Source organism: Hemibagrus wyckioides, linkage group LG14 (assembly GCF_019097595.1).
Source record: "Hemibagrus wyckioides isolate EC202008001 linkage group LG14, SWU_Hwy_1.0, whole genome shotgun sequence".
Lineage (NCBI taxonomy): Eukaryota > Metazoa > Chordata > Actinopteri > Siluriformes > Bagridae > Hemibagrus > Hemibagrus wyckioides.
The window spans coordinates 3,426,818-3,681,984 of NC_080723.1; the positions used below are offsets into that span (position 1 = coordinate 3,426,818).

The window sequence follows — 255,167 nt, forward strand, 5'->3', positions numbered from 1 at the left end:
CATTTTACGATTGCCAATTCTCTAGGGAGCATCATCACTCCCAACAGTTCCAAAATTGCTGGCCCGTGCATAATTGCTGATTCATCTGCTCTCTGGAAACTTCTCTGTGCCCAAATTGGCCCAAACACATGACACACTCCATAAGCATAGGCCAAATCAGTGTATATTGTGCATACCTTACCTGCTCCCAGTTTGCACGCCACTGTTAGTTCTTTTATCTCAGCCAATTGGGCAGAGCACGGTTGCGGCACCGCCACAGTCATCACTTAGTTAAATACTCCTGATTTGTCGTCATATTGAATTAGCGCATAGCCAGCTTTGTTTCCCTCATTACTACGATAGAATGATCCATCCACGAAGAGGACACATTGAGCAGTGGGCAGTGGTTGTGCTTCTAAGTCTGATCTAGCTTTTAGGTATTTTTCTGTCTCTTCAGCACACTCATGCGGGGCTCCTTCTTCTGGGAGCGCCAACCTATCTGCAGGGTTTATTGTGCGGCATTTCTCAATTGTTAGCTCAGGGGCTGATAGGGGCTGTTTTTTTAAGCATTAGTTATCACGAATATTTTGTCTAGTCAACAGTGCATGCAAGGCATGTGAAGTATACAGGGTCACTGGATGCCCCATTGTGATTGACGATGCCTTCTGATAGGCAAATGCCGCTGTTGCCAATCCTCGATAGCATGGTGGCATGCCCTTCTCCACACTATCGAGCACTGTGCTAAAGTATGCTACAGGTCTTTTCCCCATGCCTTCTTGTTTCTGTGCCAGCACTGCTGAGGCAAACCCTTTTCTTTCAGACACATACAAATAAAATGGCTTGCCATAATCTGGACATGCAAGTGCTGGTGCAGACGACAAGGCAGTCTTTAGCATATCAAATGCTGATTTTGCTTCCTCGGTCTATGTCAACGTGGCACTAGACTTTGTTTGGTCTGCTGCTTTCAATATGTCTCTAAGTGGCTGTGTTTTCATAGCAAAATCACAAATCCATGGTCTGCTAAAACCAGCCAAACCCAAGAATGATAGCATCTGCTGAACAGTTTGAGGTCTGGGAGCTTTTCGGATTGTTTCTACATGTTCTGGTGAGATTTGTCGTGTAGTGCCTTCGAGCACTCTACCTAAGTATTCAACCTCATGCTGGCAAAATTGCAGTTTTTCTTTGCTTACTTTATGCCCATTTACCACCAGAGATTTCAGGACTTGCACTGAGTCTTGTACACATTGTTCTTTGGCTTGACTGCAGATTAACAGATCATCTAGATATTGCAATATTGTACTGGACACATCCAAATTGGCCAGATCTCGAGCAAGAACTTGGTTGAAAACTGATAGGCTTTCACAATAGCCTTGTGGCAGTCTTGTGTATGTATATTGCCATCCACCATAGGTAAAAGCAAACAGAAACTGTGAATCTGGTTGTAATGGGACACTAAAGAATGCTGAGCACAGATCAATTACTGTATACCATTTTGTTCCTTCTGGAATGTTAGACAACGGGGTGTGTGGATCAGGGACTATTGGATTTTCTGCTATTACCACGTGGTTTACTGGTCACAAATCATGGACCAGTCTCCATTTATCAGAATTTGGTTTTCTGACCGGAAAGATGGGAGTGCTGCACTGACTCTTTGTTAGGACCAGAACTCCTGCTTCCACCAGTCCCTCAATCGTTGGCTTTATCCCCACTATTGCCTCTTTTGACAGGGGATACTGTTTTCGATATGGTAACTGTGCTCCTGGCTTAAGTTGTATCTTAACTATACCTGCTGACCTTACCAACCCTACATCTGTCTGATGTTTTGTCCATAACTGGTGTGGTACTTGCATCAACGCTTCCCCTTTCCTCCTCTGTGAGCTCCTGCTCCTCTACTCTTTTTTTATCCTCACATTTTCATCCCTACTTATCAACACAGTCTGTGGCTTTGCCTCATCTATCGCTACCTGCTCTATTCTGAAAAACTTCCTATCTAGCGATACACTGACTCCCTGTCTTACCTGTGTCCACTGTGTTACCTGACTTGCTTCTTTTACCACTGGCCCTAACTCCTTAGATTCAAAATTTTGCCCAATCAGCATGGAGACATTTGGAGCAGCATCAGGAATCTGGTCCCATCGTTCAAGTTGTTTTGGCAGTTGAACTGCTGCAGCTATCCCTTGAGGTCCTACTATGAGGTTTATAGTTTTCAGAGTGTACTGTGTCTTTGCCACTTGTTCGTCCCACATGGTCTCATACTCTTCATTCTGTCCTTCTTCATCATACATCATTGTGCAGTGCTATGGTTCTCTGCTTTCTTGACAATCGGGCCGCATTTGGGTAAGCCAGGGTTTCCACTGTGCATATTAGTCATACCCATACTCCTCTTTCTCCGCAATGTATTTTAGCTCCTAGCTTACAGAGCACATCTCTTCCAAGTAGATTTGCTGGAATTTCTGGGGAGAACAGTAATGGTGCTTGCACTGTCAATCCTTGTATATTCAGCTCTTGAGGCTCAGTAAACCATAAAGTCTGTGTTTTCCCTGAGAAGCCTAATGTTTTTACTGCTTTACTAGAGAGGGGGAGCTTTGAGCCTTCTTTACCTATACTTGTAAATGTTGCACCTGTGTCGATTGAAAATGATGAGTGAATTTGTCTTCCCACTATTACTGAGACAGTGGGTTCTTGAGCAGGGTGCAGAGAGGTGGTACACTGCACCAGCTCCCTCTCTGGCTTCTCTGGGCCCCTTCACATGCTTCCCGGGGGTGGCCCCATGGGACCTACTCCTGAGTTTACTGGTCCTTCGGGGGCATTGGCTAGGCCCCATCCAGTTCTCTGGGCCCTGCCATCCTTGGTTTTGCTGGGGATTACCTCTTGGGGGTGCAATTGGCCCTTCCTGTTGATATGCATATGGACAGTCTCACTTTAGGTGACTCGGGTCTTGGCATACCCAACATCCTCCTCCTCTTCCTCCCTGATTCATTGGAGCTCTTCCTCTCAAAGGTTACTGAATTGCTCCTTCTCCCTGACCGCATCCCCTTCCTTGCCCCCATCCTCGACTCGTGGGTACTGTTGAAATGGGGGGTACATTATCAGTGGTGGAGGTGCATAATAAGCAGGTTGTAAACAGGGTGGAAACACCAGCCTCAAAGGTGGGCCACGCCATTGTAGTCAGTCCCACTACTGTGTCCCGTTGGTCCTGGACCTCCACTGGAAGAGCTTTCTTTACCATCATGCAGAATCCCTTAGAGATTGCCAGATTCGATTACGGTGGGTCCCAAACGGGCTTGGATCGTATTTCTGTCCCTCCGCCTCTCTTCTTAGGTTTGCATTTTGAAAAATTTCAATCATTTCGGCTTTTCCAAATGTACCTCTAGTTCTTCCTCTCCCAGTGCTTGTGTCTGCTTCTTTAGTTCTTCCATGGTTAGCAGACTGTTCTCCATTCTTTTCTCCATTCTCACCATTCGTTCATTCATTTCCTGAAGCTCACTCTCTCTTTTTCCTTTCATGGATGGTATTAGTGTCACTTTTCCTGCCATGTGATACTCTCCCTCTCCTTCCATCTCGGCTTCGTCTTCTTCCTCTTTCTCATTGCACTGGCTCTGTTCCCCCTTCTGGGTTACGAGGTGGAGTCCTTCTCCTCCTGTCCATTTTATTTCCTCATCCTTTTCACATTGGGCAGATACAATTGCTTTTCCTTCTTCGTCATGTTGTTCCTCTGGGTCATTCCTCGTCGAAGGCTCATCTTCTTCACTGTTCGCTCTTGATGGCGGGTCTCTTCCCAACTTGTGTCTGAGTGCAGGTGTGCTTGAGTAGCCTCCTTGTCCCTGCCACTGCATTCTTTCTTCATACCTTTCTTTCCTTAGGTTTGTCTGAAACTTTCTCACCCCCTTCCAGGTTTCCCTCCTTCTGGGTCCCCTCCAGCCTGGGATAGATCCACTCCCACTCTCACTCTGAGCACTGCACTGCTCTCTCTTCTCCATCTTCGTCTTCGCTCGGCCTGTATATCACTTTGCCCTTAAATTGACCTTCTACTATCTCCAAGTTTACTCTCTGTGGTCGTTCCTCTAAGAGAGGAAAGATTCCTGCTGTCCGTGTAGCGGGCACTTCTCTGTATGGGGGTGGTTTCTCCTGCACCACAAGCTCCTCCGCTGGTGGGGCTGTAGCCTTCCTTTCCCTTTCATCCCTAAGTGCTCTTTGCAGTTCTCCTTCCACTTGAAACCATTTTACAATTTCTTTCTTCCTGTCTATCTTTCACCACCTTCTTTCTTTATCTCTCCCCAACATTGTAGTCTTTCCTTCATTTTTTCACACCTTTCATTATTAAATGTGCCCTCTAGTGGCCGCTGCAACTCCCCATGTGTCCGGTCGTTCCATTTTTTCATATACTTTTTAATCTCTTTCTCTGCTTCTTTGTGCTTTAATATAATTACCCCTGCAGGCGTGGTTGGTGTCCCTTCTTTACTCATGACACACCCTTGTCTAGCCCTATGGGCTTCACTTCTATGACCTGAGATTCTATTTAGAGGTGTCCAGGACAACTGCACATAAATTTTTCTTACAGTTACACACGGCTTCACTCGGTTTTTCTGGATTGTTCTGCAAACACGTTTATTCTATCAACCAATAGTGCTGTTCCCAGACCTCTTTCCCACAGCACTACCCTGGGTTCAACTGTAAGAGCAGCCTTTAGCCCTTAACAGTAATTACTCTGTGCTGGTCTAGCTCCAAACAATTCCACTACAGGCTCATCGTCCTCTTTGTATGGATCATCCATAAAATCAAACACTGAAATTACAATCTGTAGGAGTTTTGGAGATTCCACCAATGCACGTAGTATTGGACTCAGCACTCGAGGCTTCCAGAGGCTCTTAAGTTTTTCCACCCAATTTATTTCAGGAAATTGCCAACACAATGTCTCTAACCTATCAAAGGCCATCAATGCCCACAATTTATCACTGATCTGCTGTTCCATCTGTCTCTTTTCAACCTCGTCTCTATCTTTGTATGTTCTTTCGTCCCAAAAATGTGTTCTCAACCCCCTTATTTCTATTGCTAAATCTGCCATACACCACACACACCGCTGCTACTCTTTCTAACCTTTCACTTTCTTCTCACCTCAACTCTCCAGCTATGTGGTGGGGCTTTCCCCTGTACACGTGTCTATATGTGTGTCTATGCGCTACTTCTATGAATGACTGTCTACTTACAGTTTCTGCTTACAGCAGTATCCACATTAATCATCTAATCATCCACATCACTACACCAACTTCTGCTTCTATTTTTCCTAACACAATTCCCAAACACACAACAACCTCTGATGCTAGCAGCAACTCTTCCTCCATTAACCACACATCCTCAACAAAGGCATATCACAACAGTTCACAATATCATATTAGTAACACATTAACACTTTTAACACATTTCCTCGGGTCCAACCATGCATCTGAAAACTTTTCCCGTTTAGCTAATTTGGCCCCTCCTTACTTAATTTACATACTTTACCGTTTCCAATTATTTTATTATTTGTCCTGATACCGCCCCTAAATTGAGATCATCCTCCCCTTGATGACGTCACTTTTTCCCCTCTCAAGTTCCCCTTATTTTTAGGCTAATTTGGAAAATTTTAAGAAAAAATAGCCTACATATAGGTGCCCACTTCCTTATCAACTTCATTTGACCGTGACCTCTCAAGCTGCCCACACGGATCATCTTGACCACGTATGCTGTTTTCCACAATGATGTGTATGTTCTGTGGAAAAATATTTCAGTCCACACGAAAGGTTCACTATCTAACACTACTCTGTTAACACTTTGTAATTATCTGACTCCTAACTCCACATTGACCCGACAGCTCAGCTTGTGCAAGACTCTAACTAAAGAAGACAAATTCATGCAGACTGGATGACTGCAGATACGAGGTTTTATTTGCAATCAGCGCTGATACAAGAATTGAGGTGCTCACGCATGAACATCCCAACAACCTCTAAAATGGCGTCTCAATACACAGTCCTTTTATACATTTTTCTTATCTTCTCACATGTTCTCATGCTAACACCTCTTTGCTGAGAAAGTCCCACCTATTTTTCTTTTGGAACATTAGGTTCTTTTTGGACACCATTATATTTTAATTTGTAACTTTTCCGAATACCATTATAATCAAATTTTCAAGGATTATTATATAATTTTTAATATAAAATACGTTTTTGCCCTTATCAGTAGGACTTTGTCCAGCTCACTTTCATCAAACAGCTCATTTGAACACAGAGGACAGCATGGGTAAGTTCTCAGGGCCATGGCTCCATTGTTGTTGCTTAAATTTAATTATCATTATTCTTCTTATTAAATTTTTGTACTAGCCGTTCCCTTATGTATCTTTCTGCATATTTAATCCTAGATATCTCTCCTGGAACTATCATTGCCATTCAAAGCGCCCTATATGCGCTCAGGGACGAGATCTATCCCTGTCGAGGTGTCAACACACTCATATCTTGGCACGATGACCCTGGGCACATCCCCAACCCTGGCTGCTTTGATTTTGACACTCCTGTCCGAGTTGTCCCCACTGCTGAGAAGGCCTGCCAGACTGACGCCATCAACACTGCCACTCGCTTTTCACAGGCCATGTAGACTACATACAAAGCTAACAAACGCACCCAGGCTTCTCGACCTGCATATCATGTTAAACCTTATGTTGTCAAACCCAAACGATCTAATCAATAAATGATACCTGATAACTCAATCATGGTGTCCCCTGGTTATTTTACACAAGTTCAAAAAAGAATCCATTCATATACACTACACAAGTATAAAATTATTTCACACATTCCCCCCTCTTGTGACTCATAAGTCACAACACATTCAACTTGTTCAGACGCTAAGAGTATGCATTCATTGCATGTAATTAATCAAAATCGTTTCTCCGTAACTGCATGATTACTTTAACTTGTTACTTACTTTTACTTGGACAATCAATGTACTAATAAACAACTACATGTTTGGTTAAACTGTAAAAAACATAAAACAGAATATAAGTAGTATCATAGTAAAAACACAAAACAGAATATAAGTAGTAACATAAAATCTCAATTCCTTCAAACTCTATGCAGGCAACAATCTGTTTTCTCTTTAATGCGAATGTTCTATTTAAGCCCAACATTTTTAAATTTATACTTACCTGAACCCCTGCTTCTTCCAGTATTTTCTTCAGCTGTTGCAGCTCATGATGTTTTCCATTTTTCACACGGTGACCAGTAGCACGACCATGCCTCCCTTAGGTTGTCCGACCTCGTGAGATCTTACCCGTCTTTGGCTAACCGGCCCTCTTCTCTGGTCACCGGCTGCACCTCCTTTTTAGGTAGCTGCTTTTTCCAGCCCAACACCTTTCATTCTGGTGTGGCATTTTGTTTCGAGTGTCAGTTCTTTTTGGATCCTTGGTGGAGCATTAGTGGGGTTTTTGTTATGAGCCAAATTGGACAATCTATGAACTTTATTATGCCAATTGTGTTACCTGCAGAGAGCTTCAAGCACAGTACATATTTCAAACCCAACATATTCTATGATTATCCAGTGATTGCTGTTCAAGTACATATAATCAATCATTCGAGAGCCGCCATATTAACCGTAAAAACCATAAAATCTCCCTTTTTTTTAAGTACTGACCATGATAAGGTATGAGTAATCATCAATCAATCATCAAATCATCATCAATAAAACATAGGTAACCTGTCGAGTAATAAGAATCATTGATTAAACATGAATAAACAATCATACAATCAGTTAATCATCAAACAATATAAGAAATTGATTATAGTATAATATCAGTAGTATGATCTGGTAATTTAATGATAACAGTTATCATGTGATTACAAAAGTGATGTCACAAAAAATGTTTTGAATATAATACATCCAATGTCTTCCCGTGTGAAGCTTCTCCTTTTCTTCTTGCCCATGTGACTTTACGCCATGTAGAGGGTCCGTTGGAGGACTAAGGAGAGGTTACCAGCACATCACTTAGTCCCCGTCCGGCGATTGGACAGGCAAAGATCTCAAAATGCCTAACGTGCGTCTAGAAACGTTAGTCCACAATACATCCTCCCCTAACCTTACTGTGATGACTCCTATTCTCTTTTGTGGAAAATATTTTTTGTCCGAAACTATAATGCTCTATTTAATACTACTCAATTAATACTTCGCTAAAATCTGACTCCAAACTCCACATTGATCCGACAGCTCAGTCAAGCAGGACTCTAACTAAAGAAGACGAATCATGCAGATACAAGGTTTTATTTGTAATCAGCGCTGGTTACAAGAATTGAGCTGCTCACGAATGAACATCCCAACAACCTCTGAAATAATCATCACAAAACATAACCTTTTATTCTTTTCTCTTATCTTTTCATAATATTCAAACCAAACCCTCTTTACTGAGAAAATCCCACCTCACTTTTTCTTGGAATTTCTAGTTCTTCTGGACATCATTATCTCTTAATTTATAACTTTTTCACATTCCATTATAATTGGACTTTTGAGATCAGTCATATAAAAATCATGGGCATCTGTGCTCTTATCAGTGGCACTTTCTAGTTTTTTCCATTTACCAGTTCACTCTGACCTCTGAAGACAGCATGGTTGAGCCTCGGGGCCTCTGCTCCGTCTTTAATTGCTTGGGTTTAATTTATTGCTCTATTTTTCTTTACATTTGCACTAGCCTGCAGTTTTAATTGCGTTCTCTCACGTACTCACAGCCCTATCTCCTCTGTCTGAGGGCCGAACTCTCCCCTCCTTGAGGTACCCATACACCTATGGTTGGTTTCAACGACCCTTAATACAGCTCCAAGTTTCATCCACCACTAAAAAAAAAAGCCCTGCCAAACTGATGTAACCCCCACCATTAATCACTCTACACAGGCCGTGCAATCTCAGTCCAGAGCGACCATACCCAAACCTCTCATCCCACACTTTGTGTTAAACTCTACATTATTAAACCTATAAATTGAGGTGATACCTGACAACCCAATCATGCTGTCCCCAGATTCCAATTGTTTTATACATGCCCAAACAAGAATGCATTCATATACACCTTAAACACTTTAAAACATTCAAACACACTTTAAACACTCTGAACCATCCAAAAATTACTCCCACACTTTCTATGTGGTATGTCTACCAATATGCCATACCTTTTCCTCCGCCTGTAAGTAAGACTTATCAAACGCTTTACACAGTATTGTACACGTTCTACCTCAATTGGTGAATGTGCAGCCTGTCTTGGGGTGTACACATGCGTTTGAATTTCAGTAATAAACATTGTGCCATTGTAAATCTCTTTTATCCATGTACGTCTGTCTGTAAAAGGGTATGGTAATAGACTTGAATTTGGCCTCCATTCTCCTAAATCATTTTTCAACAATCTTCTCCATGTACTTCTCCAGAGTCCCTCCATCATGCTGCCAATTTTACCAAGTCCATTTCATCAATACTGTTGTCTTGTTTGGATTGAGGCTCAATCTCTTGTGTCATCTGAACATATTGACCAAACAGTGTGTGTGTCATATGCTCAATCATAGCACGAAGTAATGGAATTAATCAGCATGATAAAAACATAAGTGTCAGCAAAACTATTACTAAAATTGTCCCTAGTCTAAACATAATAGCCTGCCAATTTGAAGAGAACAACCAGGAAAACCAATCATTCGACGGCTTATACGTGTTTTCTACATGTTCACCTCTGAGGTCTCTCAACTGTCGCAGTATCTTACTCAGGTTGCCTTCTGGACCAGTGTGCATTAGAATGTATGTACAACATTGGTCTTTGAACACGGTGCACACTCCCTCATCAGGAGCTCTCATAGTGTCCAAGACAAACCTGTTCTGTGGTGCCATTGTAGATGTTGCATGTAATTGTTCTTGAATCAAGTCCAACGCTTGTATTGTATAGTTCATAAAACGCTGTTGATTATACCAAATGTAATTAATCCACCTCACATTTTTCCCAATCTGTGCCCATGGCAAAAAGAATATCAATGCCCCTGCTCCTGGTCAACCCATTGCAACATGTTCATCAGGGACTCCCACTGGAATCCCTCTCCAGTCTATGTAGATTCCATTGCTCTTGTCAAATTGCTCTAGTTCACGCTTAGTTCACTGGTCTGTCAAGGTTATCTCTTTTTCTTGAAGAACAGTTAGTTTTCTAGTTAGCAATACTGTTGTGCAGCCCCCTGCCCATCCAGGTGGCAAGGTTTGTCTGGCAATCCTTCGTCCACATTACCAGAAGATATCTGCTATTGGCCTAGTCCCATTAGATAGATCAGGCAGTGCTAAAATGACATTCATTTTCTGTTTCATTTCATTAAATCAACGAGGCCTTTCTTCCACTCTCTCCATACAACAATTTTTAGTTCTTTCGCATCTGCGGTTTCATTACAGTCCTTAGAAATATTGCCAACAAACACTTGTGATCCACTAGAACATAAACAAAATGGATACCTCTGTCCCTTGGGTACATGTATTCTGGAGGGCGGATGTCCTCTGGTCTCAATCTCTTTTAGTCCGCAGAGACTGTTCAATTGCTTCCGTTGAGCTGGGCCATCGGAGAATGACATGGAATTCAGGAGACAAATAAATGTGCATACGTGAAACAGATTGTTTTTGGTACTGTTACAGACCTCTGGCCCCCTTGTGGGTATAATGCTGGGAGCTCGTGGTGTCCATGAAATCAATGATTAAGTGTCTGAATGGTCTGTCTGGTTCTGGAATGTGTCCTATAGGAGCAGTGAAACTTTTCCTATTGATGTATTCAGCACATACTTCACAGTGTGCCAAATGGTGGTCGACCATTTGAGCCAAATAAGGTGACCACCATGCTCTTTGATCCCATTTGATCACCATTGCTGTTAATCCTGCACAAAAATTAGACTGATCTGGCCCCAAGTTAAACAAGTCCACTAATGGTTCATCATCTTCAGTATGTGGATCTTTAATGAAATCAAACAAAGGGATAGTAGCGTTACTGGGCTCGGGGGTCTCAACTAGTGCACGCAAAATTGGACTCGGTAACTTGGGCCTCCAAATTTTTCTAAGGTCTTCGTACCAATCTGTTTCAGGAAAGGTTCTCTGCAAAGTATACAATCCTTCAAACTTTGTCAAGGTCCACAATTTGTCTCTAATCAAATCCTCTGACTGCCACAGTTCTACACCCTCTCTATCTCTGTATATTCGTTCATCCCAATAATGTGTGCATATTCCTCTAGTTTCTATGTGTAATTCTCGACGGAAGGCCATACAACTGAAATAGACAGCTGTATGCATACAGTGAGAGATATCAGTTCAACAGCTCAGTGTGTCAGTAAGGGTAATGTTGCTTCATCTGGATCACACCTCTTACAATTCACTGAATGACCTAATAGAATACAAAACCAAGTTTTAGGCGGGTTCTTTCTGATTATTCTTCTCTTCTGATTATACACAAAAAGGCTCTCAATAGGTCTGCTATGAGTCAATTTAGGCTTCGTGTGAAGCTCGCATGAAATGCTTCTAGATGATGAATTTCTCAAACTGTTCGTACACAATGCTCTCTTTCTCACGATTATTCAGGGCCAAAAATTCCTCTCCTTTTTCAGGGAGTTTTTCACACACACCGTGGTACAATGACCTTGCACACACACTCCTCAGTTCTAATTCTTCGTTAACATTTGCGGGTCAATGGTCAAATCTGCTACAATGAAATGTCTCCACAGCCTGCAATCCCGTCCTAGCTGCCACACACTGATCCAAACCTCTGTGTATTGGGGAATGTAATGTAATGTGAAATGTGAAAGAGTTAAATTAAGAGATAATGATGTCCAGAAGAACCCGAAATTCCAAGAAAAAAGATAGGTGGGATTTTCTCAGTAAAGAGGGTTTGGTTTGAATATTATGAAAAGATAAGAGAAAAGAATAAAAGGCTATGTTTTGTGATGATTATTTCAGAGGTTGTTGGGATGTTCATTCGTGAGCAGCTCAATTCTTGTAACCAGCGCTGATTACAAATAAAACCTGTAAAATTGAATCTTCTAAAAATCTAAAAATCTAAAAATTGTATCTGCATTCATCCAGTCTGTATGATTCGTCTTCTTTAGTTAGAGTCCTGCTTGACTGAGCTGTTGGGTCAATGTGGAGTTTGGAGTCAGATTTTAGCGAAGTATTAATTGAGTAGTATTAAATAGAGCATTATAGTTTTGGACAAAAAATATTTTCCACATTGTTTTGGTGACCCCAATGTGATCAAAAGATACGCGATTGGAACAAAGCACAGCGGAGACCCGGACCTGGGACCTGCGGTTGCGGCTGCCACCCACAGACCATTTGGCCATCTAGGATAAAGGTAAGGCAGAAGCCTGTTTAATCGAAATTCTGCATTAGTTGTGTGTGGTCTGGGAAGGTGGAGGCACCCAGTCCGAGGACGGATCAGCTCTGCTTCATCCTGATAGAGTAATAGTAAGTTAAAGATATATAAAATTATATGATAAAATTGCATGATTAATGCCTGATAAAGACTGGATGGTGTCAGATGTTTGAATGAACTAAAAAATGGCCCTGCAAGGTTCAGTATGATCGGAAGTCCTGGTGGGTTCCAAGTGGTATGAGAGAAAGTCCTGTGAAAAAGACCTTCTTGTGCTTCTTGTTTGGAAGCAAACAGAGCATTCAGTAGCAGAAATTAAATTCTGTGAACAAGAACACTGTCAATAGGAGAAAATCAAGAGTCAAGTAACAGGTGTAAGTAGTAAAAATTCCTGGATCCCGGGTGATACAGAGAAATAAGACGTAAAATTCCCGGGTCCAGGTGATAGTGATGAAAGAGAAAAGAAACGAAGAGAAAAAGCGCTGAGTAGAAATTCCTGGATCCAGGTGATAGTGAAGAGGGAAAAAATAAAGACAAAAAACAGAAGAAAATAAAAAATAAAAAAAGGGGGCCCCGTTTATAAATTGTGTTTGTCTTTGTTGTTGTGGTATATCTGAGGATTACTGTGCGGCTTTAAGTCTAGGTGATGGTATTGCATGGCTAGTTGTGTGCACTGTAAATAGATCTGTGTTTAACTTTGTTATTTTTGGATGTTAAAAATCACTGTATAATTTTGAAGTGTGATCTGAATCTGGGGGAGATATTTTGCTGATTGTGCTGCATTTGAAATGAAGCTGGATTGAAGTGGTGATTGCATTGTTAATTCTTGTATTGCATAAATACACCATGGTGTATGGAGTGTATATAAGTTGAATTTGAGACATATGTTCCAGAGATATGCTGTAAAAATAACGAAGAGAAGCCGAAGGTGAAATAGTTCTTACTTGAAATTAAGATTAATATTGTGTTGAAATGACCATTCACTTATAGAAGGTAAAGACCAGTGCCTGGTGAGTGCGTATACTTTATATTACTGTGCACCAACCCAAATGAAAGTGCGCGTGTCTACTATATGTGTGTGTGTGTGTATGTATGTATGTATATATATATATATATATATATATATATATATATATATATATATATATATATATATATATATATATATATATAGGTACATATATATATGTACCTATATGCTAGTGCTTCTTGCTTAGAAACGTGTGGTCTGACATCCGTGGGGTCCATATATAAAATAATGGAAAAAGTAATGGGGTGTTAAAACAGTGTTTTGTTGGACAATAGAGCACTGTTATAAAAAATTAAAAACCTCTATAGCAATCAAAGGTCGTAACTAAAAGAAAATTCCTGAAACATAGAAAAGACAGCACATTTCCTCACTTATCAGCAGCATAGCTGTGTGTGTGCCAAAGAGATTTTGCTGTGTGGGGGTGTGACTGTGAGTGTGTATGTGCGCAATGTCACTGCACGAGAGTGTGTGTGTGGGTGTGTGTGTGCAAATTCTGTGTGAGAGGGAGAGAGAGAGAGAAAGAGAGAGAGTGTGTGTGTGTGTGTGTGTGGTTGGCTAACAGGGATTTTTGTTTGAAGGGTCAAGAGTGCATGGCATGAATGAGAAGTTCAGGGAAAAAAAAAACTAAAAATATTGTATTTTTACCCCAAACAATACCCAGTACCACTTGTAATAAATTTATCACACAAATTTTGCACACCAGGTGTAACCAAAGGGAGAGGGTAGTTAAGAAGAATCCACCTAGAACTTGGTTCTGTATTTTATTAGGTCATTCAGTAACTTGTAGGAGGTGTGATCCAGATGAAACTACATTGCCTTTGTTGAAACACTGAGATACCTTACTGGTGTCCTCTGCTGGATGTGTATTGTTATCTTTTTCAGATTGTATAAACTTGGACGGCCCGCTGAGAATTAGACACAGAGACTAGAGGTATACGCACACACTTTTGGGATGAGCGAACATACAAAGATAGAGACGGTGTAAAGCGACGGCAGTCAGATGATTTGATTAGAAACAAATTGTGGGCTTTAACAAAGTTTGAAGGCTCGTATACTTTGCAGAGAACTTTCCCTGGCACAGACTGGTACGAAGAACTTCAGCCTCAGCCCCCAGCAAAGCCACTATTCTTTTGTTTGATTACACTGGGGACCCACACAGAGAAGATGATAAACCATTAGTGGAATTGTTTAATCTGAGACCAGATCAATATAATTATTGTTCAGAATAAAGAGCAACTGTAACAGTAGAGCCCAGGATCATGCATTTGGAGAGAGGATTGGCAAAATTAATATTAATTGATCAGATTAATATAATTGGAGAGAAGTTGAGGAAAAATCTAGTAAAACCCTGTGTGACAGTTGATTCACTGTGAAAAAATTATGTTGGTAACGTAGTTGATAGAACTTTTGTGGACAATAAGAAAAAAATAAATGTAAGATATTTATTTAAATGCAAAATGCAATTTTATAATAGTAATTTTCGAAAGTATTTAGAATGTTGAACTAAATAAAATTTAAACTGTTCACTTTAATTGCATTTTCTTAGTATTTTGAAATCCAGGCTCGCTAAACTGAAAAATGGGCACAGCAAATACTGTTAATTTAGAAACATTATGGTAACTTTAAGATAAATGAAACATAGGGTTCACTGAATGGTTATGTGGAAAATATATATAGTTATCAAGAATGAACACAGAATGTGCCCTAGATTGTTGAGTGATTTACAGACGTTTGGAGATTGTGGAATGGTTTGCATGATAAGGAAAAAGAGATAGATAGAGAGAGAACTAGCTGGGGGGAAAAAAGAAAAGAAAAACACCCACACCCCACTCACTATCTAGTGCACTTACTCTACTGGGAGCCATTCTGTAAAGCATCTTTGACATGAAATCTCACAGTGCACTGCAGCTTGAACACATGACCCTGAGAGAAGATGAAAATGTGGTGAAATTCATTCATGAATACCAGAATAGATGGAGAGACAGAACACAGTCTCATGGATTCATTAGAAGGGAATGTTGTTCCTAAAGCTGAAGTCAGTATTATTTCTTTGCTGAATTAGAAATAAAATTGAACCAGCCAGAGTAGACACAAATACCCCACTAATAAAGAAAAAGTTTTGGTGGAAAATAAGATTAGTTAAGAGATAAGTTAGGTGATCAGTATTTGAAGTTTTTACTATGGAGTCACTGTACCTTTTCAGTGTGGTTTAGGACACAGTGTGTCATGCTGTATTAAATATGAAAAAAGTTCACCATGTAGCTCAACACTGCCATCTTATATCCATTAACACTGTTGGCCCAAGTCAGTATAAGGCCCAGAATTGAAGGTTTATTAGAAGCTGGAGTATTCATCCCAACACAAAATCAATGTAACACTCCAATATTTCCTGTCAGAAAACCTAATTCAGACAAGCGGCATCTTTGCGACCAGTAGTTCCAGACCTACATACGTTGCTTTCCAATATTCCAGGTGACCCCAAATGGTACACAGTCATTGACTTATGTTTTTTTAGTATTTCATTACATCCAGATTCACAGCATCTGTTTGCGTTTACTTATAATGGTCAACGGTACACATACACATGATTACCTCAGGGGTATTGTGAAAGTCCATCAGTCTTCAATCAGACAGTGGCTAGGGATCTAGCTTCTTTGGATATTGATAGTCTCCTGTTGACTTATGTTGATGACATCTTAATTTGTAGTCCAACCGAAGAACAATGTCAAGCAGATTCATTAAAGGTCCTAAAATTTTTGGTTGAAAATAGGCATAAAATAATTAAGGAAAAATTGCAATTCTGTACTGCAACGGGTTAAACATCTTCGCATGTTTAAGTTGTTCGGAAAGCTCCCAAACTGTAAACCATTGGCCAAATGTTGTCATTTCTATGAATGGTAAGCTGTAGCAGGCAGTGGACAGTCGATTTTGCGCTAAAGGTGTCTCCGCTCCGTGCATTGATAAAAGCAGCAGATCAAAAGAAGGCATCCTTGACCTGGACAACAGAAGCAGTTGCAGCCTTTGAAATGTTGAAAGAGGATCTTTGTTCTGCACCAGCATTAGCTAGTCCAGATTATGTTAAGCCATTTTATTTGTATGTGTCAGAGAAAAGTGGATTTGCTAACGCTGCTCTAACTCAACAACAGGGTCCAAGTAAGCAGCCAATTGCATACTTTAACACATCATTGGATAACATAGAGAAGGGCATGCCACCTTGTTATCATGGGCTAGTGGCAGCTGCATTCGCCTACCAGAAAGCTTCAACCATTACAATGGGTCATCTGACCACTTTGTACCCAACTCATGCACTGTATGCTTTGTTGACCAGCCCAACTTTTGTAATTACACATGCACGAAAAACTGGTTATGATGTAATCATATGATGTCGTCTCCAGAATTAACCATTCAGCGATGTCAGACAGTCAATCCGGCTGATAGGATGATGACCCCATTGGAAGGTGAACCACACGATCGTCAGTTAACATCACACACTTACATGAAAGCACGCCAAGATTTAGAAAATCAGCCACTACCACATTCCGATTTAACCTTTTTTGTAGACGGCTCATGCTTAAGGGGTCCAGACGGAAATTTGGCAGGTTATGCAATAGTCACCCCCAGTAATGATTTGAGTAGCTTTGTTACCACTCATTCTATGTCTGTTGCTCAACCATGTTCCGCACAGTTGGCTGAACTGAAGGCTCTTACTGCGGCATGTACGCTAGCTGCAGGCAAGTCTTGTACAATTTTTACAGATTCACAGTATGCTTATGGGGTGTGTCATTACTTTGGCCCCACATGGGCACAGAGGGGCCTGTTAAGGGCAGATGGCACGCCCGTCACACATGGTATGGCTATCACAGAATTATTACATGCTATCACACTGCCAGCGAAACTCGCCATTGTCAAATGTACAGCACACAAAACAGATGGCTCGTTTGTAACTAGTGGTAACACTGCGGCAGATGAGACGGCCAAGTTAGCAGCCTTAGGCCACACCAACATTTTGCTAGTCATGGACTCTGAGGATGACACCGCCCCGGAAGCCTCTGAGGATGACCTCGTTAGTGGCGGCGCAAAATTCGGCCTCTATTTACAAGATCTCTAAGTGGTTAAGAAGGGGGGCGGTTAAAAATGCTCACACTGGCATCTGGGGTGGTCCCCAAAGACATTTTGTAGCTCCCCTCTCACTTCTTTGATTAATGATGCACATGGCTTGAACCATTGTGCAAGGGGGGAGATGATCAAAAGAATTCAATAATCATGGTGGTCACCTTATTTGGCTCAGACGGTTGACCACAGGTGAAGCACACTGTGAAGTATGTGCTGAATATAATAACAGGAAGAGCTTCACAGCTCCTATAGGTCACATACTGGAACCAGACGGACCATTCAGACATCTAATTATTGACTCCATTGACATGGCTGAGGTGAAAGAGAAGAAAAGGTATGTCTTGGTGGTAGAAGACAGATTTAACAGATGGGTTGAGGCACACCCAACAGCTACAGTAAGGCAGACGCAGAGTCAGTGGCTAAGTTTCTGTGCAGAGAGGTTATTCCATGGTTTGGGATCCCTGACAAAATTAGCTCAGATAGTGGTACTCATTTTGTGAACAAAGTTATTCGAAAAGTGTTCCAGTATTTAAGGATAAAGCATAGATTGGGTTGTGTCTATCAATCACAGTCACAGGGAATGGTGGAAAGGGCTAATGGAACACTGAAGGCTAAACTGGCTAAGATTTGTGAGGCTGGAAAGATGAATTGGGTACAAGCTTTGCCATTAGCATTGATGAGTATGAGAATGCAAACTAACCAAATGACGCATCTAACCCCGCATGAAATGCTTACTGGACGACCAATGCCTGTAACACACTTACGAGGACCTTATAAAGGTCCTCCACTTGTGCAGTTCGAAAATGAACTTGGTAATCATGTAAAGCATCTAACTGAAATACATCGAGCTATATTCCAACAGGTGAAAGGTGCCACTGAAGGAAGAATGAGTGAAATCGATGAAGAGCTGAGAACCGTGCAACCAGGGGATTGGGTGTATGTCAAGGTCTTCAAGCAAAAGTGGAACAAGCCCAGAAGGGTCGGACCATTAAAGGTCATCCTGGTGACACCTACGGCATACACAGGAAAAATGCCACGATAGAACACCTCAAGCTCCCAGTGTCATGCCAACGAGGGCACCAGAGAACTGTGACACACTGTGCACAATCTACACCACTTGTGCCCATTTGTTTGTCTCCTACACTCAGTTTCGTTTTCCTATGGCCCCACCCGAATGAAGGAATTGAAAAGCTACTGCGAGTTCATTCACTTAAATCCCTATGCATATGGGCCCAGAAGGTAATCTGAGTAAGGTACTAAGACAGTTGAAAGACCTCAGAGATGAGCATTTAGAAAACACTTATAAACCATCAGATGATTGGTTTTCTTAGTTATTAAACTGGAAGGCTGTTTTGTTTAGACTAGGGACCATTGTAGGAATAGTACTACTGATATTCATACACTATATTGCCAAAAGTATTCGCTCACCCATCCAAATAATCAGAATCAGGTGTTCCAATCACTTCCATGGCCACAGGTGTATAAAATCAAGCACCTAGGCATGCAGACTGTTTTTACAAACATTTGTGAAAGAATGGGTCGCTCTCAGGAGCTCAGTGAATTCCAGCGTGGAACTGTGATAGGATGCCACCTGTGCAACAAATCCAGTCGTGAAATTTCCTCGCTCCTAAATATTCCACAGTCAACTGTCAGCTGTATTATAAGAATGTGGAAGTGTTTGGGAACGACAGCAACTCAGCCACGAAGTGGTAGGCCACGTAAACTGACGGAGCGGGGTCAGCGGATGCTGAGGCGCATAGTGCGAAGAGGTCGCCGACTTTCTGCAGAGTCAATCGCTACAGACCTCCAAACTTCATGTGGCCTTCAGATTAGCTCAAGAACTGTGCGCAGAGAGCTTCATGGAATGGGTTTCCATGGCCGAGCAGCTGCATCCAAGCCATACATCACCAAGTGCAATGCAAACCGTCGGATACAGTGGTGTAAAGCACGCCGCCACTGGACTCTAGAGCAGTGGAGACACGTTCTCTGGAGTGACGAATCGCGCTTCTCCATCTGGCAATCTGATGGACGAGTCTGGGTTTGGCGGTTGCCAGGAGAACAGTACTTGTCTGACTGCATTGTGCCAAGTGTAAAGTTTGGTGGAGGGGGGATTATGGTGTGGGGTTGTTTTTCAGGAGCTGGGCTTGGCCCCTTAGTTCCAGTGAAAGGAACTCTGAATGCTTCAGCATACCAAGACATTTTGGACAATTCCATGCTCCCAACTTTGTGGGAAGAGTTTGGAGCTGGCCCCTTCCTCTTCCAACATGACTGTGCACCAGTGCACAAAGCAAGGTCCATAAAGACATGGATGACAGAGTCTGGTGTGGATGAACTTGACTGGCCTGCACAGAGTCCTGACCTCAACCCGATAGAACACCTTTGGGATGAATTAGAGCGGAGACTGAGAGCCAGGCCTTCTCGTCCAACATCAGTGTGTGACCTCACAAATGCGCTTCTGGAAGAATGGTCAAAAATTCCCATAAACACACTCCTAAACCTTGTGGACAGCCTTCCCAGAAGAGTTGAAGCAGTTATAGCTGCAAAGGGTGGACCGACGTCATATTGAACCCTATGGATTAGGAATGGGATGTCACTTAATTTCATATGCGAGTCAAGGCAGGTGAGTGAATACTTTTGGCAACATAGTGTATTTTTGTCATGTTGCTTAATTCCTTTGCTTCGTGCAATGGTTCAACGTATGACACAGTCACTATTCGGACAGTATGTACAAATGACACAAGAGATTGAGCTGAAGTCTGAATTGGATGATACCATTGATGAAATGGACTTAATAAAGTTAGTAGCATAATGGAGGGACTGTCGGAGAAATTACATAGATATCATACATCATATATTAGCCTAGATTTAAAATGGCAATGCTCTGCCTAGAAGTAGTGGTTATCTATCACATATCAAATATCTATTAAAATAATTTAGCTCCTGATTAGTAGTAAGCTTTTGAGTAATGCAGTTATATCAAATATATATCTTTACAATATCAGGTTGTTTTAGCTTTTGATTAATGCACATGTATAACTTTTATAATAATCATGCTAATCATGCAGAAATAGTGCTGAGAAGGGTGAAATAGAGGGGATTTTCTGGTGCTGAGAAGTTCGAAAGTAAGGGGATTTTCAGGGCCCAGAATAGAAGGTGAGAGAAGACAGACATACGCTAGACATAACCTAGACATAACGGCATCTTATCAGCGTCAGCAACTCTTATTAGGTGAAAGAGAAGCACATTTAGATCCAAACATAGAGGGTTTACCACCATGAAATAGATGCATGGTTTTCTAAGAAATGGAAGCACGTCTAATTTAAAACATCGAAAACATCAAGGTACGTGAGGTACGTGCACATCGTTGTAAACATCGAGGTAGGTATGTGCACAATGTTGCATACATCATGTACCCATTGCGGTCATATATCATTTCTAGGAAAATTTCAGGGAACATTGAGAGAAGGAACATTGATATCATCAAAGGTTTTGATTAAGGGGCGGTATGGGGACAAATAAGAAAATATAGTAAGTATGTAAATTAAGGAAGGAGGGATTAAAAGTATACATACACTGAGTATAATCTGGAAATATTTAAATTTGGAAAAGGAGGTATAAGAAGAATTTTTTGGGGTTTTTTGAGACCAGCTGCTCTCCTCAGAAATGCCTGTGACTGACTGCATGGCTGAATAAAGAAACCTGCTTCTTCTCATCTGCTGACTGAGATCTCCTTCATTTCGGCTAAGTATCTGATAGTTTATTGACTTTATTTGGTAAGATTAGTGAAATAATAGAAATAGGTACAATTAAAGATTCCACCCTGTGATATGTCCACTAGAAGGGGACTCTGAGTTCCGACAGGACATTGGAGAGACACATAGAAAGCCTTGTTGGCAAATGACTTGGGAGAATGGAGTTCAAGCCTAGACTACTCGTAGACCCTTTTAGAGGCAATCTTATACACACAGTAAAAATGTACGCTGATAGTATGTATAACACTGTAGTACAAACACAATCACATACTCCAAAACAGCCTGCACACTCGCCTTTTGAGGTAGTCCATGTAAGATATTGTTTAAAGCGTGTACTAAGTGTTAGCTATAGGAGAGAGGACCAGTATGGTAGATGGTACAAAAGGCAGTATGGTACTTCTGCAGACATACCACTTCCCAAATGTGTGGATGTCTTCACAGTGAAGTTGGGGGAGGATGTGTTGTGGACCAATGTTCCTAAACACACTGGGGATTTTAAGATCGTTGCCAATCTGGTCACCGTAGAGTGATGTGCTGGTAACCTCTCCTTAGTCCTCCAACGGTCCCTCTGTGTGACGCAAAATCACATGGGACAGAAGATGCAGAGTGCTTTTTGTTTGTTTTTTTCGAGAAGGGGACATTGATTACATTTCTGCTTGCTTTATATGTTTACAAAAAAACATATTGTTGTGTTGTTTTGTATGCGCTCACTCTTGCATATTACATGATCACTGTTAGCTGATATACAATAGAATGTGTTGCTTGATCATACTACTGAATGGTTTTGTCTTACACTGCAAACCCCGGCAAGTTAAGATAACTCAAAAGTTTTGAGGTAATAAGTTTCCTCAATTTTTTATAAGTAGATAAACTTAATTGTTTTAAATTAAGTACACTTAATACATAAGAACAGATTAACTCAAAATTATTTTTTTGTTCATAATAAATAAATATATAAAAAATATAATAAAAATATAATAAATAAGCTCAATTAATTCAATTTATCAAAAATTAAAGATATTACATGTTTGTTATATATTTTTAAGTATTCAATACTTACAGTTTTTAATTCCCTAAAAATAAAATTTTCATTAATTAAAAATAAAAAAACTTAAGAAATATTACCTCAAAATTTACATTCAATAAGAAAATCTCATTCTTAAACATTAGAAATGAAGAGACTTTTCAACTCCATATGCAGAAGCAAATGTTTTACTTTGCAACAGGAATTCAATATTTCAATCAAAAGGAGCATTCAGTCTTCATGAATTAACATCTTGCCATTAGCTTTTGAAAAAAATAAATAAATAAATAAAGTGACACAATATGTAGAAATTCTGGAAATATACAACAGAATAGTTTTCTGCCCTTAAACAAAAATCAAATATACATGAACACAAAAAAATCTGTTTTCTGAAAACTTTGAAAACCTGAGCTCAGTTACAATATACCGTAACTGTATTAGTCAAAACAAGTGAAATAATAATCGATGAGTAAAAATCTCTTACTCAGTTTTTTTTCCTGTGTCATGGAATACTTCAAAACTTCAAATCTTTTATATAATATAAAATATTTCAAATCTTCAAATATTTAAACAGAACATTGCCATATTAGTCACAACTGGAAAAAAGAAAAAGAAAGAAAGAAAATGAAGTGTACAGGGATCGTACATTCACATCTCTTACTCCTTTATCAGTAGATCATTTTTAAGGCTTAGCAATCGGGGTGCTAGTGGCTTTGCGTCATCTAAGCCCAGTAACACTTTTTGAATGAAGTTGAAGGTGTGAGTCAGCTCTTTTGGATAATCCAGATGTAATGCATATATCATGCCAAATATCAAAAGAAAAGCATCAGACATCCTGGAAATGTCCCTCAGAATAATGTCACCTTCCAGCACAATAGCCATCCCAGTAGGGTCAAACTGAACAGTGGACCTTGAGTCTCCATTCACCATGCTTAGAAGAGCTACAGCTGAATCTGCAATGTCTGGCTCTTCCATCTCTTCAGTCTAAAAAACATGAGGGAACTTCATAAACATAAGCAGATAAATAATTTTATAAGTCATATGAGATATATAAAACCTACATTCCACGTCTTGAAAAAGACAGAGTCATCTTCACGCAAGTAAACAGGGAGAGCTCGAAGTGCAGCTGTACGTCTGTTATTGATATCAAAGTGCTCCTGTAAAATAAGTATTAGAGGTGCAAAAGAACAGAGAAAAAGTAGTGATAAAGGACAGGTGACAATGGGAAATACATTTAAAGTGACAGAATTCAAAGCTTGCAGTGTTTCCTTATGAAGTGAAACTTGTGACCATTAACCAATTAACATACTATGATTGTAATTAACATTTAAATTTACCAGAAGATCATAGGCATTAAATATGCTTCTCAATGCTTCTGCTATCTTGCCAGTGCGGGCAGCCTTCTGCCTGTAGACAGCCATGAGTCGAGGAGTATGTTTGTCCAGCTCTGCATAGAACCTGTTCTTCAAGTTGATATTCGTTATTCTATGAAATTCTGCAGAAATCTGCAAGCAAGCATAGAGACAAAACATTTAAAAATATATGTTAAACAAGAAAAATGAAACAGGCATTTTATTTAAGAAAAAGGAACTGAGAAAACTACCTGAGATTCCAGTCGAAGTGCAGGCCACTTTTCCAAAAAGTCCTTCACTGGTTGTGATGGGTTATCTACAACAATCTGTTTGCGACGCAGAGCAAATGTAGTTTGCATGAGTCTTTCTATTAGCCCATGACTTCTTTCTGCTTTGGACACTTCCTCAACAATTTGCAATCTTAGCTGTTCCAGGCTTTCAGCATTCTCTCGCCTTGGAAAGTTTGGTAGGTAGTTTACCTCAGCTCGACGAGCTCTTTTGATGTTGGAGTGGGGAGGCTCACTCTCTGGGTTACTTTGGCTTCTCTTCCCCGAGTTTACAGCCACCTCTTCACAACCAGATCTGCTGAGTTTTGTGCGATAGTTGCCCATCTTAAACTTTAAACTTGTCTTCCAGCCATACCATCCACACTGACTTCCTGGTTCTGTGAGGCATGGGTGCTTAGAAATAAGAGCCTCTGCTGCTTTTGCAACTTCTTTGTCACTGGGGTAAGCCTTGAAGCTGTGCATTGCCTTGGCCATATTTTCTAGAATGTCATGTTTTTGGCCTTTTGTTAATTTTAAAGACCTTCTGCTGTTTTCATAGACTGCATTTCCAGCTTCTAGTCTGTACTCAACATCATATGAAAATCGAGGAACTGGGAACACGTCAGGCCAACTCTGCATGCGTACCAGGGTATGAGGGAGTATTTCAGTGTCTGAAGTTGCAGCTGAGCTGGCATCACTCTCAGATCTGTGTATTTTTAATACAGCCTTCTCTGGAAGTTCTGAAATGTCTGTTAGAAAGCAGAGTTGCCCCCCAAAATCTGGGTCTTCATATTGGAGGCTGAAATCAAAATCAAGACAAGGTCTGAATTTCTCTCTAATCGCTGTAATCAGCTCTTCTACTGTAGTTGGGCGTGTAGAAAAGGTCATCTTGTGGGCAATGTCAGAAGCAATATAAACTCTCAATAAAAGTTTCTGGCACTCCGCCATCTAGGAGACCAATACAACAAGATAAAAAGTGAGGTTAAACAAATAGTTTTCAACAAGATGGACTGTATGTGGATTTCCAAATAATGTAGAAATCTGTACCTTATTGTAATGGTAGAAATCGCTTTGACGTCAACAGCAACTGGCCTTCTATAGTGTACGCAGAAAGGGGGGATGTGTCACTTAAATCCGCTATTGCTTTAACAGATATATTACCTAAACACAGATTAAAGGCCCTTAGGTGTTCAATATAATGGGATTTGTGCTCCCTGCACAGGAAGGCCACATGATCGTTCACAAGGAGGATTGATTCAGTTTTACAAAACTGAGGTAACCCTGCTTCAAAACCAGCCACAAAAAAATCCCCAGTACAAATATTCGTCCCAATCAATTGTGATTCTAGATGCACAGTATATAGTGTTACTATCAGTCTTCTGTTCAACATACTGTTTTGCCACTTCAGGTAGTGTTGAAACTAAAACAGATGTAACAGTTGATGCCTGCAAATGTGGTTTGAAGAATGCTGGAGCACTTAGATGATAAGCCATCATATGCTGGTGTCTGCTTGCCAGTGTCTTTAACACATTTTTAAAGTTTTGTGTATCATGAACAACCTTTTTAAAGAAGCGGTGTTTGCCTTCAAAACGCATGGTCCATAAATGTACAAGAGGTCCAAAACATCTGATCAGCTCTGGGTAATGTTCAATGTAGTGATGCTTTGGCCGAAGCTTAAAGTCTGGAAATACTTCAAGAAGACTTTGTCTGTGGTCCCTAATTTTACTCTGTAGATACTGAATCATCTCTTCAGTAAATGTTGGGGACAGCACTAACTCCACAATATCTTTCAATTCCATTAATACTGCCCATGCACCATCTCCCTCAGGTACTGCACTGCCAACCATAAATGGAAGCAGTCGAAGTAATGCAGCATTTTCATGCCCATTACCACCTATTGTCATTTTTGTGGTATATGTTTTGGAAATTGGCTTTGGCTTATCAGCCTTGTCTGTATGTTGATATGGGAATGTTTCTATTTTCCTGTTCAAATAATCAAGTGTGAAGTGTTTCAGACGAATCATTTCCTGAATGCACAAAGCCAACTCTAGTGGCACAATACCTTCAAGGAGGTCATGGAGAATATCAGGGGGGAAGCCAGTGATGGGATGAAAATACTGCAGCTTTTGTTTTAAGATACAGTCTCCTTTCACACCACAACTACTTGCCCCATTTGTACTCAAGACTTTCTGGACATGCAGATCATGACTTAGTTTAGTTCTTAGACTGAATTCACCCTCAGCAACATCATACAATTGAAACTGGTCTTGAGTGGCCAGACAGAATCTGCAAACATACTCAGAACGAAATGACTGTACAAAGCCTGCCAATCCGTGAGCTGCAAGATTATCTGCTGCAACAAAAAGAACAGTACCTTTAACAGACTGACCAAGAGATTCAATGAACACACCATCTTGTTCTAATGTACCTATGTCTTGCAACAAAGGGCCAAAAACACTTTCATAGCCACATTTCTGGACAACAGGAACTTTACACAGCACTGCCAGCTGTATCACATGCAAAGCTGATCGGTATTTGCTAGGTAGATCAGCAAGTAGCCAATACACTGAACAGAGTTTGTGTATTTTCCTTGAAGTGCCTAACGGATTTGCAACTTCTATCTCATCAATATAAAACAGCAGTGGCAATTTAAACTCACCTGATGCTAACAACAGCTTATTTTCTTGAAAATACAAACCATCACGATGGCTTTTGTATTGACTGGATTGTGGAGAATGTGCTTCTTGTATTCGGTCAAATATATCAGTATGTTTGAACAACAACTGAATCATGGGAAGTATAGGAACATATATAGCTGTGTGCCCAGGTGCTACAACATACTGAAACGGCATAACCATGGGGTAGTTTCTCTCAATAAAGGTTTTCCGCCGCTTATTTGAAGATAATTCTGCTCCTTTAGCAGTTGCACTGACAAAAACATTACTGTCCATAACAACACAAACAATTTCATCAAGAGCAGCTTCACTTACAGTATTGCAATGTCTCTGTAATACGCCATTTACCGCCTCTCTCAGCAGAGGTCTTGACAAAGAAAACAGCTGAGACAAATGTTCTACTATTTCCTGCGTAGCTATATCTGACACATGAAGTATAGCCTGCATCTTCAAAAACAGAGAGGCTAAATTGTGTTGTAGTTGCACTTTTAATTGGCCCATGTCACACTGAATATCATCAACGACATTCAACATATCTGTGATCTCAGACTGTGTAGGATCCTCATACACAGGCTCTGTGGCTACAGAACTGACATCATCTGCAGCAACTATATCATCAAAAAGATCTACCCAAGTTAAACTAACATCTATTCCATGGGCCCTGCTTTTGTGAGCATTAAATGAGGAGTAGACATTTGTGCTATACCTACAATTCTTATATGGGCATATCACCATTTCATGAGTTTTCAAATGCCCTCTTAAATGGCCGAAGAGAGTTTTCTCTGAAAAAGGTTGCTTGCACCCACATAAAGGACATTTGTACACCAGCTGGACTCCTGGACATGCATGCATCTTATCCTGCTCATTATGAAATCGTGATACATGAATTTTCAGTGCATTGAATGAAACAAATGTGCAAATGCATGAGTCACAGAGACAAGGTAAAGGGCTAAGCTTTGAAAAATGGCTGTGTTGCAAGCCACAATGCCTAAGTAACTGTGCTCGGGTAAGTGACGAGTAATCACATAACTTGCATTTCCAATCCATCATTCAAATCCAAATCATGAAAATGACCAGAGACAAGAACACAATAAGTTATACCAACCTCAGAAATCAACTGGAGTTTTATAATTTGCTTTTGGTCGTTAGCAATATATATTCACCGACAAATTTTAATTTTACTCAGTATGCTCTGGCCTTACAACCCGAACATAAATTAATATAATGTATATAAAGATATACAAAAACGAGGTACATTTGGCATGATTACAACTAATTTAATTCCAAACATCGGTAAAAGTAGGAGAGAACAAAATCATTGACCTTCTTTTCCTGGAACTGAAAAGCTTCAAGACAAGTAACCGCGATAACCAACAGGGCCACAATGTCAGCAAATATAACACGTCTACCCCTAAATCATGGTTAAATTTAGTTCACCCACAATACACAGCTAACAAAAATAACATTACAACATGTAAACTGTTCCTGATAATACAAATAATCTAGGTCTATTAGTAAGAATGTTTTGTAAAGTAATTACCAGATTATAACTGCTAAACCACCCGCAGCAACCACGGAAACGATGGCCAATATTATTTCCAGAGAAACGTGTTGAGGCAATGACTCCTGCAGGACCGACCGTTAAAAAATGGCGGGTTTCCAAATTCAAATACACGTGCGCGTTTTCAAATGTAAATCCACTGTTAATTATAGTACTTTATGTAAAACAATAAATAATCTGACACGGCACGATAGTCTAAATGTTTCTCTCTTTCTATAGTACTATAGAGATTTTTTACCTATATGTTTTAAAATTTAAATAAATTGCATTTGCAATTCAAGACTCTTCTTCTTCGCATTATTTTATTAAATAGAATGCCATAATGCAACCCGTGAATTAAAGACAATTATTCTCTGTTTTTAATAATAATAATAATAATAATAATAACAACATGTCTGGTAATGAGATTACATCATTTCAAAGTTATAATTAAAATTTTTGAGTTGAATGGCTTCAACTATTTTATTTGAGTTACTGGACGTCAAAACACTTAAAAGTTTTGAGATGAATGAACTGTTAAGCAATTTTAAGTACAATTAACTTATTTTTAAAGAGTTCGTTATACCGTTAGGGAATACAGTGTACTTGCTGATTACCCATTTTATATCTTATCAGTGAGTTCTTTCTGTTTCATCATGATCAGTGTAAGAAGCATTTTATGTTATAGAGTAGGATTTGTTTACATAAAGTTTCTTAGAGATCAAGTCATATTTACTTAAACATTTACGCAACATATAAGTAGAATAGGATAAAGTTTTTTATGAACAACTATTAGAGGTTGGTTCCCAAGCTCTCTGCAGGCAGACACGATTGGCATGATGATTAGAGGGTGTTTAAGTTCAAAATTATACTGAAAGCCCCACCATTGCTCCACGAAGGACCAGAGAGACTAACGTTTAAAATGAAGCCACCACACCGGGATGTAAGGTGTTGGCCCGTAAGCTGAATGAAAAACATTCAGCCGGTGACCAGAGAAGAAAGACGGATAGTCTATGACGTGTAAGATCTCACGGGGTGAGACAACCTAAGGCAGGCACGGTCGTGCTGCTGGTCACCGTACACAAAACGGAGAAAACCAACATGTGAAGCACCATCAAAGAATGGTTAATAGAGCAGGGGGTTCAGGTAAGTATAAATTCAAACGAATTAGAGATTGGCTTGAAAAGCTCAAACCTGTGGACAAAGGAAAGCTAAACAAGTATTGGTTGAAGGAAAATTAAAATGCATGGATGCCTGCACAGGGATTGGAGCACAACATGTATCATGTTATACTGCACTCACAGGTATATTTACTCACATATATTTGTCTGCACTTGTTCAGAATTACCTACTCGCATTTATTCAATATATTTACCCACAGTTATGAAGCATGTTTACTCACATTTATTCACCATATTATATTACCACACTTATATTTACTTAAGGTATAGGTACTCACATAGTTGCACTGGTAGGTTACATAAAACAAAAAATGCGTACCTTCGGCGTCTGGACAAGTAGAAATGTGTTGTTTCTTATGAGTCACAAAAGGGGGGAATGTGGGAGTAATTTTTGAACGGTTCAGAGTGTTTAAAGTGTGTTTGAATGTTTTAGAGTGTTTAAGGTGTATATGAATGCATTTTTGTTTGGGCATGTATAAAACAATTGGAATCTGGGGACAGCATGATTGGGTTGTCGGACACCACCTCAATTAATTGACCACCTCTATTTACAGGTTTAATAATGTAGAGTTTAACACAACGTGTGGGATCAGAGGTTTGGGTATGCTTGTTAACTCTGGACTGAGATTGCACGGCCTGTGTAGAGTGATTAATGGTGGTAACATTAATCATCAGTTTGGCAGGTAACATCAGTTTGGCAGGCCTTTTTAGTGGTAGACAAAACTTGGAGCTGTATCAAGGGTTGTTGAAACCAACTATAGGTGTATGGGTACCTCGAGGAGGGGAGAGTTGGGCCCTCAGTCAGAGGAGATAGAGCTGCGAGTACGTGAGAGAACGCAATTAAAACTGCAGGCTAGTGCAAATGTAAAGAAAAATAGAGCAATAAATTAAACCCAAGCAATTAAAGACGGAGCAGAGGCCCCGAAACTCAACTATGCGGTCTTCAGAGGTCAGAGTGAACTGCTAAATGGAAAAAGCTAGAAAGTGCCACTGATAAGAGCACAGATGTCCATTATTTTTATATGACTGATCTCGAAAGTCCAATTATAATGGAATGTGAAAGAGTTATACATTAAGAGATAATGGTGTCCAGAAGAACCCGAAATTCCAAGAAAAAAGATAGGTGGGATTTTCTCAGTAAAGAGGGTTTGGTTTGAATATTATGAAAAGATAAGAGAAAAGAATAAAAGGCTATGTTTTGTGATGATTATTTCAGAGATTCTTGGGATGTTCATTCATGAGCAGCTCAATTCTTGTAACCAGCGCTGATTACAAATAAAACCTATGCACCTCACTCATCCCATTCTATTTTTCCCTCTAGCTCAGTCAGCCCGCCGTGTTATCTTCTGAAGAAGTCCCAGGGGGGCTCTGCGATGCTATCGCCAGTATCAGCTGAGTATGAGCTTACTGGTTTCCTGGAACACCTTTCTGAAACTTCTATTCCCGAGTCTCCCAAAATTGCTCATAACTTCGTGAGGGACATCATCTGTCATGATCAGAGCACCCAATTCTTCCCCAAAACCCATGACCAGTCCACCCAGACTTTCTACTGGCATTGGACACACACCACGTCTCAAGGCGTCCAGACTGAAGACTTTTGAGACTATTGAGATCTCTTCTGATGATTCTTCCTCTGACACTTCTTCACCTTCTAGCTCTCCTGACATTCCCCTGCCTTCTCCTGGCTTTGTGCCTTCACCCAACTCCATACCTTCTCCTCATCCTGAGTATTCACCTCCAATTTCCCCCACTGATTACTCTCCCAATTCTCCTCAGCAGCCTGAGATCCCTTCTTCTACTTCTGACCCCCCGGTCCCACTGATCCCATTGGATAGGCTGACTGAGCTGTAACTCCTAATGTTTCAAGAAATTTCCCTCTCCTTTTTCCAGTCTCAGTGTGGTTATTAATTTGCATTAATCAAAGCCAGCTACTACTCAATAGCTAAATAATTTTGATAGATAAACACTACTTTTAGGCAGTATTGCTAATTTAAAGCAAAGTGGCTAGGTCCATTCAAGATCCTGCTAACAACTTAGACAGCAGTTAAGGTGGTGGAAAGAGCAACCTGGATACATGCCAGCCACTGCAAGCGAGTTCCAGAGCCAGAGATCAACGAAGATAGAATAGTAACAGTCACGCTGTCCCTGTTGGGGCAAAAACCTCGTAAAGGTGGGATGAGTGCTGATCGGGTATACCCGCACTCCGAGCACCTGAGCATCAAGAAAGGTAATAGTTCACCGTACAGGTAGATAGGACAAACAGTTAAAAACACAAAAAGCTAACTCATTGAATAAAATCAAGGTCCTCACTCTGCTGATAGGGATAAGCCTCAATGTCTGTCCAAGTGAATCACACCCACACGACAATGTCTTCTGGCAGTTCGCAAACTGGACAGCGAAGCAGCATATGAATGAGTCATGTTACGTGTGCCATGCCCTGCCCATGGCAGTCAATTCACACACGCTGCGACTGTCATGGGAAAATACAACGCTCACAGCAGTGGCTCAAACATGTATCACTCCAATGTGTTTGAACAATGTGTGCACACATGCCACCTATATCAGGCAATCAGGAATCAGGTGGTGCAAGAACAACACAGACAAGGACATGTGTACACAAGTCCCGAGGACAGCCTTATATGGCTATCAAAGGAACGTTGCAGAAATGAGAGGGTTCAAAGCCATTTTTCCACCGCACTTCAAGTTCCCTGCATGTTTCAAGGGCAACGGGAATCAATTCCTGGGTGTGACACATAATTCATCATGTGCCACTGCCTACGATTCTTACAGCAGTAATAACAGTTGCAGCGAGAAACCATGCTCAGCATTACATCCGGGAGAAAATGGCACGCTTCCTCATAGCGATGATTAGTACTGGGTGTGTGGGCAATGGGCCCCATACCTCTCCCTAGTGGTACCAGTGGTCATACTTCTGTGCCTATTCGGGCCCTGTTTGGTAAAATGCTTACAGAGATGGATGATCAAACAGGTCACCAGATACACCATATTGCTGCAGACTGACGAGTAGGACGGGAAACACACCGTCAGGTCAGTAAGAACAACTAGCTCTCTACATGGGAATGACGTCGAACACCCCTGGCAACCACCTTTCCAAGATGAGGATCTGATTCCGGACTGGCCGCCAGACCCGTTGGACGCAGATTATTCACCAACTCTGAATGTGGACACAGATGAAAAAGATGATGCATAAAACCTGAGTAAAACAATAATGATGATGCTATTTTCTTACTGAACTCTGCGTACTCGTTAGAGAGTCTTTTCTCTACAAAAACAGCGGTATAGTCTTTTCTGCGATGATCTAACTATGTGACAGCATAACTGAAAACCTGGTGGGAAGGGTATGATAGATGTTTGTTAAATAAAATTTTATGATGTTGTCCATTAAGGACAAAAGGAGGGATATGTAGTGGAAAAAACTTTCTGTGGTAATGTATGTGCGAGGCTTGTGTGTACATGCAGATTGTCATGTATATGTGTGCAAAAGACAAAAGACTTGAAATATGCTGACAGTTGTATAATCGTTAAAGACAAGTAGAATAATCGTTGAAGACAATATGTCCTCTCCTAAGGGGAACTAAGATGGCAGGGTAAGGAACTGAGAGGAGACACCTGCCCAGCAACGATAGCTTGAACTTCTGAACTCATGCAACTGTTAAGTGTGTATGCATAAAAGAAAGCAGTGTGAGAGAAAGGGGAAGCACCTCTCTCTCGCAGATGCACTGTGTGTGTGTAGGTGACAGAGACGTCCTGCGCAGCTTTTTTTTTTTTTAATAAACTTTTCTACTCTTACTGTGACTTTAGTTAAGTCTTCATCTTATTTAAATGTGTTTAACTGATTTCCACCACACAGTATACTGTTATACTCTACTTAACTGTCTGAAGGCTGTAGAAAAGATGATATGCACATGCTTACACTCACTGATCTTTAAAAACAATAAGGTTAGGGATCTTTTTTCTCCCTCCTAGTCAAGGGTGGAGGGAGAAGTTTGGTCTTGGTTCTCCACAGGAGTGCAATTTCACAGTCTCATCTCTGGCCTGATTGGGTCATAATGTATAGAAGGGATTGAGCTATAAAGAAGCTCTCTTGAAGTAGGTGGGACTCAGACACAGTATTTTACACATGTTTTTATTTTTGAATAACGGAACAGAAACTGTAACTTGAGAGATTAGGGTGGAGGATAAAGGGGAGTGGATGTTTCTGCAAAAGGAGACGGGACCGCTGAGAGTTCAACATTTAACTCATGGACCAGCTTGACTTTGCTGCATCTCAACAAAGTCTGCATGAAAACCCTGAGACGTGACTCAGATTTGATTCCAGGATATTATCATTCATGGACCCGAAGAACAATGCCCATTTTGGTAAGGGCATGCCTTTAAGAAACATAGATTAAATGATAACGTTATCGACTCTCTACAGTTGTTAAACATTTCTATTATGTGTTTTTTTCATACTTACGTGTTATTTTGTGGTATTTTTCATGCGTATCATCTTACCGTTGGTACTTTATCAAATCAGTTTATTCGAAACAAGTTACAACATATATATCTGACAAGTGATTATGTGAAATGAACTGGAAAGCCTGAGAGGAATGATGATCAAAGGTTTAGGTACTTTCCAGACAGAACACTGGCATGATGCCATCACGTGTTTTCTTTTTAAAATAGAATGAGCCACATCACATTAAATGATAGAGTTGGAAAGTACTAGAAGGAGATGAAGGTGGCAGACAAGGATAAGGCTTGCAGAAAAAAAGAAGCAAAAGGTATAAAAATGATGTGCACTAAATGTGTCTTAGGGGGTACTTTGTGGTAAAAAATCAATCTAAAGTGAAATCTTCTGACTCCAATCACCACATTGACCAGACTAGCTCAGTCAAATGAGCAAAACTAAACTAAAATAATTTTTTTTTTAAATTCTTCAGGATGATTGTAGAGATGAGGTTTATAGTAGTCAGTGCTATGAGCTGTTTACAAAGAACATCCCATCACCCTATCACACATGATGACCTCAGCTGAATTCCCCTAAGCTGAGATGCTCCACCAGATGCTGTTTCTTTTGGAACTTTTGGGACTTTTTTAGACACAATTAAATTCTAGATTTACATTTTTCATTTCCAATCCCATTATAATTCAACTTTAACATAAAACATATATATATATATAAAATGGCCTTCTTTTATCCCTATCATTATGTTTTGGGTGATGTTGAGAAGACATCATGGGCAAGTCACCATCTCTTATCCATGTTGATTATTCTAAACATATAGCTAATTTATGCATTTTAAATAATATGTTTTAGCTTCAACCTGGTTGATTTTCTCCAAACCTATACCTGTGTGCTTCGAAGCAAGTCTGCGTGGAATTCTCTCAGACATCGGCAGAGGTTCCACAGGACTAACACTGCTCTGAGCAGTCTACCTGACCTTCAACTTTAGAAGAGTCACAATGGATCATGCTGTACAGACTCTAATAAGACTTTGCCAGAAATACCAGAAATTTATGGTAAATTCACAAGCTGCACAAAGCCCATTCATGCTTACCACACGCTCTCAAACAATGTGTACTTCATGTCCTCCTTCTTGTGGTGTTGGAAACTACTTATGATGTACTCATGTAGGTAAACTTCCATGAAAATGCCTAGCTTTGAATTATAGTCTTCCCTGGACTTGGAGATTTCTTTTGCTTAATTATTGAATGTGTTACTTCTGCTGACATTATTTACTGTCTGGTGTCACCTTAATGATGACGAGGTTCCCTGCTGAGCTTGGTTCCTCTCAAGGTTTCTTCCTCATATCATCTCAGGGAGTTTTTCCTCACCATCGTCGCCTCAGGCTTGCTCATTAGGGATAAAACAAGGATAAAGTTTTATGTAAACAGTGTAACCTTGACTTACGACTGAATCAACTTAAGAGTTTTCCGAGATACGAGCCGTCGCTCGGTAGATTTTTTTTTTTTTTTGCTTTAAGATACGAGCCGAGATCTGAGTTACGAGCGCGCGAGCTTACGCCACCCGTCACTAGGTAGCCCAGCGAGTGGTCAGTTCACGTGGTTATCTCTCCAGGTCGTGCGTTGGCGCTGTGTAACGACACTTCCTCGCTCATTTTCCAAACATTTTGAAAGGGAGGAAGAAACAAACCTCATTGGACAGGTTTTTATTGAAACGCCCTGCAAGGGAAAGCGAGGAAAGTGTGGCGAAAAAGGCAAAAGTCAGAGAAGATGATGATTAGGTGAAGTGAAAAATATATATATATATATATATTTTTTTTTTAAAAAGTAGCAATTAAGTTTAGCGATAAAGTGTAGCAGAGTGTGTAAGTTAAATTTAGCAATTAGTTGTAGCATTAAGTGTGTAGCGAGTAACTTAAGTTAAGCGATAGAGCACGAAATGAAAAATCTCCTCCCCCTCCGCCAGCATCTTCGTCTGATCTTCAACGTAAATACACTTAATAAAACCAGTTTATTTCTTAACGTTCTTTTTCATTGTTTTTTTTTTTTTTTATACATTATTTGTTATTTATAAAGCACATTTTTCTTATTTAAAAACACGTAACAAAAAAATGGGTGTGTTTTTTGGGGGGCTGGAACGGATTAATAGCATTTCAATTCATTTTAATGGAGAAATTTAATTTGAGCAAATTGAGTTACGAGCTCGGTCACAGAACGAATTAAAGTCAAGGTATTACTGTATATATATTTTTTCTCTATGTTTCTATACTTCTGTAAAGCTGCTTTGAGGCAATGTCCATTGATAGAAGCGCCCTACAAATATATTGAATGGAATTGAATTATCAGTGAACCTGAAGAAGCAGATGTAGGAACTTTACTAGGGGAAGAATGTCCTTCTTGAAGGCTGTTTTTCTTTCTTCATTTTTGCTTTTTAAAGACTTTTTTTTCCACCTTGATTTGACTTCACAGCAATGCAAATGAAGTAATGAAGTGCCACTTTTAAGCTGTAAGAGGCAGCAACACTCCACACTACCGTTCAACCTACTTATAGGAGGGGGAGAAGAAGAAAAGGACGGTATGTCTGTGTGTGTTGTCCAAACTAGCCAAAACTGCGAACAATGACTTTCCGGGAAATTTTCTCTTCCCAGGTATGTGGGCTAATGCATACTATTTACATCTTCATTTTCATACAGAGCTTTCCGTCTCGCACATCTGGTTTTAAAGAAATTTCAGAACAGTATTTAAGCAAACAACGCAGTAGACAGTAACTATTTAGCATTTTATTAAATATTCAGCATTGGTCATTTGGACAAGGAGAAGGCTACAGCGCCTAAACCTGACAATATTATTAATAAGCAACCGTTTACTGTTTTATTGTTTATTATCAAGAAAGGCCTGTTACGTTTATTTAATTAGATTAGATTCAACTTTATTGTAACTGTGCAAAGAATAATGTAAATTTCAAAGCCACTGAAATGTAGTTAGCATCTCAACAGAAGTGCATATTGGTTTATTTACATTAACTTTACATTAACGAATCAAGATATACAGCTATGGATGTGATTATATACAGGGGAGAGGATAACTAGGGATGTGCATTGTGTGTGTACATTCCAGATTTAGAGGACAATTTAGGCACCAGACCAATTGAAAAATGTAACCATTATTTTATCATTTTCTGTTTATGTATTAAAGAAAAACAAGTAATAATCTGTCAAATAATTTGATTCGTCCAGCTCAAACATCAAAGGTACGCTTTTTATGAGATTTTATTCGTTGTGTGCTCTGCTTGGCGCAACCCCGTTACAAATACTCAGGAACCTGAAAAAATTATATTTTAAAATATTGCTTAATAAACCTTTTACCCTTAAGTAAAGAAAGTCACATTCACATTGAGTTCTCATTTGATTTCAGATAAGACTTGTTTTATTTTAATGTAAACAACTTTTGAAATCTGTCTTTCTCAACTTTTTGGTAATCACACATTTATTTTTACTCATTTAATTATTTATTTTCAAATATTTGCTCAAACACAATATGCATGTAATCATTGAAACTTTTAAAATGACAATAGCTTAAACCCTCACAAGCTTAGAAAAGGATTTAAGATTATTTTATGAAAAAAATATATGATAACAGGGTTGAATGGATACATTTCTTTTGATTGTAGATCATGACAATGATCTACAAATGTGACAAATAACGAATGTTATTTAATAATATTCAAGAGAATGAATTCTGTATGAATGAATGATAATCAACAAGACCACAAACTGGATCTGATCAAATATTCGGACATACAGACATACATAAAAAATAGCCATGTTACACTAGGCTTACAACCTGGCATTAAAATGAATCATCAAAAACAGGACTGAACAGTATGAACTGATCCATGTTTTAGAAAGCATATGTTATAATGTTCATGTTTAATTTCCGTGGCTGGCCAGTGTATCCCATATCTCTCTTGCAATGGCCATATGGCGTGAGGTAACATTCTCTGGGGGAGGAATGAGGGTCAGCACATCCTCAAAGGGATACCAAAGAAGATCGTCCCTTAACGGCCAGAAAAAACGGTTTACCCCCACTCTGTGCGTACATTTCACCTGACAGTGGGTCTCATTCACCTCTTGGATGATCCCTGGGTAGATAGTGTGGTCATATACCAGGGCACACCATTTCCCCACAACCTCTGGACTGTGCCACTACACTTCTTCTGTTGTGCTGTACATGGGGCCTTCTGTGTGTGGTCATCTGTCAGATGAAAACTGAACTGTTTTTTTGGCAGTCACACTCCAGATTCCCTGTTGCAGAACACATGCAGCTGACGTCACGGTAGATTATTTTCCCAGGTGAAAGAGTGACCACCTGGTGGAGCCTCACTGTGGATGGTACAGCTGGAAGGTCAGCTGGCATTTCTTTCACTGCATGCTCCACTGCTTGCTCCTGAATGTAAAACAATTTCACCTTCGATTGTCCCACACCAAGAGCTTGGTACAGTGACAGTGCCGTGGGGATAGCAGCTCCTTGGCTGACAAGTCTGTCGGCCCTCCTTTTCAATGTGCCACCCACACCATCTGGGGCACTTTTACCATGGTTGGCTTCAAAGTAGTTCCAGGTTCCTTGTATAAACCCCTTCTTGAAAAGTTCAGTACAAAAGAGAGAAAAATTACCACGCTGCTTGTACTGCGTGCAGGGGCCGTCGCTAAAAAAATGGATAGTTGTCACATTTGGGAATTTCTCTCTGATTTCTCTCAGGATGGGTTCCAGGTGTTTCCATATGGCAGGTGGCCCCTTCAGTCTGGATGCTGATACAATGCAGAAGGAGGTAGGGGCAGATGCCCCCCCCAAATAGTAAACCCCAGTGTGTAACGTGGCCTGTTGGTGTGATGCACCAAAATGAACAGCTTGTACTTCAGCGCTGTACTTGCAGTTGTAGTTCTCAGAGAAGTCAATATGGACTGCACATTCATTTGCAGGGAGATTTAACTTCAGGGCTTGTGAGAAAGCATCTTGATGTGTGATGTTATAGAGATGGCATCTGAACTTCTGGAGCAAAATGTTAAACTTTTCCACCAGCTCTTCTTGGGAGCATTCAGATTCTTTTTCCAAAGTGATCTTTGGGGCTGCTCCAGGATTGTTTTTGTCCTCTTTGTCTACAGTGGCCCACTGAAGGTAGGAGACACGATTGGTGGCTCTGTAGTGGCTTGTGAGTATATAGGTATTATTGATGCATTCCTCACATTCCCCATACATACATTGCTTATCACATGTGATAGCTTGTGTCAGGCTCTCCAAATTGGATGTGTCGATGATGTGCATCTGGTGAAGCTTTTTGGCAGTAAAGCTTAGATTTTCATGTTGTTTGCACATGCATGTTTCACAATCTGCCAATGTTGGATGCACAACCCAGTAGGGGCGAAGTGTGCAGAACAGTGAGTATGATAGAAGGTTGGTATGCTCAGCCATGAACTTCAAATGGAGGTTTTTCATTGAATCCAGCAGTAATCTTTTCTGCATTTTTTTTCTTTTGACACAGTTTGCTTTTTTCCTGTTGTGATCCTGCTGACATAACGTAAAAAGAATAATCTCGCCGCTGATCTCAGTGTGGCAGCAATACCATTGCGTTTCTTCTTCTGGTACCTGCAGACATTTTCATTTCCTAGTTTTGTCCACCTCCTTGAAAATCCAAAAACCTCCTCTGCCAATCGCTGCAGCCTGTACTTCTTCAGGATTTTGCTGGTGACTATTCCTGCAATGACTTGTCTGTCACTCTCTCTCTTTGATTGTGCATACTTGGTACGTACTTCTTCAGCTAATGCCGTATGGAACAACAGGGTTCTCCTTAGGGATGTTCCTGAGATTTGCTGAACCAACTTGTTGACTTTGGATCTTGGAGATGGATTGTCCTTTTTCAACCGTTGGAGACGGTTTCTGTATTTTTCTGCTCGCTGTTTAACTTTCCTCAACTGATGCTGTAGTTTCTGCAACTCTCTGTTTAATTTTGCTTTGGCAGCCCTCCTTTTTCTTCTCCCAAAGAGCACGTTGCCTAAAAGAAACAAACATAATTATATTGTCACTTAACTATTCCATCTGCATCAAAATAGACATTCAATCCATCAACTGTAACCATATAATTACTTTCGTTGTACACAGTTCCTTTACCTTTCTTTACATAAATATGTCCTTATGATCAGTACTCATACTAATTTTCATTCCTCAAGAACCTAAACTTCTGTTCTGACCTTGAAGTCCCTGTTTGAGAGCTGACTGGAGATTATGGTCTGACTGGAGAATCAGGGTTGACTGGAGGGGTGTTTAATCCTTCAAGTACCTTTTTCCTGGCCTTACTCCTCTTATGAGCCTCTCCTCTTTTTTCACTGGGCACGCTGCTCTCTAACACTCCGGTCTTTTTGCCTTTTCTTCTTCCCTGTTTCTACATCTTTCCTCCACTTCTCTCTCTTTCTAAATATTGCTGTTTCCTCTGTTCATCAGCATCACATCTGGCACGGTAGCACATCTGCTTTTCAGCAGCACACAGTGGTGTGCCAGACAACTAGAGAAATCAATTAATTTTTTTAAAAACCTTGAGTTAACAGTTGAGTTAATTTTGAATTAATAATAACATCCACGTAATTGTTGCAACCTTATCATGCAACTGGTGGAGAAGGAACAGAAGGAAAAAAAGACAAATTATATTTATGAAAATACAGTAATAAATTTAAAACATGTAGATCATGCTAAATGAAATTACACATCTCACATTTTACTATAGAAAATACATTTCCCTTTCTGAATGAACTCAGTAAGATGCAACCCTGTTACTGTAGTGCAACCCTGTGAATTTCCCTTTGGGATGAATAAAGTATCTATCTATCTATCTATCTATCTATCTATCTATCTATCTATCTATCTATCTATCTATCTATCTATCTATCTATCTATCTATCTATCTATCAATCATTACAGTAACAGGGTTGCAAATGAATGCTAATTTTAGCTTTTTCTCTGGAATAGATGCTAGCTGTGGAATGTAACATTACTGTCAAGGACAAATCTTTGAATTTTTTTTTTTGCCTTACTCTGATAATGAGTAACAGAGTTGCATTGGTTAGAGTGACACACTCACTTGAAAGGTTGGAAAGGTTCGTAAAATATGAAGAATAGAAGAGAGGACTAACCTTTGGTCTACCCATGGTGTTAGCAAGTGGCTTGATGTTAATTCCTCTGTTTCATGTGACTCTTACTCTGCCAGGCTAAATGGTTTTGGTAACAGGATTGCATGCATGTTGTGGGACACACATTCAGGGCATAATTACATTTATTTAAAATGTGTCGATCATTTAAAAAATGTTATAAAAAATTGCAAGAGACGTATATCAACAAAATCATACAAAAACAGGAGATTTAAAACTTATTTTAACTGTTATTTGAAATGCAAGTTGGTCATCAGGAAGTTGGGACAAGAGAAAAAAGCCATTTTAGGGGGTGCTTGAAGGCTATTTGATATTTTAAATAATATTTTGGAACCTGCAATTGTATTCATATTTTCTCTCAGGGAAAGTACAATTTACACACAAATGCATGATTTAGTATTTTGCTCATGGATTATTTGAAATTTCACAGCTGGGACTGAAAATGTCCCCCATTTCTGGAATGTCTCATCTATATAATGTGTGCACACTACACTATATTGCCAAAAGTATTCGCTCACCCATCCAAATAATCAGAATCAGGTGTTCCAATCACTTCCATGGCCACAGGTGTATAAAATCAAGCACCTAGGCATGCAGACTGTTTTTCCAAACATTTGTGAAAGAATGGGTCGCTCTCAGGAGCTCAGTGAATTCCAGCGTGGAACTGTGATAGGATGCCACCTGTGCAACAAATCCAGTCGTGAAATTTCCTCGCTCCTAAATATTCCACAGTCAACTGTCAGCTGTATTATAAGAACGTGGAAGTGTTTGGGAACGACAGCAACTCAGCCACGAAGTGGTAGGCCACGTAAACTGACGGAGCGGGGTCAACGGACGCTGAGGCGCATAGTGCGAAGAGGTCGCCAACTTTCTGCAGAGTCAATCGCTACAGACCTCCAAACTTCATGTGGCCTTCAGATTAGCTCAAGAACAGTGCGCAGAGAGCTTCATGGAATGGGTTTCCATGGCCGAGCAGCTGCATCCAAGCCATACATCACCAAGTGCAATGCAAAGCGTTGGATGCAGTGGTGTAAAGCACGCCGCCACTGGACTCTAGAGCAGTGGAGACGCGTTCTCTGGAGTGACGAATCGTGCTTCTCCATCTGGCAATCTGATGGACGAGTCTGGGTTTGGCGGTTGCCAGGAAAACGGTACTTGTCTGACTGCATTGTGCCAAGTGTAAAGTTTGGCGGAGGGGGGATTATGGTGTGGGGTTGTTTTTCAGGAGCTGGGCTTGGCCCCTTAGTTCCAGTGAAAGGAACTCTGAATGCTTCAGCATACCAAGACATTTTGGACAATTCCATGCTCCCAACTTTGTGGGAACAGTTTGGAGCTGGCCCCTTCCTCTTCCAACATGACTGTGCACCAGTGACCAAAGCAAGGTCCATAAAGACATGGATGACAGTCTGGTGTGGATGAACTTGACTGGCCTGCACAGAGTCCTGACCTCAACTCGATAGAACACCTTTGGGATGAATTAGAGTGGAGACTGAGAGCCAGGCCTTCTCGTCCAACATCAGTGTGTGACCTCACAAATGTTCTTCTGGAAGAATGGTCAAAAATTCCCATAAACACACTCCTAAACCTTGTGGACAGCCTTCCCAGAAGAGTTGAAGCTGTTATAGCTGCAAAGGGTGGACCGACGTCATATTGAACCCTGTGGACTAGGAATGGGATGTCACTTAAGTTAATATGTGAGTCAAGGCAGGTGAGCGAATACTTTTGGCAATATAGTGTATATTGCCAAAGGTTTTGGGACGTCTGCGTTTACATGCACATGAATGTATAGAGTTATCTCGCCCTTTGCAGCTATAACAGCTTCAACTTTTCTGGGATGGCTTTCCACAAGGTTTAGGAGTGTGTTTATGGGAACTTTTGACCCTTCCTCTAGCAACACTTGTGAGGTCAGTGGAGACTGAGGCCCTGGCTTGCAATCTCTACTCTAATTCATCCCAAAGGTGTTCTATCGGGTTGAGGTCAGGACTCTGTGAAGTTCCTCCACACCAAACTCACTCATCCATGTCTGTATGGACCTTGATTTGTGCACTGGTGCGCAGTCATGTTGGAAAAAGGAAACTGCTCAAATTGCATGAAACTGTCCAAAAATGTCTTGGTATGAAGCTGAAGTTTATCATCGCCGGAGATTTCAATCATGCAAATCTCAGAACAGTGCTCCCTAAATTCCATCAGTATGTGGACTTTGCTACGAGAGGGGAGAACACGCTGGATGTTGTTTATTCAAACATTCCCGGTGCGTATCGTGCGGAGCCCCGCCCCCATCTCGGCTACTCGGACCACATCTCTGTTATGTTGATTCCAGCATACAGAGCACTCGTCACACGCTCTAAACCGGTTCTGAAACAGGTTAAGACCTGGCCAGCAGGACCATCTCTGCTCTTCAAGACTGTTTTGAGTGCACTGACTTGGACATGTTTAGGGAGGCTGCAACCAACGGCGACTCTATTGACTTGGAGTACACGGCATCAGTGACCGGCTACATCGGGAAATACATCGATGACGTGACCGTCTCCAAGTCCATCACAACACGCTCCAACCAGAAGCCGTGGATGACTGCGAAAGTGCGTGCTCTCCTGAAGTCGAGAGACTCTGCCTTCAGATCAGGGGACAGGGCGGCCTTAAAAACGGCAAGGGCCAAACTGTCCCGAGCCATCAGAGAGGCGAAGCGTGCACACGCCCAGAGAATCCACGGCCACTTCCAGAACAGCAGAGACTCCTGGCGCATGTGGCAGGGCATTCAGGCGATCACCAACTACAGGACAACTTCACCTTCCTGTGACAGTGATGCCTCCCTTCCAGATCCGCTGAACGACTTCTACGCTCAGTTTGAGGCACAGAACAACACAACAGCGAGGAAGACCATCCCTCCTCCTAATGACCCAGTGCTCTGTCTCACCACGGCTGACGTGAGGAGAACTCTATGCAGAGTTAACCCACGGAAGTCTGCTGGACCAGACAACATTCCTGGCAGAGTTCTCAGGGAGTGTGCAGAGCAGCTAGCAGATGTCTTCACTGACATCTTCAACATCTCACTGAGTAGCTCCATCATCCCTACGTGCCTCAAGACAACGACCATCGTTCCTGTGCCAAAGAAGTCCACGGTTTCCTGCCTCAATGACTACCGTCCTGTTGCACTCTCACCAATCATGATGAAATGCTTCGAGAGGCTCGTCATGAGGCACATCGTCCTAACCGTTCCACGGACGACGCCATCACCACAACCCTCCATCTGGCCCTCACACACCTGGACTGCAAAGACTCCTACGTTTGAATGCTGTTCATAGATTTCAGTTCAGCATTCAACACAATCATCCCTCAGCAGCTGATTAAGAAGCTGAGTCTCCTGGGCCTGAACACCTCTCTCTGCAACTGGATCCTGGATTTCCTGACTGGGAGACCTCAGTCAGTCCGGATCGGGAGCAGTATCTCCAGCACCACCACACTGAGCACTGGAGCGCCTCAGGGCTGTGTGCTCAGTCCATTGCTGTTCACTCTGCTGACTCACGACTGTGCAGCAATGCACAGCTCCAACCACATCGTCAAGTTCGCCGATGACACGACTGTGGTGGGTCTCATCAGCAAGAACAACGAGTCAGCATACAGAGAGGAGGTGCAACATCTAACAGCCTGGTGCAGAGCCAACAACCTCTCCCTGAAATTCGACAAGACCAAAGAGATGGTTGTTGACTTCAAGAGAGCACAGTGTGACCATTCTCCGCTGTCCATCGACGGCTCCTCTGTGGAGATCGTCAAGAGCATCAAATTCCTTGGTGTCCATCTGGCGGAGAACTTCACCTGGTCACTCAACACCAGCTCCATCACCAAGAAAGCCCAGCGGCGCCTCTACTTCCTGAGGAGGCTGAGGAAAGCCCATCTCCCTTCCCCCATCCTGACTGTGTTCTACAGAGAGAGGGACCATCGAGAGCGTCCTGAGCAGCTGCATCACTGCCTGGTTTGGGAACTGCACCGTCTCGGATCGCAAGACCCTTCAGCGAATAGTGAGGACAGCTGAGATCATCATCGGAGTTTCTCTCCCCTCTATCACAGACATTTACACCGCACGCTGCATCCGCAAAGCCAACAGCATTGTGGCTGACCCCACACACCCCTCACACACACTCTTCATCCTCCTGCCATCTGGAAAGAGGTACCGGAGCATTCGGGCCCTCACAACCAGACTGTGTAACAGTTTCTTTCCTCAACCCATCAGGCTCCTCAACACCCGGGACTGAACTGTTCTACACTCTCTCACACACACTCACTCAGGACTGAACTGTTCTACACTCTCTCACACACACACATACTCACTCAGGACTGAACTGTTCTACACTCTCTCACACACACACACTCTCACTCAGGACTGAACTGTATATTAACTCTGTCTCTCTCACACACAGATACACACACTCTCTCTTGACTGTGTGGACGCATACACACACATAATTTATACTGTTCATTACTTACTGCACTACCTCTACCTGTCATCCGCTGCTATAGTTATATTTATGTTTATTCTCTTTGCACTACCTCAACCGCTGCTGTGTATTTTTGCACAATACTTTTTTTTTTTTTTTTTTTACATCATTTCACTTTATTTTATTTCACTTACATTCCAGTACACATGTTCTTTTATTTCTTTTCGGCACTAAGTGTCCTGTGTTCTTTTGTGTTGTCTTTATTGTATTTATTGTCTTTTGCACTGTCTTATCTATGCTCTGTTTGCACCTAGCTGCACACTGTGCACTTTACGTGGCTAAGACAAACTTCTGTCCTAGCTCTGTGGTGGTGTTTGTTTTGTGTTGAACTTGTTGTTGTATGTTTATGTAGCACCAGGTCCTGGAGAAACGTTGTTTCATTTCACTACCCCAAACCTTTTGAGAACTTTTTAATCCACCATGCTGTCTAAAAGTGAGAGAATGTCATTAAACCCTGCACAACAAATGTAATCTGAATCCGGTTGGCACTACCTGCATATCTTCTGGGATTGCCCAGATGTTTCTAAAGGGCAGTCCCTAAATTACTTACTTTGTTTTTATTGAATGATGACTCACCATTTAGTATTTGCACTAATTTGGCTTCTAAGAAAGTTATGTTTGCAGGTTTAACTGCTGCTGCTGCAAAATAAACAAAACTATAATGCACTCTTGGTTATCACCTGGACCCCCTTCAATAAAAGAATGGTATAATTATTAGATATTGTTCTTATGGAGAGATCATTGGCTAACATTCATAAAGCATGATGCTCAACTTTGGGATAAAGTTATTGCTGCACTTCTGAAATGACCTATTTTTCCTTACTGCTAGCACATAATCTAAATAGTTCTTAACAACGGCAATAATGTCATTGTATTTGTCTTACACCGATCAGGCACAACATTATGACACCTTTCTATCATTAACTTCTTCAGCAATTTGAGCAACAGTAGCTCGTCTGTTGGATCAGATCACATGGGCCAGCCTTTGCTCCCCACATGCTTCAATGAGTCTTGACTGCCCATGACCCTGTCGCCGGTTCACCACTGTTCCTTCCTTGGACCACTTTTGATAGATACTGACCACTGCAGACCGGAAACACCCCACAAGAGCTGCAGTTTTGGAGATGCTCTGATCCAGTGGTCTAGTCATCACAATTTGGTCCTTCATCACTCCAAATCCCTCAAATCCTTACACTTGTCCATTTTTCCTGCTTCTAACGCATCAACTTTGAGGACAAAATGTTCACTTGCTGCCTAATATATCCCACCCACTAACAGGGGCCATGATGAGGAGATACTCAGTCTTATTCACTTCACCTGTCAGTGTTCACAATGTTATGCCTGACTGGTGAATATAGATGTATTTAATAAAGTGTGTTAAAACTGAATAATAAAAAGTTGATCACAAAAAAAAGAATATCTGCCATGAGAAAGAACATGCTCAATCAAATGGCTTAACAAGTGGTCTGTAGCCTAGATAGAGTGAAAAAGCATAATTTTTTATGATTTCCTTGTCAACATTCACATTGTCAGCACATGTGGCATTGTCGTGCTTCATTCAATACGGAAATAAATAAATCAAGGACATTCTGAGAACAGAAGTTACTACACTCTTTTATTTAAAACAACTTTATAAAATTCTGTTCTTGAAAGTAATTTTTCATCACATAATTGGTATGGTTTCTACCATATTTATTTTCTTAACTATGTCAAAAAGGGTGTATTATTTGCATATTACTGCATGGCTTTGACAGTAGTTCCAACTGTAATCTAAATGCTAGGTGCATATTAATGTTTTTTATTCTAGTGCATTATTAATTCTTGGCTTAAACGAAAACAGTGGCTTGTTCCGGTGTGTCAGACCATATGACACCAGCCTGCTGTGGATTATTTTTTGCATAACAGCAAAATCTATTGTGTGTGATTCCTTCTGTAATGCACATATTGCTCCAGATGAGGAGATTGTGTAGAAATTAAGTAGTTTTCCAAAAGTTCAGGATGTCTGTTAAGAGTGTTATAGCACATAAAGACTTTTGCACAAGAAAGTGTAAAGTTATGGTCCTCTCTATACAAGTGGTGCAGACTCAAAAATCAGGAGCCCGGTTTGAGGATTTATTACACGTGCACACAAGAAGTGTTAGAAGCAAAAGAAAGCGATGTGTCATAATGGTCTGATCAACTGTTTATATGCACGGTATCTGGTATGATGTGTCTACCAAAATACACTGCTTAGTCCTCATGTTATGACCTTCTGTCAAGAAAACCGTTTCTAACAGTAAGAGGAGACCTTGAGGGACAACATAAGATAGAACAGTACCTTCTTAGAACTTTTGTTTTCCACACAGAAAGGTTCATATTCTCAAAATAACGTTCATGTGTGGCCATATGCAAGTCGTCATGATCATCTTGATTCAAACAAAACTGAAATGAACAATTACATAAACAAAGAAATATCCATAATTGTATAAACAAATAAAACATTCTGAATGAATTGAACACCTCTAAAAGTGATAGATCCTACTCTTCAAACCCTGTATACCATGCGTAAATGTCTCACATATGCAATCACATTTAAGAGTTAGAATATAACTAGATGTATTTAATAAAGTTAAATTTAACTTTAAATTTAACTTTTTTTTGTCTTCTGTAACCACTGACCAGTCTCTTACATCTGCCTTTGGGGATTTTTGCCCACTTCTCCTTGCAGAACTCAGCCAGTTGAGAGAGGTTGAAGAGACATTCGATTAGATTGCGGTTCGGACATTGACCAGGCCAATCCAGAGTACGAATCTTCTTTCTCTTAAGCCATTCCTTAGTGGTTTTGCTTAGAGGCTTTGGTTCATTGTCCTGTTGCAGCTCCAGCTCCCTGACTGATGGCAGGAGATTCTCATCAAGAATTTGTTGATAGGCCTGAGAGTTCAAGTTTTCCTGGATAATATGGAGCCCGGACTCATCTGTCTAGAGAGAGGACTTCCAAAAGGCCTCTGGTTTGTCCAATTGGTCTCTGCCAAAGAGAAACAGGCAGTTTTGTCCTTTTTTTTTTCTTTTTTTTCTTTTTCCTTCTCCTTTTTCCTTTCATCTGACTGTAGACGCATGTCTGTTTTTTTCTGGTGCTTCTTGACGACAGTTTTGATGGGTGTCCACTTCTAGGCAAATAGGAGTTGTGGTCATGTTGAATGCCCTCTATTTGTAGATGATTTGTCTTACAGTGGCTAGATGGTCTTATAGCCTTCCCCAGACTGATGAGTAGTCACCACTTCCTGATGTCCACGAATATCTCTTTTATTGGTCTTTATTGGCATTATTGGTCTTTATGGGTAAACCTTGGCACTACAGTGGTGTGGTTGGTTTCCTCTCAGTTTGATTAGTCTGCTTATGCACTTGACTTCCTTAAATACATTTCGCACATACACTGATTCCATCTTTCATGTAGTTTTTTTGGCTACTAACACAACTCCCTCTAATCAAACACATGGAATTGATAAACATACATGTGACCTTTTAATAGAAAAAAACTGGTGATGATAAAATCAGAAAATCATGGTAAAACAACAGAAAACTCTGAAGTGCTCAAGGGGTTCACAAACTTTCAAGCAGCACTGTACTAGGCCAGTTTAGCCATATTTGACCAGGAAGGTACCCTATCATCTTTGTAGCAGGTATCCTCTTGTTTATCACAATCTACTGGTCCTTGGCTACCAGGAACATCCAAGAAAATGTACGATAGAGGAGGATAACATGAAGAGCAGAATTAATACGATTGGTTGATTAAGGATTGGTGTGATTATTGAGGTGTCATGATGTGATATTCAGGTGTTATAATGTCTGTAATACTGTGAGATGGATGCATATGTTTGATCACATAGGGACTCTGAGAGAACCACACAGGTCGGTAGTTGGCGCAGAAATATTGTGGCATGTTTCTATATTGAATAAGGAACTGTCTGTTCGTAATAGGATGTGTTTCATTAAATAGCATCTTGTGCCCGAGCATAACTAGGGGTTAGACGCAACAAGGTCGTTTCCTATATAGGAAACACAAAATAAGCAATCTCAGACATACTCCAAATTTCTAAAACTTTCCGTTATATATATTGATTAAATCACAAGTGGTGTACGTGTTATTTGCTTGTGCCCTGCATATGAGTAAAAAATAATCGTAATAATAATAGTTTGTACTGATTTATAGTTTGAATAGTTTATAAATCCAGTCACTAAAGAGTTAACTCTCAGTGGGAGGGTTGCGTCAAGGAAGGGCATCTGGTGTAAAACCTGTGCCAAATAAAAACATGTGGCCGAAAGAACGACAACAACGTGAACCTTGAGTTAATTCCTAAATGGAGGTCTGACCTAGAAAAAAAAAAAGGTTTTGTAAGGTGTGAATGTATTAAAAACCCCAAAGGGAACATGAGAAATCGTCTATTCTGACCAAACCAGTGGGTTTAGTAGGCATGATAAAAACAACTTCTCATATATCTGAATGTACCAGTAGCTACATGCTCTGGTGATGTGTACAGTCTTGTGTTGGTGCGGGATTGTGTGTGGTGTAGTGGTGCTTGTGATTCAACACAGAATTCAGATAGCCAGACACGTGTTTTTTTTTTATTCATACGTATAATTGCATATGCTATTATTCCTCTCAGAGATCAAAACAGCGTGTTCTGAGTTAGACGCAACAAGGTCCAGAACGTGATTATCTTTCTCTTGTTGCCGTACAAAATGTAAAATAATAGATATCGCAGAGAGATTCCAAATTTCTGAGACTTTCCCTTAAGTTAAGTTGTCTTTATTTGTCATATATACATTACTGCACTGCTGAAATTCTTTCTTTGCATATCCCATTCTTGGAGGTTGGGGTCAGAGCTCAGGGTCAGCCATGATGCAGCACTCCTGAAGCAGGATGGGTTGTGGGCCTTGCTCAAGGATCCACAATCTTCCAGTCAACAATCCAGCGCCTTAGCCACTTGACCTACCATCGCCCCTATTATACATAAACTGATCAAATCACAAGTGGTTTATTTTTGTACGTTCTGCCCTGCATACGTGTGTAAAATAATCAATAGTTTTATAAACCTGAATCTTAAGCTGTTAGGTTAATTCCTAAATGGAATTAAATAGTTTTGTGAGGTGTGAATGTATTACAACCCAAAGGGAACATCATCTTTTCTGATCAGACCAGTAGGTTTAGTAGGTGTTATAAAAACATCTCATCAAATCTCTGAATCTATCAGTAGCTACACGCTCTGGTGGTTTAACAGGGTTTGTGATTCAGTCTGTTGCATATAGATATAATAGATAGATAAAGAAACAGATGTGTTTTCATTCATGTGTACAATTACATATACACTTTCCATAGCTAAAATTCTATTATTCCTCATAGTCACACACATTTCCTGTCTGTATGTGGTATAGCCACTTTACAGCCTGAAGCATGCACCTGCATGTTCCATCCTTGACTCTATACTGCAGCATCTGTCACCAAAAGCTTCCATTTTGCTTCCAGGAGAGCAGCTGTGCATGGAGAGCATTACTCTCAAACCAGCTCTTTAACCAACACTCCTAAATTGTTGTTTTCAGCTCAGACTCTGGCTGTACAAATTTCTTGTGAAAATCTTTTTCATGTGAAAATCATTTTTGGTCAACCAGAACAGTATTTGATTTGTGGGATAGGAAATTGTAAGAAAATAACGCACACAACACAGGGATGGGTAATGAAATGTAGTTTAAAAAAACATAATAATGGGCAATTTAGCAGGGCTGGTGGTTAATAGGACAGGGGTAGTGTTAAGTAGCCTATATTTGTCACATATACATTACTGCACAATGAAATTATTTATTCGCATATCCCATCCTTGGAGGTTGGGGTCAGAGCACAGGGTCAGCTAAGATAAGAGCACCCCTAGAGCAAGGGGTTGGGGGCCTTGCTGAAGGGCCCAACGGTGGCGGCTTGGCAGTGCCGGAGCTTGAACAGCACTCAGCATTCGCTCTCAGGATACCAAGCTGAGCAGACGTTCCCTGGGCAATCTGCCTTTTCGGCAGTCTTTATTATGACTGAGTCTCCTTTTTTTTTTAGTGGGGCTGTGGTCAGGGGTGTAGCTGGAATCAGTTGGGGATGCTCGGGCTGACGGGTGGGCTGGAAGGAGTGATAGTCCTGTTCTTTCTGAATGGAAGCATGCGATGAAGTCATAGCTGGCAGGCTGCAATAGAATGGAGGAGGGGGAATTTCAGAGGAATAGGAGTGGTTCAAAGCTGTTCCAGTAAAGGCAATAGGCCAAAGGAACCCAGCTGATGACGAATGTGTGTCCCAAATTAGAGCAGCTGAGTTGACATTTGGAGGAGACAACAAACAAAAAAGACAATATGACTATTCCACAGGGTATAACCAGAGCACTGTACAAGCATAGCAGTGCTAAGCATAAAGACCACAACTTTAGAGAGCAAAAAGATGCTGAACAAAAATGAGAAAAAGGACTTGGTCATAATAAAGACTGATAGCCCAGGGGAAGTCTGCTCAGCTCGGTGTCCTGAGAGAGAATTCTGAGTGGAGGCCTGGGGCATATTTTTTGCATACCAGAATAAGAGTCGAAGAAATGTGTGGAATTTGAGCCAAAGACAAAAAAAGGGGGACCTGAAAAAGCTGAGAGCAGAATATAAGAGGAATTTTTAGACCGGAAGGAAAGAGAAAATAATATAGGCGGGTACCTGTAGGTGCACAGTATTAATAGTGGAGAGTTTAAGAATGCGATTAGATCATTCAGAGACGTCTCAATGAACTGATCTCCGGTTGATTGCTATTCATCCAATAAACTCTATTTTGCTTTTCTCATTCATGGCTCATTATTTTTGGTAAAACGTTTGGCTTGAGCGGTTTGGACGACACCCAGACTCCATATATTCAATTCAATTTATTTTGTATAGCGCCTTTTACAATGAACATTGTCTCAAAGCAGCTTTACAAAAGAAGAAAAACAGAAAGGGGAGGGGGGAAAATAAATAAATAAATAAAAATAAATAAATAACTAGAAATAAGATCATTAAATTTAATAATTAAACTATTTTATCCCTAATGAGCAAGCCTATGGCGATGGTGGCAAGGAAAAACTCCCTGGGATGGAATAAGGAAGAAACCTTGAGAGGAACCAGGCTCAGAAGAGAACCCATCCTCATTTGGGTGAATATACTCATATACCTGGTGTCGCTGCAGACGCCACAGATTACACCACATTCCTTTTTTCCTTTATATTTTAGTGTGAAACAGTCGGGGGGGAGGTCAGTTGTGTGATTGTAAGTGTGCCACCTAGCGGACTGGGTAGTTGTAAGTCTGCAATGTTTGTCATTAGATTAAACATGATGCACTGTGCTGTATATAAGGTCTGCCTTTCATGTGGGTTACTGATCATGATTCACAATGTTCCAGTTACTATATACCAGATTATTTCTGGTATATCTGTCCAGCAGACAACAAAATGGAACAAAACAGAATGGATGTCTCATGTACAGGTGTAATAGGTTTTATAAATGGGTTTAAAAATTATCTATATATGTATGTACAGTCAATGTATAATAAGAATTAACATGCTGAACAAGATATACAGCTATAGGGGTGATAATGTGTATATCTTACCTTGTATGTTGTAATTTATTGTAAATATGCACTTCTTTTAGCGCTATTATTTAAGAAATCATAGTTAATACAGTAAGAACACATTTATTTATGGTTATTTTTCATTTATGCAGGCATTATTTCTTATTAGATTTCAGTTTACACAAAAAAAATTCTAACTTCATGTCCTCTCTTTCAGCTTGCATCAACACCCTTTTGGAGGTCAACACTGACTTAGAAAAGAATGAAAACCAGTTTATTGCTCCTTACAGCATGGAAAAGCTTGATGGTTCTGGACTTGGAACATCCAGTCATCTAAGCCAAACATCTAATTACATAGCAGTACCTCTGGACACCGTTCTAAAGGACCAGAAATTCCTTTCTTATAAAGTACCGACGGCACTCGAAAGCGGCTGGAACCAAAAACCACCAAGTCTGCAAACCAGCAACGTGCAGATTTTGGCACACTGTCAACATAATAACGAATCTTACTTAAGGCAATCTACATTGTCAACTCGTAGACCGACTGGACAGATAGGGAATCATGGGTTTACAGCAGTGATCCCTAGAGACAACTATCCTCAACACAAATCGCAACGTTTTTGTTCGAATGATAGACCTCCAGAAATTCCTGCCACAAGTGAGAGGGTGTTGCTTCGACAGTGTCCGGTTCAGTCGAGTTCTTCTTCATCGATTGAGCACCAAAAAGCATCTTCAGCCTCAACGAGCACAAATAGCTCACAGCAGTCACATATGCCACTTATTGTTCAGAAAACTAGTAATCTGAGTGAAAGCTCGCAGAACAGTCTATACAATCAGCAACAGCGTGTGAAGATTACTAATAATTTACCTAAAGACTCCGTCTGTCAGGGATCGTTTGCTAATGTTGCTGTTATTTTATCACAAGCTCAACCGATCATGCTTCAAACTTCAACGAACGAAAGACAGACAAATGACGAACTTCATCAACAGAATGCTTGTATGCCTAAAGAAATCTATCAGCAGAAGTATGCGACTCAGAAAGCTATCGCTGTCGTTACGCCTTTGACTCAAACAGCAGTGGTAGGTGTTACATTATCGAACTCGGCCAAAGAGAAAGTAGGAGGCCCTGAAACAAGAGCTGTACCAAATAAAAATGACCATCGACCTTACATTCCACATATTTGCCAATCAACAACAACTACATTTCAAGCAAAGGAAGTACCCTCAGTACAAGCCAGTGAGATTTCTCATTGTGTAAAGGATGATAAGCCTGTGAAAAATAATCAACTTGTTCCTGGTGAAAACTTGCCGTCGGTTTCTCATAATAGTGTGAGCGTAGAAAGACGGGAGGTGCTACAGCAATCTCCCGCTAACTGTAGTGCTCAACTTTTCAGTGAACACGATGCTACGTTGATGAGCAGAAACCCTGTTGGCACCAAACCAACAATGGATCCTAGAATGGATAAATTGTCTACCGCACCTGTCCAGGAGTGGTCTCTTCAGAGATTGCGCAACTTTATAACTCAGATGGAGCAGACGCAAAGAAGGCAACAGAAAAACGTTCCTAATGACGACATCTTCAACGAGATTCTGAAGCTGTATTGGAATGGAGATTATCGAAAACTATGTGACGCTGCAAAATCGAGCCTTTATACAGACATCATGAAAGACGTCAGGCTGCACTATCAAACAGAAAGTTCTGTAATACTCCAGGGAGTTTTGAGAGAGAGACTGAATGAAATTGCGTCAAGCTTTTACATTTTAGAACATGGCTATGTACCACCCAAGATGGGGTACAGATCATCCTGGTTGAATCTCAGTGAGAATCTCAATGATATTCCCAGCGAGCATTATGATCTGTCATTGTTAATGACTTTGCACTGCAAACAAACCAAAACCCCTGACCAGGAAGTACCAGTGAAAGAGATGTCGGAAAACATGTCGGAGCCTACAACTGGAAAGAGAAAAGCATTTGATAAAGCACTAAGTGAAAGAAAGAAACAAAAGAAAGCATTACCTCCTAAGCATCAAGAGAACTCTGTAAGAAAAGAGCCAGTGGGTGTGAATGTTGAAAATACATCTTCTGGAAAAGAGACAGAAGGACAAAACAGTACAAATGTGGAAAATGTTACCGTGGAAAATAAAGTACAGTCGGAACAACAAAATCAAACAGAGAGTGAAAATCAGGCACCTTTGCTTGAGTCGTTAAGTACACAAGCATCAGATGTGTCTGACCACTGTACAAAACCAAGGATTTTGATCAAACTCCTCACCACAGACACGACGCCTGTGTCGGACAAAAATGGTTCTGCATACTGTGTTTCTGTCAAGAAGAGCATCCTTCCACCAGAGAAAGCTGAGGAGCCAGATGTAGAGGTGAACAACATGAGCAAGGAAGATGCGCCATCTTTAACAGACAGCAGTCAAGACACTGTGGAATCGCTCGAGCAGGATAAAATATGTGTGGACGTGGAAATTAAATCGGACGAACTGAGGAATGGAATTGAACTGGAGAAGTACTGTTGTCTTCCAAAATGGCTCCAGGTTTTGGGCTATCAAAATGGAGGACTTTGCAAGTGTGAGAAAACATCCGAACTGAGTCATCAAGCTGACGCCTCAAGCAAAGGTGTGAAGGAGGTAAATATAGAGAAGAACAGACATCCTTTCAATAAAGCTTGTGAGCTCACTGGTACTGAGCTCAAAGAGGCAAGAAATAAACCCTCGCCAGTTGTTGCTGACGATGACAGCATGGATGAGCTTGAGATTGTGGATGTCATCACAGACTACGAAGATGTACTTGAATTGGCAAATGCGGTGTCGGAGCAGGTGACATCGCATGAGTCTCCATCGGGCAGAGATCACCACCAAGAGATCACAAGGGCAGAGTTCAAGACAAGAGAAACATTAATAAACCTTACATTATTCGGCACCTCGCATGCGAGACAAAAGAAAAACATTTCTGGATTCATGTCATCGGATAAGGTGCCCCCAGAAACCCTTAACGTAAGAATAGGTTCTGGATGGAACAGACGCTCTGACAGTTCTAAAGGTCCCAAAAGCCACACTCCTAAACAGCAAGTTTGGAATTCCTGGAAGAAGACCCATGTTTCATCAAAGAGGTCAACTAACACAGGGTCCAAGAATCAGAAACCGGCAAAAGCCCCGGAATCAAAAAAACATTTCTGTTTGACATCAGCTAACAAACCGGAAAATACAAACAGAGATCAATCCAAGAAAAAATCCAGGAAAAAAATCAGTTTGACCAGACAGGATCAAATAAGGAAGCTGAAACGAAACAAACTTTTGGCATCATTTAATCTGAAGAAAAGATGGAATTACGCAAACCATGGGCGCAAACTTACGAAGACCTCTTTTGATTCGTCTCAGGTTATTAATCCACGCAAAAATAAATTAGACACTGGTTTAGCCTTAAATTTTGGAGTTCTTCCAGAGTCTTTCAATATATCAGATGGCAGTTCCTCTGAGAAAGCCAAACAGCCTGCAAGTGCAGAGAGCAGTAAGTATATATTTCTTTTATATTTTTTTATAGACTTTATGCCTTCTGAGAGACTTGAAGGATTACTGAGCGGATTTTATAGTTTTTTTTATTATTACTAGGTTCAGAAGTTAAATCTGTGGTGCAGACCAAAAGGACATGGGGCATGTCAGGTTATTATTGTTGTTATTATTATTATTATTCTTATAGTTGTTGTTGTTGTTAAATAGTAGATCATAGTTGACCTGTCCATTTTATATTTTTATGTATAAACTACATATGTTTGTTTTGTATGTTTTACATTTTAGGTACTTGGTGCGAAAGCCCCAGGAAGAAACAATGCCTCAAATCTACCCCTACCCTACCAAACTCATCCAGGTTCAGCACATTTCAAGAGTTCAAAAAGAAATACGAAGAAAAAAAGCAGAAAACCTCTACTCAAATGATCTAAAAATAAGACATCACTGTTTACACTGTAAACACTTACCACAGTTTAAGCTTAAACATTTTGGTTAAGCTTCTGTACATAGTTTGTGTATTTAACTAATCACCACTTAACATAGTAATGCAACCGAGTGAGAAATGTGACCTCATAGAAACACTGTGCTGCAGGGTTTTATTCAACATTGTTCGAAACTGAGACACTATTCTTTTGACCATAATGCTGCTTGAAAATTTCAAATAGTATGTTCTGAATGCTTGTTGAAACCACTGTTTACAGTTATTCCATGTGTTTTTTTATGTCATTATATAAATATAAATATATATATATATATATATGTATATAAAATGTATTAATACAAAAATGCTGTGTGTGTATCACTGGATACAAAAATGGGAAAAATCCCTCACCTGTTATACCACCAGTTGCTGACGATGACAGCATGGATGAGTTTGAGATTCATCACATATGCAGTGTCTGAGCAGGTGACATCACGAGTCTACATCAGGCAGAGATCACCACCAAGAGATCACAAGACAAGAAAAACACTAATAAACCTTGCATTATTCAGTACCTCGCATGTTAGACAAAAGAAATGCATTTCTGGATTCATGTCATCAGATATGACGTATCTTACCCCCAAGAAACATGCACATGAATGTAATATAGAGTTGACCCGCCCTTTGCAGCTATACCAGCTTCAACTCTTCTGGGAAGACTTTCCACAAGGTTTAGGAGTATGTTTATGGGAATTTTTGACCATTCCTCTATTTGTGAGGTCAGGCACTGATGGTGGATGAGAAGGCTTGGCTTGCAGACTCTGCTCTTATTCATTGGTAATCTGTCAGGTTGAGGTCAGGACTCTGTGCAGGTCAGTCAAGTTCCTCCACACCAAAATCTCACATCCATGTCCTTATGGACCTTGCTTTGTGCACTGGTGTGCAGTCATGTTGGAACAGGAAGTGGTCATCCCCAAACTGTTCCCACAAAGTTGGGGACATGAAATGTCCCCCCCAGAAAACCTTTATTTTGAATTGTAGTTTATTTTGAAATATAGCATCTTGTTAAAACCGGAAGTCGTGAGTGGGTCTGGATGTGTGCCCATGTAAACAATGTTCCACTGATGGATGTAAATAAGCTGAGCATTTAAATTTAGTTGAAAATACTAAGCGAACATACTAATACTTAGACATTTCGTTCTTCTAGTTAAGACTTTATTTATTCTCACGCCGTTTAACAGAGCCGTGTGGACTGAAGCTTGCTGATGGATTCTTTATTAGATCTGTGAGTAACTTTAGCAATCTGACACCATTCTCTTCTAATAACACAAAACGTTCATATACCCACACACGTGCTTATAGATTTATTCACATACGTACAAATGTGTGTGTGTGTGTGTTATGTGCTGCAGGTGTGCAGTGTGTGTGGCTCAGCGTGCAGACCGCTATATTGAGTGCATTAGGACTTTACCATTCAACATCAAGGACAAACTGCTACGAATAATAACGGCTAAAGGCACTCTTACAGATTCCAACATAAGTCAGGTAAGAGCAGTGATTAAGAGCATCGACATTCTCTTCCGTACAGGAAACACGATTTGTTCTGCGCATGCGCGAAATTGCAGCCATCATTACTACTATTATCAGTACGTAGTAGTATTATCACAACAGTATTATGAATACATGCCATATATTCCCCTTTGTATCCTTGTTTGGTTGCTATTTTCTGATTACTGTGTTTTCCTTTTCTTTTTTTCGTCATACTTCAGACAAGAAGTGGACGCATTTTCGCACATGCGCAGTACAAATCGTCTTTCCGGTACGGATCGAGTAGTGGCTTTGGCTAACTTTTCCACGTATGTTTACTTTCTGCTTTATTTATTTGTTACTTGTTCAAGTGTGTGAGGCGGAGAAACCCCTTTTTGGGTTGGATGTCCCGTTGTATAGACACGACACTCCGATTATCCCCTGATTGGTGGGAATTGGGGCTCGAGGGGAAAAATGAATAAAATGAAAATAATCAGTCATGTGCATAAGCCTTCACAGTCACCAGATCTCATTCCAGTTGAACATCTGAAGGGAGATTGTGGATCTAGACAGCTCTCTATCCAGAGAAATGGTGTCTCTCCAATTGCCCTCCAATGGCCCCAAAAACATGCTAGGATAAGTGTTTTTCCCCCCATTAAACTGTCAACAACTCTAACATACACCAACCAGGCATAACATTATGACCAGTTAGAGGTGCCGTGTATAACACTGAAGATCTTCTCATCATGGCACCTGTTAGTGGGTGGGATATATTAGGCAGCAAGTCAACATTTTGTCCTCAAAGTTGATGTGTTAGAAGCAGGAAAAATGGACAAGCGTAAGGATTTGAGCGAGTTTGACGAAGGGCCAAATTGTGATGGCTAGACCACTGGATCAGAGCATCTTCAAAAGTGCAGCTGTTGTGGGGTGTTCCCGGTCTGCAGTGGTCAGTATCTATCAAAAGTGGTCCAAGGAAGGAACAGTGATGCACCGGTGACAGGGTCATGGTCGGCCAAGGCTCATTGATGCACGTGGGGAGCGAAGGCTGGCCCATGTGATCCGATCTAACAGACGAGTTACTGTTACTCAAAATGCTGAAGATGTTAATGCTGGTTCTGATAGAAAGGTGTCAGAATACACAGTGCATCACAGTTTGTTGCGTATGGAGCTGCATAGCCACAGACCAGTCAGGGTGCCCATGCTGACGCCTGTGCACCGCCGGAAGCTCCAACAATGGGCATGTGAACATCAGGACTGGACCACGGAGCAATGGAAGATGGTGGCCTGGTCTGATGAATCACGTTTTCTTTTACATCACGTGGATGTAACACATGGCACCAGGATGCACTATGAGAAGAAGACAAGCCAGCGGAGGCAGTGTCATGCTTTGGGCAATGTTCTGCTGGGAAACCTTGTGCCCTGCCATCCATGTGGATGTTACTTTGACACCTACCACCTACCTAAGCACTGTTGCAGACCATGTACACCCTTCCATGGAAACGGTACTCCCTGATTCCCTTGGTGTATAATCATGATAGTGATGCCTGTGGACCTTATACTAAATTTAATAGAAGTAGCTATACGTTTAGGAGAATATTGGATGTGTACAGGTTTGAAAACCTTGCTGCTTCTCAATGCGATATCAGCAGTTCTGCCCCTGTTCTAAGGTTCACCTTTAGAAGTCTCTTAAACAAGGGGTGATGCACTGATGCACTGTTCACTTCCTGTTTTTAGGAATTCAGAATGACGTGGATCAGTGAAACCTAAATGCATCCTTTGATTATTTCTGGCTTAAAAATTGCATATGTTCGCAGCTCCTTCATGCAGGAATTCGTACACTCAGCCTGCAGAACTGCAACGTCTCAGACTCGGCTCTCAGACAGATCCACTGTCAGCATCTAAAGGCTATAATACTAATAGGATGTGTGCACATCACATCACAAGGTATGATTTAGTCCAGAACTGTTTTATTAGATTAATAATAATAATAATAATAATAATAATAATAATAATAGTAATACTACTATATCTGCTAATAATGATAGTGATGATAATGTGCTTAGGTCTGGAAGCCTTGGCCTCACACTGTGCGGGTCTTCAGATAGTTGACCTCACCGGGTGTGTGAGGGTGTGTGACTCAGGTGTACGAGTGCTGGCACAGAGATGTAAGCGGCTAGAGGTCATCTCGCTCAGTGAATGCCCTGCGATCAGTGATGCAGCTCTGATCGAACTAGGGGCTAACTGCAGTTGTCTATACAGCATTGATTTTGGTGGGACAGAGGTAAGTAACCTTAAGTGCAGTCTAGGAAGCAACAGAATTGTTAGGACAGTCCAGTCATATATTTGGATTTTGTCCAAGGATTTTCTTGTGGACACCTAAAAAAATGACTGCATGCATGTCAATGTTGCTGATACTATTTATACGGTCCATTAGTCCATAAATTGGAAAAGAAAATAGGACCACATGATATCAAAGGGCTCATTTGAGCTTTGTTCTGAAATTGATAGCAGTTAAGAAGGTGGTGCTAATAGATCTGGTTATAGGTATGAATATTGATTGATGGCTCTTATTTGCGCTTATGTGTAAGGTATAGAAAAGTAGCAACATTCTGTAAGTCTATAATCTGGACAATTTGGGTAGTTAGTGGTCAGAACCCTTATTTATTTATTTATTTATTTATTTTCATAATACCTTAGAGAAGGATTTTTTTATTAAGATTCATAAGCAAATTCAGAATCATTTAATTCACTAAATGTACAAAGTACACTATATTGGCAAAGGTTTTGGGACATACACTACCAGTCAAAAGTTTGGACACACCTTCTAATTCCATGGTCTTTCCTGATGTTTATTTCTTTCTACATTGTAAAACAATGCTGAAGGTGGCCGAAATACACAATAATGTCCTTTGAACAGTTGATATTGAGATACGTCTGCTACTGATGCTCTGTAAAGCCTTCATAACGGCTCTAATCTGAGGTGCTGTTAATTGGTGATTTCTGAGGCTGGTAACTCTAAATGAACTTCCCCTCTGCAGCAGAGGTAAGTTTTGGTCTTGCTTTACTGGGATGGTCTTCATGTGAGCCAGTTTCATCATGGTGCTTGATGGGTTTTGTAAATGCACTTGACAATACTGTTCTTGCAAGAACTATTCCAGAACTCCTGACCTTCGAGTCTTAAAATAACAACTGACTGTTTTTTGTCATTACATATGGATTACTTAAGTCCATGTGTGTTATTTCATAGTTTTGAAATCTCCAGTATTGTTCTAGAATGTAGAAAATAAATCCCTAAACAAAAAACATTGAACATTGAGGTGTGTCCAGACTTTTGACTGGTAGTGTACACATGAATTTAATATGGAGTTGACCCGCCCTTTTTAGCTATAATATATTTAACTTTTCTGGGAAGGCTTTCCACAAGGTTTAGGAGTGTGTTTATGGGAATTTTTATGGGAATTTGTTCATGAAAATTTGTTTCTGGAACAGGAAGGGGTCATCCCCAAACTGTTCCCACAAAGTTGGGAGCATGAAATTATCCAAAATGTCTTGGTATGAAGCTGAAGCATTAAGAGTTCCTTTCACTGGAACTAAGGGGCCGAGCCCAACCCCTGAAAAACAACACCTGAATTTAATGATTTGGAGGGGTGTCCCAAAACTTTTGGCAATATAGTGTACATGGGAATTTCACTTGGGAGATCAGTTCAAGGACATACAGTGTGCAAACAGGGAAAGTGTGTGAACATACAGATGTTCTTAGTAAATCTGTCAACTGTATGTAATATTATCAACACTACCGTTCACTGTGGCAGTGAGAAATTTTAATTTAATTTGCTTCCCGTCAATATTTTCAAAAAACACCATCATTAGCATCATGTATGCACTGATACAGGACGATTGCTAACCTTTCAGTGGTATTCTAAAAGAAAATGTTTCTTTTAAAAAAAATCTGTGTGCTGCAACTGAATATTATCACTTGTGCTCCTGACAGGTCACTGACGAAGGAGTTATCGGTCTTGCAACTGGAGTGTGCTGCCAGAGCTTAAAGGTAATGAATAGAGTTTTGTTTTTTTTACATTTGGCAGACGTTTGTGGTGGCAAGTCTGCACTCTGACTTGAAATAATTAACAAACTACACACGGACACAGTGGTGCAAGTTAAAGCAAAGAGATAAGAAAGGAATTTTTTATTTTGCCGCAGCAAAAAGCATCTCAAACACAGTGCAACAAGATAACACAGCGGAGAGGCAAAGCCCTCTTTCACGGGTCCCCCTTATATACAGGGTGCGGCAAAATGATCTGACACATTTGTAGGTTTAATAAAAGCGAAATAGAGTAAAGAATGAAAAATGCGTTTTTATTTTCCAAATGTACATATAATGCCATTTTGTTTCATTTCGTTTTAAAAATTACATCAGTCAAATGGGTGCCGTTATTGTTCACACACTGTCGATGGCGTTCACGTTTGAACCCATGCGATTTTTTTCTGTGGGGATACTTGAAATCAAAAGTATACACTCATCACCCTCGATCTGCTGAACAATTAAAAGATGCCATTCGTCAAGAAATTGCTGCCATTCCACATGAAATGACCCATCGAGTTATGGACAACCTTTGTGAACACCTTCAACAGTGTGTGGACAATAACAGCACCCATTTGACTGATGTAATTTTTAAAACGAAATGAAACAAAATGGCATTATATGTACACTATATTGCCAAAAGTATTCGCTCACCCATCCAAATAATCAGAATCTGATGGACGAGTCTGGGTTTGGCGGTTGCCAGGAGAACGGTACTTGTCTGACTGCATTGTGCCAAGTGTAAAGTTTGGTGGAGGGGGGATTATGGTGTGGGGTTGTTTTTCAGGAGCTGGGCTTGGCCCCTTAGTTCCAGTGAAAGGAACTCTGAATGCTTCAGCATACCAAGACATTTTGGACAATTCCATGCTCCCAACTTTGTGGGAACAGTTTGGAGCTGGCCCCTTCCTGTTCCAACATGACTGTGCACCAGTGCACAAAGCAAGGTCCATGAAGACATGGATGACAGAGTCTGGTGTGGATGAACTTGACTGGCCTGCACAGAGTCCTGACCTCAACCCGATAGAACACCTTTGGGATGAATTAGAGCGGAGACTGAGAGCCAGGCCTTCTCGTCCAACATCAGTGTGTGACCTCACAAATGCGCTTCTGGAAGAATGGTCAAAAATTCCCATAAACACACTCCTAAACCTTGTGGACAGCCTTCCCAGAAGAGTTGAAGCTGTTATAGCTGCAAAGGGTGGACGGATGTCATATTGAACCCTATGGATTAGGAATGGGATGTCACTTAAGTTCATATGCGAGTCAAGGCAGGTGAGCGAATACTTTTGGCAATATAGTGTACATTTGGAAAATAAAGACACATTTTTCATTCTTTACTCTTTTTGCTTTTATTAAACCTACAAATGTGTCAGATCATTTACCCGCACCCTGTAGAACTTTTAGGTACATCCTAAACCAAATGTATACGTGACCAACAGCACAAAAGACAAGATATACGATGTCCTTGCATTTCACGAGTAGAGTCACTCCTGATAAGGACTTGCCACCTGGTTAAACATCTTCCTTTCCACACACACACACCCCGTTCATCCGGGTTACCTGTTAAAATTTCCACTACATTTCCCTCCTTTTTGTCCTTAAGGACAAACTAAATATACAAAATTTTAACATATTTACTCTAAGCATTTCACAGTCAGCTTTAGACCAACATCAGACATCATCTTTTCCCTTGGCTTTCCAATGATGTCTTCATCAACTAAAACTTTAAAAAAAAGTTACTCTGCTTTTTCTTGAGAGAGGAGAAAGCCCTCTAATTTTCCTTTTTTGCAAAGTCAGGGAATCAGAATCAGCATAAAAGAAAAGCATAAAACAAAACAAAACATATCAGGATAAAAAAAAAAAAACACACTCATTCTAAGCTACATTAATTTTTATCATTTGTCAAGTCAGGATCATAGTCTGCTTGTGTCAGGTCTGGTGGAAAATCAATGTCTCGAAACTGCTCTCTCCATTCATCAAATCTTTCCTCCGTTTGTTGTAAGAGTTGACACTCTACTTTCCTGTTGAGTGTTGAGGCAACTAATCGTTGTAGAGTGGTAGACACCAACTGACAGATGCAGGGAACACACATCAGAGCTAGAAGTCCGATCACTATTATGGCCAGTATCCCCAGCCTCCCCAAAAGGCCGTGAACCAACTGAACCATGAATTGTCCACTTGTGGTGGGGGTCTAATCGCATTCCTCATGTGGTTAAGCACCTCTGTAACATTAGCAGACACATCTGGTATGTTAAAACAACACGAGATGTCAAGCATTTTGCGCACACCTCTTTTCTCTGAGGAAATTGGTTTACACACGCTAGACCACTTGGGTTGTCCAAACCGTGTGTGTAGAAGTGTTGTCTTTTTGAGTTTCACCTTTTCATGTCCCAGTAGCAGGATTCTTAGATGATTCTTAGTCTCTCAGATGATTCTTATGAACAACACCAAACTTTAAGTGAACCTTCACCTTTCTTGACGTATATTGGTGCTCAGAGTGCAGGCTCTACCTCACCGAGGCTCTGGAACACTATCCATTAGGGTCGTCTTCCGAAGTGCGGGTGTTAGAGATTTTTTCTAGATTTCATCTAGAAACCAGCAATTCTACCATACGGGGTGGTTACGGTGAACCTTTACTCTCCCCTAGTTCGTGATCCGGCACTGGTACCCGCTTACAGTGACTGGCGTGTATCCACGTTGCTGTCTCTGCTGTCTTCACAGCAGTGGGTGTAGTCAGCAGAATCTGGAACGGTCCCAGCCAACGCTTAGCCTTCCAATTCTTCCTCCTGAAGTCTTTCACCACGATCCACTCGCCAGGCTTCAGGTCATGCAAGGTGTCTGTGCGGTTTAGGAAGGGCGTCCTTCACCTGCCTGTGAATATCAGATAACAAAGAAGACAAATTTATGCAATAGTTCAACATTTGATCTTCACATTTGCCGATACTGTGTCTCAGGCTTCCTGGAAAACCCACTCCTGTGGTTAATGGCCTGCCAAAAAGGATTTCAAATGGACTCAAGTTAGCTCTCCCTCTTGCTCATGCTCACATGTACATCAACACTATTGGGAGGGCTTTGACCCATGACAAACCTGTCTCAGCGCAGCATTTTGCCAATTTATTTTTTAATGTGCCATTCTCCCTTTCTACTGTTCTACCACTAGCTGGGTGATAGGCACAGTGCTGTTTCAGGTTGAACCCTAAGTATTCACTGACTTTCTGTAACGCCTGATTCACGAATGGGGTACCATTACCACTACCAATTCTCTCAGGAATTTCCCACCGTGGAATAATTTCAGTGCACTAGCATCCTGCTTAGATGTAGGAAAAGCCTCTCCCCATTTAGAGAACATATCTACTATAACCAGACAATACTTCTTACCCTCGCTAGGTGTTAACTCAATAAAGTCCATTTGTAAGTGTTCAAATGGCCTTTGTGGTGGTGGATGTGTGCTCTGAGTAATCTGAATGCCTCTCCCAATGTTGTTTGTTGCACATATGACACAGCGTTCACAAAATTTTTGGGAGTATTTAGTAAAGCCTATAACATGCCAGTGTTTCCTTATTTCTGTTACCATCCCTCCTTTTGACACGTGGTCTTTACCATGTGTCAGTTTAGCATAAAAAGGAAACAGCTTCTTCGGTAAACACCGGTTTTCCTGTGGGTCCATACCAAACACCTTCTTTTTGGACACATCCCAACTGCCTCCAGTGTTGTTTCTCCTCACAATCACCCATACCCTGTAATTCAGTGAGACTTAGAGTAGGAGCAGACAATATAGTCATGATATTTGTATTTTGTTTCTGTTCAGGTTGTTTTGCTGCTGCTTTTGCTGCTGCATCGGCTTTGGCGTTACCTGTGGAAATAGGGTCATTACAACACGTATGTGCTTCACATTTACATACTGCAATAGCTTTTGGAAGTAGGATTGCGTCCAGGAGGTCAGCTATCAGGCCATGGTACGCGATAAGCTTGCCTGAGGAGGTCAGAAAACCCCTGTGCTTCCATAATGTTCCAAAATCATGCATGACACCAAAGGTGTACCTGCTATCAGTGTAAATATTCACAGTCTTACCCTCTGCCAATTTGCAGGCCTCTATGAGGGCGGTGAGTTCCGCCGCCTGTGCTGAGTAATGAGACGGAAGTTTACCTGAAATTAGAATTTCATTCTGAGTCACTACTGCAAACCCTACGCAGTTTTGACCTGTTTCTGAGCCTCTGGATGCTGATCCATCCACAAATAGTTCCAGATCAGGGTTGATCAGCGGTATCTCCTGTAAATCAGGTCTTGGACTACAAACTTCATTAATCACACTCACACAATCATGAGGCTCTCCATCCTGCTCTGTGGGAAGAAGAGTGGCAGGGTTAAGAGTTGTGCACCGTTTAACTATGACATTCGGCATTTCTAAGAGTACAGTGTTATATCTCAACCATCGAGTGGCTGTCATGTGTGCTGTCTTTTGTTCTAAAAGCAGTTGCAACACTGCATATGGTACCAACAAAGTTAATTCGCTGTAGCCTACGATATCTCGTGAGGCATTAACAGCTTTCTCTGCTGCAGCCACTGCTCTAAGACACATAGGAAGTCCTGTGGCTACCGGATATAGCTTTGCCGAGAAGTAAGCCACTGGTCGCAGCCTACCCCCATGCTCTTGAAGTAAAACAGATGTCATGCACCCCCCTTTTTTGTCCACAGTCTGTGTAAATGGCCTCATCGGGTCAGGAATGCCCAATGTGGGTGTCGTCTGTAATGTCTGTTTCAGTCGTTCAAACGCAGCGTTTGCAGTCTCAGTCCACGTCACTTTGCTGTGTGCTTGAGCAATAGCGCTCAGCGGTGCCTCTAACACAGCATAATCGGGTATGAACATCCTACAGTATGAACACATACCCAAGAATGACATTAAATGTTTTTTAGTAATTTTCTGTATTGCTTCCACTGTACTCCACTCAAGTCTTTTACCTCCTGCAGAAATTAAATGTCCTAGGAACTTCACTTCTTGTTGTACAAATTGCAGTTTTGACAGGCTTGCTTTATGTCTTTCTTTAGCGAGGTGACAGAGCAATTTAATGGTGTCTTTTTCCACACTGCTCTTTAGTCGGTACGGCCAAAAGGATGTCATCTACATACTGAAGCAACACAGATTTCTCAGTTAGCTGCAGTGTATCTAAAATGTTCTTTAATGCTTCATTACAGATTGTAGGTGACTCACAATAGCCCTGACATAAGTGTGTGAAAGTATAGGCTTTTCCATTAAAGGAAAATGCAAACCAAAATTGACAATCTGGATGTACTGGTACACTAAAGAATGCATTAACTATATCGACAACAGAGAACAATGCACTGTCAACTGGAATTTGGGACAAGATAGTGTATGGGTTGGGAACATTAGGTGCTCGTTGGATCACAGCATCATTAACGACTTTCAAATCTTGTACGAATCTCCACTGCTCCGGCTCCCCTGGAACTCTTATTTTTCTTACTGGGAAGAGTGGCGTTCGCACAGGAGACGTCTCACATGGCACTATAACTCCAGATTTTAATAGAGAATTAAACACCGGTGTTATTCCTGCTATAGCTTCTGGTTTTAGAGGACATTGGGCTCTCTTTGGCCTATAATCCGATTTTGGTGTAATGATCACTGGAGGGCAATTTTTAATCAGACCTACATATTTTCCACTCGCCCACAATTCTTTGGGCACTTTTCGTGGTCGTACATCTGAAAGTTCCAATTTGGTAGGGCCAAGTCAGTTTTTTATACCATGGATTGGGATCTGTCCTGTCATCAGGAAGGATAACCACACCTCTCTCAGCTCTAGGCAGCAAATTTAGTGCTGTGCTATATGCATTTAATTTTGGGCTGTAAAGAACAGCTGGCTGCTCAGTTGGTTCCCAATCATGACTTTGAGTAGCCTGTAACATCCATTCTCCCAAAAATTCCCACTCGTCATTGACAGATTTGGCTAGAGAGAGATGTGGAGATCCATGATTCATTTGGAATGGGTGTGCATGACCAGCCCGAACTGAAACCCAAGATAAATCTACCCCTACAGCACATCTGTGTTCATTCCATATCACACGCTTCAATATCAACATGTCTGGCCTATCTAACTTCCTATACCATTCTTTCTCTTAACTCTCATGTGGTTCGTATCTGTGTATGTGCACAGTACAGTGCAGCGCTTTCAGTGTCATGTAGTCTGTATGAGAAAAGGAGGTGAGAGTTTTTGCTTTCTCTGCTAGAGAGTGTATAACATCAGTGAAAGAGGAATTACTCAGTTTCCATTCATACACATAGAACAGGGGTCTGGGATCATATTTTACAAAGCAGGAGCTATCTCCCCATTCTATCCTAAGGCCTAGTGATGTGCTGATCAAATTTAAATTTAGTTTGCACATCAAATCTCGACCCAGCAGATTTATTGGGCAACACTCAGAAATTAAAAAAGAGAATTCAAATTGTTTCTGTGTAGTTACTATCTCACATTTTAAGGGCACAGAGAATGTCTCAATTACTGACATCCCCGATGCTCCTGTAGTACACAGAGAGCGATTGCTCATTCTAGGTGAAGTAGAAAATTCACACAATTGTGTCACAGAATGCCCTGCTCCTGAGTCAACTAGAAACTGTCTCGGTATTTGCTCAAGTTTCATTCATAGGTGAAATAGCGGCTTCTGATACTTTGTTAAACATCGGGCTAGTGACAGGTGGATATGGAATGTTTAGCTTAAGCTTTTCTTCATTGCATTGAACAAAAGATCAGACTTACCCTTCCCTGGCTGCTTACCCGTCCCTGACCCAACCAAACCTCATGTTTCTGTGTTCTCTTCTCCCCCGCGATGTCTCTTCGGACAGTCTCGTATCCAGTGGTCTGTTTTTCACAGGAAACATCCACTCTGGAATCCAGGCTTGCCCCGTCCTTGACCTCTACCACGACCACGGCCCCTCCCTCTGTAAACATCTCCTTAAGCCTCAGATAATTGAACCATAGTAAGACGGTGTTGCATTTCTGTTCTTTTTTCTTTCCCTTTTTGTCTTTCAGCATTCCACAACTTCTCTGCATGCACAGCATGTTGTTCAATCAGAGATAACTTTCCAGTGTCCCAAGTAATGCACGTTTGTTTGACTTTTCTTGCAATGTCCTCTTTTAACCCATTCATGAAACTGTTTCTCAAGTGTGCCTCATAGGGTGTAATATCCGCTGCGGCCAAGTCTTCTGAGCGCTCGAGGCCACTGTGAGCATCATGCACTTCTGTTAATCGTGCAAGATATCTGGAGACTGTTTTGTCGTCTTCTTGTCTGCACATAGAGATTTTAGTCATGTCCATTCTTACTGGAAAAGCTTGGTTAAGAGCATCAGTCAGGCACATTACTAAGTTTCTGTATTCAACATTCTCGGCATTATTCCAGTTTACATGACGAATCTGAATATTTCTCTCTGGCCAGTCAAAATGCAGGTGCAACACATCAACGCTGAGTTTTCTCATCATGAGGCGTCGCAATTCATGGGCTGTGGGTCAGATTTCTCTGCAAAATCGGACCAGTTCATTACCGAACTTCCGACCTCCCACTTCTCTTGGATCTGGGAGTTGTTTCTGCGTGTCTTCTATGTCATTTGATCCCCATGGGCAATACATAAGAAGTGATCCTTCCCTCTGGGCCAGCTACCTCTACCATAGGCATCTGAATGTCATCAGTTAAGTGAGACGATCTGCGTCAGCCATCAGGAATGGCCTCGGCATCATGCTCATTGAGTGTGCTGGAAATTGGATCATCTGGTCTCGTTTCCTTCAGAATCCCCTTTTGCTTTCAGCCACGGGTGCGGGTAGAGGCTCCAGGTCCCGTTTAACAGGGAGGAGGGTCCTGCTCAGCTGCTGTGGATGGTTGAGGTGTGGAGGCGTGCGGTTGGAGTGGTTGTCTGTGTCTCTGAGGCAGTGGTCTGGGAGGGCAGCTGTCCAGGTCTGGGTCTACGAGAGATTTAGTTCACTGCAGAGAGGAAGATTGAAAGTTAGTTTGTACATTTGTTTTGCGCACTCTGGTTTTGGCTTCAGTTGCCCACATATTATACGAAACCCAGTCTACTTCTCTTCTCTTTTTCCCTTTTTCTTTGAAGCCTCACATTCTTGTAACTTTTCTCTCAACTTTTCTAATTGTCTTTCACTAAAACTAACTTTCTCTGGAAATCCACAGTCCATCACCCACATACGATATTGTGATACAGAACCAGGCCCATAATTATAAATTGAACATTAGGATGCTTACATGCCCTCAAGAAATCATCACTCTCATCCTTACTTTCCCAACTACCCATTGTTCGTGTTGGTTCCTGTATTCTCTCAACAGTCGATCAACAGACAAATGCCTTATTTACCTCTTTTAGCCTGATTTTACCTGCGCAGGTCACTCAGCTGTGCTCGTCAGCACCATCGACGGCTTTCTTAAAAGTCTGCTGAAAGTAGTTACATCAATATATATATATATATATATATATAATATACTACCATAGTATATAGTTAGTTCCCAGAACTATTCATGTAATTTTACTGTTTCCAGAACCATTTTCCAGAATCCAAGCTTAAATTCTGCCTACCTGAAGCTGATTGTCTGAAGATGGAAAGAGTGAGAGTTTAAATAAATTAAAACCTTACCACCTAATTCCAGAGCCCTTCACTGGGGCAGTCTCGTGATTTTCCAGATCTCTCCCCACCAGTAGTCAATTGTGTGGTTCGAGGAAGTAACCATCTTCGGGTTGGTCTGGACCAGACCGATCAGGGATCAACCCCGAGACTGGCACTCAGATGAGGGATCTCGGTGGAACCTCCAGAAATGTGGTGGCAAGTCTGCACTCTGACTTGAAATAATTAACAAACTACACACTATGGTGCAAGTTAAAGCAAAGAGATAAGAAAGGAATTTTTTATTTTGCCACGGCAAAAGGCATCTCAAACACAGTGCAACAAGATTACACAGCGGAGAGGCAAAGCCCTCTTTCACGGGTCTCCCTTACATAGAACCTTTAGGTACATCCTAAACCAAATGTATATGTGACCAACAGCACGAAAGACAAGATATACGATGTCCTTGCATTTCACGAGTAGAGTCGCTCCTGATAAAACCTTAAACCTTTCCACACACACACACCCCAAAGTTCAACAAAGGGTCACCCATTCATCCATGTTACCTGTTAAAATTTCCACTACACGTTCTTATCCAGAGTGACTGAAAATTTATACAGTTTCTCATTTTATACAACTGAGCAACTGATGGTTAAGACCCTTGTTTAGGGGCCCAGCAGTGGCAGCTTGGTGGACCTAAGATTCAAACTCACAACCTTCTGATCAGTAGTCCAGTACCTTAACTACTGATCAAACCACATCTCGAGATGTGGTTAGATCTAGCATGTATTTTGTTTATGTCTGTGTGCCAATGACGAGACGATAGCATGAGTACTATCAGACACCACTTCTGTTTACAATGTAGGGTTTAACACAACAAGAGGGATATGATGTTTGGGTGTGTTGTACAAGCTTTGAGCGGCCTAGTAGCAGTAACAGTTTTAGCAGCCTTAGTCTGACAAGCCTTTTCAGAAATGGATGGAGCTTGAACTGCTGCATCGACTTTAGCGCAGCTGGAGGTCAAGGTCATGCAGATCGCTAATAGAACTGGTGGTACTTTGAGAAGCCTGGTACTGAGTTTTGAGAAAAGTTCACACTGTGTTGGAGTACATTACGTAAAGATTGGATACAATCCAACAAGATGCATTAAGTAACTATAAATTTAAATTAATTAACAGCAAGAAAAGCAGTGGCTCTGAGAAACTTACCCATGCTGTCTTTTCAAGTAAAATATAATGATGTCTGGAAAAATTCCTAAACTTCTAAAGAGGTAAACAGGTGGAGAGTTTCAGCTGAAGCATTTTGCTTTAAGTCATCATGTAAAGATAAGAGAAAAGAATAAATGTTTTGAGGCTTAGATTCAGACGTTGTTGGGATGTTTATTAGAGCAACTCGATTCTTGTAACCAGCGTTGATTGCAATAAACCTTGTTACAGGTTAAATGGTTAATTAAATAGTGGTGGTAGCAGCTCAAGTGGCTAAGGCTCTGGGTCATTGACCGGAAGATTAGGGTTTAAGCCCAGCACTGACAAGCTTCCACCATTGGGCCCTTGAGCAAGGCTTGACTGGCCTGCAACACCACACCTTTGAGATGAATTAGAGCTGAGACTGTGAGCCAGGCCTTCTTGTCCAACATCAGTGCTTGACCTCACAAATGCGCTTCTAGAGGAATGGTCCAAAATTCCCATAAACACACTCCTAAACCTTGTGGAAAACCTTCCCAGAAGAGTTGAAACTATTATACTTGCAAATGACGGGCCAACTCCATATTACATTCATGTGCATGTAAAGGCAGACTTCCCACTTTTGGCCTGGCTTAAAAACATGTCTAAAACATTGATGCCTTGGTTGATGTTTTAATTCTGCTTCACCTGTACTTATTCTCTATTCTAAAGGAGTTACAGATGGTACGGTGCCGTAACTTAACAGACAAGGCTGTGGCTGCTGTTCTCTCAAACTGTGTCAACATCAGAATATTCCATTTTCACGGATGTCCCCTCATGACGGGTATACTATAGTATTATTTCTCTACAAACAGAACAGTGGGATCATGTCTGATATGCCTGACATCCTTCTTACTCTTTGTCACTGAAACCATCTTTGTTTTTTTGTTTTTTTAGATAAATCCAGAGAGGCACTTCATAACTTTATCGGCCCTAAAAAGATTCAGCAGGTCTCCTGGACTGTGTACTGATTCTGCGCTAAGTTTGGGTTCATCCACATACCTGTTACTGTTCCTAATATTTATTTCTTAATAAAATTATTGATCAAGATGATACAGTGGGTGAAATGGTCAATTATTTTCAGTCAATGCATGTAATCAGAATATGGTCGTAATCTGACTGTCGACAGATATCATATAAAGTTAAATACATTTCTTAATATCATATTAATAGGACTTCCGGGAACATGCAAACACTGATGGCTGCATGAGAGAACTGCTCTCCTAATAAATACTCCTAAAAGCCCCTAATCTTTCAAATACTGAACAATTTTTTTAATAGAACATTGCAATGGAAGGCGGGGCAGGGATGGAAACAAGGCCAAGACAAAAGAAAATCCCAGGTCGTCAAGATAAGATTGAAGCTAGAGAAGAAACGGACGAAATGGAGCTATCTGCTAGCCGATATGCTAACTCTGAGGTGGAAAGTAGCCTGGTGAAAATACTCGAAGAGCTGAGAGTGTTCAGGAAGGAAAACAATGAAAAACTAGCGAACATCAAGGAAGATTTGAACAGCACGAATAAGAGGGTGGAAGAAGCTAAGGACGGAAGCAGAGGAACAAATACAACAGACGGGAGAGGCACTGATCGAACTGCTAAAACTTCAGACTCAGCTAGGGAGTAAGCTTGACTGATCATAAGGGCAGGTCTAGGCGGGATAACATCCGAATATATGGAGTACCAGAGGATAGTGAAAACGGTTCATCAACAGTTGGACAACTGGACAACAAAAAGAGAATGAGGCAGCCCAGGGGAAACTACCTCAGCACTGGACTATGTGGAGTGATTGAAGGTATACTATAATATTATTTCTCTACAAACACAACAGTGGTATCATGTCTGATATACCTGACATCCTTCTTACTCTTTGTCTCTGAAACCATCTTTGGGTTTTTTTTTTTTTGTTATTTTTAGATAAATCCAGAGAGGCACTTCATAACTTTATCGCCCCTTAAAAGATTCAGCAGGTCTACTGGACTGTGTACTGATTCTGCTCTGACTTTGGGTTCATCCACAGGGTCGAACTGGCCATCGGGAGTACCGGGACATTTCCCGGTGGCCTGACGGTCATTCTGGCCTGCCACCATGCAGTCGATCACCTTGACGCACGATAGGCTGGTATGCAGCTAGGAATGAATTGACGGACCTCTCAATCTACAAATCAGGAAATCGCAGGGTGATTTTACATTTACTCTTAGAACATTTACTCTTAGAACAGTGCTTTTGTGATTTATGAGATCATCAGTAGTAGGACTGTAATCATGGGGACATACAATTGATGGCTTCACAATTAATAAAGTATAGATTATTTAATGTGTTTATTTCATATTGCAGAGCAACTAGATGTGCAGAGAGAGAGAGAGAGATTCAGGGAAAGATGAAAGAGACTGAAAGCCTTGATAATCCATTAGATTATCAGTCTGTCGGAGAAAATGTTATGCTTTGCTTTAAATTAGCAATACTCTGCCTAAAAGTAGTATTTACCTATCAAAATTATTTAGCTATTGATTAGTAGCTGGCTTTGATTAATGCAAATTTATAATAATCATGCATAACCAATAATATTAGTGTACTAGTGTAATAACCACACTGAGACTGGAAAAAGGAGAGAGAAATTTATTGAAACATTAAGAGTTACAGCTCGGTCAGCCTATCCAGTGGGATCAGTGGGACCGGAAGGTCAGTAGTAGAAGAAGGGACCTCAGGCTGCTGAGGAGAAGTGGGAGAGTAATCAGTGGGGGAAATTGGAGGTGAATACTCAAGATTAGATTAGATTAGATTAGATTAGATTAGATTAGATTAGATTAGATTAGATTAGATTAGATTAGATTCAACTTTATTGTCACTGCACATGTGGGTACAAGGCAACGAAATACAGTTAGCATCTAACCAGAAGTGCATTTCGCAGTGCAAATAATTAGCATATATAATAAGTATATAACAATAAATAATTTGCATATATAAACAATATACAAAAATATATAAATAATTTGCATATATAACAGTATATAAACAGTATACAGTGGAGGTAAATGCAATGAGTAGATGCAATGAGTGCAAATGAGCAAATGATTGTAGTGGTGCAATAAAGAAGGTATTGTATACCATGATAATAATTAAATATGTAAACAGTATACAGAGGAGTTATGTACAATGAGTGCAATGATTTAGATGTATGCAATGAGGAAGGTATTGTATACTATGATAAATTATTTGTATATGTAAACTGTACACATATGTAAACTGTACATAGAAAGGGTTATATACAGAAAAAGGTTATGTACACTGATAATAATGTGCTCAGTCAATGTGTGTGTGATCGGGTGGAGGCAGAGTTCAGCAAAGAAACAGCTGTGGGGAAAAAGCTGTTCCTAAACCTGCTAGTCTTGGTCCGGAGGATCCTGTAGCGCCTCCCAGAAGGCAGGAGGGCAAAGAGTCTATTGGCAGGGTGATAAAAGTCCTTTATGTTTTTGCGTGCTCTGGTGAGACAACGCTTCCTGTAAATGTCCTTGATCTTAGGAAGTGGAACTCCTACGATGCATTGGGCAGTTTTCACCACCCTCTGCAGCGCTTTCTGGGCTGACACAGTGCAGTTCCAATACCAGACAGTGATACAGCTGGTCAGGATGCTCTCGATGGTGCAACGGTAGAATTTCACCAGGATGTCTGAAGAGAGATGGTTCTTCCTCAGAGCCCTCAGGAAGAAGAGTATTCTGAGCCTTCTTGACCAGACTGGAGCTGTTGGTAGTCCAGGAGAGATCCTCGGAGATGTGGATACCCAGGAATTTGAAGCTAGTGACAAGGTCCACCACCTCTCCACTGAGATGAATAGGTGTGTGTGTGTCACCTTTCTCCTTCTTGAAGTCCACTATGAGCTCCTTGGTCTTCGTAGTGTTGAGCAGCAGGTTGTTGCCAGCACACCACGCAGCTAGACAGTCCACCTCCTCTCTATAAGCTGACTCATCGTCGTCTTTGATGAGTCCAATCACCGTGGTGTCATCTGCAAACTTGATAATTGTGTTGGAACTATGTACAGGCTTGCAGTCATAGGTGAAGAGAGAGTAGAGGAAGGGACTCGGCACACAGCCTTGTGGTACTCCGGTGCCAAGGATGAGAGTGGAAGAGCATTGGCGATCTATCCGAACATGCTGGGGCCTGTTGGTCAGAAAGTCCAGAAGCCAGTTGCAAAGTGATGCGTTGATGCCCAGGTCTCCAAGTTTGGTGACTAACTTGGAAGGGATGACAGTGTTAAACGCTGAACTAAAGTCCAGGAAAAGCATTCTGGCATAGGTGTCTTTATTGTCCACGTGGGAGAGGACTGAGTGCAGCGCTGTGGAAACTGCGTCCTCCGTGCTTCTGTTCTGATGGTAAGCAAATTGATGAGGGTCAAGGGTGGCAGGAAGACAGGTTTTGAGGTGTGCCAGGACCAGCTGCTCAAAGCACTTAGTGATGATGGGGGTGAGCGCTACTGGGTGGTAGTCATTAAGGCAGGATGCAGTGGAGTTTTTTGGTACAGGCACAATGGAGGTGGTCTTAAGGCAGGTGGGCACAATAGCTTGGGCTAGAGACAGGTTGAATACGTCTGTTAGGACCCCCGCCAGCTCCCCAGCACATGCTCTGAGGACATGCCCGGGGATACCATCAGGCCCTGCTGCTTTCCTTGCATTGATCCTGCTTAGTACTGCGCTGATGTCATTAGTGGAGAATGTGAGTGGCTGGAAGTCTGCTCGGAGCTCGATTTTGATTGCTGGCTCCAGATTATCCCTTTCAAAGCGAGCATAGAAGTTGTTTAGCTCATTGAGAAAGGAGTAGACGGGGGTGAAGGGTTGATGGGCCTGTAGTTGCTAATGGCCTGAATGCCCTGCCACATCTGCTGGGGATTGGAGTTGGAGAAGTGTTCTTCAAAACTCAGCTTGTAGCAGTACTTGGCCATCTTAATGCCCCACTTCAGATTGGCCCTGGCTGTACTGTAGGCCTGTGCATCACCAGATCTAAAGGCAGCGTTGCAGGCCTTCAGTATGAGGCAAACCTCTTTGTCCATCCAAGGCTTCTGATTTGGGTACATGGTGATCTGTTTCTGGGTGGTGACACTGCCTGTCGTGGTGTTAATGTAATCCAGTATAGAGGAAGCGTAGCCTTCAATATCCAAGTGGGAACCACAGGTCGCCTGAGTGGCAAACATGCTCCAGTCGGTGTGTTGAAACCGGTCCTGAAGTTCAGTGTCTGCCCCCACTGGCCACACTTTGTCTTTACTGTTGGCCCCACACATTGGATGAGTGGTAAATATGCAGGGGAGAGGAACAAAGAGAGGTGATCCGATTGTCCCAGGTGGGGGATGATGAGGAGAAGGTATAGAGTTGGGTGAAGGCAGGGATGCAGAGCACCCCTGGGACTTTTTCAGAAGATAGCACGGTGGGCTGACTGGGCTAGAGGGAAGAATAGAATGGGATGAGTGAGGTGCATATCATGTGACTAAACAAGGCTTAGCAGGCAGCGAGAAAAGGCAATGAAAAGACTCAGGGCCCAGGATATGCACCAAGGTTGGTGAAGACAGTGTGGGCAGTAAGCTAGATGGGTTACTGTGACATAGTCAAAACAATAGTAGGCTGTAGGGTATTGTGACCTGGTCTATGGAAATCAACAGCATTGAAACATCAGTAATTAATGGCAAAGAAGCGTGGAGGATGTGAAACAGTATAATGGCAAGGCTTATTTACATTAAAAATAGAAGTGCATCTAACTTAGATTAATCATTTAAGGAAATGTCAAGATGACATAGAGAAAAGGTCAGGGTACTTACACATCGTTGTGGAAAACAGCGTATGCGGTCAAGATGACCCGTGTGGGCAGCTTGAGAGCTCACGGTCAAATGAAGTTGATAAGGAAGTGGGCGCTTATATGTAGACGATATTTTTCTTAAAATTTTCCAAATTAGCCTAAAAATAAGGGGAACTTAAGACAGAAAAAAGTGATGTCATCAAGGGGAGGATGATCTCAACTAAGGGGCGGTATCGGGACAAACAGGAAAATAATAGGAAATGGTAAAAGTATGTAAATTAAGTAAGGAGGGGCCAAATTAGCTCAAACATGAAAATAATAGGAAACTGCTCAACATATTCAAATTTTAAGAAGGAGGTGCCATAGGGTGCCTGAGGTATAAGTAGAGGGGAATTTTGGGGGATTTTCAGACCAGCTGCTCTCTTCAGAAATACATGTGATTGACTGCATGGCTGAATAAAGAAACCTGCTTCTTCTCATCTGCTGACTGAGATCTTCTTTATTTTGGCTAAGTTTTTGATAGTTTATTGAGTTCATTGGGTAAGATTATGGAAAGCTAAGAGAAATAGACACAAACTAAAATTCCACCTGGTGATATGTCCACTCAGAGGGGGGCTCTGAGTTCCGACAAGTCCTCAGTCCAGTGTTTTTGATTTATTTACTAGTGCTAATCACTTACTGTTGACTGTAACTGGTCTGTTCTTATGCCATTGAGTGAACATTGTTATCTGTTACTTACACTGTCGTAGCTTTTGTTAAGTTTGGGTTTGTGTGTTTCTGATACTTTTGATATACTGTACTTGATCATCGGAAATACATATATATATATATATACAGGGGTTGGACATTGAAACTGAAACACTGGCCAATTTAGTGTTGGAGGTTTCATGGCTAAATTTGACACATTCCACCAGTAAGAGCAGAGTGTGAAGGTTTAATTAGCAGAGTAATAGCACAGTTTTGCTTAAAATATTGCAATGCACACAACATTATGGGTGACATATCAGAGTTCAAAATTGTTGGTGCACGTCTCGCTGGCGCATCTGTGACTAAGACAGCAAGTCTTTGTGATGTATCAAGAGCCACGTATCCAAAAAACATAAAACCACAGCTGCCCAACTCACTGCAGAATTAAATGTGCACCTCAACTCTCCTGTTTCCACCAAAACTGTCCATCGGGAGCTCCACAGGGTCAATGTACATGGCCGGGCTGCTATAGCCAAATCTTTGGTCACTCGTGCCAATGCCAAATGTCGGTTTCAATGGTGCCAGCAACGAAAATCTTGGGCTGTGGACAGTGTGAAACATGTATTGTTCTCTGATGAGTCCACCTTCACTGTCTTTCCCACATCAAGGAGAGTTACGGTGTGGAGAAGCCCCAAAGAAGCGTACCACCCAGACTGCTACATGCCCAGAGTGAAGCATGGGGTGGATCAGTGATGGTTTGGGCTGCAATATCATGGCATTCCCTAGGCCCAATACTTGTGTTAGATGGGCGCGTCACTGCCAAGGACTACCGACTACCGACTTCTGGAGGACCATGTCCACCCAATGGTTCAAACATTGTATCCTGAAGGTGGTGCCGTGTATCAGGATGATAATGCACCAATACACACAGCAAGACTGGTGACAGAGTGGTTTGATGAACATGAAAGTGAAGTTGAACATCTCCCATGGCCTGCACAGTCACCAGATCTAAATATTATTGAGCCACTTTGGGGTGTTTTGGAGGAGCGAGTCAGGAAACGTTTTCCTCCACCAGCATCACGTAGTGACCTGGCCACTATTCTGCAAGAGGAATGGCTCAAAATCCCTCTGGCCACTGTGCAGGACTTGTATCTGTCATTCCCAAGACGAATTGATGCTGTATTGGCCACAAAAGGAGGCCCTACACCATACTAATGAATTATTGTGGTCTAAAACCAGGAAACCAGGCGTTTCAGTTTCATTGTCCAACCCCTGTATATGTATATGTATATATATATATATATATATATATATATATATATATATATATATATATATATGAAAATGCAAAGAAAACTATATTTGTTTTATTCAATATGAACGGCTAAGTGAATAGATAAACTAAGCGTGGCTAAGTTTGCTGACTTGTTAAATTAGTTTTCTTCTTGAATTTAGCTGTAACCTATAACCTCTGACAATAAACCACCGGTTTCTTCTGTATTTAGTCAGACTATTTAACCATATCGTATGGTTACAAACTGTGTTATAGGTTTTCCTAGTTACTGCAAGTTAGCAGGATACGTTAGCATACACGCTGCCCGTTCGATCAACAGTACAGACTATTGAAGTCTTATGTAGTAAATAAATTCATACAGTAGTTATCACGGTTTCAATTAAATCATAATATTCTCCTAGAGAGCTTAAGGTTTTCTGTTAACGTACTAACATACAGTATCATTTCCATCATAGCATAGCATATAATCTACTGTGTTCAGTATACTATAGAGCAAGGAAGGGTATGTTCTGCTTTAGAGGTGTTTAAAAGTGTTGTTTATGTATGGCCTAAAACCTGTGCTAAAATCCAAAATATGCAGCCCAGATGATCCGCTGTGGAAACCCCGAACAGCCCGAACACTACAGGAGAAAAAAATGTTTGAGTCTGCTTTGAAAGAACATGATTAATCATTTCAAGGAAGTCCTTTAACCCTTTTATTTGTTTATTTTTTTATTGTCTTTCAATTTTTTAAAAATCTTCAGGGAACCTTTTAGAGAAGGCCCACATATGGGTGTAATGGTCAGGTGTCCACATATGTTTGGCCAATTAATGTAGCGTTACATATCTGAGTGATGATCATTTATTGTTGCAGAGAGTTTCAGAGACCCAGGGAAGTCGTTGCTGACAAACTGGCAGCATGTCTCACAGAACAAACCACCAAGAAAAGAAAACAAGAAGACGAGCTGACCTCCAAGGCAGCTGCAGGAGCTGTAGCCAACCAGGATAAACAAGAGCGTGAGAAGAAGGAGAAGAAGGCTGCCATGTTGAGGAGTATTGCTGAGCACAGAGAAGCTGTGGTAAACTCCTTTACCTTTAATGTTTCAAAGGTTTATACTTATAAATGGTTTCTGTTACTTGCTTATTTTTTGGGGGGTATTTAAATGTATTTTTGTCTCTGATTTTGCAGTGCAAAAAGGAGAAGCAGGACGCCTCCGAGATCCTTAATGCTAACAAAGCAGCAGATCTCCTCTTCCTTCACAATCAGAAAACCAAGGCCCAGAAAAGGAAAGAGGAAGCCAAACTGCTACAAGACTTTCATGTCCATCAGATGGTGAGTCAGCTCAATTTTTAGCTTTAGTTTAATGTAAAGACTTTATTTAACATAACTACATATCTTTAGACTTTATTTAACATAACTACAAATGGCTCATGCATGCATGGCTCAGAGAAACACCTCCATTCTGCACAAGGCCTCAAAGGCGGGCATTGGTGGAGGACGCGGACTGGTGTTTGGAGGCGTTAGACCGAGTTATCAGGTTCAGGATAAATCAGGAGTTCAGCTGCCCAGAGATAATAGCAACTGGTGGACTGAGGCTATGACATCAGGGATTTGCCAAAATGGACCAAAATGTAAGTACTGTACCTTAAGCCTATGAAGACACGAAAGCATTGTTTCCGTGTATATTTGTTTTTATGAGCAGTTATTATTAGCGTATCTCTATTAACAGCAAAAGGGAACATGGCTTATGAAAATTAACAATGGTTTAAAACCAAAAAACATGGTTTTCCTACAGCTGAAACTAACAAAAAAAACATGGTTACTGTAGTAAAACCATTGTTACCACAAAATTACCATGGTTTTTCATTTCTTCATTGGCTTAGGGAACAATACTTACATCTTGGTCCATTCTGGCAAATCCGTGAGTGTGATGTGATAGCCTCGGTCCACCTGTTGCTATTATCTCAACAAACTCTGGTGAAGTGGACAAGCAGCAGGTGTCGATTATGCCTCGATGGCGAATTTGAAGCACTGAATTTGTGGAAGCTAACTAATACGCACCGAAATGTCCTGTCAATTATTAAAGGTTGTATTTTCAAAATCTGAATATTTAATATTGAAATTTTAAACAATGCAATTTTGTGTCTCCACTTGAAAAATCCAGCTTAATTATGCAACCATGTTGAATCGCAGAACCTTAAAATGCAAGCACTGTTAATACGATGAATATTTTTTAGAGTTACTGCTATTCAGCACCTTTTTTTTTTGCTTCAAATACTTTTGTCACTATTTTACTTCCATACAAAATAAACAGAATTTCCCTTTCAGGTGAATTCAGTGTCTGAGCATTTATTTAATGCTTTTGTGTGTGTGTGTGTGTGTGTGTTAAAAAAATTTTTTTTTTATATATATATTTAAAGGAGCAGTTTATACTTTTCTATACTATTCATTCTGTACTATAAGGTGAAACTCATAATAAAAAGTCTGAAGGTTCTGTTGCCACCATCAATTTTTTCTCCTTTTCACCAGGATGGCTATGTGACTGCTCCTTCTTGATGCTGAACAGAACCTCGTCAGAGTAGATAGAATCAGAGAATAAGTTGCTGATGTTAATAATTGCAGAATAAACTGCAAAATGCCTCTGTCCTTATCTGACTCTGCACTGCACATGCAACTAAACAGCCAGCACTAATGTCCACAGAGCGTTAAAAACTGTGTAAAAGTTTGGTATGAACTATTCAACACCCATTTTAAATCAGCTCTGAATGTGATATCCTATAAATATTTTGTATTTCAGTATCCAATCACATAAAGCATGTTCAGATGTTGAACTAGTGTACTTTTCATTATCTAGATAATAAAGTGAAGCTGGATCCCAGCATAGAAGAGGTCAAAACTGTACTGTACCCTTGAGTGTACTGTACTGTGCTTGTGGCAGACCAACCAGTCAATTTTCATTTCCTGTCAAGGAAAGCTGCATCCACATAATGTCAGGAGTATAAAGTTCAGGACAGTCTTTGTGACAAAGAAGTTCACCTGATTTTCTGTAAAGCCCATTCCTCTAAGGACATGACACTGCTTTATTAGCAGCCATAGTAGTGCATTTTACAGCTAATTTTAGGCAAATGCTTGGCAGATAAGTAGTCATTCATGCTGTATTGACTCTTTATCCTTTAAAGTAAAATGTCTACTTTATAAATAAATTATTATGCCAAACACTTGTGTTTTTTTTGGTCAAATCATACCCTCACATACGTGTCAAGTCCACAGTTACCTGAGTCAAAGTCTGGCCTGAATGAGACTCCGGTGTGTGAGTTTAACATGGAAAATGCTTTTACAGAATAATACATATACTGGGGAAAATACTAAAAATGGCATTTTGAAATAAAAGGAGCAATAAAAGCATTTAAGCACAATAACCCTGTGACAGGAAGACTTGTGAAATTCAGAATTGTCAAACTGCATTGTATGGCTTGTTTATATTTTGGTATACGTATATTTATGTTCTTATGATTTTATAGTTCCTGATGGAAGAAATCCTACTACTAAGTGTTGCTCTGATTCCTACTCAGAACTTTCATAGAGTGGAAAATCATTATCATGGAAAGACAGAAATTTTAACAGAAATAATTCTTATAGTGACCAGCTCATGTTGGAGTAGAGGGTAATGAGAGGGTGGATATTATAGCTAAGAAGGCTCTCAAACACTCTAAAAACTAGAGAAGTATACCAGTAATGAACTCTGAAGACAAAGGAGTGATTAAAGTAGCTGTTGGAGCGATTGTATTTTTTGTTCCGGACACTAGAGGGCGTATGAGTATTTTGAGTGTATTTAAGTAAGGTGTCACTGATTAGGCCAGAGGTCTCTAACCTTTTTCACTCTGAGAGCTGCTTAAGGAGCGCTGACTAAAGTGGTCAAGATCTACTCGTGTTATATTATTAGTAAGATTTATTTACATAGCTAATTGCCATGAACCAAACCAACTGAATAAGCTATTTTTGTGTGCATTAAAAAAAAACTCAGTTATTATTTTCAGATTTCGTTCATTCATACATTTGCAAATTTGTACTTATAAGTCCCCTGGTGCATACCCTGATGGCCTGAGCAAGACTGGAAAAGACTTGTTTTCATTAAAAACCTCTGATATTGAAGTCAAAACCTGGAATTGTATTGGCCTTTATATGATTAAATAATAGTATTTTTATGGCATTCATATGCATGTGCAATGGGAAATACAGTATTAAACAGTACTTTACTCCAAAACACCAGCTGCACTAATAATAAATGTCTACAACTCACTCATCCTGCAGCATCGTGGCTTTCCAAGTTGAATGGATCTGCCATGTATTTCCTTCATCCTTTATCCAAACTACTTCAATTTGTGCTTAGAGATTTAAGTTTATATACTGATTCCATGCACGGTCTTGGTGCTAGCTGTGTGTGAAATCAATTGATAATTGATTATCGATGATTTATAAGGCTGTATTAAACTGTGTGAGGAGTATGATTTGTACTGGTTGGTTTGTTCAGTATACTGGAAAGGGGCTGGGGTTTATTGGGTTTATTTGATTTGGTGAATTTTTACATATTGTATGAAACTTTAGGAGAGATACTCAGACGTGTGTTCTGAGCGACATGTCGGAGACCCCTGGTCCACTTTATTACAAAAATCAGTAATGACGAATCTAATAAAACAAGTGGGACTGGATTTTGTGGATTTTATTACTCTAAACAACACTTTTAAAACTGGCTTAAGAATTTCCTAAGTAATCCCTCTTCACTTTGGAATATTATCCCTAATTATATGTTTTAAAAAGTTAATGGTTTGGTGTTTTGTTAAACTGCAGGGGAAATGTAAGTACAGTTTTGTTAAAGTTTACATCAGTGTTGATATACATTGCATAGTACATGGCTGGATCAGACTATACCTTTAAACTAGTTATGTATAATATAAATGGAGTCCACAATCCCCTTAAGAGAACCAAGATTTTGTCAAAACTAAAAAAAAAAAAAGCAAGATAAGGTTCAAGTGGCATTTCTACAAGAGACTCATTTTAATCAGACTGGACACTCCAAATTGGCACACAATGGATGTATTTTCCTCATCACATGTTTCTGGCAGGAGGAGGGGAGTGGCTATTTTAATATTAAACAAGCTTGGGTATGACCATCAGACCGAAATTACCGATAAAGAAGATATTTTAATTAAAGGACAAATTGAAGGTGCTCCAGTTACATTCATAAATGTTTATGTTCCTCCAGGTAGCAAATATCATCTCAGCTGAGACACAAGGAACCTTAATTGGTGGGGGAGATTTTTAATACGATCCTCAATCCAGAAATAGACACCTCTAAAGTGACAGTGAGATATATAACTCCTACAGCAAGAAAACTTAAATCTCTACTAAGAAATCTAGGATTATTAGACCTTTGGAGAGATTTTTTCCCCCAAAGGAGGAGATTATACCCATTACTCCCAGCCACATGCGAAATACTCAAGAATAGAGTATTTCATTATAAATATGGGGTAAAAATCCTACAAACACTGCTCTCTCACAGTAACCTGCCAAGTCTGGTAACTAATGTCTGTCTTATTAATATGAGTATGAAGTTCCAGCTTATATAAATGAAGTAGTTTAGTAATCCGGTCTGTACCACCAGACTGTGCTACTCGTCAGTCCGTAATTTTCCTTTCGGACCGAGTCGGGTAACTCAAAATGAGCCTGTTCATACAACAGCGTCTTGATGTCGTGGCTCTCGAACTGAGCCCGTCCTGGGTCTCCGATGAGGATCTGTGTTCTGTGAAGCTTGATGCATTTGTAAAGCCACTTATGTAAACTGTCTGTAAGAGTCTCATCATAGAACATGTCTCCCAGCAGGATGAGGTCCCAGTTCTCAGGTTCGGAACCGATCAGGTTCTGAGTCACACACGGCAAGGGTTCTAAACCATTCAGCTCGCAGTTCATCTTTGTGGCAACAGCAGCAACTGCAAAACAACGGCAAGTATACAAAATAATTGTCATATTAAACTTAACATTTAGAATTAATGTTTTTTGTTTGGGTAACACAAATGTCTTACTTGGATCAATGTCATTAGCTACCACATGAGCGGCACCACTGAGTTTAGCAGCAATAGCAGATGCTCCACAGCCACACCCAAGATCCAGCACTCTTCTACCTACTGACAGCTCTGGATGGTTTAGAAGATGCCTAAAAAAAACCCCAATAAAAAACACTTTTTTTAATCAAGGTTCTGATAACTTCACAATGCATTCTATCAGAGCACTGCAACCTATACTGTACCTTAACGCTTGTGATGTAAGATGTTTACATATACTAATATTAACACTGCGTTCAAACAGCCTGACACTTTTACCTGGTCAGTGCCTGTCCCCCAGGCCAGTATATCGCCCAAAAGGGATCAGGAAATGGCCAGAACTCTGGTCTCTCCGTCCAGAAGCGACATTTCTCTGTAAACAGTCTTAAAGAGATCTCGGGTGTTAAACTTTGACCTTTGACTATCTCAGTGTTTTCTGCAATAAACCGCTTTATTTCATGTTCTGTGTTGCATTTCATATAATGGCGAATGCTTCTTTGTCGAACAGTCTGAAGGGCTTTTCTCAGCACGTCTTTGCCACGTAAACATCTAAAGAGTCCTCGGTTCATGTCTATAAACAGCCCAGTAAGAATAAAACCCAAAGCCATAAACACCAGCGCTTAAACACCATCCTGAGCAGTAATCAATAAAATAATATAAACTACAGATATGCTCAATAGTCTGCGTCCTCTGTAAAACTTGTGCAAGAACGCGTGTTGTGCACGCATGCGCAAATATAACCAGCTAGTAGCTGTTAGTGATGTGCCGTTCACGAACGAGCCGGCTCTAAGAGCCGATTCTTTGTAGCGAAAAAGAACAGCCGACTCCCGTCGGGGAGAGTCGACTCTTCAGCCTCTCCTGCTTGTCACTACTCGATCCGTACAGGGAACACGATTTGTACTGCGCATGTGCGGGACTGCGTCTGCTTCTTGTCTGAAGCATGACGAAACGATTTACTGCAGTTTCGGTTATAATGTTGTTATAATACTACTAATAATATAATGTTATAATATTTTATAACAAATCGCGTTTCAGCTACAAATCAAGTAGTTACACTGCTCAGCTCTGTTCAGAATCCATTCAAGCAGGGGCGGGACTTTATTTTGATGGGCACACAATGCGGCCAATCACATGCTAGGACAGACTAGGATCATACCATTATGTGAAAGAGGGAAGGGGTACGGTCAACAACATACATGTAACTGTGCATTTTCTTTGTAACGAAAAAATACATAGAAATAAGAAACACTGAATTAAATTAAATTAATTAAATCCTTACCAACATAAAAACCATTCATTATTACTAAATTAGGCTAAAATAGAAGGCTCAGAGTGATACTAAATGAAGAGTGCCGTAAGAGCCGGCTCTTCAAAGGGAGCCGAGCCAAAAGAACCGACTCTTTAAAAAGAGCCGGACATCCTATTGCTAGTAACGATGCTTCGACCACTTCTTTTCTTTTCCATGGCTGTTGTCTCACCAATTTATTGTGCTTTACCACCACCTACTGATCTGGTGGATTTACAAATTGAACTGATGAAACTAGTTGAAATAGATGAGAAGCTACACAATCCACGGCTAATGAACATCGTGTCTCATTTTAAATAGGACATTGATGACCTTTGAACTTTCTATGAGACATACACAACACTAAGGTTTTTTCTTTATACACCAATCAGCCATAACACATTATGACCACCTGCCTAATATTGTGTTGGTCCCCCTTTTGCGGCCAAAACAGCCCTGACCCGTCGAGGCATGAACACCACTAGATCCCTGAAGGTGTGCTGTGGGATGTTAGCAGCAGATCCTTTAAGTCCTCTAAGTTGCGAGGTGAGGCCTCCATGGATCGGACTTGCTTGTCCAGCACATACCACAGATGCTGGATTGGATTGAGATTTGTGGAATTTGGAGGTCAATTCAACACCTCATACTGGTTGTTGTGCTCATTAAACCATTCCTGAATCATTTCTGCTTTGTGGCACGGTGCATTATCCTGCTGAAAGAGACCACAGCCATCTACATAGTAGGTGTCCATGGTCTGTAAAAATGCTGAGATATGTGTAATGTGTCAAAATAACATCCACGTGGATGGCAGAACTCAAGGTTTCCCAGCAGAACATTGCCCAGCATGACACTGCCTACACACCGGCTTGCCTTCTTCCCATAGTGCATCCTGGTGCCATGTGTTCCCCAGGTAAGCAATGCACACTCACTCAGCCATCCACATGATGTAAAAGAAAACGTGATTCATCAGACCAGGCCGCCTTCTTCCATTGCTCCGTGGTCCAGTTCTGATGCTCACCTGCCCATTGTTGGCGCTTGATAAATAGTGCACTTGTGAAAAGAAATATGGATCACACAATCTGTGCTTTACTTAAATTCTCCCATCATCTGTCCATCCTCAAGTATCACAAAGAAGCACTTCGAAACTTTGTCAGAGAGTATGCTAGCTAAATGAGCAGTGTGGAAACCTTCTATATCCTTTTGGTTCAGAGTCTAATCACTATTTAAGAGATCTTTTTATTCTGGTTCTTTCTTTCCTGTACTAAGAGGGGGGAATGTCATAGGAAATTGGTTTTGGAACTTTAGCACTTCAGAATGTAAAGTGTCTTATTAAACTGGCTAAATTTAAAATCCACATGAGAGCGTTTAGGGATCGTTGACACAGAGCTGGCACTTGCATGGCCAATCTGGTGAGCTGATAATTCATAGAGGAGGGAGACTGGACACACACACACGCTGTGATCTGTATGTGACCGTCACCATGGAGACCTGCTATCAAGGCCACAGTTTCAACAGGCTGCTTGAAGAATAAACAGTGCACAGAGACATAAGTGCTGATTGATAGAGAGAGAGGAAAAGAGAAGACCAGGAAGGCAGCTGCATGCAGGATTAAAACGGTAAACATTCACCTTCTGCACAGGATTGAACATATTTAGAAGACGTGATAATGACATTATTTTTATTATTATGTTCTATCTTATAATATTTTATACCCGCTCAGCTTGCAGCATAATTACAAACAAACAAAGTATTGTGGTACAGTACAGCGATGTTACATGTGCATGGCAGGTGTAAAAAATCTCCAGGCTGTGTGAAATATTACTGGCTGAGGGTAGGGCAGAGATGTTCTAGGAAAAAAACAAGGGACATAATTTTCACCAGCAGTGACAACAACTCGCTTCAAACAACTGGCTGTAAACCTCCTCCTACCCAGAACAGTCTTTCTTGCCTTCATACAGGTCATTTATGAAGATGGCCAGCTGGTTCAGTGATGACAGGTTCATGGCAGACAAAAATGACTGGGAATGGGACTGTGGTTTGGGATCTCAGGAACTCAGGAACTCGTTCAGATCTTCAAACCCTATCTTGTCTGAGTTTGACTTGTGGGAAAAGTCTCTCTTTAAATCTCGGGTAAGTGCTGACCTCTAAGTCAACCACAGGGCAGTTTGTTATACCAAAAACTAGTTTGTTATTTGCATAACCGTGTCAAACAAACCCCTTTTGTTCGGAATGATAAGGTTGTCTGACATCTCTGTTTTTAAGAGTCTGCGATATTATACTGTCTCATCATTTTTACGATATTGAGATCCATTTAAGCAATAGTTTGGTGTAAATCCTATCTCATATATTCAGTAGTATTTAAACAAACAAATCTGTAATATATAAATTTTTTTGGCATACAATCTGAGGTTCTGAAGTTCTAAAGTATAAACTAAATTAAAAAATAAATAAATAAGCAAATAAATAAAATAAAATGAAAAATAAAATTAAATTAAAAAATGAAATAAAATGAGAAATAAAATGTAATTTAATTAAATTAAAAATAAAATAAAAATTAAAATAAAATCAAATGAGAAATAAAATAAAATGTAATTTAATTTAATTAAATTAAAAATAAAACATAATAACTAAAATTTCTCTCCATTTTGTTTACACTCACTTACTGTTGTCTTGGTAGTCTCTAACTAGGTGCTATTGTTTTCAGTCCTCAGCTCTGAGTTGTGTGGGTGTGTCTCGATCTGTTCACAGCTCCAAAACCAGCACCAGGTTAGCAAATTTTGCTGTGAAATCAGTCCAAAATCACAATTGGCTATTTATCTTGTTTCATTTTTTTTTTTTACCTTTTGCTGTCAGAACAATTCATTTTCTCATGCTGTGTTACATCTTGTGTGTATTAGCTCCATTGGCGGTCAGTGTGGGATGAAACACAGCGAATCAGCTGCCAGGCAAAGATGGCAGTCTGCCTCACGTCTTGCGCCAGACGGAGCCCCCAGGTCCCACTCTGAGTTTGAGCTGCGAAGTGCGCTGGAGGAGAGCAGCATGAGGAGAACGGAGCTAATCCAGAGGCTTCGGGAGGCTCACGGTCGTCTGGACACACAAACAGACCTGCTGAAAGCCAAGGAGAGCCAGCTTCAGCACAGCCAGAGCACTACCCAACTTCTGGAGCGCAAGCAAAAGGTTGAGCTTTGTTGACGAGGTTGAGGAGTTACTTTTGCATATAACAGGAGTTTGTCTGTTGATATTACAGCTTCTTATTAAGAATTGACTTTTTTTGTTTATCCTATTGCATTTTGGACATTTGTGGGACAAAGTTAGGGAGGCCTGATTAAGATGGTTTGGACAGAGGAGGGAGAGTGAGTATATTGGTAGGAGAAGGTTGGACATGGAGCTGCCAGGCAGGAGGCAAAGAGGAAGGCCAAAGAGGAGGTATATGGATGTAATAAATGAGGATATGAAGCTAGTGGGTGTAAGTGTTGAGGATGCAGAAGATAGGGATAGGTGGAGAGAGATGATTCGCTGTGGCCACCCCTGAAGGGAAAAGCCGAAAGAAGATGAAGATACTATTGCATTTGATTAATTCTATTACACTTCATATAATTGGGTCTACAGTATAATGTTTTAAAGGTAGTACATGTTAAATTGTATTTGAGGTTGTCAAAGCCTAGATACAGGTTGTATTTTTTAATACAATTCGTATAAAGTAAGTATTGATTTCCTAAATGTAGGACGAGTGTGTGCTTCTTTCAAATCTATTGCCACTTATTTGTGTATGGCTTTTCTCCCATAGCAGCTGGCAAAGGCACTGACTGTTGTTGAGGAGCAAAAAGAAGCAGCTGAGCTAAGCCGCTTTGAGGAGAGCTGTCGCAGCGCAGACCTGCAAGACAAGTGAATATGTGGATCATAATACAACCGTGACTCATCATAGACATTATTTACTGTGATTTGAGTTTTATTCATCTGAGTGTGTGTGTGTTTGTGTGTGTGTGTGTGTAGGGTGCTGCAGCTGGAGATGGATGTTATGAAGATGAAATCTAACCTGGAGAGCAGGAGCACTGCACAAATATCAGCTTCACATTCAAAGCCACACCTGGGCAGGACCATGCCTGTAACAAAAGATGAATTTGTCAGAGAGGTAGACACTGCCACTGTATTGAGAAAAAATTTGAATAACAGATCAGCCTACTCTTCAAGTTTGTTCCATTGGTGTTTGATTAATAACTAAGAATTAATAACTGCTGATTGGACATAACATCTGTGCTCTAATTTGAATTGTGAAATGCCGGTGTTGACAGGGACAGAAAAAGGCAGAGAGGGGAATGCAGAAGCTTGAAGAATCCCTCAGGGAAGCAGAGGAGAAAGCCGTGACGACAGCAGCAGAAAAAGACCATGCATTAAAACAACTCCAATCCTGTAAAGAGGTCAGTCACTTTCTTTGATGGTTTAAGTATAAATTTAAAATTCTTCAACTAAACAGAGACCTTGTCTTTGTAGGATCAGCAGAAGGTATTAAGGCAGATGGAGGAGCTGAAGCAGCAGTTTAGCGCATCCTTGGCGGCTCAGAATGAGATGCAGGACCGGCTCAGCGAGACCCGAAGTCGCCTCGGCCAACTGGATCTGGTCAGAGAATTGAACAGTGATTAAATAGGGCTACCAAATCCGCACGAATGATACACCATTTCACACAGCTTTTACTTTGTGCTCCAAAATCTTCTACAGGAGAATGAACTTCTCACCACAAAAACATTGCGTTTGGAAGACAACATAGAGGACCTGAAATCAAAGCTGTCCACCGCTTTATCTGATAAAGATCGCCTGGTTCAGGTGCTTCCAGACTTTACACGCATATTAGTTTAATGCTTGAATATAATGTATGATTCAATGCTTCTTACTAAAATCCAGCTCATTATATATCAATAGACTACAGGCAAAATAAAGTTGTTCCCTTTACTATTATTTTATACAGGAGAAAGCTGAACTATACCAAAGAGTGCAAATCTTAGAACTAGAGCTACAAAGATCCCAGCTGGGTAGAGAGGGTTTTACTCAGCAGGTGTGTGATCTCCACTCCGAGCTAACTCAAGCCAAGAGCCAGGCCAACCAACAACAGCAGAATATCTTACTAATGAAAGAGGAATTGCACTCAGCCAAAGAGGTCAGGATTTCATACACTATACTGTATCATTGATGCTAGCTGATGCTAGAGTGTCAGACGGTGCCACATTGTGAAGCAGATCAATGAAATTTGTGCTAATAAAATGTTTCAGGAAAACCAAATGTAACTATTTTAGACTTCGGGGGAACGTTAACCTTCCAAATTAAAAAAGCACAAATAGTCAGTAGGTAAGAGTCAGATCTTGAGGCAATAAGGAGGCTCTAGGCTTATGATAATAATAATAATAATAATAATAATAATGTTCATCCCCAAATCACTTGATTTACTCTCTGTCTAGTTTGCTATGAGGTAGACACAGTGCAAGGAGATTAACCATCTCAAATTTTACTATATCAAAATATCATTAGATATGTGATAGATATCTGAAATGCTTAGTCTTAGATTTTAATAAAAAAAGATGAAGAGTAAAAACAGCATGTACGAAAGCCCCATACTTTGTTTATCATTTTAGATATTATTTTAGATGTATTATACTTTGTTAGAGTCTTTGTACCTGGATATATTTTCATGCCCTGCGTGTGTCTTTTGTCCAGGTGAATGAGAAACTCTCAGCAGACCTGTCCACAGCCACAGAGAGGGTTCAGGAGACATTGCAGAAGCTACATGAACTGGAAGCAGAGAAGCTGATTCAAAGTAGTCAGATAGCTGCGCTGGAGACTGAGCGCTTGCAGCTGATTGGAGAGAAGGAGGAGCTGATGGATGTGTTTGACCAGGGAGATCAGAAAGAGTTAAGAGATCTGAAGGAGAGATGCTGCCAGCTCAGGTAACTTGTAGTCTGACTTGAAATGTTAAAAAATAGATAAATAAAAAAGTTTACTTGATTGTAGCTTGGGTTTCTCTACCTGTTTAGAGAATTACAGGAAATGTTGGAGTATGAGAAGAAGGAGCTTGAGGCACACTGCCAGGGCCTGGAAAAGAAAGTAGAGAATGTTGAGGCAGAATATGAGCTTAAGCAGCAAGAGCTGAAGCTCATGGAAGAGAAGATGGAGCAAGAGAAGGAGGAGCTGAAGAGAGTGGCAGCTCACTGGAATGAGCGATGGCTGGATGCTGCGATGGCACTGCAGTCTACTCAAGCCCAACTAGAAGAGTCCAAAAACCAACAAGACTGTGATGCTGTATGGACTACACTGCTTTGAATTATTTATTCACTATATTGCCAAAGGTTTTGGGACATCTGCCTTTACATGCACATGAGTTGTCCCCCCCTGTGCAGCTATAACAGCTTCAAAAAAGGTTTTCCACAAGGTTTAGACTGTGTTTATGGGAATTTTTGACCATTCCTCTAGAAGTTCATTTGTGATGTCAGATGTTGGATGAGAAGGTCTGGCTCACAGTCTCCGCTCTAATTCATCCCAAAGGTGTTCTGTTGAGTTGAGGTCAAGACTCTGTGAAGTTCCTTTGCACCAAACTCGCTCATCCATGTCTTTATGGACCTTGCTTTGTGCACTGGTGTGCAGTCATGTTGGAACAGGAAGGGGTCATCCCCAAACTGTTCCCACAAAGTTGGGAGCATGAAATGTCTTGGTGTGAAGCTGAAGCATTAAGAGTTCCTTTCACTGGAACTAAGGGGCTGAGCCCAACCCCTGAATTCAATGATTTGGTGTTCCAAGACTTTTGGCAATATAGTGTATTTTTACTTGATGACAATCTACATTTTCTCATGTTTCAAAGTAAATAAATAAGTAAAAAAAACACAGATAATGGTTCACTATCAAAAGTCACTTCCTGGTTTTTATAGATCGTTCTTTTTCACATTTGTCCTCAGCTGAAGGAAGAAGCAGCAGAAATGAAGATCAGGCTGAAGACGATTGAGACAGAGATGAAGGACAGGCAGTAAGTTTGTGCATGAAGCATTTGGAATTTTTACTTAAATGAAAAGATATTTGACATTTAAAAATGCACAGGCTGTTCACATGATAACAATCTAGGTTGCACACTGGTAAGCTCCCATGAAAATATTTTGTTGGATTTGAAATTATTTTAATGGGAGCTCATCATTGTACACTTTTTATTATATGGTTAGTGTGATTGCAAGAGGGTTTAGGGACACTTACTATGTGATAGCTTAATGGTTCTGGTGCTGGACCGCTGATCGGCGTTTGAATTGCTGGTCCACCAAGCTGCCCCTTCTGTGAGCAGGACCTGAGCAAGACCCTTAACCCTCAATTGCATTTTTTTTTAGACTGTAATTTGCTCTGGATAAGGACATCTGTAAAATGTCTGTAATGTAAATGTATGTTCTCTTATAAGGAATCAGATCCAGAGTTTGCTAGAAGAGAAGACACACCATGAGAAAGAGTTGGCCAGAGTTAAGGTATATGTAACTGCATGTTCTTGCTTTTGCATGTGTCTCAAAGGTGTAATACTGATGTTGAGATTTTTACGCTTACAGAAAGAAGCTGGTGCTTTGGAGCGAGTTGAGCTTGATGCCTGCAGACAACAGCTGGAACTGGAGAAGAACAGAAGCCAGACTCTGCAGCAGAGGCTGATGGGAAACCCTGTATGTCCTTATTTTTCATTTACAGACCAGGCCACCAGTAATATACAAGCATGGTATAAGAGTATCACTGTGATGGTGGCTGTAGGTGTCTCTGGAGGAGATGGATGGAGAGCTGGTGCAGCTGAAGGCTGAGTTGCAGAAGGTGTGGGACATGCTGAAGATTCGTGACACTGAGCTGGAGGAGCAGCAGCATGAGCTGCAGTCTGCCCGTGGCCAGGTGAAAATGATCTGACAGGCTGCTGTAATGCTAAGTGATGACAAATGGGCAGTGGTAGCTTAGTGGTTAACGCATTGGGCTACTGATCGGAAAGTTGTGACTTGAAATCCCAAAACTATCATGCTGCCACTATCAAAGCTGCGAGCAGGACCCCTTAACCATCAAGTCCTCAACTTTGTATTTAATAAAAGTCAAATGAGGGAATGTTGAATAGTGAATAATTTTCAGGTGAGAAAATAAGAACGTTAAATGCTGAAGGTGAACATGAAGGTGAATTTGATGGCTTTACCATCCTCTGTGGGATTCTAGGTGACTCAGCAGAACAACGAGGTACAGAGACTGGAGCAACAACTGGCTAAGCGAGATCAGGAATTGGAACAAAGGTGGATACACATATAACTGTCACCAGAAATCTGTTTTACAGTATGCAAATGAAACATTATTGTTCCTTGTGTCCTGTAATATGTTAAAGTGTTTGTTTATATTCAAACAATGTAGTCAAGAACTTTTCAGTTGAAACCAAGACGAGATCTAATCCTATAGCAACTGTGACTAAGAAAAAACAAGGCCAATATGAAACTAAGATTCTATAGTATAGGTAGAAGATTACAGATCGTGTTTCCACTGAACAATTCTTTATGGTTCATGGACAAATCCATGGACAAAAATACTGACATTACTGATAGTGTGGCTGCTTTCACACAGATCGTAATAAAATATTTCCAGGTCTCTTTGCCTAGATGAGTCCAAGTCCTGATTTGTATGTTGTGTTAGTTTGAAGTTAGTGATGTTACAGATGTTGGTATGTCTCTTTAGAGCTCTTTTCCTGAAGGATTTGATGAGACAAAGAGACACAGAGAAAACTGAGGTCCAAATCAAGATATCTGCTCTTGAAAATGAGGTACACCACCAACGATCAGGGACTATTTTTAATCAATGTGCTGACCATTTGAATAATAAACCATGGCTAATCTTTATCGTATTGTATCCCTTCTCATGCAGCTTGCTGGACTAAAAGATCAGAAGATCATCCAGAAGCCAGAAACTCAACAAGACTCCCAGCCCATAGACTCTCTAATGGAAGGTAACTATTCTGGTTGTGTTCTCATTAGATATTAAACAGACTTTACATGCAAATTGACATCATGGTTTGCATTGTGGTAACAGAGAGCAGTAGGACCACCGAGCAGGATCTGCAGAAATCGTGTAGTGTCAGTCCTCCCCAACCGGTACTGGCATAACACCATCTGTTCTCCTCTATAACTGTCTTTAAACCTTATACGGCTTTCTATGCTAATGAGTACTCTGTTTTATTTAGGGGAAAGCAGAGAAGCGATCACCATTAGCAGAGAAAAAGGAGGCAGGCATAGATCCTGACCAACAGAGGAGGCTAATCACTGAGCAGGTGTGTAGACAGTGTAAACAATGTTCACGGTGTGGGCTTTGCACTTCACAACATGGACGTTTGAAATAGATAATTGTTGACTGCCTTAAATACATGAACCCTAAAGTGATTCCTATTAAGTTCATTTACATAATACACTCAGATTAAATATGATGCTTTTTATAATTTCATCTACTGCACCAGCTGAAAAGTCTGTTTAAAGGGAGGGAACAGATGAGCGATGTGGTGTCACCAATGATCCAGAGAAATGCTGGCTCAAAGTCCCCTAATGTTATCAAGGTATGCACCTAAACATTTCATTTCTATACACAACTACATCGATCAGGTATAACATTATGACCGTCTGCCTATTATTGGTGTTGGTCCCCATTTTGCTGCCAAAACAGCCCTGACCCGTCCTGCACTGTGTATTCTGACAGAATTTCTATCAGAACCAGCATTAACTTCTTCAGCAATTTGAGCAACAGTAGCTCGTCTGTTAGATCGGATCACACGGGCCAGCCTTCGCTCCCCACGTGCATCAGTGACCCTTGGCTGGCCATGACCCTGTCACCAGTTCACCACTGTTCCTTCCTTGGACAACTTTTGATAGATACTGACCACTGCAGACCGGGAACAGCCCACAAGAGCTGCAGTTTTGGAGATGCTCTGATCCAGTGGTCTAGCCATCACAATTTGGCCCTTCGTCAAACTCACTCAAATCCTTACTCTTGTCCATTTTTCCTGCTTCTAACACATCAACTTTGAGGACAAAATGTTCACTTGCTGCCTAATATATCCCACCCACTAACAGGTGCCATGATGAGGAGATCATCAGTCTTATTCACTTCACCTCTCAGTGCTCAGAATGTTATGCCTGATCGGTGTATTTAAAAAGGTGTTTGTGTGCTTGTTTAATGTCCATTCATTAAAAATAATGTTTGTCCTTCTGTACATAGGGTCAGCCATGATACAGCACCCCTGGAGCAGAAAGGGTTAAGGGCCTTGCTCAAGGGCCCAACAGTGGCAGCGCTAGGGCTTGAACCCCAATCCTCCATTTAACAAGCCAGAGCCTTAATTGCTTGATTTTTGTAACTTTCAAGCAACTTATGGAAATCTTGATGCTCTTTCTCTCGTCAAGTTTGTGAACTGCCTCAGAACTGAGCTCAAATGCATACGTTTGTAATTCTTCTTGCACCATACAGGAAGACTGAAATGATCTGAGTTACCTTTAACAGTTTAGCTACAAATAAATAGCATGTTGGAGCTTTGTGCTTATACTGAGATGATTTGTGATTAGTTATTATTTAGTAAAACTGTCAGGACAAGCTCCAAAACCTAAGCCTTGCTGATATACCGTGACATTTGATGTGATCCAGAGCGTTCACAACATTCTTCAGTGCTCTGTAAGTAAAATGAGTCCACAGAAATGACTTATCTATCGACAATTGTAGTGTCGAAAAATGTTAAAGAATCGCTCCCTACTGAACCCCACATCTCATCTGAACCTCTCCTTTATCTTCATAATCCTTCATCACACAAGCATCTTTATTACGAGACCAGCTGTAGATAAGCTTGATTCAGTTTGACATTTGTTCATGCAAGACGTCAATATTAGATATAATAACTATGATAATGATGGGTTGTGGTTTCCACCACAACAGAAAACAGCAGACAGACCCTGTGATTCCCAGACCCTGTAAACAAGTTAACAGAATAAAGGTCACTGTCGTTCTAGTAAATTATTTTTTGTCCCATTTGCTTCAAGTATTTTAATAGGACACTTAAAAAAAAAAAAAATTCATGCACAGATCAAACCTCTGACATTTTGTTCCAGTCTTTAACAAGACTCTTTACTAGCTCCGTGTAAGCTGTCTGCCATGTTCTGTTTAATTCCTGAGATCCCTTTTACGAGAAAGCAATCTATTTTATATAACTGTAAAAAAAAAAAAAAAAAAAAAATCATTTACTCCAAAATCCACATACCACATTTCAAAAGTTTTGGGACGTCTGCCTTTACATGTACATGAATGTAATATGGAGTTGTCCCACCCTTTGCAGCTAGAACAGCTTCAACTCTTCTGGGAAGGCTTTCCACAAGGTTTAGGAGTGTGTTTATGGAAATTTTTTACCGTTCCTCAGGCACTGATGTTGGACAAGAAGGCCTGGCTTGCTCTAATTCATCCCAAAGGTGTTCTATCGGGTTGAGGTCAGGACTCTGTGAGGGCCAGTCAAGTTCCTCCACACCAAACTTGCTCATCCATGTCTTTATGGACCTTGCTTTGTGCACTGGTGTGCAGTCATGTTGGAACAGGAAGGGGTCATCCCCAAACTGTTCCCACAAAGCTGGAAGCATGAAATTGTCCAAAATGTCTCGGTATGCTGAAGCATGGAGTTCCTTTTACTGGAACTAAGGGGCCGAGCCCAACCCCTGAATTGAATGATTTGGAGGGGTGTCCCAAAACGTTTGGCAATACAGTGTATATTCAACCAGAGTAGGACTACAAACGCTGAAGGAAACCACAAGATAGGCTGTGCATGACATGTTGCATTAAATCAGACTTTAATTCCACTTCATCAAGCTCCATGTGTAAATAAAGTAAAGAACACAGTAGAAATACAGTGTGATGATCTTTGGTTTTAAGCTGTGTAGTCATCAGCAAACAGAGCAAATAGAGATCAAGCATCTGCACATAAATAACTCTTCTCACATAGTTTTTTTTTAAAAAAAAAGAAAGAAACAAAGAAAGAAAGAAAGATGTTCCTATTATGCCATTATCTATATGAGGTATTTTTGTACTAGCAACCTGAGAATACTTTGGAATTCACTAAGAGGTCATATATAAAGCTTATAACATCTTTATTTGTCTCGATTTATCAGGAGCTGATTCTGAGGTAAATCCTAACTCATACTATATAAAGGTAACTTTGAGGTAGCTATAGTCACTTTCTTCCGCTGAGGTATATCTAGCCTTGATACGTGAGGCGACTTGGTGCCAAGATTTCAAAAAGAAAAGAAAAATGAAACTTAACGATGAGATCAATCTGAAATTCCTGAGAAACTAGCTTTCCAATATGGAAAGACATTTGTGAGGCCTTTGGGGGGAAAAAAGAAAAAGTGAAAATGAGGGGGAGTGAGTGAGTTGTTACTGTCATGTTTAAGCACAAAAACCAGAAGGTATTGAGAGAACATGATTATGATTTTTGAATAAAATACCCTGGTTCTTCTTTTCAGCATTTGGTTTCATTTGTAAGTATTTCTGAAAACTGCTTCAATTCTCCTCCATGGAGTAAAGGAATAAGGGCCCAGATGTGTGAGCCTAATTGATCGTCTTAACGCTGCCATCGAAACGATTGACACGTGGAACATCGTCTGTCCACACTGTGGTCGTGATTCTGTTTTTTTTTTTCTTTCTTTAAACCAACCTGTAGTTTGTAAATGAAAATAAAAAGTTTGCTTTCAATACTCTTCGCAAAACAATACAATACTTATGGATATCTAGAGACTAAAAAAAAAAGAAAAAGGAAAAACAAATCCACAATCAAATCAAGTAATACACAAAGTAAAAAATGAGAAGGAAAAAAAAAAAGTATGATCCATTTTAAATAAAGCAAAAAAAAAAAAGCACAAATCCAGAAAACTCCTCTATCCACACAACAGACAGAAAACGGAAAGAAGAAAAAGGAAAAATCCAATCCGGATGCTTGGGAATCTATTACTGATGTGCACACGTATGGTAAACTCTTCAAAAGGAAAACAAAAAACAGTACTGATGGCAAAATGTCCAACAATCAAACACCTGCTGTATGATTTTGGCAGAATATTTTGTGCCATGATTGTTTGCAGGTGAATGACTCTCTGGGAGAAAATGCATAGAGGAAGGCATATTGCATTGGTATCAAATGTCTAGAGCACAGAAAGATGCCCGCGACATTGTCATTAAAACATTTGAGTATCACTGTCATGATCGTTCAGGTCCTGAGAGAGTCTGTAGCAGACAAGTGGTAAAGGGCATCTGCGGAAAAAGGGTGGAGCGATTACTGCTCATCTTTCTAAGTGTGTAATCACTCTCGGCAGAATGAACCCGACGTCTCAAAAAAAAAAAAAAAAGGAGGTAGACTTGGCTTTGTAGACCACTGGACTCTCTTTTAGGGGAGAGTGAGTGAGAGAGAGAGAGAGAGAGAGAGAGACCGTGTGGCTGCTGGGAGTTAAGGAGAGCCACTAGCAGCAGGCTCTGTAGAGCCAGAACCTTTAGAAGAGGAGGGGATGCTGGGATCGACAGCGCAGTTCTGGCCTATAGGAGTAGCTGGGGCTCCAGATGACTTCTGAGCATACAGTGATCCTGTAAAGAAATAAGCACATTTTAGGCAAAAATAGTTAAACCAAATACCCAAACATTTTTTAACTGATGTATAATTCTGTCACACACCTGAGTAAATGATCCCATTAACCTCTATTGACACTGTGATACTGGCTGATCCATTTGAAGAGATACTGAGAGACAGATCCTGCTTTTCCTCTAGATAAGAAAACGCATTGTGTTAGCAAAGCTGTTAATGTCAGTTGCAGCAGTCAGATCTCCCACACTACACAAAACACAGTAAACTCACCACGGGGGGTACTGGTAGTGTTGAGGCGCAGATTGGCAGGGTTCACTTGTGATGCCATTGCAAGCAGGTTCTGCTGGAAGGCCTGCTGCAGGAGCCTCTGCTGCTCCTCAGCCAGACGGGCCATCTTTCTCTCAGGCCCCTCTATGGCAGAGGAACCAGTGGCCAGAGCCGGAGTACCCATGCCCGTCTCCAGCCTTTCACGCAGCTGTTCCAAGGTGGCAGCCCGTGCCAGCTGCTGTTGGTGGCCAAGTGCCAGAGCCAGGGGTAATCTACCAGGCAACATGGAAGCTGGACCATCCTCAGGAACTAAACATTCAGATGAAAGACCGATTACTGATAATGACAATAAAAAATATGATCATACAAACTGAACCTTTCTGATATCAAACCAGTGACATGAACATATTCATTAATCTCAGCATCCAAAAACTTAAGCTCTTCCTAGCTTTGACACTCTGCTCTTTTCTAATCAGACCCAGTATGTCCTATCTAGACTATTTTAAAATTTGCAATTAAATAAATACAAAAATGAAATACATTTATTTTTAATCTCTGGAACTTTTCTCCATTTAGGAATATGTCTGAGAATGTATTTATTTTACACAGTAGTTTATTATTGAACACTGGCAACTAGACACAAGGGGGAGCTTGAGCTCATGAAATACACAAATGATTTGATAAATGATGTTTCAAGTATACAGTGAGTGTGAATATTTTAGTGGAGAAAATACTGGGATTGTTACGAGTCTGGGTGAAATACTGGGATTGTTACGAGTCTGGGTGAAATACTGGGATTGTTACGAGTCTGGGTGAAATACTGGGATTGTTACGAGTCTGGGTGAAATACTGGGATTGTTACGAGTCTGGGTGAAATACTGGGATTGTTACGAGTCTGGGTGAAATACTGGGATTGTTACGAGTCTGGGTGAAATACTGGGATTGTTACGAGTCTGGGTGAAATACTGGGATTGTTACAAGAGTGAGGGAAATACTGGGATTGTTTTAAGTCATCTATCAGCTATTCTTTTCCTTGCGTTTAGGCTTCAAACATCTTAAAGCTACAGCTTAATGAAGGCAAGTGAATCCAGCTGTGATTACCTGTCCCTTTCTTGAGGGCTGAACTCGGTGTGCTCTGCAAGCCGTTGTGTCCAGAGTTGGGCAGGTGCATTTTGGGAGGAGAGAGAAGGTGAGGGGCACCACCACTGGGGGAAGGAGAGAAGCGGTACAGGCTGTTACTGTACCCGGGCCGACGGCCTTCTCTGCGGTTGCTATCGATGGCAGCCTGCAGCTCTCCAGGAGAACTGAGTCCTTTCTTCTCACATTCATACGGATAGAGGTACTTCATATACCTGCACAAGAGTAAACATGATCAGCATGTAGTACAACCAAGATTACAATACTTTAAACACAAGACTGACCAAGAACAGACCAGAACATTACAGTGATACACAAGTATATTTTCTTACTGTGTGCGGAGGGTGAAAGCAGCACTGGTGATGGACGTGGGCAGGTTTAAACCTTTGGTGATCTCTCTCCAGATTTTCTTATTGATCACCTCCACCAGACCTCCCTTCTCGGTCACAAGCTTATAGAGCTTATAAAGATCCAGCACCTGCTTGGCCATGATGGGGATACGGTTCACAGGGGTGCCTGGGGACAAAAAATATGGGACATTAAATTATTTTTTTTCTAACAAAATCATAGTACTAAAAATGTCATGAAAGGGGTTTAAAGATTGTGAGGTTTGTGTATCATCCGACTTTTCTGTGTAACCTTGCACACGTTTTCTATGCATTTATCTGTAAATGTAAAGAATGAAATTTCTGCTCTGTACTCTGGTGTAGTCTAGTACACAAGATTTGAAGAAAAAAAAAAAGAGAAAAAAATTAAAGTGCAGTCTATTAGCTTTAACGTGATTGTATGTAGATCCATACAGTGTGAGTCATGCAGGGAATTACAGACAGCACTCAAAAACCATTAAAGCAATAAAAGCCCAGACTAAGAGATTAATTACTGTATTATCCAGACTATAAGATCTACTGGTATATCAGACGCAAGTCCCTACACCAAGTAATTGTTTGCATGCTTTACTGAAGACAAAGTGCTCTACCATTCCTTTCATTTCAGAGTTTAATTGCAGTGAGACATTAGAAAGTGTTGGATAACATCTTATATCATCTTGTTTATGCTAAAACTATGACTATGACTATATATAACTATGAGCGATATATGATTTTATATATATATATATATATATATGTGTGTGTGCACTATGTTTGTTTCTTCAAACATTATCATTCTTTAACAAACAACCTGCTTTAACAGGTACTGCGTTATTTATGAACTCAATTGTGTTCATTTCATTATCATTTCCCATACTGCGTCCTGCCAAGCTTCATCTGTCACAGATCTGCATATGTTTTAAGATAAATATTTCAACTCTGTGCAATTCTATCCTCCACTCTCAAAAAAAAGTCCTGTCCTGTATAAGCATCATTATAATAGACAGCAACGAATCACAAAAAAAAAAAAGCACACATTAGTTAAATGCAGATTTTTAGGCTGTGATTTGAACTTAATGTGTGTGCCTCTTTTCACTGGCTCAAGTCATTTCAATCCATTTAGCGAAAAGTATAATTCACTTTCTAAGGCAGACAATAGTCTGATTAAAGTAGTGTAAAATGGTTCATAATAGCTACCTTTTTTTAAAAAAAGAAATGCGTGAACGTTAAAAAGAATTAATCATCCACACACGAATTCTCTGTCTTTAATGAACCAGAACAGTTCTCAATAAACTCGCTGACTCAAATGATTTGCTGAATGAGAAGCACAAATCATGTGCTGGTCCTGACACAAGAGTCACAAATATTATTTATACAATTCGTTAAAAAAATAAATAATAAAATTAAAAAAAAAAAAACCCCATATATTTTATATATATATATATATATATATATATATATATATATATATATATATATATATATATATATATATATATATATATATAAATAAATAAATAAATAGTAATTATTATTATTATTATTATTATTATTATTATTATTATTATTATAACCTTATATAATAATATATAATCATTTAAACTTGCCTAAAAATAATGCTTAATAATAATGTAGTCATTTGTAGAAATCTAATGCAGAGCCTGAAAAACTCCATACAATAGTGCTTGGACTTTTAAAAAATGTTAATCATTCATGACAAAAACATGTCTGGCTATGATGCTAGCAGCAGAAAGACTGGAAACAGGCCCCCCAAAAAATTATTTGGACAGAGCAAGTCCATTAAACCTTCATGAATATGCCAGCAGTTTGAATATGTGGGGAAACAAGGAGAAGAATAAGAGATAAATGGATGAAAAAAAGAAAGACAGGAGACAAAGCATGAGCTGTGCTGCTCAGGGCAGCGTTCCAATTCAAGAATAAAAATTAGTCTGTGTTAGGAAAAAGATATTAGGATTACAGGCCTTAGGCAGATAAATATTACTGTAATGAATAACAGACACATCATTGTGATCTAAGGCATTGTACACAAAGCATGCAAAGCACATTCATGCAGGTACTATGTGTACATACTCATTAATTGTTACTCATAAGAGCAATCTTACTATAGACTGGTGTTTCCTGAGCTAACGGAAAGGCTGTAATGAGTCTCAACTGGTGATGGTCAATAAACATTTCAGAGAATGAAAACCCTACAGCAGCTGTGCTATTTCTCCGTAAGCACAACTGCTTTAACAAATGTGCCTTCTCGCTTGAGCGTGAAATGTGGCGTATAGTTACCTCTAAAATAAATCTTATTCAGACAGCAAGAGAGATCTCCTGAGATAGAACTATATATATTTAACTCTATTCCTTAGATGAATGTGAGCTCCTCTGGCTCTGAAGTGCTGCTCAGGAATATGCCAATATTCATGATGTGTTCATTTACCCAGAGAGCATGCCGTGATTTAAAGCGCCAGGCTGCCATGACAGGGTCCACAGCACTCCCTGGGGATAGCAAAGGCAAGCTTTGAAAACGTGTTATTTAATGCTGGGGATGACATTACTCGTTCATCAGGCGATCAGTAAACAGGTCCAAGCTCAGGGTTAAACCCAGGTCACAATGCTAGGGCTTGAGAACAGGTCAAAAGTGAGGAACGTAAAGCAGTACGAGTCAAGGGAGAAAATGTGTGACGTGCATCATAACTGTAAAACTGACTGAGCTCCAGTGCAGTGAAAAAGCCATTCAGAGCTTTCAGCACCGAGGCAGCTTTTATAGTAAACCGGCTCGTGACTTTTCTCTGACTTTTCAACTGGTCACGTTGCCTGTAATCAGCCGAATAAGGGAAAGGGCATTAAGATAAATCAGGAAAGGTTAATGACATAAAAGAGTGAGCTGTGGCTTTAGTACTGTGATTAGAGACTGAAGACATGCTGCGTTAATGCAGTCAGGACCTGACCTCATGAGGTCGCAACTAACAAGCCTGAGACAAGAAAGAGACAAAGAAAAAAAAAAGCCATAGACTTCTTCGACAGTAAATCTAACTCCAGATTTTCATGTTTATTTGAGCAAAACTGGATACTTTTTATTGCTGCCATGATTTTCTTCCTTATTTCCTGCTCATCGTGCAGAAAGAATCAAGTGAATATGACCTTTGGCCTATATAGCAAGGAAACGGCTGCCCACATTAAGAGGCCTTCAATCTTTTAATAAAGCAATAGCAGGCACAGTGATGGCAGTTGGGCTGAAGGAAATACCAAACTCGGAGTTAAACAATGCTCGTCTTTCTTACTGTAGAGTCGGTGGTAAGGGGCACAGGAAATGCATGGTTTAACACCAGGTCAGACATCCTGGATGATATGGTGGTTGAAATTGTACAGAGGCCAAACAGCTAAGGGACAAGTTAGGACAAAAAGATTTGCACTCCTCTGTCAGGATTAGAAACAGGACAGCGGATCCGTGTGTGTGTAGGAGAAATGATAATGTGGAGAAAGTTGTAGGAATATCTATCTTCAGCAAAGTGCACTTACAAAACTGTTTACTGCTAGATACTGGCAGGCGGTAGAGGAATAAACCAGGCTGAATTCTAAAGGGGGAATTCTTGCCTTTCCAATATAAATCTCTAGCAGATCACCATAAAAGTTGAGAGTTTGGGCAGGGGAACAGCAGAGCACATAAAAACACAGAGGAAATCTATTCAACAGGATGTCAAAAACACACCCGAGGAGAATAACAAGTCACACGAGAGCCGAAGACAAAACGTCCCCAAAACAGGACATGCCATACTTAACATTAACTCAGCACGATATACATGACCCAGAAATCCATTTTACACTCAGCAACAAGAAAAGGCATGTGCTGAGTTCTCCACAAAGAGGAGCTCAATAAGGAGAGGAGATAATGACTTCTTTCTCCGTTTCTTATGGGCTCCTGCTGTTCTTAAAGCTCTCCATTGTCTTATTTCTTCATCTGTGTCTCATTCCCTTTATATCAAAGGTGAGGCCTTAGATTTTAGGAACTCATTAATCTTCTGCAGGAGGACAGGAGGCCCCTTAATCCACCTCTCCCCCTTCAATCTGATCCCCCACTCCTTAAGGCCCCAAGCAAGTGGACACCCCACCTGCCCCCCACTGCGTCCACACACACACACACACACACACACACACACAGAACCTCACCCATCTTGCCTGCAGCTCCTGCTGCTCTCCTCCTCCACTCTTATCAGGTTTCAGTCACTTTGACAACTAGGACAATGAATAGAGGCCCATGAGTATCAAAGTGTGTGTGTGTACACATTTGTGCTTCACAATTCCACAAAACCGATTCAAATTCCTGAAATGATCAATTGGACTGGAAGCTGAATTTCTACAATCAATCAATTAACCATGCAAACTACATGACACAGCACAGGACCTGTGCATTATTCCTAGAAAATGCACTGAGCTGGACACAATCAGAAATAAAATTTTGTTTTGCTGAAATGATTGTTTTCATTCAGCTGCAGACAATACAGGCGACACGACGTCAACTTTAAATCCCGTAGCGGCCCTCAATCTGCTACACTTTGAGTGTAGGAAAAGGAACCGATAAAACAACATCCCTCAGCTTCCTTTCTCAAGTGGGCCACACTAAAGCGCCTGACGGGAACAACCTGGGGATTGTGAGAAACCCCATTCTTCACTGTCTGGCTCAACTAGCATGTCTTTCACACTAAAGCAGTCAAACAAACATCATTAATCATGAGGAGAGGACCCCACCGACAGACATTTGGCATGATCACACATTTGCCATTCGCCCTCCACTATTACCTCAAACTTCTTGACGCCTCCAGTTACACACAAACACAGAGAGGGCTGGGGGGTTTGTGGTTGGGGGGGGGGGGGGGGTGGCACACAGGCACAAACAGCTCCCCATCTGGATGAGTTTAAATCCTAAGGTAGAGGTTAACAGCCTTGTCAAGCTGTGTCCCTGAAAGCTTAGTCTGTCTGATGACGCTGCCAGGCTCATCTCATTGTCACAACATGACAGAGGCCGAGTACCTGTGAATCCTCTTAGTCTGGCCCAGGAGTTAGTTGTGTGCTCTGCTCAGTCTCTGGATCGGAGTATCAGTACTGTGAGCTCTACAAGTGTGTATAATGGTGGACCCTTAGATACTGAGAGGGGCTATAAAGCCTGAAGTGGACAGGAGGATATTTAGTGTGCTGATTCTGGAGAAATCACTACACAAGTTAACACACACAAAACAGCACTTGTTAAAATTTTAAGAATTAAGAAATGTGTTGCCTCACCTCTTTTCTGCATGAAGGTGAACAGGTCGTCGAGAAACTCCTTCCGGTTAGGGTCACTGTCCAGTTCATAAAGCTGCATAAAAAGAACAAACAACCAACAACATTATATACACAGCATAACATTCTCACATGACAGTCTTTATAGCAGGTATTACTATCATCAGGTGACAAACTGTAATGATCACTGTATTTGTATATTTTCCTTCAATACAATTAATGATTCATTTGTAACATGACTTTTTGTCTCATTTTAAAAGAGCAATCTCATTCACCCCGTTACTACATGCTATCATCTGGGCACGTAGACTCTTTAGATAACATTGTGAAACTGGGTCAATGTGTCACTGATAAGAACATAACAGCCATGACTTTCAGATCTTATGCTTACCTTGGCAAAGTCTCTGGAGGCTTCCCCTCTTCCTTTCCCTCCATCGCTTTCTTCGTTCCAACTCGCATTGCCATTCTGCAGGACAAGAGAGACACTTAAGTCCGAAAAGTGGATGACGCGGGCAGAAAACAAGCCTCTATAAACGTCAATAATCAATAAACTCCCAAAAGAAAGGGAAGCCACCGAGTCGAAAAGGAAGAACAGACTGAGGACAAAGAAAAGGTCTGAAACAAAATGATTGCTGACCTTTAAACTCTAGAGAGCAAAGGCATAATGAACACTTATGGCCATTCCTGACTCTTTCTCGTAAATTTGCTTTTCGATATTAACTTGACTTATCTTATCAGAAGAGACGCATAACGTAACTTGTGAAACAGAAAAAAAACCAAAACACTTAAGCTAATACAGACATTTTTGCTTGAGGTTTTCAGGCACTTAGATTATTATAGGTATCTTTGTCGATTTCTTGCGAGTCCGCTCCATCAGCGGTGCTCATGGCAGGCCTCATAAAGCACTTACAAGCTCTTATAGTTCCTTGGTGCATATACTCTTTGCTTGATTATAGGCTATCCAGGTTGTCCCCCTGAGCAGCTTTAGAAACAACAAGGCAGAGAGGTAATAAAGCAGTTTTACAGGAGCTTCTCTCCATCCCCCTCTTTAATATGCTAAGTGAATCACAGCTGGGGAGAGAATGGGATCTTCAGAGTTTATAGCAAATACACACCAGCTGGGCCCACACGAGAGGAGACGCTCGGCAGGGGAACTGTGGAGGGCAGACTTGCTGTGTGGTATTGTGTGTGTGTGTTTTAGAGAAAGAGGAGGTTGTGTACACATTACATTTAGTATAGTATATTGTGTACTATATGAGTCTTACATCAAGCACTAATCATAAATACTGATAAGCGTTGCTTAAGCACTCGATATGGAGCCTCAAGCAGTACATGCAAACCTCAGAGTCAACATTTTGTCCCAAACTGTTCAACCAAGCCATTTTTCATGGAGATGACATTGCAATTAGATTCATATACACACACTATATAACATTATCTCACAGCCAAAGACATTTATAAACTGTTCAAGCTGTTATCAGGCTTTGGCCTCGCTAATTATATTAGAGAAGACTGATAGTCAGAGGGCAAATTAGCCAAGAGGAGGAACCAGATGACCATCTGGGTCAGAAAGAGGAAATGAAGTTCCCCATCCCCCATATCAATTCAATAGAAACTACATGTGACCATGTCAAATAATTACTCTGGGAGATGGGACAAACACCTTATGTTACTAAGTGTGAATGCATTGTGCTGTGGTTGGATGCATATAGTGTAACATCCTGAAAAGTGAAGAGAATGTTCGTTTAATTTACTTTAGGTATAAAGGCAGGGAAATATATTGTGCGTATGGCGAGAAAGACATCGATTCAGGATGAGACATCTTGTATTTCTGCAGCAGCGAAGGAGAAACCTCAACAATCATACACATCTGTTCTTACGTGCAAAAGTAACAATGCTTTCTAAGTACTTAAGGAAAAAATAATGAAGCAGACAGACAGCTAGTGCTGAAAACTTTAAAAAAAAAGATTTAGAAGTTTTATAGAAATCTCTGTTTACAAAAATATGATTCACTGATTCATAAATGACTTAAAATACTTTTAGAATAATATAACGTCAACTTTTGCCCCAAGAGTATTTCCATATTTCATTCAAGAGTATTTCAATATTCCATATTGCACCATTCATTCCATTAAAATCATCATAATCTTCAAACTCAACTGAATAATCAGTCTTGTGGTCCATTAAAACATTACACCATTTAACCGTGGGCTGCACTTGGGCTCTGAGAGGGTACTTTAATCCCACAGATTCTTTACCGGCCCAGTTACTACATGACAAAGCAAATGCTGATCGATGTAAACCTTAGTGCAGCATATGCAGGGCATTTTTGGAAAGATATACAATGACAATTGAGTGATAAACATGGGAAACAAACTAAGTACAGGACCTAACCGTAAATGATACCATGGAAGTGTAATAACAGTGCTGAATTTCACTTTAGAGCACTAATACTCACACAGAAGAAGAGCCAGAGCAGACAAAGAGCCATAGAGGAGCCTCTAACTGCTAATCTGGAGGCCGGGAGCTCTTTTGAGGATAGACTGGGTGCTACATCAAACAGCTAGCCTTTTAAAGAAATGGCTACAGATGTGAATCTCTCACTGTCCGGTATCATAGTGATTGTGGTTCTCTTAAATGATGACTGAGGCTTAAGATTATACAACAAGTAACGTAGCAGATAAGAGACTAAGCAATTTTGGTGAAAGAATCTAGAAACAGACGGTACTAAAGCCATAGTTGTTCAAAACACACTTGTATAATGGTATGAGGTGCAAGGATCTTCAATCCTTCTGAATCAAAACCACCTCAGTCAGGACAGGACAGGCGTCAATGGTGGGGGTGGAAGGGTGTGGACGACAGACATTCTAGGCATTCTGAGAGGTAAAGGAAATGGACAAGGAAATAAAAAAAATAAGCAGCCCCCTTTTGCTTCCCCATGTACCTTTCTGCTCGATTACCACCCCCCGTCCATTACTACTCCAGTTACGTCCAGTGAACTTGACAAGAAAAGGTCACAAATCACACAACAACGTGACCACTCCCTCTATTCTTTGTTCACGCAAGAAACCCCCGGTGCGAATTCGCACCGTTTCAGGAGAAGAAACTCCTAATGCCACTTGGAATGTTTCCCTTGGGCGGGTCTGGACAATTCAGACACCAATATCACACCCTCGCTATACCTCACCCTAAGCCTTTAAAGATTTTTATCATCAAATACCTCAGATTCCGTTTATTTCATCCTTGAAGTTTACGGCACAATATAGAAAAGTCATGGGCAGTTGGAACATGTCAGCAGTTTGTATTGTCTCTTGTGGAGACATTTGGAACGATTAACCAGTGCAACCATTTGGTTTACAAAGAAAAAAAAACCCTTCCTGGCTCAATTCTCAGTGCAGGCAGCCAAAAAATGCTAATCTTAATGACGGCTGTTGCACAGACTGACCAAATCTATCTCACAGATGGCTGCACTTTGCATTGACAGCAGCGATCATAGGACCCAAGAGAGTTGTTCAGCATTAATGCCCAATAATACAGCTCAATCATACCAGACCTCCTGCTGACATACACAAAGCGCATAATGACGACTAAATACAAAAGCATGTTGGAAATGTCATTATTTGGGGCAAAAAACTACTCGAATCTTCGAAACTGTAAGCAAATGATTCTTATTGTAAATACGACCTGTAAAGACAAATTTCTTTCCATGATATCTGGACTCATGTTCAACACCAATATATTAAAGAGGCTGTACGTGTGCTGTGATGTTAATTATCGTGCTAAATTTTTAATTTTCTCACACTATGCAAAATATACATAGGAGGTAAATATTCTTAAAAACATCTCAATCAATGCAAATGCGAGAGAGCTTCATTTACAGATGCAGCCAAGATCTTCGTATTAACCACTGCAAGGATAAACGTCAATATAATAAAGAACTGATTGCTCTCAGCAGCCTCATTCAGCCAGCACACGCTTGATGTGTTGCCAAAGTGACAATTAAATAATGCATCAGCTTTTCTCCAGCCAACAATGAACGGCCATTTATTCGTTCACAGCGAGCGAATAAAAAAAATTCTAAAAGTGACCCTATGAGACGGACAAGATACCATGGCAACCTCTGTTCTGTACTGAAATTAAAGAAACCCTTTGTCCATCAATACAATAATAATTCTCACCGAGGTCCAGATCACAGCCATATAAGCAGCCAAAGATTTACGCGACATGACATGCTTGTTATTCCTAGTGCAAAAACATGTAACTAGTGTGCATTTATCAACCAGGGAAACTTCAAACACAGGCACAAGGGATAGCGTTAACATGCTTCTTGTGAAGCGGAGTTATAGGCTATAATTCAGCCTTCAGCTCAAATGTGTCTCAGCGCTCACTGAGCCTGATTAAACCGGCATTAATCAGAGTAGATTAGCATGCTTGGGGCCAGAAGGCAGAGTGTTGCATCACTAAAAAAAAATGCCTACAACCAGAATGCATGAGTGCATGCATGCGTGTGTCCAAAACACACACTGTACCTATGATGGTGGTCAAGTGGTCTCTGAAAACATCAGTCAGCTTTATTATTGTGGCAACAGCACAGAATATTTACTCTCAAAAAAGTTTCACGACCATTTTTCCATCACAAAGGTGTCATTCTGCAGCTTTTCCTCCAACCTCATGATTACCAACAGGCGACTCCTCCAGCCATATGCATGTGACTTTAATTAGCAAATTCTTTTCCATGGAGACAACATACAAAGCAGATCTGAACGTGTTGTGTTTCTTTCCTTCCTTCTTTTACATCTAAAATGCTCCCAATTAATTGGGTGATTTCCTAAAGATATAAGCAAACATTACCAGAGTGTGACGCTCTGTAGGTGATTGACTTGTGCTTTAAAGTGTGAAAAGCTTCCAAAAAAAGGAAAAAAAAAAACAAAACAAAAAAGAAAGACAACCCCCCACCCTCATTTGAAAATGTGTGGCATCTGTTCTCTTTTGTGTTGCCGGTGCCATCAAACCAGCCCCCCTACACACACTGCAATCTGATACTGTCACCACTGCAGAGCATCATTAAATACTAAAGAGCAGACATGAAAAGGCAGGATAAAAAGAAAGCAAAACAAAATGACACCCAAAAACAAAAAAAAAACACGCAGACATGCAAATTCTCAATCATCGATAAATTCCTCCCACTGCAGCTGAACCAAACCTCACACCCAGAGATCCATAAAGTACACATTAACACAATAGTCTCTCTCTCTTCCTCCCTCTGTCTAATAACTTCTGTGACCACAAAATGTGGTCTGCTGGGGTCAGGCCTAATACATGAGGCCCATAACCAATCTCGAAAAATCAACAAAATGTGTTTAGACTAAAAAAAAAATAAATAAATAAAAAAGCTGGGAGAAAAAGAAAAAATATACTTGAGTGAACCATTGGTTTATTTTCATTGAACAAAAACTCAGTGGAACAACATTATCCATGTGTATTACATTTTAACCTTATTTAAGCACTGCAACAACAACATAAAAGCTGAGAAGGAAAATATATTTGAACAACGTGTTAAGAAAACCCGTCCCCTACAACGTGTACATATTAAATGATAGTTTAAACAAAACTCCGCCCCCACTAAACCCACCTCCAGTAATAAAGCCCACATCCAGCCGGCAAGACATGGAGGGTGGACAGGAAATGATATCACCCACACCCACCATTATCCTATAAATATATAGTGACATGGGTGTGACCAAAACATCAGAGTGCTGCCCATCTACATGGAGCTGCACTTCCTGCCATAATAGCTTTATTGCTGGGTGCTCCCTATGGCTTCCTCTAAAACACAGCTTACTGTGTGTCTAGCTCAATTTAAATGCAAATCTTTATCATTAAATCTAAAATTGCAAATGAAAGTTTCACTTTGCTATTCGCCAAAAAAAGTTCATTCAGTTGTGATAATCATCTTTGATACATTAAAAGTAAAAAAAAAAAAAAAAAAGTTTTAAAAAACCCCAAGAAAATGTAAGCATTTTATTTCTCTCCATGCTAGGTTAATAGTATTGGGTTAGAAAGCAACAACAAATGTAGAATTTGTTTAGAATAAATATTCTTTAGAACATTTGTGCATTTAGTCCATCAGTGTGTAAATCACTATGACGTCTCCCGAAGCGGAGGCACGTGCCTCCGACAACTTGGCCTTCTGTCTAACAACACTGGCGGCGTGTCTCTCTGGACAGAAGCCAAGACAGAAACACACTGCCAAGTATCTGTTCTGAGAAAGCACCGCTGGCCAGGAAGAACAGAGGAAAGTAAGAATACAGGGGAGAGAAAAAAAAAGAGAGAGAGAGAGAGAGAGAATGAATGAATGAATGAAAGAAAGAGTAAATGAAATGCCTACATTGCTGGGCAGACTGCCTGAAGATCACACTTTGAAGAATCAAGTATAAAGCATGCTTGTGTCAGCAACCTGCTTTAATCAATGTATATATTTTTTTAATAATAAATAAAAAGGTGTGTTGATCAATCGACAGAAAAGTCTAGTCAAACTATTATGTTGAGCAAAACTCTCAAAAAAACAACCCTTTTCTTTCCGAGAAAGTCCTCAGAATGGGAAAACAAAAAAAGCTGATGTGAACAAAAGACAAACCTGTTTGATTGAGTCTTCGAAACTCCAGTCGGAGAGGCCATTTGGCGTATTGAATGAATGCTGCTCAGTAGGGGATGGGCTGTCCTCTGGTTCATCCTTCACTTTTGGTGGAGGTGAGCGGGCTCGCTTTTTCGCAGCTGAAGGAGAGGCGGCATAAACTGGGAAAGGGTACGGAGCGATTCCCACCCCCTGCTGCTGAAGAGCCAGGCTCTGCTTTCGGAGAAACTCCAACCCATCGCCTTCGTCATCCTCACTGCCGTCCTCACCATCCATCATCTCCTCATCTTCATCATCTTCCCCAGCAGAAGCTGGTCCTCTGTTCATCTCCTCATCGTCCTCTCCGTCTTGCACAGATTCTACACTACTTTGGGTAGAAACCCTGGTTGGAGGCCCTTGGCTGTTCTTCAGCGCTTGTTCTCTGGCACTACTGCTGAAGTATTCTGGGTTTATTGGTATTCCCTGGGCACGGGCAGAAGCCATGATGGCGTGTTGAGCAGCCAGCTGCTGGGCATACAAGATGTGGGCTTCGCTCAGGTGTCGCTCTTTTCTTTCCATGTCCAGTTTCGCTTGCTGCTGCCTCTGGAGCTGCTCCATGACGGCCTCTAGTTTAACACCGGCCACCGCACCAAGAGCCGTCTGAGAGAATGCTCCTGCCAGACCACTATCCTGAGATAAGATGGGCTGAAGACACAAACATCATTAGCTTAGTTGACTGTTTTCCTGTATTATTGTCTGGACATCACTTAAACAAGGACTTTTCAACCATGAACATTTTTTTTTAGAACAAACTAAAATATTAAAAATAAAAGCAGTGATCCTGAACACAACAGTAATGTAATTTAACCAGGGGATAATCACAGGGAAATAATAAATAACTATAATAACTCCTTACTCATTAACTCAAGTCTGATTATAAGTTGCCAGGATCAGAGCACTGTGCACGCGCGCTATAGAGGCTAATGGAAAAAATGGCCACTAAGCTATACGTCCACTTCCAATTCGGAGCGCTTAGGGATTCACTTTTAGATCACTCCAAATTAGAAATGTACCATGAGCTTAAATTTGCAAAAAAAACAAAAAAAAACAAACCCAAACAGCATGCAGGCCTTTGCATGCGCACACACACAAAAACGCACACGTTTGTCCTTTGACCCTGATCCGTGCCTACTTGGCACCCGGTGACCGGATTTCCGGCCAAAATACGGTGTCTCTGGATAATACATTTAAATAATTAATACCGTCCAGATCAAATACATTCTCGCGCGATCATAATTGTATCTGTATCGAGCGCGTGCAAAAACACGCAACACGGAGAACTTATCCAATGCTGGCAGCGGCTTAAAACTATGGCGCACTTCCAATCTAACAATCTAATCTAACAAGCACAGTGAGGACAAACAGCCCAGAGCAAACAGCAGCGGAATTCAGGAAAAGCGGCATTTTACAACTAAACTGTTATTTGTAACAAATGTAAAAAAAAAAAAAAAAAAACCACAAAAAAATCTGTTGGAATTGTGCAAAGTGGACAATACAAAAAACTGCACAATCATGACGTGTACAAACTGAATTTCGGCCAAAAAACTACACGGTCATTACAACAAACTATGTAGCAAGTGAGGAAATTAAAGGCGCGCTCACGTGCGTAAAAGGAAATAAAATCACACGTAAACTCAATTAAAGTATATTTCAGGACTGGGTGTGAAATTTTACAGTAAGATATTAATCAAACTGCGTGGATTAAGACTCACCGTTTGCGCCTTGCTGCTACTGGAATTGTCCACCATCCCTTTTTTTCCCCTACACAGAGCTTCTCTCTCTCTCTCTCTCGTGCTCGATTAAAAAGCCTAGAGTGTGTGCATCCACCCGAGTAGTTAATATTCCTTGTGATAAGACTCTGATAGTCCTTTGGTGCTCCAAGAAAAAAAATCGATGTTAGGATTTAAAGGGAAAAAAAACAGGGGGCCAGCCAAAGGGAAACGCTCGCTGACCTCCCCTCCTGAAGTGGCGCGTGCATGGGGACTCCCACACTCCCCTTGGCTTTCCTCCACCCACCGCCACCCCACACACACACACACACACACACACACACACACACACACACACACACACACACAGAACCTGAGCCCGCCTACAGCAACAAGTAGGCCTTCCAGCACAGCACAGTGCTATCCCACACGCCTTTACTTACTTACTTACTTACTTACTTACTTACTTACTTACTTACACACACACACACACACACACACACACACCATTCTGTTGTGTCCACTAACACAGCAATATTTATTAATTTCTGAGACAAACCAGACACATTCTTTGGTAAAAATGCAGCAAGAATATCTCCAGTGAAAAATATCTTTCCAGTGAAAGGAACTCTTAAAGCTTCAGCATACCAAGACATTTTGGACAATTTCATGCTCCCAACTTTGTGGGAACAGTTTGGGGATGACTCCTTCCTGTTCCAACATGACTGCACACCAGTGCACAAGGCAGTTTGGTGTGGAGGAACTTCACAGAGTCCTGACCTCAACCCCATAGAACACCTTTGGGATGAATTAAAGCGGAGACTGCAAGCCAGACCTTCTCATCCAACATCAGTGCCTGACCTCACAAATGCACTTCTAGAGGAATGGTCAAAAATTCCCATAAACACACTCCTAAATCTTGTGGAAAGCCTTCCCTGAAGAGCTGAAGCTGTTATAGCTGTAAAAGCCGGGCCAACTCCATATTACATTCATGTGCATGTAAAAGCAGATGTCCCAGTTTTGACCTGGCTCACAGTCTCCGCTCTAATTCATCCCAAAGGTGTTCTATCAGGTTGAGGTCAGGACTCTGTGCAGGCCGGTCAAGTTCCTCCACACCAAACTCACTCATCCATGTCTTTATGGACCTTTCTTTGTACACTGGTGTGCAGTCATGTTGGAACAGGAAGGGGTCATCCCCAAACTGTTCCCACAAAGCTGGGAGAATAAAATTGTCCACAAATGTCATGCTATGAAGCTGAAGCATTAAGAGTTCATTTCACTGGAACTAAGGGGCCGAGCCCAACCCCTGAAAAACATGACCTGAATTTAATGATTTGGACGGGTGTCCCAAAACTTTTGGCAATATAGTGTATATCGTTCCTATTTTGGGCCTCTACTGCAGCCATGTTAAATTCTCGATTCTGATTGGCCAGAAGGTGTTAAGAATAAGTAAAGATTAAAACATGACAAGGCATGATGTTATAGGAAAACAATCCACAGTGCAGTGTTGAACGTTTATGTTTCTTTTTTTTTTGTGTGTGTGTGTGTGTGTGTGTGTGTGTGTGTGTGAACATTCATTCAACCTATTATAGATTCAGCCAGCTTCAACTATCTATGTGGGAGCTTACTATGTGGGAAGTACTGATCGGAAGCCTGTGAGTTAGAATCCCAGGTCCACCACGTTGCCACTGCTGGGCAAATGAGATAAAAGAAGATAAACTGTAAGTTACCCTCTATAAGGGCATCTGCTCAATGCCAGAAATGTAACTGTATAAAACCTTTGACACAATGCATTTTTATACATCCACCCAACATGCAGGATGGAAGAAAACATGTCTAGTCCTATATTAATTGTATCTTCAGTAACAAACAATATTGTGTTGTTTTGTTACAGCTACATACTCTTATTTTTCAACTAGAATACATTAGTGCGTAATTTAAACGTCATGTTATGTAGAAATTGTTACTTGATTTTTTTTTATAAGAACCCTGATGTGGATTATTTTTCTTATAACATCAAATCCCTGTTTCCATTACAGATATTTTTTAATTCATTCATAAACAACACACTGTGTTTTTAACTGTCTGTTGTTATAACACCGATCAGGTATAACGTTATGACCACTGCTAGGTGAAGTGAATAACACTGATGATCTCCTCATCATGGCACCTGTTAGTGGGTGGGATATATTAAGCAGAAAGTGAACATTTTGTCCTCAAAGTTGATGTGTTAGAAGCAGGAAAAATTGGCAAGCAAAAGGATTTGAGCGAGTTTGACGAAGGGCCAGATTGTGATGACTAGACCACTGGATCAGAGCATCTCCAAAACTGCAGCTCTTGTGGGGTGTTCCCGGTCTGCAGTGGTCAGTATCTATCAAAAGTTGTCCAAGGAAGGACCAGTGGTAAACCAGCGACAGGGTCATGGGTGGCCAAGGCTCATTGATGTTCTGATAGAAAGGTGTCAGAATACACAGTGCATGACAGGTCAGGGTTGTTTTAGCAACCAACACCAGTATTAGGCAGGTGGTCATAAGGTTATGCCTGATCAGTGTAAGTAATGCTGTGAAACCTGGCTAAGGAATAATATTCAAATAGCTGGATATTTAGTACATGTTAAACCAACAGGTTAAAACTATACCATATCAAAATATTTTACTTCATCTGATGATCATGGATAAGAAGTACAAAACACTTTCATCCCCTTGGTAGAATAATTATTTGCAGTAAACAGTGGTAGAATTGAACTTTCCCATATAACCCCCTATTTCAATGCACTGCATAGGGCAGCAGAATCCTAAACAAGCTCGTGCACTGCCCTCTAGTGGTGAAAGTTTACTAACAGGTGTTTATTCCCATGCATTTATGAGTTACTCAAGAGCTCCTGGTTACACAACTCTGACTGCATATGACTGTAGAAAGGACATTATTTATAATCACACTCTCTGTTGTTTATAATCATTTATAATCACACTCTCTGGTGTTTATAATCATTTATAATCACACTCTCTGTTGTTTATAATCATTTATAATCACACTCTGGTGTTTATAATCATTTATAATCACACTCTCTGGTGTTTATAATCATTTATAATCACACTCTGGTGTTTATAATCATTTATAATCACACTCTCCGGTGTTTATAATCATTTATAATCACACTCTCTGGTGTTTATAATCATTTATAATCACACTCTGGTGTTTATAATCATTTATAATCACACTCTGGTGTTTATAATCATTTATAATCACACTCTCTGGTGTTTATAATCATTTATAATCACACTCCCTGGTGTTTATAATAATTTATAATCACACACTCTGGTGTTTATAATCATTTATAATCACACTGGTGTTTATAATCATTTATAATCACACACTCTGGTGTTTATAATCATTTATAATCACACACTCGGGTGTTTATAATCATTTATAATCACTCTCTCTGGTGTTTATAATCATTTATAATCACACTCCCTGGTGTTTATAATAATTTATAATCACACACTCTGGTGTTTATAATCATTTATAATCACACTCCCTGGTGTTTATAATAATTTATAATCACACACTCTGGTGTTTATAATCATTTATAATCACACACTCTGGTGTTTATAATCATTTATAATCACACTCCCTGGTGTTTATAATAATTTATAATCACACACTCTGGTGTTTATAATCATTTATAATCACACACTCTGGTGTTTATAATCATTTATAATCACACTCCCTGGTGTTTATAATAATTTATAATCACACACTGGTGTTTATAATCATTTATAATCACACACTCTGGTGTTTATAATCATTTATAATCACACTCTCTGGTGTTTATAATCATTTATAATCACACTCCCTGGTGTTTATAATAATTTATAATCACACACTCTGGTGTTTATAATCATTTATAATCACACTCTCTGGTGTTTATAATCATTTATAATCACACTCTCTGGTGTTTATAATCATTTATAATCACACTCTCTGGTGTTTATAATCATTTATAATCACACACTGGTGTTTATAATCATTTATAATCACACACTCTGGTGTTTATAATCATTTATAATCACACACTCTGGTGTTTATAATCATTTATAATCACACACTCTGGTGTTTATAATCATTTATAATCACACTCTCTGGTGTTTATAATCATTTATAATCACACACTGGTGTTTATAATCATTTATAATCACACACTCTGGTGTTTATAATCATTTATAATCACACTCTCTGGTGTTTACAATAATTTATAATCACACTCCCTGGTGTTTATAATAATTTATAATCACACTCCCTGGTGTTTATAATAATTTATAATCACACTCTCTGGTGTTTATAATCATTTATAATCACACTCTCTGGTGTTTATAATCATTTATAATCACACACTCTGGTGTTTATAATAATTTATAATCACACACTCTCGTGTTTATAATCATTTATAATCACACTCTCTGGTGTTTATAATCATTTATAATCACACTCTCTGGTGTTTATAATCATTTATAATCACACTCCCTGGTGTTTATAATCATTTATAATCACACTCTCTGGTGTTTATAATCATTTATAATCACACTCTCTGGTGTTTATAATCATTTATAATCACACACTCTGGTGTTTATAATCATTTATAATCACACACTCTGGTGTTTATAATCATTTATAATCACACACTCTGGTGTTTATAATCATTTATAATCACACTCTCTGGTGTTTATAATCATTTATAATCACACTCCCTGGTGTTTATAATCATTTATAATCACACACTCTGGTGTTTATAATCATTTATAATCACACACTCTGGTGTTTATAATCATTTATAATCACACTCCCTGGTGTTTATAATCATTTATAATCACACTCTCTGGTGTTTATAATCATTTATAATCACACACTCTGGTGTTTATAATCATTTATAATCACACACTCTGGTGTTTATAATCATTTATAATCACACTCCCTGGTGTTTATAATCATTTATAATCACACTCTCTGGTGTTTATAATCATTTATAATCACACTCTCTGGTGTTTATAATCATTTATAATCACACTCCCTGGTGTTTATAATCATTTATAATCACACACTCTGGTGTTTATAATCATTTATAATCACACACTCTGGTGTTTATAATCATTTATAATCACACTCTCTGGTGTTTATAATCATTTATAATCACACACTCTGGTGTTTATAATCATTTATAATCACACACTCTGGTGTTTATAATCATTTATAATCACACACTCGGGTGTTTATAATCATTTATAATCACTCTCTCTGGTGTTTATAATAATTTATAATCACACACTCTGGTGTTTATAATCATTTATAATCACACTCCCTGGTGTTTATAATAATTTATAATCACACACTCTGGTGTTTATAATCATTTATAATCACACTCCCTGGTGTTTATAATCATTTATAATCACACACTCTGGTGTTTATAATCATTTATAATCACACACTCTGGTGTTTATAATCATTTATAATCACACTCCCTGGTGTTTATAATCATTTATAATCACACTCTCTGGTGTTTATAATCATTTATAATCACACTCTCTGGTGTTTATAATCATTTATAATCACACACTCGGGTGTTTATAATCATTTATAATCACTCTCTCTGGTGTTTATAATCATTTATAATCACACACTCTGGTGTTTATAATCATTTATAATCACACTCCCTGGTGTTTATAATAATTTATAATCACACACTCTGGTGTTTATAATCATTTATAATCACACTCCCTGGTGTTTATAATCATTTATAATCACACACTCTGGTGTTTATAATCATTTATAATCACACACTCTGGTGTTTATAATCATTTATAATCACACTCCCTGGTGTTTATAATCATTTATAATCACACTCTCTGGTGTTTATAATCATTTATAATCACACTCTCTGGTGTTTATAATCATTTATAATCACACACTCTGGTGTTTATAATCATTTATAATCACACACTCTGGTGTTTATAATCATTTGTAATCACACACTCGGGTGTTTATAATCATTTATAATCACACTCCCTGGTGTTTATAATCATTTATAATCACACACTCTGGTGTTTATAATCATTTATAATCACACTCTCTGGTGTTTATAATCATTTATAATCACTCTCTCTGGTGTTTATAATCATTTATAATCACACTCCCTGGTGTTTATAATAATTTATAATCACACACTCTGGTGTTTATAATCATTTATAATCACACTCCCTGGTGTTTATAATAATTTATAATCACACACTCTGGTGTTTATAATCATTTATAATCACACTCTCTGGTGTTTATAATCATTTATAATCACACACTCTGGTGTTTATAATCATTTATAATCACACTCCCTGGTGTTTATAATCATTTATAATCACACTCTCTGGTGTTTATAATCATTTATAATCACACTCCCTGGTGTTTATAATCATTTATAATCACACACTCTGGTGTTTATAATCATTTATAATCACACACTCTGGTGTTTATAATCATTTGTAATCACACACTCGGGTGTTTATAATCATTTATAATCACACTCCCTGGTGTTTATAATCATTTATAATCACACACTCTGGTGTTTATAATCATTTATAATCACACTCTCTGGTGTTTATAATCATTTATAATCACACTCTGGTGTTTATAATCATTTATAATCACTCTCTCTGGTGTTTATAATCATTTATAATCACACTCCCTGGTGTTTATAATAATTTATAATCACACACTCTGGTGTTTATAATCATTTATAATCACACTCCCTGGTGTTTATAATAATTTATAATCACACACTCTGGTGTTTATAATAATTTATAATCACACACTCTGGTGTTTATAATCATTTATAATCACACTCCCTGGTGTTTATAATCATTTATAATCACACACTCTGGTGTTTATAACCATTTATAATCACACACTCTGGTGTTTATAATCATTTATAATCACACTCCCTGGTGTTTATAATCATTTATAATCACACTCTCTGGTGTTTATAATAATTTATAATCACACACTGGTGTTTATAATCATTTATAATCACACACTCTGGTGTTTATAATCATTTATAATCACACTCCCTGGTGTTTATAATCATTTATAATCACACTCTCTGGTGTTTATAATAATTTATAATCACACTCTCTGGTGTTTATAATCATTTATAATCACACACTGGTGTTTATAATCATTTATAATCACACACTCTGGTGTTTATAATCATTTATAATCACACTCTCTGGTGTTTATAATAATTTATAATCACACACTGGTGTTTATAATCATTTATAATCACACAATCTGGTGTTTATAATCATTTATAATCACACTCCCTGGTCTTTATAATCATTTATAATCACACTCCCTGGTGTTTATAATAATTTATAATCACACTCTCTGGTGTTTATAATCATTTATAATCACATTCTCTGGTGTCACCCAAATGAGGATGAGGTTTTGAGTCTGGTTCCTCTCAAGGGTTCTTACCCCCTTACCATCTAAGGGACTTTTTCCCCACCTCAGTCGCCTCAGGCTTCTCATTAGGGATTAATTTTTTTAAAAAAAACTTTTTGTTCTTAAGTTCTGTAAAGCTGCATTGAGACATTGTCCATTGTTAACAGTGCTACACAAATAAAATTGAACTGAATCTTTCCTGACAGGAGGAAACAAGTGCTGGTGTCGCACAACAGTCATTCAGCTCACACAGTCAGTAGGTAATGTTACAGTGAATTCATACACAGCTGTAATTTAGAAACAACAGTGATCAGATTCAGTAAATATATATATATATATCTCCCTTTATTAGCTCCACCACTATTTTACAAGCAAAAGAACATTATACAGGCCAATTAAATACAACACAAATATCATGACATGTGGCAAAGACTTCAAGTACAGGAGGTCCATTCAATCCTGACCATGGCAACGGTCCCTCTGAAGACTCTGTGAGAAGAAAAAACAGACGTCACAACTAAATATGCTAATTTTGCTTAAGATGTATATATTACCCATGCAAACCCATGAAATTTAAAATCAGATCTGATCATATCAACATTCCCCCCCAGTACTACTGTATTTGAAGAGAAAGGTTAGGATTTAAACAAATAAGAAAATTGGGCAAATAATATTGTTCCATTCAACTTTATATTCAATTTGTAAAATTGGACCATCTCTCATTTTAGAAAATGGCTAAAATAGAAATTATAATAAAGACCTAATCAAGATATTTATTAAGAGAGCACATTTAACCTTAAAGCAACATTTGCATAATTAAGTTCATCATTTTTTTAGGTGAGATAGTCATACATTATCTGTAAACTACATGAGCTCTTATAGCTCTAATGCAAAACTAATGAATCAAATCACGTACAAAAAAAATACACCGATCAGGCATAACATTATGACCACCTGCCTAATATTGTGTTGGTCCACCTTTTGCTGCCAAAACAGCCCTGACCCATCATGCACTGTGTATTCTGACACCTTTCTATCAAAACCAGCATTAACTTCTTCAGTAAGTCTGTTGGATCAGATCACACGCCAGCCTTCGCTCCCCACGTGCATCAGTGACCCTTGGCTGGCCATGACCCTGTTGCCGGTTCACCACTGTTCCTTCCTTGTACCACTTTTGATAGATACTGACCACTGCAGACCGGGAACACCCCACAAGAGCTGCAGTTTTGGAGATGCTCTGATCCAGTGGTCTAGCCATCACAATTTGGCCCTTCATCAAACTCGCTCAAATCCTTACGCTTGTCCATTTTTCCTGCTTCTAACACATCAACTTTGAGGACAAAATGTTCACTTGCTGCCTAATATATCGCACCCACTAACAGGGGCCATGATGAGATCATCAGTCTGATTCACTTCACCTCTCAGTGGTCATAATGTTATGCCTGATCGGTGTTTGATCAGCTATGTATGATGATTATCGTGTGTCATGATTCATAGACTGCCTCTGTAACAGATTCTTGGCTGCTGTATGAAGCTGCATGTATGTGCCACACTCACCATGACTGCAGAAGTCTATGCTTTGTCAATGCCAAGCTCCTCAGGTGTGGGAATTCCCAGCTCATTAAGCGTGGGACGAAGCTCTTGGATAACATATGGATAGATATCTTTGTGTGGACCTGCTTTGTCCTGTGTCAAATAAGAATAAAAGAAAAAAAATCTGTATAAGCAATAGCTGTATAAGACTAAAACTTAAAACTAAATCCATACACCATTACAAGGTCATGGTAATTGAAATGCTAGGAATAGAGACTTTAGTTTTAACTAAAACAAACAGGAAGGGTTAATAAATACACAGAGGAATGGCTAATGTATATCAGAACGTTTGTTTAAAACACTATACTGACCTTAACCGCCTCGAGAATACGGATGGCGCTGCCCAAGTCGTTTAATCGCCGACATGCTCTCAAAGCAGCTTCCAGGATTTTGGGCTCAGGTACCAGATCATAACCAATCAAAGTGTTCATACCTGAAAGAAGAAATAAATAAATAAACAAATCAGAGCAGCACACTGAAGTGTGTGTTAATCTGACTGATGCAGGAGCATTAAATACTTTTACAGACTCAAAAACACGGATGCAAATTTCATTACCAATCCAATCACACACAGGCCATCATCATGACCATGATTCTCTATTTGATCAAAGTTGGACTTCCATTAAGAAAATGTGCTTTGTAGTGATGCAATCATTTGAAACCAAAGTACTTCCTGCTTTCAGTGGTGAATAACCAGCCATGAAGAACCAGTAATATTAAAATTGGATGATTTAGATGTCTTAAGTAACGAAGAAAAACACCATGTGTCATGAAAAACGTGTTACAGTAAGAAATGTTTTTCCCCCTTTATCATATCCTTTACTTCGCTGAAACTCTAAGGTTTCTAAAGTGAGATTAAAAAAGGAAAAACAATTCACTGGAAAAACAAAAGGTGAAGGTCGCTTATCTAAAGGTTTAAGAGAAAGATTAAAAGTTACAACCAAAGCATAACTATCCATTTACCCATATGGATAGTCGCTTTGGTTATAGATACATATATATGAAATTATTTAGAACGTTCATGTCTTACCTTTCCTGAGTTCCCAAGCATCAATATCTGGTTTGTTGAAATAGGTGACCCAGCGGGCATCAAACTCCTCATCTGTCTCTTGCTTGCCATGGGAATAGCAGCGGCTAGCTAAAGGAGCTGGCGAGAAAACAATTTGATTAGGAGGGAAAACCGCAGCCTGTATGTGACTCCAAAATATTAATAAAATAAACTGCATGGCAAAAGTTTGCGTACACCTGACCAATCACAGCAGTATGTGCTTTTTAAACATCCTATTACAGATTTCATCCCTTTTACTGATAAAATAACTGCCGTTCTTCTGTGAAGGCTTTCCACTAGATGTTCAAGCATACCCCTGGGAACATGTGTCCATTGAGATACAAGAGCATTAGTTGGTGATGTTGGGCAAGGAGGTCTGTGGTGCAGTCAGTGTTCTAGTTCATCCCGAAAAATGTTCAGTGGAGCCGAGGCTAGGTTTTTGTGCAAGCAACTCAAATTCTTCCTTTCCATCCTTGGAAAACAGCATCTTTGTGTAATGGATCTCTCTTTGTGCACAGGAACAGGTCTGGGACTCTTCGTACCAGGAAAGATAAACCTTAATGCTACAGCATACAAAGACCATTGTGTGCTTCCAACATTGTGGTAACAGTTTGAGGGGAACAACCACATAAGGGTGTGATGGTCAGGGTAAACACATACTTTTGTACATATAATGTATTAAAAATCCAAATAACTCACAGCCGACCTGGTATAACTTAAAACACATTCTTATAGCAAAAAAGACAAAAAAGCATAGTTAGTAGGTTTACATTTCTATAATCACTGTACCCAATAAAAGCACCGCTCAGTAATGAGGCATTCGAGTCACTCAATGATGGGGAAACTTGACAGGGTCCCTTAAATAGAAGGCAGCATGCACTGTATATTATTATGACGTGTATCATGGCAGTAACATAACATGTCCTCACTGAGCCATTCTGACCTCTGTGGAATATATACACACACAGATACAGATATATATATATATATATAGATATATATATATATATATATATATATATATATATATATATATATATATATATATATATATATATATATATATAGCAGATATGATAAACAAACCGTCTGGACATGCTGAATAGTTTTTTATAAGTACAGAGTTAAGCTCTGGGATCTGACCTCTAAATCAGTAACATGAGGCTTAAGGGAGTGTAAGAGTACACTGACCATGGGCATTGGCTAGAGAATACAGCAAGGTTCCTCTGGGACATGTCACTAGGTTAATTACACCATCAAAAGAAAGTCTTATAGAAAGGTTTAAATCGCATATTCATATGAATGTAGATTGTGTGTACAATTCAGCAATAACTATCATTTTAAGTCATGCCTTGTGTAAACAAAATACAATGATGATTCATTAACAATCAATCAGACTTGATGTCTTGATAACAGTCCTCTCTGAGTCAGTGAAGTCAAACAACTTTGAGAGACCAAATCAATGAAAATGTTACCCAACTTCATTCATCAAAGTGTCATGAACAATAGATTTTGGTCTATAAATGCTGTTGAATCAGTGTCCAAATAATCATATTTTGAGTTCTGAATGATAAGAACAGGTCTTTGCAAATTATTTTTCAATTTTGAGCACAAATGACTTCAACTGATGATTATTGGTCTATTTAAGATAATCAGTGTTTAGTTCTATAATCTAACTCAGATGTAATCAACTAAAATTAAGTAAGGTCCTGATCTTATTACATGCTTTTTTTTGGGTCTAATTATCTTTATAATGTTTTGACGAGGTTTCTTTAAACAAACTATGCCGTCAGTTCACTCAGCGAACCATAAAGGGTAAAAACTTTCCCTTTACTGACCTACTTTCTCTTACCATGGAACCACTCTCTGGTCTGATAATCTCCTTTCAGCTAAATAACTAAGAATAATGCAAGGCAATGGATCTGAACTAGGTCATAATATCTAACAGCTCTGCTACAGTATTGATTTGTGGACTCTGCTGAAATGTTTTGCTGGCTCCACATCCAGACACCGGTCCACCAGTGGATGACCCCTGCTCTGTAGTCCTGCTAGGCAAGTGAAGTTGTCTTTGTCGGTCACACAGACAGCGCAGGGTCAGCCATGATACAGTGCCCCTGGAGCAGGGTGGGTTGGGGGCCTTGCTTGGGTTATGTTATATTTCCATGTGGCTTCATCATACATATGTACAGCTTCACAAGTGACCTTTTCTTTACTAAATCTTTGTCTATGATAGCAGTATACACCTATTTAAGAAAAATACATTACTTGAGCAAGGTGGCAGCTTGGCTGTACTGGGGCTTGAACCCTGATCTTCCGGTCAACGACCCACAGCCTTAACCACTTGTGCTACCACCAACACAATAAAGCCATAAAAGGCTAAACAAATTCAGTTTGGGGTTATACATTAATCAAGGGCAACAAGCAAACCTGTATTTCCGTATGGCTTCACCATACACATGTACAGCTTCAAAATCTTTATCTATGATAGTAGTATACACCTAGTTAACGAAGCAACATTACCAGTCATTAATTATCCAACCAGGCTTGTATCCTAGTAGACATGATCTACGTTGTAGTGCATGCTGTCTATAGCAAGCTAGCACTCCCAGCTAGCCGGAAATAAAATGACAAATTATGTTTTACTTCTTAAAAAAGGGAGAATCAAGGAAGCTAAGGGACAAGGCACGTCTGTTAAATATACAATATCAACTCTATTGTTTGCTAACCCGAGAAATCCTTTCTGAACTTGAAGGACGAGTGAAACAGAGAGCTAGCCTGCCTCATGTACTTTGTCTGTCGGGCCTGAAACATTTAGCCGGTCATCACAAGGACACGGTCAACATATGGCTAGTGGTGAATCAAAAGTTAACGAACGCTAAAGAAAACAACTAACTGGCGTATAGCATTAGATTGGATTGCAAACACTTAATATCTAGCTAGCTAAGATTTCCTGTCTTCCTGTGATTAGCGAGGAAGCTAACTAGCTAGCGGCTACACCCAGAAGGTGCTCTCACCCACCACAAGGTCGTTGATTCAAACTCGAAACCATGCACTATGTTACCTATATTCTGTGGTCGGGCTTGTGTTATGCTCCGAGCAGCGGAGAGGGAGAGGCGGAGAGCGGATCGGAACATGCTGCAGGACACACCGGGCTCGCTGCGGCTCAGTAATACAGGGAGAATCTGTTCACGTGAAGGCCGACACCGGACCGTGTAGGTACGGCTCAGACAAGCAGCGCGCATGCGCACAAAGCTGCTTCCTGTCTGAGCAAAAGGTTCAAAAAATGTTCTTTTATTAGTTTGACATTAAAACTCCAAAAAAAAAAAATCCACTTTTTGCTTATTCCAAAAAAATAAGGCTCAGATATGCGTAATGTACTGTTTATTACACAATAAAACAAATCTTATTCTGTCTGATATAAAAACGATATATTATTATTATTATTATTATTATTATTATTATTATTATTATTATTACTAATTCATCAATTAATTAATTTAAAAAAATATATTAGTGAGTAATGTCTATCTAATCACACTAAGGAGGGACAACACTTAATAACATTGCATCTCTCTCTCTCTCTCTCTCTCTCTCTCTCTCTCCCTCTCTCTCTCTCTCTCTCTCTCTGTGTGTGTGTGTGTGTGTGTGTGTGTAGGCTCTTTATCCTATAAAACAAAACTTCCTTATCCATTAACACAAAACTGATACATTTTCAGTAAATCAGATCTTCTGACCACAAAAAATGGACATATTAAAAATATATGTATAAAAAAAAAAATTCATTTTGTGAATGATAAAAAATATATTCATTTTGTGATAAAAGTTCTGATGTACAAGTTTGTATCTTGTTTTGCCTCGTTTGATACCTTTTTGGGGAAAAAAACACAACGATCAATAACTCCAGCAGAGGGCAGTATTATCCGCCTAGTTTTTTTCCACATTTAAACATTTATATTACAGTCTACTATCATGATGTAGATACATGTGCCATGGCAGTTCTTTTTGCATTAGACATAATCACATGAGAGGAATGGCTGAAAGGTCTTTTCCCAGTAGTTGCTGGAGCACCTGCATGTTTTTTCTCATCTGATCTGGAGCTTGTCTCAGCAGGGGCCTGGTATCCTAACTCTTGTGGGTTGAGGGGCTCTTTGGAGAGGAGAATGCAGATTGAAGGAACAGTTTTACGCACCTTCACACTTTCACCCTCTTGGTTCTCCCACACCTCCTGAATGTTCCTGTACTGAAGTTTTGATACTTGATGTAACCCTTGGACTTTACGCTTCACAATCTCAGCACAGGTAATGGTCTTAGTGATGGCTCGACCCAGGCCAGTGAACATAACCTGAGATACAGGAGCAACATGTCCTTCGTCTTGTAAGCAGGAAATGGCAAAACGCAAAAGGTTTCGAATTTTACTTCCCTCCTTGACACACATCTCTAGTACCCCAGATCCCAATCCTGGAATTGGACATGCACTTGGTTCTTTAATGGAAGTCACTTTTTTGAATCCAGTTTGTCCGGGCACGGTAAAGCAAACACTTTGACTCACAGTCACGTCTACAGCAGATTGATGAGTTTCAAAAACAGGTGCTGTGCATGAGGAAGACTGCTTGCTGTCGTAAGTCAGCATTCCAGTGGACAAGGGCATCATGAAAAGCTATGTATGTGTCTGAAATGATTAGAAAATATCAGAAAATTACAAATCAGTTTGCATAAAGTCAAGAAAATAGAGATATATTACGAAATCTGTCATTTTGCAATCCAAAACAGATTTGAGTATTAGCAATTTCCCACTCTAATAACTTTCTAATTACTGTTCAATTCAAACACAGCATTTATGCATTATTAATAAATTAGATTGTTTAATGTATTCTACTCTATATTAACTCTATGCTAAATACATAATCACAGTTAATACTTACCTGTTTTGCATATGGACATCTCATGATTTCTATTGCAGGGGCAAGCTTCTTAAACTGTAGTTAAATCAATCCTTGCATATATATATAAACATACACATGGATAAATATAGTTCAACAAAATATCTTGAAGAAGCATCTAAATGGCTCTGACGGACATGGGCCAGGAGGAGGAACAGAGAGAGGATCTCATAGGGACAGGCAACACTTAAAGGGACAGGCAACACTTTCCCTTCATCTGAACACTTTTCTAATAAACTAACATTACATTCTGATAGAAGTTTACTTTAATAAAATGCTTAGTGGGCTTAGCTGATGAGCCTTTGTCAGTCTGGGTGTGTGTGTGTTTCTGTAATGTAAATAATGCAATGAGAAAATCTGTACTTTAAATAATTACAGAAATAAATATGAATAATCCAGTTCAAACAGAAATGCACTCAGAATGAAAGTGCAGCACAGCATCTTCAAAAAATTTCTCAACAAAACATTTATACAGTGCAGTATTCTTCTTTGTTCATTGTATGTACTTTGCCCGTTCCACTTTGATAGCCTTGAGGCAGTGAATTCACCCGAAGAGCAGAAGGGCACACAGTGCTCCAGTTCTGCTTCACAAAATCCACAGCCTGCATCCGAGAGACTGCGAGGGATGTATGACCCTCATATCGACACAGAAAACAAGGTCAGCAAGAATATTGCAATATAGAACAGTCTGATATACAAAACACACGCTATTATCAATACATGAATGTTTGAGATCATTGGAGATTTAGAGACAAAATGGATCTGCTGATAAATTAAAAGAATTACAGACTTGCAACTACATGAAGTGTAAAGAATAATGAGAACGTTGTAGTTTACCTGTGCTATCTTATATCTAATCGGAATGTTTCTATCATCATGGAGGGAATTTATTTTACTATTCAGAGCATGTCTTATAATTCATACCAATCTGAGGGTCAAATCTGCATTCTACTGCATAAGCGCATATAGAATAAAGATTATGCTTTTCCCCTTTAAACACTACTACAGCTAATTAATCAACCTATTCTGACAAGTACAGCTCCTGTTTCTTTTATCAAATGTCACAGATGCTGCACACACTCAGCCGTTATCTGGCAGATAACAAAGGCTTTGCCACAGGTTCTCTCCAGTGGGTGTCTCTAGAAGTCTTATTAATTTGATTAAAAGGAAATGAAGGCTCACAGGGAAGGCAGGAGGATTACAGTACCCCATGGAAATGAGGTAAAATCTTTGAGTTAATGGTTTTAATTTTCTATCCTGGAGCTCCGTTTATCAAATGACATTTTGGAAAGAAATAACAAACCCTCTGCTGAAGATAAAAGTCTAATAGATGTTGTACTCTGTCAAGAGTCAAAGCTTGTTTTAAAGCACATAGTTGTAAATGTAGTACTGTTAAATAGTTTAAAGCCTTTAAAGAAAGAGTCGATGACATTTGTGTATTATGGAGTTTAATTGCTGCTGGGAGGTCGGGATGGTGCCACTGTGAGTAACATCAAGAACAACAACTTCAGGGGTATAAAGGGATTTTCAGAATCATGCTTTTACATGCACATGAATGTCATATAGAGTAGATCTGCCCTTTGCAGCTATAACAGCTTCAACTCTTCTGGGAAGACTTTCCACATGGTTTTATGAGTGTGTTCCATCTGATTGAGGTCAGGAATCTGTGCAGGTCAGTCAAGTTCCTACACACATCCATGTCTTTATGGACCTTGCTTTGTGCACTGGTGTGCAGTCATGTTAGAACAGGAAGGGGTCATCCCCAAACTGTTCCCACAAAGTTGAGAGCATGAAATTGTCCAAAATGTCTTAGTACGCTGAAGCATTAAGAGGTTCTGTCACTAGAACTAAGGGGCCGAGTCCATCCCCTGAAAAACAACACCTGAATTCTAAGTTTTGGAGGGGTGTCCTAAAACTTTTGGCAGTATAGTGCAATTCAAATAATGCTGTTAAGATAAAACACACACACACACACACACACATACACACACACACACACACACTCTCTCTCTCTCTCAAATGGAACACACTAATGTGAAATGTAAATAAAACTACTTTGTACATTGATAACAGCTCCAGATTCTCTGGTTTAATCCTGAGCTCAAGTCAGTGTCTGTTCTGCATGCTCTCCCCATGTTCACATTAGTTTTCAAAACCATGCAGACATGCATTATTGACTACACTTAACTGCCCCAGCTGTGTGTGTGCGTGTGTGTGTGTGTGTGTGTGCATGTGTGTGTGTGTGTGCATGTGTGTGTGCGTGTGTGGTGCCCTACCACGGAGTGGCATCACATCCAGTGTGATTTCTCTGTGCTACATGAACTGGCTCCAGATCTAGCATGGTCCTGACCAAGATGAAGTGGTTACTGAAGATGAACAAAATAAATAGTGAAGAAGTAGATGTGGAGCTCATATGGGAGCAAATGGTCTGTAATAAATGATGTTTTCTACCTCGAGAGAAACACGTCTGAACCTAAAACCTGGCATGCTGAAAAATCCCACACCGATGATGTATATTACATCCACTTCTTTTAACACAGACAAACACTCTTATGCAATTTTCAGTATCATGCTTTTATTTTATTTTATTTTATTTTATTTTAAAAAAAGAGTTTCCGTACAAATGTGGGCCATGACCACAAAACATATCTTTTTTTTTTTTTACCTCAGAGGAAAATGACATGATCACACATTTACTGTATGTTTATATACAATGTTAAGACAAAACACATTGCAGGTGTCTCTTTGCTATACAGCACAGCTTATAGGTTAAAGTGTTTGATGCTACAGATATTGCCTAGATGTTCAGCGTCTGAAACATTACGATGACATGTCCAGCAGGTTTAGGTCACCATTATAATATCTGTTTTTTTTTTTTTTTTTTACAGTACCATTAAGAACAACAGACCACATATCTCAAGAACAGCTCAGGATCGAGTCTATTCAAAACTCTAAATAAAATTATAGTCAGATTTGGCTTTAACTGACTTCTAAAAGAGTAAAATTAAGCAACTGGCGTTAACGGAACACAGCTTTAGTACCCTACAGTATTTGATCTTTTACATTAGTCATTATTTAGCATATTTACGCCTATATATAGGCCTCTTCTGGAAATACAAGCTTTAGCACCCCTTTTACGCTAACATCTAATGTAGCACCATTTTCATCTAAGAACAACTTCAGTGGTAGAAATGGGTTTTCAGAATCATGGGACAACAGATAAATCTGACCTGTGCATTAATACTGACAGTGCTTAAATGTGGCCACAGAGCCCTATGTGAGAGTGGTCATATGTGAGGGATTTTTTATTTTTTTTAATTTTTTTTTACTATATCAGAATACATAACATAGTATGTAATCATAGGAATGCTGTCAAGATAAAACACACTCACACAGACAAATACACACACACAAACACACAAAGGTGAAATGTGTAAAAAACAGGTTAAAAACAACCTTATTAAAAAAATGTAAAAAGTTCCCTTCATTCACAACCACTTTGTAATTTGGCAAAAGGCGATCAGAGGGATGGCAATCCCCCAGTGCCGGGTTAATTTCCTCAGTCTCTCAAAGAGACAAATCGTGACATTCAGTTGGACTGCGTCCCAATCACCCGCAAGATCTCTCTCTGAATTTGAGCTTCCTGTGTGTTAATGTTGGCATCTCCCACCTGACCATCCTCATACCTGTATGACATGCACATGGTTAGGGTTAGCTTTTTGTGAGCAGTTTAAATTGTTTCAGTAGAAAAAGAAAATCTAGCATCTTACACAAAAAAGAAGCGTGTGCAGACATGGTCAGGGACTGGGCACACCCAAATATTCCCATGTTTCTGGAGGTCTTTGGATGTTATTACTATGTATATATAAGCAGAAAAAAACATTTGGATGAAATACAAAATGCATTTATTTTAATTCTTGATCTTGGAAGAGCATTACGGTTGTCTCTTACCCTCACAAAGAGCGACGCAGTTGAGATTCCGACTCTGAAGAAACCTCGACTGCGCTGGGAGACTCTGCACGGGAATATAAACGTGAAAGAAATAAGCGATGTTGTAAAATCACAGCAAATCCAGAAATCCTGATAAATGTACAGTTTAACCTATTAACATGTCTAAATCAGGAATTCTTTTAATATTAGTGCTAGTCACACAGAGACCATTCCAAAATCTATAAGAGATAATGTGATCTCCATGACAAATGTGATGAAGGTCCTCTAACAACAGACCTGTGATTAAGGAAATAATTACTTTCTGTATATGCCATCATTAAGAAGGATCTGGGTTTGAGATAATAAGGATATATTTCTGGGCAGCACGGTGGCTTAGTGGTCAGCACTGCTGCCTCACAGCAAAAAGGTCCTGGGTCCGAATCCCGGGTTTGAACAGGCAGGGGCCTTTCTGTGTGGAGTTTGCATGTTCTCCCCGTGCCTGCATGGGTTTACTCCGGGTACTCCAGTTTCCTCCCACAGTCCAAAAACATGTACATTAGGTTCACTGGCAATTCTAAATTGTCCATAGGAGAGAGTGTGAGTGAGTGTGGTTGTCTGTCAATGTGTGGCCCTGTGATGGACTGGTGACCTGTCCAGGGTGTACCCCTACCTTTCGCCCAATGTGTGCTGGGATAATCCCTGTGACCCTAATTAGGGATAAAGCGGTATAGAAAATGGATATATTTCTGTCCATTAGCATTTTCATGTACATTCTGAAGTTGCTGATCTGATTGGTGAAGTTTAGATGAAAGTAGTAGTATCTCTCGCGTGCTAAACCTTTAATATTTATGATAAAACATTTATGATATTGCCAGAACTTTGTCATTGGCTCTTTGGACACAGTGACACTAAACTGGCCACCAGTGAGCGTGTCACATTATGCATTCATAGCACAAATAATTCAATAAAAAAAATACCAAGAAAAACTCTCAGCTGCACAAATGAACACACACCTGTGAGATGGTTTTGACTCTGTTATAATGATGTACTAGCTCCTCCTTTGTGGGCATGTGGTGCTGTCCTTTACCCATCCCTAGGAAAAAAGCATTTTAAGTTAAAGTATTCTGCACTTTTTAACTCTAACCTCGTCCGTACATCACAATGTCCCTCTTACCTGAGTATCCGAAAGAGATGCTGGAGATGGGACTGAGGTAGATGCCCTTCCCATAGGCTGCCCCATGCAGCTTGTTTGAGAAAACATGAACAAACTTACAGAGCATTCTAACAAGTCATCAGGCTGCGGTTAAACACGACAACAGTTCAATCAGTTTGCATGCCAAAGTAGGACATACTATACCTGCAGCTTAGTGTAGGAGGCGTTAACAAGTCCATTACGTAGAATAGAGTGCCAGTTTTCTATATGGGAACCACTAAAACACATTTGTAGAGAAACACAGTCATTATATTGAATTGTTGTTACATTATATTAAATGTACAGTCATCTCCCAAATTATTGCCTCCTTTGGTTAAAGTTTAAGAAAAATATATAGCTTAGTTCCTGTGAAAGGAACTCTTAATGCTTCAGTATACCAAGACATTTTGGACAATTTCATGCTTCCAACTTTGTGGGAACAGTTTGGGGATGACACCTTCCTATTCCAACATGACTGCACACCAGTGCACAAAGCAAGGTCCATACAGACATAGATGAGTGAGTTTGGTGTGGAGGAACTTTACAGAGTTCTGACCTCAACCCGATAGAACACCTTTGGGATGAATTAGAGCGGAGACTGTGAGCCAGACCTTCTTGTCCAACATCAGTGCCTGACCTCACAAATGTGCTTCTAGAGGAATGGTCAAAAATTCCCATAAACACACACCTAAACCTTGTGGAAAACCTTGCCAGAAGAGTTGAAGCTGTTATAGCTACAAAGGGTGGGACAACTCCGTATTACATTTATGTGCATGTAAAGGCAGACGTCCCAAAACTTTTGGCAATATAGTGTATTTCAATTCAATTAATTTGTATAGTGCTTTTATCAATGGACTTTGTCTCAAAGCAGCTTTATGGAAGTACTGAAACATAGAAAAAATTTTATAAAGTTTAAAGCTACTATTTTATCCCTATTTTATCCCTAGTGAGCAAGCCTGAGGCGACAGTGGTGAGGAAAAACTCCCTGAGATGATATGAGGAAGAAACATTAAGAGGAACCAAGCTCAGAAGGTAACCTCATCCTCATTTGGGTGACACTGGACAGTAAATAATGTAACTGTTGATAATGTCCTTTCTGCAACAGCGACCAAGAGCTCTTGAGGAACTAGTAGGTCAGTGCAGTTTCTGAGTTCATTTTTGACTTAGCACTAATTCCTTATGTTAGAGAAATCTAACCTTTAACTGAAGCAAAATTTTTTTTAATAAAATATAAAGTAATAAAATAAAGCATATGGGTCCCAATGTTTCGAGTAGTTTGCAAATACTTTTGAAGATGTTTTAAACCAACGTTTCCTATAATGCACGATGAGAATGGAGAATACAAAATATAAAACCTGTCTTCTTTGACAGCAACCAACGAGGGAAGACAAAGTCAGTCACGTTCTTACAACATGGCACGTTGAAGCCAGCTGACAGTATCTTTTCGAACTGCTACTCATGCAACTAAAGGGGGCACTGTAACACACTCGGAAGAAATCACATCTACATGCCTGAGCTCACAGATACCCATGATTGGCTGGAGTCGTGCAGACCGATAGAAAGTGTATAGCACTCCTCCCTTACTGAGAGCACAACAGTTTCATTCTCTTGCACTCCGGGCATCAAATGGCTGCACTAGCATCTGGATTCGAACTCTTAATGCTGGAGGACAGAGTGAATGGTTTTCTGTTGTGCGACACAGGAGCCCTTATATACAGTTCAATGAATCATGAAGTGTTTATAAAGATGTATATAATCTGTCTTTATACAGTTCATGAGCCTATGATGCATTGTATAAAAATGGTAAAAAGTGTCCTAGGGGATTTGGAAGAAAAACACAGATCCTCCACTAATGACTTAGCGAAGATTAGCTTCGTTTCTGTATCTTTCTTTTTTATGCCAAACCCACTTTGAGTGTTTGTTAAAAAAAAAAAAAAAAGCTTTATGCTTGTCTCATCTGACCATAAAATCAGGCTCTGGTCAAAGCGTCTTGTGAGCTACAGGCACATCTGTTTGTGCTTAGAAGAAAGAATACATTTCACATGGCAAAAGTCTGTTGGTGTGAATGTGGCTAATTGTAGATTTGGACTCCCAGATGCTCCTGTCTCCTGTGATCCCTGGAGAAATGTTTGCCACAATAACCATTTTTCAACCAACCATTCACTGTCAAATCTTCTTAATGGTGATGAATGACAAGAATGAAGGGAATTTGGCCTCTGTCATATCTGATATCACTCAGTGACACAGGAAGTCAAGGATGACCAGAGTTCATAAACATTTAGGTAAACAAATGTAAAAGGGAAATATTCTTCAGCTATATCTAGTTCTTCCAAATGTCTGTTTTTCTTTCTTAGAAGGAACCTTAGAATAAACTTTAATTGAAGAACATACTTCTCTCATGTCTTTGTGGAACTGTCCTGTGGTTGTTTTTGGATGTTATAGTTTCTTCTTTTAATACAGATTATGCTAATTACACTCAAATGTGTTTTTACCCCGTCTACAACATGGTGGCAATAATTCTGGAGCTGACTGCAGAACAAATAAAAAACGAAACGAAACACTGTGACTGTGACAGTGAAGATTTAGATATCATATTAATACACCCACTGAAAGGCAAAAGTGCTGCCATATAGCTTCTTAGCTGTGCGGAATCGAGCCTCTTTGGCTGGAGGGCTACTGAGCAACAGAAACTGGTGGGTAGTGTGCATGAACTTGAGTTGCTGTCAGCAGAAACAGAGAAACAAAAAATGAGATAAAAAGGAATCAACCCGTTTGCATGCTTTGTTCATATAACAGTGATGTAGGAGTATAACACTGCTAGAAAGTGTACTTACCCTGCTTAAAGGCAGCTTGACAATGTGAGATCGATTGCTGGATATAATCCTGCAGCAGATGAGGAGAGAAAAAGGTGCATTATCAAATGCAAATGCGGCTTTACACACGAGAACAAGAAATATCACTGAGGGGTGTTTTGCTTTTATAAACTATCCTGTAACATAGCACTCTCTACTGTAAAGCACATAACTTTTTTACTATTACAACATCTGCATAATCAGTTATCACTGCACAAATATATATATATGTATATATAAAACATGAATTTTGTATACTACTCACAAAAAGTTAAAGATATTTGACTTTTGGGTGAAATTTATGGAAAAAAAGTTCATGCTACAGTGATATTATACCATTTAAGTAGAAGCCTGCAATGGTGATTTCCTCATCTCAAACAATTTACTGAAACAAAAGCCAACAACAGTGGTGGGTATACCACAACAAAAAATGTCAATGTCTCAATAATTTGTCATGTGCCCTTGACCATCAATTACAGCTTGACAACGATGTCTCATGTTGTTCACGAGTCGACTTATTGTCTGCTGAGGCATGGCATTCCACTCTTCCTGAAGGGCGGCCCTCAGGTCATTGAGGTTATGGGGTGCAGGGTTACGAGCCTCTACACGGCGACTCAGCTGATCCCATAGGTTTTCTGTGGGATTCAGGTTTGGAGAAAGTGCAGGCCACTCCATTTGAGGTACCCCGGCATCCAGCAGCCGTTCCCTAATGATGTGACCTCGATGAGCTGGAGCATTGTCGTCCATGAAGATGTTCATGCAGGGGCACAATGACTGGATTAATGATGTTATTCAGGTAGTATTGGCTTGTTACTGTACCATTCACAAGATTCACAAGGGAGTTCTGTATCGAGTAGACACACCTGCCCAGACCAAACACCACCACAACAGTGGCTGAAGCATAGCGCTCTCCTTGACGTCTCCGACATCATTGGCGGCCATCATTTCTGCTCAACGTGAATCGACTTTCATCAGAGAACAGCACTGTGGCCCACTGGTCCCTCGTCCAGCGTAAATGCTCCTTGGCCCGACGCCTGTGCCTGGTGGTGTGGTCAGGTACCCTTGCAGGTCGTCTAGCACTCAGACCACACTTATGTAAACGGTTTCGAATGGTCTGACATGACACTTGGGTGCCTCTCACCTCCCTTAAATGTGCCTGGAGTTGAGTGGCATTCGTCATCCGGTTCCGCAGGGCACTGTTCACAATGAAGCGGTCATCAATGTGGGATGTGGCCAAAGGACGTCCACTTCTATGCCTTTCTGTGACTCTTCCAGTCTCTCTGTATCTCTGTCACAACCTGCTGATGACACTCTGTGACACTCTAAGCTCAGTGGCCACTTCCCTCTGAGAACATCCTGTTTGAAGCCTCACAATGGTGAGGTACTGTTGATCAATTGTTAGGTGTGGTCTTGGTCTCATGATGTCAAAATGTGAACAGCATGATGAAGAGGACTGTTTAAATACCAATTCTAATTGAATCGGAAAATTTATTGGATCAAACACCAGTTGTAAATTTTGCCATTAAGCACCTTGTTAGAGAACAGCAAGTTATGCAAAAAGTACTGAAACACTGAACAGTTGGACATGTGCATTCAAAACTGTAGAGAAGGTCAAATTAAGTTCACCTGTAAAGGTTATAGTGCATTTTAGGTGCATCCTGAAATTTCACCCGAAAGCCGAATATCCTTAACCGATCAGCCAAAACATTATGAGCAGTGAGAACTGAAGTGAATAAGACTGATGATCTCCTCATCATGGCACTTGTTAGTGGGTGGGATACATTAGACAGCAAGTGAACATTTTGTCCCCAAAGTTGATGCGTTAGAAGCAGGAAAAATGGACAAGCGTAAGGATTTGAGCGAGTTTGATAAAGGGCCAAATTGTGATGGCTAGACCACTGGATCAGAGCATCTCCAAAACTGCAGCTGTTGTGGGGTGTTCCTGGTCTGCAGTGGTCAGTATCTATCAAAAGTATCTTTTAAGTCAAGTAAGTGTCCTGTAAGTGTGCCCCACTTCACGACTTAAAGGATCTGCTGCATCATACTGCAGCACACCTTCAGGGATCTACTGGAGTCCATGCCTTGATGGGTCAGGGCTGTTTTGGCAGCAAAAGGGGGACCAACACAATATTAGGCCGAGGTCATAATATTATGGCTGATCAGTGTGTGTGTGTGTGTGTGTGTGTGTGTGTGTATAGGTCACTTTCACTTTTTAATTTATTTCTGTGCTTCATGCACATTTGTAAATTGTCTAGTGTTGTCTTTTATCTGCACACTCTCTAAGATAATTTCCTTGCCTGGCAAATTAAATTGTGTCTGATTCTTACCACTGTAAGAGAGGATGTGCAAGTGGATCCAATTTGTCCATCTGTTTCTTAATCTCTACATATGAGCCCTATAAAAAAATATATGACTGTGTTAGTCATTCTCCATGCCAGGCGATATCAGGAACCATCAGGTATTAAAGTCAAATATAAGGTTTATTTGAGATCAAAGGTTAATTTTTCATATTAAAAGCACAGCTCCTTCCATACTTGTGTTATTTCTCGAATCGACATGATGCTGTCCAGTGCTTTTTGCAGCCTATCATAGCTTCGTTTCTGTCAACCAACGGATAAGCAAAAACAGAAATATGATAAGGTGACATAAAAAGAATGTAAGTGTAATCAATTTGTTATTTCATAGGGTGTAATAAAATGGCCATGATGGCTGATATCATTAAGTCAGATAAAATCCTGTACCTTAGGGTTAAAGGCCAAAGCCTTGGGATCGAAAGGGTCAACCACAGACGGATAAGGATCAAATATAATGCTTTTACGAGATGACTCCAGGGCAGCTCTGCACATTGCTACCAGCAAGTCAACCACCTGCATGAACGGGATTTGATCAGACTGATGGAGTTTCAGCAAAGCAGGACAAACTCTTTCTATCTTTATATGTAGGTGTATATATGTGTATGTGTGTGATGTATGCATTACCTCTGCTCCTGTTGCTACATCTTCTACAGCCCCTGACATGACACCCAGTGTGTAGAAGGAGAACACACACAGCTCTCTTGTACACACTGCTGGCTGGAAAGACCAGATATTTTGTTAAACATATATAAATGTATCTCCAATGACCACACATAATCAGAGACCACAGGTAGTTCAGATAGAATTGTGTACAGCATGTAGCTGTAGTTAATTGTTGATACCTTGAGCATGGAGCCATTCTGAAAGACATGCTGCTCATCACAGACCACGCAGTACTCATTCAGGGTGGGAATTCTCTGTTCTGAGTACTTCATAATCTAGAAAAAAAAGACAGATTTAATATGTATAGACATTAATACAGGCATCAATCCTATAAAGAAAAACCCAATAATCTACCTGTACAAGAAAGCCGTATTCCAGAGTAGGGATACTTTTGCAGTGTAGGAGAGCTTGTGACGAGAAGAACAGCTCAATAAGCTGCTTGGTGGTGATCTGAACTGTGGATCTGGAGCCAGGGACTGCCACATTCTGTTGAGACAACCACAATGCATAGTTTATTTCTAGGAGACCATAGACCAAAGGTTTTGAGCCCCTCGGTACAAATATATTTCAGAGAGAATTTTAAAAAACAGACACGTTATTTACACCGATCTGGCATAACATTATAACCACCTGAATAATCTTGTGTTGGTCCCCCTTTCGCTGCCAAAACAGCCCTGACCCGTCATGCACTGTGTATTCAGACACCTTTCTACCAGAACCATCAATGTGAGCAACAGTAGCATGTCTGTTCAATTGGGCTAAATGGGCCAGCCTTCGCTCCCCACGTGCATCAGTGAGCCTTGGCCGCCCCTGACCCTGTCACCGCTTCACCACTGTTCATTCCTTGGACCACTGTTGATAGATACTGACCACTGCAGACCGGGAACACCCCACAAGAGCTGCAGTTTTGGAGATGCTCTGATCCAGTGGTCTAGCCATCACAATCTGGCCCTTAGTCAAACTCGCTCAAATCCTTACGCTTGCCCATTTTTACTGTTTCTAACACATCAACTTTGAGGACAAAATGTTTACTTGCTACCTAATATATCCCACCCACTAATAGATGCCATGATGAGGAGATCACCAGTCTTATTCACTTGACCTGTCACTGCTCATAATGTTATGCCTGATCAGTGTAATTGTGTACAGTATTATTTCGGCTATATATTGGTGCCAGGGTTCTTTTCTGATTTTTAAAAAATATTTTTTAGATTCCAGTTGACATTATTTATAGACATAATAGAGGGTAAGAAAATTAGAAACCCATGGTTTAGTGTCATGGAGCTCTGGGGATCCTCAGACTCCACTTTGATGACCATGATCATAGACCATTCAGCTGAATATATCACTACATTCAGTTTGTAACTCATTACTCAAAACACACAATCACATGCATTAATATAATATATATTAATATGATATATAATATAAATAATATCATAAATTTACTGCAATGATTAATAAAACATGGTAATTTTTCTCCTTCTTAATAAGCAGTCAAAAGAATGTAGGCTTGAGTATCTCACCTGTCCGTTGGGTGCGTATGTGAGTAAGTCTCCTTTTGGCATCTTCATGGTACAGGAGACTGATCGGCTCATGAGGCGGCTTACTCTCGGCTCAGGTCCAGATGGCCTCCCCTTCTCTCCAGGGCCCTGAATCAGAGGTACATTGGGACACCTGGAAAAATGGACAGAAGCAGCCATTAAAGTAATTAGTATTGTCCTGAAGTTGCATAAGATAATGTGTTGAGTGCTAATGACTTATATGTTCGTTTAAATTGTGACTTCTGTTATTAGTAAGAGTTTCCTCCAATAGAAAACATTGTGGACATGAACAAGAAGTCCAAATATGCTTATTTGTTTGTACTTGGCTATTGGTGTGAAGATGCTGAGCCCAGCCCGGAATTTCTTGATGGTTCCTCCAGCTTTGAACCAGCTATGCCTCTTCTTCTGCTGAGTTCTCAAAAATTCATTGCTGAGGTGTTTCCACTGATTTGATATGAATGTGCTAAGAATTCTGGCAAGGGAAGTAAGAAATGCATTAATGATTACTACTATATATAAAATATACTACAGCTATTACCCGATAATTAATTCTTTCACAGTAATAAGCTGACTAATAATGTCATAAATTTAAAATAGAGCTGGTCACCTTTTGAGCTGTACACCAACGCTGAAGCTATCCTTACAGGAAGGCTGAAACACTTCCACTGTTGGCTCTAAAAGAAATGAACTGTTCAGGTGTGCACAGAATACTGCACAAAATGAAAAACAAGGTACGCTGCCTACACACACGGTGTTGTTGAGTTCAGCTACATATAGTGGACATTCCTACCTGGTCCATCCAGGTACTGAGACAAAGAAAATCGAAGGCGCAAAACGATAGGTTCTGTTCGGTTGACTTTCCATGCTGTGGCCACCTCCTCCTGTAGGATAATACAATCATATATCCGTCAGAATTACTAGCACCTTTCATAAAAAAATTCTAAAAATATGAGCAAAAATGGCTATTACAAAATAATAATTCAAAGTCTTTTCTCAAGTTTTTCATGGCACTATTTTTTTATCCACAGTACATTTTTTAACGTTTTTCCTGCACCGGTATACATATATATCCAGGACAATGTCCACTGTGCAGACCATTTGCACTTGGCCAGCAAATGGTTTTACTTTTAAATCCACCATACAGCTTCACACTGCTTTGCACAAGCAACGCTGACATGCATACTGCTTTGAGCCATGTTGAGAAAATAGTGAACGTTGGCAGAAATATTACAGGGCTAGGGTTGCAAAGTGGTGTCTCTGATACAAGAAGGTGAACTCACATCTAAAAAGCCGATGTTGATGTGCAAATCGATGTCCACATCATCAATTGCCTCATATTCCCTGAAAACAAAAAAAGGATAACTCTGAGCTCAGGTTCTGACTGACATTAGACTTAAATTAGTGAGCAAATACATATGAACTTATTTTAAGTACCTTACACCAACAGCACTGTCAGAGTAGATATCCTTCACAGCTACAACATCTGTGTCCAATTGCGGGTGGCAATAGAGATCAGCAGCATAATTACCCTGTAGGAAACATTCGTTTGTTCCTCATTGTAGAAACAAATTGACAGTTTTTTTTGTTCCCTTATAAATAGCTACCTGAGCAATTTACAGGAAATACTTCAAAACAGTCTTGTGTTCTATTTCATATTAAGTTACACTATCATTTTATTTTCATTCAAGAATTGTATCCTGTATTAAGCTGCTGCTTTGTGTTTGTGGAATTCTGTATGTGAGTGGGTTTGTTTCTAATGAAGGCTTGGATAAGAAGTAAAGCAGACGCCATATGCTGTCTGCATCCAAGTACACTTTCACCTGTATTAATCCAAGTTCATGCTGAACTGACTAAGCTATATTAAGCAAACAATGATTCAACCTCTTGTATATTTTAATGCAGATACCTGTGCTCCATAAACAACGTTTTCACAGTCAATGTCCCCATCTGATTCCTCATCACTCCAGCACTGCTCACTGACACTCTGAGAGGCAGACAGGTTAAACAGGGTCAGCTGTGTCCTCCTCTGTCTCCTGACATCTCACTGATTTACTTGTCCTCACCATTTCCACTCCCTTATCCCCATCCCTTTGTCAGCAAATGCTTGCATCAACCAGTTTAAGCAATCTATTTAACTAGGTGACTAGTGTGACAGTACACAGAAAAGGCATACCATTATGACCACCTGCATAATATTGGTGTTGGTCCCCTTGCTGCCAAAACAGCCCTGACCCATCATGCACTGTGTATTCTGACACCTTTCTATTAGAACCAGCATTAACTTCTTCAGCAATTTGAGCAAAAGTAGATTGTCTGTTGGATCGGATCACACGGGCCAGCCTTCTCTCCCCACGTGCATCAATGGACCTTGACCGCCCATGACCCTGTCACTGGTTCACCACTGTTCCTTCCTTGGACCACTTTTAGATACTGACCACATAGATACTGACCACTGCAGACCGGGAATACCCCACAAGAGCTGCAGTTTTGGAGATGCTCTGATCCAGTGGTCTAGCCATCACAATTTGGCCCTTTGTCAAACTCACTCAAATCCTTACGCTTGCCCATTTTTCCTGCTTCTAACACATCAACTCTGAGGACAAAATGTTCACTTGCTGCCTAATATATCCCACCCACTAACAGGTGCCATGATGAGGAGATCATCAGTCTTATTCACTTCACCTCTCAGTGCTCATTATGTCATGCCTGATCGGTGTAAGACATCTCAACATATTACACACAATATCCAAACCTGTCATGCCGAATTTATCCATGAATTTATTTCCCACAATCGTTTACACATTTCCAACAGTAAAATAACCAATAAATAAAACAAATATCATTATATAGGCTTTATGTTTCGAAGGTTTTTTAAGGGGTTCTTTACCATGCTGATCATAGATTTAGCTCCAGTGACTTTTTGTGTCCCTTCCTTTCCATTCCAGTGACGAAGAGTTTGCCCGAGCACTTTATGTTCAGATCTGGTTTAGACTCTACGATGAGGTCGAGCATTACAACCAGGATGAAGATGATGCTTATTCAGGCAGAATGGCTGAGTAATCCCAAACCATCCCAAAAACAACCTGCCAGAACAGCAAGGAGAAAAGGAGGGTGTGGATGCTGGACCAGATAAAAAAGAAAAAGAAAACAAACAAACAAAAAAATTCAAATAAATAAATTAATTAAGGCAAGTAGTTAGATGTATAGAATACACAGGCGAATGAGATCAAAATAATAAGAGTAGCTGATGAAAATAAAAATGCATAATAAGTTAGAATCTCACATCCCATCATAAATGCCTTTGTTTAAGTGTTTGATGAAAGAGATGCATTTCACGTTTGATTCACAACGGTGGAATAAAGAACATTTCTGGTTTAACACAAAGGAGAGAAAAAAAATCCAAGATCAGTTGTGTCTATTAAACGATTTAAAGACTAATTCGTTCATCCTTGAATCTCTACTGCATCTCTTTGGCTTGCCCTGTTGATTGATTCCTAAATCCAAGTGCAGAACCGGCGACAATGCAAAACGCCCTTAACATGCAAACAGCTCCATAATGACAATCAGCTAGATTAATAAATAAATAAATAAATAAATAAAAACATTTAGGACCAATTTATTTCATCACCATGAAGGTGATTTTTTTTTACCTCTTACCTTTTGAGAATAGGGCAGTGAAGGTTCTCCGTATTTTAGGTTGCATGAATTAAAGGAAACTTATAAAAGAAAAAAAAAAGACCACGATGGAAATGGCAACAATTAGGCAATCATTTAAAAGGGTTTCATTGTGTGCTTCTCTGTCTGACCGTACCAGCGGCTAGCCCGGCCCTGTCTCGCGTTTGTCGCTGTTTATTTCTCCTTGTGCTGGCCGCTTTCTCCCTGACAACGCTTGGTGTACGCATGCGCCGTGGCTCTCTGCCTGGTCACTAGGCCACCGATAGGGCGCGCGCTCTCAGTAGCGGGACTTGAACCGCATACAGTCTGTAAACATCCCAGAATGAACAGAAAGCGCTCTGTTCTCTCTCTCTCTTTTTCATGATGATCACTGGATCCTGTATATAAACATCGTGCAGAACATTTTGCACATGGATGGCATTTTTAAATGATACCATAGAAATGTATTCATCCCAAAGGAAGTTCTTTTGCCAGAGACTGCACAAGAGAAATATAAATATGAATGAAATATTCTATGTATACAAAAAGTACAAAAAAGTGCTAGAGAACTAAGAGCATATTGCTCATGATATGATAATGCACGTGATGTGATATTGCACATGATATGACAATATTTCTTACGTTTTGTGTAATTCAATTTTGTACAATTTTTCTGTAAAAAAAAGTTGTACAATGTGACGTTTAGCGCGTGCTCTGCTTCCAAAAGATGTTGCTAATAAATAAAATGTACGGGATATACACCGATCAGCCATATAAGCAGTGAGAGGTGAAGTGAATAAGACTGATGATCTCCTCATCATGGCACCTGTTAGTGGGTGGGATATATTAGGCAGCAAGTCAACATTTTGTCCTCAAAGTTGATGTTAGAAGCAGGAAAAATGGACAAGCGTAAGGATTTGAACGAGTTTGACAAGAGCCGAATTGTGATGGCTAGACCACTGGATCAGAGCATCTCCAAAACTGCGGCTCTTGTGGGGTGTTCCCGGTCTGCAGTGGTCAGTATCTATCAAAAGTGGTCCAAGGAATGAACAGTGGTGAACCGGCGACAGGGTCATGGGCGGTCAAGGCTCATTGATACACTTGGGTAGAGAAGGCTGGCCCATGTGATCCGATCTAACAGACGTGCTACTGTTGCTCAAATTGCTGAAGAAGTTAATGCTGGTTCTGATAGAAAGGGGTCAGAATACACCGTGCATGACGGGTTTTGGCAGCAAAAGAGGGAACAACACCAATATTAGGCAGGTGTTCATAATGTTATGCCTGATCAGTGTATAATTGGTATTTTAAAACAAGTTTTGTTCTTTCATAACAAATCATAACATCCAGTATCAGTGTGACTGACTCATTAACTGATGAATCTCTGAATTGTCAGCTATCACAAGCTTCATTGCCTCCCAGTATAATAATTGCAGGTGTAACAACACCTTGAGCGTATCATTGTAGTACATAAATGAAATATGTTTGAATATATTAAATTTTTTTGCGTAAGATTAAAAAAGAAATGCAGTTGTGACTTTGCTTAAATTGTTATTTACACCAGGAACTAATATTTGTATCAGGCAAAGTTTAGCTGTGAACACTCTCGCAAGGATACAGTGTCATCCCTCCAGGAAGTAGTACCGGTCAGTAACGGTGTTAAATTAGGAGCGCGCGCTGGGGATCGGTGCACAGCTGCTCGTGACCGGCCAGCGGCTACGGTAGGTCATTTATAGTTAATTTAGGGATTTATTATTATTATTATTATTATTATTATTATTATTATTATTATTATTATTTGTAAAAATGAACTATCTTCTTTACCTACATAAATTATATAAAATAATAACGACCTTAGATAAAAAGTCAAAACCTCGTAAATAGACGAACATTTAAAATATATTTAAATATGAAATATATTTTATTCTTTTATATAGTGTTATTGTAGTACAATGTTATTTTAATATTGCGTTTCTACTGTACTAATTGTTAACTAGTTTTAAATTGATAACTAGTCGATTAAATGTATTATTATTATTATTATTATTATTAGTAGTAGTAGTAGTAGTAGTAGTAGTAGTAGTAGTAGTGGTAAGTAATAATCAGGATTATGACTAAAGTATTATGATTACAGTATTTATGCAGTATATCGTGATACAGTAAATGCATTAAATACCGTGGCACGTGACAGTCATATTGCAGTCCACTTCACTGCTGACCAGAATAATCTTAACTTTTGACTGAGGAATGTAACATTTAGTCCTTCTAGTGAGTGTATGTGCAGTCAGGCATTTCCTTGCCCACATTGCTAATATATCATTTCTACTGGCTTCTAAGTTACTTAACCTTTGGTGACAGTGGCAGTGTACTGCGTTTGGGTGACCAATGTTTGAAGAGCCACAGAAGCAATATGATCACACTGTTTTAAGATATTTTTAGCACACCAGATGCTGTGGGGTTTTTCTACAACACTAGCTTGTTAGCTATTTTTACAGCGAAGATCTACTAAGTAGAATCGCATGGTTTATATGATATACTGTATATGCTCTTATCTTAGTAGACTTTTTAATAACCTTTTACATATACTCTTAAATGTTATACATTCAGCCTGTTCTGTATGGCTAGTAGCTGGTGGTCAGTTTCAGACAGACACCTTTTTCAGAAAGATACCTTTTACTAGTCTAAAGGCTATACTTATGAAAACCTTTAATACAAAGACAACCATGTGTATGCAGTCAATCATTACCAAGGTCTAAGCAGTTTAGAACAATTTGCTTGGGCAAGTTCAGCTGGCATTTTGACATACATGTGAATTAGTTTCTAATCACAAAGTCAAAACTTGTTTTAGAAGAAGAAGAAATGAGCCCTTATTTTCACGTATAAGTTTTTACATATTTAGGCAAAGTGACCTTTTAATGCTTTCTCATATTGCAGGACGTTCCAGTAGACACTGCTCCATTAAAGTCTAAGGCTAAGGATATGAGTTCTTCGGTCATTCACGCTCAGCAGCTCCATGCTGCTATGGCAGAAACTTTCCTGGAGCACTTGTGCCTGCTGGACATTGACTCCGAGCCCACAGTGTCTCGCAACACTGGCATCGTCTGCACAATTGGTCAGCAAAACACTGGCATTTCTTCATTTCCATGCTTTGGTTACCTAAATTTATTATTTGCATTTTAATTTAACATTTATTTGTATAGTACTTTTAACTGTAGAAATGGTCAAAAATACAGAAATATATAAATTCAGGATATAAATATCACATTTCATATGAATGAATGTGACATTAAATGAAGTTTGATTTGTAAATTGTTTTAGGGCCAGCTTCTCGCTCTGTGGAGAAGCTGAAGGAGATGATCAAGGCTGGCATGAATGTTGCACGCTTGAACTTTTCGCATGGAACTCATGAGGTTGGTTGAATTTTTACAGTTCCTCAGTACCAGGTTAAAAACCTGTGTGTAATATCCTAACAGTAAAATCTCAGCAGAGAGGAGTTGGATGTAGGATTAGCCTTTCCGTTATTCTCAATCACCGCATCAAGTGTGCCATTACACCTTCATATGATAGCTTTGATATTTCAGCTATAGGTCAACACCAGTTAAAGGTCAGTTAAAGGTCACTGTTTATTAGTTGTAGGTACAAGTCACTCTCAGTAGTCACCCTGTCTTGTCCATTTCATGTATTTGAACCTTATTTATTTATTGACACCCATGTTAACATATACCTACTGTGTTGCTCAAAGCCTGGTGTAAGGTACATCTCAATTATATGACTAGAAGGCTTTTCTTAAATATGACTGCAGATTCAGACAATTTCCACAGTGGAAGCAGAGCTTGAATCTTCGAAACAAAAGTGAATGGGTAATTTCTCTGTTATTTTAAATGCAATTATCAAGGCATCTAAAAGGACCTCGTGGCTCTTCTGGTACACAAACAGTTATGTAAGTCTTTGTAGTGTAGCAGTCAAACAGTCAAGCTAATTATATCATATGAAATATGACCTGTGTAGACATACAGTATATATAGCATGCCTCCAAGATTTCCTTCTCAGATTCAGTTACGGTTCTCTATACGCATGGCATCTTTCAAATGCCCTAGACTACTCACAGGAATTTCATTATAAATGGACAAGTAAAACAAGCAGAGAATTACTGGCAAACATAGTACGTGCAACTATTCTCTCTCATATATATAAAGTATATACAGTGCATACACACAGACACCCTGGCTGTGTTATTAATAAACTTGTCATAGTACTGCCTGGTGAACTACTTTTCCCATCAGCCCCAGCATGTCACATGTCCTAAACACTCACACCTGTTTTGTGTTACTCTTAATAAACACCCCTAGTCTATGTGTGTTTCATTGTCAAGCTATTGTAGTGGTCATATTCATACGTTGCTCATCAGATGGTGTGTGTATTACATCATTGATGTTTTCCCAGTGAAACTTATTCTAAATTTTTTTTCCTATAATGTTTTGTCACATTATGTTATTCTGGTAGATTTGTATTTTTTAGTTTTGTACTTTATTGAGATGGACCTACTTCTGTATTCTTTAGTACCATGCTGATACCATCAAGAATGTACGTGAAGCCACTGAGAGCTTTGTACCTGGAAGCCTTGATTACAGACCAGTGGCCATTGCACTGGACACCAAAGGCCCTGAAATCAGGACTGGACTCATCAAAGGCGTGAGTGTGTCTTTTACATCTTCAGCAAACTGCTTATTGTTTCCTGTCTTGTTTAGAATGGTCACTACCTATAACAATACTGCTCCTACACCAAGCAGGCATAACATTATGACCACTTGTCTAATATTGTGTTCGTCCCCCTTTTGCTGCCAAAACAGCCCTGACCCGTCCTGCACTGTGTATCAGAATTAACTTCATCAGCAATTTGAGCAACAGTAGCTCGTCTGTTGGATCAGATCACACGGGGCAGCCTTCTCTCCCCACGTGCATCAATCACCACTGTTCCTTCCTTGGACCACTTTTGATAGATACTGACCACTGCAGACCGGGAACACCCCACAAGAGCTGCAGTTTTGGAGATGCTCTGATCCAGTGGTCTAACCATCACAATTTGGCCCTTCGTCAAATTCGCTAAAATCATAACACTTGTCCTTGTCCATAACACTTTCCATAACACTTTCCTGCTTCTAACACATCAATTTGAGGACAAAATGTTCACTGGCTGCCTAATATATCCCACCCACTAACAGGGGCCATGATGAGGAGATCATCAGTGTTATGCCTGGTTGGTGTATTACACAGTCTTTAAGAGACACTTTTAACAGTGGAGAAGATCCAGACTTCTTATACAGTTCATCAAACTTCTACATTATTTACATTGTGTCCTTTCTCCAGAGTGGCACTGAGGAGGTGAAGCTAAACAAGGGTGAGAAAATTAAGCTGACCCTAGATGACAAGTTCAAGGACAACTGTGATGAGAAAACCCTATGGCTTGATTACAAGAATATCACTAAGGTGGTTGAGCTGGGCAGCAAGGTCTACATTGATGACGGCCTCATTTCCCTGAAAGTCCTGGAAATTGGTCAGTTTCAGCAACTAGTCAAGTTTAAGCCAAATTATAAGCAAACCAAGGTTGCTAAAAATGAACTGCTAATGCTTACAAGTCTAAAGCTTTCTATGGCTTTTTATCCAGGTGGTGACTACTTGATGTGCGAGATTGAGAATGGTGGGATGCTGGGCAGCAAGAAAGGTGTAAACCTGCCTGGCGCTAAAATAGACCTGCCCGCTGTGTCTGAGAAGGACATCCAAGACCTGCAGTTTGGTGTAGAGCAAGGGGTGGACATGGTGTTCGCTTCCTTCATCCGTAAGGCTGCTGACGTTCACGCAGTCAAGAAGGTGTTGGGTGAAAAGGGCAAGAACATCCAGGTCATCAGCAAGCTGGAAAACCATGAGGGGGTGCGCAAGTGAGTGTGTAGGAGAATCGAATGCCACTGATCCATTGAGAGTTTTCTTAGCCTGGCAATGATCATACTATCTTGTTGTTTTTGTGTTATTTGTTTTGTTTCATTTTTAGTCAGATCCTTAATTCTTAATTATGGATACAATTTTTTTCTCACCGTTGCCCAGTTTTGATGAGATTCTGGAGGCCAGTGATGGTATCATGGTTGCCCGTGGAGACATGGGTATCGAGATTCCAACAGAGAAGGTCTTCCTGGCTCAAAAGATGATGATTGGACGCAGCAACAGGATCGGCAAACCTATCATTTGTGCTACACAGGTAAAGAAACGAAAACATGCCTTTATCAATAGATTTTGATTTCACCATAGTAAATACACAATGAAGAATTTGTAAGCAATCGAATTTCGGCTCCTTCTGACTTTATTTCTTCTGAACGGCAGATGCTGGAGAGCATGATCAAGAAGCCCCGTCCTACCCGTGCTGAGAGCAGTGATGTAGCCAATGCTGTGCTGGATGGTGCTGACTGCATCATGCTGAGTGGAGAGACAGCTAAGGGCGAGTACCCTGTTGAGTCTGTGTTGACACAGCACCTGGTGAGTGTGATGATGTCGCTCTGGCCTGGCATTTGATTGCATTTTGAGAAACGTGCTAAATAAACTTACTGCTAGTAGTGCAGCATGTCTAAAGAAGGTCTAACTGATATGTGCATACAAATATTTCTGAAATTTTTGCTGTAAATTAACATGCATATTCTATTCCCTTCACTTGCTTTCATTACTAAAAACATCACTAAAATGTCATACATTCAGTCTTGTGTGCTCTAATGAAGAATCGGAGTGACTGACCAGCTTCTCAACTGAACCCGTTATTTCTGTTTGACTTGGAAAGTAAAAAATAAAATCTATTAAACACCAGTAATTAGTAATGGCTTCTCGTTATAGCCTTTTATTTTTTGTGTCTCATCTTTTACTAGTACATGTCTTGTCTTCTTGTCAGTGTCTTTAGCTGTCTTCTGTGGAACAGAAGCTTGTCTGTTGTGGTGTGATGGTACCACTGATGTTGCATGCTTTTGAGGAGCTGCTCAAGAAAAGTTCTTACATCCTGCCACACTGTAAAAGGTTTATTATTTGATAACATTTACAATGTTTAAACTTGACAAAAACCCTGATACTGTATATACCCTGACGTTTTGCATTGTGAAATTGCCACAGGTTCCCTACTTGTAAATCTAATTCATCATATTAATTTTTACATTACATTTATTTGTAGACTTTAGTGGCTACGATATTCTGATTTCCTCTCTTTCTGTTACTTGCTCGTGTGTTCGGGTTCAGATCGCCCGTGAGGCTGAGGCAGCCATGTACCACAGGCAGCTGTTCGAGGAGTTGCGTCGCACCACACACCTGACCCGTGATCCCTGTGAATCTGTGGCTATAGGAGCTGTGGAAGCTTCCTTCAAGTGCTGTGCCAGTGCCATTATCGTTCTCACCAAATCTGGAAGGTACAATCTGCGAGACAATCATGTACATCCATGAATATATTTAGATTTATACTATAAACATTTTTATACTGTATGCTACTTTCATATTTGCTCACATTGTACACACACAGACATGCATACACATCCCCTGTGTCATGCCAGTGTGATGTGTGCTCCCTCATGCTTATTCTGACCTTTGCTGGCCTGAACCCTGACATTTTGCAGGCTAATTTAAACTTCTCACTCAGCTGTTGTGGTGCAACCGGTACAGCCTGTTAAATACAGAAGGTCTACTCGATGAAGGGCATTCGAGATGCAATCAAAATGCTTACCAATGAAGCAATACAACAGAAAAATCTAATATAATAAAGCTTAATATTTAGTATGTATGCTATTATGCATTTTTAGTTAATGTTGACTATGAAGACATTTTTAGTCAGATAGTCCGTTTAGTTATGTAGGTGTCACAGTTAATCTTTCGGATTATCAGGTCTTGAGTCTCTCTCTCTCACTCACTCTTCCTCTGTCTCTCTCTCTCTCTCTCTCTTTCTTTAATCTCTTTAGGTCTGCTCATCTGCTGTCTAGATACAGGCCTCGCGCCCTCATCATGGCTGTGACCCGAAATGAGCAGACAGCACGTCAGTGCCATCTGTACCGTGGCATCTACCCCATCCTCTACAACAAGCCTGCCAATGATGTGTGGGCTGAGGATGTGGACCTGCGTGTCAGCTTCGCCCTGGAGATGGGTAAGGACACAGTACCGAGTACAGATATCTCGAGTTGTTGTAGGTTTGGAGGATTTCTTTCCCTTAAGTGTGAAAGTAGGTGAGAAGGTAAAGCTCTGGATAATAAAAGCAGTGCATTGGTGTTTCTATTTATTTAACTAAAAGATTACACTGACCACTGAAGTGGTTAATGGATAACACGGATGTTCACTTTCAGGTAAAACCCGGAAGTTCTACAAATCTGGCGATGTGGTGATTGTTGTCACTGGTTGGCGTCCTGGCTCTGGCTACACCAACACCATGCGCGTTGTTCTGGTGCCTTGAGCACCATAAATAAGAACTGTTCCATTCCCTATAATCCCTGACTCCTATAGGTTCTTTCTATGTAGATTTTATCTGCCAATACTATCAGTAAAGCCCCTGCTACACTTAGTGGTATTTCCAGAGGACTCGACGATGCTGTTTACACTGCATATGCTTACTCCTCAACTCTTCCAAAAAGAAATGTCAAAATTGACCAATTGACCAGAGATTTGCACTCATCAGCACTACAGTGCTTATACTTCTTATACTTTCTACAACACTTTGTTGGTACCTTGCTACCTTGTGGCTGTTGTATAGGTTGTTGTGTAGCGCTCTAGTATGTGGGGCAGTTGCCTGTATATGCTCACCAGGTAAATTGTGATACTGCCACACCTCTTCGATTCATACACTCATAGCTGTTCTCTTTGCACACTGACCACTGGCCATCTATTAAATATATGATCACCTTATCTGTGTTAGTTTCGTTATTGGCTGACAGAATTTCAAATCTGCTGATAGTTTAGCATTAACTCATATTTTGGTGATTAGCATGAGCTGAGATTTGAGTTCACACAACCCAGTGTCGCCCTCTAGTGGATATTTTTTTGAAAACAGTGTTGACATTCATAGCAGGACAATGTGACTCCAGCTGTTCTGCAGATTATTTTTTTAAAATAATTTTGCTGTTGTCAGTAAAATCTTTGCAATATCAATGACCATAATACACTGTTCTTAGTTGTTATTCCTCACTTTTACTTAGAATTTTAGATTTGAAAAGGTAAAAAAAAACAGCTTTTACAGCTCAGATAAATTGAAGGAAGATGATGTATAGGTTTATGTAGGTGTGTGTGTGTGTGTGTGTGTGTGTGTCAATATGGGTTGTTGAACACTAGATGGCAGTGTATAATTAGACACCAATACAATGCAGAACTCTAAAATATATTCATATTAATATGTTTTTTTTTACCATAAATATTCAGATTATTGATTGTTGACAGCTAAATTGCACTGAGAATGAAAAGATTCAATATGGTGGGTTTTTGTTTTAGCATCCACGTGCATGCAAGTACCAGTTCAGGTGCAGAATGAGTCAGCACTCAGATATCCCATTAATATTCACATCACTTTGAATGTACCAGGTACATTTCATGCAATTTCTCAAACCTCCAAAAGAGCATCTGAAAAAATAAAAAAAATCAATGGTAAATAAATTCCCTTAGTGCGTCATGGTCATCGGTATGCTCTTAGTTTTAAAGATCTTTATCATAAGAGAGATGTGCTTTATCATTGCCATAATTAGCAGGGAAAAGGTGTGCTTGTTTCACAAACTGCAGTGTCAGGATGACAGGGATCAGCTGGGCAATCTGTATGCAAATGGAGTAAGGCTTAGATTTGCTTGCACTGTACTGCTGTCCCCCCAGGAAGGAAGCTGGTGTTAGTAAACTCTCTCTAATATAAAAAGGAAGCCAAAAAAACAAAACACAAATTTCCTCCATTTAAAAATATTTTACTTAGTGTCACATTAGCAATAATATGTCATTGTATTATGATGTATACCCATGTACATCAGGTTGATTGGTAATTCTAAATTGCCCATAGGAGTGAGTGTGAGTGTGTGTGGTTCTCTGTCTATATGTGTGGCCCTGTGATGGGCTGGTGACCTGTCCAGGGTGTACCCCTGCCTTTCGCCCAATGTGTGCTGGGATAGGCTCCAGCAGACCCCCGTGACCTTAATTAGGAATAAAGCAGGTATGGACAAGGGATGGATGGATACCCATGTTTCAGACAATACTGCAGCGTGTATCTCACTCTTCAGTGAAGTATATGGAGTGTAGGCTATCAGTCAGTTAGCTCAGGAGAGGCGTTGGAGTGGGTGGTAAAGATTGATCCAGCACTGTGTTGGCGGTGTATATAAAGTGGACAATGCTATCTCTATCCCCTAGTGAAGCAACGTCAGAAGGCTGATGCTCTAGAACCAGCTCCAAAGCCTCAATAAAGCCTTAAAACCTGAAAGAGAAAATTGCTTCTTAATGATGTGACCTTCATATTTTCTCTCTGCGTGCAATGATGCAAAAGGATGAAAAAAAGTGTGACAGAGAGGGATTTAAAAATGAAATGGGCATGGCACAAAAAAACTTTTTAATTATGAGTAAGTAAGGTTAAACTATGTTCAAGGTTATCAGTGTGATATATTTGTGTATAATAAAGCAATTCATCTGTATTTCTGATCAACTGTATGCAAAAATCTCACCCTTGGGGTATTTTTTATTATCAAGGTATTTACACGACCATTCAGAAATGAAATTTAATGTAAATGACCTTTTTCACTTCACCTTCTCGATAGCCATTCTAGAAAATAGAAAACACTTAAACGTCTAAATAAATTTGAACACAATCAAACAATAATGCAAGCTGTTAATGCAATTATACATTTGCCATAAAAATAATAAATGCATATTCTGTGCATAAACTGACATGCACACATACATAGACTCCCACACACAATTAGTCACATAACATAATAACCTACACAGAGTACTTAATATTACTCCACAGTACTGATAAATAGGGTAATTGATGCTGGATTAGTTATATAAATATCTAGGACTTGTGTGTCGCTGCCATATTTATTTTGCTGATGTAGATATATAGATGAAAATGTTGAGACTTGAGGTAGTGTAGAATGTGTCATAATATCATGAATACTATAATGGGGAACATGCTTAACAAATGCAAAGTGAAGGCATTTTCTTTTGAAATTTATCAGCTATCAATTTCTCAGTAATGCAAACAAACATACATACAAACAACTCAAGGTATAGACAATTCAGGATAAAGAAATGGATCTTACTGGGCAGTAATTTTACCGACTGAATTTAAGACCCCAGTTTGAGTATTTCAAGTCCTGCAGGTTTCAGATCATGTGCAGTACATTCAGCATTACAACACTTCTGCAATAATCCAGCAGAACAACCAATGCTCAAAAGGAAGGACACTTGACAGTTCTATGCCAACTGGTATGAGTATGGCAACAAAAAGCCTTTATTACTGTACGGTTTTGTCAAATTTCCGGTTGGGACAAAGTTCAATTTTTTTACAAATAGATATGAAATATTAATGTTACTGAAATAATGCCATGCAAAATGAGGAATATGCTCATTCATCACTCATTCATCTTCAGTCAGTGCCTTTATCCTGGTCAGGGTTGCTATGGATCCAAATCCTATCCCGGGAAATGCTGGGCCCAAGGCGGGAATACACCAGGATCTGCCAGTCCATCACAGTGTGGAATATGTGGTATTTTCCAGGAGATTAAAACAATCACAATGCAAATTTACAGTTGCAGTTCTGGAAACACAAGCTTTGGCATTAAATGGGCTTATATCACAATATCATATGAATATTATATCAATAATCAATCATCTTTATGAGCCTATATATTTTCTTGGTTAGGAAGAAAGCTGCAATGTACAAATCTCTGTGCAGGTACAAAATCAAGCATACAGTTTTATTGCTTAAGTACTGCACAAGTACACATACAAAGCACATATAAAATGATTGCAATACATTCTTTATCTTATCTCTTTTGCAGTGGAAGTGAGGGGATCGTTCCCTGGTCGTTCAGGCTCTAAGGCAGTGCTGTTTAAAAAGGAAAGGCCATAGATACTGAGCAGTGTGCCTTGGTTAACAAGGAAGTGTAGATGGGGGGGGGTCTAGTGAAACGGTCTGATAATGAACATGATTATGTCTGTGTGCCTGATAAGTGAGATCTTTAGTGACTGTTCTTTCATCACAATGACATGATATATAGCAAGAATTATATTTGCATCTCTTTTCCAGCATCCCAAGGATCACCCATAACCCTGTTATTACTGTTTTGTTTTAATGGTTTTTTTTTTTTTTTGGAAACTGCTATTTGTTGCATATCCCTACATAATATCACCATCGTTAGTATTGCAAAATTGCTAAAGGAACTTGGAAGACAAAGTCAAATAGTACACTTATTCACCACCCATTCACAAACCCACACGTACATACACTCATTCAATCATCGGACACCTATCTATTCCTTCATTTGGCATTATGAGTTAAGAAGTAGTCATTGCGCTGTTATAAATACAGGTAGACAAACATCTTCTTAGCCATAAAAGTTATGTTCTTTGATAGATATTGTTCATTATTAAAAACATGGTTTGTACAATAGGCAAGGACACAATCCATTCTCATAAGTTTGATGGGAGTTTGGGCTGTAAGCTTGGTGTCCCTGGAATGGAACTGTCTCGAGACCCAGGACCGCTAGGAGACCCAGTCTGGGCTTGGGACACTTTGGAAGTCTGTCTTGATAGGGTCACATGGCCAGGTATTGAACTATAGGGTTTGGTAACAGGGGTTGGGAAAGAAGTATGGCTAAACCCAGGCACTGTCACCAGATGTGACTGATCTGGGACATGTGGGCCTTGTCTTACTAGTTTTGGCCTGTCAAAGGGTCGTGGGGAAGGAAGCGATATGGAAATAGTGCTGACGTCTTGAGAAGGGAGATCAACTAGAGACCCCACCTTCTCTTGTGACTGGGAAGGCAGAGGACAAAGGGTCTGAGGGGAGAGAAGAGAGCTTTGGGATCCTGAGGTACTCGAGGGATTGCTATTAATGGGTGTCCGCTTTCTCTGCACCATAGGACTCTGGAAAGTAGGGCTCCAGGCTGGTGGGGTGCTACAAGGGGAAGCATTTCCAGAGCCATAATGAGTGAGTGAAGAAAGAGCAGATGGTTCATGTGATAGCTGTAGGGGATGATCTCTGATTTGCGCATCCTGAGTCTGTGGATTTGGGACAGATGGCTCTAAGACATTTGCAGAGAAAAGTGGGGATCCAGTAGAAGGTGATGGGGTGGTTGTCCTAACTGGTTTGCTCACTTCCTGACTGCACTTAACTTGAGGAGGCTTGGGCTGAGTGGATTGCAGTTGTGTCAGTATTGGGCTAATGGAGTGGGCTATCAAAGGAGTGAGGGTAGAGGCAGAAGGAATGGCAAACTGAGCCAGGTCTCTACCTACTGCCCCTTGTTGGAAGAAGCCAGGCAGTGGAGTAGTAATGCTGGAGAAGGAAGCATGTGGAAACTTAGGTTTGGGATGGAGCTGTGCAACACTGGAGAATCCAGATCCACAGGTGCTGAGGGGTCTCTGGGAGAAAGTGGAGGCCTCGCTGATGCTGGATGTGATGGTGGTGATGGTGGTTGTTGTGGAAGACGGCAAAGAACTGGAGGCTGAAGGCAAAGGAGGTGAGGAAGATGTCGCAGAACTCTTGGCTCTCAGTGAATCCAAAATAGGGGTCTCCACACCAGAGCCAAGCTGAGAACTCCCTCCAGAAGATGAGCTACCCAATGCCGTAACACCAGAAACCACAGGAAACCTTTTAAAATGGCCTGGTGGATCTTTCAGTGAACTCAACATGGGTACTGGAGGCCGGAAAAGTGTATGTGGCAGATGTGGGTGGCGGGTAAGGGCAATGGCCACTGAGGTAGTGGCTGCAGCAGCTTGGAGTGGAGCCTGGATAAGGGGAGCCCAGATAACTGGAGTGTGAGTAGAAGGAGCTGGGGTTGTGTGAGGACCCGGTGAGGGTGTCTGAATTAGGTGGGCACAGTGAGCCATGTCCCTATCGTGCTGTACAATCTGCTGGATGATTTCATTCTCCTGAAAGTTCAGCACACCTGAGTTGAGATCTCGCTGCACTTTATGCTGAAGAACAGAATTTCTCTTTCCTATAATGATAAAGCAGAAAGAAACAATATATAATACATACATAATACGTTATAGATAACATTATATTACATTAAATATTCAATATGTTATTAGAATCTTCTCTGGGTTGTTGTTGTAAATATTTAGTATTCATGTGTTTTATTTATTTATTTATTTTACTATGACCTTCTATAATCAATATCAATAAGTTTGCCTGAAACTAGTGGGAAAGAAGTGCAAGAAGTGTAATTTGCTTGAATCGAAATGACATTGAATTTGCTTAAATTGGAACTCGCATGAATGACAGCTCTTACCAATGCGGTCTAGACGATCAAGGGCTACAGTTTCAAAAGCCCGACGCATCATTGGATACTCTTCCAACACTTCGTTAAAGTTGTCCACAGATAGAGAGTACAGACGGCAGTATGTCTCTGCTCTCACACTAGCTGTTCTTCTGCCTCGAGTCAGCAAACAAATCTCTGTACAGAGTATTAAGAGCTACATTAACATCAATAGGATCATGTCATAAGAACATTTGCATTAAAACGATAAGATATACAAAACAAGCAATTAATCAATCATTAATACAACGATCCATAAAAAAATAATTCTGCAACCTCTTTTTAGGTTAGATACAAAGCTTAGGTATGTTACCATGGAGTAAAGATCCTAAAATAATTGGAGAAAGCATGTAAAATATAGTGTGGGAGGGAGAGTGAAGGAAGGACTCAGCAGCAGAGAACCCAACAGCATCAATAATGTAACTAGATGATAAAATAAATACATGCATAAGTCATTTAAATGCAAATTTTGAAAAATATATCAGTGGTCTGTAAGTCTGTTTGTGAATGCACAGACTTACAAAGTGTACATTATTTTACATTTTAATACCAGAGTGATACAAGCTGTACATTTATGTTATTAAGTGCCTGTGGCCCTTCATTGCCCTGGAGTCAAAAGGGAGTGGGGATGTTTGGTTAAGATAGAGCAGCAGAGATGGCCTAAGGGATTACGCTCGCTCTCTCCATCCGTCATGGCCGCAGTCATAAACAACAAGCAGACAAGAGCCACTCCATCGGAGCTCACATACTCACTACCACACATAGAAGTAGGGGCAGAGAGACACGAAAAGAAAGAGACAGAGCAGAGACTGGGGCAAAAAATAATAATAGGACCAAAAAGGAGAATGAGATTGAAAAGTCATGATGAGAGGGCATGAGACACAGACTCATTTAAACTATGTATATTCTGTTTAATTTCCACAATTTTCTCTCTTTCATGCACAAGGCATATGGAGAGAGATTATGAGCAGGTTAGTGAGCATGTAACAACTTCAGATGAGTCTGGACATAAAGAATACATTTTATAATCTGTTATTTTTACTTGTATAAATCTATAGTTTGCTGTATATTTTTTTAATATATAATTTTCAAGGAAGAGGATGCTACAAACAAGGCTACCGTACATTTTATGAACAGGTGGGCCAGGATTTGCCAGCAAATATTTGCACAAGCTTCATTCCCTCACCATCTGTGAGGCATCAATATTGTCATTTTAGTGCCAAGCATTGCTCCTTTAAATTCCATTCAATAGCAAGACATTAAAAATCCATTCCATTCAATAACAGACATTAAAAATATTTTCAGACCCGAACTGAAACAGTTAATTTATTGGAGAACGGATTAAAACAGTCAGACGTCATGAGATACAATGGAAAGCTGCAGTAAAAAGCCTGATAACAAGTCTTCACACCATCTAACATTATCAGCCCACCATTATTTTCCTTTCACTCCTCTGTTCACCTATTATTTGAAAGTCGTTGCAAAGTCTCACTGAGCGACAGTCGAGGAAAATTAATTTCATGAATGGCTAACTGATGTCGGGTGAGGAATTTCCCAAGGCTCCTGAAATGTGCTCATTCACTACCCCTGATCCCCCTGAGGATCAGCTGATAACACTGTTGAAACAGCGCACTGCCTGTCTGCACAGTTAAGCTTATTACAAACACCGAGGCTAAAAACAGCCGAGCTAACTTAACAGGAGCTTTACTAAAATTGCTATGCATAATACATAATATGTTGGATCCTTCAGTATTCGACTGGAATGCATCATTAGGTAAGCCCGCGGTCCTGATTTTTTCTTGGAGACTTGCTCGGTTTTGATGTGTTTGATCACAAGACCGTAGTGCACAGAGCACAGCTTTGTAGTAAATAGATCTTCATCCATCATTTAGGAATGCTGTTATGGGTTGAAATAGTTACAATCCCCTTCAAAAGTATTGGAAGTGGAAGGCCAATTTTGGCATCACTGAAGACATTATACTATACACCTTGGAAACAAGACACCTGTCGGTCACATGTTCTAATATTTTGGTCACTTGATACGTGGGTGGCTTCAAACAAATGGTGCCATGTTCTAAGTTAACATATCTAGAAGTAAATATCTGAAATTTCAGTAAAATCTGATCTATTATCAGGCAATTCAGATATATTTGTTTTTAACATTGACAAAAACAAAATAATTGGCAGTGCCATTCCAATACTTATGAAGGAGACTGTATTTGGGGTCTGCTTGCTTATCATCAAGGTCATTGTGAGTATAATAATGACACTAGTGTGAGTACATCCTTCTAACAGACTTCACATATACAACACTACTTCTCAAATGTGCAAAATTAACATTTGCAAGCTTCATGGATATCAAATATTTCAAATGCTTAAGAGCAGAACAGATAAAAATCTGGCGAGGATATTAGCATAAAATTAACATCCAGACAGCTGTAATCAAATCTCATGTAGCAGAGAGCTACTCAGATGCACTGAGACCATATCCTGACTACACCACAGCAACTCGAAAGAGCTTAAATGACCCTGCACTTGGTGGAAAGGGTGGTCAATCAGTGCAACATCAGCCATTAGTGGGTGTCTGTTATCTCATGTACAGGGAAGAGGGTGGTATTTGCTCTGATGTAGTCAGTAATTTGGTGTGTCTGGGAGAAACCTAATGCCCACCCAGACTGGACTGATTATACTGATTATACCATATGTCATTTCAGAGTTTTTAACCTTATTGTAATTGAAACACTGAACAAAAATGCTAAATAATGCCATTTTGGTCTATGTATATGGTTTTTATAGTTATGGCTAAATTAAATTAAATATGGCTATAATATGAAATTACACACATTGGTATTCAGACCTCAGAATTTAATCCCCTTTAAGCACTGCTTAAGTCCATGGACATAATGAAAAACTACGAAATGCAGGTAATGAAGGTTATATTACTTTGTGAAAAATGGCACTGTAAAATATTTTATGCATTACATGAAGTGTTTTCATCCCTAAACAGGTGGCACGGGGTGTAGCGGATAGCATTGCTGCCTCACAGTCCTGAGTTTGAGTTACTGTCTAAGTTTTGCACGTTCTCTCATGGGTTCTTTGGTTTCTCCAGTTGCCCCTAGGTGTGAATGAATGTGTGAATGTGTGTGTGTCCTGTGATTAAGGGTGTAATCCTCCTTCCTTGCACCCAGTGTTGTTGTTCAGTCCCTGTTCCGGTTAGAGGTGTCACTGAAAGGACACTGGAATTTTGCATGGCATTAAAAACAAATTTTATAAAGAGTGTGGAGGTGTGAATAGTGTGTATTGAGTATACAAAGCAATGTCTGTGAGTGTATCAATACAGCTTGTTTGGCCAGCTTCCATTATTTTCTGCTGTATACTACTGTAGAATCTTGTACTGTCGTGACGGCTGGCAGCCAAGTGAATTTGAGTGGATTCCTGATGGCTGAATTATGACAAATTGGCAGAGATGCCACATAAATGTGATTATGGCAACTCATGGTGATCACCACTGATATATTTGCAATATAATACCATAACACTTCCAATAATCTCACATGATTTATAGACATATTAGTATAAACTTTGTTTGTAACTTTTTATGTGTGATCGTGTTATATTAACAAAAAGACGAGTTTTCTTCTTTTGCCTAATTTTTTCCCATACCACAATTTTCTACCCTCCAATTCAAGACATAACTGAAAAACCCCCCTGGCCGGGCAGCGCTGCACAATAAAATCCTTTTAATCATTTAAAATCTGAGAAACTCTGAAAGTGCCCCTTGCTGCATAAAATAATGTGTCAAATACCATAAAACAGATTATTCCCTATTATTCTTTGAATAGTAGTTCCAATTTCTACTACCTGTGAAAATACTGCTGTATCATCTCTATTCGTGAAAAAGTCATATTTATTATAAAGTAGGTTTTCACATGGAATGCATGCTACTTCATTTGTCTAAAAGCTCACTGAACTGTATAGATTTCTCACTTAATTTGTTTACATGCTGTCTACCGCTGCGTTTCCCCCCCCCATCTCTCTCCATCGTATAAGCAATCTATCACCAGCTGACTAGCAATATTCCGAATGTCTGCTTACCTCCGAAGTAAGACCCATCTGAAATCTTTGTCTCTTTACTGCCCTTGGTCAGAACTGTTAGGACTCCATGTTGGATGAAATACATTTTCTTTCCTATAGTGCCTTCCCGAATGATGTAGTCTCCTGGCTGGAAGACTTCGAAGCGTAGTTTGGTAAGCATGGAGGTGACAAAGTTGGGATCCGCATTAGCAAACAAGGGCATAGTGGCCACTAGCTTTCGACAGTTGAAACTGATGATCTCCTTCATGTGCAAAGAGAAAATGTAAGTAATAAAAAATTTTAATATTCATTGCCAGTGAGCATACAGCCAAGCAATTATGTTCTCATACATGAAGCACACATGGTGAGCAACGCTAACCTCTCGGAGTGGCTCATTTAGCTCTCCAAGAATGCTCTCTTCATCAAACATCTTCCCCTGATAACGGTGCTCATAGTAGTCATGGATCCTTTGGCGCATGTCAGCAGGAAGCTTGTGGAAGGACATGTACTGCTCCACTTGTTTATACTGCAGGGATTGAAGGCCAAAGAAAATGCCAAGGTCAATAAAACAGCATCTGAATGGTTGTAATGGACAGCAATGTGGTACAGAGGGAAGCGCTACCAGCATACAGCTCAGTAAAAAAAAGTAAAAAGTATTACACTTAGTATATTACACAACTCCTGACTAACACTTAATAAAATCAACAGGTTTTGAAAGTGTAGGAGGCAAGGTAGATGTTTATATGGTTTTATCATAAGTCTTCATTCCAACAACCATCTTTCATTTCTCTGCCTGCTAGTTTAACTTCTAAAAAGGACTTATGGTACTGAGAGAGTTTTATTTTATTTTTCTAGTTTTTTAATTTTTTCTAGTATTTGTCTAGTTTTTTTTTTTTTTTGAGAATAAAGAGAATCCTGAAATACTCCTGCCCTCCTCTGCACATCATCTTCCTCCTCACTCTACCCTCCTCTCCTAGCCATTTTATCACTTTCTTGCCTACAGGCTCCCTCCACAGAAAAAAACACACTTTCCTTTTTTCTTTCCTACCCCCTCTTTCTGTTTCATAAGCTTCCTCGACAAGGTGCCTCCACCCCCGACAATTGTTCTCTCCCTCTCCTCTCATGAACTCCTCCTTGACTGCAGTGGTTCTACTGTGCCCTTCACTTCATGCTAATGCTCCACGCGGCCATGTCAGCCGTGTCTGCTTTCACCGGTGCCGAATGCAAGCCTTGCTGCCTCCCTCTGTACTGCTGCTGATATTCCAATATGAATATTATCATATTCAAGGACACAAGACAAAGCCAGCAGGGACGACTTGAGACAACAGGAAATAATGTCAGACAGTGCTGTTGAGCCGGACTCTCGAGACCAGAGGGGGGTAGTAAAGCCACATACAAAACTGTCAGGATAAAGTAGGCTAAGTATGACTCACAGCATCAGGAAAAAAACAAGTGTCATTGGAATTTGTCCTTTTCAGGAGTGGGAGTAATGCTGTTGTCAGCATGTTGCCATCAAGGAAATCTATCCAATCAGAGTATGAAACGCCTAGATCAATTAAATAACAAACATAATAATTATATTAGTTTTCAAATGTAGCTAAACACCAGGATGCCACACCTCTGCAGCGCCCTTTCAGTCTTTTTTTCAGTATTTCGCACTGAATAATTTGTAAATCAAGATAAAAATCCAGTTGAGCACAATCGCTATACAAGCAGTTTCTTTGCCTCCTGAGTGGAGTGAAATAAAACATCCCTCAAGACGCACAGTAACATGTTCCGTGTTCCTTCTCGAACGCTGTTTTGTGGGACAGCATGGGCTATCTGGTATAGCCACAATAAAGCTGCCACTCCATCAATAAAACTATCCTGTGTCAACAAGGCTCGTTGCCATAGCAACTGCAAGGGGGGCAGAATTGACTCAAGTCTTTTTACACAGCAGAGGTCAAAGCTCTTGTGTCTCCATCTTATTAAAAATGGCAACAGATCAATTAACACTCAAAAGGTACTTGGTATAGAAGACAAAATAGTGTAAGAACACCACAGTGCTATGCTAAAAACAACTGCAATGACATATGCTGGGCCTAACAATAGACCTTTTTTGTATCAGTTTATACGTAGAATGTCTAACATGTTATATGTTATGCCAACATGAGATTAGTTTTGCTTGCATTTTCATTATTTAATCTCACCAGTGAAACTCATCGGTATTTTCCCGTTCACCTCACACTAACCTTCTCCTGGTATTGCCGTCGAGACGAGTCTAGTGATTGAATAAGGGCAGTGGCATGACCTACAAACATGGCATAGCAGGTGGCACCCACAATCATGCTGAGGATGGTCAGCCACACGTCTGTCATGCCTACGGGTGGGTACATGCCATACCCAATACACAGCATGTGGCTCATAGCCTTAAACAGGGCGTAGGAGTACTGCTGACCCCAAGTATCATTCTGCAAAGGAAAGAGGGGGTGGGGGTAGGAGGAGAGACAGTAAGAGAGAGAGAGAGAGAGAGAGAGAGAGAGAGAAAGAGAGAGAGAGAGAGAGAGAGAGAGAGAGAGAGAGACGAGGGGGTGGGAAGTGGGAGAGAGAAAAACACACAGATGAGAGAAGACCTACAAAGAATAAAATATAATGCATGCACATCATTTTGCATGTAAATGAGTGATCACAGAAGCAAACACTGGAAGAAGAGAGGCAGGAATACAGTAAAGGAGGGAGAGGTATGAGCAGAGGTATATGGAAAGGAACCATCATGATGATTGTGTAATAGAACATCAGATAGGATGCAAAAAATAGTATCATTTCATGTTTTTTAATGATGGCCTTGGGATTCCTTACAGGTGCCTAAAAAGGATCAGATACATAATTTTAATGATGGTAACTAGAAAAAAAAGCAATCAGACAAGATAATATTTGCCTAAAGGAAGAGAAGAGCAAAAAAATCTAGAAAGATCGAATGTTTAACCATCGAAGTGTAATTACATTTTGTGAGTGTATTTATCCTTTATTACTAACTTTGATTTCTTTATTTTGAAATGATCTCCTAGATTTAGTCTAATTCACAAAGCTAAAGCAGTTACATAGCAATTGATCAGCCAGTAATTAACATTAACATTAAAATGACCTTTTGGCTTTTAAACTATTATAAATATTACTGAACTACACAAACAATTTACAATCAAAAAACAATGTGTTACAGAAACCTATAGACAATTTTGTTATATCTTTAAACTAATAACGTTAAAGGTTACAGTGTAAGAAAACAACACTGACAATTGGTTCAAAAATTAAAAAATGTGCATATGATTATATCTGGAAACTAATTGAGGATAAACATTTCACCTTATATAATCCGGGTCAGCTCAAATCTTATGAGATTACACAGATATGTAAAAAATTTTAAGGTCTTACATATTTTATGCGGCTGTCATGTCTTTAATAAGATGAAGTTATTTCAGTTAATCTGACAGATTCAATATATCATCAGATTATCGACATGTTATGAACTGGATATAAAGCTGTGAATATAGTTTCATATATAAAGCTTTAATAGTTGCAGCACATGGTCTCAATACATCCTATGCTGAATTATTTGTTGGTTTCCGCTTACCACCATTTTGTTTTTGGAGACCCAGCAGTCGGCAGGAAAGTCCTGAAGCATGGGCACAAGGAACTGCAGACAGCCGTCCCAGTGGCACAACAACAGCATCATACCAATCAGATTCACTATACGCACCATAGCACTAGCCAGGTCATAGGTCATGTGGAAAATCTGGGGAACCGGAAGAACGGGACAGATATTGTGATTCAGACAGCAGCATGCTGTGCAGGTCCCATTTAAGGCTTAATCCAAGGGTCCTATTGCTGTTAGGTTAGCAAAATGCAATGGATGTTGTATGTTACATAATACTGTAATTTATATTTGACTTTGCTGTTATTCTTAATGGTCTGTCAGAGATCTGTTATATAAAGAAAAAGATTTGATACATACAGCGCATGCATTACCCTCAGTCCCTTTTACATAGATTTTCAGTCTTAAAAAATCTTCAAGACAATCTTCAGTCTTTTATGCACTAATAATTGATTGGCTTGACAATTAAAACAAAATAATGCAAGTGTTTAGTGTCTGATGCCAGCCAACTACATCTTTTTGAATTGCTGCTCATGCTGCATAACACACACAGATGTCAGCACTATCTACATTATTCCACATATATGAGCTCACAGAAGCCCATTTCTCCTACTCACGGAGCAAGGGTAATGTCGATCCCTTTGCCCCTGCCACAGATATTAGTGGCACTGTTGATATTTTATTAAAAATAAAGTACAACATACCATGTACAATAAAGCCTTGCAATAATAGATATTTTTGTCAAAAAATCTCTTTGTAGTATAAATTCTTCCAAAGTATAGAATTGACATGGTTTCTGAAGGAATCAGGCTAGTTAAGGGTTTTATTTAGCCATTTAATTTTCCTTAATGGTCTCTATTAGGCAAACCCCTCTAATATAATGGGACTCTAAATAGATATTTCAATATGAGTCATCTGACTCTCTTTATTCATCTCAGTTTGTTCTAGGCTTTAATACAGAAGCAGAGTATTCAGACAGTCAGTGTGGCAGCACTGCAGACATACCTCCTCCCACTGATGAATGTATCTGATGAGCCGGGACAGTCGTAGCAACCTGAGCAAACTCAGAATCTTAGTAAAGCGAACAATCCTCAAAGCTCTGGCTGTCTTGTAGAAGTCTGAGTCAATACGTGTCTCAACGATGAGGAAGATGTAATCCACAGGGATGGAGGAGATGAAGTCCACGGCAAACCAGCTGCGCAGGTACCTCACCTTTATCTGCTGTGGGTCCAGGATGATCTCCGTGCTGTCCTCCTTCACGATACCAGTCCGGAAGTTCAGGACTAGGTCCACTAAAAAGAAGGTATCAGAGACCACGTTGAAAACAATCCAGGCTGGTGTATGTTCGTCTTTGAAGAATGTGATGCCCACGGGGATGATGATCAGATTTCCAACCATCAGAAGCAGCATGATCAGGTCCCAGTAGAACCTGCAGTGGACAAAGAGAGCACAAATTATTGACCATGGACTAAAATAATGATTCATGGCTATTCACTACACAAAGCAGTACAATTTGCTATCCTGAAATGCTTTGAATAAATAATAAATATAGTACATATTTTGATTATTCCATTGTGGCATCTGTAATCGGATCTATATTTGACGTGGGTGTAAATGAGGCATATGTAAGTCAAACACAACACCAAATGCAAGACTGCCCTTTTATCATTAAAACATCTGCTGCAGGGTAAAACTGTTACACAGAAGACAGTATAATTGCAGTACCCAGCTTTAATTAGCACACAGGCCTGCAAGATTTCAAGCTATTTGGTTTCTTCAGTTCATAAGTCACAAAGCAGTTAACACCCCGAGACTAGTTTTCATGTCTATATTATCCTCCAGTTTGTTCACTGGCCTCTGAGCCACATGTAATAGTCAAAAAATAAACACAAGGATATTAGAGAAAAGTGCCAGTTGTTCTTCACATGCACAAGTTTTGAAGTTTTTAATTACTTATACTCAGCATGATGTTCCATATGTCCATACGTTTGTATAATAAATTCTAGTCCAGTGGTGTGATGTTGTAATTAAGCAGGCACTGATCGCACAGATGGTTGATACACTTCATAAACCAGTACAGATTGATGCTAGGCATTTTAATCTTTTTTTTTTAGTCCATCCAAGACATATTTGCAGAAATTCTTTAGCAAAAATAAGACATGGCTAATAAATAAAACAGTATTCATTTCAAGCCTAACAATATTGTGTTTAGTCCACATGCTGGTTAATCTACATTTGAATGGTAAGAAAAATCCTTATATTACAGGAAGCTTTAAAGAGATACAAAACAATTAGACAATCCACTGTGATTAGCCATGTATGATTACTGTGTTCACCTTTCAAACATTTAGCATTTCTGTTCAACTTGAGCACTGGTGGCCCAAGAACAAAATCATCTATACATACAGTATCACTACAGCTGTCAGATTATTCTCAGGTTTCAGATTATAAAGGATTTACCACTGACACTAGCATTTTGACAGATGTTCTAATGGTCCTGACAGTGAATATAAAGCAAACGGCTTAAATTGCCCAGACAAATACTATAGAGAGGATCTTACATTTATATAATCATGTAATGCCACATTTTATGACTAAACGATTGTTTCATGCTAACAGGTTTACAGAGAATATGACAATCCTTGCACATGTGTGTAACGCTTTTAAAACAATGTACAACATTACTGTCTTTCCTACTATATTTAACCCACTGCTTTAAGGCATATGTGTGTACACACTATATCGCCAAATGTTTGGACACCTGACTAGCACACTTTATGCCTTCCCCAAACCATTGCACACAATTGTATAGCATGTTGCTGTATGCTGTAGCATTACAATTTCCATTCACTAGAATTAAGAGACCTAGCCAATACCTGACAATGTCCCTGTGCCCAAAGTGACACCCACAATTTTTTCGATTCAATTTATTTGTATAGCACTTTTAACAATAGACATTGTCTCAAAGCTGCTTTACAGAAGTATAAAAACTTTATCAGAAAAAATTATAACGTTTAAAGTTACAATTTATCCCTAACATTTATCCCTAATGAGCAAGCCTGAGGCGATGGTGGTGAAGAAAAACTCCCTGAGATGATATGAGGAAGAAACCTTGAGAGGAACCAGGCTTAGGCGGGAACCTCATCCTCATTTGCATGACACTGGACAGTAAATAATGTAAATGTTAATAATGTCCTTTCTACAACAGCAACCAAGAGCTCTGGAGGAACTAATAGGTCTGAGTTCATTACAGACTTAGCACTAATTCCTTCCTGCCGAAAGCTGACTGATGCAACAGCAGTTCAAAGTCTCCAAGTGATTCTATCCACAGCAGTCCCCTGGGTCTCAGGCTGTCCATGCAGATCTATCTCCAGCAGCAGTGTTCACCACCAAGCCACGAGACTCCAACCAGGGGTAGAGCGTCTGGATGGATCAGACAGATCCGGAAAGAGGAAGTGGTCACACTGGGAACTCAGAACACCGGAAGCTCGGAAGTGGGACGAAGAGATGGTGTGCCAAAATTTGAATGGAAGAACATAAGTGTCCTGAACTCAACCCCAGTGAACACCATTGCCATGTACTGGGACCCTGACTGAACCTGCAGGCCTCCTCACCAAACATCACTAATTCTTTAGTTGCTCGATGTACAGATCCCTCCAAAATATTCAAGAAAATGGAAAATTTGGAGTTTATTACAGTAGTAAAGGGGTAACAAAATTTGAAAAGGGTGTTATGGTCAGTTATCCACTAACATTTGGTATATAGTGTATAAATAAGAAGATAAGTAGTATATTTTTATAGGTTCATAGTTTTATAGTGTAGAGCCTGCTTTACCCTTCATTTTCCCACTATTCCTTATATTTACATCCTTATATACAGTACTTTCAGTGCTTAAATAAAACAGATGAAGAAGTGTCTTTTGCTTTGAGTGTTGGCTGCACACAAAAAAAAACCCTGCTAGAACAATCATTTAAAAGGAACGTTAGCCACATAAAATATGTAAGGCTTTTGAGTCGATCCATAGTGTCTGAAATTCTAGTAGCTTTAATATTAAACTTAAACCTATAGCATACAGTGAATGTTTGCAAACTAAACACAATACAGGCCTGGAGGATTTACTAGGCTCCAAAACAATAAGCTACTGAGACATTTAGAATAACTGCTGGACACATTGATCAAGATTAAATAGTTTTTGTCAGTTTTGTCCAATCCATTGGTTCGGCCTATCAAGGTAACTAGCATTTGGCTAATCAAACGTATTAAAATGCCTTAGACGACAAATGTTATGGCTAAATTCCTAGCTCAGAAAGTGTCTAATGTAAGTTAAATGCATTATTTGTAATTATTTATTAGTATATTACTTTCATTCACCTCTACTTTTTAAAGATAAACAGTGTTTACTACAGCATCTAAATAATTTGCTTGATTCCTGTCATTTATTGAGAAAATGGGGTCATGGGCGTCCAGGACTCATCGATACACGTGGGGAGCGAAGGCTGGCCCGTGTGATCCGATCCAACAGACGAGCTACTGTTGCTCAAATTGTTGAAGACGTTAATGCTGGTTCTGATTGAAAGAATACACAGTGTATCACAGTTTGTTCCGTATGGGGTTGCATAGATGCAGACAGGATGCCCATGCTGACCCCTGTGTACTGCGAAAAGTGCCAACAATGGTCATGTGAGCATCAGAACTGGACAACAGAGCAATGGAAGAAGGTGGCTTGGTCTGATGAATCACGTTTTCTTTTACATCATTGCTTACCTGGGGAACACATGGCACCAGGATGCACTATGGGAAGAAGGCAAGCCGGTGGAGGCAGTGTCATGCTTTTGGCAATGTCCTGCTGGGAAACCTTGGGTCTTGACATCCATGTGGAAACGGAAACGGTATTCCCTGATGGCTGTGGCCTCTTTCAGCAGGATAATGCACCGTGCCACAAAGCAAAAATGGTTCAGGAATGGTTTGATGAGCACAACAAAGTGTTTGAGGTGTTGAATTGGCCTCCAAATTCCCCAGATCTTAATCCAATAGAGCATCTGTGGGATGTGCTGGACAAACAAGTCCTATCCATGGATGCTCCACCTCGCAACTTAGAGGATTTAAAGGATCTGCTGCTAACATCTTGGTGCCAGATCCCACAGCACACCTTCAGGGATCTAGTGGAGTCCATGCCTTGACAAGTCAGGGCTGTTTTGGCAGCAAAAGGGGGACAGACACAATATTAGGTCATAATGTTATGCCTGATTAGTGTAGTTGCATTAGTTGAATATTATTGAAAGCTTTTACAAGGTCCAAACCCTTTGAGAGGTGAAACAGATAAGCTCTAGGGAGGGATAAAAACTACAGATACTGTCCAAACGACATCAATATGTTTTCCACTTCAGAAAAACACACCTGATACCCTCAATGATGCAATTTTCTTTTCTTTCTATTCACTAGGTTGGTAAATTGCATGACTGATGGTTAATGTAACCATTATGTTAAAAATTTTATTGCAGCATTTTTTTCCAGTGAAATTTGAGGGGAATCCATGCTTCTCATGCAGTCTTGAAAGCAAGCGTCTGTGATTCAGACCTCCCCTCTGCCCCTGCGTGAATCATCTGATGAACCATCACTTTGATTAATGTTGTATCTCTTAGAGAACACACATGATTCCTATGCTATGCTGTGATCTTTTTTTTTGTTAACACTTTCATCACCTCTTTAGGCCATGCAAATATGCAATTTTGTGAACAGAGAGAAAACGATTAGAAGAAGTCAAGCAAGCTTGCCAACATAATACTGAAACAGTATTACTCAGCCTGTTTGCCTATTTAAAGCATATTTGATGTGTGACAGGAAAGGAGGCAGATGACTGATATCTCCTTAGAATTGACCCCTAACTTTGGTTTGCTGTAATCATAGTTAACTAGCACTTCAGAGCACTTCTTTGTCCAAATTTTATCCAGCTTTGCAGTAAGCATACTGGGTAACCCTTTACTATATCAGCACACAAATGATCACCAATGCACTAGTCCCTAAATTAACACATAGTTAAATATGAACTAGTGATGAGTTAAGGCATGTACTAATCACAAACTAATGAACCTTAACTGCGACGTGATTGCCTTAAATACATGCTAGTAATTGTTAGTTAATGTATTAATTAACATGTAGGGGTAAACTAAATTATGCTCTATTAAATAGAATATAAATTAAAAGTGCAGAATTTTAAACTGTCCACCCCTGTAGGAGAAGTGCCTGGGCCCGAGCTACCCAGAGCACAAACTAGTTCTACAGGGAGATTTGCAGAGAAATGGATGAACAATGAGGCAAAGATGAAATGACATGCTTAAGGTTAGCTCCTCATTAGTTCATAATACACAAATCACGCATAACATTAAGACCACCTGGCTAATATTGTGTTGATCCTCCTTTTGTTGTCAAAACAGCCCTGACCCGTCCTGCACTGTGTATTCTGACACCTTTCTATCAGAACCAGCATTAACTTGTTTTTTCTTCCAATTTGAGCAACAGTAGCTCGTCTGTTGGATCGGATCACACGGGCCAGCCTTCGCTCCCCACGTGCATCAGTGAGCCTTGGCCGCCCATGACCCTGTCATCGGTTCAACACTGTACCTTTCTTGGCCCTCTTTTTATAGATACTGACCACCGCACACCGGGAACACCCCACAAGAGCTGCAGTTTTGGAGATGCTCTGATCCAGTGGTCTAGCCATCACAATTTGGCCCTTCGTCAAACTCGCTCAAATCCTTACGCTTGTCCATTTTTCCTGCTTCTAACACATCAACTTTGAGGACAAAATGTTCACTTGCTGCCTAATATATCCCACCCACTAACAGGTGCCATGATGAGGAGATCATCAGTCTTATTCACTTCACCTCTCACTGCTCAGAATGTTATGGCTGATCGGTGTAAATGCATGTCTTAATTCATCATTACTCCATGTTTTAGTAATTAATGATAGTTTAGTGTAGGATTATTCATGTACTGTTATTTTAAAGTGTTATTGCATACTGTCAATCATGTTTTTAGAATATATCAGTGAAATAAACACATTTCTCTTTCTCAAACCTGAACAAAAAACTAAAAAAACAAAAAAAACAAAACAAAAAAAAAAACTAAATTTCTTACTCACAGTTGTATTTGTGGTGAGTAATAACTTTCTTCAGAAGAGTTAAGAGATATTTTTAACTATTAAAGTAATGGTTGGAGTTACTGGTCAAAGGTTTTTTTTTTATAGTTGTCCTTAAAAAAGACTGCCATTGTCCAGTGAGCTGGCTCAAAATATTGGCTAATATTGGCCATGCTAGTTTCTAGCAATGAACAGTTATTTAAAATCACAGAAAACTATAGTGGCATCTCAGAATCATCCTATACATGCTATGTTAGCTCACTATATGTGACAGAAAAGAAATACGTTGATGCCTGAATCAACAGAAACCTTAATCTAATAAGATACAGTAGATACAGAACTAAAATTCTGGTTATTTAAAGATGCTGCTTTCCCACAACATGAGGAAAATGATCACAACATAAAAGCCTGCATCAGTGAATTATGGCTTACGGTAACTTAGAGAGACTCTTTGGACAGTCAGATTAAAATGGTCTTGTATTCTGTCTCTTTAAAGAATAGGTATCATTTTATTCAAATAGAAATGTATACATATATACTACATAGACTTTTCACAAGAAATATACGAGTATGATTCTAAGGCATGAAACTGGGAATATATCACCAGCACTTATTTCAGATTCCCACAAAAGCTTTCTCTTATGCATTCAATTTTTGGTCTGCATGGCTTTCATTGTAATGGCAATTTTCACTGACAGTGATTAATACATTCAAATGTATTTAAATATATTCTGGTAATATAAAAGCCCAGTGATTAAATGTTTAGACCGATAATGGATGATATTCCCTAATGTTGTAAGGTTTACAGGGCAGATCAAATTAACCAAATAAATGGCTAGGTCATATAAAAGTATATTACAATAGCACATAGTGATCTAATCGCTTCCAATTGGACAATCATACAGCTAGGCTTTTGCATTAAAGAGAGATTTAAAGACTGTCAAATAAGGATATGTGTAGCAAAAAAAAAAAACCTATAAATCCTAGAACATGAACCCAGCTCTAAAGCCTTTGTCATAATCAGCTTTCTCTTGTTCATCTGCCAAAAATGCACTCTCATTCTCCAATTTTATTTGGTACTGCTGGGAATTTTATGGGTCCTAATTGTCTTTGTCAATCCTCATGCCAACACTTGTGATGAGTTCAGTCATTGCTTTTTGCCAGCACCAGTCATCAACTCTGTCAACCACATGTTTAGCACGCAGCTAAAATCCGACAACCTGTTCACACACAATAAATTCTAGTAGCTTTAACCTGTCAACAGTCCATACTTGCCTCAGGCCATTTTGCGCATGAACCAGGTAATGAAATCAGTAAATGGACCTTCTTGCAAAAAAGCACATCTATCCCACTCAACATGGAAAGAGTGAAAGGTCACTTGAGGGAGACACAGAAAGGGAGGGAGAGGATTGAAAATGTAAATTGGTAAACTATGAACATGCAGGATGACACAGTAAACTAAAAACTAAAAGCTAAAAGGTCAGTCATCTTAAATTCGTAGTCTGTTATTTATAAATTCTATTCCTGCTAAAGTAGTAAACAAAAAAGGCCTGGAGCTTTTAGACACATCACTGAGACAATACAGCAAAAGATACATCCACTCCTTGAAAACAGGTCACAACTAGCAATCTTGTGTCCCTCTGGGTTTTTTTAAATGGTCTATGTAGATCCACACAACTAAATGTTTTTTCAGGATACTGGCAGACCACTTGTACATACGGTGATATGGTAATGGAAATAAGAATGAATTCAACCCATTTGTTTCCATCAGCACGTATCTGACCCCAAATTGTATTCACATCGAATTATCCGCAAACAATAAAACAATCACGTATAAACAGTGCATTAATCACTGTATCACAAGTCGGTGGCCTAGTTTAGCTTGTCCATTATAACCATGCTAAGGCCATGTGGTCCATTTCAATCACCTGACTGTTACAATTACCCCATCCACACAAGGACAGATCCATTAAATAAATTGTGCCGTCATAATCTCTTAGGATGTTTGCTCCTAATAACACCTGTGGTTGTGCTAACCCATTTTGATTACACTGTTTCTAAGGTTCATAGCCACGGTTGGCAAAACTACCAGTGGACACCCACAACACATGGGAGTGAATGGAAAAATTTGCATCTTCCTCAGTGCTGAGTCCAACTGGAAACATAACAATGCTGGACTTTTCCCCAATCCACTTTATCCTGAGCCAAGAATTAGTCACTATATTGTCAACACAGTCCTATTATCTATAAGGTTTTCATTACAAATATGAAAACAAATCTGCCATTAGCTTCTGTGGGGTTGGCAGAAGCTGATGCTTCAGGGCTTTTTGGTCGCTCATCACTGGTTTGTTGAAGGACAAGCAGCGTGTCATTTATGCAGGCAGTAATTACAAATCACGCCGAGGTTTATCTTTTAGAGCAGCACCACAGCTTCAAATTATCAGCACACAGTCAGTCCAAAACAAACCATCGCCACACATGTGGCACCCAGACACCTGGAACAGATCTGTGGACAGTACTGGGGATAGTGATTTATGCAGGAACAGACAGACAGGCGGTAGCTGTTGAGTGGAGAATCAGAAACACACTCCTGTGGTGAATCCTTACCTGAAGTCGCTGTACGGGTGAATGATCCACGACCCGGCCGATTTGACTCGCTCCTGCTCGTGCTCCACCGCCTTCTCACTACCGAACATGCGGAGAGAGAACTTGTTGACTCCGGGCTGCAGCATGGCATTCAGCTGCCGGTGCACGAAGCCCGACTGGTAGAGGCGCTCGTCGTCGGGCGCCATCTGCTCGACGCCCTCCAACTTGATGAAAGTCGCGTGCTCATCAGAGGCCGCGCGCTGGCTCTCCGCGCCACCACCAGCAGCGCCGCGCGCGCCCTCCTCCGCCGCTCCATCTTCCTCTGGACTTCCGTCTCCGCCACCGCCGTCGTCGTCTTCCTCTTCGGCGATGAGACGCTTCTGCTCGTGCGCTTCGGCGTCCGCTCCATGGCGGCTGGTGACGGACGACAGACTCCCTTTAAACCTCCGGCAGTCGCCGTTCGCGTTGCCTCTGAGCGCACCGAGCGCGTCTGGTTCGCCGCTCGCGGCCTCGGGAGAGACTGAAGGCGCCAGCGACTTCATGCGTACGCTCTTCCTCCGCGCGTCCGCGTCGCCCTCGTCCGATTTATGTCCAATTTGATGGGGCAAGCTGTAAAGACGCTTGCGCATGGAAGATTGCAACCTGTCCATTTTGGTTTAGCGCACGAAGCGACGGTGGGCACGAGCGACAGAACGATTCGCGGTCAGAGTTAGATAAGGGCAAACGCGTGCATAGCCCTTAAGTTTCCGACGACAGACACGTTTTTGTGCGACGCAGACGGCTGGTGACAGGTATTAGAGCCCAAATCACTGCAAGTGCATCCCGCTGCAGCTGTATCCTCACGTAACATTCCCAGGTAGCGGGGATATGAGAGCAGAATGAACGCGCTCCCAGAGAGATGTCAGGATGCTGGAGCACTGACGTATCGGAGCGACGGAGGAAACAATCTGACGAGCGTTTCAATGACAAAGCGCCGCGTGTTCCCAAGTGTTCCGTAAAGGGCAGGTTTGAAGCTCAAAAACGCTAACGCACATGCCATCAAACGCCATCGCGAATCCAAATAGTGTTTCTTCTTGTTGCGTTAACGTACACGAGGACAATAATCTGTCACGTTGCCACAGCAAATAAGCTCGAACCATCTAAACCAAACAGGGGAGGAGGGGTGTTACAAAAAAGCCACAGACTCGTGTAGGCTATTCATTTGCTGATGTTCGACTGGGATTATGGCATACTGCACATGGTGGGAACATACAAGAAAACACGCCACATACCATTCGTTAGGTGATCACACTGGGTTTGGAGAAAATAAAAGACTTGAAGGTCTCCATTAGGGTTTGCGCAATATGTTATCTGTTCATTGTTATTGCGATGTTGACCTTTGCAGTACTCGTATCTCAGAAGACTACTGTGTTGCTGTGAGCATCCAGACAACGGGTTTAACGAATTCCTTTGCACCACACAAGGTCTTTTAGTAGTCAGTGTGTATTAATTCCTTGTTTCCCACTTTATTCTTCTTTCTCCTGGCTGTGTAAGTGTATGCAAATCTATGCGATCTATTTGCTCTCCATTCTGTCTCCTCTATTCAAAATGCTAACTTTTTAGTCTAGGCTCCTTAAAGTCCCCCGTCCACCCAGGGGCCCTGGACATTTCACCATTCTGCCCTGCAGTGACGCCTGTGATTCTGACCAATCTCAGACGCCCCACTTTCTGTTAGGGTTCTGATGAATCACAGCAGTCACATGATCTAACAGGCATATTCAACCAAGAGAGTGTGAATGTGTATATAGCATCTTATGAGCGCTCACAATTGCATCATGATACTTTGTCTATATTATATAACCCCCTTTTATTTCATATAAAGCGTTTAATGACCTTGGACCATGATTGACCTACAGCTGTATTGCTGATGATGTGTGGTTCATGTGCAGAAATGTGTTGATGAGTGAACTTATGTGCACTGCCCTGGACAGAAAAATGCAGTAGAGTATAATGTCCTGCTGGAGTGTATCTGTAACCTGGGATTAAACTGTGATTTATAGGAATTGTGGGAATATCCCCTACCCTTTTTTTTATTGAGTACAAACAATCTGGGAATAGTGGATGTATTTTATTATATAGAGTTTAAACATTTGGCCAATGTTCCTTTAAAGCTTTACTCTCAAAGCTAACAAAAGGGGCACCACATGCACATGTATTCAATAGTGATATCAATCAGTGGTCACTGATATCTATCAATGGTCATATCACATGCACATAATATCAGTCAAGCTTTACTGTCAAACCTAACTAAAGGTGCACCACATGCACATGCATTCTAAGGTAAAGAATACACACAGTTATAAAACCTTTGCTGCTATCACCCCAGTGGCAAGGAAAATAGAGTTTGGTACATTGGAGTGTACACTACCAGTCAAAAGTTTGGACACACCTTTTAATTCAGTGTTTTTTGTTTAGGGATTTATTTTCTACATTCTAGAACAATACTGGAGATGTCAAAACTATGAAATAACACACATGGACTTAAGTAATCCATATGTAATGACAACAAAAAACAGTCAGTTGTTATTTTAAGACATGAAGGTCAGGTGTTCTGGAATAGTTCTTGCAAGAACAGTATTGTCAAGTGCATTTGCAAAACCCATCAAGCACCATGATGAAACTGGCTCACATGAAGACCATCCCAGTAAAGCAAGACCAAAACTTACCTCTGCTGCAGAGGAGAAGTTCATTTAGAGTTACCAGCCTCAGAAATCACCAATTAACAGCACCTCAGATTAGAGCCGTTATGAAGGCTTTACAGAGCATCAGTAGCAGACATATCTCAATATCAACTGTTCAAACGACATTATTGTGTATTTCGGCCACCTTCAGCATTGTTTTACAATGTAGAAAGAAATAAACATCAGGAAAGACCATGGAATTAGAAGGTGTGTCCAAACTTTTGACTGGTAGTGTACATGAGAAAAGTTAACATGAAAATAAATTAATTATGTGAAGGTGGCACTGTGGAGCAGAAGATGCTTCCTCACAGCTCCAGTCTGCAATTCAAATCCTTATCAATCCATGTTCTCCCCATGTCTATGTGGGTTTCCTCAGGGATTTCTGTTTTCCTCTGATTCACTGAAAACTTGCAGGTATAAATGTGTGTGTGTGTGTGTGCGTATGTGTGTGTTGCTCTTTGACAAGCTGCTATCCCATCCCATGCAAAATTGAACACATTTCCCTTGAATGATTAAATATACAGTATAAGACGTCTTTGACTGAAGAAATATAGTTTATAGTTTTGAAATGAAAATATTTTACATTAAAGCAATGTGATACTGTTTGTTGACTCATTATTATTAGAGTTGTGTCCTGCTTTGATCTCATTAAATTATAGTATTGGCTTTGTAGAAATGAACCAAGGGTAGGAGAGGTTCTTATAATTTAACATGTTATGTAATGTGTAATATGCCACACCAAAAAAAGGAGAGAGGATATGTCCATGCAGTATGGTGTGAAGAAGTAATATAAAAGTATAAAAGTTATTAGGTATATACACCGATCATGCATAACATTATGATCACTGACAGGTGAAGTGAAAAACACTGATGATCTCATCATGGCACCTGTTAGTGGGTGGGATATAACACATTTACATTTACATTTCTGGCATTTGGCAGACGCTCTTATCCAGAGCGACATACAAAAGATAAAAAGATAAAAAATATATTAGGCAGCAAGTGAACATTTTGTCCTCAAAGTTGATGTGTTAGAAGCAGGAAAAATGGACAAGCGTAAGGATCTGTGTAAGTTTGACAAGGACCAAATTGTGATGGCTAGACCACTGGATCAGAGCATCTCCAAAACTGCAGCTCTTGTGGGGTGTTCCCGGTCTGCAGTGGTCAGTATCTATCAAAAGTGGTCCAAGGAAGGAAGAGTGTTGAACCGGGGACAGGGTCATGGGCGGCCAAGGCTCATTGATGGACATGGGGAGAGAAGGCTGGCCCGTGTGATCCGATCCAACAGACGAGCTACTGTTGCTCAAATTGCTGAAGAAGTTAATGCTGGTTCTGATAGAAAGGTGTCAGAATACACAGTGCATGACGGGTCAGGGCTGTTTTGGCAGCAAAAGGGGGACCAACACAATATTAGGCAGGTGGTTATAATGTTATGCCTGATTGGTGTATATAATATAAGTAATTAGTCATATAAGTCATATAAGTCATTAGGCATCATCATGTTTACACATTTACTTCTGCACTGGTTAAAAGAATTTTGTAAGAAGTGCAGGAATTATACACAGAAGCTCCTGAATATATTTCGGGAATTGTTATCTCCCTGCATAATGTGAAGACTCTTAAGTGTCCCTGGCTTGTTCCAAGGACTGTGCAAGAAGAATTTAAGAAATGTTTACAACCCATTTTAAAATCTGGCTATTAATTGCCCTTAGTGTTTGTTTTTTTCTTATCATAATTGTACCTTTTAGGTAGGGTTTAGGTAGGGTTGCCACACACAGCTCCTGTTCTCACTGTGCTTCTCTGGGTTCTCCTGTTTCCTCATCCTCCCAAAAGCATGTGAGTAGTTGGATTGACTATGTTAAATTGCTTATAAATGTGAACGAGTGCCTGAATGTGTGTGTGTGTGTGTGTGTGCGCGCGTGTGTGTGTGTGCGTGTGTGTGTGTGTGCGTGTGTGTGTGTGTGTGTGTGTGTGTGTGTGTGCGTGTGTGTGTGCCTGGACTGGTATGCCATCCAGGGTATATTGCTGCCTTGTATCATGGATGAATGACTGATGATATTTTATGATCCTTTTATGATTTATCATACCATAGCACTTTGCATTGTGGGCAGTTTTATTGCTTAATGTGTTTTATGTAAAGGATTGTAGTTTATTAAGTACTGTTTAGTTGTTTGTAATTAAGGTTTAGAAAAGTACTACATTAATAAAGATATACTTAGTACTTACACTGATCAGGCATAACATTATGACCACCTGCCTAATATTGTGTTGGTTTGCCTAATATTGTGTTGGTTCTTTTGCTGCCAAAACAGCCCTGACCCATCATGCACTGTGTATTCTGACACCTTTCTATCAGAACCAGCATTAACTTCTTCAGCGATTTGAGCAACAGTAGCTCGTCTGTTGGATCGGATCACACGGGCCAGCCTTCGCTCCCCACGTACATCAATGAGCCTTGGCCGCCCATGACCCTGTCTCCGGGTTCACTACTGTTGATAGATGCTGACCATTGCAGACCGGGAACACCCCACAAGAGCTGTAGTTTTGGAGATGCTCTGATCCAGTGGTCTAGCCATCACAATTTGGCCCTTCATCAAACTTGGTCAAATCCTTACACTTGTCCATTTTTCCTGCTTCTAACACATCAACTTTGAGGACAAAATGTTCACTTGCTGCCTAATATATCCCACCCACTAACAGGTGCCATGATGAGGAGATCATCAGTGTTATTCACTTCACCTGTCACTGTTTAGAATGTTTTGCCTGACCAATGTATATTTGGCTCATGTGTTCTCATGTTATTTTGGACTACTGATACAGCCCATGTGGGTAATAATCAATTTAAAGCCAGGAATTTTCATATGTTCATACAGTATATACACTCCTTGCCAGGTGTTCACAGTCTCATTGGCCAAACTGGATATAAAAATTCACCCGAACTTTTACTAATTTTCAACTGTCCATTCTCAGTGAATCTGGACTTTTGACAGATTTTTGTTCTTGGTTGACAGGAGAGGAACCTGATGTGGTCATCTGCTTTAGCTCAACCACCTCAAGGGTTAACATGTTGTGTGTTCCTGTTTTGGTCATTATCCCTTTTTCTCGCTTTTCCACAAGGTGTTTTAGTTTGTTTTTGTATTTTTCGCACCATTCTGTGACAATTTTTTCAACACACTGTGACTATGTGTTGTGATTTTACGTGGTCTTCCTCTTCATGGCTTTCCAATGTTTCCCCTTTCCAAATAAACCACTTACAGTTGACTGTGGAATATCTAGCAGAGATGAAATTTCACAAACTGACTTATTGCAAAGCTATCACAGTACCAATGTGTACAATGGGTTTGATTGAAACCCCTGAATTCAATAATTAAGAGGTGTGTGCCAATGAGTTTGTCCATATAGTATATAAAGTATGTGCATTAATGTGTTTACATTAGGTAATGAAAAAAAGCTTTCATTTCCAGGTATACAGCTCTTAGTGTTAATAAAGTTTGTGATTTGTGAGTGTTCAGTTAATATGTTCAATGATAACAATCATTTCTATCATAGTTTTTTATCAAAATATAAAAATAATTCAACCCTCTGCTATACAGTTATAAGTGCTGCCAGAGTTGGTGCTGTTTCACAGAGAGCAACTGTTGCTATTAAACATCTGCAATCACAACATATAGATCTGTATAACTGCAAATGAATAGAAAATTGAGGTATATTTAGGAACATCTGGGTAATTATGCATTCAATAAACCTATATTAAGATTAGTTATAGTTATTAGTTATATAGTTATATGTTAATTACTTGCATATCAGAGGTGCACATTTGGATTGACATATTTCTGAATCAAAATGCATGGTTTTAAGGCTAAGGTTACTTTTTGTTCCCATCCTTTGTGTAGATACTATTCTGTATGCTTCTAAGATAATAGCACATCATATATTACGTACCATAAGGAAAAAGGCAGTATACACCGATCAGGCATAACATTCTGAGCACTGAGAGGTGAAGTGAATAAGACTGATGATCTCCTCATCATGGCACCTGTTAGTGGGTGGGATATATTAGGCAGCAAGTGAACATTTTGTCCTCAAAGTTGATGTGTTAGAAGCAGGAAAAATGGACAAGTGTAAGGATTTGAGTGAGTTTGACAAAGGGCCAAATTGTGATGGCTAGACCACTGCATCAGAGCATCTCCAAAACTGCATCTCTTGTGGGGTGTTCCCGGTCTGCAGTGATCAGTATCTGTTAAAAGTGGTCCAAGGAAGGAACAGTGGTGAACAGGGTCATGGGCGGCCAAGGTTCATTGATGCCCGTATGGAGCGAAGGCTGGCCCGTGTGATCCGATTCAACAGACGAGCTACTGTTGATCAGATTGCTGAAGAAGTTAATGCTGGCTCTGATAGAAAGGTGTCAGAATACACAGTGCAGGATGGGCCAGGGCTGTTTTGGAAGCAAAAAGAGGACCAACACAATATTAGGCAGGTGGTCATAATGTTATGCTTAATCAGTGTAATCTTATGTTTGGTGTGTTCACATTCTAAGGTTTATAATCAATTTACCTGGGAAAAAAAACAACAGACACAAAAGAATAATATTAGAATGTTTAATTGTTAAAAATGATATGGAAGTGCTATATGACCGTCCGCTTTGTCTCAGTTTCTTTTGTCTGTAGCGTTGGGCCTCTGCACTGGCAGGGAGCTCTTGCTCTTGATGTAATGGTGCTGTGTGAAGCTGGATATTTCCAGGGCTCATTCTTAGTCTGAACAGTGCACTTAGCTATCAATGGCAAACCTATTATATTAAAGCTTTAACACACAACTAAAAGCCAATAGTAAAAAATGCTTATTCTACTATATATATATATATATATATATATATATATATATATATATATATATATATATATATATATATATATATATAATTATATATTTATGAACAAATATTGCATAGAATAAAAGCCATGCTGTATAGTATGCATATGTAAAAAGCCGAGTCATAGATAAGGTTTAGCATTAGAAAATGACATTACCAATTCAGAATTCGTCTGAACACTTAGTGCATCAGGATGGATAACATTCAGATAACTATGGATATCTCCAGTGGCAGGATACATACATAAATAAATTCATGTACAATATATATATGTCAAAATGAATCATTACAGGACATTGTAAAGCCCTTATCCATTATTAAAACCTATGACTTAAATAAAGTTACTAATGCAAAGGTAAGCCATTTTACTAAAAGATATGCAGTGAAATGATCAACTGTACAAAAACTGTCATACAAGAAACATGGGGGTCCATTGGCTAACAACACAAAGCTGATGATTTGATTGAATTATTAATAGTATTTACGTGTTGACACTGAAATACACACATAAAACCTCACATCTTTCCCAGACAGTAGGTTAATATTGCATGCACTACATATCTCTAGTTCTTTGACATGAAAAAACAAAACAAAAGGCATTTTGGAGAAAAGATAAAAATATCGAAAGCAACACAATCATGCAAGAAAATGTTCATAATATTTACACTGTTATTAGTAACGTTTCCCAGCATACATCCTCTCGCCATCACATTCATAAGGCATGCCTTGAGTGGTCATTGATATTTCACCTCACAAACACTTTCTTAACACCAAATATTTGCTTTCTTATACAATGAGCTGTTACGTTCAAATGGTCATGATATGAATGTCTTCGAATTCGTCTAAACAAAACAAAAAAGAACAGAAAATAGATTAGCCATATCAACAGCAGGTGTTAATGACGCTAGAACTATTTCTATTTGGATATTTGTAAATAACTTTATCTTTATAAGAAGAAAGTGGAAACGGTCACTTACCGTACTAGTGGTTTTAATTTGTATTCCTTTGACGTAGGTTTTTGTCTTTGTGATTGTTAGTTGAATTAGTTTTCCTGGGAGACATCACAGATTCATCAAACATTCACCAGTACCTTAATACTACTGTATTACAAAGCTATGACTGAGTTGTCCTGAAATTTTCTTGAGAATTTTAGCCTCACAAGCTGGTGTTCTGTATATTAATAAAGTACCGACAGTAAAATATAATATATCACAATAATCAAAATAAGACCTTAAACTAAGATGAGATATGGAGCTGATATGGACAGAATAGTGTATTTTTACTACAAAGCATCATTTAATAATGTGCTTTATTCTTAAAATAAAGGAAAAATTGGACCTTGTGATATATGAGGTGTGTTAAGTATCAATAGCGCTAGTTAACAGGATATGAGAGAAAATGAGTGGTCTGATACTTACATTGGCCCAGCTGATTCATCATCTTGAGCAGATTAGGAAATAAAACATTAACATTGTCAGATAAAGAGCTTTGGCGATTTTCTTTAATCAAGTCTTACAAGCAAAGACTACGACAGATTTAAAGGCATTAGAGCAGGTCAGATATGTTCTAATGCACGGGACTCCATCATGCACAATGTCTTCAGGTTGGTTAATAATACAGGCTACAGATTAGTAAAATATCATATTCACAATTTTTATGCTGTTGAAGCAATAATAGTAATGACACATTTGCGTTAATGATCAGAGCGAATGATTTTCTTTGGTTTTCTTACACTTTGAATTGAATTGAATGATGATGGCCTATTGTAAAGCATGTAGCAATGTCATGCTCATGTCAACATAAATATAACATTTGACCATGTGAAGCGGGGTAAATGAAATTTTCCATGATGTCAGGTTAAACTCAATACATAAACAAGGAAGATTTCATTTCAAATAAAGAGTCCAGCAAAAGACCAGTGGATTAAAGCGACAAAACATAATGCAGTATAGTGGAAAATGTCTGGATGGACAGCAAACTTAAACACCATGCAGGTTCTCTCACTTACCACCCAGTGTTTTAGGTTATGCAAATCAGGGAGAGAAAGGTGTGTTATAGTATGAAAATCTATCAACTTTAAGGACTACCACTTAATGTTCCAAAATATTATTTCATGCAAAGTATCATTTTTAGCCACCAGGTGGCACTATTCAACAGCACACCTGAGTGTGCAGCAAAAGACCCATGCAAATCCATTCAGGCCCATGTTTTGCATTTCTGGCTTCAAACAGGCTAACTCTATTATATAGAATAAAATTATTTAGCAAGTGTAAAGTGTATATGGAGCTCGTCTTTGCTTAGAAGTGTCTTCAGATTAGACCTCAGCAGAATCAATAATTTAATGTTGGCATTTTTTCCTACTGGATTAAAGCCACTTGAGTGACCTCATTTGTGTGTATGTGTGTGTGTGTTTGTGTGTGTGTGTGTAGGCTGGTCCTCCTTTAACTAAATTATTAAGTGTGGTAGTATATCAGTATTGGTTCCACAGAGGATACTTTGAAAGGCTGTAAGGACAAAACAATGGTGTGATTATCATCACATGCCTGTCAAAGCAGTCCAAATAGTCACCTAATTTTTAAAAAAAAATTCACATTTCTTATAAAAAACATACATTATATTGCCAAAAGTTTTCGGACTCCCCTGCAAATCAGTGAATTCAGGTGTTGTTTTTCAGGTTGGGCTCGGCCCCTTAGTTCCAGTGAAAGGAACTCTTAATGCTTCAGCTTCATACCAAGACATTTTGGACAATTTCATATTCCCAACTCTGTGGGAACAGTTTAGGGATGACCCCTTCCTGTTCCAACATGACTGCACACCAGTGACCAAAGCAAGGTCCATAAAGACATGGACTGTGCAGGCCAGTCAAGTTCATCCACACCAGACTCTGTCATCCATGTCTTTATGGACCTTGCTTTGTGCACTGGTGCACAGTCATGTTGGAAGAGGAAGGGGCCAGCTCCAAACTGTTCCCACAAAGTTGGGAGCATGGAATTGTCCAAAATGTCTTGATATGCTGAAGCATTCAGAGTTCCTTTCACTGGAACTAAGGGGCCAAGCCCAGCTCCTGAAAAACAACCCCACACCATAATCCCCCCTCCACCAAACTTTACACTTGGCACAATGCAGTCAGACAAGTACCGTTCTCCTGGCAACCGCCAAACCCATCTCCATCTCCAATCTCCATCAGATTGCCAGATGGAGAAGCGCGATTCGTCACTCCAGAGAACGCGTCTCCACTGCTCTAGAGTCCAGTGGCGGCGTGCTTTACACCACTGCATCCGATGCTTTGCATTGCACTTGGTGATGTATGGCTTGGATGCAGCTGCTCGGCCATGGAAACCCATTCCATGAAGCTCTCTGCGCACTGTTCTTGAGCTAATCTGAAGGCCACATGAAGTTTGGAGGTCTGTAGCGATTGACTCTGCAGAAAGTTGGCGACCTCTTCGCACTATGCGCCTCAGCATCCGCTGACCCCGCTCCGTCAGTTTACGTGGCCTACCACTTCATGGCTGAGTTGCTGTCGTTCCCAAACACTTCCACGTTCTTATAATACAGCTGACAGTTGACTGTGGAATATTTAGGAGCGAGGAAATTTCACGACTGGATTTGTTGCACAGGTGGCATCCTATCACAGTTCCATGCTGGAATTCACTGAGCTCCTGAGAGCGACCCATTCTTTCACAAATGTTTGTAAAAACAGTCTGCATGCCTAGGCGCTTGATTTTATACACCTGTGGCCATGGAAGTGATTGGAACACCTGATTCTGATTATTTGGATGGGTGAGCGAATACTTTTGGCAATATAGTGTGTATGTATATATATATATATATATATATATAGAGCTGTATCCAAAATCTTTATCCAAATACATTAGTTATTTTCCATTGTGTACAAAGAACGGAAAACTGTTTCAGGATTCTAAGCCAGATTTCACATATTCACTCACCATCTTGAACGTCATCAGGCTTCTTGTGTTTCTCATAGATGACAATGATGAGGATCAAAATGAGGACTTCAGCAACGACGCCCAGGAAGGGCCAGAGGGGAGCCAGGTGACTCCGCACACGAAGCACTGAGGTCATGCGAGAAGTGCCAACAATGTTAGTGGCGTTGCACTCGTATTCTCCAGGATCAGAATTGATGTCCAGGTTAATGATTGACAGCTCTGTGTAGTTGTCCTTGCTGCTGATGAAAAAGCGGCGGGAGGAGTTGTCAATCTCCTGCAAGGTGATTTACGAGGACGATTAAGAGCAATGTGATTTAAGAGGACGTTATCAGGTTAAGACAGTAATTATGGATTTGTACTGTAATGGAAACCATGAAGTCAAAGCCTGTCTTTTTTTTACACATGTAAATAGTCAAGTGACACATCAGTACCAAAAACTGTCAATGTGTTCAAGAGTTCAGTCAAAAACTTATCTCTATACCAAACAGCAGCTTGAGCAATATACCAGGTAGAAGTGCAGAGGATCGTTGAATGCATTCAGATTCAGTGCAGCTTTTTGTTAACAGAAAGGAATATTCTAAACTGACAAGTTGATGTTCTAACTAGAATCTAGTTAACCTGATGTCTAATTTCACAGGAGAAAATGCATTTCCTTAATTCAACAGAGTAGCAGCAACAGACATTTAACCCTGCTGAGGTGAACATAAAGAACAGTGTGATTATTGTGCCGAATTGAAGCTGCATAAATGTATAGTTTATACAATGTTAACAACATTATTAAATTCATTCATGTAACGAAAATCATGCAGCTGGTTATTATTATCATTAATACAACATCTAAGATGTCGTGGACTAACTCTTGTTTGGTGTAACTCAGTGACGCAGTGGGTTTTCAGCTCACAGCTTTTTTCACAAGTGGTTAGAATTGTGAACAAATCAAGAGAGAATGCCATTATGAGACTGAAATAAACAGCGGTAATATGCTGGAAAAGAGTAAAACATACAAAAGGGACACCGTTGTCTAGCTTGCGCCAGGACCAGACAGGGTTAGGGTAGCCAACCGACTTGCAGTAGAGGACAGCGCTTTCTCCCTCATTCTTATTCTCACTGCGCTTGTGTCCAGTGATGTCTGGAGCAGCTAAAGGAGATAAACAAAAAGGACATAAAGGACATAAAGCCAAAGTCTACATAAAAACCTTATTTTAATGAATGTATTACAAAGCCATTTTTCTTTCACATTTGCAAAATATGAAATATGCAATATTGCCAAAAGTTTTGGGACATCTGCCTTTACATGCACATGAATTTAATGACCTCCCATTCTTAATCCATAGGGTTTAATATGGAGTTGGCCCACCTTCAGCTTCAACTCCTCATAGAAGGCTTTCCACAAGGTTTAGGAGTGTGTTTATGGAAATTTTTGACCATTCCTCTAGAAGCGCATTTGTGAGCTCAGGCACCGATATTAGACGAGAAGGCCTGGCTCACAGTCTCCGCTCTAATTCATCCAAAGGTGTTCTATTTAGGTTGAGGTCAGGACTCTGTGCAGTTCGGTCAAGTTCCTCCACACCAGACTCAATCATCCATGTCTTTATGGACCTTTCTTTGGTCACTGGTGTACAGTCATGTTGGAACAGGAAGGGGTCATTCCCAAACTGTTCCCACAAAGTTGGGAGCATGAAATTGTCCAAAATGTCTTGGTATGAAGCTGAAGCATTAAGAGTTCCTTTCACTGGAACTAAGGGGCCGAGCCCAACCCCTGAAAAACAACCCCACACCATAATCCCCCCTCCCCCAAACTTTACACTTGGCACAATCCAGTCAGGTAAGTAGCGTTCTCCTGACAGCCGCCAAACCCAGACTTGTCCATCGGATTGCCAGACAGAGAAGCGTGATCGGTCACCCCAGAGATCACATCTCCACTGCTCTAGAGTCCAGTAGCAGCATGCTTTACACCACTGCATCTGATGCTTTGTATTGCACTTGGTGATGTAAGGCTCGGATGCAGCTGCTCTGACATGAAAACCTATTTCATGAAGCTCTCTACACACTGTTCTTGAGCTAATCTGAAGGCCACATGAAGTTTGGAGGTCTGTATCGATTGACTCTGCAGAAAGTTGGTGACTTCTGCACACTGTGCTCCACAGCATGCTCTGACCCCTCTCTGTGATTTTACCTGGTCTACCACTTCGTAGCTGAGTTTGTTCCCAGTTGCTTCCACTTTGTTATAATACCACTAACAGTTGACTGTGGAATATTTAGTAATGAGGAAACGTCATGAATGGACTTATTGCACAGGTGGAAACCTATCACGGTACCACGCTTGAATTCACTGAGCTCCTGAGAGCGACCCATTCTTTCACAAATGTTTGTAGAAGCAGTCTGCATGCCTAGGTGCTGGATTTTATACACCTGTGGCCATGGAAATGATTGGAACACCTGAATTCAATGATTTGGAGGGGTGTCCCAAAACCTTTGGCAATATAGTGTATATTACTATCTATTATTCTACATAGTGGTATACAATGAAGGTCTAAGTTCCATTCATATGAGAAAAGGGAGTGTTTAATCACGAACTCCCTGAACAAGCAACCATATAGGTACTACAGAATGAAATATAGCCAGAGAGAGACAACCAAACTGAACATCACATCAAACTGATCATGCCATCGAGCCCTTTCTTACACAGCAAGCTTTTCATCCCTGTAGCATACAGCAAAAAAACACAACAAAATGTAGTCTACTTTGTCATAAAAAAGAAAGTGGCACTATTCATTACTTCTGCAATATCTGAAGCAATCAAGACAGAAAATTGCAGGAGAGAGAAAGATAGCTAACAGTCCTGCGCAGTCATCCTGGCCTCCATTTTAACTCCTTGTTTCATGACTTTGTCCTTCACTGACTGAGTCACATGATTTTCAGCTGCTGTTGCTGACTGTTGCCTGTAGGCCAGTCATACCGAGCCAAAAAACCCATGTGATTAGGGTGATTAATAACCCTAATTATATTTAGGTACCAGGTTGCAATGCCAGTATTAAACAGGACATCAGGAATGTTACTTATTGAAATGCATTGACTCAGATTAGAAAAGAAACACATCTAAACACATCTAAAACACATTAAAATGCACTACAATGATTAATTATTAATAACACCATTTGTGTCCTACAGAGAAATCTAATATCTATCTGCTAATATTTTTGAAAATACAGGTACACACTGGAAATCTGTCTGAAAATGTCTAAACAAGCAACCTTAAGCTTTTTAAACACTTAAGATAACTTGGGAAAATCATACCTTTCACTTCAATGGTGGCATTGACGGGTGGGCCATTTTCAAATATGTACACACACATATACTCTCCAGCATCATCTGCCCTCGGTTTAAGGATACTGTTCACAAGAAATAGTAGTTTTGTTAACGGCATAGGGTACCACTGTCAGCTCTGTCAGCTGGTGTTATTGTGTGACATTATTAATATTATTCACAAACAAAAGTAAGTCGAATAAAACAAAATAACTGACAAGTGTGACATAAATTAGAGAAACACTACATGCAAAAGTAAAAATGCACTACTGGTCTATTGTTCTCAATAGCCCCTTCTACTGCTACCTTATACCTGATAGATGCTTCTCTTTTTTTTCTCTCTCATTAAACCATTCATTGAGCCCTTAAGTCCTGTGGATGGAAATATTTCATTTCACAATAAAGAGAAACAGTGAGAATAACTCTGAATTGATTTCAATAATAATTCCCTCTAGCTAGACAAAAAGATCCGCTCTATGCTAGTGGAATGCACCTTCACAGCACTACAAAGCATGCAGAATTTTATTTTACATTTCTCACTTGACTGGATAAAACACGTTTTAACATTAACCCAATGTCTTGTGTGCAGCTGATGTAAGCTGTTTTTTATTCCCAGCAATTATGTAAATCAATGCAGCATTTAAACCATTCAATTCTTTATTCATAAGACAGATTTACGAAAGGATTCTTCTGTTAACTAGATGAATTTCATTGGACCTTGGACCATATTTGCGAATCTTGCTACAAAAAATGGTCACGTCTGAGTGATCAGAGAAACCGTTTTCTCCAAATATTAGAGAACCAACCAAGTATAATGACAGTATCAGCTACATGTGGTTAAAATGACAATAAAAGTTTCTTGACTTGACCGTGCTAAGGCCAAATGCTGTAAAAGATTCCTTTTATAATTTTAGCCTTAAACTTTCTTGCTTTGTGCACCAGGTTATGATGAGGTTAAAAAAAATAAAACAAATCAGAAATATTGCTCTGGTTTGTATAAATAGTTAATCAATTATATTTTCTAATATACTAATACACATTTTCTTAATATTTTTCCAGAATAGATTTGCAAATTGGTGTTTTAAGCACAGTTGGTGGGTAGTTCCCAGAAAAGCCACACACGTCTTGTCCTGCCTGACACTAATAAGTATTCTGTCCTAGTTTCATGCTCTCTGAGGTAGAGAAGTAATCAAGATCGAACATTTCTGCAAAATATAACCCGGTGGGTATCTAATTGAAATGTGTGCAATGAATGAATTAATGCAGGGCGTTGTTTTATATTTAGTATGAAAAATTGGTCAAAAGCACAGAATACACCAGTCATAAAAATAGGCTGTCATTATTTAAGTAATACGCTATTTATAGTATGCACTGCCTACGTGTACTCAATGGCCTTCAGCTCTGTCCGGGTTCCTTGGATCTCCTCTCCGTTCTTCATCCAAAAGCTCTCCTGTTGATTGTATGTGGAAGTCAGGTTACACTGGAGTGTGACTGGCGGCCCATGGTAATCTGTTAGTAGGGTGAGGTGGTCTGATGCATTGATTGATGGCTCTGAAAATAAGAGAGTGCTTCAATTGTATTGGGGTAATCCTGTTAAGTCATTTTTGCAAATGCTATTTCAAATGCATTTCTAAAAACAAAACTATACACATACAGCTTTAATAAATATAATATATGCATGAATACCTTAACACTGAAAATCATTAAGTTGGTTCTAATGTATCTTTTTTTTTATAATCCGGCATGCTAGACCATCACATTCATCTGTAATCCAGAAATCCACAAGATTTTGGAGCATGGCTGTGGGGGTTTAATTATGCAGTATTAATGAGGTCAGACACTGATGTTGGGTGTGGAAGACTGGGGCACAGTCAGAATTCCTAAAAGTGTTTACTAAGGTTGAAGTTAAGGTTCTGTGCAGGACACTTTATTTCTTCCAGTCCAACATTGCAAACCATGTCTTTATGGACTGTGCTTTGTGCACAGAGGTACTGTCATGCTAAAATATATTGGAGCTTGTACCAACGAAGTGGAACTGAATACAGACATCCTATACAACTGTGTGCTTCCAACAGTTTGGGAGATGGCTGGGATCAGGTGTCGACAAACTTCTAACTAGATAATATATCCCAGACCCCCACAGAAAGTCTGACCAGCTCTGCTTTCTCTAGCAAGCGTTATTTTTGTTTTGTACCTGCCTGTAATAGTATCTAATGAACATACAGTAGTTGCTTCTATTTCCCAAAGTATAAATTATTCACTGAAACCACAGCAACCCTGACCAGAATAAAGGATTTACTGATGATTAATGAATGACCATAGTAAATGCATCACAAGCACCACACTGTTTCCACTATGCTCCAGTGTTCATAAATGTGTAATTCCTTTGTAATGTGACCTGTGTATCTGACCACTTCATCCCGATTTAATGTTAAAACCACTTGCTTGCTTGAGGTTTTTTTTTTGTTGGAGTTACAAGTACTACACACAACCTCCGAAAGGGAATTCTGTGATTATTACAAAACAGTCCATAGTTATAGTCATCACCACCAAATGACAGTGACCAGTCCATAGGTCTGTGAATCATGTTGTGTTGCTTCACTTAAAAATATGAGATCCTGCGCAAAATAATTCTGGGAAGTCTGACAACATACAGTAAGCACATTCTGAATGCTAGCTATTAATTAATTAATTAAAATTATAGCTAATTTTTATAGCTATTATTATATGTATAGAACATTTTGGCAAATTAGAAGAATAAATGTAAAGAAAAGGCATCAATTATTTTATGCAGCAAACACTATACAACAGTTAGATTACTGTGAAATTTTGTAGGATGACATAGCTATAAACATGTAGCCCTTAAACTATAGCAGCAGAGGATAATGATGATGTACAGTCAGAATTTATGGTCAACTGCAACATTAAATGATTGTCCAAATGATAGCGCCTCCATTAAAGGGAATAGGCTAGGCACTTAAAAAAGACACGCAAAAAAACACAGAGCCAACAATAACTTATAACAGGCACAAATTTTATAATTTCATATTTTATATTTTTTTTATATGTTTATAATTTTATATAATCTTACTTTCTTTTACTATTTGTATTGTTATTTAGTTTATTATTATTGGTATTGTGCAATATTTTTTATTAATTTATTTTCTTTTATAATTTTTACATCTTTTACTATCTGTCTTTTAAATTCTCTTTCTTTCTGTCTTTAGGTTAAAAACCTGCACGTTAACTGTCTGTTGACAACTGAATTTCCCCACTGTGGGATCAATAAAGTTTTATCTAATCTTATCTTAAATCTGTATCATTAAAGACTAGGCCAGCAGCTCCACAAGAAAGTGAAAATGTTTGCCATCCTTTAGCGCAAGCAGGAGGAAGCACAAGAGAAGACAGCAGTGAGCAGTGATGCTGCTTCTGAGCCAGACAAGAAAAAACAAAAACAAAAACAGGAGCTAGGGTCTATAAGAATTTGGATTCATTAACTATTCCACCACTAATCAAGTATGTTAGGACAGTGTGCCTGCTGTGAGCAACCCATCAGGGTCAAGCTAGATAGATAAACATGTATTCTTTTCAAAGAAAGCATGGGTGATAATGCTACTGATCTCTACAATATATATTTTGTAGAGAAGTGGAAAGCTGAGGTCCTGATAAGCATGTAGCCCTCTCTTCTTGTGAACCATAGTGGAACCAGATAGTTTTAAGTCCTACCTGCTGAATTACGTAAGTGTATCTCTTTTTGTGTTATAAATTTTTTAGTTAGATGCATTGTTTAGGTTAAATGGGTCAAGTTAAAAATATGGGCCACCTGAAGAAAATTTTAAAACCCACAAGATAAACTATCCTTAAGTCGTTTTTATGGTATCTATGTAAAAGATTATACCATCCGAATCTAGGCAATCCTGTCCTACTTTTCCAGCACTTACAGGTTTACTAAACACCCAACCCAGTTATAGTCTTAATGTATAACAGTAATAACAGTAAATTAAGTGTTAATGCTAAAGTGATTTTCATACCCTCACATTTTTTCCCCTGAGCATTCGCTTCATGAGGATGCTGCATCTTCATCGGTAATGCAGCAAGCATAAAATTGAATGCAACTCTGCAACATATAAAGATAAATGATGGATTCTGGTACAAAGTCAGAGCACAGTTCTCTACAGTCACTACATTCATAAATAAATCCCCGAAAACCTCTGCAGTGTATTCCATGATGACAAGATATTTAATCGTCTGACACTCCCTGAAGCAAAGCATCTGATATTTTCTGCACACTTTTCTAACCACCAGCTTGTGGGCCATGACGATTGCAATCTGAACGTCTCTTAGCATTTTCTCGTACGCAGACCTCCATATGCCGCTTTTCAGCTGAAAAACAACGATTTTGAAAATCTGTGGGACCGTGAGGATGATATAGTCAGGAGATCATATTTTGCAGTGTTTACAGCACCCAATTTTCTCTGCGATTGGCTTTTCCTAGAACATTCCATTGATAAAACATGCATGATGAAAGCTACAGGTCTGGCTCACAAAACTAAAAGACAAACAATGCCATTAGCCTGATATTATAGTGTTGATGGACATATGTTGTGTGTTTCATCGCACTGTTGGAAAAAGTGCATCAGCACACCTGCAATATCACGGTAGAGACAAATGCTTCTGTGATGTAGGACCTTTGAGGTTATCTATTAAAATGGAGGATGTGTGGGAAGTGAGAGACACTGCAAGGACATAAAGAGGAAAAATGTGTTTTTAAAATAAAAAGATTATAAAACATTCAAATCTCTATACAGTGGCTGAACAGAAGAGACAGAAAGATATTTCTAAATAAAGACCCCATGAAATTCAAGTCCATGGATGAAGCAAGATGACCTTGAATAATGCTTCTGCTTTGATGTTCCATGTTTCATTGAGACATCTACCTACTCTTGTGTGGGTGTGCTCTGAAAGATGACCTCTGTTTCCATAGTAGCACCCTACAGCAACAGAGCAGGTAAGACCCATGTCATCTGGGGAAGGAGGGAGCAGCGCACTTTCCACACACATCCACCACCCTATTTAATTACACAATATTTTAAAGTAAAATAGTGACTACTCGTAAGGCAATGAACATTAATGCGCAGAAGGTGTTAAAAGGAATATGTTTTAGCTCACATTCAACTGGGCAAATTAAGTAAGAGTCAGAAATCAGTAGCAGTCAGTGTATTCGTGAGTAGAGAGCAGAAGGTTAACCTTTAGCACGCTCTAAGGAGCTGTTGTTGATGATACTTGAAGACCCTCAGAGGACATGTACACTGCAGCTCTGAAGATATTAAAGCCATATCCTTTTATCATATGCTTTGAACGAAATTAATTGAGCGAGCAGGCTGTTGAGGTTTTGCTGCATTTGGAGAACTGAAAATCCAAGACAAAAACATCAAAGTTGTCTACGAAAGCGCAGTATATACACTGATCAGGCATAACATTATGACCACCTGCCTAATATTGTGTTGGTCCTCTTTTTGCTGCCAAAACAGCCCTGACCCGTCCTGCACTGTGTATTCTGACACCTTTCTATCAGAACCAGCATTAACTTCTTCAGCAATCTGAGCAACAGTAGCTCGTCTGTTGGATCGGATCACACGGGCCCAGCCTTCGTTCCCCACGTGCATCAGTGAGCCTTGGCCACCCATGACCCTGTCTCCGGTTAACCTCTGTTCCTTCCTTGGACCACTTTGGTTAGATACTGACCACTGCAGACCGGGAACACCCCACAAGAGCTGCAGTTTTGGAGATGCTCTGATCCAGTGGTCTATCCATCACAATTTGGCCCTTGGTCAACTCAAATTTACACTTGCCCATTTTTCCTGCTTCTAACACATCGACTTTGAGGACAAAATGTTCACTTGCTGCCTAATATATCCCACCCACTAACAGGTGCCATGATGAGGAGATCATCATTCTTATTCACTTTACCTGGCAGTGGTCATAATGTTATGCCTGATCAGTGTACGTAGTTATGAAATAACTGCAGTTTGGGAGCTCTACCTTTTTCCTAGTTAATAATCCCATCTTACTTTTTTCAGCATCCACCACCTTCTTATCTTCCCCCTAAATTCAACAACATTTCTTGAAAAGTGTTATAATTTGTCATTTAGTTCTGGGTGTGGTCTGCACTCCTTGCTACTTTACCAAGGAATAAGGTGTATGTGTGCATTGGTGGGGATGCTTCCCAATTACATATTCATTAAATTTCCATTTAGCAGCTGCTGTAACTTTTTCTCTTCTCTTAATTTTGTCTGTGCCATTTACGCTTGGTATTAATATTCAGGTAATTAAGATCTGCATCTTCCTGCTCAAAATCTGATTAGTATATCTGCACACTGGACTATGTTTTCTCCCCAGACCTTTTGCTGGGTTAATTCTCTAATTTAATTAATTACCCAGCATCTGAGTTGGCAGTGCGGATTGAATGGAGAGTTTTTCCCAGCACTTGGGTTTCATTACTTACACACATTTATTTTCCTTATGCACAGAAATCTAAATTTATTAAGACTATTTCGTTTGGCCATTTGATATCCTTATGGGCCATGGATAAGCTACAAGTGCATCAGTGACCAATATGAGATAGCTGAAAAAACTAGCTAGCTGTCAAATTCTTGAAAAAACACAACTTCACTTAAATAATACAGCATGTTTTCTGTCCAATATTTACCCAGGTTACATTAATTTCAACCCAGAATCTGTTCACTAATTAACAAATTAGTAAACTTGTCTTCAAGAAATTACATGTAATCATTGTCTAAATCCTGTAATCTGCTCAAATGACCTGAAAATAGCGTTCTTGAGTTCGTGTGAGGCAGATCTAAGGAGCAAGGAGGTCAGGTTGCTGTATGTGTGGGAAGGGTTTGCATGTAGTAGGTCTAATAGATACACATGAGCTTAGGAGGAACAGAATTGTGAACACTGTTGCCTTCAGGGTGGGAAAGAAAACCTTGTTCATGGGCTAAATAGGTCGATGCATCGGTGTGTTAGAAGATGGAAGAAATGACTACCTAAGTGTAGGTACTGACAATCTATTCAAGTGTTGCAACCTGATCTCACGGAAAATGTCCGAGGACGTTAGGTTGAGGTCAGCAGAAAAGCTGCAAACACCTTAATCACTTTGTAGTCGTTTAAAGTCTCACGGAGCAAATCTAGCAATTCTACATCCAGATATATAATCCACTCTTTTTACACAAGAATCAGGCAGAATGATTGTATAAGTTGTATTCTCACAGTATTGCAGTGAAAATTCAGCCATGTTGCCCTCATTAGTTTGTCAGTGAGGCTACAGCTATATGATGCATTCACACTGTGCGGCCATGTTCTGGGGTGGTGGTGCAAGCTGCTTTTCCACTGATCTGAAACCAGTCTAGTGCCTTCCTTTCTGAAGATGACTAGAAGAGGGGGTCCTCGATCTGTCTAAAAGGGCCACCTGAGCACATTCCTCAGGTTTAACACCAGATGCCTATTCAGCTAAAGACACATTACTAACATGGTTAACGCAATCGCTTGTTAATTTGCGAATCGTTTAACAAACCCGAAGTGCTGATGATGTATCTTTATGATCCACTCCGGAGGCTGTAAGAGGACCACCAGGAGGATGCTCCAACTGCTGCAGCGCCTCTCTATAAATAGCAACATGCAGCAGATCGAGCTGCTATTTTCGGTGCTGCAGGGTGCCTGTGCACAAGTACTTATCTCAGCTTAACACCATTTTCATTTCCAACAATGACTTTATATTCACTGAAAGCCGTAGAAGAAGGGTCTAGTCTATATGAAGCCCATGTGACGTATGGAAATAGCGCATATCCCGTGTGTAACAGACTGTGCTGGTCTGTCTTAATCCATTCAGTTCAGATGGACCTGTTTACCTTCTGATTAAATGATAAAACCTACATGATTGTCGCTCATTTCAAGAGCAAAGATGCATGTTAGGATATTTCTTTTGAAATTAAATAACTCTTTGTTGGCTTATATTGATTTACTTTACATTTCACAGAAATTAATGAAGGAATTACAAAAAAAAAATCTTGACCGAAAAGCTTGCCGGTTTTAACCTACAGCACACCATCCTCATCTTCATCATCATAAGGATATCGGGCGCAAAAACAGGACAACACATAACCTGGCAGCCACAAGAAATTCACATAGATCATAAACAAGCGTTACCGGTCATAGCAGACACCGCAAGCAGCACCGCCACTCCGAACACCAGCATCACTCCATTCCCCGAACCAGACATCTTCTGTCTCGTCTGGCAGGTATAGCCTACCGACACTATGGGTATGAAACTCTGCGTAGGGTTTAGCAGGGAGCTGATGATAAAGACAGGCTCGTTAGAGTGAGAGCGCAAACCTGAAACGGGTCACTGGGCACGCCGGTCGCCTAGCAATAGCGTGCGGTAAGCAGAGAGCACCTGCTCCATCCACCCCCTGTGAAACCCGAGAGCGCAGCAGCTCACCACAGGCTGCTCTCGCGATACTTTCTCGCGTCGCGTGGACTGCCCACAATTTATATCACTGTCATTCACACCAAGATAAACCATTCATAAGCAGAACAACAGAATATTATATATGATGTATCATCTACATTATTATATAGAAAAGTATCTACATTATTATATATCATCTACATCATTATATAGATGTAGATTATATATCTACATATCTACATCTATATATATCTATAGATGTACATTATATATCATCTACATTATTATATAGAATTATAATATATATATATATATATATATATATATATATATATATATATATATATATATATATATATATAATATTAAGCCTAATATTGTGTTGGCCACCCTTTCACTGTGTATTCTGACACCTTTCTATCAGAACCAGCATTAACTTCTACAGCAATCTGAGCAACAGTAGCTCGTCTGTTGCCTTCGCTCCCCACGTGCATCAATGTCACCGGTTCATCACTGTTCCTTCCTTGGACCACTTTTGATAGATGCTGACCACTGCAGACCGCGAACACCCCACAAGAGCTGCAGTTTTGGAGATGCTCTGATCCAGTGGTCTAGCCATCACAATTTGGCCCTTCGTCAAACTCGCTCAAATCCTTACGCTTGTCCATTTTCCCTGCTTCTAACACATCAACTTTGAGGACAAAATGTTCACTTGCTGCCTAATATATCCCACCCACTAACAGGTGCCATGATGAGGAGATCATCAGTCTGATTCACTTCACCTCTCACTGCTCATAATGTTATGCCTGTGTGTTTGTGTGTGTGTGTGTGTGTGTGTGTGTGTGTATGCTCTGTATTTTATGCATATTTCTAGTATATTATAGGCCTATTCCACTTCATGATATCTAACAGTGATATCATGGGGCTTTTCATGCTCTCAAGACAGTTGACTGTACTGGGCAAGGAGAACTCAAGGTCTTCTTTCTACAAATTTTATACTGCCACCTGCTGAACACTGGCGACAGTCACATGTCTTGAGGCGTTTCATATGAAAGCCCTTTGTTAACTTGCGTGGTAAAAAACAACACTAATAATAATTCAGTTCAAAGTGAGGCACTCCTGAAGCTAATCTGTGGGACTCCAAATCACCACACTGACCCGACTAGCTCAGTCAAATGAGCAGACTTGCTTAACTAACTAAGAAAAAGTCAAATACTTCAGACTGGATGATGAGGTTTATTGCAGTCAGTGCAGAGTACAAATTTTTTCATCACGTTTACATTTATCTAGTTATTTTGACTTCATCATTCTACCATCTACCTATAAGAATAATTTATTGCATGTTAGCTGCATAATTAGGCCGCATGCTGCTTCCCAGAGAACCCCTGGCTGTGAAGAAAACAAGTTTTATTATTTTGACTTAACAACTCCTTATTTTCAAGATATGATGATGCTATTTCAACTTAATAGTTTATTATTACAAAATGTTATGTTGGTGTTTCGAGTTAATTCATCATTATTTCAACAAGTGCACTGAAGTGGTCATTCAATTTAAGATACTACTGTTGCTCAAATTGCTCAAAGTTAATGCTGGTTCTGATAGAAGGGTTTCAGAATACACAGTACATGACGGGTCAGGGGTGTTTTGTCAGCAAAAGGGGGACAAACACAATATTAGGCAGGTGGTCATAATGTTATACTTAATTGGTGTACACATTTGAATTAAGTCAATTCAGTGAAGGTTTTCTTCAGTGTATTGGTGCACTTCGCAGGTATACAATAATTGTAACTCATCTGCAGGTATCATATTTATTGCTTGGCATATGGTAAAAGAATCAATGCATGATGGACTACCTAGTAGCAGAAAAACTCTGTATTAGTTTAGGTTTAGTATAATCAGCTGATCAGTGCTTAAATGCATAAATAATTAATGTACATTTAAGATTTGCAAACTCAAATTGTTTGAAGAAAATTGTGGAAATTGTACACTGCAATGATAGGAACAATCTATTTATTATACATGTATCATTTTTATTGTTTGGCATTGTTTATTCTTATCTACTAGAAGCATCCTTAAGACATTTTCAATCTCCATACATCATAAATATACACAGATAATAATGCTCATAATTAAAATCAAATTCTTTGTTCAATTAACATTATCATACACTATAATAATATTTTATAACTGCTTAATTACATAATGCTTTAATACATGCATTAAACATTCCTTCAAAAACTGCATTGCAATTTTTGCATTATCACATTTATGTCATGATGTAACTATGGTATATTTTATATATATATATATATATATACACTATATTGCCAAAAGTATTCGCTCACCCATCCAAATAATCAGAATCAGGTGTTCCAATCACTTCCATGGCCACAGGTGTATAAAATCAAGCACCTAGGCATACAGACTGTTTTTACAAACATTTGGGTCATAGGATGCCACCTGTGCAACAAATCCAGTCGTGAAATTTCCTCGCTCCTAAATATTCCACAGTCAACTGTCAGCTGTATTATAAGAACGTGGAAGTGTTTGGGAATGACAGCAACTCAGCCACGAAGTGGTAGGCCATGTAAATTGATAGAGCGGGGTCAGCGGATGCTGAGGCGCATAGTGTGAAGAGGTCGCCAACTTTCTGCAGAGTCAATCGCTACAGACCTCCAAACTTCATGTGGCCTTCAGATTAGCTCAAGAACAGTGCGCAGAGAGCTTCATGGAATGGGTTTCCATGGCCGAGCAGCTGCATCCAAGCCATACATCACCAAGTGCAATGCAAAGCGTCGGATGCAGTGGTGTAAAGCACGCCGCCACTGGACTCTAGAGCAGTGGAGACGCGTTCTCTGGAGTGACGAATCGCGCTTCTCCATCTGGCGATCTGATGGACGAGTCTGGGTTTGGCGGTTGCCAGGAGAACGGTACTTGTCTGACTGCATTGTGCCAAGTGTAAAGTTTGGTGGAGGGGGGATTATGGGGTGGGGTTGTTTTTCAGGAGCTGGGCTTGGCCCCTTAGTTCCAGTGAAAGGAACTCTGAATGCTTCAGCATACCAAGACATTTTGGACAATTCCATGCTCCCAACTTTGTGGGAACAGTTTGGAGCTGGCCCCTTCCTCTTCCAACATGACTGTGCACCAGTGCACAAAGCAAGGTCCATAAAGACATGGATGACAGAGTCTGGTGTGGAGGAACTTGACTGGCCTGCACAGAGTCCTGACCTCAACCCGATAGAACACCTTTGGGATGAATTAGAGCAGAGACTGAGAGCCAGGCCTTCTCGTCCAACATCAGTGTGTGACCTCACAAATGCGCTTCTGGAAGAATGGTCAAAAATTCCCATAAACACACTCCTAAACCTTGTGGACAGCCTTCCCAGAAGAGTTGAAGCTGTTATAGCTGCAAAGGGTGGACCGACGTCATATTGACGTCCTATGGATTAGGAATGGGATGTCACTTAAGTTCATATGCGAGTCAAGGCAGGTGAGCGAATACTTTTGGCAATATAGTGTATATATATATATATATATATATATATATATATATATATATATATATATATATATATATATATATATATATATATATTCATTTGTGAAGTCACAGTGGTAGAAGTGGGTAGTGTTGCCACCTCACATTTCTAGGGTCCCCTGTTTAAGCCTTTGCTCGAGATTCCTTTCAAAACCATGGGTCAGTAGGTGGACTGGCTAAACTAAGTGTACCCTGGCTAGTAAATTAGGGTGTGAATGTTTTTTCTGAATGGTGCCTTATGCCCAGAAATTCCGAATACTTGGCAATCCTGAACGGAAAAAGCTGTGATAAAAATTAATTAATGAATATTTATTTGATCTCATAACTCTCATAACTTCCTAATTGGAGGTATGTTATGTAAACTAATTCAACCACAGACAGCATATTATATTTGAATCAGAAATTTTGGGCAATATTCACTCTTACCTTAATACACTTAAGACAGTTGTGCACAAGTGGATAAGACAAAAAGTACAATGAAATTGCTGCAATTCCAAATAATTTGTGTGATTTTTTTTTGATGATCAGAATCTAAATCTAAAATTTAGTTGATAGTTCATACTATAATATATAATATAACACCAGAGGGAGGCCAAGTTTATGTGCTAGTAACACACCACCTCCCATAGCAGGGTCAGCTAAAACCATATCAAATATCATAATTTTAACGCATACACTTCTACATAACTGCAATTTTTACAATTGAGGTTTGATTTTCTTATTAAAGATTACTTTAAAACAAAGACATCTCAGCAACAAAAATGTTAGCCAGCCACTAATCAGCAGAGCTCCCAGCAATGTGAGCATTACATCCACAGAGTGATAGGTAATCCAGGACATCCTGAATGACTGTGTGCGTAAGTGAGGCGCACCGCCATTCCTTATGACATATTCAATCCAGAAGACTGCACGGTCAAGAGGTTTTATGGGCTGGTCATGATGCAGTCGAGACAACTTCTGCATCTTCTCTCTGTAAGATGGATTATACAGCATCTCCTTTAATGCCTCTAAAAATACCGATCTGTCCAACTCAGAAATATCCAGGACTCGAGCTGTTCCCTTTTCTCTCATCCTTGACAGGTTATCAGGTTGATCGAATGCTATAGGCAGGCCTAAAATGGGTACGCCATGATAGATAGCCTCCTGAACACCATTGGTTCCTCCATGGGCTACAAAGACCTTAGTCTTGGTGTGTCCAAGTAGGTCATTCTGTGGCATCCAGCTCACTAGTAATGTGTTATTGCCAAGGGTAGAAGGCCGAGGTCCAGTGTGTCTCCAAATGACTTTTTGAGGCAGTTGGGCAAAGGCAGCTGCTATCTCATCTGCAATGTCCATTTCAAGATGTCCAAAAAGAGATCCCAAAGACATTATGATGACCCCATGTTTCCCTGAACTCTGGACAAACTTTTCTAGATCATCAGGAAGTGGCTTGGAGGGCATGCACTGGAAGCCACCCATATAGACCACATTTGGCATTGTGGGTCGTGGAAATTCAAAAGTAAAGTCATTTCTCATGAGCCAAATATCTGCATTCTGAAGAAGGGAAAAATAATCCACATCAGGTCCAAAGTATTTCTGACAAAAAGCCTGGTAAGGTTGGCCAAAATGTCTGACTTGTTGATAGTAAGTGATGAAGTAAGTCAACACATTTATGACTCTTTGAGTAAAAGTCATTTTGTCTGTTAGCTCTGCTCCAGGAACAGGTACATAAGACAGAGGAGAGGGAGCAATGGCAAAATGGCCCTCTCCAAGCATCGTCCAGCGAACATTGAACACCAGAGGGAGGCCAAGTTTATGTGCTAGTAACACACCACCTCCCATAGCAGGGTCAGCTAAAACCATATCAAATTTAGCCTGCTGCAAAGACTTCATCATGGTCTCATTTTCAAATATCTTGGAAGTCATGTTGCAAATTTTCTCATGAATCTCAGAGAACTTTTTCAAGACTTCCATTCCAAACATGATTTTACCCCAGGAGGATTTTTGGTGTTGTCGGACTTGTAGTGAAACAGCCACAAAGTTGGCAAAAAAGTCATCATCAAATGGACCAACATCTACAGTGATGCATTTGTAGTAGGGTGACTCTTCTTTAATGTACAGACTGCTTGAACTGCGAATCACTGTGATGTTGTGGCCTTTTGAATGTAGTTCTGTAATGAGAACTTTCATATTAATCCAGTGGCTTCCATCAACTGGAAATACCAAAATGTTACCAGAATAGACCCCATATGGAACAGACAACAGGAACAAAATTGTGAGAAGCGCTGAGTGATACATCTTCCTTCACAACCTACAGAAGAAAAGATCAATATGCTTTATTTTTATACAATGATTTTTAAAAAGCAAATACAAATATATACAAATATATTTCTACACACATATATATTTATATATATATATATATATATATATATATATATATATATATATATATGTGTGTGTGTGTGTGTGTGTGTGTGTGTGTAGAAATATATTTGTATATAATTCATAAACACAGTAATGAGCCAGACACTTCTAGCTTTGTTTAGCAGAGGAGATTTTCAGTTGAAGTGTTTTTTACCTAGTGTAAATGACCTTGACGTCTAATTCTAGAGCTGGCATAAAGTGGAAAATACTAAGAAAAAAAGAAAAGAATTTGTCTTACAATTTAACTCCTTCTTCTTGTTCTTTATTATTATTATTAGTAGTAGTAGTAGTAGTAGAGATAGTAGCAGTAGTAGTAGTAGTAAAAGTAGTTGTAGTATAAAATACAAATTCACTTCATTGGAAGTTTTTATGGCAGAAACAGGAGAAATTAGAACAGTAAGAGTTACTTACCTAAATAAAAGCAAATCTTGCTGGTTGCAGAACTACAGTATTACGTAAAAATCCTCCAGAAATTGAGCACAGACCACACTGTTCGAATGTGTGCATGTAGGTGAAAAGCCCATGTGAATGCACGTGTATAAGAAGTATAAACAGTAACTCTGAACGTCCAAAGATCATGTTCTAGTACTAGAAAGGGTGAAACCTCTGATATGCTTTAGAGCTATAAGGCCATTCAGTTCATTCTGTTACGCAAACGATAAATGCTTGCGAATTTCTTTAAGATTTCTCATCTACCCAAAGTTCATCCAAAGCATGTATATGTTCATACATCTAAATGATGATTGTTGTCATTAGTGTGATGGAAATGAAGGAAATAAAACATTGTTTAAGCTAGACATTTAAAGATGTGAGCTCAAGTTACTTTTCAACCACATCAACCATATTCCAGACTGGCATGGAAAATAAACAGCATTGTTACAAATGACTACTTATTAAGATTAATTCTTATTAATAGCACATTTGTTTAAAAGTAAATTCATTTCAAGCATTCTTAGAATATGCATCAACGATTAGCGTGATCCGCACCTGATCAAACGTTTTACGGCATCTGTAAGCGGCTATTATTATGGTATCTGTAAGTAGCTACTGTTTATACTTCTTATATACATGCATTCGCGTTGGCTTTTCACCTACTTACAAAAATTCCAACATAGCTGTATTCATTTCCTGAAGGATTTTTTGTTACATACTACTGAAATTCTAGGCAACCAGCAAGATTTGCTTTTACTTATGTTCAGAGATACTGTTTCAACTGTAATAATGCCAACACCAAAGCCTCCACTAAAATGTGTCTTTTGTTTGTTTTCAGATCATAAAAAGCTGCACTTTTACAGTTACAGTACTGAGTGGCGATCTGTGCTGTTCTATTTTACTGAGCTTCAATCATTCACGCAAAATGTTCGACTAAAATTACAGCACAGGAACAACAGCAGATGATGGTGAGTAGCAAGTAGCAAGGAGTGAACAGACTTGTTCAAACACTAATGTCGTGGTTATTACTGGTTGTAGGCTAGGGAATGCAAGTTGCAACTTTGCCTCAAATACGTACTTAAAATCCGGCTTAATTTGGTTGAGCTCAGCTTAATGGGATTCAGTGGATGTGTCATGAAATTGCCTCCAGTGGTTATATTTTTCACTATTCCTTTATTACAGCAGGCTAAATTTTCTGCTTTATAACATTAGAGGTTGTATAGCTTTAACAATATATGAAGCATGAGAACAACAATGTTTACAAATTTGTTTAATAATCAAGATTGATAAAGAGGTGAAAATTTACATAGTTCATGCTAAATTTAACCCATACATGTGTACATAATTAAACCTTTCACCTGCTGTCTACGAATGAGCAAATATATCATTCAGGTTTGATTTTCTTATTAAAGATTACTTTAAAACAAAGACATCTCAGCAACAAAAATGTTAGCCAGCCACTAATCAGCAGAGCTCCCAGCAATGTGAGCATTACATCCACAGAGTGATAGGTAATCCAGGACATCCTGAATGACTGTGTGCGTAAGTGAGGAGCACCGCCATTCCTTATGACATATTCAATCCAGAAGACCGCACGGTCAAGAGGTTTTATGGGCTGGTCATGATGCAGTCGAGACAACTTCTGCATCTTCTCTCTGTAAGATGGATTATACAGCATCTCCTTTAATGCCTCTAAAAATACCGATCTGTCCAACTCAGAAATATCCAGGACTCGAGCTGTTCCCTTTTCTCTCATCCTTGACAGGTTATCAGGTTGATCGAATGCTATAGGCAGGCCTAAAATGGGTACGCCATGATAGATAGCCTCCTGAACACCATTGGTTCCTCCATGGGCTACAAAGACCTGAGTCTTGGTGTGTCCAAGTAGGTCATTCTGTGGCATCCAGCTCACTAGTAATGTGTTATTGCCAAGGGTAGAAGGCCGAGGTCCAGTGTGTCTCCAAATGACTTTTTGAGGCAGTTGGGCAAAGGCAGCTGCTATCTCATCTGCAATGTCCATTTCAAGATATCCAAAAAGAGATCCCAAAGACATTATGATGACCCCATGTTTCCCTGAACTCTGGACAAACTTTTCTAGATCATCAGGAAGTGGCTTGGAGGGCTTGCACTGGAAGCCACCCATATAGACCACATTTGGCATTGTGGGTCGTGGAAATTCAAAAGTAAAGTCATTTCTCATGAGCCAAATATCTGCATTCTGAAGAAGGGAAAAATAATCCACATCAGGTCCAAAGTATTTCTGACAAAAAGCCTGGTAAGGTTGAACAGAATGCTTAATTTGTTGATAGTAAGTGAAGAAGTAAGTCAACACATTTATGACTCTTTGAGTAAAAGTCATTTTGTCTGTTAGCTCTGCTCCAGGAACAGGTACATAAGACAGAGGAGAGGGAGCAATGGCAAAATGGCCCTCTCCAAGCATCGTCCAGCGAACATTGAACACCAGAGGGAGGCCAAGTTTATGTGCTAGTAACACACCACCTCCCATAGCAGGGTCAGCTAAAACCATATCAAATTTAGCCTGCTGCAAAGACTTCATCATGGTCTCATTGTCAAATATCTTGGAAGTCATGTTGCAAATTTTCTCATGAATCTCAGAGAACTTTTTCAAGACTTCCATTCCAAACATGATTTTACCCCAGGAGGATTTTTGGTGTTGTCGGACTTGTAGTGAAACAGCCACAAAGTTGGCAAAAAAGTCATCATCAAATGGACCAACATCTACAGTGATGCATTTGTAGTAGGGTGACTCTTCTTTAATGTACAGATTGCTTGAACTGCGAATCACTGTGATGTTGTGGCCTTTTGAGTGTAGTTCTGTAATGAGAACTTTCATATTAATCCAGTGGCTTCCATCAACTGGAAATACCAAAATGTTACCAGAATAGACCCCACATGGAACAGACAACAGGAACAAAATTGTGAGAAGCGTTGAGTGATACATCTTCCTTCACAACCTACAGAAGAAAAGATCAATATGCTTTATTGTTATACAATGATTTTTAAAAAGCAAATACAAATATATACAAATATATTTCTACACACATATATATTTATATATATATATATATATATATATATATATATATATATGTGTGTGTGTGTGTGTGTGTGTAGAAATATATTTGTATATAATTCATAAACACAGTAATGAGCCAGACACTTCTAGCTTTGTTTAGCAGAGGAGATTTTCAGTTGAAGTGTTTTTTACCTAGTGTAAATGACCTTGATGTCTAATTCTAGAGCTGGCATAAAGTGGAAAATACTAAGAAAAAAAGAAAAGAATTTGTCTTACAATTTAACTCCTTCTTCTTGTTCTTTATTATTATTAGTAGTAGTAGTAGTAGAGATAGTAGCAGTAGTAGTAGTAGTAAAAGTAGTTGTAGTATAAAATACAAATTCACTTCATTGGAAGTTTTTATGGCAAAAACAGGAGAAATTAGAAGAGTAAGAGTTACTTACTTAAATAAAAGCAAATCTTGCTGGTTGCAGAACTACAGTATTACGTAAAAATCCTCCAGAAATTGAGCACAGACCACACTGTTCGAATGTGTGCATGTAGGTGAAAAGCCCATGTGAATGCACGTGTATAAGAAGTATAAACAGTAACTCTGAACGTCCAAAGATCATGTTCTAGTACTAGAAAGGGTGAAACCTCTGATATGCTTTAGAGCTATAAGGCCATTCAGTTCATTCTGTTACGCAAACGATAAATGCTTGCGAATTTCTTTAAGATTTCTCATCTACCCAAAGTTCATCCAAAGCATGTATATGTTCATACATCTAAATGATGATTGTTGTCATTAGTGTGATGGAAATGAAGGAAATAAAACATTGTTTAAGCTAGACATTTAAAGATGTGAGCTCAAGTTACTTTTCAACCACATCAACCATATTCCAGACTGGCATGGAAAATAAACAGCATTGTTACAAATGACCACTTATTAAGATTAATTCTTATTAATAGCACATTTGTTTAAAAGTAAATTCATTTCAAGCATTCTTAGAATATGCATCAACGATTAGCGTGATCCGCACCTGATCAAACGTTTTACGGCATCTGTAAGCGGCTATTATTATGGTATCTGTAAGTAGCTACTGTTTATACTTCTTATATACATGCATTCGCGTTGGCTTTTCACCTACTTACAAAAATTCCAACATAGCTGTATTCATTTCCTGAAGGATTTTTTGTTACATAATACTGAAATTCTAGGCAACCAGCAAGATTTGCTTTTACTTATGTTCAGAGATACTGTTTCAACTGTAATAATGCCAACACCAAAGCCTCCACTAAAATGTGTCTTTTGTTTGTTTTCAGATCATAAAAAGCTGCACTTTTACAGTTACAGTACTGAGTGGCGATCTGTGCTGTTCTATTTTACTGAGCTTCAATCATTCACGCAAAATGTTCGACTAAAATTACAGCACAGGAACAACAGCAGATGATGGTGAGTAGCAAGTAGCAAGGAGTGAACAGACTTGTTCAAACACTAATGTCGTGGTTATTACTGGTTGTAGGCTAGGGAATGCAAGTTGCAACTTTGCCTCAAATACGTACTTAAAATCCGGCTTAATTTGGTTGAGCTCAGCTTACTGGGATTCAGTGGATGCGTCATGAAATTGCCTCCAGTGGTTATATTTTTCACTATTCCTTTATTACAGCAGGCTAAATTTTCTGCTTTATAACATTAGAGGTTGTATAGCTTTAACAATATATGAAGCATGAGAACAACAATGTTTACAAATTTGTTTAATAATCAAGATCGATAAAGAGGTGAAAATTTACATAGTTCATGCTAAATTTAACCCATACATGTGTACATAATTAAACCTTTCACCTGCTGTCTACGAATGAGCAAATATATCATTCAGGTTTGATTTTCTTATTAAAGATTACTTTAAAGCAAAGACATCTCAGCAACAAAAATGTTAGCCAGCCACTAATCAGCAGAGCTCCCAGCAATGTGAGCATTACATCCACAGAGTGATAGGTAATCCAGGACATCCTGAATGACTGTGTGCGTAAGTGAGGAGCACCGCCATTCCTTATGACATATTCAATCCAGAAGACCGCACGGTCAAGAGGTTTTATGGGCTGGTCATGATGCAGTCGAGACAACTTCTGCATCTTCTCTCTGTAAGATGGATTATACAGCATCTCCTTTAATGCCTCTAAAAATACCGATCTGTCCAACTCAGAAATATCCAGGACTCGAGCTGTTCCCTTTTCTCTCATCCTTGACAGGTTATCAGGTTGATCGAATGCTATAGGCAGGCCTAAAATGGGTACGCCATGATAGATAGCCTCCTGAACACCATTGGTTCCTCCATGGGCTACAAAGACCTTAGTCTTGGTGTGTCCAAGTAGGTCATTCTGTGGCATCCAGTCCACTAGTAATGTGTTATTGCCAAGGGTAGAAGGCCGAGGTCCAGTGTGTCTCCAAATGACTTTCTGAGGCAGTTGGGCAAAGGCAGCTGCTATCTCATCTGCAAGGTTTACATCAAGTTGTCCAAAAAGAGTTCCCAAAGACATTATGATGACCCCATGTTTCCCTGAACTCTGCACAAACTTTTCTAGATCATCAGGAAGTGGCTTGGAGGGCTTGCACTGGAAGCCTCCCATATAGACCACATTTGGCATTGTGGGTCGTGGAAATTCAAAAGTAAAGTCATTTCTCATGAGCCAAATATCTGCATTCTGAAGAAGGGAAAAATAATCCACATCAGGTCCAAAGTATTTCTGACAAAAAGCCTGGTAAGGTTGAACAGAATGCTTAATTTGTTGATAGTATGTGAAGAAGTAAGTCAACACATTTATGACTCTTTGAGTAAAAGTCATTTTGTCTGTTAGCTCTGCTCCAGGAACAGGTACATAAGACAGAGGAGAGGGAGCAATGGCAAAATGGCCCTCTCCAAGCATCGTCCAGCGAACATTGAACACCAGAGGGAGGCCAAGTTTGTGTGCTAGTAACACACCACCTCCCATAGCAGGGTCAGCTAAAACCATATCAAATTTAGTCTGCTGCAAAGACTTCATCATGGTCTCATTTTGAAATATCTTGGAAGTCATGTTGCAAATTTTCTCATGAAACTCTGAGAACTTTTTCAAGCCCTCCATTAAAATCATGATTTTGCCCCATGTGGAATTTTGTTGTCGTTGCACTTGAAGCAAATGGGATGCAAAAGTGGCAAAAAAGTCATCATCAAGTGCACCAACATCTACAGTGATGTATTTGTAGTAGGGTGACTCTTCTTTAATGTACCTACTGTCTGAACTGTGAATCACTGTGATGTTGTGGCCTTTTGAATGTAGTTCTGTAATGAGAACTTTCATATTAATCCAGTGGCTTCCATCAACTGGAAATACCAAAATGTTACCAGAATAGACCCCACATGGAACAGACAACAGGAACAAAATTGTGAGAAGCGTTGAGTGATACATCTTCCTTCACAACCTACGGAAGAAAAGATCAATATGCTTTATTTTTATACAATGATTTTTAAAAAGCAAATACAAATATATACAAATATATTTCTACATATATATATATATTTATATATATATATATATATATATATATATATATATATATATATATATATATGTGTGTGTGTGTGTGTGTGTGTGTGTGTGTAGAAATATATTTGTATATAATTCATAAACACAGTAATGAGCCAGACACTTCTAGCTTTGTTTAGCAGAGGAGATTTTCAGTTGAAGTGTTTTTTACCTAGTGTAAATGACATTGATGTCTAATTCTAGAGCTGGCATAAAGTGGAAAATACTAAGAAAAAAAGAAAAGAATTTGTCTTACAATTTAACTCCTTCTTCTTGTTCTTTATTATTATTATTAGTAGTAGTAGTAGTAGTAGTAGAGATAGTAGCAGCAGTAGTAGTAGCAATAGTAGTAGTAGTAGTAAAAGTAGTTGTAGTATAAAATACAAATTCACTTCATTGGAAGTTTTTATGGCAGAAACAGGAGAAATTAGAAGAGTAAGAGTTACTTAAATAAAAGCAAATCTTGCTGGTTGCAGAACTACAGTATTACGTAAAAATCCTCCAGAAATTGAGCACAGACCACACTGTTCGAATGTGTGCATGTAGGTGAAAAGCCCATGTGAATGCACGTGTATAAGAAGTATAAACAGTAACTCTGAACGTCCAAAGATCATGTTCTAGTACTAGAAAGGGTGAAACATCTGATATGCTTTAGAGCTATAAGGCCATTCAGTTCATTCTGTTACGCAAACGATAAATGCTTGCGAATTTCTTTAAGATTTCTTATCTACCCAAAGTTCATCCAAAGCATGTATATGTTCATACATCTAAATGATGATTGTTGTCATTAGTGTGATGGAAATGAAGGAAATAAAACATTGTTTAAGCTAGACATTTAAAGATGTGAGCTCAAGTTACTTTTCAACCACATCAACCATATTCCAGACTGGCATGGAAAATAAACAGCATTGTTACAAATGACCACTTATTAAGATTAATTCTTATTAATAGCACATTTGTTTAAAAGTAAATTCATTTCAAGCATTCTTAGAATATGCATCAACGATTAGCGTGATCCGCACCTGATCAAACGTTTTACGGCATCTGTAAGCGGCTATTATTATGGTATCTGTAAGTAGCTACTGTTTATACTTCTTATATACATGCATTCGCGTTGGCTTTTCACCTACTTACAAAAATTCCAACATAGCTGTATTCATTTCCTGAAGGATTTTTTGTTACATACTACTGAAATTCTAGGCAACCAGCAAGATTTGCTTTTACTTATGTTCAGAGATACTGTTTCAACTGTAATAATGCCAACACCAAAGCCTCCACTAAAATGTGTCTTTTGTTTGTTTTCAGATCATAAAAAGCTGCACTTTTACAGTTACAGTACTGAGTGGCGATCTGTGCTGTTCTATTTTACTGAGCTTCAATCATTCACGCAAAATGTTCGACTAAAATTACAGCACAGGAACAACAGCAGATGATGGTGAGTAGCAAGTAGCAAGGAGTGAACAGACTTGTTCAAACACTAATGTTGTGGTTATTACTGGTTGTAGGCTAGGGAATGCAAGTTGCAACTTTGCCTCAAATACGTACTTAAAATCCGGCTTAATTTGGTTGAGCTCAGCTTAATGGGATTCAGTGGCTGCGTCATGAAATTGCCTCCAGTGGTTATATTCTTCACTATTCCTTTATTACAGCAGGCTAAATTTTCTGCTTTATAACATTAGAGGTTGTATAGCTTTAACAATATATGAAGCATGAGAACAACAATGTTTACAAATTTGTTTAATAATCAAGATCGATAAAGAGGTGAAAATTTACATAGTTCATGCTAAATTTAACCCATACATATGTACATAATTAAACCTTTCACCTGCTGTCTACGAATGAGCAAATATATCATTCAGGTTTGATTTTCTTATTAAAGATTACTTTAAAGCAAAGACATCTCAGCAACAAAAATGTTAGCCAGCCACTAATCAGCAGAGCTCCCAGCAATGTGAGCATGACATCCACAGAGTGATAGGTAATCCAGGACATCCTGAATGACTGTGTGCGTAAGTGAGGAGCACCGCCATTCCTTATGACATATTCAATCCAGAAGACCGCACGGTCAAGAGGTTTTATGGGCTGGTCATGATGCAGTCGAGACAACTTCTGCATCTTCTCTCTGTAAGATGGATTATACAGCATCTCCTTTAATGCCTCTAAAAATACCGATCTGTCCAACTCAGAAATATCCAGGACTCGAGCTGTTCCCTTTTCTCTCATCCTTGACAGGTTATCAGGTTGATCGAATGCTATAGGCAGGCCTAAAATGGGTACGCCATGATAGATAGCCTCCTGAACACCATTGGTTCCTCCATGGGCTACAAAGACCTTAGTCTTGGTGTGTCCAAGTAGGTTATTCTGTGGCATCCAGTCCACTAGTAATGTGTTATTGCCAAGGGTAGAAGGCCGAGGTCCAGTGTGTCTCCAAATGACTTTCTGAGGCAGTTGGGCAAAGGCAGCTGCTATCTCATCTGCAAGGTTCACATCAAGTTGTCCAAAAAAAGTTCCCAAAGACATTATGATGACCCCATGTTTCCCTGAACTCTGGACAAACTTTTCTAGATCATCAGGAAGTGGCTTGGAGGGCTTGCACTGGAAGCCACCCATATAGACCACATTTGGCATTGTGGGTCGTGGAAATTCAAAAGTAAAGTCATTTCTCATGAGCCAAATATCTGCATTCTGAAGAAGGGAAAAATAATCCACATCAGGTCCAAAGTATTTCTGACAAAAAGCCTGGTAAGGTTGAACAGAATGCTTAATTTGTTGATAGTAAGTGATGAAGTAAGTCAACACATTTATGACTCTTTGAGTAAAAGTCATCTTGTCTGTTAGCTCTGCTCCAGGAACAGGTACATAAGACAGAGGAGAGGGAGCAATGGCAAAATGGCCCTCTCCAAGCATCGTCCAGCGAACATTGAACACCAGAGGGAGGCCAAGTTTGTGTGCTAGTAACACACCACCTCCCATAGCAGGGTCAGCTAAAACCATATCAAATTTAGCCTGCTGCAAAGACTTCATCATGGTCTCATTTTCAAATATCTTGGAAGTCATGTTGCAAATTTTCTCATGAAACTCTGAGAACTTTTTCAAGCCCTCCATTAAAATCATGATTTTACCCCATGTGGATTTTTGGTGTGGTCGCACTAGTTGTAGCAAATGAGACACAAAATTGGCAAAAAAGTCATCATCAAGTGCACCCACATCTACAGTGATGTATTTGTAGTAGGGTGACTCTTCTTTAATGTACCTACTGTTTGAACTGTGAATCACTGTGATGTTGTGGCCTTTTGAATGTAGTTCTGTAATGAGAACTTTCATATTAATCCAGTGGCTTCCATCAACTGGAAATACCAAAATGTTACCAGAATAGACCCCACATGGAACAGACAACAGGAACAAAATTGTGAGAAGCGTTGAGTGATACATCTTCCTTCACAACCTACGGAAGAAAAGATCAATATGCTTTATTTTTATACAATGATTTTTAAAAGGAAAATATAAACATGCAATTTTTATACAGTACTGTGCAAAAGAAATGCTGTAAAGCAGAGGCACTATCAAAATAAAGGAGAATTAAGTGTTTCTACACAGAAATTATATATATATATATATATATATACATACACTATATTGCCAAAAGTATTCGCTCACCTGCCTTGACTCGCGTATGAACTTAAGTGACATCCCATTCCTACTCCATAGGGTTCAATATGACGTCGGTCCACCCTTTGCAGCTATAACAGCTTCAACTCTTCTGGGAAGGCTGTCCACAAGGTTTAGGAGTGTGTTCATGGGAATTTTTGACCATTCTTCCAGAAGCGCATTTGTGAGGTCACACACTGATGTTGGACGAGAAGGCCTGGATCTCAGTCTCTGCTCTAATTCATCCCAAAGGTGTTCTATCGGGTTGAGGTCAGGACTCTGTGCAGGCCAGTCAAGTTCATCCACACCAGACTGTCATCCATGTCTTTATGGACCTTGCTTTGTGCACTGGTGCACAGTCATGTTGGAAGAGGAAGGGGCCAGCTCCAAACTGTTCCCACAAAGTTGGGAGCATGGAATTGTCCAAAATGTCTTGGTATGCTGAAGCATTCAGAGTTCCTTTCACTGGAACTAAGGGGCCAAGCCCAGCTCCTGAAAAACAACCCCACCCCATAATCCCCCCTCCACCAAACTTTACACTTGGCACAATGCAGTCAGACAAGTACCATTCTCCTGGCAACCACCAAACCCAGACTCATCCATCAGATTGCCAGATGGAGAAGCGCGATTCGTCACTCCAGAGAACGTGTCTCCACTGCTCTAGAGTCCAGTGGCGGCGTGCTTTACACCACTGCATCCGACGCTTTGCATTGCACTTGGTGATGTATGGCTTGGATGCAGCTGCTCGGCCATGGAAACCCATTCCATGAAGCTCTCTGCGCACTGTTCTTGAGCTAATCTGAAGGCCACATGAAGTTTGGAGGTCTGTAGCGATTGACTCTGCAGAAAGTTGGCGACCTCTTCGCACTATGCGCCTCAGCATCCGCTGACCCCGCTCCGTCAGTTTACGTGGCCTACCACTTCATGGCTGAGTTGCTGTTGTTCCCAAACACTTCCACGTTCTTATAATACAGCTGACAGTTGACTGTGGAATATTTAGGAGCGAGGAAATTTCACGACTGGATTTGTTGCACAGGTGGCATCCTATCACAGTTCCACGCTGGAATTCACTGAGCTCCTGAGAGTGACCCATTCTTTCACAAATGTTTGTAAAAACAGTCTGCATGCCTAGGCGCTTGATTTTATACACCTGTGGCCTTGGAAGTGATTGGAACACCTGATTCTGATTATTTGGATGGGTGAGCGAATACTTTTGGCAATATATATATATATATATATATATATATATATATATATATATATATACAGCTTAATTCATAAACACAGTAATGAGCCAGACACTTCTAGCTTTGTTTAGCAGAGGAGATTTTCAATTGAAGTTTTTATACCTAGTGAAAAGTAGTAGTAGTAGTAGTAGTAGTAGCAGAAGCAACAGTAGTAGTTATAGTAGTGGTAGTAGTACTAGTAGTTGTAATTATAGTAATGGTAGTAGTAGTAGTAGTAGCAGAAGCAACAGTAGTAGTTATAGTAGTGGTAGTAGTACTATTAGTTGTAATTATAGTAATGGTAGTAGTAGTAGTAGCAGCAGCAACAGTAGTAGTTGTAATTATAATAGTAGTAGTAGTTGTTATAATTAAAGTAGTAGTAGTAGTAGTAGTGGTGGTGGTGATAGTAGTAGTAGTAGTAGCAGTAGTAGTAGTAGTTGTTGTAATTATTGTAGTGGTAGTAGCAGTAGTGGTAGCTTTTGTAATAGCAGCAGTAGTAGTAGTAGCAGTTGTTGTAATTAAAGTAGTAGTAGTAGCAGTTGTTGTAATAGCAGCAGCAGTAGTAGTAGCAGTTGTAATTAAAGTTGTAGTAGTAGTAGCAGCAATAGTAGCAGTAGTGCTAGTAGCCGTTGTAACAGCAGCAGTAGTAGTAGTAGCAGTTGTTGTAATTATTATTATTAGTAGTAGTAGTAGAAGTAGTAGTAGCAGCAATAGTGGCAGTAGTAGTAGTAGTATAAATACAGATTTACTTCATTGGATGTTTTTACGGCAGAAACAGGAGAAATTAGAAGAGTAAGAGTTACTTACCTAAATAAAAGCAAATCTTGCTGGTTGCAGAACTATAGTATTGTGTAAAAATCCTCCAGAAATTGAGCACAGACCACACTTTTCGAATGTGTGCATGTAGGTGAAAGGCCCATGTGAATGCACGTGTATAAGAAGTATAAACAGTAACTCTGAACGTCCAAAGATCATGTTCTAGTACTAGAAAGGGTGAAACATCTGATATGCTTTAGAGCTATAAGGCCATTCAGTTCATTCTGTTACGCAAACGATAAATGCTTGCGAATTTCTTTAAGATTTCTCATCTACCCAAAGTTCATCCAAAGCATGTATATTTTCATACATCTAAATGATGATTGTTGTCATTAGTGTGATGGAAATGAAGGAAATAAAACATTGTTTAAGCTAGACATTTAAAGATGTGAGCTCAAGTTACTTTTCAACCACATCAACCATATTCCAGACTGGCATGGAAAATAAACAGCATTGTTAAAGCTTATTAATAGCACATTTGTTTAAAAGTAAATTCATTTCAAGCATTCTTAGAATATGCATCATGATTCGCACCTTATTAAACATTTTACGTCATCTGTAAGCGGCTATTATTATGGTATCTGTAAGTAGCTACTGTTTATACTTCTTATATACATGCATTTGCGTTGGCTTTTCACCTACTTACAAAAATTCCAACATAGCTGTATTCATTTCCTGAAAGATTTTTTGTTACATAATACTGAAATTCTAGGCAACCAGCAAGATTTGCTTTTACTTATGTTCAGAGATACTGTTTCAACTGTAATAATGCCAACACCAAAGCCACTAAAATGTACCTTTTGTTTGTTTTCAGATCATAAAAAGCTGCACTTTTACAGTTACAGTACTGAGTGGCGATCTGTGCTGTTCTATTTTACTGAGCATTCACACAAAATGTTCAACTAAAATTACAGCACAGGAACAACAGCAGATGATGGTGAGTAGCAAGTAGCAAGGAGTGAACAGACTTGTTAAAACACTAACATTAACAAAGCACTGTGTCTGTGTGTTAATAACTCATTTAGAAGTAGAAAATGGGATCTTGTCAATTTGATGTCACTGTATTAATGAGAAGGGAACTGGCAATTGAGGTAACTACGTCAAGTTGATAAGTTAAGGAGGCTTTTTCGTGGTTATTACTGGTTGTAGGCTAGGGAATGCAAGTTGCAACTTTGCCTCAAATACATACTTAAAATCCGGCTTAATTTGGTTGAGCTCAGCTTAATGGGATTCAGTGGATGTGTCATGAAATTGCCTCCAGTGGTTATATTTTTCACTATTCCTTTATTACAGCAGGCTAAATTTTCTGCTTTATAACATTAGAGGTTGTATAGCTTTAACAATATATGAAGCATGAGAACAACAATGTTTACAAATTTGTTTAATAATCAAGATTGATAAAGAGGTGAAAATTTACATAGTTCATGCTAAATTTAACCCATACATGTGTACATAATTAAACCTTTCACCTGCTGTCTACGAATGAGCAAATATATCATTCAGGTTTGATTTTCTCATTAAAGATTACTTTAAAACAAAGACATCTCAGCAACAAAAATGTTAGCCAGCCACTAATCAGCAGAGCTCCCAGCAATGTGAGCATTACATCCACAGAGTGATAGGTAATCCAGGACATCCTGAATGACTGTGTGCGTAAGTGAGGAGCACCGCCATTCCTTATGACATATTCAATCCAGAAGACCGCACGGTCAAGAGGTTTTATGGGCTGGTCATGATGCAGTCGAGACAACTTCTGCATCTTCTCTCTGTAAGATGGATTATACAGCATCTCCTTTAATGCCTCTAAAAATACCGATCTGTCCAACTCAGAAATATCCAGGACTCGAGCTGTTCCCTTTTCTCTCATCCTTGACAGGTTATCAGGTTGATCGAATGCTATAGGCAGGCCTAAAATGGGTACGCCATGATAGATAGCCTCCTGAACACCATTGGTTCCTCCATGGGCTACAAAGACCTTAGTCTTGGTGTGTCCAAGTAGGTCATTCTGTGGCATCCAGTCCACTAGTAATGTGTTATTGCCAAGGGTAGAAGGCCGAGGTCCAGTGTGTCTCCAAATGACTTTCTGAGGCAGTTGGGCAAAGGCAGCTGCTATCTCATCTGCAAGGTTTACATCAAGTTGTCCAAAAAGAGTTCCCAAAGACATTATGATGACCCCATGTTTCCCTGAACTCTGGACAAACTTTTCTAGATCATCAGGAAGTGGCTTGGAGGGCTTGCACTGGAAGCCTCCCATATAGACCACATTTGGCATTGTGGGTCGTGGAAATTCAAAAGTAAAGTCATTTCTCATGAGCCAAATATCTGCATTCTGAAGAAGGGAAAAATAATCCACATCAGGTCCAAAGTATTTCTGACAAAAAGCCTGGTAAGGTTGAACAGAATGCTTAATTTGTTGATAGTATGTGAAGAAGTAAGTCAACACATTTATGACTCTTTGAGTAAAAGTCATTTTGTCTGTTAGCTCTGCTCCAGGAACAGGTACATAAGACAGAGGAGAGGGAGCAATGGCAAAATGGCCCTCTCCAAGCATCGTCCAGCGAACATTGAACACCAGAGGGAGGCCAAGTTTGTGTGCTAGTAACACACCACCTCCCATAGCAGGGTCAGCTAAAACCATATCAAATTTAGTCTGCTGCAAAGACTTCATCATGGTCTCATTTTCAAATATCTTGGAAGTCATGTTGCAAATTTTCTCATGAAACTCTGAGAACTTTTTCAAGCCCTCCATTAAAATCATGATTTTGCCCCATGTGGATTTTTGGTGTGGTCGCACTAGTTGTAGCAAATGAGACACAAAATTGGCAAAAAAGTCATCATCAAGTGCACCCACATCTACAGTGATGCATTTGTAGTAGGGTGACTCTTCTTTAATGTACAGATTGCTTGAACTGCGAATCACTGTGATGTTGTGGCCTTTTGAGTGTAGTTCTGTAATGAGAACTTTCATATTAATCCAGTGGCTTCCATCAACTGGAAATACCAAAATGTTACCAGAATAGACCCCACATGGAACAGACAACAGGAACAAAATTGTGAGAAGCGTTGAGTGATACATCTTCCTTCACAACCTACGGAAGAAAAGATCAATATGCTTTATTTTTATACAATGATTTTTAAAAGGAAAATATAAACATGCAATTTTTATACAGTACTGTGCAAAAGAAATGCTGTAAAGCAGAGGCACTTTTAAAATAAAGGAGAATTAAGTGTTTCTACACAGAAATATATATATATATGTACATATATATATATATATATATATATATATATATATATATATATATATATATATTATAATAAGAAACGTTTTACTTTTCACTTTTGCAGGGAAACACAGCAAAAATGATGCTTTTGTACAATACTGTATACTGTATATAAATAAAAATATAAACTTCACATCTTGCCATTCAGAGATAATCCTGTAATGTAACAGACAAAGAAAATGAGTAGACTGGGAAAAAACAAATGTTAATACGTAAAAGTAATAGGAATTACATTGGCATTGAGTCAGTCAGTCCCCAACATATAAAACCTACTACAGCATTAATGTTTTAATCCTGAATCTTTTGCTTACTCCAATGCAGCTTAATTCATAAACACAGTAATGAGCCAGACACTTCTAGCTTTGTTTAGCAAAGGGGATTTTCAGTTGAAGTTTTTTATACCTAGTGAAAAGTAGTAGTAGTAGTAGTACTAACTGTTGTAATTAAAGTAGTAGTAGTAGTTGTAATTATAGTAGTGGTAGTAGTAGTTGTTGTAATTATAGTAGTAGTAGTAGTAGTAGTTGTAATTATAGTAGTAGTAGTAGTAGTAGTAGTTGTTGTAATTATAGTAGTAGTAGTTGTTGTAGTTATGGTAGTGGTAGTATTAGTAGTAGTAGTAGTACTTGCAGCAGCAACAGTATTAGTAGTAGTTGTTGTAATCAAAGTAGTAGTAGTAGTTGTTGTAATTATAGTAGTGGTAGTAGTAGTAGTAGTAATTGTTGTAATTATAGTAGTGGTAGTAGTAGTAGTAGTAATTGTTGTAATTATAGTAGTGGTAGTAGTAGTAGTAGTAATTGTTGTAATTATAGTAGTGGTAGTAGTAGTAGTAGTAGTAATTGTTGTAATTATAGTAGTGGTAGTAGTAGTAGAAGTAATTGTTGTAATTATAGTAGTGGTAGTAGTAGTAATTGTTGTAATTATAGTAGTGGTAGTAGTAGTAGTAGTAATTGTTGTAATTATAGTAGTGGTAGTAGTAGTAATTGTTGTAATTATAGTAGTGGTAGTAGTAGTAGTAGTAATTGTTGTAATTATAGTAGTGGTAGTAGTAGTAGTAGTAATTGTAATTATAGTAGTGGTAGTAGTAGTAGTAGTAGTAGTAGTAATTGTTGTAATTATAGTAGTGGTAGTAGTAGTAGAATAATTGTTGTAATTATAGTAGTGGTAGTAGTAGTAGTAGTAATTGTTGTAATTATAGTAGTGGTAGTAGTAGTAGTAGTAGTAATTGTTGTAATTATAGTAGTGGTAGTAGTAGTAGTAGTAATTGTTGTAATTATAGTAGTGGTAGTAGTAGTAGAAGTAATTGTTGTAATTATAGTAGTGGTAGTAGTAGTAGTAGTAATTGTTGTAATTATAGTAGTGGTAGTAGTAGTAGAAGTAATTGTTGTAATTATAGTAGTGGTAGTAGTAGTAGTAGTAATTGTTGTAATTATAGTAGTGGTAGTAGTAGTAGAAGTAATTGTTGTAATTATAGTAGTGGTAGTAGTAGTAGAAGTAATTGTTGTAATTATAGTAGTGGTAGTAGTAGTAGTAGTAATTGTTGTAATTATAGTAGTGGTAGTAGTAGTAGAAGTAATTGTTGTAATTATAGTAGTGGTAGTAGTAGTAGTAGTAATTGTTGTAATTATAGTAGTAGTAGTAGTAGTAGTAGTAATTGTTGTAATTATAGTAGTGGTAGTAGGAGTAATTGTTGTAATTATAGTAGTGGTAGTAGTAGTAGTAGTAATTGTTGTAATTATAGTAGTGGTAGTAGGAGTAATTGTTGTAATTATAGTAGTGGTAGTAGGAGTAATTGTTGTAATTATAGTAGTGGTAGTAGTAGTAGTAGTAATTATTGTAATTATAGTAGTGGTAGTAGTAGTAGTAGTAGTAATTGTTGTAATTATAGTAGTGGTAGTAGTAGTAGTAGTAGTTGTTGTAATTATAGTAGTGGTAGTAGTAGTTGTAATTATAGTAATGGTAGTAGTAGTAGTAGTAGTAGTAGCAGCAGCAACAGTAGTAGTAGTAGTTGTAATTATAGTAGTGGTAGTAGTAGTACTAGTAGTAGCAGCAGCAACAGTAGTAGTAGCTGTTGTAATTAAAGTAGTAGTAGTAGCTGTTGTAATAGCAGCAGCAATACTAGTAGAAGTAGTAGCAGTAGTAGTTGTTGAAATTATAGTAGTAGCAGTAGCTTTTGTAATAGCAGCAGCTGTAGTAGTAGCAGTTGTTGTAATTAAAGTAGTAGTAGTAGTAGTAGTAGCAGTTGTTGTAATAGCAGCAGTAGTAGTAGCAGTTGTTGTAATTAAAGTAGTAGTAGTAGTAGTAGCAGTTGTTGTAATAGCAGCAGTAGTAGTAGTAGCAGTTGTTAATTAAGTAATTAATTAAAGTAATTTAATTTAATAATTTGTCAGTGACAAATTTAATAATTTAATTAAATAAGTAATTAAAGTAGTATTAGTAGTAGTAGCAGCAGCAATAGTAGCAGTAGTACTAGTAGCTGTTGTAATAGCAGCAGTAGTAGTAGTAGCAGTTGTTGTAATTAGTAGTAGTAGTAGTAGAAGTAGTAGTAGTAGTAGCAGCAATAGTGGCAGTAGTAGTAATAGTAGTAGCAGCAGCAGCAATACTAGTAGAAGTAGTAGTAGTAGTAGTTGAAATTATAGTAGTAGCTTTTGTAATACCAGCAGCAGCAGTAGTAGTAGCAGTTGTTATAATTAAAGTAGTAGTAGTAGCAGTTGTTATAATTAAAGTAGTAGTAGTAGCAGTTGTTATAATAGCAGCAGTAATAGTAGTAGCAGTTGTTATAATAGCAGCAGTAGTAGTAGTAGCAGTTGTTATAATTAAAGTAGTAGTAGTAGCAGTTGTTATAATAGCAGCAGTAGTAGTAGTAGCAGTTGTTATAATAGCAGCAGTAGTAGTAGTAGCAGTTGTTATAATAGCAGCAGTAGTAGTAGTAGCAGTTGTTATAATTAAAGTAGTAGTAGTAGCAGTTGTTATAATAGCAGCAGTAGTAGTAGTAGCAGTTGTTATAATAGCAGCAGTAGTAGTAGTAGCAGTTGTTGTAATAGCAGCAGCAGTGGTAGCAGTTGTTATAATAGCAGCAGTAGTAGTAGTAGCAGTTGTTGTAATAGCAGCAGCAGTAGTAGCAGTTGTTATAATAGCAGCAGTAGTAGTAGTAGCAGTTGTTGTAATAGCAGCAGCAGTAGTAGCAGTTGTTATAATAGCAGCAGTAGTAGTAGTAGCAGTTGTTGTAATAGCAGCAGCAGTAGTAGCAGTTGTTATAATAGCAGCAGTAGTAGTAGTAGCAGTTGTTATAATAGCAGCAGTAGTAGTAGTAGCAGTTGTTATAATAGCAGCAGCAGTAGTAGCAGTTGTTATAATAGCAGCAGTAGTAGTAGTAGCAGTTGTTATAATAGCAGCAGTAGTAGTAGTAGCAGTTGTTATAATAGCAGCAGCAGTAGTAGCAGTTGTTATAATAGCAGCAGTAGTAGTAGTAGCAGTTGTTATAATAGCAGCAGTTTTAGTAGTAGCAGTTGTTATAATAGCAGCAGCAGTAGTAGCAGTTGTTATAATAGCAGCAGTAGTAGTAGTAGCAGTTGTTATAATAGCAGCAGTAGTAGTAGTAGCAGTTGTTATAATAGCAGCAGCAGTAGTAGCAGTTGTTATAATAGCAGCAGTAGTAGTAGTAGCAGTTGTTATAATAGCAGCAGTAGTAGTAGTAGCAGTTGTTATAATAGCAGCAGCAGTAGTAGCAGTTGTTATAATAGCAGCAGTAGTAGTAGTAGCAGTGGTTATAATAGCAGCAGTTTTAGTAGTAGCAGTTGTTATAATAGCAGCAGCAGTAGTAGCAGTTGTTATAATAGCAGCAGTAGTAGTAGTAGCAGTTGTTATAATAGCAGCAGCAGTAGTAGCAGTTGTTATAATAGCAGCAGTAGTAGTAATAGCAGTTGTTATAATTAAAGTAGTAGTAGTAGCAGTTGTTATAATAGCAGCAGTAGTAGTAGTAGCAGTTGTTATAATAGCAGCAGTAGTAGTAGTAGCAGTTGTTGTAATAGCAGCAGCAGTGGTAGCAGTTGTTATAATAGCAGCAGTAGTAGTAGTAGCAGTTGTTGTAATAGCAGCAGCAGTAGTAGCAGTTGTTATAATAGCAGCAGTAGTAGTAGTAGCAGTTGTTGTAATAGCAGCAGCAGTAGTAGCAGTTGTTATAATAGCAGCAGTAGTAGTAGTAGCAGTTGTTGTAATAGCAGCAGCAGTAGTAGCAGTTGTTATAATAGCAGCAGTAGTAGTAGTAGCAGTTGTTATAATAGCAGCAGTAGTAGTAGTAGCAGTTGTTATAATAGCAGCAGTAGTAGTAGCAGTTGTTGTAATAGCAGCAGTAGTAGTAGTAGCAGTTGTTGTAATAGCAGCAGTAGTAGTAGCAGTTGTTATAATAGCAGCAGTAGTAGTAGTAGCAGTTGTTGTAATAGCAGCAGTAGTAGTAGTAGCAGTTGTTATAATTAAAGTAGTAGTAGTAGCAGTTGTTATAATAGCAGCAGTAGTAGTAGTAGCAGTTGTTGTAATAGCAGCAGCAGTAGTAGCAGTTGTTATAATAGCAGCAGTAGTAGTAGTAGCAGTTGTTGTAATAGCAGCAGTAGTAGTAGCAGTTGTTATAATAGCAGCAGTAGTAGTAGTAGCAGCTGTTATAATAGCAGCAGTAGTAGTAGTAGCAGTTGTTATAATAGCAGCAGCAGTAGTAGCAGTTGTTATAATAGCAGCAGTAGTAGTAGTAGCAGTTGTTATAATAGCAGCAGTAGTAGTAGTAGCAGTTGTTATAATAGCAGCAGTAGTAGTAGTAGCAATTGTTATAATAGCAGCAGTAGTAGTAGTAGCAGTTGTTATAATAGCAGCAGCAGTGGTAGCAGTTGTTATAATAGCAGCAGTAGTAGTAGTAGCAGTTGTTATAATAGCAGCAGTAGTAGTAGTAGCAGTTGTTATAATAGCAGCAGTAGTAGTAGTAGCAATTGTTATAATAGCAGCAGTAGTAGTAGTAGCAGTTGTTATAATAGCAGCAGTAGTAGTAGTAGCAGTTGTTATAATAGCAGCAGTAGTAGTAGTAGCAGTTGTTATAATAGCAGCAGTAGTAGTAGTAGCAATTGTTATAATAGCAGCAGTAGTAGTAGTAGCAGTTGTTATAATAGCAGCAGCAGTGGTAGCAGTTGTTATAATAGCAGCAGTAGTAGTAGTAGCAGTTGTTATAATAGCAGCAGTAGTAGTAGTAGCAGTTGTTATAATAGCAGCAGTAGTAGTAGTAGCAATTGTTATAATAGCAGCAGTAGTAGTAGTAGCAGTTGTTATAATAGCAGCAGCAGTGGTAGCAGTTGTTATAATAGCAGTAGTAGTAGTAGTAGCAGTTGTTGTAATAGCAGCAGTAGTAGTAGTAGCAGTTGTTGTAATAGCAGCAGCAGTGGTAGCAGTTGTTATAATAGCAGCAGTAGTAGTAGTAGCAGTTGTTGTAATAGCAGCAGTAGTAGTAGTAGCAGTTGTTGTAATAGCAGCAGCAGTGGTAGCAGTTGTTATAATAGCAGCAGTAGTAGTAGTAGCAGTTGTTATAATAGCAGCAGTAGTAGTAGTAGCAGTTGTTGTAATAGCAGCAGCAGTGGTAGCAGTTGTTATAATAGCAGCAGTAGTAGTAGTAGCAGTTGTTGTAATAGCAGCAGCAGTAGTAGTAGCAGTTGTTATAATAGCAGCAGTAGTAGTAGTAGCAGTTGTTATAATAGCAGCAGCAGTAGTAGTAGCAGTTGTTATAATAGCAGCAGTAGTAGTAGTAGCAGTTGTTGTAATAGCAGCAGTAGTAGTAGCAGTTGTTATAATAGCAGCAGTAGTAGTAGTAGCAGTTGTTATAATAGCAGCAGTAGTAGTAGTATCAGTTGTTGTAATAGCACCAGTAGTAGTAGTAGCAGTTGTTGTAATAGCAGCAGTAGTAGTAGTAGCAGTTGTTGTAATAGCAGCAGCAGTAGTAGCAGTTGTTATAATAGCAGCAGTAGTAGTAGTAGCAGTTGTTGTAATAGCAGCAGCAGTAGTAGCAGTTGTTATAATAGCAGCAGTAGTAGTAGTAGCAGTTGTTATAATAGCAGCAGTAGTAGTAGTAGCAGTTGTTGTAATAGCAGCAGTAGTAGTAGTAGCAGTTGTTGTAATAGCAGCAGTAGTAGTAGCAGTTGTTATAATAGCAGCAGTAGTAGTAGTAGCAGTTGTTATAATAGCAGCAGTAGTAGTAGTAGCAGTTGTTATAATAGCAGCAGTAGTAGTAGTAGCAGTTGTTATAATAGCAGCAGCAGTAGTAGCAGTTGTTATAATAGCAGCAGTAGTAGTAGTAGCAGTTGTTATAATAGCAGCAGTAGTAGTAGCAGTTGTTGTAATAGCAGCAGCAGTAGTAGCAGTTGTTATAATTAAAGTAGTAGTAGTAGCAGTTGTTATAATTAAAGTAGTAGTAGTAGCAGTTGTTGTAATAGCAGCAGTAGTAGTAGCAGATGTTATAATTAAAGTAGTAGTAGTAGCAGTTGTTATAATAGCAGCAGTAGTAGTAGCAGTTGTTATAATTAAAGTAGTAGTAGTAACAGTTGTTGTAATAGCAGCAGTAGTAGTAGCAGTTGTTATAATTAAAGTAGTAGTAGTAGCAGTTGTTGTACTAACAGTAGTAGTAGTAGCAGTTGTTGTAATAGCAGCAGTAGTAGTAGCAGTTGTTATAATTAAAGTAGTAGTAGTAGCAGTTGTTGTAATAGCAGCAGTAGTAGTAGCAGTTGTTATAATTAAAGTAGTAGTAGTAGCAGTTGTTGTAATAGCAGCAGTAGTAGTAGCAGTTGTTGTAATAGCAGCAGTAGTAGTAGCAGTTGTTATAATTAAAGTAGTAGTAGTAGCAGTTGTAATAGCAGCAGTAGTAGTAGCAGTTGTTATAATTAAAGTAGTAGTAGTAGCAGTTGTTGTAATAACAGTAGTAGTAGTAGCAGTTGTTGTAATAGCAGCAGTAGTAGTAGCAGTTGTTATAATTAAAGTAGTAGTAGTACCAGTTGTAATAGCAGCAGTAGTAGTAGCAGTTGTTATAATTAAAGTAGTAGTAGTACCAGTTGTAATAGCAGCAGTAGTAGTAGCAGTTGTTATAATTAAAGTAGTAGTAGTAGCAGTTGTTATAATAGCAGCAGTAGTAGTAGCAGTTGTTATAATTAAAGTAGTAGTAGTAGCAGTTGTAATTCAAATTCAAATTTTATTTGTCACATACGAAATCATACACAGTACGACATGTAGTGAAATGCTTTTTACGACTATCTTACATAAAAGAGGAAAGAGTAAAAAAGAAAATGTTTGGACATGAAAGTTAGGGGATATAGTTAAGAAACAGAGAAAAAAATTTAAATGGTAAAAAAACAACAACTTGAAAATCAACTGTCAGATATGCATATGCAAATATATGTCTATGTATGTATATATAACAAATATAAAAATGTAAAAATATAAAAGCAAAAACAAAAAATATATATGTATATATATATATATATATATAGTACAATATAGTATATGTATAGTATATGTGAAAAATAAAACAATATAAATAAATATATGTGTAGACTCTATAATGTACAGAAGATACAGTATATGAATATATGTAAATAAAATGGTCAACATTGAAATGGTGTTGCAAAAGAATATAGTATGTACAGTGTGCATATGTAAGATAAATATATAAATATATTGTAGAAGTGTATATAAGGCAAAATATAATGTCCAGTGTAACAGGGAGTAAAGTGACAGTGCAGTGTGCACACAAAGATGGACAGAGAAGATGTACAGTGAGTGTTATTGTGTGTACAGAGTAGTGCAATATTAGCATGTGCAACAATCAGCTGAGGCAGAATGTTATGTTATGTTGTGTAGGGGTAAGACCAGAGAGTCCAGATCCTAGGTGTACTGGTTGAGGGCCCGAATGGCCTGCAGGAAGAAGCTCCTCCTCATTCTCTCTGTGTTCCCCTTCAAGGAACGGAAACGTTTCCCTGACCTCAACAGAGAGAAGAGTCCATTGTTGGGATTTAAAGTAGTAGTAGTAGTAGTAGTAGCAATTGTTGTAATTAAAGTAGTAGTAGTAGTAGCAGCAGCAATAGTAGCAGTAGTACTAGTAGCTGTTGTAATAGCAGCAGTAGTAGTAGTAGCAGCAGTTGTTGTAATTAGTAGTAGTAGTAGTAGAAGTAGTAGTAGTAGTAGTAGCAGCAATAGTGGCAGTAGTAGTAGTAGTATAAATACAAATTTACTTCATTGGATGTTTTTACTGCGGAAACAGGAGAAATAAGGAGAGTTAGAGTTACTTACCTAAATAAAATAAAATCTTGCTGGTTGCACAGAACTACAGTATTGTGTGAAAATCCTTCAGGAAGTAAACCCAGACCACACTGTTTGAATATATGTATGTAGGTGAAAAGCTCATGTGAATGCACATATATAAGAAGTACAAACAGTCCAAAGATCATGTTCTAGTACTAGAAAGGGTGAAACCTCCGATATACTTCACAGCTATAAGGCCATTCTTTTCATTCTGTTATCCAAATGATAAATGGTTATGAAATTGAATCTACAGAAAGTTCACCCAAAGCATGTATATGTTTATACGTCTAAATTATGATTATTATCATTACTTTGATGGAAATGAAGAAAATAAAATAATTTCAAGATCTGAGAACAAAATGGCAATTGCGTGATTATGATTTTCATTCATTTACATTTACATTTCTGGCATTAGGCAGACGCTCTTATCCAGAGGGACGTACAAAAGTGCTTTGAAGTCTTTGTCAGTGAATACATTAACACTGGTTCAATAGGCAACAGACTTAGGACATCTAAAAACTTTTTTTTTCTTTTACAACATACAACAATTCATAAAACAAACAGGGAAAATAAGCTAGTTTAAGTGTTTCAGGAAGATGTAGGTCTTCTTCTGGTGTTTGAAGATCTTGGGGAAGTTTATTCCACCACCTCGGTGCCAGAACAAAGAAGAACCTAGATGTATACCCACCTCTTACCCTGAGAGATGGTGGGACTAGTCAAGCAGTGCTAGTAGATCAGAGAGAGCGTGGCGCAGTGCGAGGGGTAATAAGAGCTTTTAGGTAAGAGGGAGCTGGTCCATTCTTGGCTTTGTAGACAAGAGTCAGTGTTTTGAATCTGATGCCTGAAGCTACTGGAAGCCAGTGGAGGGAGCGCAGGAGTGTTGTGGTGTGTGAGAACTTAGACAGGTTGAAAAGTCGTCGTGCAGCTGCATGTTGGATCATTTACAGAGGACAAATTTCATTCAGAGGAAGATCTGCCAGTAGAGAGTTACAGTAATCCAGTCTACAGTGGACCAGAGACAAGCACAACAAGCACATGAGCAGCCTTCATCAGTTCATATTAACTACATAACACAAGTATGAAAAAAAGGAGTCAGATAAGAAATCTTAAAAAAATACATAACCATTTATCATTCAGATATCAGAATGAACTGAATGGCCTTATAGCTGTAAAGCATATCAGAAGTTTCACCATTTTTAGTACTAGAACATGATCTTTGGACATTATGTTCAGAGTTACGGTTTATACTTCTAATATACATGCATTCACATAGGCTTTTCACCTACATACACAACTGTATTCATTTCCTCAGGGATTTTCACATAACACTGAAATTCTAGGCAACCAGCAAGATTTGCTTTTTCTTACACTACAGTGAGGGAAAAAAATATTTGATCCCCTGCTGATTTTGTACCTTTGCCCACTGACAAAGAAATGATCAGTCTGTAATTTTAATGGTAGGTTTATCTGAACAGTGAGAGACAGAATAACAACAAAAAATCCGGAAAAACACATTTCAGAAAAGTTATACATTGATTTACATTTTATTGAGTGAAATAAGTATTTGACCCCTTTGCAAAACATGACTTAATACTTGGTGGCAAACCCTTGTTGGCAATCACAGACGTCAGACATTTCTTGTAGCTGGCCACCAGGTTTGCACACATCTCACATCTCAAGGAATTTGGGCCCACTCCTCTTTGCAGATCCTCTCCAAGTCATTAAGGTTTCGTGGCTGACCCTTCAGCTCCCTCCACAGATTTTCTATGGGATTAAGGTCTGGAGACTGGCTAGGCCACTACAGGACCTTAATGTGCTTCTTTTTGAACCACTCCTTTGTTGCCTTGGCCGTGTGTTTTGGGTCATTGTCAGGCTGGAATATCCATCCACGACCCATTTTCAATGCCCTGGCTGAGGGAAGATTTGACAGTACATGGCTCCGTCCATCGTCCCTCTGATGCGGTGCCATTGTCCTGTCCTCTTAGCAGAAAAACACCCCCAAAGCATAATGTTTCCACCTCCATGTTTGATGGTAGGGATGGTCTTCTTGGAGTCTTCTAGGCAGCATTCCTCCTCCTCCAAACATGGCGAGTTGAGTTGATGCCAAAGAGCTGGATTTTGGTCTCATTTGACCACAACACTTTCACTCAGTTCTCCTCTGAATCATTCAGATGTTCACTGGCAAACTTCAGATGAGCCTGTACATGTGCTTTCTTTAGCAGGTGGACCTTGCGGGTGCTACTGGATTTCAGTCTTTCACGGTGTAGTGTGTAACCAATTGTTTTCTTGGTGACTATGGGCCCAGCTGCCTTGAGATCACTGACAAAATCCTCCAGTGTAATTCTGGGCTGATTCCTCGCCGTTCTCATGATCATTGAAACTCCATGAGGTGAGATCTTGCATGGAGCCCCAGACCGAGGAAGATTGACAGTCCTTTTGTGTTTCTTCTATTTGGGAATAATCGTACCAACTGTTGTCACCTTCTCACCAAGCTGCTTGGCGATGGTCTTGTAGCTCATTCCAGCCTTGTGTAGGTCTACAACCTTGTCCCTGACATCCATGGACAGCTCTTTGGTCTTGGCCATGATGGAGAGTTTGGAATCTGATTGATTGCTTCCTTCTGTGGACAGGTGGGTTTCATACAGGTAACGAGCTGGGATTAAGAGTACTCCCCGAGAGTGCTCCTACTGTAATCTCAGCTCGCTACCTGTATAAAAGACACCTGGGAGCCAGAAATCTTTCTGATTGATAGGGGATCAAATACTTATTTCACTCATTAAAATGCAAATCAATGTAGAACTTTTCTGAAATGCATTTTTCTGGATTTTTTGTTGTTATTCTGTCTCTCACTGTTCAAATACACCTACCATTAAAATTACAGACTGATCATTTCTTTGTCAGTGGGCAAACGTACAAAATCAGCAGGGGATGAAAATTGTTTCCCTCACTGTATATATTATTTTGGGACACCCCTCATAATCATTTAATTCAGGTGTTGTTTTTCAAGGGTTGGGCTCGGCCCCTTAGTTCCAGTGAAAGGAACTCTTAATGCTTCAGCTTGATACCAAGACATTTTGGACAATTTTATGCTCCCAACTTTGTGGGAACAGTTTGGGGATGACCCCTTCCTGTTCCAACATGACTACACACCAGTACACAAAACAAGGTCCATAAAGACATGGATGAGTGAGTTTGGTGTGGAGAAACTTGATTGGCCTGCACAGAGTCCTGACCTCAACCTGATAGAACTCCTTTGGGATGAATTAAAGTGGAGACTGAACCAGGTCAAAACTGGGACATCTCCCTTTACATGCACATGAATGTAATATGGAGTTGGCCTGTCCTTTGCAGATGTAACAGCTTTAAATTTTCTGTGAAGGTTTTCCATGAGGTTTAGGAGTGTGTTCCACTAGAAGCGCATTTGTGAGGTCAGGCACTGATGTTGGACGAAGCAGCCTGGCTCACAGTCTCCGCTCTAATTCATCCCAAAGGTGTTCTATTGGGTTGAGGTCAGGACTCTGTGCAGGCCAGTCAAGTTCCTCCACACCAAACTCGCTCATCCATGTCTTTATGGAACTGGTAATTGAGAAAACTACGTCAATATGATAAGTTAAGAAGGCTTTTTGGTGGTTATTACAGGTTGTAGGCAAAGGAGTACAAGTTGCGACTTTGCCTTAAATACAGACTTAGAATCCATCTTAGCAGTAGTTGTAGTAGTACTAGCAGCAACAACAATAGTAGTTGTAATTATAGTAAGGGTAGTACTAGTAGTAGTAGCTGTTGTAATTAAAGTCGTAGTAGCTGTTGTAATAGCAGCAGCAGTAGTAGTTGTTGTAATTAAAGTAGTAGTAGTAGTTGTAATTATAGTAGTGGTGGTAGTAGTAGTAGTTGTTGTAATTATAGTAGTGGTGGTAGTAGTAGTAGTTGTTGTAATTATAGTATTGGTGGTAGTAGTAGTAGTTGTTGTAATTATAGTAGTGGTGGTAGTAGTAGTAGTTGTTGTAATTATAGTAGTGGTGGTAGTAGTTGTAATTATAGTAGTAGTAGTAGTAGTAGTTGTTGTAATTATAGTAGTAGTAGTAGTTGTTCTTGTAATTATAGTAGTAGTAGTAGTAGTAGTTGTTGTAATTATAGTAGTGGTAGTAGTAGTTGTTGTAATTATAGTAGTAGTAGTTGTTGTTGTTGTAATCATAGTAGTGGTAGTAGTAGTTGTTGTAATTATAGTAGTAGTAGTAGTAGTAGTTGTTGTTGTTGTAATTATAGTAGTGGTAGTAGTTGTAATTACAGTAGTGGTGGTAGTAGTAGTAGTAGTTGTAATTATAGTAGTGGTAGTAGTAGTTGTTGTAATTATAGTAGTAGTAGTAGTAGTAGTTGTTGTTCTTGTAATTATAGTAGTAGTAGTAGTAGTAGTAGTTGTAATTATAGTAGTAGTAGTAGTTGTAATTATAGTAGTGGTGGTAGTAGTAGTAGTAGTTGTAATTATTGTAGTGGTAGTAGTAGTAGTTGGTGTTGTAATTCTAGTAGTGGTAGTAGTAGTTGTTGTAATTATAGTAGTAGTAGTAGTAGTTGTAATTATAGTAGTAGTAGTTGTAATTATAGTAGTAGTAGTAGTAGTTGTAATTATAGTAGTGGTAGTAGTAGTAGTAGTTGTTGTAATTATTGTAGTGGTAGTAGTAGTAGTTGGTGTTGTAATTCTAGTAGTGGTAGTAGTAGTTGTTGTAATTATAGTAGTAGTAGTAGTAGTTGTAATTATAGTAGTGGTGGTAGTAGTAGTAGTAGTTGTAATTATAGTAGTGGTAGTAGTAGTTGTAATTATAGTAGTAGTAGTAGTAGTTGTAATTATAGTAGTGGTGGTAGTAGTAGTAGTTGTTGTTGTAATTATAGTAGTAGTAGTAGTTGTGATTATAGTAGTAGTAGTAGTTGTTGTAATTATAGTAGTAGTAGTAGTAGTAGTTGTAATTATAGTAGTAGTAGTAGTAGTTGTAATTATAGTAGTGGTGGTAGTAGTAGTAGTTGTTGTTGTAATTATAGTAGTAGTAGTAGTTGTGATTATAGTAGTAGTAGTAGTTGTTGTAATTATAGTAGTGGTAGTAGTAGTAGTAGTTGTTGTAATTATAGTAGTAGTAGTAGTAGTTGTAATTCTAGTAGTGGTGGTAGTAGTAGTAGTTGTTGTAATTATAGTAGTAGTAGTAGTTGTAATTCTAGTAGTAGTAGTTGTAATTATAGTAGTAGTAGTTGTTGTTGTAATTATAGTAGTAGTAGTAGTTGTAATTATAGTAGTAGTAGTTGTTGTTGTAATTATAGTAGTAGTAGTAGTTGTAATTATAGTAGTGGTGGTAGTAGTAGTAGTTGTTGTAATTATAGTAGTAGTACTAGTTGTTGTAATTATAGTAGTGGTAGTAGTAGTAGTAGTTGTAATTATAGTAGTAGTAGTAGTTGTTGTAATAGCAGCAGCAACAGTGGTAGTAGTAGCTGTAGTAATTAAAGTAGTAGTAGTAGTAGTAGTAGTAGTAGTGGTGGTCATAGTAGTTGCAGTAGTAGTTGTAATTATTGTAGTGGTAGTAGTAGTAGTAGTAGCAGCAGCAGCAACAGTAGTAGTAGTTGTAATAGTAGTAGCAGTAGTAGTAATAGTAGTAGCAGTAGTAGCAGCAGCAATACTAGTAGAAGTAGTAGTAGTTGTTGTAATTATAGTATAGGTAGTAGTAGTAGTAGTTGTTGTAATTATAGTAGTAGTAGTAGTTGTTGTAATTATAGTAGTGGTAGTAGTAGTAGTTGTAATTATAGTAGTAGTAATAGTAGTTGTTGTAATTATAGTAGTAGTAGTAGTTGTTGTAATAGCAGCAGCAACAGTGGTAGTAGTAGTTGTAGTAATTAAAGTAGTAGTAGTAGTAGTGGTGGTGATAGTAGTTGCAGTAGTAGTTGTAATTATTGTAGTGGTAGTAGTAGTAGTAGCAGCAGCAGCAACAGTAGTAGTAGTTGTAATAGTAGTAGCAGTAGTAGTAATAGTAGTAACAGTAGTACTAATAGTAGTAGCAGTAGTAGCAGCAGCAATACTAGTAGAAGTAGTAGTAGTTGTTGTAATTATAGTAGTGGTAGTAGTAGTAGTAGTAGTAGTAGTTGTTGTAATTATAGTAGTAGTAGTAGTAGTTGTTGTAATTATAGTAGTGGTAGTAGTTGTTGTAATTATAGTAGTGGTAGTAGTAGTTGTTGTAATTATAGTAGTGGTAGTAGTAGTAGTAGTAGTAGTTGTTGTAATTATAGTAGTAGTAGTAGTAGTTGTTGTAATTATAGTAGTGGTAGTAGTTGTTGTAATTATAGTAGTGGTAGTAGTAGTAGTTGTAATTATAGTAGTAGTAATAGTAGTTGTTGTAATTATAGTAGTAGTAGTAGTTGTTGTAATAGCAGCAGCAACAGTGGTAGTAGTAGTTGTAGTAATTAAAGTAGTAGTAGTAGTGGTGGTGATAGTAGTTGCAGTAGTAGTTGTAATTATTGTAGTGGTAGTAGTAGTAGTAGCAGCAGCAGCAACAGTAGTAGTAGTTGTAATAGTAGTAACAGTAGTAGTAATAGTAGTAACAGTAGTAGTAATAGTAGTAGCAGTAGTAGCAGCAGCAATACTAGTAGAAGTAGTAGTAGTTGTTGTAATTATAGCAGTAGCAGTAGCAGTAGTGGTAGTGTTACACTTTTAAGAATGAGGTGGGGCTCATCCTTGGGGCAGCACATTTATTTCTGTAAAAATATGTGAACAAAACTTAAATTAGGAGCACTCTCTTTCGCGTGTACACCTGAACTCACTCATCACGTGTTGAACGCCTCCACTCTATTAGGGTACAAATCGCTCTACTAGGGTACAAATCAATCTACTAGGGTACAAATCTACTAGGATACAAATCGCTGTATGGTCTTGCCCACCGTGCTGCAGCTCAGTTTCAGGATCTTCTTATAGCCTAGGCCATCTTCATGTAGAGCAACAATTCTTTTTTTCAGATCCTCAGAGAGTTCTTTGCCAGGATGTGCTATGTTGAACTTCCAGGGACCAGTGTGAGAGCAAAAACACCAAATTTAACACACCTGCGACCTTGTAACACTAACAAGTCACATGACACCGGGGAGGGTAAATGGCTAATTGGGCCCAATTTGGACATTTCCACTTAGGGGTGTACTCACGTTTGTTGCCAGCGGTTACATTACAGACATTAATGGCTGTGTGTTGAGTTATTTTGAAGGGACAGGAAAATTAACACTGTTATACAGGCTGTACACTCACTACTTTACATTGTAGCAGAGTGTCATTTCTTCAGTGTTTTCACATGAAAAGATTTAATAAAATATTTACAAAAATGTGAGGAGTGTGCTTACTTTTGTGAGACACTGTATATGTGTGTATATATGTCTATGTGTGTGTGTGTGTAATATAAGTGTATATATATATATATATATATATATATATATATATATATATATATATATATATATACACTATATTGCCAAAAGTATTCGCTCACCCATCCAAATAATCAGAATCAGGTGTTCCAATCACTTCCATGGCCACAGGTGTATAAAATCAAGCACCTAGGCATGCAGACTGTTTTTACAAACATTTGTGAAAGAATGGGTCGCTCTCAGGAGCTCAGTGAATTCCAGCGTGGAACTGTGATAGGATGCCACCTGTGCAACAAATCCAGTCGTGAAATTTCCTCGCTCCTATATATTCCACAGTCAACTGTCAGCTGTATTATAAGAACGTGGAAGTGTTTGGGAACGACAGCAACTCGGCCACGAAGTGGTAGGCCACGTAAACTGACGGAGCGGGGTCAGCGGATGCTGAGGCGCATAGTGCGAAGAGGTCGCCAACTTTCTGCAGAGTCAATCGCTACAGACCTCCAAACTTCATGTGGCCTTCAGATTAGCTCAAGAACAGTGTGCAGAGAGCTTCATGGAATGGGTTTCCATGGCCGAGCAGCTGCATCCAAGCCATACATCACCAAGTGCAATCCAAAGCCTCAGATTCAGTGGTGTAAAGCACGCCGCCACTGGACTCTAGAGCAGTGGAGACGCGTTCTCTGGAGTGACGAATCACGCTTCTCCATCTGGCAATCTGATGGACGAGTCTGGGTTTGGCGGTTGCCAGGAGAACGGTACTTGTCTGACTGCATTGTGCCAAGTGTAAAGTTTGGTGGAGGGGGGATTATGGTGTGGGGTTGTTTTTCAGGAGCTGGGCTTGGCCCCTTAGTTCCAGTGAAAGGAACTCTGAATGCTTCAGCATACCAAGACATTTTGGACAATTCCATGCTCCCAACTTTGTGGGAACAGTTTGGAGCTAGCCCCTTCCTCTTCCAACATGACTGTGCACCAGTGACCAAAGCAAGGTCCATAAAGACATGGATGACAGAGTCTGGTGTGAATGAACTTGACTGGCCTGCACAGAGTCCTGACCTCAACCCGATAGAACACCTTTGGGATGAATTAGAGCGGAGACTGAGAGCCAGGCCTTCTCGTCCAACATCAGTGTGTGTCCTCACAAATGCGCTTCTGGAAGAATGGTCAAAAATTCCCATAAACACACTCCTAAACCTTGTGGACAGCCTTCCCAGAAGAGTTGAAGCTGTTATAGCTGCAAAGGGTGGACCGACGTCATATTGAACCCTATGGATTAGGAATGGGATGTCACTTAAGTTCATATGCGAGTCAAGGCAGGTGAGCGAATACTTTTGGCAATATAGTGTATATATATATATATATATATGTGTATGTATATAACAGGTCCAGTGTGGCACTTTGCAGCTTCAAACAGCCAGAAAAAAATATGGAAATGCTGCTTGAGTTTAAGAAGACTATTGTGTAATAACAATAAAAAAAGGTGTGTAATCATGATAAAAATGACTTGTTTATTTACATAAGAAAGGAGTTAAACAAATGAAGAAAATAAACAAATGAATAAAAATCAGTGAAGACATTTTTTGGGATAAGAAGAAGTGTACCTTGTGGAGGTGTCCAAGTAGATTATTTTAGTACTAGTTTTGGGTCACAGGGTCACATGACCTAGAAGCTATTGAAGAAATAGTGTTTTTTTTTTTTTAATAAAAATAAAAATAAAAGAAGACATTTTTGGAATAACAAAGAGGTGTACCTTGTGGAGGTGTCCAAGTAGATTATTTTAGTACTAGTTTGGGGTCACAGGGTCACATGACCTAGAAGCTATTGAAGAAACAGTTTTTTTAATTAAAAAATAAATTAATAATAGCAAATTAATTCACATGATACATAATTAATACTATCAATTAATTCAATTTTTATTTATAAATAAACAAATGCTGTTTGCAATGCCGCATGCCATATGTATATTTAAGAAGAAATTAGAATAACTGGGGAACGTAGTCAGTTAAGTAACAAGTACCACATTTCAGTCATACAGAAATTTGTCGACGGTCCCTACACTACCGCTTCCGAATGTCTAACTAATGTCCGAATATCAAACTTCACCGCGATTCTGATTATGTCATGATCACAAGAAAAAAACTTTTGTTATTTCGAGATCACGAGAAAATTAAGTCGTGATCACGAGAAAATTAAGTCGTGATCACGAGAAAAAAACTTTTGTTATTTCGAGATCACGAGAAAATTAAGTCGTGATCACGAGGAAACAAAAGCAAAAATAATAATATCACATGGCCTCTCTGGGCTTCCGTAACATTCCCTCAGCATCGATAACTGTATGAATTTGCCTTACTATTCTTTTAATCATTACTTTAATCATTTAGCCACAACCTTAACCCAATCTGAACTATGCTTATTAACTGATTATTGCATGAACTTGCTTTTAACTCAACATGTTACTGTATTTTAACAATCACATTCTCACTAAATGGATAACACATGCATTTTTAACACTGAGTCTTACTCGAATTCTCATTGACTAAACATCACAAAATGCTAGTTAAATCTAATGGCTGAAAGAATGATGCTAGATAAATTTAGCATGTCAGCAGGGTGATCATAAGCCTATCCACACATGTGCTCTTATGCCTAGCTCCCTTAACACCACACACAGCTCATTCATGTTCTCAAGCATTGATTCACTCATTTCCCACTTTCTTTTGAATGTGGGAAATGAGTATTATATTATAATACCATAAAAATATGGTATTTTTTAGCACTGGTTTCTTATTTTACACCCGCCGAAATTTATGACCTTTTACCCAGATTATTAGTGCCATTGTTTGCCGATTTAGACGCGAACACTCTAATTATCACCAAGTTCGACATTTCAGACTAACTCGAGTACAAACTACAGTTGTATGGAAACATAATACTGTTGTACATTGCTTAAAGAATAATTATCACCAGCTTACCTGTAAAAATATGTGAACAAAACTTAAATTAGGAGCACTCTCCTTCGCGTGTACACCTGAACTCCTCCACTCTACTAGCGTCCACGCCTAATTGTCAGCCTAGTGTACCACTTAGGGTGCCTCCGCTGGTGAAGCTAGGTTTAAGAAGAATAGCAGTCTTAAAGATACATGCACAGTCTTATCAACCAGTGTCACAGTAGTTACCTTATTTTCCCCAAAGTCAATCTTTACTTAGTTTAAAAAAATTTTTTAAATGGGGGCAATATTTATCTGTCTCTTTTTAGCAGTACATAACCAATCAGGGCTACAGTAGCTTTTGTAATAGCAGCAGTAGCAGATGTTGTAATAGCAGCAGTAGCAGATGTTGTAATAGCAGCAGTAGCAGATGTTGTAATAGCAGCAGTAGCAGATGTTGTAATAGCAGCAGTAGCAGATGTTGTAATAGCAGCAGTAGCAGATGTTGTAATAGCAGCAGTAGCAGATGTTGTAATAGCAGCAGTAGCAGTTGTTGTAATAGCAGCAGTAGCAGATGTTGTAATAGCAGCAGTAGCAGATGTTGTAATAGCAGCAGTAGCAGATGTTGTAATAGCAGCAGTAGCAGATGTTGTAATAGCAGCAGTAGCAGATGTTGTAATAGCAGCAGTAGCAGATATTGTAATAGCAGCAGTAGCAGATGTTGTAATAGCAGCAGTAGCAGATGTTGTAATAGCAGCAGTAGCAGATGTTGTAATAGCAGCAGTAGCAGATGTTGTAATAGCAGCAGTAGCAGATGTTGTAATAGCAGCAGTAGCAGTTGTTGTAATAGCAGCAGTAGCAGATGTTGTAATAGCAGCAGTAGCAGATGTTGTAATAGCAGCAGTAGCAGATGTTGTAATAGCAGCAGTAGCAGATGTTGTAATAGCAGCAGTAGCAGATGTTGTAATAGCAGCAGTAGCAGATGTTGTAATAGCAGCAGTAGCAGTTGTTGTAATAGCAGCAGTAGCAGATGTTGTAATAGCAGCAGTAGCAGATGTTGCAATGGCAGCAGTAGCAGATGTTGTAATAGCAGCAGTAGCAGATGTTGTAATGGCAGCAGTAGCAGATGTTGTAATAGCAGCAGTAGCAGATGTTGTAATAGCAGCAGTAGCAGATGTTGTAATAGCAGTAGCAGTGGTAGCAGTTGTTGTAATAGCAGCAGTAGCAGATGTTGTAATAGCAGCAGTAGCAGATATTGTAATAGCAGTAGCAGTGGTAGCAGTTGTTGTAATAGCAGCAGTAGCAGATGTTGTAATAGCAGCAGTAGCAGATGTTGTAATAGCAGCAGTAGCAGATGTTGTAATAGCAGCAGTAGCAGATGTTGTAATAGCAGCAGTAGCAGATATTGTAATAGCAGCAGTAGCAGATGTTGTAATAGCAGCAGTAGCAGATGTTGTAATAGCAGCAGTAGCAGATGTTGTAATAGCAGCAGTAGCAGTTGTTGTAATGGCAGCAGTAGCAGATGTTGTAATAGCAGCAGTAGCAGATGTTGTAATGGCAGCAGTAGCAGATGTTGTAATAGCAGCAGTAGCAGATGTTGTAATAGCAGCAGTAGCAGATGTTGTAATAGCAGCAGTAGCAGATGTTGTAATAGCAGTAGCAGTGGTAGCAGTTGTTGTAATAGCAGCAGTAGCAGATGTTGTAATAGCAGCAGTAGCAGATATTGTAATAGCAGTAGCAGTGGTAGCAGTTGTTGTAATAGCAGCAGTAGCAGATGTTGTAATAGCAGCAGTAGCAGTTGTTGTAATAGCAGCAGTAGCAGATGTTGTAATAGCAGCAGTAGCAGATGTTGTAATAGCAGCAGTAGCAGTTGTTGTAATAGCAGCAGTAGCAGATGTTGTAATAGCAGCAGTAGCAGATATTGTAATAGCAGCAGTAGCAGATATTGTAATAGCAGCAGTAGCAGATATTGTAATAGCAGCAGTAGCAGTTGTTGTAATAGCAGCAGTAGCAGATGTTGTAATAGCAGTAGCAGTGGTAGCAGTTGTTGTAATAGCAACAGTAGCAGATGTTGTAATAGCAGCAGTAGCAGATATTGTAATAGCAGTAGCAGTGGTAGCAGTTGTTGTAATAGCAGCAGTAGCAGATGTTGTAATAGCAGCAGTAGCAGTTGTTGTAATAGCAGCAGTAGCAGATGTTGTAATAGCAGCAGTAGCAGATGTTGTAATAGCAGCAGTAGCAGTTGTTGTAATAGCAGCAGTAGCAGATGTTGTAATAGCAGCAGTAGCAGATATTGTAATAGCAGCAGTAGCAGATATTGTAATAGCAGCAGTAGCAGATATTGTAATAGCAGCAGTAGCAGATATTGTAATAGCAGTAGTAGTAGTAGTAGTAGCAGTTGTTGTAATTAGTAGTAGTAGTAGTAGTAGTAGTAGTATAAATACAAATTTACTTCATTGGGTGTTTTTACTGCGTAAACAGGAGAAATAAGGAGAGTTAGAGTTACTTACCTAAATAAAATAAAATCTTGCTGGTTGCACAGAACTACAGTATTGTGTGAAAATCCTTCAGGAAGTAAACCCAGACCACACTGTTTGAATATATGTATGTAGGTGAAAAGCTCATGTGAATGCACATATATAAGAAGTACAAACAGTCCAAAGAACATGTTCTAGTACTAGAAAGGGTGAAACCTCTGATATACTTCACAGCTATAAGGCCATTCTTTTCATTCTGTTATCCAAATGATAAATGGTTATGAAATTGAATCTACAGAAAGTTCACCCAAAGCATGTATATGTTTATACATCTAAATTATGATTATCATTACTGTGATGGAAATGAAGAAAATAAAATAATTTCACACACACGCATGCAAAGATCTGAGAACAAAATGGCAATTGCGTGATTATGATTTTCATTCATTTACATTTACATTTCTGGCATTAGGCAGACGCTCTTATCCAGAGGGACGTACAAAAGTGCTTTGAAGTCTTTGTCAGTGAATACATTAACACTGGTTCAATAGGCAACAGACTTAGGACATCTAAAAACTTTTTTTTTCTTTTACAACATACAACAATTCATAAAACAAACAGGGAAAATAAGCTAGTTTAAGTGTTTCAGGAAGATGTAGGTCTCCTTCTGGTGTTTGAAGATCTTGGGGAAGTTTATTCCACCACCTCGGTGCCAGAACAAAGAAGAACCTAGATGTATACCCACCTCTTACCCTGAGAGATGGTGGGACTAGTCAAGCAGTGCTAGTAGATCAGAGAGAGCGTGGCGCAGTGCGAGGGGTAATAAGAGCTTTTAGGTAAGAGGGAGCTGGTCCATTCTTGGCTTTGTAGACAAGAGTCAGTGTTTTGAATCTGATGCCTGAAGCTACTGGAAGCCAGTGGAGGGAGCGCAGGAGTGTTGTGGTGTGTGAGAACTTAGACAGGTTGAAAAGTCGTCGTGCAGCTGCATTTTGGATCATTTACAGAGGACAAATTTCATTCAGAGGAAGATCTGCCAGTAGAGAGTTACAGTAATCCAGTCTACAGTAGACCAGAGACAAGCACAACAAGCACATGAGCAGCCTTCATCAGTTCATATTAACTACATAACACAAGTTTGAAAAAAGGAGTCACATTTATAACACGATGCAGTTAATTGAACATACATTTGCACACATTTATTTGTGATGTGGCATAGTAGTGCAGAAGGTAGTGTCAAAGCTCCACCTCCTAAAAATGCCAAAGGGGCAGCTAGTCAAATTGCACCCAGTTGTAAATGAGGGCATGACTATACGTATACATGGAGGTTTGTAATGGACTAGTGCCTTATTCAGAGTGTATTTGTGTATTGCACCCCAACCATGACCAGGACAAATCAGTTACTAAAGTGTAATGAATAAATAAATAGATATTTATTAGATATTTTAGATCCTGATTGTGAAAAAATGCTCAAATCAACACAGAATGCTTCAGTCAGAAATTCTGACCAATATTCACTTACAGACACCTTAATAAGTTTAAGTCAGGTGTGCATTGCTGATGCATATGCTAAGGATGCTTAAAACGGGTTTACTTTATTACAAATTTGCAATTTATAATAACTGATATTAAGTGGTTTATAATAATGCTGTTTATTTTTCCATGCCAGTCTGGAATATAGTTGATGTGGTTGAAAAGTAACTTGAACACACATCTTTCAATGTCTAGCTTAAGCAATGTTTTATTTTCTTCATTTCCTTCACAGTAATGATAATAATGAATGAATCTTGTGTAGATAAGAAATCTTAAAGAAATACATAACCATTTATCATTCAGATATCAGAATGAACTGAATGGCCTTATAGCTGAAGAAGCATATCAGAAGTTTCACCATTTTTAGTACTAGAACATGATCTTTGGACATTATGTTCAGAGTTACGGTTTATACTTCTAATATACATGCATTCACATAGGCTTTTCACCTACATACACAACTGTATTCATTTCCTGAGGGATTTTCACATAACACTGAAATTCTAGGCAACCAGTAAGATTTGCTTTTACTTACACTACATTACCAAAGGTTTTGGGACACCCCTCCTAATCATTGAATTCAAGTTTTGTTTTTCAGGGGTTGGGCTTGGCCTCTTAGTTACAGTAAAAGGAACTCTTAATGCTTCAGCATACGAAGACATTTCAGACAATTTCATGCTCCTTTCATGCAACTTTGTGGGAACAGTTTGGGGATGACCCCTTCCTGTTCCAACATGACTGCAAACCAGTGCACAAAGCAAGGTCCATAAAGATGGGTCAGCGAGTTTGGTGTGGGGGAACACATTTGTGAGGTCAGGCACTGATGTTGGACGAAGCGGCCTAGCTCACAGTCTCCGCTCTAATTCATCCCAAAGGTGTTCTATCGAATTGAGGTCAGGACAGTCCAGTCAAGTTCTTCCACACCAAACTCGCTCATCCATGTCTTTATGGGACTGGTAATTGAGAAAACTACGTCAGTTTGATAATTTAAGGAGGCTTTTTGGTGGTTATTACTGGTTGTAGGATAGGGAATACAAGTTGCAACTTTGCCTTAAATACAGACTTCATCTTAATTTGGTTGAGCTCATCTTACTGGGATTCAGTGGATGTGTCATGAAATTGCTTCCAGTGGTTATATTTTTCACTATAATTTTAACAATAGAAGTATATATGTGAATATATATGGTATATATATATATATATATATATATATATATATATATATATATATATATATATATATATATGAAGCATGAGAACAATGTTTATTAATTTGTTTAATAAACGTACATAGTTCATGCTAATTTTAACCCATACATTTGTACATAATTACACCTTTCACCTGCTGCAAATATATCATTCACGCTTGATTTTCTTATTAAAGATTACTTTAAAACAAAGACATCTCAGCAACAAAAATGTTAGCCAGCCACTAATCAGCAGAGCTCCCAGCAATGTGAGCATTACATCCACAGAGTGATAGGTAATCCAGGACATCCTGAATGACTGTGTGCGTAAGTGAGGAGCACCGCCATTCCTTATGACATATTCAATCCAGAAGACCGCACGGTCAAGAGGTTTTATGGGCTGGTCATGATGCAGTCGAGACAACTTCTGCATCTTCTCTCTGTAAGATGGATTATACAGCATCTCCTTTAATGCCTCTAAAAATACCGATCTGTCCAACTCAGAAATATCCAGGACTCGAGCTGTTCCCTTTTCTCTCATCCTTGACAGGTTATCAGGTTGATCGAATGCTATAGGCAGGCCTAAAATGGGTACGCCATGATAGATAGCCTCCTGAACACCATTGGTTCCTCCATGGGCTACAAAGACCTTAGTCTTGGTGTGTCCAAGTAGGTCATTCTGTGGCATCCAGCTCACTAGTAATGTGTTATTGCCAAGGGTAGAAGGCCGAGGTCCAGTGTGTCTCCAAATGACTTTTTGAGGCAGTTGGGCAAAGGCAGCTGCTATCTCATCTGCAATGTCCATTTCAAGATGTCCAAAAAGAGTTCCCAAAGACATTATGATGACCCCATGTTTCCCTGAACTCTGCACAAACTTTTCTAGATCATCAGGAAGTGGCTTGGAGGGCTTGCACTGGAAGCCACCCATATAGACCACATTTGGCATTGTGGGTCGTGGAAATTCAAAAGTAAAGTCATTTCTCATGAGCCAAATATCTGCATTCTGAAGAAGGGAAAAATAATCCACATCAGGTCCAAAGTATTTCTGACAAAAAGCCTGGTAAGGTTGAACAGAATGCTTAATTTGTTGATAGTAAGTGAAGAAGTAACTCAACACATTTATGACTCTTTGAGTAAAAGTCATCTTGTCTGTTAGCTCTGCTCCAGGAACAGGTACATAAGACAGAGGAGAGGGAGCAATGGCAAAATGGCCCTCTCCAAGCATCGTCCAGCGAACATTGAACACCAGAGGGAGGCCAAGTTTGTGTGCTAGTAACACACCACCTCCCATAGCAGGGTCAGCTAAAACCATATCAAATTTAGCCTGCTGCAAAGACTTCATCATGGTCTCATTTTCAAATATCTTGGAAGTCATGTTGCAGATTTTCTCATGAATCTCAGAGAATTTTTTTAAGACTTCCATTGCATTCATGATTTTGCCCCATGTGGAATTTTGTTGTCGTTGCACTTGAAGCAAATGGGATGCAAAAGTGGTAAAAATTTCATCATCAAGTGCACCAACATCTACAGTGATGTATTTGTAGTAGGGTGACTCTTCTTTAATGTACATACTGTCTGAACTGCGAATCACTGTGATGTTGTGACCTTTTGAATGTAGTTCTGTAATGAGAACTTTCATATTAATCCAGTGGCTTCCATCAACTGGAAATACCAAAATGTTACCAGAATAGACCCCACATGGAACAGACAACAGGAACAAAATTGTGAGAAGCGCTGAGTGATACATCTTCCTTCACAACCTACGGAAGAAAAGATCAATATGCTTTATTGTATGAAAAAATGTACAGTATTGCATGTTAGGTTTTGCATGTGTGAAGAAATAAGGCTGATAACCAAAGATTAATTGTTCAAAAATCTTTAAATTTCTACATAAAAATCTACTATAAACAGTACTAAACACTAATGCTAAACAAAGTCAGAATTATTAATACGGTTATTAGTTACATTTAGTTGTACAGTTTTTTAAGGAAATTGTATGGAATTCATTTTTGTGTCAAAAGTTTAAAATAAAATAATAAAAGCAAATATTAATGAACAAAATGCAAATACTGAAAATCAAATACAAATATATATATATATATATATATATATATATATATATATATATTTTTTTTTTTTTTTTTTTTTTTTTAAAGATACACACTTATTTCGCTTTCCCTTTTTTTTCTATTTGTGGATTTGGTTGATGCAGGTCACCATTAAAGGTGTCGCGTCCTCTGACGTGACAGAATGGACAGAACTGAGAACTCAGCAGCAGAGAAACTAGCTGTAACCGCATTAAAAAACTGACAAATATAATATAAGTAAAATTGTGTGTAGATACGCCGATCAGGCATAACATTAAAAGCAGTGAGAGGTGAAGTGAATAAGACTGATGATCTCATCATCATGGCACCTGTTAGTGGGTGGGATATATTAGGCAGCAAGTGAACATTTTGTCCTCAAAGTTGATGTGTTAGAAGCAGGAAAAATGGACAAGCCTAAGGATTTGAGCGAGTTTGACGAAGGGCCAGATTGTGATGGCTAGACCACTGGATCAGAGCATCTCCAAAACTGTAACTCTTGTGGGGTGTTCCTGGTCTGCAGTGGTCAGTATCTATCAAAAGTATCCTTTAAGTCCTGCAGCTTACAGGACCTAAAGGATCTGCTGTTAACATCTTGGTGCCAGATACCACAGCACACCTTCAGGGATCTAGTGGAGTCCATGCCTCGACTGGTCAGGGCTGTTTTGGCAGCAAAAGTGGGACCAACACAATATTAAGCATGTGGTCATAATGTTTTTTACAATACGTATAAAATGTATTTTTTTCCTGCAAAACAGGATTTTGTGTGACAGAGTCTCCACAAGAGCTGGGTCAGTTCCAATCTGTTTTCATTTCCTCACATGCTGTAATAAATACATGAAAAATAAAGGCTTTTTTCTTCACACAGTCTAAGACTGAAGCTGGTTCCTATTCATGCTCAAATACACAAAAAACTTTTTTTTTTCAATTGTTTGGATGGAATTTGGGAGGTTTGAGCGCAAGATTTGTATAAGGGTGCAGGAAATTGTATGTGATTATAAAGCCCTCCATGGTGCCATCTACAGGCTGGTTAGATTTACTTGAAGAACTTGGTGTCGTTCTTCTGGGGACTAAAAATCCAGCCATAATATTAAAAGCTAGTGATTTAAATAACTGAATACAATAGCACCTGTCAAGGATTAGGATATATTAGGCAGCAAGTGAACAGTTCTTGAAGCTGATGTGTTGGAAGCAGAAAAACATGGACAAGCGTAAAGACCTGGATGACTCTGACAAGGGCCAGATTGTGATGGCAAGATGATCTCCAAAACGGCAGGTCTTGTGGGGCATCCCGACATGCAGTGGTTAGTACTCGGGTTAGGACAACCGGTGAATTGGTAAACGGGTCAAGGTTCACTGATGTGTGTGGAGCAAAGGCTAGCCTGCACCAATCTGCACTAAGAACAAATTGCTGAAAAAGAACATGCTGGCTATGATAAGAAAAAAGCTGCCAAGTCAGAGTGCCCATATTGACCCCTGACCACAGCCAAAAACACCTACAATGGGCAGAGCTGGACCATGGAGCAATAGAAGACCAAGTACACCCTTCCAATGATATTCATTAGAAGGCAGTGCCTTCTTTCAGCAGGATAATGCATTCTTTTTTTTTTCTTTCAGCAGCTACGTGTCCTGTCTTGTGTTGTTTTTTTACTTCCTGTTTTTGTTTTTGTCTTGTCTTTGCACCATTTGCACCTGGTTGCACACATTGCACTAGGACAAACTTCTGGACTAAGGTCCTGCTCCTGGTCCTTGTTTCATTTCACTATGTACCGCGTCAGCTATATGTGGTTGAAATGACAATAAAAGCTTCTTGACTTGACTCTACACTGCAAAAATACTTCAGGAATGATTCGAGGAACATGATAAAGAGTTCAAAGTGTTTAATTCCCCAGATTGCAATCTAATTAAACATCAGGTCTGATTCATGCAGACCCGACCTCCAGATTAGTCTCCAATCTAACACAATATTAGGCAGCTGGTTTTAATGATATGGTTGATATATACAAAACAAAAAATAGAGAACAGTTAATACAGTTAATACACTCAATAAACACAGTAATTATCCAGCTACTTACAGTTTTGTTCATCAAACTAGATTTCCAGCTGAGGGAAAATGTCATTAGCTGCTAGTTCTAGAGGCACCATGGTTACAATAACCATAAGAAATATAACAACTGCATTATTATACAGTACAGTTATAATCCACGATATTTGATTTTTTTTACTCCAGAAATAACTATTAAGAGAGTTACAGATACTCACCGAAGAAGAAGCAAATCTATCTGGTATGTAGGTGAAAAGCCCATGTGAATGCATGTGCAGCTTAAGAGCTTATCAGCAGTAATTAGACCTCAGAAAAACGGCTGAACATTATGTTCAAAGATCATGTTCACATGCTTGAAATCCCATGTGAATGCACATGCAGCGTGAGAGCTTATCAGTGGCAATTAGACCTCAGAAAAAGTATAAACAGTACGTCTGGACATGATGTACAAAGATCATGTTCATGTGCTTTAAAAGGGTGAAACTATATAGCCCTGCTGATATGCTTTACAACTAAAGCCACTGAGTTCATGCTAAATAGTAAATAATTACTCTTAAAGATTTGTTATCTACCCAGTATTTGTTCATTTGTTCAAACATCTATGTTCACATCAATTTTTGTTCAAACACGGAATATATTATTGAGTTGCCAATATAAAAAACCCACCACCGACCGACCGACCTGGTTTGTGCTGTTGTGTAAGCCAGACTTTTGTCAGCTCAAGTTACCGTTCAAACAATCCCACCCACATCAACATTCCAGACTGGCATTGAAAATAAATGGTGTAATCAGGTGTCCTGGAGAAAAAAGGGGTTAAAAAAAATATACCTTGTAAACTGACGTCAGAACAGGAGGTTATGTAACGATCTAATGCAATGTAAAAACAAGCCTGCCAAACCCTACTGTGGCTTGTGGTTGTGATATTGTGTTAAACGCAATAGAAATAATCGATCTACATGATTTACATTAGCATTAATTTGGGCCTTCTCTTCTTCGTGACCTTCACAAACTAAATCTGCTCCTGCTGTCTAGCTCAAAGCTGGAGCAGTGTCACACATATGGCTTGCACAAAACTAGGAGCAGCTTGATTAATGCTCCAGTCTGGCCTGCTGAATTAATTTTAGATCTGTGTTCTGTATTGAAATTGTCTTAACTGAAGCAAAACAATTGATGTATACAGATCATAACATTATGACCACCTGCCTAATATTGTGTTGGTCCCCCTTTTTGCTGCCAAAACAGCCCTGGCCCATTGCACATGCATATGACTGCCGTAGAAATACTATTATTTAATCATATAAAGGCCAATACAATTCCAAGTCTTTGTTTTTGAAATTAATATTGACTTCAATATCAAAGGTGTTCCCTTTTTTATGAAAATAAAAGTCTTTTCCAGTTTGCTCAGGCCATCAGGGTATGTACCAGGGGACTTGTAAGTAAAAAATTGTGGACATTATGTGAATAAACAAAATCTGACAATAATAACTGATTTTTTATTTATATATATATATATATATATATATATATATATATATATATATAAACATTTTATATATATATATTTATATATATATATATTTTTTTTTTATTTTATTTTATTTTTTTTTTTTAATGCACACAAAAATAGCTTATTCAGTTGGTTTGGTTCATGGCAATTAGCTATGTAAATAAATCTTACTAATAATATAACACGAGTAGATCTTGACCACTTTAGTCAGCGCTCCTTAAGCAGCTCTCAGAGTGAAAAAGGTTAGAGACCTCTGGCCTAATCAGTGACACCTTACTTAAATACACTCAAAATACTCATACGCCCTCTAGTGTCCGGAACAAAAAATACAATCGCTCCAACAGCTACTTTAATCACTCCTTTGTCTTCTGAGTTCATTACTGGTATACTTCTCTAGTTTTTAGAGTGTTTGAGAGCCTTCTTAGCTATAATATCCACCCTCTCATTACCCTCTACTCCAACATGAGCTGGTCACTATAAGAATTATTTCTGTTAAAATTTCTGTCTTTCCATGATGATGATTTTCCACTCTATGAAAGTTCTGAGTAGGAATCAGAGCAACACTTAGTAGTAGGATTTCTTCCATCAGGAACTATAAAATCATAAGAACATAAATATACGTATACCAAAATATAAACAAGCCATACAGTGCAATTCTGAATTTCACAAGTCTTCCTGTCACAGGGTTAT

General features: G+C 39.4%; 18 protein-coding genes across 45 annotated transcripts; 4 read left to right on the forward strand and 14 right to left on the reverse strand.

Moving 5' to 3' along the window:
• Positions 1 to 22,487: 22,487 nt before the first annotated feature.
• LOC131364978 (uncharacterized) lies at positions 22,488 to 35,386 on the reverse strand. Of its 2 annotated transcripts, XM_058408511.1 has the most exons (6): positions 35,048 to 35,386; positions 24,943 to 24,990; positions 23,881 to 24,843; positions 23,615 to 23,782; positions 23,339 to 23,434; positions 22,488 to 23,261 (listed from the first exon to the last, which is right to left on the reverse strand). In XM_058408511.1, the coding sequence occupies exons 3-6, from the start codon at positions 24,841 to 24,843 to the stop codon at positions 22,935 to 22,937; spliced, it is 1,554 nt and encodes a 517-aa protein (XP_058264494.1). In that variant the 5' UTR covers positions 24,943 to 24,990; positions 35,048 to 35,386; the 3' UTR covers positions 22,488 to 22,934. The 2 variants fall into 2 exon arrangements, with proteins under 2 accessions (XP_058264494.1, XP_058264495.1); XM_058408512.1 differs by lacking the exons at positions 24,943 to 24,990; positions 35,048 to 35,386 and having other exon boundaries at positions 23,881 to 24,929.
• Positions 33,486 to 57,334, forward strand: si:ch211-106e7.2 (uncharacterized). 6 transcript variants are annotated; one of them, XM_058408499.1, is made up of 6 exons: positions 33,489 to 33,671; positions 34,612 to 34,814; positions 36,228 to 36,406; positions 53,250 to 56,549; positions 56,651 to 56,701; positions 56,837 to 57,334. In XM_058408499.1, the coding sequence occupies exons 4-6, from the start codon at positions 53,324 to 53,326 to the stop codon at positions 56,977 to 56,979; spliced, it is 3,420 nt and encodes a 1,139-aa protein (XP_058264482.1). In that variant the 5' UTR covers positions 33,489 to 33,671; positions 34,612 to 34,814; positions 36,228 to 36,406; positions 53,250 to 53,323; the 3' UTR covers positions 56,980 to 57,334. The 6 variants fall into 6 exon arrangements, with proteins under 6 accessions (XP_058264480.1, XP_058264482.1, XP_058264486.1 ...); XM_058408503.1 differs by lacking the exon at positions 36,228 to 36,406; XM_058408502.1 differs by lacking the exon at positions 34,612 to 34,814.
• Positions 57,335 to 57,473: 139 nt separating this feature from the next.
• On the forward strand, positions 57,474 to 73,467 carry amn1 (antagonist of mitotic exit network 1 homolog (S. cerevisiae)). 2 transcript variants are annotated; one of them, XM_058408514.1, is made up of 7 exons: positions 57,474 to 58,254; positions 58,382 to 58,514; positions 60,311 to 60,440; positions 60,560 to 60,777; positions 62,488 to 62,544; positions 73,087 to 73,198; positions 73,312 to 73,467. In XM_058408514.1, the coding sequence occupies exons 1-7, from the start codon at positions 58,235 to 58,237 to the stop codon at positions 73,383 to 73,385; spliced, it is 744 nt and encodes a 247-aa protein (XP_058264497.1). In that variant the 5' UTR covers positions 57,474 to 58,234; the 3' UTR covers positions 73,386 to 73,467. The 2 variants fall into 2 exon arrangements, with proteins under 2 accessions (XP_058264497.1, XP_058264498.1); XM_058408515.1 differs by lacking the exons at positions 73,087 to 73,198; positions 73,312 to 73,467 and adding an exon at positions 66,386 to 71,410.
• An 11,271-nt stretch (positions 73,468 to 84,738) lies between these two features.
• etfbkmt (electron transfer flavoprotein subunit beta lysine methyltransferase) lies at positions 84,739 to 86,858 on the reverse strand. The gene is made up of 3 exons (XM_058408513.1): positions 86,530 to 86,858; positions 86,233 to 86,363; positions 84,739 to 86,139 (listed from the first exon to the last, which is right to left on the reverse strand). The coding sequence occupies exons 1-3, from the start codon at positions 86,856 to 86,858 to the stop codon at positions 85,790 to 85,792; spliced, it is 810 nt and encodes a 269-aa protein (XP_058264496.1). The 3' UTR covers positions 84,739 to 85,789.
• Positions 86,859 to 87,428: 570 nt separating this feature from the next.
• On the forward strand, positions 87,429 to 99,369 carry LOC131364976 (golgin subfamily A member 6-like protein 7). 4 transcript variants are annotated; one of them, XM_058408504.1, is made up of 23 exons: positions 87,429 to 89,151; positions 89,494 to 89,665; positions 90,240 to 90,301; positions 90,433 to 90,712; positions 91,323 to 91,420; positions 91,529 to 91,667; positions 91,828 to 91,953; positions 92,027 to 92,152; positions 92,252 to 92,356; positions 92,499 to 92,687; positions 93,242 to 93,471; positions 93,559 to 93,823; positions 94,474 to 94,541; positions 94,959 to 95,022; positions 95,101 to 95,208; positions 95,294 to 95,425; positions 95,735 to 95,808; positions 96,242 to 96,326; positions 96,428 to 96,509; positions 96,593 to 96,654; positions 96,744 to 96,830; positions 97,014 to 97,109; positions 97,769 to 99,369. In XM_058408504.1, the coding sequence occupies exons 2-23, from the start codon at positions 89,501 to 89,503 to the stop codon at positions 97,778 to 97,780; spliced, it is 2,655 nt and encodes an 884-aa protein (XP_058264487.1). In that variant the 5' UTR covers positions 87,429 to 89,151; positions 89,494 to 89,500; the 3' UTR covers positions 97,781 to 99,369. The 4 variants fall into 4 exon arrangements, with proteins under 4 accessions (XP_058264487.1, XP_058264489.1, XP_058264490.1 ...); XM_058408506.1 differs by having other exon boundaries at positions 91,326 to 91,420; XM_058408507.1 differs by lacking the exon at positions 92,499 to 92,687.
• Positions 99,370 to 99,420: 51 nt separating this feature from the next.
• arid3b (AT-rich interactive domain 3B) lies at positions 99,421 to 116,889 on the reverse strand. The gene is made up of 9 exons (XM_058408510.1): positions 116,591 to 116,889; positions 114,843 to 115,523; positions 108,597 to 108,671; positions 108,209 to 108,281; positions 102,887 to 103,070; positions 102,519 to 102,769; positions 101,421 to 101,726; positions 101,240 to 101,329; positions 99,421 to 101,152 (listed from the first exon to the last, which is right to left on the reverse strand). Exons 1-9 carry the CDS (start codon positions 116,624 to 116,626, stop codon positions 101,019 to 101,021), a joined length of 1,830 nt encoding a protein of 609 aa, XP_058264493.1. The 5' UTR covers positions 116,627 to 116,889; the 3' UTR covers positions 99,421 to 101,018.
• Positions 116,890 to 124,392: 7,503 nt separating this feature from the next.
• Positions 124,393 to 129,955, reverse strand: LOC131365191 (cytochrome c oxidase subunit 5A, mitochondrial). The gene is made up of 5 exons (XM_058408850.1): positions 129,775 to 129,955; positions 126,696 to 126,812; positions 125,977 to 126,098; positions 125,630 to 125,758; positions 124,393 to 124,561 (listed from the first exon to the last, which is right to left on the reverse strand). The coding sequence occupies exons 1-4, from the start codon at positions 129,953 to 129,955 to the stop codon at positions 125,645 to 125,647; spliced, it is 534 nt and encodes a 177-aa protein (XP_058264833.1). The 3' UTR covers positions 124,393 to 124,561; positions 125,630 to 125,644.
• A 725-nt stretch (positions 129,956 to 130,680) lies between these two features.
• Positions 130,681 to 131,361, reverse strand: rpp25a (ribonuclease P and MRP subunit p25, a). The gene has a single exon (XM_058408719.1). The coding sequence runs from the start codon at positions 131,359 to 131,361 to the stop codon at positions 130,681 to 130,683; it is 681 nt and encodes a 226-aa protein (XP_058264702.1).
• Positions 131,362 to 134,244: 2,883 nt separating this feature from the next.
• On the reverse strand, positions 134,245 to 148,064 carry parp6b (poly (ADP-ribose) polymerase family, member 6b). Of its 2 annotated transcripts, none has more exons than XM_058408816.1 (23): positions 147,846 to 148,064; positions 147,076 to 147,271; positions 146,095 to 146,172; positions 145,623 to 145,717; positions 145,469 to 145,529; positions 144,979 to 145,069; positions 144,796 to 144,862; positions 144,511 to 144,660; positions 144,171 to 144,321; positions 142,999 to 143,130; positions 142,824 to 142,919; positions 142,606 to 142,698; positions 142,369 to 142,494; positions 142,162 to 142,227; positions 141,955 to 142,022; positions 139,610 to 139,658; positions 139,383 to 139,495; positions 136,941 to 137,013; positions 136,758 to 136,827; positions 136,597 to 136,676; positions 135,605 to 135,668; positions 135,424 to 135,508; positions 134,245 to 135,339 (listed from the first exon to the last, which is right to left on the reverse strand). In XM_058408816.1, the coding sequence occupies exons 2-23, from the start codon at positions 147,085 to 147,087 to the stop codon at positions 135,243 to 135,245; spliced, it is 1,917 nt and encodes a 638-aa protein (XP_058264799.1). In that variant the 5' UTR covers positions 147,088 to 147,271; positions 147,846 to 148,064; the 3' UTR covers positions 134,245 to 135,242. The 2 variants fall into 2 exon arrangements, with proteins under 2 accessions (XP_058264799.1, XP_058264798.1); XM_058408815.1 differs by having other exon boundaries at positions 147,076 to 147,308.
• Positions 148,065 to 149,482: 1,418 nt separating this feature from the next.
• pkmb (pyruvate kinase M1/2b) lies at positions 149,483 to 156,749 on the forward strand. Its single transcript, XM_058408817.1, has 11 exons — positions 149,483 to 149,560; positions 150,774 to 150,951; positions 151,158 to 151,249; positions 152,400 to 152,531; positions 153,207 to 153,393; positions 153,505 to 153,775; positions 153,939 to 154,089; positions 154,212 to 154,364; positions 155,106 to 155,272; positions 155,816 to 155,997; positions 156,194 to 156,749. Exons 2-11 carry the CDS (start codon positions 150,819 to 150,821, stop codon positions 156,298 to 156,300), a joined length of 1,575 nt encoding a protein of 524 aa, XP_058264800.1. The 5' UTR covers positions 149,483 to 149,560; positions 150,774 to 150,818; the 3' UTR covers positions 156,301 to 156,749.
• Positions 156,750 to 157,556: 807 nt separating this feature from the next.
• Positions 157,557 to 181,061, reverse strand: hcn4l (hyperpolarization activated cyclic nucleotide-gated potassium channel 4l). Of its 2 annotated transcripts, XM_058408812.1 has the most exons (8): positions 179,803 to 181,061; positions 171,063 to 171,486; positions 170,037 to 170,198; positions 168,658 to 168,876; positions 166,806 to 166,952; positions 166,448 to 166,688; positions 162,326 to 162,490; positions 157,557 to 162,031 (listed from the first exon to the last, which is right to left on the reverse strand). In XM_058408812.1, the coding sequence occupies exons 1-8, from the start codon at positions 180,429 to 180,431 to the stop codon at positions 160,503 to 160,505; spliced, it is 3,516 nt and encodes a 1,171-aa protein (XP_058264795.1). In that variant the 5' UTR covers positions 180,432 to 181,061; the 3' UTR covers positions 157,557 to 160,502. The 2 variants fall into 2 exon arrangements, with proteins under 2 accessions (XP_058264795.1, XP_058264796.1); XM_058408813.1 differs by lacking the exon at positions 170,037 to 170,198.
• A 6,024-nt stretch (positions 181,062 to 187,085) lies between these two features.
• On the reverse strand, positions 187,086 to 203,117 carry nptna (neuroplastin a). The gene is made up of 8 exons (XM_058407445.1): positions 202,833 to 203,117; positions 196,004 to 196,175; positions 194,616 to 194,710; positions 192,323 to 192,456; positions 191,319 to 191,592; positions 188,790 to 188,811; positions 188,349 to 188,422; positions 187,086 to 188,213 (listed from the first exon to the last, which is right to left on the reverse strand). The coding sequence occupies exons 1-7, from the start codon at positions 202,903 to 202,905 to the stop codon at positions 188,362 to 188,364; spliced, it is 831 nt and encodes a 276-aa protein (XP_058263428.1). The 5' UTR covers positions 202,906 to 203,117; the 3' UTR covers positions 187,086 to 188,213; positions 188,349 to 188,361.
• Positions 203,118 to 206,677: 3,560 nt separating this feature from the next.
• Positions 206,678 to 209,603, reverse strand: LOC131364269 (UDP-glucuronosyltransferase 2A2-like). Of its 2 annotated transcripts, XM_058407365.1 has the most exons (3): positions 209,451 to 209,577; positions 209,194 to 209,247; positions 206,678 to 208,923 (listed from the first exon to the last, which is right to left on the reverse strand). In XM_058407365.1, exon 3 carries the CDS (start codon positions 208,908 to 208,910, stop codon positions 207,330 to 207,332), a length of 1,581 nt encoding a protein of 526 aa, XP_058263348.1. In that variant the 5' UTR covers positions 208,911 to 208,923; positions 209,194 to 209,247; positions 209,451 to 209,577; the 3' UTR covers positions 206,678 to 207,329. The 2 variants fall into 2 exon arrangements, with proteins under 2 accessions (XP_058263348.1, XP_058263347.1); XM_058407364.1 differs by lacking the exon at positions 209,194 to 209,247 and having other exon boundaries at positions 209,451 to 209,603.
• Positions 209,604 to 210,658: 1,055 nt separating this feature from the next.
• LOC131364321 (UDP-glucuronosyltransferase 2A2-like) lies at positions 210,659 to 213,103 on the reverse strand. Its single transcript, XM_058407426.1, has 2 exons — positions 212,952 to 213,103; positions 210,659 to 212,446 (listed from the first exon to the last, which is right to left on the reverse strand). The coding sequence occupies exon 2, from the start codon at positions 212,431 to 212,433 to the stop codon at positions 210,856 to 210,858; it is 1,578 nt and encodes a 525-aa protein (XP_058263409.1). The 5' UTR covers positions 212,434 to 212,446; positions 212,952 to 213,103; the 3' UTR covers positions 210,659 to 210,855.
• A 1,156-nt stretch (positions 213,104 to 214,259) lies between these two features.
• LOC131364737 (UDP-glucuronosyltransferase 2A2-like) lies at positions 214,260 to 216,649 on the reverse strand. The gene is made up of 2 exons (XM_058408028.1): positions 216,498 to 216,649; positions 214,260 to 215,947 (listed from the first exon to the last, which is right to left on the reverse strand). Exon 2 carries the CDS (start codon positions 215,932 to 215,934, stop codon positions 214,357 to 214,359), a length of 1,578 nt encoding a protein of 525 aa, XP_058264011.1. The 5' UTR covers positions 215,935 to 215,947; positions 216,498 to 216,649; the 3' UTR covers positions 214,260 to 214,356.
• A 1,140-nt stretch (positions 216,650 to 217,789) lies between these two features.
• Positions 217,790 to 221,869, reverse strand: LOC131364736 (UDP-glucuronosyltransferase 2A2-like). Its single transcript, XM_058408027.1, has 2 exons — positions 221,733 to 221,869; positions 217,790 to 219,496 (listed from the first exon to the last, which is right to left on the reverse strand). Exon 2 carries the CDS (start codon positions 219,481 to 219,483, stop codon positions 217,903 to 217,905), a length of 1,581 nt encoding a protein of 526 aa, XP_058264010.1. The 5' UTR covers positions 219,484 to 219,496; positions 221,733 to 221,869; the 3' UTR covers positions 217,790 to 217,902.
• Positions 221,870 to 223,060: 1,191 nt separating this feature from the next.
• Positions 223,061 to 244,014, reverse strand: LOC131364734 (UDP-glucuronosyltransferase 2A2-like). 14 transcript variants are annotated; one of them, XR_009206516.1, is made up of 5 exons: positions 243,694 to 244,014; positions 242,472 to 242,539; positions 242,323 to 242,390; positions 233,333 to 234,346; positions 232,543 to 233,024 (listed from the first exon to the last, which is right to left on the reverse strand). XR_009206516.1 is itself a non-coding variant. In XM_058408025.1 (4 exons), the coding sequence occupies exon 4, from the start codon at positions 224,815 to 224,817 to the stop codon at positions 223,237 to 223,239; it is 1,581 nt and encodes a 526-aa protein (XP_058264008.1). In that variant the 5' UTR covers positions 224,818 to 224,830; positions 240,254 to 240,367; positions 242,472 to 242,539; positions 243,694 to 243,982; the 3' UTR covers positions 223,061 to 223,236. The 14 variants fall into 14 exon arrangements, 4 of the variants coding, with proteins under 4 accessions (XP_058264008.1, XP_058264009.1, XP_058264007.1 ...); XR_009206512.1 differs by adding an exon at positions 240,254 to 240,367 and having other exon boundaries at positions 232,543 to 234,346; XM_058408025.1 differs by lacking the exons at positions 232,543 to 233,024; positions 233,333 to 234,346; positions 242,323 to 242,390 and adding exons at positions 223,061 to 224,830; positions 240,254 to 240,367 and having other exon boundaries at positions 243,694 to 243,982.
• A 4,914-nt stretch (positions 244,015 to 248,928) lies between these two features.
• On the reverse strand, positions 248,929 to 253,625 carry LOC131364794 (UDP-glucuronosyltransferase 2A2-like). Of its 2 annotated transcripts, XM_058408158.1 has the most exons (3): positions 253,189 to 253,625; positions 253,002 to 253,058; positions 248,929 to 250,602 (listed from the first exon to the last, which is right to left on the reverse strand). In XM_058408158.1, exon 3 carries the CDS (start codon positions 250,587 to 250,589, stop codon positions 249,012 to 249,014), a length of 1,578 nt encoding a protein of 525 aa, XP_058264141.1. In that variant the 5' UTR covers positions 250,590 to 250,602; positions 253,002 to 253,058; positions 253,189 to 253,625; the 3' UTR covers positions 248,929 to 249,011. The 2 variants fall into 2 exon arrangements, with proteins under 2 accessions (XP_058264141.1, XP_058264140.1); XM_058408157.1 differs by lacking the exon at positions 253,002 to 253,058 and having other exon boundaries at positions 253,189 to 253,624.
• Positions 253,626 to 255,167: the final 1,542 nt, after the last annotated feature.

Excerpts from the sequence above, each read along its gene's own strand:
- si:ch211-106e7.2 (XM_058408497.1), top strand. The coding sequence starts at position 33,644 with ATGGACCCGAAGAACAATGCCCATTTTG. Across the intron at positions 56,550-56,650 it reads GCCTGCAAGTGCAGAGAGCA|GTTCAGAAGTTAAATCTGTG; the intron begins GTAAGTATATAT and ends TATTATTACTAG. Across the intron at positions 56,702-56,836 it reads AAGGACATGGGGCATGTCAG|GTACTTGGTGCGAAAGCCCC; the intron begins GTTATTATTGTT and ends TTTACATTTTAG.
- nptna (XM_058407445.1), bottom strand. The coding sequence starts at position 202,905 with ATGTCTGGTTCGGGGAATGGAGTGATGCTGGTGTTCGGAGTGGCGGTG. Across the intron at positions 196,176-202,832 it reads TGCGGTGTCTGCTATGACCG|AGCCATCAATCAATGCATCA; the intron begins GTAACGCTTGTT and ends TCTTATTTTCAG. Across the intron at positions 191,593-192,322 it reads TAGACAACGGTGTCCCTTTT|GAGATTGACAACTCCTCCCG; the intron begins GTATGTTTTACT and ends ATCACCTTGCAG.
- LOC131364321 (XM_058407426.1), bottom strand. The coding sequence starts at position 212,433 with ATGTATCACTCAACGCTTCTCACAATTTTGTTCCTGTTGTCTGTTCCA.
- LOC131364737 (XM_058408028.1), bottom strand. The coding sequence starts at position 215,934 with ATGTATCACTCAACGCTTCTCACAATTTTGTTCCTGTTGTCTGTTCCA.
- arid3b (XM_058408510.1), bottom strand. The coding sequence starts at position 116,626 with ATGGTGGACAATTCCAGTAGCAGCAAGGCGCAAACG. Across the intron at positions 108,672-114,842 it reads TCGAAGACTCAATCAAACAG|AATGGCAATGCGAGTTGGAA; the intron begins GTTTGTCTTTTG and ends CTTGTCCTGCAG. Across the intron at positions 101,330-101,420 it reads CACTACCAGTACCCCCCGTG|AGGAAAAGCAGGATCTGTCT; the intron begins GTGAGTTTACTG and ends TTTCTTATCTAG.
- LOC131364269 (XM_058407364.1), bottom strand. The coding sequence starts at position 208,910 with ATGTATCACTCAGCGCTTCTCACAATTTTGTTCCTGTTGTCTGTTCCA.
- LOC131365191 (XM_058408850.1), bottom strand. The coding sequence starts at position 129,955 with ATGCGCGCTGCTTGTCTGAGCCGTACCTACACGGTCCGGTGTCGGCCT. Across the intron at positions 126,813-129,774 it reads AGCCCGACCACAGAATATAG|CTCCTTTAGCTAGCCGCTGC; the intron begins GTAACATAGTGC and ends TTTTCTCGCCAG. Across the intron at positions 126,099-126,695 it reads TGCTTGGGAACTCAGGAAAG|GTATGAACACTTTGATTGGT; the intron begins GTAAGACATGAA and ends TTCTTCTTTCAG.
- LOC131364978 (XM_058408511.1), bottom strand. The coding sequence starts at position 24,843 with ATGGCGGAGTGCCAGAAACTTTTATTGAGAGTTTATATTGCTTCTGAC. Across the intron at positions 23,783-23,880 it reads CACTTCGACTGGAATCTCAG|ATTTCTGCAGAATTTCATAG; the intron begins GTAGTTTTCTCA and ends GCTTGCTTGCAG. Across the intron at positions 23,262-23,338 it reads TCTTTTTCAAGACGTGGAAT|ACTGAAGAGATGGAAGAGCC; the intron begins GTAGGTTTTATA and ends CATGTTTTTTAG.
- LOC131364736 (XM_058408027.1), bottom strand. The coding sequence starts at position 219,483 with ATGTATCACTCAACGCTTCTCACAATTTTGTTCCTGTTGTCTGTTCCA.
- hcn4l (XM_058408812.1), bottom strand. The coding sequence starts at position 180,431 with ATGGACAGGTTGCAATCTTCCATGCGCAAGCGTCTTTACAGCTTGCCC. Across the intron at positions 170,199-171,062 it reads ACATTCATCAGTGGGAGGAG|ATTTTCCACATGACCTATGA; the intron begins GTATGTCTGCAG and ends CCGGTTCCCCAG. Across the intron at positions 166,689-166,805 it reads TAAATGAGCCACTCCGAGAG|GAGATCATCAGTTTCAACTG; the intron begins GTTAGCGTTGCT and ends TTGCACATGAAG.
- LOC131364794 (XM_058408158.1), bottom strand. The coding sequence starts at position 250,589 with ATGTATCACTCAGCGCTTCTCACAATTTTGTTCCTGTTGTCTGTTCCA.
- LOC131364734 (XM_058408026.1), bottom strand. The coding sequence starts at position 224,817 with ATGTATCACTCAACGCTTCTCACAATTTTGTTCCTGTTGTCTGTTCCA.
- LOC131364976 (XM_058408504.1), top strand. The coding sequence starts at position 89,501 with ATGAAGATGGCCAGCTGGTTCAGTGATGACAGGTTCATGGCAGACAAA. Across the intron at positions 89,666-90,239 it reads AGTCTCTCTTTAAATCTCGG|TCCTCAGCTCTGAGTTGTGT; the intron begins GTAAGTGCTGAC and ends TATTGTTTTCAG. Across the intron at positions 95,809-96,241 it reads GATCAGGAATTGGAACAAAG|AGCTCTTTTCCTGAAGGATT; the intron begins GTGGATACACAT and ends ATGTCTCTTTAG.
- etfbkmt (XM_058408513.1), bottom strand. The coding sequence starts at position 86,858 with ATGGCTTTGGGTTTTATTCTTACTGGGCTGTTTATAGACATGAACCGA. Across the intron at positions 86,364-86,529 it reads GGGGGACAGGCACTGACCAG|GCATCTTCTAAACCATCCAG; the intron begins GTAAAAGTGTCA and ends GGTTTTTTTTAG. Across the intron at positions 86,140-86,232 it reads AGCTAATGACATTGATCCAA|TTGCTGCTGTTGCCACAAAG; the intron begins GTAAGACATTTG and ends GTTGTTTTGCAG.
- pkmb (XM_058408817.1), top strand. The coding sequence starts at position 150,819 with ATGAGTTCTTCGGTCATTCACGCTCAGCAGCTCCATGCTGCTATGGCA. Across the intron at positions 151,250-152,399 it reads TTTCGCATGGAACTCATGAG|TACCATGCTGATACCATCAA; the intron begins GTTGGTTGAATT and ends TGTATTCTTTAG. Across the intron at positions 152,532-153,206 it reads GGACTGGACTCATCAAAGGC|AGTGGCACTGAGGAGGTGAA; the intron begins GTGAGTGTGTCT and ends TCCTTTCTCCAG.
- parp6b (XM_058408816.1), bottom strand. Across the intron at positions 144,863-144,978 it reads TCAGTACCTGGATGGACCAG|AGCCAACAGTGGAAGTGTTT; the intron begins GTAGGAATGTCC and ends CATTTCTTTTAG. Across the intron at positions 143,131-144,170 it reads CATACGCACCCAACGGACAG|AATGTGGCAGTCCCTGGCTC; the intron begins GTGAGATACTCA and ends TTGTCTCAACAG.
- rpp25a (XM_058408719.1), bottom strand. The coding sequence starts at position 131,361 with ATGCCCTTGTCCACTGGAATGCTGACTTACGACAGCAAGCAGTCTTCC.
- amn1 (XM_058408514.1), top strand. The coding sequence starts at position 58,235 with ATGGATTCTTTATTAGATCT. Across the intron at positions 60,778-62,487 it reads TTGATTTTGGTGGGACAGAG|GTCACTGACGAAGGAGTTAT; the intron begins GTAAGTAACCTT and ends TGCTCCTGACAG. Across the intron at positions 73,199-73,311 it reads CGGATGTCCCCTCATGACGG|ATAAATCCAGAGAGGCACTT; the intron begins GTATACTATAGT and ends TTGTTTTTTTAG.